Here is a 222,018-nt window from a genome sequence, read left to right on the forward strand (position 1 = left end):
AGGTGAGATATGCAAATGATTAGAATTTCAGCGCAGGCGCACATCACGCGCGCCTGTGGCGCCACTTCAAAGTGCTATTTAAGGCTTGGAGATTTCGACGATTTGAATTACGGCAATTGTGTTTTTCTTGTGGTTTTTTCAAAAAAACGATCAATTATGCCTCGCAGAAAACAGCGATTATCTTTTGATCAAGTATCCGAGTTCGACAGAGGAAGGATAGTGGCCTACCGAGATTGTGGATTATCTTTCAGGGAAATCGGTAGTCGTGTTGGACGAAACCAAACAACTGTAATGCGGATATGTGATCGTTGGATGCAGGAGGGTACGACGGACCGACGTGTTCGATCGCATCCACCTCAGTGCACCACTTCACGTGATGACAGGCATATTGTGCGTATGGCAGTGACGGATCGCTCAGCCACATCACGAACCATAGCACAGCACATTCAGTCTGTACCGCATCATCCAGTGTCTGCGCGTACCATTCGACGCCGTTTACAGCAGAGTGGTCTGTCCGCAAGACGTCCATTGCTTCGTCTACCCTTCACGCAGAACCACAGACGTCTCCGCCGCCAATGGTGCGATGAAAGAAGGATGTGGACGGCACAATGGAATGAAATTGTCTTTACTGACGAGTCAAGCTTCTGTCTGCAACACCACGATGGTCGGATTCGAGTCTGGAGACACCGTGGAGAGAGGATGTTGAACAGCTGCGTTATGCACCGCCACACTGGTCCTGCACCGGGTATTATGGTATGGGGCGGTATTGGATATCACTCTCGCACTCCTCTAGTACGCATTGCCGGTACTTTAAAAAGCCAGCGCTACATCTCCGAGGTGTTGGAGCCAGTTGTCCTGCCTTACCTTCAGGGCTTGCCCACAGCCATATTTCAACAGGATAATCCGCGACCACACGTGGCACGCATTGTCCAAAGGTTCTTCGTCAATCGCCAGATTGAATTGCTTCCCTAGCCAGCTCGCTCTCCGGATCTTTCGCCGATAGAAAACATGTGGTCCATGGTTGCTCAACGATTGACCCAGATTACATCCCCAGCTGCCACACCAGATCAACTTTGGCAAGGCGTGGAAGCTGCTTGGTCTGCTGTACCCCAAGAACACATCCAAAGTCTCTTTGAATCAATGCCGAGGCGTGTGGCAGAGGTGATCTCCAACAATGGCGGCTACTCTAGCTACTGATTTTGGCAGGAACCACACTTCACAGAAGTCTATAAATTTAATCATTTGATGCTTGGTCAACATGTTATCTACAAAATAAATATTGTTGCGATATCTCTCGTCTTTCTTGGTGTTGCAATTTGGGTGGCCAGCAGTGTATATACACAAGTTGAGCGCACCAATGCTGTGAAATGCGTATTGTGAAGTTGCTTGCTTCTGTTTGCAACAGATAGTGCTGACATACTGATAAGGAGCAGTTTTCAAAAGGGAATTGTAATATTTCCCTTTTTTTTTTTTACTTTCGCTAGCAACTTCACAAATGCAATTAGAATTTAAGGTACTCCCTAAGTTGCATGCTTTGGCAACATGCTGTCTTAGCACATGGGCCCATCTGAGCATGGCCTAGGAGAACCGTAAGAGGAGAAAGAGCCTCACAAAAATGAGATCTAGTGGAAATTTTCGAGAATTCCCCAGGTAGGGCAGAAAAAATCATTTTGCATGAGGTCCCACGATGCTCTTAAGACGGCCCTGTTTGGCAACACCCCTAAAGTTCTGGTAATTAAAAATCTAAGTTATGCATTTAATATAATTTCATCCCTCAAACATCTTTTGTTATAATCTTCCAGCACCCTCAGTACTTAGACTCGCTCTTTGAGAATCACTTATGCATTGCTTCTAATCAAAGAACCAACATCCCATAATGACTATCCATACAAAGGTTTGGCCCGAGTTAGATCTGACCATCCATGTATTGTCCAATTCAGTGTACACAAGCTCCAAGGGAAAGATTGAGATGTTCGTTGCTTTTGTTGTCTGGTGCGTTCACCTGGAAAGTGAGAGGACACAGAGGCAGTTGAAAACTTCTCCTTTTTTGAAAAATTGATGACAGATAGTAGCACTTACACATAACTTCATATTAGGTTTTCAAATGTATACACATAGTTTAACATGTACCAATTCATTTGAAATTCTGTAGAGGAATGTGTATGAGGTGCATGGATGGTTAAATAGTAGATTTGATGAAAAATTATAATAGATTTAGATCAAAGGCTCACAACAGTAAATCATTGCACTTCACTCAGAAAAATTGATGGCAGCACTACACAGTAACAACATGTACCAATTCCACAGAGAAATGTGAACGAGGTACATGTGTGGTTTTTAATAGATTTTGATGAAAATTAGCATGGCTATTCGTATGAATAAGGCATGTAGACCATTGGTTCCCAAACAGTGGTTCATGGATTCCCAAGGGATCTACAGGAAGTATTTTAAAATTGATAAAAAAAAATAGAGTAGCAATGTTCAAGAAATCCTCAGTTTGACTGAGGTGGGTCCTCAGTTCAGTGATAATTGGAAAATACAGATGGATAAATATCTGTTTTGAGTCATAATTTTTCTCCTGTAGAAAGAAAAATTTTTGGAAACCTGTGAAAATATGCAGACACACAACCAAAAATTAAGGCCATTCTTAAAATGGGAACGCCTTGATAGATTATTCAAATAATAAGTTCTGCGTTTGTAGGCCAATACATGCACATCGTTCAATAAATAAAAAATAGGCACACACACAACCTCAAATAAAAATTGTTTATTGACAAAAACTATACATATTTCATCTTAATTTCAAAAAATGTCAGGCTCAGCAACTAGCTAATTATATTTCTGACAGGTAACTTAATATATAAAGATTATTAACAGCCTTTCGAGAACCTAGCTTCAATATCTGCCCAATTCACTACATTCCATATTGCTTTAACATAGTCTGGGCGAACATTCTTATACTGTAGGTAATACGCATGTTCCCACACATCAATTCCAAACAAAGGAACAAGACCTAAAAAGTTAATCACAATTAATATGCATAATAATTGTGATTAACACATTTATTTATAAAGATATCACATATCTTTGAAAAAGTTTAGACGACCAGAGAAATTACAACCGCAATTGATTAACTAGTTTATATAAAATTGATAATAAATGATGGTAGCATTAATTTCACGTGTATTATTTTGTACCAATAATTATTAGCTATTTGTGCATGATATTAAAAATATCTTTATGGAAGCACATAAAAAAAATGAAAATTGTATTGAATTTGATGATAAAAACTTTTTTCCAACCGTATTTTTCATCAAAGTTTTACACATAATTTTTTTAAATAGCTGCAGATCTTTTGATATTTCAATTTCGCAAGTCATCAAAACTCGCCGACATTGGAGAGTGAGATTTTCACGCAGATCCAAATTATGTATGAAAACTGCACACAAATATATAAACATTTTTGAAAACAGAAATTTTTTTTGCCCTTTGCAAAAACGTGCCATTTCCAACTGACACAAACTCACCAACCATAGATAAAGTACCCATCAATACTACACTCAAATTAAGATCACGCATACAAGATGTTCCTGTGTAAAAAAAATAAACGGATGGATACACAACTGTGTATAGTGGGGGGGGGGGGGGAGGTTAAAATGCTCTAATCATTATTCTTTAATACGCAAAAACTATTCTGGAATATGAAACATCAATCAGCATGCAGTGACTGAAATACCATGCGGAATTTCTTCAAAGAAACAATAAATTTGGGGAATTCTTTGTAGCAGGGAACTTGCCACATTCAGGAAACCATAGCATAAGTTCCACTTAGAAAACTTAATTTTTTAACTTGAGCAAATTTGTGATCTCATAAATGCATTCTGCTGCAAAAGCTTGCAAAAAATATTTTTTTATTTTATTCTTTTGGGTAAAAAAATGTGCATTAGTAATTATGCCAAAACTCGAAAAATAATAATAGCCATGAATTATATACATGATCTCTCCACATCCTGGAGCAAGTCCCAGACGCCAGATTTTTCACAGGCCCTTCAATGATGAACTTATATTGTGAGAAAAAAAAAAATGACCAGAATCATCCCAAACCCTGTCAGCCCCACCCTTGTGGGGGGGGGGATGATTATACGATAAGAAGAATCTACTACTTAATAATGTAATATCAATAATAAATCATACCTGTTGTTGGTTGAAGGGGATCTTGATTGGCACAAGTGGCAATTTGTAACTTCTTAGCGTTTGGGTCTAGACCAAGCCAAGCCCATCCCGATCCTTGAACACCTACAGCAGCTGCACTCATTTTGGTCTTCAACTTTTCCAAGTCACCAAAATCTCTCTTAATTGCATCCAGTAAAGGTCCTGCAAAATAAAAAAATTCATGGTAAGATAAATATATTCTAGCATTTTCATTAATATAAATTAAGCAATGAGGTCAATGGCTTTTATTGATTGGTTATTTTAAAATTGCTGAAAACTAACAACGAAAGACGAGAACTAACCTTTCGGTTCACCGCCACCTGACGGAGACAAGTTCTGCCAGAAGATTGAATGGTTAATATGGCCACCTCCATTAAATTTCAAAGCGGGTGCCAAAGCTATGATTGTATTTATGTCACCTAGAATAAGATTAACAGAAAAAAAATTGAATAAAACAAAACATTATCGCAATGCTTTTTTTTTTCTTCTGACTCGACCAGAATCTTTACCATCACAATACCAGTTTATGGCCCACGGATGGTACATATTTAGCATATCTGGTCTGAAAAGATCTCAGTTCTTATCATATAAATTGTGCACCCCCTCTGCAATAAAGAGGTCCAGACATAATCCATATAATACCAAAATCCACTGCAGCAATGTGCAAACTCTGAGTTATGTAATTCTGTGCAACATACCCAACTCTTGAATTTAAAGAAAGCATTACAAGAGTAATGCTGGGATTGAGGACACTACTACTACTTAACCATGCATGCACCTCATACGCATTCCTCCACAGAATTTCTAATGAATTGGCACATGCAGGAATGTGTGTATGTGTGGCCCCAACGTATTTATGTTACCGACTTGCACTTGTTTTGTGTTCATTCTGCCATTTGTCTTCCATTTTCTGAAGTAAAAATGGAAATGTTTGAATTTTATGTTATGTGAGTATCATGTTGTAGGTCTGCCTGCTCTCTGTGGAGAGACACTTCAAAGCTGGAAAACCAACTTCAGCTGAGCACCGTGCTGTCAACTGGGTTCGAACCTGGATCCTCAGGATGACCGCGCAGCAGCTGGAATTGAAACTACAGTAAAAGTCAGTTATAATGAGTATGGCTTATAATGAGAATTAATCTCATGTGATTTGTAGGTGACTGCCAGAACTGTTACAAAAAAACATTCGCTCATAACAAGAAGTCTGTTATAACAATGATTTTTCCCATGATTGTGAGCTGTCATTATAACAGACTTGTGCACTTTTAAATTTTAGTATGATAATTATATATATATATATGCAATCTTTGGGACAACATAATCATAGCATAATGGAAAAAAATCTCTAAAAAAATTTTAAATAATTTAAAAAAAATTTTAATTTTGAACATTTTTTTTTCAATAGCACTATTTCAGTATCCTATAAGATTGACTCAAGTCAAAGTAAAAAGACAAATGACGGTTACAAAACAGTGTACTTAGCAACCACAGAGATAACTCTTTTCTGTCTCTCCTCATATATATTATTCTTTTTTTAGAGTCTTCCAAAGTGCAGAGTCTGTCAACTCCTTTCGACAATGCACAGCAAATTTTAAAGACGTACGTTTTTTAAGAATGATGCTCTTTTGAGACCACTTTCAAAAGTGCAGTGCAAAATGTGTAAATCACAAGATCCGATGTAAATAAGGCAAGGTGAACCAGATAGTTTTACTGCATTCTCCATCCGTGAGGGTGCACTCTAAAATCTATCCCAACATAAGTAATGAAATAATGAATGCTCATTGGATAATATGAAACCACGCCCACCGGTGCATGCTCATCATGACTACTTAATCGAAAAAAATAGTTATGTCTATTCCACTAAATCACTTGAGTCTGGTCGTCTACTGGAAATGATAAACAAGTCTAGCACAGCTGACTTCTTTTTTTTTTTTTTTCAATCCAAGCACAGCTGACTATATTCTATTCACAAAACTGATCATACTGCACAGAAAGTATGAGAACTTCGTCCATTAGAAACGACTTTGAGCTAGCGATTTATGGCTATAAAAGCAGATGACCAGGATTTCCAAGTATAAAGTTTACTTTTTTTTGTCCTCTTTCTCTCTCAGAGGTATCTCTCCCCATTTTTTCGCATGAACACTGGAGCTGAAAATTTGATAATTAGCAGGTTGTGATGGCAAATAGTAATCGATTGGATATATTTATTTACAACAAGAACGCCTTCTCAGAGTTTGTGTCAGACGTCTTATTAAATATGAACAAAATAAATTTTTTTCAATATTTTCTCAAGATTATTTGAACAACTAATCTGGCAAAGATGTTTTTACCTAATTATTTCAATTTTTGAAAAATAATTAGTAATTATCTTAATTACAAAAAAATTTTTGTTGATCATTTAAAAACAGTCAAGAATGTGTGTAAGTCAGTTTAAATGTATTCATAAAAATATTTCAACAAGAAGACATTTTATTAGCTTCGAGCTTCTAAAAAATAAGAAATTAACTCTTCAGGTTAGTGGTTAAAAAAGCACTCTCATCGACATAGAGTGCAGTTGCGAATGGAGTAAGTAGCGTGTAAAGGTCGTGCACATAGTGGAGGCGACCAAGAAATACGGGAATGTATAATAGAGATTAACGACGAAAACAGTTGTATTGTTTTGTTCTACACCACACATACTGGAGAGGGAGCATACAAAGGGGAAAAAGAAGCTATTCGTTTCATAACTCCCTCCAGTCATACTTTCTATTCTGTGCAACTTGAACAAACAAAATCGTTTTTGCCTAGGTCTGCTCATTTTTACTATCTGCTGATTGGTCCAATTTTTTTCTTTCTTTAAAAAAAAAAAGAGAAATCATCATCGCACCACACCCTTACATTTCAAAAAACCCCTCCAGTCATTCTTTCTATCTGCAAACATCCCTTTCTCCACCCGATGAAATTTTTTCTTCCTGTTCGTAATTCTTGTACTGCTTCGCAGGGCCACAACTAGATGCTTGGTCACCCGGGACAAGCACCATTTTGACGCCCCCTTGTAATGTTGAAAGAGGGGTTTCAGAATGAAATTCGCGCCCAGGGCATGAGACCCGCCTGCTCCGCCTTAGTTGTGGCCCTACTGCTTCATCCCTGTATGTGGAGGTCACTTTTATTGGATGTCATCAGACACCCTTTGTTTGACTCAATGTTGGCCTGCTTGACAACTGAATTCATTTAACTACTAAATCCTTTAACACATGTAAACGAGCCTTAAGCCAGGTTTTTCTGTGCCGCTTGCAACTTGAATTGCCCAATGCGACATCCCATCCACTCAGCAATAGGAAAAGTGGTAATGTTATTTTCCTACAGTCGGCTATTCAAGCTGGACATGATTAGCCGACTGCTTCTCAGGACGTGTCAAATGTGCTGCGCGCCTTGCTGGTCTTCTCTTCATTTTTGTTGTTTTCTTTCACTTCAAACTGGAGCATGTAGACGACAGAGTAGCTGTCAGGGCCATTTACTATTTAGCAACTCCTGGGCTGATGCGTCACACTAGGAAAACACAATTGGCACGTAGCGTGATTATGTAACACGTTTCTGCCGACGCGAGATGATGCAATTCGGTTCACGCGGCGCATAAAACCTACTAGGGAAAACACGGCTTAAGAATCAAGTGCGTTATGTTTAGAAACTCGACCTTTCTCTTTGGCTTCATGCAGCTTCTCTTCGGCGACATTAAGATTATTGACGTATGCAGCGTGGTGCTTCTGGTGATGTAACTTCATGATGTCTGCACTGATGGTTGGCTCCAAAGCATTGAAGTCGTAGGGCAAATCAGGAAGCGTGTGCTTCTTCCTGGAAATCTGATAAATCAACGGGCCGCAAAATTTGGACCTGAAAACAAAGTTCACGTGTGTCATGAAATGGATAAAGCACATATAAGAAAAGTCTCATTTCAGAAACGAATTCTAATTTCGGGACAAAAAAAAATGGCTTATACTTGCCCTCTGAAACAACTGATCCGGTTTATAAGGGACATGTCCGTCCGTCTGTGGTTTTGATATTGATTGTTTACAAAATTCTTGTTGCCACAAATTGGAGAGAACTTTCTTATCTTTGACAGTTGCCAGATTCTTAAAAAATTATCAGTCAAAATCAGGCCTCAAAAGCACTGAGCTACAAGGAAAGTTTACTTAGGGGTCGGGGCTAACGAGAAAGAGATAGCCCCGCTTAGAACTCCTTAATCACTTCATATACTCAGTATATGAAGGCGTCTTAGCCCCGCTTAGGGGTAGTATTACGGCAGCATCGAGTGGGGGGGGGGTTGAAGGCTACTTACGTCATCAACCACCCCTTTTTGAAAATATGAAATATTCTAAGCTGCTGACGGGGGGGGGGGGGGGGTGGAGAGGTGGTCAATAATTTGCTGACAAGGGGGGGGGGGTTCAAAAATGTCTGAAAATCTGCTTAGGTAATACTTGAATCGCCCCTTATAGCTCAGTGCTCAAAAGTAACCAAAAAAAAAGTAGCTTCGGAAATATTTGAACCCATGCTGCCATCTAAGCAACAATAAACAAACTACAACGTTCCATAGTAATTTCTAACCTGCAAAAACTGGTTTATAATTTTCGTAAAATCAGGCCGTTTTAATGATTGGAGGAGTTGTGGGGGGGGAGGGGGTGGCATTTCCACCCCAGCGTCAAAGGTGGAGTCAAAACTGATCTAATGTAGGCTATATGCGTTTATATGAATTGACATCATCATCGTGCCCCCCACCCCTACAGTAATAACTACCGGTCCCCCATCACACTTCCAAGTCTGTACCTGCCTATGGTTTTAATGCGAAGACCCATCGGCTCAACACTACACTAGAGCCGATGGGCACGGTGGCAAATGTATGGGGGAGGGGCTCGTGGTAAAAAAAAATGGAATTTGGTGCAATGAATTCACGTAAGGCTCGAGGCGATTCTTACCATTTTTTGCTTTTCCCCCACCATAAATTCGTTATACCATTCGTTCACCATAAGAACGTTGTGGGGGGGGGGGGGGAAGTCTACTAAAGTACAGCCTATGGGCCCTGCTGCAGGATGTGGGGCCACGTCTTCAGGCAGGGCCGCAACTAAATGATTGGTCATCCGGGGCAAGCAGGCATTTTGGCGCTCCCTCATAATGTTGAAGGAGAGGTTAAGGAGTGAAATGGGCGTCCCCTCTAGTCCAGCGTCAGGGGCACCAGGTCCGCCTGCACCCCCCAGTTGCGGCCTTGTCTTCAGGCTAGGTAGGAGTTAGGGCCAGATTACCCATTAAGCAAAATGAGTATGTGCTTAGGGCATCAAGAGAAAAGGTTAAAATATAAATAGTTAAAATATATTTGTAATTTTTTTTAAATCGTGACAGTTGAGGAGAGAAATTGAATGTGTGTCTCATTTTTTTAGAAAAAGATGGAAAGTAACGGCTTCCGCTTCGAATACATTCTCAACCAGACGGCCCTGTTTTAACGCGCTTGAGTCCCCCGATGCTGTAATGCGTCAGCTAGAGTCTGAAACAGTATACCGTCCGGCCGAGGAATGCGTCTTCAAGTTTGGTGACAAAAGTTATCCGATGCCCCGTGAGCATGCGGGCTACGGGACTACAGAGGTGATGACGTATTCATACAACCATTCATTCATCATGTGGACAATAAAACTTTTAAGTGCTCCGAAAACCCCCTCAAAATGTCTTTTCCTGCTGCTAAAACACTCTTCTGGAGCAAGGATGATAAACTGCTTATTACCGTGGTCAGTGAGTTCGTGCAGAAACCGCTTTGCGTTCAATATCTCAAAGCATGTGCGCGCAAAATGCAAGCGAAAGGGACTAGCTCTATGGATATCACTGACATTGTGGCAAAATTGGTAAGTGAAAAACTTTATGTTAGCATCGGAAAAATTATTGACTGTCACGGTTGTGCTATGGGCTATGCCAATCAGCTGGGTCAGGAATGTCTAGAAATGTAGTATTATAAATTAACGTATTATAAATTAACGCATTATAAATATTTTGACCACGCTTTACTCTAATTGATTTTCGCGATGTCGCAAAGACTCTGGTAGAAAATTACATTGTAGCGGAAAATTGTTTTGATGCTATCGATTTTGAGAATTTGAAGTGTAAAATTGAAACATATTAACTGAATAAATGAAAACTTGATTCGAATAAAATGACTCTGCATTTTATTGCTCCTTTCTTTTACAGTGGTAAAAAATATCTAAGCTGAAAATGTCATCAAAGGTGGGTGGAACCTAAAGTTTGATTTAGGAATGTGGTTAAAAAACGATAATTTTTTTATTTTAAATTAATTTAAGCCCTCTTTGAAAAAAGTAAGTTAAAAAAAAAATGATAGTTTTTTGTTAAGAAAGATCCCTTACAAACGATAATTTAATGACGATCCCTCTTAGTGTTTAATTTTTCAGAAAAACGTCATCTTTTTTTACTGTGAGCTTTAATTTTCTAGGGTGCCGAGACTTGGAAAAGAAAAAGATGGAGTGTTTTTTAAGGAAGCACACGGGGCGATGTCTTGGAAGACGCCTGTATACAGAGGATGATGTCATTGTTGAGACTTGAAAAGGAGTAATTTAGGAATGACCCCTTCACGTCATGAAAAAAATAATAATTGCAAACGATATTTTAGGAATGATCCCTATAAAAAAAAATCTTTCAGACTTGATGTCATGGGCACGAACTGTGTGAGTACTCGAGCAACTACCGCCTCAACACAAATCCGACGAAGCTAGTGCTTCCGAGCACGTGACTTTACCCGTCCGACCAAGGGAATATATTACCTATTATTAAATATTTATTCCCTACGTTCATTTTCAGCGACTCAGCCGGAATATGTCACGTGACCAAACACATCGATTCGGTCATGTCTGAGGTTCGAACAAAGCGCAACAGGCCTGAAATGATACGAATATTCAATCGAAACACTTCACTCATAGTTCGACAGATGGCAGTACTATAGCACGCATTACACGAAAACAAACTTTACATTAGGTTCACAACACATATATGCACATTCCAACATGTATTCATTCGTTAGAAATTCCACAGAGGAATATGACGAGATACTTGCGTCGGCCGTGCTACAGCACAGTTCCGAGCAACTAAAAATTGATTCAGGTATTAAAAGTCGTTACCAAAGAACGTAAAGGCGCGTATACACTAGCGTGCCGATCTTGCAACGCATGACCCCCTGCAGTGGTTCTAATCCACTCGTGGGTACGCAAACTTCCTTTGTGTTCTTTTCTTTCCTTTATGTTTGTTGAAAAAACCGATTCCAGGTGGGTCCAGTGAAAACAGCTCAAGTTGTTGTTCACAATACCGTACAAATTACTGAACAACCAATTGCGAATGCTTTCATTGCATGATCTGCGCGCTAGTGTATACTCGCCTTAAAGAAACACCTACAGCTTTGAAACATTTCCAAGACCTCTGATTATCATTAGCAATAATTAGCGGAAATTAGCGATATCCTGGGTTTTTTTTCAATATTGTCCCGTCCTCATTTCAAGGGAATATGGTCATAGTAATATCAACTGTGAAGTTTAAAGATTGATTATTGTTGTGATAGTTTCAAAATCAGTTTTTCTAATCACAAAATCAGCATCAATGGTGTATTTCATCAATAAGAAACTAAGATTACATTGAGTGTAAAAAAAGAAAATCCTCCTCCCACACAGTAGGAGGCAGAAATGAAAGCGTGGGGAGAGAAGAGCATAGTGTTTGTATTATACCGTTGTTATTTAAAGTGAGAATGTGAAGATAACGTTCTCCCTATTTTAGTTTTGGTTGTGTTTCGACGGATAGTTGAAATATACACGGCCTTGAGTGAACAGTTCAATTGCCGTTCACGATGCTTATAAATTGGTGCACGTGAATCATTGGTAAGAATCGCATTGTGTCCCTGTGGAACCAGTGTTTTGTTTATTACCGATCCGTAGAAACCGATTCGCAGCAAAATGGCGTCTATTCCCTTCTCTAGAGGGTGTTTTTTTCTTCCTCTCTCACTCACCATTTCTATTTTGCATTGCTATAACTAATTAAAATAACCTAATGATGTGGTTTAGTTTCGGTTGTTGTTGTTGTTAACCGCCCTTTAATTTTATCTAGTTTTTTGTAGATGAATCTCGTTTCGGTGGTAATCGATTCTCTTGAACGTGATTCTCAAAATATCTCCCAATAATTTGTTTTCTCTCGAAATTAGTAATGATTCAATTATACTTAAAGTTTTTAAAGCCTGAAATGTTTCTTGAAATTAGAGATTTTTTTAAAAGTTTTGTTTATCTTGTGAGTATCGCTAGTAAATCACTATTGCTGTCTTTATGAATGTGTCATTTGTAGCTGTTTTACCTGAATTATACACTACATCAGTGTTTCTCCTGAATGGGGAATATCCCTTTACCCAGGGTTATAATTATGAGTACAATGTGAAATGATGCACGTTGTAAAGTTATTGAGAAGGCTCGAACCCATTACAGTGATACTTCCAGGGTCACAACTGGGGGAGCTGGACTATAGGGGTGTTGAATTTTACCCTTTAACCTCACCAACATTACAAGTGGAAGGGGTCAGAATGCGTGCTTGTCCCGGCATCTATTTTGCAGGCTGGAATACAAGGCCATAGTTGGATGGGACATGGGGGGTCTGCCCCATCCCCCTGAAATGCGAGAAAATGGCCGAAGAAACGGAAAAAGATGGCCCAATCTAATGTTCCATCACTGGTCCCCCCCCCAACGAAATTTCTGACTATCAGCCTGCCTGGATATTCCAGCTAGCAAAGACAATTTGTTCCGGAAACAAGTTCGTCAACCAAAATTCAATGTTCCATAGGTTTCTATGGAAAATTGTGTAATTCGTTGGAGAAACGCCCTAAAATTTGAGATATATTTCATAAAACACTAAGGAGCGCTTTAAAAAAATCATGGGCTGAGATGGGGGAACAGCATCACCAGTGGAGCCGATTGATCTAGTGTTGATCAGAACTGGCATCATAATCGTGCCCTCCAGACTTTAAAGACTATCTCCGCCTATGTAAAAAGTATAAATATTAGTTGAAGATGCAGATAGACAGCTTCACAATCATATGAAGATAAACAGAACATATCTTTTATTGGTTAATTTCCTAGAAGTGTGGTCAGTGCCAATATATCACTACTTTCACAGCAATTAATGCAAGATATCCGACAAAGAGTGCATACAATTACACAAAAAATGTCAAGTCAATCTAATATGAGATAATCAAAATATGTGGAAAAAATTGAATTAACGATTAATGTTGTTAGAGGGTTGATAAAAACTATCAAATACCGATTTGTCTATAAGGGTTGTCAATTTTGGTACAATAAAAAAGTTGTCACTTTGGTTCTGACCACGCTTATGGAAAATAAACCTTTTTATAGTAAGATAGATGGCTTTTTTCTCAGCCCGAGATATAAAAAAAAACCAGCTATTTTCTAGATATTATGCTGAGGTGAACTGGGGAAGAAAAGTTATCACGTCTCTGCCGGGACTCGAACCCAGGCCCTCTTGCATACCGGGCAAGCATGCTACCATCTACACCACTGGAGACATGACCCTGCCTTCCTTAGCATGCTTGCCCGGTATGCAAGAGGGCCTGCGTTCGAGTCCCGACAGAGACGTGATGACTTCTCTTTCCGAGTTCACCGCAGCATAATATCCAGGAAATAACTGTTTCCTTGAAACCTTTTTATGTTACACTATGCAGATAGGTCCGTAAGCCATAGTGAAACAACGGTATGGGGCTGTTCAAGTATTACGTAAGCAAATTTTTAGCCATTTTTGGCCATCCCATCCTTGTCAGTGAAATTTTGTCATCAGCTCTGTCCCTCTGAATCCTAACTCATATTCTCATAAAGGGTGGTTAATGACGTAAGCATTATCCAACCCCCCCCCCCCCCCGTCGTCAGCAAATCGGAAACCCCTTCCATCGATGCTGACGTAATACTTGAACGGCCCCTATGTGAGGTAGTGTGTGCTATGTGATATGGTTAGCCTCTCGTTTTGTATTAAGTGTCTTATCGTATCCTTTCAAGTCTGAGGTTTTTTTAATTATATTAAAAAAATAGAAAGCGATTCTGAGGTTGAAATAAACCAACCTTTGCTCAAGCTACAGTTACTTAGATTCATTTTAAGTTCATGACACGGCTGTTTTAAGAGCAGAGACTGAAAAATGTTAAAAGAATCTTTGTTGGCAAGGGGAGGGGGGGGGGACGGCACTTGTCAGCAGAAGGTATCAGTGTATCTCTACAGGTATATGGAGATGATGAGCTTTGGCCCATGGGCTGAATCCAAGTTTCCATCTATGTAAACTTGGTGGTCGAGTGGTTATAGTGACGGACTCGCGATGCGAATATCTGGGTTCGAACCCCACAGTGGTGGTCGGCTGAAGTTGGTTTTCTGTGGTTCCCAACTTCAAGGCGCAAATGTGAGCCAATCTCCCTACATGTACACGCACATTCCCGCATGTTGGGGGTTTTGCATGTGTGGTGTAGCAGTAGTAGGTAGGGCCGGCCTACAAAAAAAAATGGCTCGGGGATCCATGATGTTCTTAAGTCAGCACCTCGTTGGGCAATTTGCCTGTTGTGGCGTTGTATTTGTATGTATTTGAAATACAAGTTGATAGATGTTTTCTCAAATTCTGGTCCCAATCTTTCAAGGTTAAAATCGCAATATGAAACTTAGTTATTCCTGGATAGCGTACTAAATGAATAGTTAAAAGGTTTTTTTTGATACATAGCTTCATGAAATCCAAGTTGCCTCATGCAGGGGTGCAAGAGCTGCGCCAAACTGCGCCGAAACGGTTCTCTTGCTACATGGTGCGCCAAGGCGCCGAATCCCTGCGCATTTGCGCCAATTCTTGTTTGTGGTTCGCGGCGGAACCGCTAATGCACTGTAGTGCGTCAAATATCCGGAATTTAGGAAAAAGAAGCATGAAAATTTTGTTCAAAGGACGCGTTCTTTCCGAGACACGGAAAAATATACGGAGGGAGAAACTTCAATTTTTTTTTCACTTCCCACCATCTACCACAATCGCGTTATCTCGTGACCTTGGAAAGTAGTTCTACTACCTTGAAGTATAAAGTCCTATACTGTTATTGGTTAACCGGCGGACTATCGAAGTCCCTGAATGAATATGTCGAATTTTCCGATTTCGGAGATCGTTTTTTCTTCTGCGGGTTATATACTGAAAATAACGGTAATTTCGCGTCTGCCAACCTGCATTCAAAGACGGCATACATCGAAAAGGGGATTGGTTTACTCGTTTAAATTACCGAATTTTTTCGGAGATCGTTGGGGAAAAAATAGGATCTGTAAAAACTCCAGCTAAAAAAAATATTCATAGTTTTGTCATCTAGCCACTATGCGGTCGTGTGGTTATCGTCGGCGGTTGCCGATCGTGACAATTTCACATTGCGAAAATCCGGATTTGCTGAACAGGAGCGGCTAGAGGAAAAAAATTTCTAACCATGCGGAATCTATTTTTGGCGCTACTGACGACTCTTTTTTGATCAACAAAGCTTTTTTCATCCTTTCAACTCCATTTGGCACCCCTCCTAGAGCGGCACCCAATATGGCCGCACGGTGCGCCACTGCATTGGTGGGGGAGGGGCATGCTCTTAACAATAGTCAAAGGAAGGAGTTTGTACTAGGAGCATGCTCATTTTACATAACTTCTGTGAGATACCTTTTTTATATTAATGTCCTACCTTTCCAAAACATGTTGGAGAGAATGAAATGTTTGCACCCTTTCTTGTTTTTTGCTCTCTCTCACATATTGCTGGGATGTTGCTCAACATTGTAGCACCAACAGAACTATTAATTATGTGTGATGGATGGGTTGCACTACAATGCAAAGAATTACAAGAAGTGAAATCAGTTCAGAGAATAGATAGATATTGGGCAGACATATTCAAACTTTGTAACGTTGAAAGCAGCCCAAAGTTCATAATTTTGCCAGTTTTGGTGAAGGCTTATTTATCTTTAGCACATGGTAACGCAGACAGTGAAAGAGTTCATTGTTAACAAATAAATAAAAGTCTGTTCAAACATTAAAAAATTTATCCATCCAATGCTTTAATGGAATAAGACATACAAAATCTTATGTTCAAGGGCATGAAAAATTTGAAAAAAAAATTGTCATTGAGATGCTGAACTTCTGAAAGCGACTCATGATTAGTAATCTATTAACATGCTATTAGGTTGAGAAATTATTTAAGTAAATAAGGTATTTATATTTTTCTTGTTTTTTGCATTTTGATTTTAAATTTAATAATTCCTTTAAATTCTGTGAGAAGCTAATTTTTTTTTCACGGAAACCCTTATTATATCCTGCACACACTTTTTTGCTATATCAGGATGAATAAGATTTTGGTGTTGAAGCAGCAGAAATTCTTACTGCCTAGGTTTTTAGTATGCATGTTGCTTAATTTGAAAAGAGTCTAATAATTTTTATTCGTCATTTCAGTAATGCATGTTTAGTAGTGACAGATAAGATAATTCAGAAAAAATTTAAATGGATTTTAATTTATGAAGGAAATTTATTTAGAATTATTTGTTTCAACCATTTTTGGCAAAACTTCTGGCATTTCACAGAAAAATTACTTATGTTACAGATATAGTTCATTTTTAGTTCTGCTCCATTTTTAAAATTTCTGCTCCAAAAATGAAATTTGATGCTCCAAAATAGATGAGGGGCACTTGCACCCCTGCTCATGACCTTAGTCCGGTCCTTAAAAAGTCTATAATTCTTGAAAGCTTTGCAAACGAATGTAGTGTCAAGTATGCTCCAAATGTTTTTCATGAAACCTTCGGAGGCAAGAAAAAACTTTCACTCTTGAGTTGAAGTTAATTAAAAGTTGCTGACCAGATGTGTTATCATTGATGAATGTTAACGAACTTTCTACGGGTGGGAATAAGGTTTGACCTCAGGTATGAAACTAACCAATCAGAAAAAATGGCAGATGCCACACCAAGCCTTGGAATAAAATTTCTAAAAATCACTGCAAAGTTTTAATCTTCAATAACTATATTCAGCTTAACTCTAGCTTCTTATAAATCAGTGTTGTTTGGTGCATATACTGTTCTGATTGACCAGGCAATTTTTACTTAATAACTTAAAAATCGCTCTCGACTCAGCAATTGTCTAGTAATTATGCGTGAATTTGAAAAATCTTGTAACTGGAGGGAAGGGGAGGTACCACAAGTCAGGGTAGTACTGTACATAGGATATATAGGATAGACGAACTTTATGGAAGATCCCTGAGAGGCATAGGCGGAGATAGACTTAGAAGTCTGGGGGGGGGGGCACGATGATGATGTGAATTCATATATGCATATATACATTAGATCAGTCGCCTTCACCTTTGATGCTGCCCCCCCCCCCCCGTATCTCCGCCCCCGTATCCCATGCTCAGAGGATAAAGGATGTTGACGGGGGGGGGGGGGAAATATCAGATAGGGGTTGATGTCGTCAAAAAAATTTGGGAAATTACACATTACATACATGTAGACACTACGAGCCCCTGGAAAATCAATCATTAAAGGAAGCCTCAGCTTTTATTTGTTGAATTAAATGTCAAAGAATATTATGGGAAACATATTGATGATGCCTTTTATTATCACCCCTCGTGTTTATGGTTAATTCTGGGTAGTTGTAATACAAATATCTTTTGGTGATACTGATACAAACATTTTCAGTTCTCTCTGGAAATTTGAGATCTCTAGCAAAATCTGGATTTGTCACCTAGTACAATGGCGTAAATTGTTACGCCATTGTCATAGCTGCCAAGTCTCCCGAATTTTTCGGGAATCTCCCGAATTTTAACTTCATCGCTCGACCTCCCGAAAAGTTCTTAAATCTCCCGAATTTTTACGAAAATCACAAAAATCCCTAATTGTCCCTAAACATTCCCTACTTCATTAAAAAAAATCCCCGGTTATGAAAACAATCCCTAAGAAATTTCTTGTGGGGCATCAAGCCTCTTTTTTTTCCCTTTCGAAATGACGTCACACGTCGTAAATGGGGAAATTCCCTTTTTAAGGAAGTTTTACAAACCCTCTGATGGTAACAAGGAAGTTGCTTGTCTTATCGTGCAGGGAAATGGCTTAGCAGCCAATAGTCCTGGATAATAATTGAAGATTATAGTGACGCGTATATGGTCAAAATTTCTTTTGTTGAAGTTACGTACGTGCGATATAACAAAGCATGAATAATGATAAGCAAAAACATATGTAATCAATTTTAAAGATACTTATTCCGATGAATTTCCTTTCATCAAACGTTCCAGAAGAGGGCCGACTTTTCCTTTTTGTACAAGTTGTGTTACGGACATAAACATCGGTCATGGAAACACTGCCATCATCACTCGTGAAATGAAAAAAAAAAACCATCAAGCAAGCGTTACAAAAAGTCAGTGTTCTTCAAAAATTGACGGTGTTTTCCTTCATCTTCCGATGATTTTGGGGTCATTCGCACAGAATGTTTGTTCACAGCGTTTCTGATTGAACACAATATTTATTTTTATATTATTGAAGTTTTGGCCTCCAATTTCACTTGTTTTTTGCGTAGGAATTTTATTCCCAAGGGTTTAACTTCCATGTGTGTAAAATCCCTATTTTAATTTGTCTTCAGTTTTTGAGTAGGGATTTTATTCCCTACGCTTTAACTTTTATGTTTGGAAAATCCCTATTTTATTTGGAGAAATCCCTATTGTATTTATTAGGGAGTGGTTTTAGCATAAAATACGGGTTTGCGCGAAAATCTCCCGAATTTTCATTTTCAAAAGTTGGCAGCTATGCATTGTACTAGGTGACTATACTCTGCAGGCCAAAAGAAAAATCATTGTATATCATTATATTGAGAGCAGTTTAACATCAGAATATTTAGTGTCCCAAATGAGACATTTCCAAACAAAACTTGAAAAAATATTGCAGAGAGTATTATCTTTATATCAAGTATTATTGCGGTGGGGGTATTACTGTAGTTTCCGTCCAAAGGGGTATTTATCTAGAGGGGGGGGGGGTTGCTAAGCCAGGGCCAACAGATTTTAGTAATTGGTGGCCTAGAACAGTTTTCCCAACATTTTTGTTCTATCGTGGCCCCCCCCCCCAGGAATTTTTTCTCCCAATGCAGGCTAACCCGTAGAATCGTGTTATACCCATAGCTTCTACTGCCCCCGTGGACCATTCCATTGCCCTCGTCGGGAAACACTGGTCTAGAACATCCAATTAGATCTGAGGAAGGGCGATGAAATTTGAATAGCCTGCCGGCGACAAAGATATAAATCCTCCTCTATTTCTGCCAGATGTTCTCAGAGGTGCTGCTATAAAATTTCATGTGAACAACAAGAAAACAACCCTCGAAAGAATTTTAAAGAATTCGTGCACACAGAGATGCCACTGTATTCTAATTTACCTGGGTACTCAGGACATTGGCAAAATCTGCGTCCTTTTGGAGGGAAAGTGCGTCCCTCTTGAAAAAAAATTAACCTTTACAGTAGCAATCCCGGGAAATCTCGTGAAACTTGATCTGCTTTATTTCGGTCAGCCCCGGAATATTTTGGGTTCTTAAACACATTTTTATTTCAAATGTGACAATTATAATGTGGTTCAGGAAAAATTTAAAAACATCATTAAAGTATGGCCCCCAATCATTCACTGGTATCCTTGTGAATCACATAAATCATTTCTAAAAATATGTTCAATCCAAAGGTTTATTGAGGAAAAAGGTTAATTTACCAGTTATGACTAGGTTCTTTCACTTTCATTGACTACTAGTACAGTGGTGCGCAAACCATGGGTTGCTTCCCCCTCCCCAGGGGAGATCACGTCAATGAACTAGGGAGGTCGCAAGAGATTCTTGAAAATAACTTTCAAATAAGAAATTTATTTTTATTTCAAAATATGCCAAAACTAAAGAATACCTTTATTCAACTGAGCTGATTACCATGTATCATACAATGTAATTTTATCAAATTCTACTTGTACAATAGTGAATATATCGGCTCCATCATGCCAAAATAACAAATGTGCAATGTCCTTGCAAAAAAAAGGACGTGGGGAATGAGTTTGAATGTTTACTCTACCCGTGTTACTCTATGCAAGTTACTTTCCTAAAATGCTTTGTAACATGTATTTCAATAGGGATACACATTCGCGTTAGGGGCTGTTCAAGTATTACGTAAGCGAATTTTTAGCCATTTTTGACTCCCTCCTTGTCAACAAAATTTCGTCATCAGCTCTGCCCATCTGAATCCTAACGCAGATTGGTGGGATCAGAGACGTACATAGTGAGGGGCATATGGGGGGCTCTCATGCCCCATCCCACTATCAAAAATTTATTTTTTTAATGCAAAAAATATTTTAATTGAAATTTCGGAAGAAAATACCTTTATATGTTGTTATAATCAATTTCTGTTAATTTCAATGTTATTTGAAGGCTATGAACTCAAAATTTATCTTTAATAAATTCATTGCAACCCACCCTCTAATCCATACAATAATAAATAGCATAAAGGCCCTTCGACCAAATATAGCCCTGGGGGTTATCTGATGTGGCCTGCCCTCCTCAAACCTAATTTTGTAAAAATGAACTAAGCAGCACATTTACAGATTGCTTAAGTGTCCCGTGGTACAGTTCCAGAACACTTAAGCGATCCGTGACACATTTAGAAATCCCTTGAGTGACATTGACGTGACATAGTTTTAGAGCACTTAAGTGGCCCCCATTGCGGTTCTACATCACTCAAGTTACGCACAGCACATTCTCAGATTTAAGTGATCCGCGACATATAATTACGGATCACCTGAGTGATGCATGGCACAGTTCCAGATCATATTCCAAGTAGCCCAGACACATTTTCAGATCATATTCCAAGTAGCCCAGACACATTTTCAGATCACTTGAATCCGCGAAATATTTAGAGATCACTAAAGTGGCTCTGTAGGGCACTTATCAATAGTGGGGGGGGGGGGAAAAGGAATGTTACTTCAAGTGCCCACAAACTATCGAAAGGTTTTTCTCATTTTCGGCTCACAGAGTAAGATGTCATCAAGAATATTTCATATTTTCATAAAGGGTGGTTGATGACATAAGCATTGTCCAAACCCCCCTCCCCGCTTGTCATCTCAAAAGTCAGCAAATCAGAAACCTCCCATCGATGATGACGTAGTACTTGAACGGCCTCTTACAGGCACAACTTGGATAGCAAAACAAAGTATCCAAACAGCTATTAGAAAAAGAGTAGCCTAAAATTTACATTCAGGCTTCTGGCATGCGACGGACGATATCAAGTTATTACTTTTACAGGGTGACTCAGTATCACCCAATTTCGAAATTTTATATTTATTAAAAATTAAAAAAACAGAATATATTAATAAATATGTGAATATACAGGGTAAAATGTGTCTACATTTTATGAACAAATGTAAACACATTTTACCCTGTACATTCACATATATGTGATACGGGTTGGAGCATCCCCATAATTGATTGAGATTTAATATGAAGCTTAAGATGAGCACCTACAGATTTGAAACATTATTAACGCCTTATAATTGTGATGAATTTCAAAAATATTCGGCCAAATCACTTCGTCCCATCCCTAATGCCTGATAAATCAATCTCTTCTGCTTTATTTTCCATTTTGGAAACCTTAGCTCTTTGAGTAATATTTATTGATTAAATTTAAACCAAATGATAATTCTGACGCTTATCTTCTGATTTCTTATTCATATAAATCCTTGTAATTTCCTGGTGAAATGATTTTCTTCTCTCCATGATGATTCACAACTCTGATTTACCACCATTCAACTGATGAATAACATATTTTCTCACCTGAATATATGGGAGCTATGTCAGATTTATGTTGGTGAAACTTAACAATGTGCTTGTGTGTGTGTCCAGCATTTTAATGAAGAAGGAAAAAGCAAGAGCCAAAATTTGTTTCATCTCGTCTGGATTAGCTTCACTCGTCTGGATTTGGTAATCTGAAAATTACTTGCAATGATCCCTCATATAGCATTTGAATGTCTCGTTACCTCTTTGGGCCCCAAAGTAGAATGTTTTGCATTGTTCTACAACAAGCGCTTGGCTGACTGGAAATGTTCTGTAGCAAAAATCCTCATAATCACGTTTTCTACACTTTCTCTTAAAATTCTTTCAGGTTCTGCTGTAGCACTAATTGTTTTGTGACATATTCTGCTTTGGGGCCCTTGGTTGTTAAATTTTCAAAAATCCCGTCTTAGTGGGTATATACATTATAAAATATAATACTGACCTAATTTCATTTTTAGGTATTAGCTTCAGCAGTTTCGTCTCTGCCACGACTGCCTTGTGTGACCTTTGAACCACCTCATGACCCCCTCCCCCAGAGTTTGAAATTGGAAAAATCCCTCCTTAGTGAGTCTTTAAATCATAAGAAAAACTACTGACTAAATATTTCATGTCTAGCTTCAGTGGTTTCGGCTTGGCATGATTTCTCTACTTAACCTTTGAAACCCCCCCCCCCCTATGACCCTGAAAACCCCTTGCATCGTGAAATAAAACTGCTGACCAAATTTCATATTTGTAGTTTCAGCAATTTCGGCTCAGCAACGATGAATCAGTCAGTCAGGACAAGCCATTATATATATATAGATAACTAACTATAATACCCGGTGTTGCTCAGGTTTTCTTCAATGAGGCTTTTTTGGATCACGTGATAACTCCCTCTTTCTTTGAGGGACATGCAAATCGTGCCTAAGTCCACCAATATGGGGACTTCCTGCATGACTTATGAAAGAAACAAATCTAGATTTAAAGAAACGTAAAAAAATAAATAAATATTTTTTTCTTTTTTTAAAGGGTGCTAGGTATTTCGATTTCCCCCCCCCCTTTTTGAATTTCAAGTTATTCATCTCTGCCTGTTTCTGCTTCAAAAAATGCTTAATTAAAGCTATGGAATTTTTTCGATGTACTTTTTACGGGCCCATAATTAATTTTAGAACAACCTAAACTATATGAACTTAAACATTTGAATATCAAAAGACAATACGAAGACATTAATTTTCATGCTTGAGAAGATATAAATAAAAAGTTGAAATCGATGTTATTTTGCATGGATATCCAACTCTAAAGTAGGTCAGGCTAATCACTTCATATTTAATTTTCTGGGCTTCGCATATCTCTAAGAGAACTCAATATTTCAAAAATCGAGTATTTAATACAATTTTTCAAATTGTTGATGGGATAGAAAACCCCACCGAATTTCCGCATTTCTACATTAAAATCGGCAATTTTAACACATTTCTATGGGGATCATCCTTTGTCTGTCCCTCAAAATGATGCTGATGATGATTCTGACGTCTATTCAAAAAGTTCTCATTACTGGGAGTATTGAAAATGTGGCAAACCATTATAAAAGCATAACCTATTATACATATACTGGCAGCATTAAAGTGACAAACCATTGTAAAGGCATATACACATCTGAAACGCATTGCTAGGGAACCACGGTAACCAAAGTAAACATTCCAAAAGTGATTGTTGAGGCCCAAAAAAACATTTTTGCTTGTTTGGGGCATTTGACCCGCTCTGACGAAATTTTAAAGTAGCCTATCGTTTAAGTCGGGTCCCATTTGGTATATATGTAAAATTTGGCGACGATTGATCTAAAATTGTAGATTTGTCTAGAGAAAACACACACACACACACACAGAAAATCAATTTTATATATATATAGATAAATTATCATTTTTCCATAAAATTGACTTGTATCCAAACAAATTTTTCTGGTGGCAGTGTCAGCAATTGTGATCTTGGCCTAGTGAGGTCCATGTACAGTCCCATTCAGTGCACACGAACTCTAAGGAAAGACCTCTATTCTAGTGGTCTAGTGAGAGTGGGCTGGATTCCCTGCAAGGGCAGTTGAATTTTCTTCCTTTCCTAAATTCATCTTTGTATCAATCAGCTGTTAAAAACCATGTATGTGGAACGCAGAGAGTGATTCCATCAGTCCTATCATCCTTGGATAAGGTTCATTAACATTATTCTCTATGGGAATCTTGGCCTGAACTGCCAATTATTGACATCATAGGTGAGTTGTCGTTATAACCAAGTTTGCTGTATATACAGTCGTTTCCTAAGTGTGAGCGTCTTTCCTCTTTTTGACTCAAAATTTGAGAGTATGGGGGAGGGGCACGATAATGTCAGTTCATTTATACATATATGCATTAGATCTCCGCCCATGCATTTGACACAGGCTTCTGCTTAATAGAGGTTCAGTTGACATAATGTGTAAAATTATGTAATCTCAAAAATTTTTTAATAAAATAAAAATAAATTTAAAATAAAGTAAGTTATATATATATATTTAAAAATAAATAAAATAATTATTAATTATTTGGTAATTACATATCATTTGATATGATGCAACGCTTATTAAAAATACATAGTTCTGCACTTCAACATTGCACTGCATACAGTCCATTACATACATTAACCTCGCATCTCCAAATAGTGAATAAAAAATTAAAAACAGTAAATAATTTTTTTCCAGTGGTCAGTAACAGTTTTTTATATGCAGTTCGCACCCTTTGCTGCACGACTTTCAGTAAACAGTTTTGTTTCAGAAATCGTACAAAAAATTTCAGAGTCATTATGCTATAACGTAAAATTTCTTTAGTTCTTTGAAGATTTTGACAGCATCTGTATAAAACTTCACCCTACTGTTTTTTTTCTTCTGAAAATGACGACATTCATCTCATCTTCACCCTCTACTTTTTGACTTTCTCTAAAATTTTTGATGACAGTGTGTATTTGTCATGTCAGATTCAGTTTGCAAGTTGTCATGTATGTTTATGTAATCCTCAGCACTGTGATCACGGGAAAACAGCTTGCATGTAGTTTCTAAGTCCTGCATATAATATCATTTGGAAATTCACCCTTTGCACTGATTTCTCCTGTACAAAAGGCTGCTTTTCCGAAAGATTTTGTAACAATTTCAGGAAGCAATTACCTTGCTACATATGGCTTATTAAAATCATCAAATATGGAAATGGTTTTTGCTCATGTAGGAGCGGATGATGCAGAAATTGCATTGGCAAGCAGAGATTGCATAAAAAAAATTTCGGCAGAGCACTTCAACATTTTGGGATTCCCTTGGCCTATTGGCTTGGAAAACATTCATAAATTCATAGTGTTTATGAAATTTTCTTTATGATTTTTCTTTTTTTTATTACACTTTTCTGTTTTGTTTCCCCATTAGAAAGGTTCTGTCCAATTTAGGTTTTTTAATGTGTATTTTAGTATTGAAATCACGGGACCAAGATTTTTTCCTGTTAAAGACAGGTTTCCGATTACTATAGGTTCTGTTAAAGACAAGTTTTATTGTATAGAAATTGTTCCTATTAGAAGTAAAAAAAAAATTATTTGATATTTTTTTAAGAATAGAATTTTAGAAATAGAAAATTTTAATGACTGTAAAAGCGTAATTTTTTTTCCAGAAAATATATGAATTTATTACTCACATATAATTTTATATACATTTGTTTTTTCAGATGTTTTCTTTTCCTGTATGTATAGTTTGTGACTTCCCAAAGTACTTTAAAAATGTTGGGAGTTAAACGTCTTTGTAGAGTAAGTTCCTATCCATATCTCTATACCTGTTTCAAACTCTAATGTGCTGATTGATTGCTTGAGTTAGACCTATTAATATTTGATAAAAAGACGTCTCTTGCCTGCATGAGTTGGCAAGAAAATTATTTTGCAATCTACTTTATGGCTTTTTCATTTACTAAGATTAGAGCTTGACAAATCCCTGGCATAATTTCCATGGCAACTAGAAAATTGGTACCTAAAATTTTCTGTTGGCATATGAATTCATTCATTCATGTCTGTATACAATTATGAAATTAGAAGTCTATCAATGACTCAAAATTTAATTTTTGGATTTCATGACAGTGTTGTCATTAACATAGGAGAGGGGGGTATGAAGCGGGGATGGACAAATCCCAGGTCTGCATGGCAACTAAAAAATTGGTATTGGTGCCTAAAATTTTGTTTGTGTAGTTATTAAATAGAGGCTGAGCAGCACAAGAAATGTTTGAAATTCATAGCAGTATATCTGCCAACATGAAAGAGGGTCACTATGCCCCCTGAAAAAGTCAAAAGAAGTATTATTTTGGACCTTTTCTTTTCGGTAAAAATGTTTTTGGCAATTTTACCAGCCCTGTTATAAAGTCTCACAAAAGTCTTAAACATTATTGATAACAGTTTTTGTCGAGAGAGCTAAAAATCATGCTTGGCTTCCAAGAAATTTGGCTGGTGCCTAATTTTTTATTTTTTGATTTGTCAAGCCTTACCAAAGATAGACCCCTTATTTATACTATTTCATATTTCACTTTATATATTTATTACCAAAACTCTGTCGAAAAATTGTTTTATCTCTTACAGGAATACAACTAATTTTTTAAGTATAATTTTACAATTGATGCTTCAATAAACTTTTATAACAAAAATTTTCAAAAAATGTTTGTGATCGACCAAAATAAAGTTTGAGGTAGATGGGTTGCTGATCGATGGTATACAGGCCCAGTGTTGTCTGGAAATATAATTTCGAAGATTAATTTCAGTCCTCCAAAATTTATGGGGTATTTTATTATTTTTTTTACCAGTGAAAAATAAATATTGAAGAAAACAACCCTATATATAAAATTTTAGTTGAAGTATTCATTTTCACTCCTCAATAAAATTTGAAGTAAAATTGAATTTTTATGTGTGAATCACGTGTATAAATGCATATTGCCAAACACTGTACAGGCCTGCATTACAGAGTACCTGAACAAGTTCCTTTCCTACTTGAAATAATTTGCAAACATAGAGAAAGCTGCGACTCTTGGATATTCAACATGTGAACTTGCATTTTACACGTTAAATGGCTACTTATAAAGTATTATAGTAACTTAGAAATACCCTCATCTGAGCTACATAGCTGTCGCACTTTCTGTTTCCAAGTTATTTCTGATTAAAGGAACTTTCTGGTATTGCATATCTTTTAGGATCGAAGAGTAATGTTGTGTTGTATACCAGAGATTGACAAATCAAAAAGAATTAAGGTGCCAGCTAGATTTTTTAGGCGCAAAGTATTTTTCTCCTGTGCCAAAAAACTGTCCAAAATCATTTTTCCCAGACTTCAAGGTTTTGATGACTTTTTCCTGTTAGTAGGCACACTGATATAAATTCCGAAAAATTTCAGTTGCCCTCAAATTCTTATTTAATCACAAAATCATTTAGGTGGCAGTTCTATTTTTTCAGCCGCCATACGACATGGGATTTCTCAAGCCCTGCTATGCACAAGACTATATTTTTTGACATGGCTCATGGGATTTCCCAAGCCCTGTTATATACGACTATTTTTTAGCATTAAAGATGTAGGTTTTTTTCATTGTATAATCCTTGGATTATACCAGTGCTTGATAAATCCTAGGCATCAGGTCGCTATGGTGACTTAAATATTGGTAATGGCACCTAAAATTTTCTTTGTGGTCAGTAAATGGGAGTCTGAGAACAGCACAGCGTATTTGTAGTTCATATCCACATATTGGCCGAGATGAAAAAAGCTCACTGTGCACTGGAAAAGCCAATAGAAACATCATTTTTAGACCCAATTTTCTCAGGCAAAATTTTTGGTTTCTAAAAATTTGTTCTGGTACGTAGGTTTTTAGATTTGTCAAGCCCTGAATTACATACACCCATAGTCGTCCTAATAAAAATTCAAATTTTATTTTCCTGTTTACATGGTTTTTTTAGCATCATTCATAGTTACAGATTTTGATATGTTTGTTGATATTATTTATATATATTTTACAGCCTCGAATTGCAAAGGATGAACTTGACAAAATGTCAAAAGAAGAGTTACAGAAAAGGTAATCCAAATAGTCATAACTTACCATTTCCTCAACTTTACTATATCATTGGTCAGTTGTGTTACATATAGAAAAAAAATCATAAAGCTCATTTGTCAACAATTTCTTAACATACAGACAATTTATATGCCATTTATATCAGATGCAATTACCTATTTTCTGTAGTCAAAATATGTGCCATTCCTTGCTGAATCACTTGATGTATTCATTAGCATATTTCCCCAGACCCATTTCAAAGGCAGACTACCTAACTAGGATTTCATTGTTATGTGTAATTTTTGATATAAGAATTTTTTCCCAAAATTATGCTGTTTATAAACTTCCACCTGATTAGTTCTTCCTCTCACCCAGCTGTGAAAAAATCCTGGGAGAAACACCAGTATTTCAAATTTACATTTTTAAAATTGCCCTCACTCTTCAACTTTTTCATTAAACTGAAAACTCAAATGTGTAGTACTAGTGGTCCCCAAAGCAGAATGTGCCAAAATCTGCGACGTACGTCACAGAACAATTAGTGCTACTGCAGAACAATTTGGAAGAATTTTAAGAAGTGCAAAAAAACTTTATTACATGTATGGGGATTTTTACCTCAGAACATTTCCAGTCAGCTGAGGGCTCGTTGCAGAATAGTGCTAAACATTCTGCTTTGGGGCTAGTGGTGCAGTGGTGAGATGCTCGTCTTCCACCAAATGAAGGTTGAGAGATATTTTTACCTATTGAGCCTGGGCAACTATGATATATGGCATGTTTATTTCCCACCCAACTCCATCAGTAGGAAGTAAGGCGATATGACCAGAGTTGGTGTGTGGGTAAAGAAGAAGTACTATGAGGTAAAGATCTTGAATTTTTTAGTCATCTTGAATGAGTGAATAAACTGCTTCTCCTCTGCAAGAGTCACGAGTGTTTTCAGGAGTCAGTGATTGAGTATTCCCTCAGGTGTTCCACTACATCACTTGCTTTTGAATACTAGTTCATGATAATGTGTTGGTTTGTGAATTAGAGCTGCTTGTAATCGAGTGATTGTAGGTTTAAGGAGACAAGCGTTGGTGCTTCACTCTGAACAACCCCTACGCTCACGACCACCCGGGGGTCTGGCTCGACGATTGCGAGAGTTTCTTGTGCCAGGTAGAGCAAGGTGAGTCAGGTACTTTTCACTATCAAGGATATGCTATCTTCAATAGAAAAAAAAGACTAACGCAGTTAAAAATTATGCATACTGGGTGTCACTGGGAAGTGATGCGTGGAACGTTGCAAGACAACGTCTCGTACTGCACAAAGGTCGAGACTAGCGTATCACCAGTGTATCAACAGGGTGCGCCAATAACGTATAGCACTATGCTAGAGATACAGAAAAGATTTCAAGACGGACACAGTATACGAGAAGTATATGAAGAGAAGTTTGAAGATACTGTTTGAAGAGAAGTGCTTCCGACGAGTTTGTTATCCGGATCGGTGACGTAGCGGTATATGTCGTAGTTGGCATTCTTGAAATATGCAGACCATTGGACGAGTCTTTTGGCTCTGTACTGGTCCCAGGTGTAGGAGAGAGATTGAAGAAGTCCTTTGTCAGTCGTTAGCCAGGGCGATACCTTTTCGTATTCTGCAAGGAGTTTAGCAGGTGTCTGAGCTTGCTCACTCGACATTCCAAAAGTATTATTGTAGGATTGAATAGATTTTAGAGTCACATACCCGCGGATAGGTATCTGTAGCCAGTTCCTGGGTACAGCAGGTTGTGCCTTGTTAGTCCGATAGTTCCCACGGCGATAAGTCCTGCGTCTCCGGAATGTAGGTATTCTGCGACGATAGGTCCAGCGGCGACGGTGTCCTGCGTAGTAGCGCCCTGCGAAGTATCGGCGAGTTGTTCGGCGGTATGTACCCCGACGGGCCCGGTATCGGCTCCGTAGTCTGCGTGTCCACATGCTTGGCTCTCGGGTTGACGAATGCTGTAGGCTTTGACCTCGTTCCTATACTTATAGGAAATAACGGAACATGTCCCTCATTGGACTCTGTACCTTGTGCCGTTAGATAAGCATGTGATCCATGATAAGAGTGCTTGAGATCTTGATCGAAGTGCATGATAAGGTTAAGCCTTCTGAATAGAGCAGCTCTGTTGACTATATTTGGGTACCAATCGAACGGGTCTTGATTAGAGGTGATGATTACGAGATAAGCTTTGAACTGTACGAACGCTCCTTGTTACGCTCCTCCCAAATAAAAAATTTTATCATTGAATTAGTAAATCTACTTAGTAGATTAACTAATTCAATCAATTACTGGAGGTATCGTGAGACAATTCAAGATTCCTCCAGTAGCTGATAATGGCTCCCTCGGACACTGTAGTGTACTATTTACTGAACCACTGCTTTTACATAGTTATGTATCAGAGCTGGACAAATCGAAGGTGTCAGGTTGCCATGGCGACTAAAATTTTCTATGTCTGATTGCTAAATTAGAGTCTAAGAATGACAAAATTTTCTGATTTCACAGTCAGATTTCACTGTGTTAGAAGACAGACACAGACACATCTAACATAAAAAAGGTAGCATCGCTAATTATCAGAGAAGTCAAAAATACAATATTTAGGAATGTTTTTCTTGGGGGGGGGGGGAACTATATGCTTGTGGCCCTAAGAAATTTGTCTGAAACTAAATGTTTTTCACAATTTGTCCAGCCCTCTTATATATTATTCAGTCAAGTAATTTCATACAGTAAAACTCCTCTTAGCGGACACCCCTCTTTTACAACCAAATAATAATTTCCTTGTGAATAATAAAAGTATGTTTTTCAAAACTCCTGATTAACTGTCACCCCCCTTTTACAGACAAATTTTTCTGTCCCACCAGTGGACAGTTTTCAAAAGGGATTTTACTGTAAATCTAATCATTGCAATGACACCCATCATTTTTATTTTTTTGTTTACTGTGTTACAAGTATAAAATTTTTAGTATAATTTATAATTTTTATTTATTTATTTTATTAATTTTTGGCTTTTCTTTTGCATGTGGCTATTTCAAGTTATAAAAATGTTTTTTGTGAACTCTATTTTTCACAGTTGGTCACTCCAAGAGCAGTACATTGATTATATTGAAGCAAAGCTAGATGAAAATCCAGACCATGGTGTGTATCACTTGTTTTAAAACCAAAAGCTATTATGAGCATATTTTTGTTGTTTTTTTAAATCAATATTATCAAACGCTTGGTTTTTTTTACTGTGTTTTTAAACTTTTTCCCCATTGAAATCATTGATTAACAGTCAAAATCTATAGATTATGTACACTTTAATACTCCTTCCCATTTTCTCTGAAGACATATCCATGGCCTCTGGGATGGATTCCTTGATAGAAATGACACATGTTCCAATTTTTTTCCCCGTTATTAAAAACATAATTGTAGATTTTGTGCTTGCTATCATTATTTTTCTAATGATTTAGTCATACCTAATAAAGAGTAAGTGTGGTGTAATATGTGGTTAGGATGTCTTAAGATTGTGAATACCCATGGCCAGGTCTTGGCGTATCTTGCGCGAGGTCGCTATGGCGACTAAAAACTTGGAATTGGCACTAAATTTTCTATGAATGATTAATGAATAGAAGTCTAAGAACACTGCAAGATTGTCGGAATTTATATCAGCATATCTCTCAACTTGAAGGGGGGGGGGGCCACCATGTCACGGAAAAGTGGAAAAAAATTATTTTGTTCCTGTTTTAGAAAAAAATTCTGGACTCCTAAGAAATTTGGCTCACATTTTTTTTTTACAATTTGTCAAGCCCTGCCCATCGCACCATGAGATACATGGGAAATGTCTTGTATGACAAGATGAATATTTTTTTTCCCCAGAAAAATATGCTGATAGTTTTGCTAGATCTACATAATTCATCTATATGTGCTTATAATTTCTTGTTTGAATAAAATTTCCAGAGAATGATTTAAAGACAGTTAATTCAGGTGTGCTGCCTTCACATTGGCTCCCATTTTCTTTAACAGTCATAAATTCTTAATAATAAAGATTTTTCTTTTTTCCTGTTCTAGAAAATTTCTTTCAAAAAAAAGTTTAAGAAATCTTCAAACTATATTGTACTGTTTAAAACTAAAGAAGATATATTTTTTAAACTTCCTTTTTGCTCAGTACTCAGAAACATTGTAAATGTTTCTTGTTATAATTTTGAGGCATAGTTTTTAATTTTGTTCTAATTTTAATATTTGTTATTCATTTTTCTCATGAAGCTGAGCTTATCAGTCTAAGGGAATCTGAAGAGAAATTGAAGCACCAACAACTTGAGTCTACAAGACGAGAAAATATACTCGTCATGAGGCTAACAACTAAAGAGCAAGAAATGCAAGAATACGCTGTGAGTAATTATGTATTAAGTTCCAGCCTTTACTAGATTTTATTGTACATACAGGAACTATTCAGATTAAAAAAAGAAAAAAGTAAAAAAGTGAATGATTTGCATTTAACATATTACCCAAGTTTAGTGATTGTTTCTCCTAATGAAGCTTGACATTCTCTTCAGTTCTCAAACTTATCTAATAATTGTAATGTGGAGTTGTGAAAATGCACACTCTAATCTTGTACAAAAAAAAAAAAAAAAAAAAAACATATTTGTAAATTAAAAAATAAAATAAAAACGTGAAAAGTGAAGATAAGGTAATATGAAACCTCATTATCAATATAATTTATACGAGATTATCCATTACAAGGGGAAATTTTTCAGTCTAGTTTTCTGCTGTGAAATTCATGTGAACAACATCTGAACAACATCTCAGGATTATTTTTTGTATTGATGAAATGACTTTTAATTCTTTATTTCTTTTTGAAATTTATTTCTGATAGGAGTTTCCTATTTTGCTCCATGAATTTATGTACTTAGTTGTCTAAAGTAGTATTTCCCAATCTTTTTGATGTCGCGAAACCTCTGTAGCGAAGGGCAATGCACCATAGGCCCCTTGTGGGGCCAATTTATAATCTGCATCCCGTAGCATCCGAAGGTCAATCTTGATCCCTATGCATAAAATACAAAATGTATTTTTTTTTTTTAAATTTGCATATCAAAAAATTTAAGAATTACAATTTCAAGCGCAAAGTGTGTCGTTCATGTAATGGTAGTAAATGGAAATGATCCCGTAGATCATTATCCATGAACCACAGGTTGGGAAACACTGGTCTAAAGCATATCTAGTACGAAAAAAATGTTTCATAAAAAGACTTTAGACTATTGTGCAGAGATTATTTTTATAAAGGTTTTTAGTTATTGTGATGTATGCTAAAAGAACTCTACTTTTCTAGGGCCAAATTCAAGAGCTGAAGCAGGCACAGATTCCAACTTTAGCTCAGCTGAGGTCTACTCTTGTGGATCCTGCCGTTAATTTGATGTTTGACAGAATGAGAAAAGAAATAGAGACACTCAAATCTCAGTTGGAAAAGACACAGGATGAACTGAGTGCCTGGAAATTCACCCCAGACAGGTGTGATGACTGGCATATCTGGCAGAATCGCTCTGCCTTAAAACTCTCATTAACTCTACCCACATGATAGACCTTATCAAAAACCCTGAGTACTTTTTACTGCTTTTGCTAAAAACGTCAAACTTGAATACTTGGTTGCAGTCAGATTCGCTGGTTATGTTGAAGGGAGTCCACAGAATTCAAGCTCGATTAACTTTTTTTATGATTGACAGACTGCGCGACCCATGTTTGATTGCCTTTAGGCACAGATACCAAGAACTAGTATATGCAGGGTTTTGCAGACTTAAGGCATCTTTATATTGTTTAAGTTGAATTCTGTTACGGGAAACTTTTCTATTTTCTGCCTTCCTGTTGCATACAGAACAAAAGTGATTGCAAGAAAGTTGCATAATAGGGAAAAAAAAAAAAATTCTTATTTTGAAATTTGTTGAAATCACAATTTTTTTTTTTTTTTTTTGATGAGGCGGATTGAGTATTGCTGTTTTGTGTGCTAGAAGGCAGGCAGAAAATCAAAAAGCTTCCTCTGTTTTTCCTCCGATTGGAGAATTAAAATTTTTTTGGATTACAGCTTGAAATTTCGGAGAATAGTTCAGTTGAAGAAAACTTTGAATTCCTTCAAACTCTGAAAAATGTATAATTGATGAAAAGAAACTTCATTGAATATGATTTAGAACTTGCGATTCATCAGTTTCGAAACTGAATTATAAACTTCATTGACAACTTCGAGTTAAAGAACAGTCTGCAGTTGCTTAAAGTTGAGATCACATCCATACATAAAGCTTTTTTGAAGTTTTCCACATCTTTGTTTGAGGTAAGCGATTTTTTTATTATGCATTACTGTTTTTCAAGTGAAATTGAGATTAGTGGTAAGTTTTTATATCATTTCAAATACATGATTAATTGCCAGATGTTGGCCATGTATACGTTTTATATTTATATTTTAAGAATCATTCACAGATTCTGTATGCTTTAAATGACTCTTTTCACATTAAATTATTTATGATTATTTTTAAAATTTCAAAGTTATCACCTGGTCAATACATTATCCCCCTTAATTCAATGGGACTGGTTCTAACATGGTTGATTTTGTCTGGTCACTTTAAATTTTGTTTAATGCCTAGTTGGGCATGGTAGCCCAGGTCGATTAGATACTCGTCTAAAGTACCAATTGGTACTTGAGGTGTCACAAGTTCTATACTGGGTACTTTCTTGACACAGTGGGTACAACAGAAACGGTGGCATGACCACAGAAAAAGATTGCTACCGCAGGGAGTCCCATATAGAAGGGTTAGAGCACCAACGTCTCGACGAGTATAAAAAAGGTTGCCATTCGGAATCTTCAATAAATTGTAGGTCCCAGTCTAATTAACCCTTGTGTGCAGAAAATGACCATGGCGCAACAAATATGATCAATGAATATCTTATTTTAATCATGGAAGCTTCTATAGGCACTGCTATCTGCTCCCATTCTTTTTAATGGCCATGGTGACCTGGCTACTAGGATTTGTTACATCCTGGTTTTTACTGTATGATGAAAATGAGAAAATGGCTTATAACGTTTTTTTAAGTATTGTTGCAGTTTTTTCTTTTACTTAATAAAAGTTTCTAACTAGTGATTTCTCTAAATCAAACTTTCAAACATTAAAAGTACATGATGTGCAGGTTCTTCGTAATTTGTTTCATTTTTTTCTGAGCAACAATATTTTAGTGTTTTTTAATAATTTGCTAATTTCATTCGGATTGATGAAATTTCTTATTTTAATGATGTACACAACCCTATATATAGTCAGTGAATTATAAGGTTTCAGCAAAGCACACTTCAGTACTTTTCTACATTTTGAACTTGCGAGTCCAAAGAAATGATGTGGGTTTATTTAGTTCTTATAATATACTGTTTCAAATAAATTAAAAAAGAGAAATTTAAATTTCTTATTTTGAGTATTAAATGTCATATTTCTTAGTTTGAAAATTTCTTATGCTTTAATGTTTTTATTTTTCTAATGTATTTTTTTACGACTTAGTGTTATGATGATTGAAAGTTTTTCAGGCTACTTATTAAGTGATTGTAGATTGGAGTTTGCACTCAACTCTAGTGGGTGGCATCTCCTAGCGATGCCACAGGAAAACTTTTATTCATCTGATAACAGCTGCGGAAACCTGATCAGAGTCTTACCAGAGACCTGATTAATTTTCATCATGCTTTGTAAAATTCATTATTTTATTGTGAAGTTTGTAATTAGCATAAATTCTCTGAAGTGATATTAAATCTGAAATAAATGGCTAGCCGTTTTTATATTATGGGGGTGAATACTGCAACTAAAAAAATTATTAGGTTTTAGATGGGAGAAAAATTTGTTTATATAATGGATATACACAGGGTATGCCAAACAAAAAGGGGGGGGGGTAGATTAAACACCCTACCAACCCTGTCCTCTATCTAACCGTTTTCGAGTTATGGTGGATAATTGATTATGGGAAAAAGTGTCAAGTTTGAAAAAATACAAATTTGTGAAGCTTCTGAGACACATGCAAACTAAGCACATATTTGAAAAGAGCAGAAAAAATCCTATAAGGTGACACCAATTTCATTGAAATATCTAGATTTAATTGTGAGCTACAAGTTCTGGAAGTTTATCAAAATTGAATTGTTGCCAAAATTTTTAATTGTCAATTGCGCAAACACCATTCTAGCTGCAATCAGTCAAATTTACCTAAAATTTTTTTATTGCACCAGCTTTCAAAAGAGACTACAATAAACCATATGGTGGTTCTGGTTCAGTAGAAATTTTTGTTTGCAATGCATCACAACAGCTTGGAATCGACTTCCATCTAATCTCATTTGTACACCGATATATGTGTTATTTTACAAAACTATCGAGCTTTGACATTTCGAGTTTCGTGATATGATACCCATTTTAATTTAATGCTCTCTTCCCCATGTATGTACAGTATACCGTTATTTGGCATTATCCTTTTGATTTTTATTGCTTTTTTTCTTTCCACAATTTAAATGCAACTAGCCTTTTGTGGAGGATGTAAATAAATGACTGAAATTGGCGTTTGTCGATGTAGATATTCGAATAAAAGATCTGCACGTAATGGCAAGCTTCAAGCGCCCAGAGATTGTTGAAGTGAAAATTGAATCGCTAAAACGTACTAAAATTACTACAACAAACATAGATTTCGGTGATGTATTGCGAACAAAAGATTAAATTTCTCCTGAACTAGATCACTGATATGATTTATTGTAGACGAAAGCTGGTGCAATTGAAGAGTGCACGTTTTTGGTAAATTTGACTGATTGTAACTAGAAGGGTGTTTGCGTAATTGGTGATGAAAATTTTTCTTGAAAATTCAATTTAACTTCACCAATCTTTCAGTGCTTATTGCTCACCATTAAATCCAGACATTTTGATGAAATTGGTGTTATTTTGTAGGATTTTTTCTGCTCTTTCCAAATATGTGCTTAGTTTTTGTGTAGGTCCCTCACAAATTCTGATTTTTTTTTCAGACTTGACACATTCCCCCCCCCCCCCCCCGATTATCCACTATAACTCAAAAACATTTCTAGATGCGACAGGATTAATAGGGTTTCGTGTTGCACTTTGGCTCGTCTATCACCTCTTTCATTTGTCAGAATATGTCGTGTTTACCCTGTATATTTTACATTAGCTATTGTTGAAACTCACAAGAATAACTGTTTGCAGAAAAGTCACGACAGGGTTCCCAACGACCTGGAAAGTCAAGAGAAAATGGAAAAATCAGGGAAATATGCAAATATTTCATAAAAGTTCTGTGAAGGAAAAAACTCAGGGGAAAAAAATTGGAATTCGTGCTGAAAGTTATGATTTTGAATTATATTTCTTTCTGCCAGTGTTTGAGTCAGAGAAAGTCAAGGAAATTTGTGAGTTTTTAGTCAGGTAAATGATCAAGCAGATTTTTCTGGGAACCTTGTGTGAGTTGTTTAGTTTTAGCATATTGAAACAACAATTTTTGCGTTACCTAGTTGTGGTATTGACCCCCCATGATATGAATTCCACACTGCCACTGCATTCGCTTTTATTCTTCTGTCCTACTGTTGTTAGTGTTTTTTTTAAGCATATTTTAATTGCATTTGAATAAGAGAAGATTTGTGGAATATCATATGTTCAAAATGAGTTAGTGTGTTTTTAGACAGTTTTAATTCTGTGGTTGTGGAAGTGTGCAAGGTCCATATTACATACATTGCATACTTTGTCAGACAAATGCATAAATCACTGATCATTCCCAATTTAATGACATTTAAGTATTGGTTGCATAATTTAAAACTGTTATTTTTACTGTTTGGTAATCTTTCTTATATATTTCAAAATATTTTACTCAAACTAACTGATCTATGTATTATTGTTGACAACCTTCTTTATAGATGTTTCTTATCATAGCTAATTATTGGTGAGCCTATGGTGATTTTTCTGTTGGAAAGGGGAAAAAAAAATGTCCCATGCCTAAGCTAAATTGTAAATTACCTCTATGTACGTGTTAAATTCTCTCAAATAAGATTTTAAAAATAAAATACTCTGAATCAAGTTCATTTCTTTTATAACAGAGAGGTAGTTAGAACAGATATCAAGCTTTTAGAATGTGGGGTTTTGAAAATTTTTTTTTTAATCGAATGTCCCTCTGTGTATCATACATTTATTTATATGATCACTTGTGTTAAAACTGTGCTTCAGCACTTGAAAATAATATTGTAGTCAGTGTTTTCTTGACATATTATGGAAAGACTATCAAAAATATCCAGTATAGCCCAGAAAGGGTTTTTTTTAAGGCTGAAACCAGTGAGTGGAGTGTTTTAAAGCCTTAAGTTCACACCATTAAAATAATGGCCATGGTACCTCGAGCAAAGTGTGAACTGGGAGGGCTTGACAAAAAAAAATTAAGATAAAAATTAGGAATCAAAATCTTGCTGTTGAGGAATACCTCCAAATTTTTTTTTATGCCTTTGTGGAAATCAATAACCCCTTTCAATGCTTATTTGTACTTGTATTAATTTGGAAAGTTTTTCCTCAGACCGAAATTACTCAGTTTTAGGCTCCAGTACGTTTTTGTGCCGTGTGACTTATTTCATTGTTTATCAGGTGAAATTTAGATGAATCATGATTTTTTTTCTTTAACCAGTAGAAAATAGTTATTATTTTTTTGTGGGTTTTTCAAAATTGAAGCTGGCTGTACTAAAGCAAGAAGCTCATCTTTTGATTTCTAGTTTCATTTTTCATATAACAAGAAAAATCATTAATATGACAATGTAATCAAATTTTTTTAAAAGGGTTTTTATTAAGGTCTATCATTTTCATTTCATTAATAATTCTTTCAATATAAGACAAACAAATATGTGAGGAAACATTGCTCATTTGCATGTGCCTATAATCAGTGGTGTAGTCTTGTGAGATGAAATTCAAGTGGCAGAAATTTTTTTTCAAAACTATATCCCAGAGTATTTTATCTAAGTAATGTTTCCACAAAAAAAATTGAATAGTTTTATCATCTAAATGTCTGCTTATGACAAGCAAGTGGGCAATATCTGGACACCTGATGAACTGGCAGGCAATACTCAATAGGCTGAATCCATCAGCATATTTAATTTTCAAAATGCTTCGTGTCATTTTGATTCATTATTAATGATTCTTTTCATCAGTTCAAATTTTTTCCTTAAGTTGAATGTTGTAGAAAAATGAAATATAATAGCACTAGTGAACACAATTATGATTTTTGCAATCACTTTTCAAATGAGGTGGATTTAGTGAAAAATGTTTGTATTGTTACTTCTGATTAAGTTTGCATTACTATTTTTTAACTTCGACTGAACCCCATTGGAATTCAACCGTTATTAACATCTGTTGATACTGATTTGAAGGAGGAATAGAGTTCAACCTATATCATAAAATACACACCCTTACAGTTCGATATAAACTCTTCGAATTAAAAACATAAAAATTAACTTTTTCAAAAGTGATTGGGGAGAATAATCAGAATATATTTTGTATCCATCACTGTGTGCTATTGTTCATTAGAAAAGAATTTTTTTTCACTCTGGAGCTTAAACTTTCTATTTTTTCAAGATTTGTAAATTAGGTAATTTAGAACAAACATACACAAAAATATATATAGATTGGCTTTTTGTTGATATACAGATTTTTGGAGGTAGGTAGGTGAATAAAATATATATGTGGGGGGGGGGGAACGACAGAATATATATTATATAAATGACTTGTTGGAAATATGGGTGAGAATGCCATTCATCATTTTACAGTGACTAAGGATGTTTCTCCATTGCTCGAAATATGTGCCAACTTGGCATGCAGTGTCAGTCAGTGACTTTCACTATAGGTGATTTATGCTATATTTCTAATAGTCAGTGTTCTTTTTGGAGTTTAGAAAATTTACTAGGCAAACTGTTTTTAAATTTCAGTCACATAAACCCTATTCTCGTACTCACAATTTCCAGTGAAAATTTAGTCAGAGTGCATTAATAGGATCAACAAAAAAATTACATAAGGAAAAATGATTTTTGATCAACCGTGAATGATAAAAACAGCAAATGACTTGTAACTTTCGAGAAAATATTGTATTAACTTTGTACAATAATTGTGTGCATTTTCGTGAGCATAGCATGTATATTCACGAAGAAATGTTTTCTATAAAAATTCCGTTGCATATTTTTCGCTTATAACATGCAGAGTTTTCAACGATTTCTTACTGAAAACATAACGCTATAACAAAGACATGCTGTATGGAAATGAAAAATCTGACAAATCATATTATTTAATGAGATATGAGTATTTTTAATAAATGATTGTTTATTGTTCATTCGCAAGAAATAGAAATTTTATTTTTCAATAATTTGATTGCCAGATATATAATGCAAGTTATATGAAAATTCCAGTTGAATGTCATAAAAATTCAGAAAGATATACACTATATTGGGAGCTGTAATTTTGAAACTTGCTGAAAGTAGCTAAATAATAAGGGATTTTCCACAAAGTGGTATATGATTATTTGTTATTTAATTTTTTACTTTAAGTTTATTTTAACATCATACGCACATGTTATGCTTAAACACTTCTTTTGTATAGTGTATGTGTCAGACACGTGTATATGTTTTCACTCGTTCGCATAATGTTTTGGGCTTATATACACTGCTGGCCACCCAAATTGCAACACCAAGAAAGACAAGAGATATCGCAACAATATTTATTTTGTAGATAACATGTTGACCAAGCATCAAATGATTAAATTTATAGACTTCTGTGAAGTGTGGTTCCTGCCAAAATCAGTAGCCAGAGTAGCCGCCATTGTTGGAGATCACCGCTGCCACACGCCTCGGCATTGATTCAAAGAGACTTTGGATGTGTTCTTGGGGTACAGCAGACCAAGCAGCTTCCACGCGTTGCCAAAGTTGATCTGGTGTGGCAGCTGGGGATGTAATCTGGGTCAATCGTTGAGCAACCATGGACCACATGTTTTCTATCGGCGAAAGATCCGGAGAGCGAGCTGGCCAGGGAAGCAATTCAATCTGGCGATTGACGAAGAACCTTTGGACAATGCGTGCCACGTGTGGTCACGCATTATCCTGTTGAAATATGGCTGTGGGCAACCCCTGAAGGTAAAGAAGGACAACTGGCTCCAACACCTCGGAGATGTAGCGCTGGCTTTTTAAAGTACCGGCAATGCGTACTAGAGGAGTGCGAGAGTGATATCCAATACCGCCCCATACCATAATACCCGGTGCAGGACCAGTGTGGCGGTGCATAACGCAGCTGTTCAGCATCCTCTCTCCACGGTGTCTCCAGACTCGAATCCGACCATCGTGGTGTTGCAGACAGAAGAGTGACTCGTCAGTAAAGACAATTTCATTCCATTGTGTAGTCCACATCCTTCTTTCATCGCACCATTGGCGGCGGAGACGTCTGTGGTTCTGCGTCAAGGGTAGACGAAGCAATGGACGTCTTGCGGACAGACCACTCTGCTGTAAACGGCGTCGAATGGTACGCGCAGACACTGGATGATGCGGTACAGACTGAATGTGCTGTGCTATGGTTCGTGATGTGGCTGAGCGATCCGTCACTGCCATACGCACAATACGCCTGTCATCACATGAAGTGGTGCACTGAGGTGGATGCGATCGAACACGTCGGTCCATCGTACCCTCCTGCATCCAACGATCACATATCCGCATTACAGTTGTTTGGTTTCGTCCAACACGACTACCGATTTCCCTGAAAGATAATCCACAATCTCGGTAGGCCACTATCCTTCCTCTGTCGAACTCGGATACTTGATCAAAAGATGATCGCTGTTTTCTACGAGGCATAATTGATCGTTTTTTTTAAAAAACCACAATAAAAACACAATTGCCGTACTTCAAATCGTCGAAATCTCCAAGCCTTAAATAGCGCTTTGAAGTGGCGCCACAGGCGCGCGTGATGTGCGTCTGCGCTGAAATTCTAATCATTTGCATATCTCACCTCCGCTAATGCATGTTGTAAATTTCATATTATTTGCATGCTTCCTTCAGGGTGTTGCATTTACGGTGGCCAGCAGTGTATATATATATTCTAAGTATTAAAATAACAATAAATAACTGTCTACCGATTTGTGGAAAATCCCTTATTATTTAGCTACTTTCAGCAAGTTTCAAAATTACAGCTTACACAATATCTCATACTTTTTTCTGAATTTTCACGACATTCAGCTGGAATTTTTATAAGTCGCACTATATATCTGGCAATCAAATTATCAAAAAATAAAATATATGTATATTGCTCATGCATAATTAATAATAATTTACTTAAAATACTTGTATCTCACTGAATAATAATTTGTCACATTTTAAATTTCTATACATTGTCTCGTGTATAATGTCATGTTTTCTGTAAATTTCGTAAAAATTTATTGAAAACTTGGCATGTTATAAGCAAAAATCATGCATATGAAAATTGGAATTTTTATAGAAAACATTCATATCTTCGTGAATATACATATAAGTATTGCACAAAGTTAGTACAACATTTTTCTGAAGTTGTAAGTCATTTGCAGCTTTTCCTAATACAGGATTGATCAAAAAAATTTTGATTATTTAAGTTTTTGTTCATTCTCTAAATACATACATGACTGAATTTGTGCTGCAAATGGTTGGTCATATATACTTGTATTGGTAATGCAATAACCCAAATTTCAAAATTTGTTTTAGACATTTTCTTGAATTTCTAGAAAAATACAAACTAAAAAAAAAAGACTTTTGGCAATATAGTGTATCTGTGTGAGAAATGTTTAATTTTGTAATATAATTTCTTATTTCCATCGACGCTCAATGCCGATTTTCCATTTCTTCTTTACACTTCCACATTTGCATTTATATTCATCATATTTTCAATTTTTTTACCTGATAATCACAATTTTAAACTTGAATTTAAAAGAACCCAGTATTTTGTTTGATAATCATGGAAATATCAATGTCATGCTGTTTCCAATGTAATACTATCTGTTTAGATCATTTTTGGTTGTTACCTTCCCACTTCATATGTTCATTAATTTTTTTACTCTTTCTTTTGTTAAATTTTGTTGCTCATCTGCTCAGTTTAGCCAGTCTGAGTAAGCGATAAGAGCCAAAAGTAGGCCTATATATAACACAAACTGCACCATTCACTTAAAAAATATCACTTGAAAACACTGATAGTTTTTTCTGTATTACCTAATTTACATAACCTGAAAAAAAAGAAACATTATAGTTAGAAGAGATTTTTCTAGGCGCTTTTTTACTCATTTATATTCTTTTAAAAAAGTAACACCTCGATATACTGAATGAGTTCATTCATGAAAATTTCTTGTATTATGAAAATTGGACGTTTCTAGTCCAACTTTCCCACATAAGATGTTGGTTATTCCTGATTCATTTCACACCTTCAAAATTTTAATGTTTTTAATAGATGCTCTACAATGAATTCTACACGGAATATAAGTAGTTTGTTTACAAGACATATACGAGTATTACAGTCCTGGTTGAAAATGTTTTTTTTTCTCTCATGCACATCATGCTTGTGTGTAGAATATGTGCTTGCAATTTCCGGCATTTTTAGCAAATATTTCCTGTTCATAACTTGGTAGTCATACTTGCGGATTGTGGCACGTGTAGGTCAAAGGTGCTGCTGTATGGTACACTTCCTTTTTGATTATTTTGTTTGAAGCAAAGAAAACTTTCCTATTTTTTAAAAAAAAAATTGATTTTTTTTAAAGAATTTAATTTCTTTAGTTTAATTAGAAGAAAAGGCCGATCTTCATTACAGATGGGAGAATGATTAATGGCTGCTACTTTGGATTTCCTTGCTCAATTACACCACTGAATTTTTTTTTCTTTGTTCTGATAATTATATTAAATTATAACACTTTGATCATTTCTATTAGTAATACTGGCAAACGTCTCATGGCCAAATGTCGGAAGCTACATGGAGAAAATGAAGATCTGTATAAAGAAGTGTCTTCGGGGCGCTTGGCCAAACTGGAAGGTGATCTAGCTCTGCAGAAAACATTCAGTGAAGAGATGAAAAAAGGCCAGTCAGGTAACAAAGTGTTGATTTTATTTTATTTTAATGTTGATGTTTGACAAGCAACCCGGAGAAGTTTTTGAGGAAAAATTATTTTTTTAAAAACTATGCGCATAGCTTATGTTTTCGATTTCTGAAACAATCCTTTTTTATCATCAATTGTCCAAACACTTCAAAAAGTACAGAGTAAGGTATACAACTACCAGATTTTAAAGTGTATAAGGAACCACTTTTTGCTAAAACTTTGGTCCTATAAATGGGGAGGGACTTCTTATAGGTTGATTTATATATGTTCCTGCCAAAGCCCAAAATTGGCCAATTTCATTGAATATTGACCTAGCCAATGTCTGAATTTTAGGCTTTGGCCAGCCAGTTTTTATCCCCCCAGCCAATCTCCTCATAAAAAGTCTCGCCACAGACCTATAATGGTACAATTATTCAATCATCACATTTCACTCATAGTTGGAAAAATAATGGCATACAGCATCAGCCGGAGCTCTCTGGCCAAAGTCCGATAACAGAAGACATGATTCACGGTCATTGCTGAGTTGGCATATTTTTTCATAATAATTATGTCCAGGTTAGCTATGGCAACCCACAAAATGTGGTAATTGTTTGTTTTTTTTCTAATTTGACTAAAAACTATGTGCTTATAGTAAACTACCTTTGTCTGTATCGCCATACAGTTTGAGAATCTCTGAACTAGTTGATATAACTGATTGTGATGTATCAGATGAGTGATGAGGAATTTGTTTCTATAGTATATAAAAAAAGATATTCCTTATTTATAAATACCTTATACAGACCTGCCAACTTTCCCGATTTAGGCGGGAGACTCTGGATTTTTCATCCTTCCTCCCGCTCTCCGGATTTGTTAAAATAAACTCCGGATTTTGGCAGAAAATTAGATTTTACTCAAGCTATCACGTTGTCGTGGCGTCAATAATTACCGTCATCGTTAGGGAAAACACCCATAGAGGACAGTCATAGTCATTTCCATCGAGCAGCCGTAAAAAAGTCTCTCTGACCGCATTTAAGCAACTGACAAAGATGCGACTTTGTTTTCGTAGCATTTATCGGCAATCATTAATCAGGGGCATGACCTTGGCCAAAAGCTGAGGGGCTTTTGAATAATCGAACAACCCCCTCCCCTCATGCTGAAAGGACCTGGCACCTGGTCGGACCAATGTGACACGAAGGGCTCACACTGGCCAAACAAGCCAACGAGGGAAGACGTGGTCCAGGACCTGGCCTGGCCACAGCGGAGGGCTCACCCGAGCCAACAAGCCAATGAGGGAAAACATGGTTCAGGACCTGCCGCTTGGCCACAGAGAGGAACAGGGGGCTCAGGCTCCCTGGCTGAAAAGGACATCAGAAGAGCTCATCGGAATAAATTGTATATTGTATAATAGAAATATTTAAATCTGTATATACTTTTTTTTTTTAATAATGTGTTTTTATATTCAATGTTCATGTATTTTATATGCATAATAAAGCACCCGACATCGCCCAGCCCCCCCCCCCCCCATCCGGACAATGGTTGATAGAGCCTGGGCGGTGCACGGAATGAAATGAAATGTCAAAGAAATTGAAATAAACAAGGATTTAGCTAAGTTCTAAATATAATTCTTGCCAGAAAATAGTGCTACTACCAGTGGTGGGAACGCTGCGACATAGGTGGCAAAATTGACATCCTACTGCAATAATGTATTTCGTATTTTTCTGCACCAAATAGTGCTTGTTTGTGAATATATATGTTGAATAATTTTTTTTGTGTGTACTTGGAAACTAGAATATACTTTTAAACCTGCTTTGTATGTGAGTGTTTGTCAACGTGAGTGTAGCCAATGATTCATTCGCTCAACATCCTCAAACTCCTGGAATTTTGGAAAAGGGTGCCAAGAAGTTTTCCTGTGAGCTGGAAATGCTTTCCGAGAAAGCATGTTTTATTCCTTTTTACTTCAGCACCATTTCCCCTCCGCAAATCTTCCATAATCACACTCAGAATTATCCGAAAATATAATTTTTAAGAGTAATTTCCTCTTCAGAAATTTAAGGGGTATTTTTGAAAAAAGAGTTTTGGTATTTTATCATGAAATTATGACATCTTTAAAGAGTTGCCGGAAGTCCCGAAAAAAAAAACGAAATTAAATAGAAAGACAATTTTTTTTTTGAATGGATGTTCCCGCGGCTGGTTTTCCCCCCGAAAATCAGACTGGGATAACCACGGCCCCCTATTTAAATTATCGTCCCCTCATCTTGCTTTTCATCGCAAAATTCCAATAATTTCTGTGGTCGTGCAACTGAAAATGGTTTGCTCTAGTCTACCAACTTTAAAGCTCAAATGTGAAGCAGTCTCTATTTAAAAAAATTTTTTTTTTTTTTCCCCCACTTTGCTTTTGAGTGTAACTAACAAGAAGCCAGCAGAAATTATGCCTATAAAATTGAAAAAATAAGTTTTAAAGAATTTTTTGTGTATATTTTCACTTTCACTTGGAGGTGAATACAGAGTTGCTGTAAATATGAATAATTTTGTAAGGAAAATCATTTTCAGTTTTGGTATTTTTATTTGAATAATTTGGGGGGGGGGTGAATATCACTTAGAATTTTTGTAATTTATGTGACACACAGTTATGAATACTTTCAACTAAAATGTTAATTAAATTTTGTTTTAGTTTTGACCAAAACTTAAAAGTTTTAAACACTTTGGTGACAACAGAAACATGGATTTTCTGTATGTGGATTGATTATTTATGAATTCTTATAATGCTGGGTGTAAAAAAAATAAAATCAAAAGTTATAGTTTCTAAACTGCTCTACATCTATACCTTTGAAAAGAGTGAAAATTTGTGTGGTCGATTTAAAATACATTTTCATATGTGCCTCTTTTTTTTTTTTTTTTTTTTGCTGTAAAACTTGTTAGTTCTGAAGTTTGCTAGCCCATGACTCCTTAAAAAGTGCTCAAAAACTCCCCTTAATTTTTATTTAGGAAATTTTGTATGAACCCTGCTAATGAAGTTGAGAGTGGGTTGGCTTATACACGATTATATATGGTAATAATCTCAAAATATATATAAACTCCTATGAAATGCAAAAAGTAAACTTGTTCAAACTTTCAGCAATTTAAAGAAAAGATTTAATGTGGTTTCCAGAAACCTGGGAAAGTTAAGAAAATGAAAAATAATTAGGGATTAGGAAAAATATAAAATGATTGTGAAGCGAAAAAACAAACTCCAAAAATATTTTGTAAGATTAATATTTTGAATTTTTTATATTTCTTTCTCCAGGAAATTAGGGTGAAGGAAATGATAAGCAGATTTTGTTGGGAACCCTGTTTAAGGCTTGAAGATTTAGCTTATAAATTGTTATCTTCGGTGATGTGCAATGTACCAGGTTATTTTATGGATCTAAAAATTAACAAAATATACATCTTTACTCAATTTTATCTGCTTGCAGAACATATCTGTGTATAAGTGATTTGTTTAGTATAAGTCATAGATCTAAACACCTCGCAATAACATACTATGAGGAAATTCATTGTGATGATAGTGCTTGTTTTATTGTTCTTTTTATTTCCATTCATATAAAGAGTATTCTGGAATACTCATCTGCTTTACAGTAAGGAAAAAAAGTAACACAAAATTAATAATTTCCAATTTAAAAATTTTGAAATTTTCACATTATGTTCTTTTTTTAAAAAAAGAAAATCTTTCTTTTATATAGAATTGGAAGAATTTTTGCTTGAGCTAGATGAAGATGTTGAAGGAATGCAGAGTACCATCTATTACCTGCAGCAGCAACTGAAAGAAACTAAAGAGCAAATTGTTAAGCTACAGAAAGAGAATGAAAAGCTTTCTGAATCCAATCTAAATTTGTCTGCTACCACAAATGAGGATTATTCTTATACCAATGCAGAACTTAAGGAAGTTAAACCTGTAGTGTCTGGTCTGTCAGCTGTTGTAGAAGTATTGTCAAATATGAATTGTGTCGAGGCTCATCGTAGTCCTGAGCATGCTGACTCTAATCAGACAGAGGAGATTTCGAGCTCTAGATCTGATAAGGAAACCCATTCCACTCCACCTTGGTCACCATCAACAAAAACTTCTCATGATTCAGAGAAAAACTTAGATCAGCCACAACCCATGGATCTAACAGTTGAGGGTGAAGAACCTACTAAAGACTATGCAGAAAAAACTAATTTGATTTCCAGTGACTTACAGACACAAGAATCAAATACTGAGTTTGATAATCAGAAAATAATTGTTTCTATTACTTCATCAGTTGTGACCGAATCTGCAGTTCCAACTGTTCATGGTAGCCTGCACATGGAAGCCTATGATAGCGAACAAGAAACTGAAAGTGTTTCAAATATATCGGGAAGTGCTGCAATAATAGCTGAAGATTTGCGGGCAGATAGGACCTTTTCTAACAATGACGTGACTGCCAAAACTGTACCGACTCAAAAGAAAGGAGCCGAACAACAGGGTAATCGAAGGACACCAAGAAAACGAACTAGAAATACTCGATCTGCTGCTTGTCCAGAAGAGGACAGCACAGAACAACCTACTGTTAAAAGACTGCGTCGCAGGGATGTCGTTGTTGACCATGACAGTATGGAAAGTGAGAAAAGGACGCAGTTACAAATGGGTTCTATAAATGATGCAGAAGTGCAAGCAGCACAAACGTTGGCAACACTAGCTTCTGCAAAGCATGATAGGAAGGAGGTTCGGGGAAGCTCTCAGGATCATGTTCCAGAAGCTGTTGGAAATGGGGAATTAAAAGGAGCTAAAAGTTGTGAAAACTCAACGTAATGTAGTAGGAGTTACTTAAGAGAGTAAACTCTTGGAAAAAAATTTATTGTATAATGTCCCTCCTCTTCACCCCTCTTATTGAAGGGTGACAGTTTTCAGGTGCATAGCATTACTTTCATTCACATGATTTTATTATTACCATTAACAGACATACTGTAATTATACTAATTCAATGGCATTCACATACAGCCATTGTTGAATAAGTGTGATTACGTTTTAAAGCATTTTGCTTTTTTTTCCAGTTTTCATATTTTCATACAGTTTAAGATGTACATGCATAGTTTGTTTTATTGCATGGTCAAAGTTGATCTTGAGAACAAAAAGTCTTCAAAAGATATTTTATGTTGTGTGAGACGTTCATTTCCAAACTGAAAAATGATATTTTTATCCCCTTCCCCTTCTCCCCATTTCTTTCATGACCCTTCAATGTCCCGCTTTTGTTGTTTGTCCTGAATAAATCAAATACCTGAATTCATATTTTTGTAGGTTTTTCTGTATGAGTGAATGGTCTCTTTTTCCTTCAAATTATTTTGACTAACTCATGAGAAGTTAGAGTTCATAAACTTCCAGCATGGGAAAACAGCACATTCTTTTTTCATTGTCACTGTCAGTGAAACTTGCCTTACACATTTACTGTGTGTGTGTATACTTTATGTGTCTGTATGCTTCCAATCTTGATAAATGTGTTACAACTTTTACAATGCCTGTTTTTACATATTTTAAATTATTAAGAAAGGGGGTTATAAAAATATAAAACCTTTATATTTTCAGGAAGTTGTTTATAGGAAAATATACAGGGCACAGAAGGGATCCTAGCGATTCGGAAAATCGGAAAAATAAAAGGTCAGGGAAAATGTAAAATATTTGGCAAAATTCAGGGACAAGCTCTGTGAAGAAAAAAACTCAAAAATTCAAAATTTGGAAGGTTGTAATTTTGCATTATAGTATTTTCTCCTGGAGTTTTGGTCAGTGAAATGACCAAGCAGATTTTGCTGCAGAAAGAATCATCCAATTTCAGTGATAATTTTTTTGACTAACTGAATCGTAAGAGCACGATTATGAAGGGCAAATATCTAAGTCTTTCTTACAAATGTTCAATATGACTTCCTTAAGTTAAATGTATAATGTCAAGGAAATATGGAAAAATCTTCCAAAAAAATGTCTGCCTCCATAAGCACATTCTTGTATGTGAAGGCAGAATTTTGGTTGGTTTAGCTTATCATTAAGCTTTGTAACATTTAAGTTACACAATTTGTATGGTTCGTAACACATTTGTTTCTTCAACACATGGAAACAGTAGGCTCAGGAATAATAATAATGGTGATTAGTGGTTGACATCACACAAAAGAAAGAACACAAAGCTTTCTGCTGACTAGATGTCATTTTACTTCTTCACCTAAAGAGCTTTATAAACGACATGCTAGCATCACATTTTCCCTTTATTCTGTTTTGTTTTATTTTCAAATGGGGTTATTGTTTCTGAATCAATCCTGTATAATGAATATAGATGTCAGTATGTGATTCCTATTGTTGCTTTTAAATCTGTCAACTTCCATCTTTTCCAAGATAGCCGCAGATCAAACAGAGTTTAGCATGGAAACATTTATAAACGACTATAATGGCAGAAAGTTTTTTTTGTGTATATTGTTTTTATATCTATAATATTAAACATATCAGGCTTTGGCTTATTTAACAAGATGACAAAAAATACAATTTCTCCAAGTAATTTTTTTATTAAAATTGGCCATTCGTAACATTAACATATACATTTGTTAACACCTTCTTTCACTTGAATTTAAAGTAGCTGCCCTTGGCTGTGATACAAAGCTTCAAATGCTTTATAAAATTAGCTTCACGTAGCGTGACGCTGCATTTTTTCATTAGAAAGTTTATCCCAGTGCTGACTCAAAGCTTTCTTCGGTGATGCCAAACTTTGGTAACTCTTAGTACAAGTCCTGTCCTCCAAAATGGATCACATGTTGTAATTCATCAGATTGAGATCGGGGAATATGGTGGCCGTTCAGCAGATGTGATGAGATCAGGAAAATGATTCTTTCACCACTGCTGGTTACCTTTTTCTTTGTAAGATGGCATTGAATCTTTTTGAAATGTCCAAATGTCTTTTTCAAAATGCTTTTGAGACCATGGAAGCACAACAGTTTGTAAAATATCTTACTGGTAAACATGTTGATACATTTTGACCCCCCCCCCCCCCTTTTCCACAAAATCTAGAGATACCTCTCCATTGGAACAGATTCAATCACAAACCATAACCGATTGAGAGTTTTGAAGTCATTGAACTATGGCTGATGATCCTGGAATACTAAAGACCAGTGTGTATGGTTTTGATGATTGTGCTCTTTCTCAATTGTAAACAGCTTTTCATCTGTGAAAAGTATGTTCGCCCATCAGTTACCAGCGGTCAGGCATAACATTGCACGCCATGTTTTTTAGCCATACTCATTTATTTTCATCAGTAAGGTGTCACTTTTGGAATTGGTCCCAGTTCTTCAGTCCAGTTCCATCAGTCCCAGTTCTTCTTTTGCTATCAAACGCACAGATTCTCGGTTAATGCTAGTTTCACAGGAGATCTTTCTCTCATTGAGACTCTTGCATTCCGAATAACACTTTTTTTTGATGAGCTGGCAGTTCCTAGTTTGTTTTTGGCAGTGCTCTTTCATCCTCAACCTGAATGGTCACCTTCATGACCTGGCTCCTTAAACCGCTCAATTGCCCTTGAGGCAAGTGAACCGGCAATCCCCAACACAGAATATGTCTAAATCTGTGATGGACATCACAGAACAATCTGGAAGAATTTTAAGAAAAGTGTAGAAAACACTTTTGTGAAAATTTTTACTACTACTAAACCATACCTCCAGAGGCAGTGCTGGGTGTGGTGTATCTAGGTAATCGACTACCTCGTCTACATTCCTCTGTGGAATTTATAATGAATTGGTACATGTTTGGAATGTGTGTGTAAGTGTTGTGAATCAAACATGAAGTTTATTACTGTGTGAGAATTTTTTGCTGCAGAACATTTCCAGTCAGCCAAGGTCTCGTTGCAGAATGGTGCAAAACATTCTACTTTAAGTGTTAGCATTACCAAGAGATTTTGCAATATCACAATTTTGTTTTCCCTTCTGATACAATGCAAGGATTATGACACTGTTATTTGGCATTTTTTGTCATGAAAATCAACATTCACAAAACATCCCCTGTATTTGCAGAAAATGACTAGTGTGACAAACATAATCATATTGGCTTATTTATTTTTCAATGTATATGTATTTGAGTATATCATCCATTTATAGACGCTAAATAAGGGATAATGAACATCTGTTATAAACTAAGTAACCAAGTTGGAGGACAAAATCACTGATTGAAATTTGGCATTTAACCCCCCCCCCCAAAAAAAAAAAAAAAAACGAAAAAACAAAGGGGGCAAGATCCAAGAGATGCCAAAAAATGTTTTCTAAGAATATTATGTAATCCACAAAAATCAAGGGAAGAAGTGTCTAGTCTCATGAATGAGATTCCATCAGCTAGAAGCAAACAATTGAAATCAACAGTTGTTTGCAAAAACAGAATCTGATATAGTAGAACTTGAGATACAGTTTAAAAAAGGCTTGAAAGATTTGTCTCTACAGTAGAACCCAACCTGATCCGAACTAATTGTGATCAACCCAGATTGCTGTTAATGTGGCTCTGCTCCTCATATGGTGTATCCTTTCTGTTTTTCTTGCAAACCGAGAAAAAAATTGTAGAGTGGTAGCATTATTGGTAACTGCCAAATTTATGCAGTTTTTGGCATCTCTTCTGAATTGGCGTTGTTAGTAGCATCATAAGCACCATGTGTTCATAAGTATTTATTTGCAACAAAAATTTATTGTTGATTAATTAAATTCACTTATTTTTTTTTCCCACACTGAGGTGGCTTACTGCACAACACTTTCGTGTGCTGCTCAGAAAATAGCTTTATAGCTAATTAACGCTTTGAGAGGGTAGATACTGCAAAATACCAATGTTTTTAAACATCCTCTAAAAGAATAAAAACTGGTGGGGTATTTGGAACTATACTGAAGGTAAATTTGACTAAAATATAAAAATATCATAGCAGTTCCGAAATCTTAAAAAATATAGTTATAGAGGGATCTACAGAAAAACTTAACATAAGATTAGGCAATTCTCTCTCTCTCTCTCCCCCCCCCCCCCAACAAAATTTTAAGATATCGTTGTAGAGGGGGTTATCGTTTTTTCGAGTATCGTTGTAGTGAGGTTTCAGTGTTCGGATTGGTGGGTTTCTACGCAGAAATGCCGAAACAATGTGGGCTTGTCTCTCTTGCCTTTTGTAGATACTATTACTGAACCGCACATGCACCTAGTGCACATTCCTCTGTGGAATTTCTAATTAATTGGTGGGTGCATGTTGGAATGTGTTGCGAACCTAACGTGTGAAGTTTGTTCCTGTGTAATGCTTGTTATGTGTAGTGCTGCCATCAGTTATCAATTTTTCTAACTATGAGTAAAGTGCAATGATTGAATCATTTTACCGTAGTAAGCCTGTTACACTCTGTGGCGAGACTTAAAGGGGAGATCGGCTCGCATTCGCTACTCCAAGTTGGGAACCAGTTTTGTAGATACCGTTTTTTTTTTGTTTCGTATTACACAGCGTAGTGATTAGGTATTAAAAAATAATACCTAATCACTATTTTACGGTTTTACTTATATAAACGAAAACACTAATGCGGAAAAAGCGAAATTGTTAGAACACAATACCATGATGAGCATTCAAGTGGTTTTTAGAAATGTCGTTTCTGCATAAAAATTGTAGCTTGTAATCAATGGGCGTATACAGTGAACGTTTGTTATAAGCAAGTGTTGAGTTCTCATTCATTCTGATATGATTGTCATATCAGCTGACCAAATCACTAATATTTCTTGAAGCAAGAGTTATAACTGACAGCTTTTTTTTTGTCCTTGCAGACGTAGGGAGAGCTTATCAATTTGTTATTATGCTATTATCAAAATGGCGGCGTATATTTGATGCTCTTTTGCGAATGAATTCTTAGACGGGGGAATGAGTTCCAAAGGTTAATCGATAAGCTATTTGTCAGATTATGTACCCACGGGAAAAATGTCGAAACAGAAAAGATTGATTGGCTTGATAAAATATTTCTCAGCAAGAGTCAAAAACTTCCAATTATTTTTTCTGAGTTATTCAAAGGTGAATTTTTTAACTAGCTTCTTGCGTGTTTTTTATCGCACTGGAAGGAAGGAAAGTGGGTGGAATCAAAAATTTATATCGTTATACGATTAGCGTATTTAAACTTCCGTTCTTGGTAAAGCATCGGTGGTTTTTAATCAATAAGTGGATTAAAAAAGTCTTTCTCCATAATATTCATTTTGAAAATCGTGAAACGGTGAAGTCTTATTTCTGGAGTTCCGACTGTTCTCCGCATATTAAAACATTTCCCATTCAAGTTTTCCCTTTAATTCGTGTTTATTATCCCGACGATTTGCTGTATATTTTCATATTGTCACTTCTCCGGTGCGATCATGAATATAGTTCAATGTATGTACGTACATGTACAAATAAGAAGCATTGCTGACACGCGTTAACCCTTTAAGAGGCAAAGCAGAAAACACTAAACCTTTTTTTTTAAAATGACATCTTTAATGAAGTAGGCTTCCGATTTTCAGCTGGTGCAAACCAAAGGGGGTATTAAAATACCTGATGCTTGTCAATGCTATTTAAAAAAACTTTTAAGGAATCTCGTCAATGCCGTTTCAAAGGTCAAACGAGTGAGACTGTATGAAGTCCATGCTTTTTGGAGGTAAAGACTACTGCAGTTTTTTTTCCCAACAGTTCTAAGTGCCAATTGCATTGACTCATCATTTTTGAAGAAAGTTTATGTGGATACTAATTCGCAAATCGTAGAAAGGTTGTAATAACTATGGAGATACCGATTTTTAGTTAACGAGAATGACAGCTTTTGACATTGTATCAGCCATCATAAAACATATCATTTAAAAAAATTGTTTGATCTAAAATTTTAAACGTCTGTTCACCTATTTTACAAAAAAAGTTGCGTGCACGTTTATTAGGATGCATTATAATTCCGCTCAAAAAAGGGTTAATATGAAAAAATACATGTGAAGGAGGATACTTGTTCTATAAGCAGTTTCTTAACCACCATGGCCCCCTTAAGACCATTTTTTTATCACCTATCAACATAGGCGGTGATAGACTTGGAAGTCTAGGGAGAGGCACTGTCATTATTGCTGGGGATTTGGTCAATACGTCAGCAGTCCTTCTGCTCTAGAAGGTATGGATTTGGTGCCCCTCTTGGATTGGCGGTTGCATAGCCCAAGAGTCGCTCCTGCTTGTCTTATAAAAAAAGTAAGTAATGTTCTGAGGCCCCCATACTTAGCTGGAAGTAACAGCTTACATGTTTGCATACTATACTTGCTCTCGAAAATATATAGTACTAGATCTCATATAGAGGATTCTATATAAACACGGAGGCCCCGGGCATGCATTAACCAGGATAAGATAACCATGGTTCTTAGTCAGTTCTGCTGGATTCTGAGACGTTTCTTTTTTCCTTGTTACAAAAGTCTCTGCGGGCCCCTTAATAACCTGGCATGTATCCCGTAGGTTGAGAACCACTGATCTAAAGCCCTACGTCTATAAAATGGAACCTTGGGAGGGCCTGAAGTACATAGGGACCCTTGTGATAATTAAATTTGGTGCTATGATTTTCAATAGCAAGTACTTTTTTTCTAATGGTAAGTGCCATAAAAATTGGTAGGCGGGTACCCAAAAACATTATTTTTTTTTCCCGTGTCCCATGGTTATATATTGGTGTACACGGGGTGTGAGAGCCGAGATTGTGTTATTTTAACAGGAAAAAAACTCGCCCCCCTCTCTTTAGAAGAAAAAAAATTTCGATAATATCGAATTCGATATTCGAAAATATCTTCCCCCACCGCCGAGAAAATCGTACGTACGCCGCCTATGCATGAGCTATTAAGACGGCTTTGCATCAAATGAGAAGTCCCATAAATTCCTAAATATTGTAAAAAATGAAGGAATTGGTATATTTAAATGAGGTTTTTTTTTGTGCGCTAAAGAGTTAAATGAAAGGGGTTCCCCTTTGGGGGAGGGTTAGTTCCAATTTTGTTGATAGAGGGCGCTGCACAAAAGCAAAGCGCTGGAAATATGCGAATTGGAGTACTATAAAATGCAGGGTGTGCGATTAATAGCTTATTTCTGAAATTTCCTATTACTGGCACTCGTAAAGTTTTCATTGTGATGTTGAAGTGGATAAAGCCAGCACCTAGAAATAGAAGGCCTCTGCACTGTTTATCATAAACGTCATTAAGACTACCTAGCAAGTTTGCCACATTTCGAAACACATCCTATTTCGTTTCTTCTTATTTTGGCGTAGAATCTTCCTGATTGGCTCGCAAATACCACAGTGATTGGATGTGGGGCGTAGAAATCGCCAATTCTGAACCCGATCATTTCTTTTCCTCACAACGATGATACTGGCACGAGCAGGGAATTTTTTTCCCTGAATATTCTGAGGGAAAATGGACTACTTCTTCACGTCACAAGCAACGTGCGGAGGCCTATCTCTAGGAGGTGCTGATAAAGCACTATTGGTAAGGGTTACCTTTCTTTCAAACCGAAAAAGCATAACTTGGGGGTCTATGGGCAATTTTTCGACCTAGAGTGTTGTGCCGAAGTGTAAGTGCGTGTACCTAACAGTCATTTCATCATTTTTGTCACACCACGGTCATTTTCTGCACACGAGGGCTAATTAGACGACTAATTACCGAACGACAGGCTTGTTTTTTATACTCATCGAGAGGTTGGTGCGCTAACCCCTCGATGGGGGGACTCCCTACGGTAGCATTTTTTTCTGCTATCCTGTCACCGTTTCTGTTGCAAGTTCACCATATCTACAGACCAAATGTTCGAGAGTCCACATTCTGAACCCTGATTGGGCCAAACGAAGGTTGCCGGAGCGCTGTCTGTTTGGCTACTTTCCCTTTGCTTGGCTATTTTCTCTTTCCATGTCGTGTCATTCTTTATCAGTGATGGTAACTCGTGGGAAATTTCCCATATTCGTGGGAAAAATTGGCCAAGTGGGAAATTTTGAGTTCATCAAGCAAAATAATTTTTTTAAAAAAAATAAAAAATATTAATGCAGTGTAATACTGTAAAATACTTGACTAATTTTCACCGGTAGATGGCAGCACATTTTTTGAAATGAGTGGGAAAAATTTAGTCAAAAGGGAAATTTTGCTGGCAGAGGTTACCATCACGTTCTTTATACATTTCTCTCGGCAAATTTTCTCGCTTTATTTTTCCCCCTTTTAAATTTTTAATCTTACGATTAATTTAACAAAAGGCGTTTCTCAAGACCAAATCACATTGATCGCAATGGAGGATCTTCTTAGTAATTACTGTTATAAAGTAATCAGAAATGAGGAGGAGAGAAAAATCGTTTTTAGAGTAAAAGATGTGACAAACAAAGAAACCGCTATGGTAAGTACTGTATAGCCTTTCCGTTATACCAGGGGTCTTCAACGTGTGGTCCGCTGATCATTTTCTGAAAATAGTTGAAAACATTGAAAAACGATTTATTCCAGAAAATTAATTGAAGAAATAATTTCGAAATCAATGAAAAAAGTAATTTCAGAATTTATGCAAGAAAAAATAAATACTGTAATTTCGGAATTTATAAAAGAAATAATTCTAGGAATGAATGAAAGAAATCTAAAATTTAGTTTAAAAACTATTCCAAAACTAATCGAGAATTCAGAATTAATGATAGAGATAATTCCAAAATTGATGAGAATCCTGAATTATTAGAATAAATAATTCCAGAATCGATTCAGAAATATAAAATTTCCTATGTGAAGCTCAAGACAATCACCCACATGATTGAAACACTTCTGACACCATGAAGAAGTGATCAGCCCAGTTTCCCAAACTTTAAATTTTTTCCTCCTTGTCAACCAATAACTTCTGAGAGGGTGATGAAATGGTCCAGAGGAGCGAACTCTGTAACGAGATGCCTTTGAATTTCCCTATAGATTAATGATTTAAAACTCATCTCGCCTATTGCTTGCTAGCACCCAAGAGTACTGTTCAACAGCCCAATTGGAAACCACTTCAAGAATTAACATTATGCTGGGTTGAGTCAAAGCAAGGTCATTGAAAGGGGTAGATTTCTCTCTCCCCGCAGAAAACATTTCTGGCTATGTAAGAGAACTTCAGATCTTAAACAGCTACCTGAGACGCGGGTGGATGTCTGGCCAAGATTTTTCTGAGGTCCTACCTGACTAAAAATGGTCTGCCTATGAATTTACATGTATACTAAAGAAAATTTGAAGACCATCCCGCCAGGCTCGGGTGAGTTAAGATGACACTGTTTCACCCGTGTAAGGCATACATAGACAAGTTCTGGGGGAAGGGCACGATGATATGCAATATATAATGGTCGCCATGGCCCCGCAAGTTTAGGTAGGGCCCGGGACAATCATTTCCCTTCATGATACAAATTCAATGTTGATGGGCCCATGAAAAGTTTGGTCTGCGGGCCCAGAGAATATCCCAGCCTAGGGGTTTTGCTTCAGGCTGTGGGGGGGGGGGGGGCATGATGGTCCATAATCACCAGATTTATTACATTTACTGTAACTTACACAAAAAATGTATAGGTTACCCCACATCCTTCAGCTGGGATCATTGGCGTCCCATCCCCCACAGTAAATTTATTCTGTGAAAAAGATTCGTGGAAAGTCTGACCGGGGGGGGGGCGTAAAAGATCCCAGCCTAGGCATAGGCACCCTACCCTGCTCCAGGATGTAGGGGCCCATGGCCGCAACTAGGGGGGGGGCAGGTGGGTCTGGTGCCCTGGGCGCTGAACCAGAAGGGGGCACCGAATTCACCTTTTAACTGTTTCTTCTACATCAAGGGGCGCTAAAATGCCGGCTTGCCCCGGATGACAAAGTATCTAGTTGCGGTTCTGCTCGAGTATACACCTCAGGAACCAACTTTTGCAAGGGCCCTGGGCATGGTTCCCACGAGGGTGGGGCTGACAGATCTCCAGCCCTGTGGCCCAGGAATATGAACGAGATGGCCTGGGACGCTTCTCAGTATTTTTCACGTTATAAATTCATCATATAGGGGCCCTGCTCCAGGATGTGAGGGCCTTGGGCAAAGCAGACAAACCCCCACCCCTCAACTTGGGGGAGGGAATTTTTTTTTCATTATATAATCTGCACTAATAAATCCGCTTGAACCGACTAGGACCATTTCCGGTCGGTAGAAACGTAAAAAAACTTAATTATGCTAGGTGTTTGTATTTTGCTAGTGTGGCGCATCTGTTCCATCGTTTGCATATCCACATATTTTTGCCTGTTTACATAATAAAGAAGGAAGAGAAAAATCGATGAAATGAAAAAAAAAAGATTATTTCTTGAAATCAATATTCATATCACAAGAAATCCAATGAAAAGGGGGGAGGGAGAGCTTTTCTTTTCAATATTTGCTCTATTCCGCTTCAAGTATTTTTTTCCGGTGGTAGTTATGTTAGGAGGTTTGCTAACGTTATTATTTTGTCGCCAACGATAAATGGCCAGACCTGACCACCCATTACTAAATTAACCAATCAGGGAACAGAATACAGGCTTCCGAGCATTTTGTCTGTAGATATCGTGAACATGCGTTTCTGTTGAACCCCTCTGTCAGGAAAGTTTTCTGACAAGGACGAACCAGGTATCAAACTCGCGACACCTCTAAACATCCTTTGGTACTTTAGGCGACCTGCGCTCACCTACCGCGCCTTACTGTTTAGTGTCTGATTTCCCAGTGCTGCAATCTATATTTCAGAAGTGAAGTGAGTGTAATGATTGAATTACAGTTGTACCGTTTGTAAGTCTATTGCTTTCTGTGGCAAGACTTGTTATGGGCTCGCAGTTGGGAACCACAGAAAACTAACTTCAGCCGACCACCACTGTGGAGTCGGTGGGGTTCAAATCTAGGTTGCGAGTCCGTCACTATGACTACTCGACCACCGACTGAAGCTTTGAGAACGTTTCGGACACAGAAGAGATTTAAGAGAGGTCCAGTGTGACCATACGTCCCGTATTTCCCAAGACAGTCCCGGTTTCTTTTTTGCCCATACCGACTTTTTGGCAAAAGTGTCCCGGTTTCTTTTTTGCCCATACCGACTTTTTGGCAAAAGTGTCCCGGTTTTTCCCGTTTTTTACACGCAGCCTACTTAAATTTTTATTCTTTATTGAAGTCAAATTGAAATTATTTTTCACCTCATAAATTATATGATAATTACAATTATAAATAAGGGGCCATTCAAGTATTACGTAAGCAGATTTTCAGCCATTTTCGACCCCCTTCCCCTCTTGTCAGCAAAATTTCGTCAGTAGCTTAGAATATTTCATATCTTCAAAATAGGGTGGTTGATGACGTAAGCAACCTTCAAACTCCCCCCCCCCCGTCATCAAAAGTCAGCAAATCCGAAACCCCCCCCCCCCTCTATGCTGACGTAATAATACTTGAATGACCCCAAAGAATATTAATCTCCCACATTTGTCTTGGTGAACGTTTAATTTCGTGGAATTCATTTTAAGACATTGCAATTTGCACTAACGCTTCATTTCCCGTCATTGGGATTTTCGGTAATTTCAGCAATATTTAGCAACTTTGGCATCATTTTTGGCGATAATTGGATTTTTGGCGATAATCCCGTATTTGGAATCCCAGCTTCACGTATTTTTTTTCCAGGAAAATGGTCAGCTCATTCAGATCCAATCACTCTTGTCTTGTTTTTATTCAGTGCTTTCTGTCGACGAAAATTTTAACTAATTTTTATGTACCAAAAAGTAATTCCCCTCTCTTTCTTTGTGACAAAAACCACATTCAAATATATATAATACACCAATTCCTCCAATTTTTTTTTTTTTTGAATTTTTAAACTATTTACGAAATTATGGGACACCCTGCATTTCATATCTGAATGACGTTATGTACGAATATGCAATGAAAATTTCAGTTCAATCAATCTTATCCATGCGTCAGGAAACAAAGGATCTACTGAAAAATTTTATACGGTGTCCACACACATGAAACCTTTTTTTTTTTTCCGAAGCTTTTTTTTTAACACGTTAACTGCTAGGGATTTTTGTGTGGCCCTCCAATAAAGAGGAAAAATGTTCACTCGCGGGCAATGACCAATTGGTTTTTTTTGTTGTCAATCATTATGATTTTTGCCAGACTTTCGATGCCCTTTATTCAACCTGGATCATGTCTGGTCTTACAGTGTGCGGGGGGGGGGGGGGGGGGCAAGCAGGCATTTTGGTACCCTCTTGTAATGTTGAAGGATAGGTTAAAGGGTGAAAATTGCGCCCCCTCTGATCCAGCACCTGGGCAATAGATCCGCCTGCAACCCCCTCCCAGTTGCAGCAGTGTGTATGTATCACGTATGCTTTAAATTATGCATATAGGTTTATCCTTGTTACCACTGGTGAATCACGTTAAAGTGACTCACTGTCACAACTTAATATTTCTTGTTTCCATCGAGTGATCTCGATTATATCGTTCTTAGAAGACAGGTGGTTACATAGCGGCGATATCTCTACACGTTATTATGATAACTATGCGTCACGAAGATGAGCTCTTGAGAATGAAATTGCTTTTCACATCTGATGTAGCTAAGCAGTTATCAGAAAAATCTGGAAAGTTAATGCCATTTTTCTCTCTGTTGGTATCGCGAAGTTATTTCGTGTCTCGTAGAAGCGATGAACGAAAATTTCTTATGAAATTTCATTCACTTTGTGGTATTTGATACTTCACTTCCAATTAAAAAAAGGGGGTTGCCACTATTATTTAAATAGTAATATTATTCAGCTTAGCAGAATAATAGTATCTGAATTCCCTACACTTTTAAAAATAGGATTTGATTTTTTTCCCACTTCTAATTCACTGATTAAATTTGATTGCTTCAATGCGTTTTGAATACGACAAGATCTCGATATAACGGTGTTCTGCTGAGCAAGAAAATATATTGTTGTAGAGGGATCACCGTTATATCGAGAAGCGGTACAAAGGCCACAACAGGCAAACTACCCAATGAGGTGACTGAAAAAAAGATGCCCTTAAAGAATATGGATGTAACAATTATATATATATTTTAGACAGTTTAGCATTTAATTTTGTATTAGACTAAAAATATCGTTTAGTGCGAGACAAATTCTATAGGTGCCAGAAATTGGTAGGGCGCCTAAATTTTCTTTGCGTAGTTACTGAAATGCACGCTAAGAGCAGCATAGAGTGTTTCGAAATTGTAGCAACATATCTGCCAACATGGAGGGTCACATATGTCCTAAAAAATCAATTTCAATTTTCAATTTTATTAATATGTTAGATGAATGATAACAATACATTAAGTTAGTGAAAACCACCAAGGAGACGCCAAGGTCCCATACTGGTTGTTACAATGCAGTTAATTCAATAACATTTAATTATCATACAGTGTAAAATAAAGAGTCACTATGTAGTGATTTTTGAGATTGAAAACAAAAAATTATGAAAAAACAGCAAAATATGAAGGGTGGTTGAAGGAATGCCATTACACAAACACATATAATACATAAAATACAAATATATATAAATGCAATAATGCAACGGTCACAGGGGGTGCTTTAGTGATTATAAAAAAACTATAAATCAACATACGATTATGTATGAATTGGACTGGCAGAGCAGTTGACAGCAAGGGTATTTTAATGAATAATTAAGGGTATTTTAAGGAGAGAGAGGTGAAAAGACAGTAACACACACACACACCAGGAAGTGATTGAGAATCTGAGGATGAAATCAGAAGAAAGATGCATTGGTAAGGCCGTCTTAAGAGCATCATGGGGCTCTGGCAACACCCACTAGAAAACTCTCTAGTAGGTGTTGGCTCTGGGCCAAGTGATTTTTCTGAGGCCCCCACCTTAGAAATTCTCGAGAAATTTAACTACTTCTCATTTTTCTGAGGCCCCTCTCCTCGTGAGGCCCCCCCGGACCGTGCCCGGATGGGCCCATGCGTTATGACGACACTGTGCATTGGACCTTTTTTTCTTCGGGTAAAAAATGTTTTGGCGCCGAAATTTTTTTTTGTGATTCGTCCAGCCCTGTTGTAGAGCAGTCTCAAACTTTTGTCACCCACGGCTACCTAAATAAAATGATCTTAAAAAGGACCACTTCAAAGCACTGAATAGGTAATCATTAATAATGCCAACAGCTCACTGCGACGGCCGTAAGAGCCGCGACGCAAACTTTGGCAAACGTTGTTGTAGAAGAATTTTCGTTATATTGAGTATCGCCGTGGTGAAGTTTCACTAGGATTACCAGACGTCCCAAGGCTGTAGCGAGGGAGAGGGGACTTTTGGGCCTATCCCTCCCCGAAATGTGAGAAAATGACCGAATGTTTGGCCCCCCCCCCCCGCTCGAACGAAATTTCTGGTAACGAGCTTAAGACGTTCTATTTTTTGTCATTTCAAGTGTTGAGCGCGTTGCTTTTTTTTTGCAAACAACGGTATTCTGAAAATGGATGTTGTGGTTTTCTTCTTTCAGAGTGGTTTTTCATACTATTTATTTATGTTATACTGGAACAAGCTGGGCCGTGGTTAGAATAGCATCTGCCCTGCTTGGAGGCAACTTGGTTTTTTTTTATTTTGGGAATTTCGGCGGCGATTGTTCAAATGTTGTAAACGTGTGGAAAAAAAATATAGAAACTCTCATGTCTCTCTCAAATCCATATATATATATATTCAGAGCGAAATTCAGAGTGAAAAAAAAATTCTGGGAACCTGAAAAAGAAAATAAAAGCACGACTTTTTCCCGAAACGTAAAAAAGCACGTGTGAGATGACATCAAAAAAGGATGGCTGGTAATTCTGTTACAACTACCTCACAGAAAACCAACTTCAGCCAACCACCACTGTGGCGACGGTTAACTCGGTTCCTCGTGATGCGAGTAAGGGGCCATTCAAGTATTACGTAAGCAGATTTTTAGCCATTTTTGACCCCCCCCCCCCTTGTCAGCAAAATTTCGTCAGCAGCTTAGAATATTTCATATGTTCAAAAAGGGTGGTTGATGACGTAAGCAACCTTCATCAAAAGTCAGCAAATCCGAACCCCCCCTCGATGCTGACGTAATACTTGAATGACCCCTAATCGTCTGGTAACCTCTACATACCATGAAAATGAGAGTTCACTGCCAATGTACTCAAATGCAACAATGCATAACGGCACAAGAAGAGTTCAATTTTCTTATGGAAAGTATGTGCATACCATCGAGCTAATATTTCTAGTAATATAAGCTCGAGATGGTGCATACCCTTCAAACTTCTTTACATTCACGTTCATCATTTCACTGGCACACACACATGAAACTTTTCTCATAAATTTTGTGGAAGAGAGAATGAAAATGAGCGATCCCTCCTCCACGGTGTTTATACCATCGCGTCTCTCGCTGTAAATTTTATTTCCTCTATAGATCTCTGAGGATTGCACCAAAAACAATAAAGAAGCTGCTGGATTTGTTTATTGACCTTTTTATTTCTTTTTTTTAGTCATCAGCCTCTCGTGACTTTCGCCGTGTTGACTCATAGTCATAGGCGCGTTAATCTTTTTTTGGCGAGGACGGAGTGACTACAAGTACACAGTGTATATTGATCGCCCGAATTTCAGTCGTAATCTTATCAGAGTTCAAGTGGACAACAGCAGCGGAATTAAAATTTTCCATTCAAATATTGAATGTCTTGGGTGAATGAAGTTATTTTTTAAACTTCTTGAGAAAGAAACGTGTGAGTATGACCTTTTATTTTCTTCAAAAACTTTTTTTTTTGAATCTTTAGATAATATATTTACATGAAAAGATCGGAGAGATAAGATACTCAGTGATAATAGCTTTATGAAGCTATTTATCGTTTCAAATTAGCATAAATTGTTCTCTTCCTTGAAATTATATTTTGAAGAGTTTAGGACATATGCATCTCTTGCGTCTTTAAGAAATCAGTTATTCCTGATAAATTGAATATGTTATTTGGAATATATACGGAATAGTTATTCCCAGATGAAAATAAATAAACAGTATTTTTATTATTACAGAAGTTTTTGAATTTCACTTCTCTTTTGCATTTTTTAAAGGAAGTGTTATTTATATTTAAATAACATAATATTGAAGTCAGGGTTGGCAGGTTTTTGACTTGGGTTTATTAAACTGTCATGTCAAAAACATCAAATATTGCTTTTCAGTATAAAAATCCTTGTTGAAAATACACTAATTGTACACTATGTTATACAAAGAATGAACACTTGATATGATTGTAAAATAATTTTCTGGTCTCTACAGAATTATATGGGACAATATATGTGTATTTTTTCATGTAAAATATACAATTTGAATAGAGCATAACATAAAAGCTGAAGGAGAAACGATGGAACTATTTGATATTCCTCAATTCAACATGATATTCTCAATCTTCCAATTTTTTTTTCAACTGCTTATATATTTGTATTGATATAAACCATCTGCTGTACTCTTTTTAATTACAGATAGATATTTAAAAGAAGTTCTTTTGCGCCACATATGCAATGTTGATTTCTCTTATTATTAAATTATCTAGATAATCACTAATATTTAAAATGGTACCCTTATTGTGCACAACATTAGAATATACCAAATTGTAGGACTAAATTTTCCTTTAATTTGGCAATGCTGGCTTGTATATGATGCTTAAGAAACTCTTGTAACACATTCTTAGTGCAAAAGTACTAATAACCAAGTTTGACTATTGATATATTTACTAGCATACATTTATTAGCATTTATAATACAATATTTTTCCAATCAAAGCTGTATCTTAAACATACAAAATGATGCTTTGGGTATCAAGTCCTGCCATCTCTGCTTTGATTGAAAATACTCTAAAAACTCTCTGGATTTACATAGTTCAAGCTAAGAACTTTTTAGGTGAGAATAAATGAGTTTAATTAGTGTATTAACAGATGCTGCATGATAATTTTTATATCAAATAAAATTTTGGGCAGAATAAAAAATTTAAAGTATCAAAATAGGTATTTGTTTTCAGTAGGAAAAACGTAGACTCAGTAGTCAGACCTTGGTAACAAGGAAGCCCAAATTGCTTACTATGCTTCAAGAGAGGAATTCCTGTAAGCTTCGGACTGCTCAATAATACCTCTCTTGCTTACTATACTGGTACTAACTAAAAACTGACACTATAAGCAGGTTGACATTGAAAATTATAGATGCTCTCCTGAAGACTGACTAGTTCCTTATACACGTTAAAATATGGTACATTAGATCAGTTCTCTCTGCCATTGATGCTGGGTGCAATGCCCCATCTCTGCCCATGTTCCAGATGGATGCAAGAGGCTTTACTGAATTAATTTAGATTAATTTGGATTTGATTTATACCTTACACGTAATATGATTATTAATTTAAATCAGAGTCCTCCAGACTTATTTTTCTCATTGTGGGTCTCTCTTCTTTGAAATTTTTTTTCCCATTATTCCCACCTCTCTACTAAATGAACCCATAGGATTCTATGTCCTATCTGCAGATTCTGTTACCACAACCATTTTTTTCCATGCCATTGCCCAATTTCAGAAATACAGATTTAAATGAATGGGAATTCAGTGTAAGTTGATAATAATTTTTTACCAAATAAACAATTATGACAGACAGTCGTAAGATAGGCTCACCAATATCTGGCAGTCTTGTACAAAAAAAAAGGAACAGTAGACTCAAATTTGTGTTGTCATGGAAACAAGAGATTTCTGGAAAACATTCCACTAAAGATAGGGGCCTATGCTGTTCTTTTTGTAGCTTATTCAATTACCATTTTTTTCTCCATGTGATTTCTCATTGTTTTCCCCTCTTTTTAATGTAAAAGATAAGGTCTTGTGTTATTGAGTAAAGCTGGTGTCTTGATAATTACTATCTTCTTTTATCATTTCTTTTTTGAATAAAGGAACATATATGTATAAAAAAATTTGCTATAAAAGGTTCTTCTAGTAACAACTATTTTTTCAATTTCCTGAATATAATTTGGGAAAGGCAGCTTCTTCAACAAGGTAAATATTTTCCACTAAATTTTTAAAAATAAGATTGAAGTCAACAAATTGTTTCCCTATAATCCTTGATTTCTATGAATTGATATATTTATGAAATCCATAAAAATCATGCTTTGAGTGTTATGATGCTGTATTGCCAATAGGAAAAATTAATCATTATAACTTTGAATGTAAGTCATTTGGTATATTCATTATATTCAATGAAGTATTTCTTTTTTCTTTTGCAGGATGAAATACTTATTGGTCCTAGCATTTTTGGCTGTTGCCAGTGCAGCCAAGATTAAGATTCCAAATGGAATTGATCCATTGTCTCAGAAAATGATTGATTACATCAATTTAATGAATACTACATGGAAGGTGGGTTTATGTAGTATTTCATATATTTTTTATCAATAGTCAATGATATGTGAGTCATTCTCACAAAATTGGAGAAAAAATTGAAAAAAAAACTTATTAAAAATAAGTGTCAGACAAGAAATCCAAAAAAAAATAAAATAAAATAAAAAACTATTAGGGACACTTCTTTCCTGTTGAGCAATAAAATATAGTCAGCAGGGAAGTTTGTTCAAAATTAATGGTGAAAACAATTCATTGAAGTTTAACTATGTTAAGAGATGGGCAAATCTGTCATGGCATTTTGCCTATTTGAGCACTTGGTATTTATGCTTGTCACACAATATGTTCTAAATATTTTGGTAGTTTATTTTCAACTTGGAAAAACATTGATACTCCGAATAATTGTTTTGTCAATTACATTTTTATTATTTTTTACTTGTGTTTCTTTTTTTCGTCAATTTTATGGGGGGACTACCAATTTCTAATTTGTCTTTGTTTTGCTAGAGCATGAGTTGCGTTCTCAAAGCAAAGTCTTTAGACGAAACATTACTGCAACTTGATGTTGCAACCAAGGCATCTGAATTTTCTTTTTACTCCCTCCCCCCCTTAACTTATGATCAAACTTTCCTTCTGGTTACCTAATGCCAAGAGAAAGACATTTTTACATGTTTTGCAACACTGATAAAAAAACTAAGCATGTTGCTTAGACACTAACACATGCTTTTCAGAAATAATTGAGGTCTCTAAACTGAAACATGAGGTAATTTACAATTCTAATTGAGTTAAAAGAAAGTTCAAGTGATGGCTACATTTTTCTTAACCTTTTCAACACAAAAATTTGATAGGTGCAACCGGTGTTATGGGACTTTAACCAATGTTTTTCAAATGTCATAAATGGCAAAAAAAGCTGGGGAAAATTTTAATTTGGCTATTAACTATTGATAAAAAAATGTAAAATTATTAAAAAGATGTAATATGAAAAAGTATACCAATCCTAAAAATATGTATTATTGGAAAAAAAGAATATATTCTGTTTTAAGATCAGGGTTGGTCTGATTTTGCCCAACCCGAAAAAAACCCACCAAAAACTATACTAAAACTGCACTTACTCGTAAACAGTATGCTTTCTAATGGTGTTAGTGCATTGTCATACTATATCTGAAGAGAAATATATTAATAAATCATTAATAAATCTATGTATTCAATGCTATTTAGATTGTAGGGGTTAGAGAAAAACCTTTGAAAAAACTCATGTTATAAACCCATTTATCAAAATAAGATGCAAAACGATTTTGCCCTCTCCCCCAGAATTTTCTATAATGAGCCACTACTGATATACTAATTACATAAATAATTGTCATCTATTACTAGGTTCTATTGTATTTATATAAGATGCAACATATGCAACTTGCTTTCCTTGTGCTCCAGCATCTGGTAACTTGGTAACCAATGACACATAATGATGAGTAGAATTTCAGAATTTTAAAACTTCAAAAAATTCTAAAAGAAAAAAAGTTTGAATGATTAGAAGTAGGTTAGCTAAAACATTTGTCTCGAATTTGGACTTGAGCAATTTTGTGGCTGTCTCATATGGTCCTAACTCTCAGAGAAACCAACCAGCAGGTATTGCAAAATGACTCAAGTTTGTGTCCACATTAATTTATTATCCTGTTTGAATATGACTTTTCTCTTTTCTCCTAGATCTATAATTTCTAGTGAAGAAAATCATTTAAAACGAATGAATCATTTAAGAAATTTAGAAACTTCATTTAAACTATTGATTGAGTAGAAAATTGTCATGAAACCCAATATTTTCATTAACCATACTTTCTTATTTTATAATTACAGTGATCTTTACACTTCTCTAAGTTATAAGATTATTTTTTGCACTCCCGGTCAAAGATATGGCATAATAAAGTTATTCACTTATATATCACTATCATTTATGCATCTTTTTTTCTTGTACCCTTGCACTGACGCGTAAGTGAGAAATGACTGTATTACCTTCACTGAGATTAATGAAATCTCTAAGACTGCATTAAGAAAAGCTGTGGAGCTGAAGAAAATGACCCTCTACATAGTTTGTGGGACCTGGAAAATCAGGGAAATGAAAATGATCAGGGAAAGTCTGGAAAAATGTAAAATATTGACTCTGAAAAAGTCAGATGAAAAACTCTATGAAGAGGGAAAAACTGACAAGAGAATTAGATATCTGGAAGATTAAGATTTTGAATTATATTTCTTTCTTCTGGAGTTTCGGTCAGGGAAATAATCAAACATATTTTGTTGCAAACCTGTTATACAACGAGGCTATTTCTTCATTGTGGGACAATGTTGGTGTTAATACACTATTGTTGAGGGAAGATATGGAAAGGCATCTTGCATTTGCAAAAGGTTGATGATGTGAATGAAAGACAATTAAGCTCCAAAATTATCACTGATTGTGAATTGCATATGGCACAATAGGTGAAAAACATAACTGCTCATACATGGAAATTCATTTCTTATCATATTTGTGATAGACTATCGGTGGCCTGAGAAAGTAGTGCTATCCCTCCTTCACTGAATGAAATCTTGTGAAAAGAGATATGACCAAAATCTAGATATTAACTATTAAATGACAATTAACATATTTGCTTATATTAGTCAAACTTATCATTACAGAGTCGTCACAGAGGTGCTGACATGAGAAAAACATTGAGGGGCTGAAAGTTGCCAGTTGTTCCATATACAGGACTCGAACTTGCACACATGAGGGGAGGAATGTGTTGCATTGTACGTTTATTAACTATTACAAAATTAACTGGAGGGGTTCAAATAGCCTCAGCCCCTAGGTTCCTTCACCTATGTTCTGTCACTCATAATAAGCACAAGAATTCTAATGCTACTCAAATATCAAACCAGTGGAGGGTTTAGAAATATATTGTCCATTATTGTTTATCACCATGATCTTTTATTAACTGTGCATGTACATACAAGTTCAACTCTATAGGCCTATATAATAACATAACTGATGATTAACAATATAATTAATAACATACATAACTGATGATTTTCAGGCAGGACATAATTTCAAGGGATACAGCCTCAAGCATGTAAAAGGTCTTCTAGGTGTGCATGCAGACAATCATAAATACAAGCTTCCTGGTATTAGACATGCTATCCCCGGTGATTTACCCGACTCCTTCGACTCCAGAGAACAGTGGCCGGCATGCAAAACCATAAGTGAAATCAGAGACCAAGGCTCATGTGGTTCATGTTGGGTAAGTAATCTATCATTTTAAATTATTTCAAACATTTTTAATTGCAAAATTATTTGAACAAGAAATTTGATACACTTTAAAAATAATATAAAAATCATAGACAGAATAATAAAAGCATTTAATGTGGTCAAAAAAATGAAACAATTTTGTATTGAGTTTCAGGAAATGTTAATGAAAAACTCAGTCACGTTACACAGTCTTTATTTTAAAATATATTTCTTCATAATGTTTCATGTTTTTTTTGTTTATTTTTAAAATGAAATAATCTGTATTCAAAAGTATTTAAATAAGAGGGAAATAGAGTGATACCTCTGCTAACAAAGATGATTCATTCCAGAATCTTCTTCGTTAGTAGAGGTATTTTGAACACAAATTATTAAATTTTACAAATAAACAGAAAAAGCATGAAACATTATGAAGAAATATATAGTTTAAAATGGAGACTGTGTGTAAGGTGATTGCGTTTTTCATTAACATTTCCTCAAACTCAATACAAAATTGTTACCTGATTTCCCATAGGTTTTTATAGAAAATTATTTGATTCATTTCAGCTTCGGCTCAAAACTTAAAATACGTTTTTTAAAACTTCAAGGGATGCTGTAAAAAAAGACAAAAACTGATTGAAGGCTGAAATGAACAGCTGCAAAATCTGATAAAATTAGAATCTACAGGACAACAAGATATACTGAAGATTTTATTTTCCAGTATATATACAACCAACACCAGCTTTTGTCTACTAAAGCTTGTGGTGACGCAACCCAATTGAGCTCATAGGTGTCCCCCATTCATTTGTGATTTGGTCAGCCCATTTCTGGGTCTGATACATGAAGATGGGAAAGGTAATCTCCTAGATTGTCCAGACTTTTCAGTTTGATGCTAAGAGTCTTGCACTGAAAGAATGCGTGTTCTGAAAATAAATAGGCTGCCCCCTTTTTTTTCAATACATTTTCTTCTTACTGAATCTTTCATTTTACATAGAATTATATTCAAAGAATTTCAGAAAACGAAGTGACGACACATCTGAAAGATGATTCTGAGGTGGTCATGAGTTAATCGGGTTCTAGTGACAGTAATTCTTATGATGATTTGTGTGAAATTTCAGCTCACAATTTATGTTAGTGCATGCATTCATATCAATGAAAATGTTCGTTAGCAGAATCAGGATTCGTTAGCCAAGACAGAAAAATCACAAATATATATATATATATTTGTTAGCCAAGGCATTACTGTATTTCAAACATTTAGTTCCACATTCTGTATGCATTCACACATTTGTGATATATTGTCATAGGGCAGCGTTTCTCAACCTTTCAAAATCCAAGGACCATTGAGATTCCAATAACAGTTTGACAGACTAATTTTTGAGGAATCCAATCTTTCATTTCAATCTATGTGGGCATTACCATTGAGTTGTATTGGTTAATACTTGGTGAATTAATTTTAATTTAATTATAGCTGTAATTAATTATAGCTGTGGTTCGAACCCCATAGTGGTGGTCGGCTGAAGATGGTTTTCTGTGGTTCCCAACTTCAAGGCGCAAATGCGAGCCGATCTCCCCGTTAAAAAGTCTCGCCACAGAGAGCAACAGTCCTACAACAATAAATCATTCAATCATAACACTTCACTCATAGTTAGAAAAACTGGTGGCAGATGGCAGCACTACACATAACAAGCATTACAGAGAAACAACAAAAAACTTCGTCAGGTTTCACTACACGTACACGCACATTCCCGCATGTACCGATTCGTTGGGGGGTTCCGGGGGGGGGAGGTGTGTGGGCGGGGCGCATGTGTGGTGTAGTAGTAGTAGGTAGGGCCTCCAAAAAAATGGCTCGGGGATCCATGATGTTCTTAAGTCAGCCACCTCGTTGGGCAATTTGCCTGTTGTGGCGTTGTATTTGTATTTGTATTAAATTAAATTGAAATTTCAAGCCTGCCTACACACCACTCGTCTCATCTTCAGTTCACCCAGGTTCTGATTAAGAGATTTGAAGGTCCTAATCACTTGAATGATGTTGCATGTGTGTGTGTGGTTCCGCGCTCTCCCACACTTACACAAATATATTTTCTCAATATTGAATCAATGAGAAAAATGAAACAAAATTTTACATTTCAAATAAATACAATTTTTATGATTTTCTGTGGTGCCCCTTTTCTTCTGCTGCCCCAAGCACATGCTTATTTTGCTTAATGGTTAATATGGCCCTGAGTCTACCCTGAGTCTCTTTCTAGGTTGAAAAATACTGCTTTGCAGAAGTTAACTAACATTTTTATGGCTTAAAATACTGAATTGAATACTGAATTAATCAGGAGAGATTTATACAGTCGATGCTTGTTATAACGAGCCCCATCGTTCCACCAAATATGAACATTATATCAAAAGAAAAACATATATGATACTTGTTATGTGAAAACGTTTGTGACTTATCCTACGGTTGATGTAATGGTATGGTCGCTATAATGTGGGGGGTCTTTATAATGAGGGTCGACTGTAGCTTTAACTTTATATAATACAGTGAAACTCCTACGCAATGATACTCAAGGGACTAGAGAAACATATCTTTATGAAGGATTTATCATTATAGATGAAATGTAATATCAACTATGGAAAGTGTATATCATGACCGGAGAGTAATATCATTGTATAGGATTTTCACTTAACATGCAGTCTTATATTCTCAGATCTACTGGTATGTGATGATGTGTTAAAAAATGTTTTTCTTTCCCATCCTATCCCTATAAAATTCTATGTGTACTACAATGAGAAATATTAGTGAAAGTGATTAAGAAATTATTTATTGAACTAAAAAAAATAATAAAATCATGTGAATTGCAAATTTTACATAACCAAAAGCCATTGCATATGTTAAAATTTATAAAACTTAAAATGTGTGTTTTTATTCAAATAAAAAAAACCATTCCTAAATATTTTAGGCTTTTGGAGCTGTAGAGGCTATGTCAGACAGACACTGTATCCATAGCAATGCTAAGGTTCAGATTGAGCTCTCTCCTGAGGATCTTTTGGCTTGCTGCACCTCTTGCGGAGATGGGTAAGGAGTCTTTTCTTATAATTATTAAAATGGAAGAAAAAAAAAAAAAAAAACAAAACAAACAATCAACCAACAACAACAACAACACTGCTGTAAATTTGTGTGGTGTAAAATATGTGACAGAGATATTGGAATCAAGTTATTAGCAGGGAAAAAATAACATTGAATTTTTGTTGATGACTACGCATACTAGGCAGATGCGTCGTGGCTCCTAAGGGCATTGCCAACCTGTCAGGGGCATCATGGCGAGCCGTTGATATTAATGTGTGCCTATTCTTTGTGTTAAAGTGATTTTTTACGAGATTCCAGGGAGCTTCCTAGTTGTTGAAACTTTCGAGAACCACTGGGGGGTCTATCCCATTGACATGTTAGTGTTATCAATGATCCTATTCTCTGGATGTTAGCCAATATGTTTGAGAGCTTTCTGTTGTAAAAAACAGCATCTAGATTATGGAAAGAATCTCAGGAATCTCATCAAATGTAAATTAGTTAAAATTATTACAATTTTTGTCAAAAAGTTTTAATTCTTGAAGTTCACTCTTTCACTTTATCCCACATGCTTATTAATTAACCCTTAAGCTGTTTGTATCGTCTATAGATAATGAGCGTAGTAGTTTGCTATGCTACTTTCTGATGATTTGTGATACAAAGAAAATGAAGGGAATTCTCCCCCCCACATTCGAAAAAAAAATCTGATAATTTGCATATTTGTGCTGCAAAGGGTTAAAATTATACAGTCAGTACTCGTTATGACAATCACACATTATAATGACCGTTTCATTACAAAAAAACCAAAATGCTAAGTCTAAAATGTTTTCATATAACAAATTTCCTGTATGCGTTCCTTTCGACATCACTGCCACCCGATTGATGAAACGATGGGGGGGGGGGCATTATAATAAGTGTCAACTGCATTACTTTATTTGCAGAGCAAATCATTAATAGTCATCAGTTTGTCAACAAAATATAACAATTAAAAGGTGTTTTTATGATGATCAGCATGTTTCTCTCCTCTCTCATTCTGTCTTATATACATAATTCTTTATTTGTGTTTATTACTCCATTATATGCATAGGTAATCTCTTGTTTTCTTTAGTTGTGATGGTGGTTTTCCTGGTGCTGCATGGGAGTACTGGGTTGACTCAGGCATTGTAACTGGTGGTCTGTATGGGTCTCACAAAGGGTGCCAACCGTATATAATCAAGCCATGCGAACATCACACCAAGGGATCACGACCACCGTGTGGCGACATTGTTAATACACCAAAATGTGTTCATATGTGTGAGAAGGGCTATAATGTCAGTTATCGTAGTGACAAACGTTTCGGTAAGAATCCACTTAATGGGAAATACTATTAGTGAATTAAGTTTTTGATTAAGTGTAGGCAGTATTAAAGGCTAATATGTTCTGTTACTTAAGTCACCAGCGACTTTGCTGTCATCAGGACTTGGCAAATCCAAGGCACCATTTAATAATAGTGGCTAAAAAATTTGTATTTGTTCCGAAAATTTTTATGCGTGATTACTAAATTGAAATTTGAGGACAACATAAATTTTTCACAGTTTATGGCAGCACATCTGTTAACACAGTAAAGGGATCTATAAGTCAGGGGCAGCTAGCTCTTGGGCTGTGCGGCTGCTCTAGGAGGGGCACCAGATCAGTTTAAAGGGCAAAAAAAAAAGCTTTGCCAATAAAAAGAAAAAAAAACATTGTTGGGCCGAGTTAAAAATATGTCCAGCATGGGTATATGTCCACCATTTTTTTTCTTGAGCCGCCCCTGCACTAAGTCGGAAAAAGGTTATTCAGGGATGTTTTTTTTTGTTTTTGAAGGGGAATTGAATTCTCTAAGAAATTTGGTATGCAACAAAAATGATCTGGTTCTTGAAATGCTGTAGAAATTTATCTTTTGAATAACAAAAATTCATTTATTCAATTATTTATCATACTATTCATCCAGCCTTTAAGATAGGGTAAAGACCAAAAAAACTATTGTTAAATTTGCCTTGAAATGCAGTCAAATCCCGTTATAACGAACTCCAAGAGACCAAAGAAATCACTTCATTAAAAAGAAATTTCGTTATAAAGGAATTCCAACTCGTTGCATTGTTCTTATGCAAACTTATCTGGGGGGTTAGAAAAGTGTTTGTTGAAACGAGATTTTCCACTATAACGGTATTCGTTAAAACAGAATTCGATATGTTTTTGTTATCCATACTGAGCAGTTTTCATAATTTATTCTATTTTTGAATCTCAACAATTTAAATATTACAGGAAAACAATCCTATTCAATTGATGAGGACGTGACACAGATTCAGACTGAAATCTTCAAGAATGGTCCTGTCGAAGCAGCTTTCACAGTTTATGCTGATTTTGTTAATTACAAATCAGGTAAGACAAATTAATCATATTTTGAACTATGTACAATCATACCTCAGCTAATGAAGATAATTTGTTCCAGAATAATATCCATAAGCCAAAACATGATTGTTTCATCCTCCCCTCTTAAAAAAATTTCTTTCTCATTGCCCTGAGCTTACGCCCTCCCATAGGTTCCTATACTGTACTCGTAGCTCTTCTGCTTACCTGGACTATTCCATTGCCTCCAGGGGGCGATATTGTCCACTTTGGGAAACACTGGTATAAATTATTCAGTTTTATGATAAGACTCCCTCACTGAAAGAACATGTGCACTGAAAAAATTTAGGTGTAGGTTTTTCTTTTAAATGCATTTTTCTGTTAGCTAAATCATTTATTTCACATGAAATGACTCAAAAGCTTTCTAAAAAAGAAATGGGGTATGGCTGGAAATCGATTCTGAGACACATAAATTATTCGGGTTACAGTAATAGTAATTCTGATGATGATTGGTGCTAAAATTCATTTCACAACGTGGCTATGTCATGTTATTAGTGAATCCACATCCAAGAAAAGATTTGTTTGCTGAATCCATATTGCTTATCCAAGGTTGAATTATGGCAAAAAAATCTTTGTTATCCGAGGATGACATCACTCCCTGCTATCCATACAAAGGTTTTTAACAGCTGACTGATGCGAAGATATATATTTTTTGAGAGGAAAAAAAAAAAATATATATCTTTGCATAGCCAGCTGTTAAAAACCTCTGTATGGATAGCGGAGAGTGATGTTATCCTCGAATAAATCTACATCTGGTGGCATCATCAGCAATTGTGAGCTTTGGCCAGACCGTCCATCTACAGTCCCATTCAGTGCACACAAGCTCCAAGTAAAGATTGAGATATTCATTGTTTCTGTAGTTTAGTGGTCTAGGGCCCCTGGAAAGTGAAAGGATGTGGATTGAATTTTCTTTCTTTTCAAAAAATATATCTTTGCATCAGCCAGCTGTTAAAAACCTTTGTAAATCTTTGTTAGCCAAAAAATGTCTAAGCCAAAGCATTTGCTAGTAGAAGTATCAATGTATTATTGATTTTAACCATTAAGAGACATGATTTAGTGGGGGGAAACAGTCTAATTCAGAATTAGAGTAATTTTAATGTGCTTTGTGATGCAAACAATTTTGAAGCTTGATCAAAAAATTTATGAGAATAATTCATTGAAAATGTTTATGTTGAAATATAACAACAAAATAATGTATACAAAACATAAGAATTCAGTTTCTTTTTGCTTATATTTTGCAATCATAGATCAATATTTTATATTTCCAATATATAATATAGCTTATATTTCCAATCAATATTGATTGAACATAACATTTAGCATTCCTGTCTTCGAAACAATTTTCAAATATTTCAGCAGACTTAGCAGTCTTTTGTTTTTTTAAATGCATATTTTTCCGATTTGAATTCTTGCTTCAATCTCTCTCTTTTACCTTTTTCCACCTTCAATTACTAAGATTTGGAGACACAGAATTTTTGTTTCTTTGCTTGATTTCATCAACTTTGGTGGTGATTGTGCATTATACAAAGGCTATAGACAACTCAAAGAAACATGGAAAAATGTATGTTAGGCATCACAAGGAGAGACAGAAAAGACGGCGAGACCCTTTTTGATAAGAATTTTTACCCCCATTTCAATGAAAAATTCATGATGAACCCCCCCCCCATAATCATAATAATTTAAAATGCACCCTGTGGCCCCCACATCGAGCTGTTTCTCCTGTGCTCTGAATTGAAATGCGCCATATCCACCTATTTGTTTTTCTTAAGATTTCACATGTACTGACATATTTTCCACAGTACTCAGTTTAGAGGGAATAGTATACTGTGCTATGAAAATATTTTCAAAAAAAGAATTTCCATAACTCCCATGTATTTAAAACAATCATTAAGGTTTTTGATTACAATCTCAAAAAGTGGAAATCTGCGATTATTGTTTTATATAAAAAAAATAAATGTGTGCTTTTTTAAATTTCCAGGTGTTTACCAGCACCACAGTGGCGAGGCTCTCGGTGGTCATGCTATCCGCATACTTGGTTGGGGTCAGGAATCTGGTGTTCCTTATTGGTTGGTGGCAAATTCATGGAACAGCGACTGGGGTGACAAGGGTTATTTCAAGATTCTTAGGGGCCAAAATGAATGTGGAATTGAAGACTCCATCTCTGCCGGCATTCCAGAGTGAAATAATTCAAGTAAGATTTTTGAATCATGAATTATACCTTTTTGATCATCATTTGAATCATCTTTTTTTTCTATTTCATAATGTCACTTCAATAATGCGATGATATTTTGAAGAAATTTTTCTGATGTATCTTTCTTCTTAAACCTGGCCTTCTGTGTTCTTTTTCGTTTTGGTATTTTCAAAATAACAATTCAAGCACCCACCAACAAAATTTACCTAGTGACATCATAAAAGACTGGGCATGCCAATAATTAACATGTGGTTAATTACTAGAATATTAATAAAAGGAATTTTGAAGTGAAATTTCAAAAGGAGATATAAATTTCATGAACGTTTTTGGTATGGGTTCATGAAATTCGGAAATCATAGTTTTAAATTATATCCACTCAAAAATCCAAAATCTACCAAAAGGTTATTTAAAACCTGTAAATATTATTATTTTTTCTGTGATTGTCATGCTATTAAAAAAAATTCATTCGTTGTATAAGATGGTATGGTACTTGAATAGCTCAAACATTCAGGCATCTGCCATTTCCACTCTAAAATATGGAAGACAGATGGCCGCACTAGTATAACAGAAAGCACACGTAATTCTTACAGCACAAATGTATTAGGGCCACACATACACCAAGAGCACATGGTTGAGCACACACAGAATCAATACAAATTCTCCAGAGGAATGTTTACAAGTTGCATGTATGGTTTATGGTTAAGTAATAGTAGTAGTCAATGTAATGATGAGAACAGAATGATGGTGTAATTTTTTTTTCATTTAATTATGCGTACAAAGGTGAGCATGTCAGAGTTCTAAAGCAACAGCCCTTGTGTGTTTATGACATTTACATCAACTTGAACATTAAGATGGTTTACTTTCACTTCTATTATGGAATATATATAGCTGCACTTCTCAAACATGAGACACACATAACACTGGCATCTTAGACTAGGGTTACCAACCATCCTCCTTTTTGATTGTCATTTCAAGGATCCTCCTACGTTTTGGAAAATTTGCCCTTTTGTCCTCCTTTTCAGGTTTCCGGAATTACTTTTCTTTTTTTCTGGAGGAAATTTTTTTCCCCACTTCGAAAAATACATTTCTTCATTGATATGAGTGTTTTTTTCACACGCATTTACCAATAGCCGGCGAAATTCCTAGAATTTATTCTGTTTCTGCTTTTTTTAGCGGCTCTGTTTCAGAAAAAATTATTGTTGCATGGAAGGTTTTGTTGGTCGGAATAGTGGTGCCATCTATTGTAGAAATTGGGATAAGTGATGTCACTGAGGGTGCATGCAGGTGTCCTCCTTTCTCAGTTTTCGAATCTGGTAACCCATGTCTTAGACACACTAAGACCATGCACAAAAATTTCGTCAGCATGCATCAGTTTGTTAATAATTCCCAGGGGAATGTTTACAAAATGTATGCATAATTTAGTAGTAGTAATAGTCTTTACTGTATCATGATGTATAATAGCATTGGATAATAAATATTTATGCACAGTCGGCCCCCGTATTCGCGGTTTTTTCCCCTTTATTGAATTTTTTTTTTGATAACACTCAGCAATCGTCATTCACTTGTTTTGTTTACAAAATTTGAGTTGTGCTTGTTTAGGATGGCTCATTCTTCTATGCTTGGCGAAAGTAAGTCAATACCTGCTGTGGTCCGCCATTACGGAATCAACAAATCTATGGTGAGATATATCAACAAAAAGGAATCTGAAATTCGTTCAGCAGTAGTTGTAGCTGCACCCATGGTAGTCAAAACTTTGCAGCGTCTATGGGATCCATGTGTTTATCGTACAGAAAATGCTGTTTTTGTGAGTACAAGACTGATACAAAAAGGTATTCCAATTGATTGTAATATTTTAACACAAAAGGCGAAAAATGTAACTCTTCCGTAAGGAAAGGGCTGGTGAAACGTCTATTTCATCAGAATTTTACACAAGTGAAGGTTGGTTTCATAGGTTTAAGAAATGATTCAGATCACGCAATGTAAAAATTACAGGCGATCAAGCCTCTGCCGATCAGGAGGCAGCTAGAAAGTTTCCAAAGACTTTGTAGAAAATTATTGAAGAGATGGGTTATGCACCTCAGCAAGTGTTTAACACTGACGAAACTACACTACTTTGGAAGAAAATGTCGCAAAGAAGTTAAGCAAGAGAAGAAAAATCAAGCTCTTTTTTTTAAGGCAAGTAGAGATAGACTTATTACGTTGTTTTGCGTAAATGCATATGGGTAGCAAAATAAAGCCCACCATCATTTTCAAATTTGCGAATCCGTGAGCATTGAAGGGAAGGATAAGCCAAAGCTCCCAGTATTTTGGATGAACAATAAAAAGGCTCGGACTATGAAAACCCTTTTCCTGGATTGGCTTAAACTGTGTTTCGTTCCGGAAGTCAGGAGGTACCTTGTTAGTAAATACATGTTATTCAAATTTCTTTTGATACTGGATTGACCAAGGAGGAATTAATTCAACTGACTGGTCCTGAAACTGAAGCGGTACCAGATGAAGAAGATCAAGATAAAGAATTAGAAGACAAGTTCACTACAAGTAACATAGCAGAAGGGCTTCACAAGCTCAAATCAACAATAGATTATTTTCGTAACATAGATCCCTCTATTTTACGTTCTTCACATGTAGAAAAATTAGTAGTGGAAGCCTTGTCAACATACTTGATGATATGAAGAAGAGAAGAAACGGCAAACATAAAAATCACAACGTTCTTTCAGAAAACATCACCAACAATCGCTGCACCCTCTTTTACATTCTCTTCTATCTCTGCATCACCCTGCTGCTCCTCATGATGTTCAACAAACGAGATATACAAGAAAAACCTATGGTTTCGGTTATTTGTGGTCACTCCCGGAATGCAACTCCCACGAATACGGGGGCCGACTGTAATATTGTGGGTATAAATCTATTATGGTCTTGTTCATAAGTTTATGCAATTATTATTGAAATATTAAAGGTTTTTCCATTAATTTTTTTTCCAGATTTAAAGTTGCTCAGTGTGTGTGTGTGTGTGTGTGTGCTCAAGTCAAGTCATGAAACTAAGATTTCTGTTCTTACTTAGGATGTAAAGAAGAAAACTATCCATGTAAACTCTGAGTGTTTAGACTTTTTTCTGTAATAAAACTATTTTTTATAAACTGTTGTATCAATAAATGATTCAATTAAGTTTAAATTAAAAAAAAATCTGAGTTTCTTCTCATCATAAATTGTAACAAAACTGAATAAGACTGTGAACTCTCCAATAATTCAATTACACGATCTTTAATTGCCAACAATATTCATTGATACAAATGTCTCAAATATACAAATGTTGAAAACCATATTTTCCATAATCATTCTAGAGCGACCATAACAGCAAAATGAGTCATAATAGTTAATGCTAGAAATATTTTGACTTATTTTGTGCAGTATATTGAGGTAAAATACTAATGCATTCTATGCCAGTGCCCGAGTATGTACAGTAGACATATTAATATAAACTTTGGTTATACAACAAAAGAATAAATTTGGTTTCCTCCCTCTTTCTAGGGCGTGGTAGCCCAGGTAGATTAAGGTTAAAATACCAAAGGATGTTTAGAGAGAGCAACAGGCCTACAAACAGCAGAAGTATTCAGTCATTACACTTCACTCATTTCTGAAATATAGATGGCAGCACTGAAAAATCAGACACAACACTAGATACACACCCAAACTGTTAGGTACACACGCTTACACTTCTGGCACAACTCACTAAGTAATAAATTGCCCATGGGCGATAGGCTTGAATTGTGCTCGGTTTGAAAAAATAAAGATGTTTAGAGGCGTCACGAGTTTGATGCCTGGTTTGTCCTTGTCAGAAACTTTCCTGACACAGGGGTACTTCAGAAATGGTGACATGACCACAGAAAAAAAAAAATTGTTACCGCAAAGGAAATCCTACACTGAGCTGAGGGGTTAGTGTACCAACGTCTTGGTGAGTATAAAAAAAGGCTGCCATTTGGAATCAGCAATAAATTGTACGTCCCGGTCAAATTAGCTCTCGTGTGAAGAAAATGACCCTAGTGTGACAAAAATGATCAAACTCTCTCTTTCTCTGTTTGATGAAATTCGTTTTTGAGGAAACCCTAATAGCTGTTTCTTTCATAGTGTTATCATTATTCACGTGACTGTCAAACAATTTAACCAACCATTTGGCCAATTAATTTATTTTTATTTTTCAAATGTGTTTGAAGCTAATAAAACATGTTTCCCTGGCTAAAATTTTTTATGAATAAATTGAATCACTTCTCTCTCACACACATCATGATCTTATCTGTAGTTTTAAATTGTCAACAAAAAAAAATTATAGTTAGAATAGTTACTAATTAGCTTCAAAAATTTAAATACAGTCAATGGCACTTTTAAAATCATGTACACTGTTATCATTTGTGTATTGTTATCACTTCTCCAAAGAATGGAACAGATCAATGCCATAACATGGGGAAATATTTGCTTATACAGTCGAATCCCGTTATAACGAACTCCAAGAGACCGGAGGAATCACTTCGTTGCAACGAAATTTCGTTATAAAGAAATTCCAGGTTATATAGCGTTGTTCCTATGTAAACTTGTCTGGGGGAATTAGAAAAGTGTTCGCGAAAACGAGATTTTCGCTATAATGGTATTCGTTAAAACGGGATTCGACTGTAGTTATCAGGACTTCGAATAATGTTATCAATTGCTTTTTTTCTATCAAAATTTTTTTTTGCATGTTCAGAAGCTAAGGTTTAACAAAACTTATTTTTCCCCCTGTAAGTTATTCTTATTAGGCTGCAAAACTAAGTAGGGGGCAAGAAAGAGTTTTTTCCTTCATCCCTTGTTAACGAACATTTCTGCTCTCAAAGTCGTAATCGGTTTGTAGTGTTCAGTGTGATCCATATATGTGTGAAATTGCTTTTGCAATGGGCTTCCTATAGTGAAGGAAAATGTATGACGAAAAAAACCCTTCCCTTCAGTTTTTGATAATTTTTTTTCAGTTGACTAGATTCAAAGTTCTTTTTCTGAGAGACTTTCTCAAGGGATCTATGAAACGCACTGTCTTTTTAAAGAAATATCATATAATTCATGACATACATTAGATCAGGGGCTCTCAAACTGTGTGCCGCCAACCTTTACTAGGTTTTTCGATGAGATTCTTTGTTAAATTGTCTGGGAAGCTGTGGATAAGTGTTGATTAGGGAAAGGAGTGCCGCTGGTGGAAAAACTGAGAACCCTGCATTATATACACTTACATTCTAACGCTTCACAATGACTGAAAAACAAAAATGCAGGATTTTAGCTTAATGAAAAGGAAAAAAATAAAAGATGTCCCGTTTTATAGAAAAAAAGGGTAAGATTGACCACACATTTTGCAATCTGCTATGTAGGAAAGAAAAACAGTTATCAAGTCTTACTAGTATCAGTTTTCCATACGTCCCGTTGAATCAAACAGGATGTATAGTCACTGTACTTGCAAACAGGATTTTCTGCGGGTATAGTTATCAGAAACCCTTAGTCCCCCCTCCCACCCCGATGTGATCACATTAAGCAGCGTGAACTGTAATTAGAGAAAATGGTGCAGCTGTAGCCAAATGACTGGTTAAGTCTACATAACTTGATTTAAGCTAGTTTTGTTTCAATTCTATATATATGTAACTAGAATTACATTCCTCATGAAACATGTACACAGTATTTCAACAGATTCACAATTATTGTCCATGATTCAATCTTACTCCAGAGCAGGGGTTCTTAAGTGTAACCTTTTGTGTCACACGGTACCTTTGTTCCAATGAGATGGAGGCAATGGCATCTTATTGGCCCCCTTGCTAATGAGATGAAGGTCACAGACCCCTTTTACCAAATGACATTCAGCATATAATAATGTAAAACCGAGAAGTAAATTGTTTTCTCATCCAAGAATCGTAGACCCCTTCGAATCACTTGAAGAACCCCTGGTTACGAACCATTGCTTTAGAGCAGCGGTTAACCTTTTTTGACTCGCGGAGCCCTTTTAAGTAAAAAAATTCTACGGCTGAGCCCCGTAGGCCAATTTTTTAATTATTCATCAAAGTTACAGATTTATTTTTACAATTTGAAAATATTTATAACTATTTTTTTAAATTTTACTGTTTTTTTTTATTTTCCTGGAGCGGCCGCGGAGCCCCTGGACAGTGCACAAGGAGCCCCAGATGAGAACCGCTGCTTTAGAGCATAGTTTCCCAACCTTTTTTGTCCCATCGCCCCCTTCTTCAGAATTTTTTTTTGTCTCATCGCCCCCCAACGCAATCTAACCCATAGGATACTATGCTGTACCCGTAGCTTCTACCGTCTCTCTGGAACACTTCTACACTGTCCCTCGGGGGGGGGGGGGGAGCGTTAACGCCCACGTTGGAAATCACTGATCTATAGCAACTTTATAGCATAAACAATTGACGTACTGCTACTGTTCAACCGTACATGGAAGTATTTTTTTTCCACTTTGAAATATATAATCAATTGATATGAACTTTTTTTTAGCGGTTCTGTTTCAGTTAGGGAAAATGATTGTGTGGCCGGTTTAGTAAAAAATAGTGGTGCCATCCGTTGTGACGGGGCTAACGAGAAAGAGATGGGGCTAGCCAATACCTTCTAGAGAGGTAGGTCTCTCTAGAAGGTATTGGGCTAGCTCTCTTTCTCGTTAGCCCCGCCCTTGTGAAAAGTGACGTTACTGAGGGTGCGGCAGTGCCATCTTAAGGCATGGGCACGGCCCGGGGGCCTCAAGCAAAGAGGGGCTTCCCAAAAATGAGATCTGAATAAAATTTTCGAGAATTTGTTCGGTAGGGCCTCGGAAAAATCAGTTGGCCCGGGTGCCCATGATACTCTTAAGACGGCCCTGGGGTGCGGGTGTCCTTCTTTCTCAGTTTTCGAATTTGGTAACCTTAGACTGGAGCCCCAGGTCACTCATTTTCTGGTACGACATTGATAAAAAAATCACTTATGGTCGGTTAGGGATTGTCAGGTTTTATATCTAATGTTTTGTAATCTATCATAGTCAGTATGGTTATTCAGAGTTCTACTCATTTCGAAAGATCTTCCATTCGAATCTTCATGACTAGATGCAAGTAACCTCTGGAGCGGAGGCGGACTGTTCAGCCTTTCAGGCAATTGGGTTTTATCTAAATGACTAGAGAGCATAGCTGTAGGTTGAGCAATATTTTGCTGTTCTTCAAACAAAGTTTGTCCATCGGTGGATAGACCGGAATCATTATTACTTTCCGGAATTTCCATTTTACGTGCAGTTATTTTCACTTGCTGGTTCAATAGATGTTGCCACAGTCCTGTTAAAAGAGGCGCATCTGGTGGCACCTGTTCCTCTTCCATCAGGAACCTGATAGTCTCTTCAGCGCAAGCCCGATATCCTGCGAGCAACATATTGAGTTCATCATCGTCGTCGTCATCTTCTTCACATTCACTGTGGGGCGTCCTGCTGTCTTCGTCGTCCTCACTCCCAGAACATTCACCAGAATTCAGCATCTCTAGTACTTGCGACGCTCTGAAAAATTCGAAGGAAATAGCGTGTAAAGAAAATTTATATGGTTATTTTCAATGTTTACATGGTTTAAAGTTCACAGAGAATCATTTCTACATAGCGGGTGTCTCCAACCTTTTTTGCTCACGAGTACTGCGGTGCTCACTGAAGCATCCAAGGGTGCTCGATAACTATTCCGATTTATGGACGACTATACTTATTCATGAAGTATTGATCGGTTCAACCGCCCCATTCATGTAGCATTCAAAAATTAACATTGTTTTGATTTTGAATCTTGGCATATGTAAAAATTGCTATTTGGGTACTCTTTTCTGATCATGGTGAACATAGACCAACCACCCGGTCGGGGACCGAGCTCTGACAAAGTTAAATTCGCCCAATGGAGGAGCCGGACACTACCCCCCCCCCTCCTCCCCCCACCTCACGGTGAGCGTAGAACGATGTCGTTCACTTGAAATAGGTTGGATTTCCGCGTTTCTCTCTTGCTAGACATAATCATGCATGCGATAGTAGTGATCATGGTAATCTCTGCCCCTTTGTATATTTTCCAAGGGTCTTCAGCACTTTTTTTTTTCTTCCATGAATAGTATCAGCAAGCATCTTAGCTCCCAGGCTAGTGTCTAGTGCCAGCTCCTACAGCAGGGCCTCTCCACGGGCTAGAGTCTTACTACTACTTAACCGTACATGCATCTCGTACACATTCCTGTGTGGAATTTCTAACGAATCGGTGCAAAGGCTAGGGTCTTAGCAGACCCCCAGAGAAGACTTTCCATTGGTCCCTATATAGTGAATGTATAGTGTGATAAAGTCAAAAATGGTAAGAATCGTCCCGGTTCACCCACCCCAACTAGAGTCCTGTCAGCCCCCACCCTTGGGGGCCATGGCGAGCAACGTCGATCAGATTATCAGAAAAGTGTCTGATGTATGCTAAAACGCTAGAATCAATACATTGCTAACCCCCGAATGCAGTTACAATCGGTTGCAAAGTGTTTTATTTTTCTCCTTTGATAATACTTAATGATTACAAGTTACGCAAACTTAGTTGTTTCTTCCTTTTCCCATTCCCTGAAAAGGTTATGAAATAATAATAAATAAATATATGAATAAAACTGGCGTTTCCATTAAAGTTAGGAAACGTGTTACGCAAAAATTATGCATGGTAAGGAAAAAATAAAAATCTTCCTATAACATTACTAGCAATGGACAATCAGCCTTGGGGGTTAGTATTATTATTTCTTTTAAGGAACTTTTATATATATTGAGAGAGAGAGAGCCCTATATATACAGTATAAACAGATGTTATACTCCACACCTATACCGTCTGGCTGGTGAGGAAAAAAACTGCCAGCTGTTCTGAATCACAGCCAGATCTTAGTTATTTTTCTTTTAAGACTTCCCCCTTCTCAGTCGATTTTTTTTAACATTTTCATTCAGAAATGCACCTGGTCTTGCAGCAGGGCAAGAAAATCGATCGGGGAAAAAAATCCATCTGGTGACTGACAACAGTTAGATATCGACATAGATGTAATATATTCTCGACTAGGAGATATATATTCTAGATATTACCGCTCCTTGTTTTGACAGCAAATACCGGGCATAAAATACGCAAGCTATGGAAAAAGTAAAAATTTTTTATTTCTGTTTCATTTTTAAGGTATCCGACAACGTAGTAAACGTCATTTTAGAAGAAAATATCGATTTTTGTGAAACTGAAATTTATTAACATATACACACACATAGGCCTATACAATACATACAAGAATACACAAATTACAACACGACACGTGTACGAACAGACATGTACAACCATTGGCGTACAAAAAGGGGGGGGGGGTTGGAGTTAGAACACCCCTCAAGCCGAGATTATAGTGTTATGTTGCAGGAAAAAACGTAACCCCCCCGTTCCCCCACGAGGAGAAAAAAAAAATTGAAAACCCCCAAAATTCTTCTTCTGTCCAAAGTCCACTTCTGTTGTGCCTAAGGGATCAGTGCGATCCGTCCAAAGTAAACTATATAGTATGTTGGTGGCAAACACATATAGAGCAGAGCATAGGCGTACGCAGAATTTTCTCGGGGGGGGGGGGGGGTTACGTTTTTTTCCTGAAAAAGAACACTATAATCTCGGCTTGAAGGAGGGGGGTTAAAACCCCAAACCCTCCCTTTTGCGTACGCCAATGGAGCAGAGTGAATAGCTTAGCCTTAGATATGGTTTTTGCAATCAATCTAATCACAATTCGATTTGATTATAACTTTAAAATGGTTTCGGGAGGTAATTATGTTCCATTTAAAGTATAGAAGTTTTATGTGTTATTGGTTACTTATACAGTGGATATAATGGATTTCCTAAAAGAGTTTAAATTTTTATCATTTTTTAAATACCGGTTTAAGTTATTGTAGTTTCTGGGGGGGGGGGGCGGAATAAAGAAACTGCTTTTAGAAAATAGTTTTTTAGTTTTGTGAATGTGATAGGAAATTCTCCGTCTGCTTTCCGGGTTTGATCCAGTTTTGATTTCAAACCTTGAGGGATTTTTCTGTATAAACATTAGTATTTTAACCATATAATCGTTTTTTTTTTGGTTTTTTTTATGAAAGCCTTGTTTTGTGTAATTCTAAAACAGGCCTTGTTTTGTTTATATCAGGGGGTGGTCTTCAACCTATGGCGGTGGACCAAATGTGGCCCCTCCAAGCTTTTTTTCTGTGGTTCACCGATCATTTTTAAAAAATAGCTACTTTACTACTACTACCACTAAACTACACATGCACTTCGTCCACATTCCTCCGCGGAATTTCTAACGAATTGGTACAAGTTGTAATGTGCGTGTACGTGTTGTGAACCTACCGTGAAGTTTGTTTCAGTGTAATGCTTGTTATGTGCAGTGCTGCCATCTGCTATAAATTTTCTAACTATGAGTGAAGTGCATGATTAAATAATTATTCCATTGTAACTACTTCACATAGAACAACGAATAAATTCCAAAAAAATTCGAAGAGCTCTGGCCACTGAAATCTTTACTGCCGTATTTAGAAACTGTGTTATACTTTCCAGATACAATAGTATTGTTGTGCATTTGATACATTGAAAGGGCCGTCGTAACGAATTCGAGGAACTCAGAACCAAAACAGTTTTATTGCCAGTGTGTGTTTTCTTTTTTCTCCACATATTTTGAGAGGCCACATTCGGCATCCAAAATGTATACATACTTACAGGAATTTAAAGAAATGCTAAAAACAACGTTAATGAAAGAAGTAATTTTAGAATTATGCGGGAAAAAAAATTATGAAAATCTATAATTAATGAAAAAAACAGTTACAGAATTACTGAAAGAAATAATTGCAGAATTATTGAGAGTAATTTCAAAATTGTTAAAAGTTCTAACTCGTGAAAACAATTAAGAATTTCTGAAAAAAATAATTTTATAATTAACGAAAATTTAAAATTATTCAAAAAATAATTTCAGAATTGTCGGGCCAATTTCAGATTTAATAAAAGAAATAACCAATTAAAAATAATTAATTAATGAATGAATTTATTTATTGGAAAGAATTAATTAATGAAAGGAAATTATTTGAAAATGAATAAAAAAAAATCCAAATTTAATGAAAGAAGTAAATTCAGAGTAAATAAGAGTAAATAATTTGGGGAATCCTGTTCAATAACCGCGGTATAATGGGTAGCCCGCGGGCTTCGTAATAAGTTCAATTTGGCTCACAATCTGCAAATGTTGAAGCTTCCTGGCCTTAGAACAGAAGTTATGCCATTTAATGTTGCGTTTTAATATACAAGTAATCTGTGAATAAAAACTTGAAACGCGTTCTACGAAAAATGCTATTTTTGACATTTTACTTGAATTTGAAACAGGAATTCAAAAAAATCTATTGATTGTATCATTACAAAAATTTAATATGATATTCTGCCAAACAGTATATTGTTAGAGTTATGAATGAAAATCTAAAAGCCATCACATGCATTTGTCTAATTACAGTATTTTATACACGATATGTCAAGTAAAATTTCAAAATTCACATGTACATCAACAAATTTGGGTGTATAACTTCTAAACACTCCATACAATCCTTTGGTTCATAACCTGTATCATTACTGGCTAAATGTACTGTGAAAATAACAAAACATTTCATTCGTAAGGATTTTTGCAACCGTGTTTCGAATATTACTTGAATTTTGCTTAAAACTTGACATAAAATGACTTTTTCCAAAAATATGACATAGGTAGCCTAAAATGTATTAACGTTTTCAAATTTTACCAAAGTGCACTCTGGTACCATTTCATAGAAAAGTAGTGACGAGAAAAGTAGTCGGATATCTTAAAGATTTTGGGTGTAAAAAAGGTAGCTCATTAACTGTAATATGCACCACTCCGGCCATAGAAGTTTCGCGTGAGGTTCGAGAACATAGGAACTGATAAAGCTTTTCAGTGGAAAGATTTTTATTTTTTAAAAGCACTACATTGGTGAGAAAATTTAGGGAACGCTATATTGAATTGCTATATCAGTAAACGTCAAGGAGAAAAATTGATCGTAAGGAATGAAATAAACATTTAAAACAATGACAAATGGTATGGATTTATCATTATGTTCCCTCATTATTTTTAATAGTTAATCTTATTTCCGTTATTTCAGCACATAAAAAGTGGTGCAAATAAAAATTTTTAACCCTAGATATCAGTGAATCTGTGTGTGTGTGTGTGTGTGTGTGTGAGAGATCTCCCTCCCTCTTCAAATAAATTTCTCTAAGAAATAAGAAAAGTGTAAAATTTTATGCAGTGAGAGTTGACGCCATGTGACGACAAGCTTTGATTTTCATTCCCGCGATTATCTTTTTTTACAGGGATGAACTTAATGACACATGAATTACCCTCTTTACAAGTTTTCATACGGTTTTAGGATTTTGCACTGTTTTAAATAAGAATCATTATTAACAATTTTTATAACGTCATTGATTATAACGATCTTGATTTTACAAGAGAAATTCAACATTACCAAATCTTTTACCAAGTGTTAAAAATATACAATAGATCATCATCATTCAAATCGAGAATCACAGAATTCTTACCTATGATTCCTCCGACATGTCACAGATGGGAAAACTCTCTTGGATAATTATTCGCTTACTACCTCACAATTTCACCTTCCCTATTATTAAATTTTTAACAAAGCAAGAATTAATTATTGCTCATAACTGTAATTTTTATATTTATAATCATACATTATTTTTTCTTTTGCAACATTAATACAGTAATTGCAATTATGTCAATTAATAATGAGAGACACAAATTTTAGTAATTTTACTTCTTTCCTTTTTAAAAGTATAGAAATCTCAATTTGTGAATTTTTCCACGCAATTTTTTTGTAGTTCAATTACTACAGAACGATTCTGCTCCTCACTGATAACTTTTCATGATTAACTTGAAGTTTAAAATTAATAGTAGAATTTTTATATCTCTTTCGAGCACTTTTTGATGGAACATCCCGTTTATGTAATATGCACATTTTGTAAGCTGTATTAGAGTTTTTTATTCTTCTTGGTAACCAGATTTTGGTGAAACGAATTTCCTGTTTCATGTCCGTTATACGACGGTCACGCGCTAAAGCGAATTAGGAGACCATAACGGTAAAAAAAAAAAAATGGCATGCTCATGTACTGTACTTGATACATGGTCGCGTGCCAGTCGCGTGGCTTGGAACAGGGCCTTCCCTATTTTACCGGTGGAATAGAGACGGTCCTGCTTGGAACCTCACGCCTAACGTTGGTGGGATTAGATCATCCGGATGTTCCGCTCAGGAATCAATTGAGTAAAAAAACCACTACAGCTTATCTTATAAACCAGTGCTTCTCAAAGTGTGAGTCACGGCTCCTAGGGGCGTCGCGGCGAGTTGGAGATATTAATTTGTGTGCCTATTTTTTTTTTTTTTTTTTACACTTTAAAGCGGTTCTTTTATGTTTGAAAATAGCCACCAAATTATTCTGGGAAACCACGGATGAACCATGAATCGGGCAAGAGAGCAGTGGACGACAAAAGTTTGAGAATTACTTCTGTAAACCTTTCACATTAAATTTTAGCTAGGGCCGCTCGTAGATGCTTGGTCAGCAAGGGCAAGCTCACATTTTTGCGAACCCTCGTAATGTTAAAGAAGCGATTATAGGGTGAAATTTGATCCCCCTCTCGTCCGGCGCCCGGGACACCAGACCACCCCCTAGTTGAGACCTCGATTTTAACATCTCTTCAGCAGTCTGAAATAATTTATCAGTCAACTCAATGCTATTTGGCGATTTTGATTAAATTTTCAATATAGTAATACAAAGGAATTTAAAATTCAGTGTTGATAAATCGTATAAGAATCTAGGAAAACATCATCATTTTTAGAGTTTATATGAATATACGATAATATTAAATATGAAAAGTTAAACATCTCATTTTTTTCAAACCATTAAGTGATTATAGTACAACAATCATGTAATCGCGGTAACGTTTCATGCAAATGAAACTTTCAAGTAAATTTTAGATTGATTAGATAGATAGCGATAAATTTTCAACTAATTAGGCAGTCTGTATATAACGAAAATTTTTAACGGAAAGCTACCGCTTTCGCTAATTCACACACTTCTCTACAACGTGTCTTGATATAAAATTGATTTTCTGTTTGTCTGTGTGTTTGTTTTCTGCACGAATCTACAATTTTAGACCGACCTCTGTGGAATTTCGAATAAATAACAAACAGGACCCGACTTGAACGACAGTCTCCTTTAATGAAAAGTCCTTCAGAACTAGGCAAATACCTGAAATGGTCTGTCAACAAGGGTTCGTGGACCTCAACACAATGATTTTTGTAATTTTTACTTTGACTGCCGTGACAACACGTCTGAAACGCATTGTATGGGAACCACGCGTGATTCGCATGCTGTGCGTTTCAGATATGTTTACTCCTTTACAATGGTTTGCCACTTCTTTAATGCTCTAAGTACGTATATGAAGAAACCCCGGGCAGACCCGGATATTTTTGCTAGAAACAAATATTTTGATAGAATTGAATGAATTTTTTATATGAAGTCATTTTGCGACTTTGTTGTTATGACTGTAACTGATTCTAGCGCAAAAAATTGATTCGCGCACGAATTATTAATATTAAAAGGTAGTTATAAGTAAACTGACACTACATTCAGACGTATGTAGCGCACATTCTGATGGAGGTATTTTGATGAAACTTGGTATATAAACTGTATGGACCATGGGGAGAAAATTAAGACTCGATTAAAAAAAAGTTCAATTTTTGACCATCAGGTGCAAAATTGGTACTTTTTTATCTCAATTTTTCGCCCCACTGTTCAAATAACGTATATATACCAAGTTTGAATGAAATACGTACACCACAACGGCCGCTACGTAGGTTGAAGTAGTGAGAGTATATAATTAGAGTGACACTACTCCGACCAATGTAGCGCCCGTTGTGATGGACGTATTTCATTGAAACCTGGCCAACGCCATTTGGACTATGGGAAAAATATAACTGCGATAAAAAGCGCCACTTTTTCACCTGGTGGTCAAAAATTGAATTTTTTTTAATCGAGTCTTAATTTTCTCCCCATGGTCCATACAGTTTATATACCAAGTTTCATCAAAATACCTCCATCAGAAAGTGCGCTACATACGTCTGAGCGGTGCCGTCTTAACGCATGGGCCCACCCGGGCCTCAGGTGCAGAGGGGCCTCATCAAAATGAGATCTGAGTAAGTATGTTAATTGATAGACAAGTCATTTCTAGCCGGGAGGGTGGGTGGGGTTCAGAAAAATCACTTTGACCGAGGGCCCATGATGCTCTTAAAAGACGATCCTACGTCCGAGTAGTTCAATTTATTTATAACCACCCTGTGTACATCAATAATTCGTGGCGACTAGGATAATTTGTGCTAACTATACTATAATTACATGCCATACAATCGTTTCATGCTTCGATTTTAAATTTCAACGCGATAATAATGATGGTTTTTATGTTCCAGAATTCATAGCGTATACAGAGATGAATATTTACATAAATTATCAGACTAGTAAATGGCATTCAAGTCTTTTGGTGGCCATCATGCTATGTATATACAGATATTTCAGAAGACCACAAAATATTATTTCGCAACGAGCCGTAAATTTTTTTGGTAATCCGGTTTAGTTAGTAAAGACCATAAACGAAACTCTCAACATTTACCAGGAAGTTTCAGATAATCATGAGCTCAAAACGATGTTATCAGCTCATATATACGAACAGCATTATTAAAAAAAAATTTACTCGTATATTTTAATATTATGCATATCGATACAGAATATCTTAATTCTTTATCTCGTGTGTATTAACATGTGCCGAAAAAGATAAGAAGTTGTAATACTTACGTGAGGTTTAGCTGTAGGAAAAACTCCTTGCGGCGGCGGCACGAGACGATGTCGAGTCGTCGACGTCTTCTTTTTTTGTGGGAAAATGTCTACTGGGGCTGGAAACGCTTTTTTATGAATTGCCGGTCTTTTGAAGAGAGAGAGGAAAAAAAAAGACAAGTTTACGGATTCGGTGGAAAAAGAAAATGCGCCATGTGTGTGATGTTTGAGAGTGTTGTTCCTCGATTTCTTTTCATTTTGTTATGGGTGGAGAAGTGTTCTTCTTTGGTTGGTCGATGGACCCAGGCAAGAAGAGGAACAAACGGCACACGCACACACACACTCAGACACACCTGCCCCCGTCGCACGCGCGTGCCGTGACCCGAGCACGGCACGCGCGCGAAACCGGCTGTTCCCGGCTTCCTATGCTCGTATTTTCTCCCTACCCATTCACTTCTTTTTGTTGTTGATCGAGCCCTATTTTCAATATATTGAAAACCTCCGTCACATAATACGAATCCCCCCCCCATTACGCTTTTTACCCCCCGTCTTACCTGTGTATTGTAGAGCACTGCCGTTTAAATCTTCGCGTCTGTACTTTAGATATCTACTGGAACAGGGTTGATCAGGATTTTTTGGTAAAAATCTTATCTACATCATATTTACCTTAATCATGGGAAATGGTAGTCCAGGGATGATTAACTCATGTGACGCGTGTGTCACTCGGAAGTCCTTCATGGTAATATCCGTCACACCCGAACATTTGTCGTACGAAATTTTTAAATGCTAGAAATAGTTGGAAATTACAGTCAAACCTCGTTATAGTGTTCCCCGATGTCGCGCCAAATCCGCTTATCGCAGAAATTTTCATTGAACAAATCTTCCATTTATAGGCTTTACGTGGTGATTAAAACAGTGATGGTTAAACTCTGATATAACGCCAAACTCGTTATAGCGACGGAATTCTGCGAAATATACAAGTGGCGGTGTTGAATCGGGGTTCGATGGTATTTGAAGACAGTGGTATCTTAACGGAAATCTAGCGGAGCCCGTATTTATGGATTTATCATTGGCGAGACATTTTTCCTATTAACACACTTTAAGGTTTATAACGCGTACACATATATGGCTGAAGGAGCCACGGAACATGACAGGTGACCTTCATGAAGGGTGATTGAAATTTCAGAGCAGTGTTTTCTAACATTGGTCAGCGGGTGCCCCGAGATCATAGCCGTACCCATTTTCTCAAGGAAGAACGGGGGGGGGGGGGGTAATTTTTTACTTCAACAAAAAAAAGCCCCACTAAAATCTCGGCTCGGACGGGGGGGGGGGGGAAGGGGTTAGGATTTAAAACGAGATCATCATTTTGGATCCTACAGCAGTGTGCTTGAATTGATATCTATCTATAAGTGATCTTATCGAACTACTACTATTCAGTGCAGTGGTTCCCAAGTGTCGGATGGTCCCGATTTTCCGCTACTACATGTCAACACCAAAAAGTGCCTCAACTCTCAGCTGAACAGCTACTTACCATACATTTATCATGTGATGTTATTTTATCACATTCGAAATGTGAATAATCTATAGATTAAGTTATTATTTTTACGGGGGTTCGGAAAGAATCATCTAATTTCGAAATATTTTTGAATATTTTTAAAAATTAGAAACACACAGAAGGAAAAGTAATAACTGAATGTGAAGGGTCATGATATAACTTCATTTCAGATGATGAACAACGTTGGTGTGTCGCTTATGAAGCTCTTTTGATGAAGAAGTTAAGTTATTGAAAAAACATTGAGAGAGGGCTCAAAAACATCGGGAAGAAGAAAGGTGGTTAAAAATATTGTGGATAGTACACCGGGAACTCTCGCTATAAAAGAAACTACTAATGTGATGGAAATATAATTTTGTATAACAAATCAAGGATGGCTGAGCCACAACAATGAAAATGTTATGAATTTTCAAAAATAACAAATAAACTAGAATTATTCTTCTTACGAAGGAATATCCGAGAATATGTTTTCTCACTGTGCCCTAATGTGTTTGCTAATGGTGACCCCGAGTTTGGTTACCAAGTTAAGCATTCTGCAATATTACGATGCGCAAGGTATGCGTGCATTTCGTCCTAACTTGCGGCTGTGTTGATGACGCCGTCTGCAGGATTCAAAGCTGGGAAACAATGAATGAATGAACGCCAGAACTTTGCCACTGGGCTTATCCCGTTGCCGAGATCTTTTCCCGAAGTCTGGAACAGAAGATGGGAAACATGTGGGTAGTTTTAAATTTCATAATAAAACAGTTCCGCCAACCAAATATTGAAAAATAGTTTTATTTCATTCATTTTTGATTACGGAAAGTCAAACACATTTATTTAAAAAAATTAGGAATTTCCCGGAAAACCTTTGATCAACAACCGACAAGGCCGGACTTAGGCAGGTGCGAAGTGTACACCCGAATTTTTTTTTCCATGCCCATGAAATAGTAGTTCGATATTCGTTCTTGGGTGCCGATGTAAACCTGGCGTGCATCAGTGTGTTCATGTATACTGAGGGATCGGGAATCCCCGTTTTAGAGAGGCACAAAGCTGTTTTTGCACAGAGCCGCAAAATGTTCAAAATTTCAAAAAGTCCGTTCTTGGTCACCGATGAAATTCGTTTAAAAAGGTGGGGGGGGGGGGGGCAAGCTTAAAAAAAGTTTAGGAACAATTGATTTATAGTAATGATTGTTTGTGATGCTGCCACCTGTCTTCTCTATTTTGGAGTGAAAATGATAAACGGATTTTTTTAATAATATGTAAGTATCATGTGTTGAGGGTTTTCCTGCTCTATCGAAAGACCTTTTTTATTGGACTACAATAAAACTAGAAGCCGCACTGAAATCTAAGGCATAAGCGATCTTGAATGCTTGAGTGCTTGTATCGTTTACCTCGATCCTAGGGTCCGAGTTTGACTTAAGAGGCTTTGGGTGAAGCGAATAGAATAAAAACATGTAATGCTATAACCCACTTGGCCTCCCTCCACTCTGCAAGTACACTTGTGTTTCTGAGCCACCGTTTTGGTCACTCCCATGCTCACACACTTTTTAAGTCACTTTTTTCAGTCTCTCACATACTTGCACACGCTCTAGGTCACTCACTGACCTACGGTCCCTCGCTCCGTAGGTCATTCACATGCTTGCTCACTCTCTAAGTCACTCTTTTACTCACTCACGTGCTAGGTCACTGTCTTTAGTCACTCACTGACCTAGCCCCCTAGCTGTTTGGATAGAGGTGGATTTATTGAGGGTTATGCAAATTTTGCCGCCCTTCTCCCATTCTACTAATTTTCTTGGCCAATCATTTTTCAAATTTGCTGCATCCTCTGAACTTGCCCCCTGGTCTATAGCCCGCTAAGTCCCACTGTAAATACGCCACTGAAAACTCGTACCGTATTTGCTTTCGGAAGTCAAGTCTTTCAAAAATAGAGCAGGAATAAAAGTTTCTGCAGTTCATTCCCAAATTTAAGTGAAATTTGCAAAGTAAAACACTCCATGAAGAGAAAAATTCAGCTGTGATAGTAGCAATTTCGTAAAATGATGATTGGGGGAAGAGCTATAATTTTTTTTTATAATTTTTTAAATAATTTTTATTTAAAACTTTTAATCGAATAAAAAAAACCCTTAATATTGTCATTTTTCGGGTCTTTCGAAATCTCGAAAATTTTTGAGAGTTTGTTGCTTTACTACGCGAAAAATTGCAAAAACAATCAAGAATTTCAATCACCGATATCTCAGCACATTTTCATTCAGTTGTCATGAGATGAATCTCTTTCGGTCACCATTTGACATTTTTTTGATCGGAAAGCAGTACAAAAGTTTAAAACCATATATTTCCCCTCAGTGTTTATTTTACCGAAGTACCACAATCTCAGCTGATTTTCCTTTTTTTTTTGATAACTTTTCTTATTTTACTTCAGTTTAAAATTTTCATTCCTCTTTGTAAAACACCAACAGATTAATGATTTATTCTGGGGGTTCTTAAACTTTTTCCACCCGCTGCGCCCCTTACCCTAATCAACGCTTATCCACGGCTCCCCACAGCAGTTTAACAAAGAATCTCTTCGAGAAATCTTTGTCGGGTCGTCGCTGCTCCGCGGTGCCCCCTAGGTAAAGGTTGAAGGGCGCACACTTTGAGAACCCCTGATTTAGTGTATAAACGTATCGAATTTGATATTGAATTTGAATAAATATTTTGAAAGGATTTTTTTATACAGGGTGTCTCTTAAGTCCTAATTCGGCTTTTATCTCATCAACCGTTAGCCGTAGAGGTTTGGTTGTAGTGTAAAATATGCTCAAAATGTGTTCTGGAATCACTTTGCAACCAGTTTTGGGAGTGAAAATATAGCGTGTCCTAAAATAAAAAATCTAATTTTTCATACGGTTCCTCCGCACCCCTCTAACTTCCAATTAGAAAGTTGTTGCCTTGTCTCTTCTGAGCGCAAAATAAAAACTCCCATAATTTAACTGTAATATTTGCTGAGATATTTGGATGGAAAACCGGAGAAACGTTGGGAAAGGACAGAATAAACTAACAGACAATACTTATTTTCCTCATTTACGCATCTCTTACCAAACGTTTTTTTCGATTTTTGAATTCGAATATCTCAGCAAATATTACAGTTAAAAACAATGAAGTTTTTTTGATGGGCTCACAAGAAACAGGGAAACACCTTTCTAATAGGAAGTTAGAGAATAGGAAGACCGTTTAAAAAAATTTGGATTTTTTTTTCATTTTGAGACACGCTGTATTTTCACTCTCAAAACTGGTACAGAATGACTTCAGAACACATTTTGAGCATTTTTTAATCTAGAACCAAGCGTTAATAACTGATGCGGTAAAAGCCGAATTAGGACTTACAGGACACCCTGCATAATCAATATCATGTTAGACGATATTAGTACGTAAATTATTCCGACGTGGAATGGTTTCCAATATCGATGTAGCTGTTGCAATGGATATTGACACATATACACGAACATCACTTGTTTACATCAAAATTTTCTTATTGAATTGTTTCTTTTTTCCTTTGGTATATTTTTTACAATAAATTTATTCACAATCGCTTCCAAAATAGTGGAATACCCTGTGAAAAGATCCAGATGAGATAAAGTTGTTTTTCCACATTTTAATGAAACTGGGTCCCGGAAATGGCAAAGCCTCTAAATAAAAGCACGTGCCAGCACCTCGTCTGAAATGAAGTCTCTTGGCGGGGGAAAAAATTAGAGAAATTACATCAGATAACGAGTGATTGCGATAAAACTTTTCGCTCAACAACCAAAGCATCAATATAATAGCATTAAAGATAATTTTTCCCTAGACTGTACGGAAACCATGGCAGCTGCTTCAACCCTTATCGTTTAGAGAATAAAGCATGTTGTGTTGATGGAATAATCCGTGAATACCGACATTATCCATAATCTTCGAGGAACAACATCGTTGGTAAGTTTGAAGTTTTATGTGTTTCTACGGCGTGGGCAAATCCGTAACATGAACTATTAAAATAGGCACGCAACGGATACGTTTCTGTTACGGGCCAATCCTAAGTTTTGATTGTAAATTTAAATGCTTAACTATACTACAGCGTTGCGGTAAAAATTTGAGAACCACATTAAAATATCTGATATTTAATTAGTAAATGCGTGATCTATCTATGTATATAAAATTGATTTTCTGTTGTGTGTATGTTCTCTATACAAATCTACAATTTTGGACCGATCGACGACAAATTTTGCATATTTACCAAACAGGACCCGACTTAAACGATGGGCTACTTTAAAAGTTTGTTAGAGATGGGTAAATGCCCGAAATAAGCAAAAAAGTGTTGGGCAACAATAGTTTTCGGGCCTCGCACACAACAATCACTTTCGAAATATTACTTTGGTTACCGCAATGCGTTTCAGATGTGCATATGCCTTTACAATGGTTTTTCACTTTAATCCTGCCAGGACAGCGCCGGGTATTGTAGCTAGTATAAAATAAAAATCAACAATCATTTATGATTTTTCTATTATACATTAAAAAACTGACATTGCCAATAATGCTTCCCATTTCAATTATTTTATTTTCCCCCATATTATAGCTTTGGTAAAATCTAATCAATAAAAACGTAGGGACGTAGGATTCACAGTAGGAGAACGTAGGAGATCTTCAGGTGCATTTACAGCTGGGGGGGGGGGGGAGATTGACTAATCGGGCCACATTTCTTTCATCTTAGTAATCAAATGATCCTGGGGGTAAGTAGATATTCAATAGAAAGAAGAGGGATTGTCAGGTTTAAAAGCTGCCTCTGTGGTGGTTGAGTGGTAATAGTGACGGACTCGCGTCGCGAGGGCCCGTATTCGAAACCACAACGTCACCACAGTGGTGGTCGGCTGAAGTTGGTTTTCTGTGGTTCCCAGATTCGAAGCGTGAATGCGAGCCGATCCCCTCCCCCCCTATAAAATCTTGCTACGGAGCGCAACTAGCTAACAATGGTACAAATATTTAATCATTACACTTCGCTCCCGAAATATTCAGCAATGAAAATCAGACAAAACAACACTATACACGCACTCAGATTGTTGGGTACATACACCCACACTTCCGGCACAACTGACTCGAAAGTATGGATCGCCCATGGGGCGATCATAAATTCTGGAATTTTTTCTTCCGCTAACTCTGGAATTTTTCTTTCATTTGTTCTGAATTTCTATTTGTGCTAGAATTATTTCTTTCAATTATTTTTAAATCAACTAGGTCTCTAAAATTTTCATTGATTTCGGCGATTGTTTCCTCTCATTAGTTTGAAATTACCTTCGGTGCTAAATTTTCCTCAATTTTTATGTTAACTTACATTTAATTGGGTGTTTAAATTTTTTTGTGTGGATACTGCTCTGCATTTCTGTATATTCTGGATGCTGATTCTCCTCCCCCACAAAATATATAAAATCGGGATAAAGCGGAGGGAGGATACTAAATATTTTTGATGCCCCGGAATTGTGTTGAGATGCACCCGGCCCTGCTAGTATTTTCGCACTGAGCCCCGCTTTTGGCATAAGGGCGAAGCGGTAATGTTGTGTACTAAGCAGTTATTGCAAAAAAAAAAAAAAAAAAAAATTCCTTCGGCTACAAAAATTCTTTGAAAAAATGTTAAAAGTTTCCTGAGCTATTTGATTAAAAATCTTTCAACTGATGGTTGAATTTTATTCCATCGAACTGAAAATGAATTTTCCCGCGCGTTGAATTTTGAAATACATTTTCCCATAATGTTTTCCAATCCAATCCATAATTATCTATAATATAGTTTCCCAACCTTTTTGTCCTATCGACCCCTTCTGAAATTTTTTCCTCCTATCGTCCCCAACACAATCTAACCCATATAGGATAGATATACCAGTAGCTTCTACCACCCCTCTGGAACATTCCATTGCCCCCCCCCCCCCAAGGGGGGCGTTAACGCCCACGTTGGGAATCACTGATCTATAGCAATTTTATAGCGTAAACAATTGACGTACTTCTACTGTTCAACCGTGCATGCATCTCGTAAGGGGCCGTTCAAGTATTACGTAAGCAAATTTTTAGCCATTTTTGACCCCCCCCCCTTGTCAGAAAAATTTCGTCATCAGCTATGCCCCCCTGAATCCTAACTCATATTTTCATAAGGGGTGGTTGATTACGTAAGCATTATCCAACCCCCCCCCCTTGTCATCAAAAGTCAGCAAATCGGAAACCCCCTCCCCCCATCAATGGTGACGTAATACTTGAACGGCCCCTAACGGAATTTCTAACGAAATGGTATGTGTGTGTGTGTCCGTGTTGTGAACCTAATTTGAAGTTTGTTTCCGTACAATGCTTGTTATTGCTGCCATCTGCTATCTATTTCTTCGAACTGTAAGTAAAGTGTGAGCAAGATTGAAGATCTTGCCGTTGTAGGTCTGTTGCTCTTGGTGGCGAGACTTTTTAACGGGGAGATCGGCTCGCATTCACTCCTCGAAGTTAGGAACCACAGAAAACCAACTTCAACCGACCACCCCTGTTGCAATGGTGAGGTTCGAACACGGATCCTTGCTGTATATTTGCTTCATTAAACAATCATTTGCTAGTTTTCTTTGCAGTGTCATACGAATGCGTAGGGGCGCGGTAGCCCAGGTCGATAAGATACTCGCCTAAAGTACCAAAGGATGTTTAGAGGTGTCGCGAGTTCGATACCCGGTTCGTCCTTGTTAGAAAACTTTCCTGACACAGGGGTACAACAAAAAACGGCGACTTGACCGCAGCAAAAAACTGCTACCGCAGGGCGTCCCCCCATCGAGGGGTTAGCGCATCAACCTCTCGATGAGCATAAAAAACAAGCCTGCCGTTCGGAATCGGCAATAAATTGTAGGTCCCGGTCTAATTAGCCCTCGTGTGCAGAAACTGACCGTGGTGCGACTCAAATGATCACGTATATATATTTTTTTTTACTATTTTCAGGGTCAGCATGGGACGTCTACATGTACTAGCGGTACTGTTTCTGTCAATATTCTGTAGTGCGGTTTCCTCATACAATTTGACATTATTACACACTAACGACGTCCACGCCCATTACGTCCAGTTCAATGTCCACGGTGGTCGTTGTCCACCTCAAAAGGCTAAGGAAGGGAAGTGTTTCGGCGGATTCGCAAGATTGAGAACCAAGGTAAAACGTATATACATTGAAGTAGAAATTTTGAATATAAACCAAATGAAATTAAAGAATATATAAATAAGCTCACATTCAATATACAGGGTGTCCCAGAACTCTACTGTCAAAGTAAGAGGGATGACAGTACACGTAAAGACAAACAACTTTTCTGCAATGAAGTCTATGGTCGCAAATGACCTTTATATTTCAGTGTATGTTTAAGTGCAATTTTAGATACACTGGTGCCAAAAAAAAGCTCCTAAAGTAACTCTGGGAATGAAGGCGGAGGGGGGGGGGGCATTACCTCTCTGCATAATAGCTCTAGAAAAAAGGAACGATGTTTTCCCTCCGCAATTGCCTATGACTAGAAGGAAGAAATCTTTTTCTCCCATCGCTCCTCATGATGTGAACAAGGCTGCCATATTTCGATGACTTGTGAAATTTTGCGCGTATCCTTCGAATGATAGGGTTGCGGCCGTGGTTTCTGTTGCAACAATTATTTGTCTTGACGTGTACTATCACTCCTCTCATTTCGGCGGTAGAATTCTGGGACACCCTGCATATTAAACAAGTTCAACAATGAGTTATTGGTTATACTTCCCGTAGGAGAAAGAAATCAGAGCCACTCAACCAAACGTGATGTTTTTGAATGGTGGAGATTTCTTCCAGGGTACAGTATGGTACACTCTTTACAGGTGGAAAGCCGTTGCCGAGTTCGTGAATCAGCTAGGTATAGACGCTATGGTGAGTGTGTGAATGGTCTTAGATTTTACTTCAAGGGTGCTCAAACTTTTGGAGGGTGCGGGCCACTTCATTGTTTTGAAAACGTGTCACGGGTCACTTAAGTGATCTGGAAATGCACCGCGGGTCACTTAAACGATCTGAAAATGTGCCGCGGGTCACTTAAATGATCTGAAAATGTGCCGCAGACTATACTTAATTGAAGTGAGAATGTGCCGCAGGTCACTTGAGTGATTTGGGAATGGGCCACGGATCACTCAAACGGTGTGGAATTGCACCGCGGGTTACTTGAGTGATCTAGTAATGTGCCACTTGGTTAATTTTTGTATTTACAAAATTAGGCTTAAGGTCGCGGGTCGCATCAGGTAACTTTGACGGTCACATTTAGTCTGCGGGTCAAAAGGGTTGAGCATTATCTTACTTTATTACAAGCCAAACGCGGCATGCGACGCTTAATGGATGCTATCGGATGTGAAAATAAAAAAATGTTTCGTACGTGTTGCAGTCACTCGGGAATCACGAATTCGATGATGGCCTCAGTGGACTTGTGCCGTATCTGGAGGTCCTAAAAACGAAAGTCGTCGTGTGCAACATCGACGCGACTGAGGAACCAGAGCTCCAGAAGCTTGTCAACAAGTCCGTCATCTTGGACATTAACGGAGAGAAATTTGGAATAATAGGATACTTGACACCGCTAACTAAAGATCTATCTTCTTCAGGTTGGGTATTTTCTTTTCTTATGGCAACATTTTAGTAAACAAATTTCATATTTCAATATGTTTTGGTCTCAATGATATTTCATTTTGTCCTTTGAAATAAATAATATAATAATTACTGTAACAACGTTTGTTTTTCCTTTGACAGGAAAAGTTGTGTTCCACGATGAGGTCGAATGCATCCAAGAAGAAGCGCGTCACCTCACTCAGCAAGGAATCAAAAAGATAATAGCCGTCGGGCATTCGGGATTCTTCGTCGATTTGGACATAGCTGCCATTCCCGAAGTTGACATCGTGGTCGGAGGCCACACCAACACGTTTCTATACACAGGTTAAGATATATTTGAAAAGAAATTGTTATTTTACTGCACAACATAACTGACACGACTCAAATTAAGAAGAGAGCACGTGAAGATGTTTTAATCAAAAATACAGCTGTCTTGAACGTTTACACGTGTATATACAGGGTGCATAGCAAACAACTCGCACCGCAAATTACTAGCGAACCGTTAATCCTAGAGCTGTACTTCCAATTAGAAAAAGTTTCCAAATAACGTGCAGAACTCAGATACGTCATTTATGTTGCAAGGGGTTGTGTAGTTATTGAAATAAAGTATAAAAATTAACGTTTTATATGGACATTCCGTGCTCAAAAACCTAGCTATGAAGTTGTTGCCCTGTCTCTTCCGAAGGAAAATCCTACTCGCTATATTCGTTGAGATATTTGAATTCAAACATCGAAGAAAAGTTGGGGGGGGGGGCAGCATAAATGAGGGAAAAGAGCGTTTTCTATTAGTTTATACCCGAAATTTGAATTCAAATATCTAAACGAATATCGTATTTTTTTTGTTGGCCTCACTGGAGACGGGTCAACAACCCTTTTAGTTGGGTTTTTGAGCGCAGAATGTCAGTATAAAAAATTAATTTCTCTTATTTCAATAACTACATGATTTCTTGCAATATGAATGACGTTTCTGTAATCCACACGTTATTTGGATAATTTTTCTGATTGGAAGTATGTCTCTAGGATTAACAGTTCACCAGTAAAATGCGGTAAACTGAATCATGGAAATACCCTGTATAGCGAATACTTTTAAAGCGTTACACAGGTTATCGAAAGTGTCAGTTAACGGGAGTTTTTCGTGGCATACTTTGTGGTATGTGAGAAGTTTCTGTTCATTCAAATGGTGGAGGGGGGGGAACCGCAAGTGTCGCTAACCGCAGTGTCTATTATGGGCGGTTCCATTGTGTATCTCCCGGGAGGGGAAAGCGCAGGAAATCTCTACCAGAGGAATTTTGAGTTACTAATCTTCGAAAAGGGGTTTCGAATTTACATGTATTGATTGAAGCAAAATGTGCGAGTCTTTCGTATTTTTATAAAGATATTTTAAACTTTAAATCTTAGATGGGGTACCCTGGTCCGGCCAATGCAACCCCGCCTTTTCTAGGTTGGAAATTGAAATTTTTTGAGGGAAGAGGGGCCCATAGACAATCCCTTCCCCGAGTGTCTTCTCTGGAGGGGGGAGTATCAGGATTTTGCAGATGCTTGAGTGAGTCATGGTAAAGAAAAAGATTGGGCACCACTGAACTATTACAAAATTTTGTGGTGCTGCCATCTACTGATATGTAGACGAAATTTAAAGATGAGAATCGCTTGAATTTAAAAACTATGGAAGCATTCAATTATGGTGAAGATAGCGTGGTGCTGCCATCTAACGGTGGAGCACACTGAAGAAAAACTGATATGCTGCATTCAAATATTGAGGAGGGAAATAAAGTTTTTTCCCCGCGCACAAATCTTTGAAAATTGGCAAATGAGTTCTTATTAAGGAAAGTACACAACACCAGGGGTCGAAAAATCGCCGTTTGCGGGACTAAATTAGTTCCTACGTTTTACACATGCTGCATCAAGAGTGCATAAACTTCTGCCCATGGGCCAATTCGGTCCATTCGAGAATTCCGCCAGCAAAGCAAATTTGAAAGATATTTTAAAATTCTACATAATTCTACATGAAGTTAAATGTGATAAATTAATGACTTTTACGTATGTGTTTAAAAATTGATTTATTTAGTCTTGGTCATTCCTAAAAGAAGTGATTTCACTTTTATACGGCTCTGGAAACCAATCCTTTGCCCCGCGAGTTGAAACATTTATGGTGGACATCACGAAATATTCTTAACCTTGATGTTTGGAGCAATTAATTAATTTTCTTTCTGCCCATATTTAAAGGTGATCCACCATCGGTTGAGCAACCTCTAGGTCCCTACCCAGCCGTCGTGGAACATAGCGACGGAACGAGAGCCCTCGTGGTGCAAGACTTTGCTTTCGGGAAGTATTTGGGACATTTGGAAGTTGAATTCGACGACGACGGGAAGGTAATTGCTTGGGGTGGCAACCCTATTCTTCTGGATGGAAGCATCAAAGAAGGTAAGGCGATTTATTAATCCTCTATGGTTCAACCCCATAAAACCGTAATGAATTTTTTATTTTAAAATGAAAAAATACGAATGTAAATATGTGCCGTTTTAGCATATCTTTAATTGAAACAATACACCAGCACTGCAATTCAATTAGAGTGGATTTTTTAACTAGCTAAAATAGTTGATTAAGGGTAAAATATACAGTTTGACGTGATTTTAATGTTAGCTTAGCAAAGCTGAATAGTTTTTTTACCTGAAATTTTATTTTCAATCCCGTCAATTGAGTGATTTTACGTCTCTGAACCGTGAAATTTCAGCAGCTGTCAAAAAATGACAAGAACAAGGAATCAACTTTTTCTAGATGAAAAAACGTGTTGTATTTTGTACTGAAATGAACCTATGAAATGTACATCTGAAATGTCAGAAACATTGAGAAAAGAAATTCATATATAATGGGTTTTCTAACCATGTATTTGCCACGTATATTCAAATATATATATAAGGGATGTAGAGGGTTAATATCAGTACGTGAAACTTTTCACTTAATTTAACCAATCCGCAAGTATATGTTTGTTATAAACATAACAAACCCTCCAGATATTAACTCAGTCTTTGAAAAATAAACTCCGATCGCTTTTTAAACGATTCCTCTTTTTGTTTCTGGCAAATTCGGATGATTGTTTCGATTGTAACTACTAACAACAAATATTCCAGGAACTTATTTTCTTTATTGCTGATGAGCGTGGATTATCTAATACTAGCATTTCATTTTACCACTTACTGTTACCCGCGGCTTCGCTCGCGGAGATTTCATTCTTCCCCATAACCCCCCTCCCCGTAGGTGCTGAATTTTGAAAAAAATATCTTCTTGGTGAGTCTCTACATTGTGAAATAAAACTACTGACCAACTTCAATATTTATGGCTTCAGAGTTTCTCCATATAACCTTTTTGAACCTCCGTTTTTGACCCTTTTAGGGGGTTCAATTTTGAAAAATTCTTTCTTCAGGGCCGGAAATATGGGGGCGGGGCGGCAACTGCACCAGTTGGAAAATTGTAGATGGAAACAAAGAAACCAATTGTAACACTATCGAATTTTAAATTGGTGGTGGGTGGGAAACACCCTAGTTACGTTCCTGCCTTCTTACTGATTCTGCATTTTAAAATAAAACTACTGACCAAATTTCATATTTATAGCTTCAGTTTCGGCTTGGCGATGATGAATCAGTCAAGACATGCTTATATGCTCACACGTTTTTCTGACGAAAAACAAGAAATCAACTGGTCCGTGAGCCACGTGTTTAAAGCCCCTGCCCAGGTGTATTGATGCTCTCAGAATCGTTTAGTATTCAGTTATAGTCAGAATCGTTATAATATTAGTAGAGAAAGTTGCAGATGTCTGGATTTTTGTTATTTTCTTATTACTACCATATAGCTTCGACACCGTGAAGGTTGCCGTCACGGTCCCAGGTTCAAACCTTGGGGAGACTATAGTTATCTTCCATAATGAGCTTGAGGTGGCCGCCAACAGATGGCGCCTTCATTTCCAACCTAACTCATTAATGACAGTAAATTGTAATATAGCGATGTGGCCAAAGTTGGTGTTTGGTGAAGTAGCTTCGATATATTAGTAGTGAAAGTTGCAGATGTTTGGATTTTTATGTTTATGCAAGTGTCATGTTATGGGTGCGACTGATCCCTGTGGAGTGGAATATAAGTCATACTGAGGAAAACACAATAATATTTCTTTATTGACTAACCGTTTTCAAAAAACTGATATATTGATATCCTGGGGTTCATTAAGCACTTGTCAAGAGGGCATCGGAAGTGTTTAAGACCTGTGTGTGCTCAGCTTGAACTTTATAGGGGGATATTTTGACGTGCAAATCAATTCTGGGAAACTCAGCATCATACCACAAAATACTCTGGAGCATTTTAATTTCTGGATTGCATTCTAGATATGTTCGGTTGTCGTACAGCAGTGGCTTCGTGTCACTTCTCAAGGGGTTTGCTGAGAGAGAGGGGCCCCTCTGGATATGTTTCAGAACAAAATTGTAGAAGATCCATACATCTATGCACCTCCTTTCGTCGCATGCGAAATGATACAAAGACTACAGACAGTACAAAAGAGCATGGAAAGATTTATGCTAGACATTACAATGATAGGTAGAAAACGAATGGCTGGCGAAATCCTGGCTGGACGCATTGCAAGAAAACAGGACAACAGATGAACCACAAACATTCTAAATCTGTACCAAAACCATTTAGAAAATAAATTTGTGTAATGGGTTTCTTGACCACACACATGTACAGTGTATTCAAATGTACACCGGACCATAGATGCTAAACTGTACTTTATAAATTAATTCTTTCCTCCTCTCGGTTAAATTCTGATTTTTTTTTTTCATGAATATGTAATTTTTTTTTCTTGTTTGACTGAAGATCCTGAGATTTTGGAGCACCTGAAGCCATACGCAGAAGAAGTGACGAGGAGAGGACGCCAGAAAGTGGGACGCACCAACGTCTTGCTCCGAGGCGATCGTACGATCTGTCGGATGGAGGAATGCAATTTAGGAAATTACTTGGCCGACGCATCGTTGGATTATTTCATATCGCAACCGACGGAGAAAGGGTGGACGGACGTCGCCATCGCTGTGTGGAATTCTGGTGGGATCAGAGGATCCATCGACGAACGCATAAACAATGGTAGAAATCGTATTTATCATTGGGCTACTTTTCATATACAGATGCTAAAAACGACACTCGGCTATTAATATTCATCGATAATATTAGAATAACATCCATTATAATTATCAACAGAGGTGTCGGAAGTGTTTTTGACCTGTGGTTGCTCGACTGGATCTTTATACAGGGGTGTCCTGTAAGTCCTAACTCGGCATTTATCTCATGAACTGTTCACCGTAGAGGTATGGTTTCAATTTAAAAAATTCTCAAAATGTGTTCAGGAAAAATTCTGTACTAGTTTCGAGAATGAAAATACAGTTCGTCAAAAGATAGACCGAATAAAAATTTAGATTTCTCTAACTTCCTACCCTCTAACTTCTAATTAGAAAGTTGTTGCCCTGTCTCTCCAGAGGTAAAAAAAAGTCCACGTTCCAAAGTGCAATATTCACTGATATTTGAATTCAAAATATTGGAGAAACTTAGGGAAAGAGCAGCGTGAAAGGGACTCCCCTCCCTCTTATTTATGCTGTTCTTTCCCAACTTTTCTTCGATTTTGAATTAAAATATCTGATCGAACATTGCACTTGTAAGCATTGATCCCCCCCCCCCCTAGCTTTAGGAGAGACAGGGCGACAACTTTCTGAAAAGAAGTTAGAGGACGGGGTGGAGGAAAGAACCGTCCAAAAAATAATTTTTTTCGTTTTCACTCTTGGAAACTGGTACAGAGTGATTACTGAAAACATTTTGAGCATTTTTTGTGAATTCGAACCATACCTCTACGATGAACGGTTGATGAGATAACAGGGTAATTAGGACTTACAGAACACCATGTACAGAAGATTTTGGTTTCGGAATTAATTCTTTGGGGTGCTCACACAACACTAGCTGTAGTAGGAGAGGGTAGTTTAGTGTTGACTCAGACCGATGCTACAAAATACTGTGAATGCTCGAGCACCCACTACATCACCGGCCCCGACGCCATTATCAGTGAACTACTACGATTTATCGAATACTTTCAGTTGAATTATAATGAATTAATAACTACAAAATAAAATCAATGATAGAAAATTCAGTCTTGTATTCGGGTGACGGAGATGTGGACCATTGGATCCGTCCAACGACCACGTAGTCAAAATAATCTTTTGAATTAACTGGATCAGTCTTTATCAAACTATAATCCGCGGAACGCTATTGTTCCGTGAAGCGTGTGCAGGTATTCCGTTGCCGTAGTGCTCGAAAATCACATCAAGCTACTCTAAGACCATATTTGGCCTGCGAGTTGAGCAAAGCATGCCGCTTATATGCACGTCAATACGTCGTCGATGCACTCGTAAGCTATGTACGTCCAGCGATCCGATTGAATTCTATCGACCCTAAAATTTAAAATCATAATTAGATGCTTAAAGGCTAAATTTTTCGAGGAATGTTCTCGTTGAGCTGAATTGGGACGTAAGAGTGGTATTGCATTCGTCAGCAAGTAAATTGGATAATTTCTGGTGTATAATAATCGGTGAATTTATAATGAATTAGGTGATTCTCGATTATTGCTTCCATCCAACTGGTTGGAACCTAGACCAGGTGTCTTCAACCTTTCAGACGTTGCGGGCCAAATTAAACTTTCCACGAAGCCCGAGGGCCACCAAGTCATACCGTGGTATTTTCAGTAATTAAACAGGATTTCCCCCAATGTTATCGAACGCTCTTACTGACTCTGAATTTATTTATTTCGATAAATTTGAATTTTTATTTATTTTCAAATAATTTCCTTCCATTAATTAGTTAATTATTCTTTTAGATTAATTAATTAAATTAATTAATTCATTAATTCTTTTTCAATTGACTATTTCTTTTATTAAATTTGAGATTCGCCCGAAAAACCTGGAATTATATTTTTCTTTCATTTTCAATTTTCATTAATTATGAAATTGTTTCTTTCATTTTTGGATAAGAGATCGAAATAAGGCGGAGATAGTACCCCCCAGGCTTCCAAGTCTATGATGATGTCAGTTCATATATACATTAGATCAGTCGATGTCACAAACCTGAATCTAACCAATCCGTGTCGATCTCTTATCAAAAAATTGTGACTAGTTTAAATCATGTCGGTGAATATCACTCTAAGGTGTTTATTAGCATTTCTTTAAATTCTGTTTCTGTGTATAGCTTTTGAATGCCGAATTCGGCCTCTCGAAATATGCAGCCAAAATGAAAACAGGCCTGAAAAATTGTTTTGGCTCCGGGCTTCCCACAGAATTAATTACGATGGCCCTTTTAGTGTATCAAAATGCACAACGTTACTACTGAATCTGGAAAGTATTTCACAGTTCTAAATACAGCAGTACAGATTTCAATTGGTCAAAGCTCTAACAATTTTTTTTGGAATTTATGTGTTTTTCTATGTAAAATGTCATTTTTTTTCTAAAAATTTTCGGCGGGGGTCACATTCGACCCACGGCCTGAAGAGCCCTGGGTCTACACAATGAATTCTTATCTTGTTGCCTAGGTTCGATAATACTCGAAGACATTCTTACCGTTGCTCCCTTCGGCAACACGATGGATATTGTTGGCTTGAAAGGCAAACATCTCATGGAAATACTGGAAGTTTCTGTGAAGGATTACGACGTGGATGCGATCGATCCTCCCGGTTCATTCTTACAAGTTTCGGGTAAGAAAAGTTTCCAAATATGTAATTTTTTCTCCTTTGGTGGCCTTTATTCTGTAATTTGAACAAACGTCAACTTCGTGACTTTCTTCTGTAGAATAGTCAATTTATCTTTTTTTGCTGCACCACTTGGGCCGGGACTAAGGGAGAACAAACGGAACTAGAAGGGCATTGAGAATTCACACTTTGTTCGCTTAAACTATTGAAAGAGGGTAGCGAAAATGAATACTTGCCGTGGGTGACAGAGTGAATTTTTATTTCCAGTTGCAGCCCAGTCCACACGATCATTTTATACACATTGCAGCTGATAAGACCAGGCGTATATCCCGGGGGGGGGGGGTGAGTGATAGTGGTGATAGACCAGTGGAAACTGGCTAATTGAATACGTATATTATGCATGTTACCAAGACCGTAACCGGATATTTGTGAAGGTGGGGTGGAGGGGACACCATTCTGCCGCTCCCATCACTGTAAAATTAAATTATTTTAAAACGTTGTTTTTGATCCCACTTGGAATTTGCGGAGTTGCCCCTTCGTCCCTCCCGCTATAGTTTCCACCCCGATGTTATTTTTAACGTTGTTTGTCTGTTGGTAGCAGCTGGATTGATTGGTTAGTCTCACGTCTATAGACCAATGCACAGGCTGTCCCGATGTGCACGCAAGCATCAGATTTCTACTGATTCTCATAGAGATTATTGAGACGAGTATTTTGATTTGAAACATAGGGAGGAGGTTCTGTTACTACATGGGAGGCGGTTACTTCATTCTTTGATTGGAACCTGGATATTGGAAATGTTGAAAATTATCATCTGTATGTATTAAATTATTCTGAATCTCTTATTCGAATGCATATTGTCTAGGTACACTAAAACAGCACCCCCCTCCGACGACGAACTCCTTGTATAACCTGATTATTTTTTGTATATGTTTGACCTATGCTTTTTTAATTGTATTTGAATGTACATATATGACTGGGGGCAGAGGCGCCGACATGAAAAAACATTGGGGGGGGGGGGGGGGAGTGGCTGAAAGTTGCTAGTTGCCTCGTATATATATATGGGATTCAAATGCTGGAAAGGGGGAGGGGTTGGTGCGTTGCATTGGATATTCAATAATAATTGGGGGGGCTCAGCCTCCCCCCTCAAAATTTGGGGACTCAGACGGCCTCAGCCTCCTCCCCCGGTTCCAGTGCCTATGACTACTAATATTATTACTTTACCATACATGCACCTCGTACCAATTCCTCTATGGAATTTCTAATGAATTGGTACACACCGGAATGTGAGTGCACGTGTTGCGAACCAACGAAGTTTGTTTCTGTGTAATGCTTTTTTTTTGTTACATGCAGTGCTGTCGTCTGTCATCAATTTTTATAACTATGAGTGAAGTTTGATACGTGTACCGTTGTAGGCCTGTTGCTCTCTGTGTCGGGTGCCTATGACTAAGGGGGTCCTTTAGGTCTCACAATAATGATCCCAATTTTTTTCTCTTGTAACTCAGAATTTTCTCCGGCAGGACGACGCCCTCCGGACAGTGAGCTTATTACAGACGTAAGAGACAGAGTCTGGTCGTGATCGATCCGTTCTGTTCTATACATGTTAAAAATTTTGATAATTATATTTCATAGTCTTTTCCCCCTCAAATTGTGTAGGTCTCAAAGTGACATATGACATCTCACTGCCATCAGGATCTCGAGTCGTCGAAGCCAAAGCGCGTTGTACCGACTGTCGCATACCGAGGTACCTTCCCATCGAAGACGAGAGCGTGTATCAAGTAGTTATGGGCACTTACATGGCCAAAGGTGGAGACGCCTTCGACAAAATACCGGATTACGCTCTCAGCAACAGGAATACCGGTGAGTTACGGCAGTTACTGGTAATATTTGAGTCTCGATCGTAAAGATCGATCGATGAAATTGCGGATTTATTTTGGTTTGAGTACCTGATTTTTTTTGATTATCATCTTCGAGTGAAGATAAACTTGTCTTCGTTTGTCAAACTTGTCTCATATATGACCCTGCACTTTGAATTCCAGATGAACTAGACGTCGATATACTGACAGCATATATGAAGAAGTGTACACCGGTTATGACCGGTATAGAAGGAAGAATAACCGTCCTTGGAAGAGATATCGTGAAGAACAATTTCACAACGACGACAACAGTGCGTCCCCAAGAAGACGGAAAAACCGAGCCATCACCGACAGAAGTGCCTCCGAACACGACAGAAAGACCAGGCCGACGGAGGCCGGGATTTCGTATTCCGTCCATACCCGAAGTTATAAAACGTGCCGAGGACATGCTGCCATTTTGAAAACCTGTCCTCGTGTTTATCTACTGAAACAATTATAAAACTAGTTAAATTCGACTAAAAACAATAGCTGTTTTTCGACGTGACTATATTTATCTACTATCAGTTGTTGGGGCCATTCAAATATTATGCCAGCATCGGGGGGGGGGGCGGTTCGGATTTGCTGACTTTAGATGACATGGAGGGGGGGGGGTTTGAATGACGCTTACGTCTTCAACCACCCTTTATGAAAATATGAAATATTCTTAATGATATATTTATTTTCCGTCTTTACTAGGAATACCAAAAGCGAGAAAAACCTTTCCCTAGTTTGTAAACACCTGAACATTCCTATAGATAAGTCTTCTAGTACAGTGGTTCTCAACTTCTGGAAGCCCGCGGCCCGGTTTCATTTATTTTTGTGAGTGGAAGGCCCGGTCAAATACACGACTAATGAAAAATGAATGGGGGAAATATATGAAACGACAGATCAGTCGTGGCCTGGTATGAATGATGTCACGTCCCAGTATCGGGCCGTGGCCCGGCGGTTGAGAAACACTGCTCTAGTAGAACTCTCAACCCTGTCTATCTCACTTATGGAGGTTGCTTGCTGACTTTTGCTGATTAGACAAAAATGTCTAAGAATTTTCTGATGTAATACTTGAATGGCCCCCCTGGTTGCTAATTACACAAAACATAAAATTCCGAGAAAACATCTCTTATTACAATGATTACATTCTGAGTGTTTTTGTAGTAATACAGTGTGTCCGAAAATTGGCTACACACCTTTTGAAAGTGAAAACGTTTGAATCAGTGTTTCTCAAATCGGGCGATATCGCCCCTCGGGGGGGATGATGCAGCGTACCGGGGCGGTAGAAGATCCAGATGACACATGGGATCTTATGGGATGGCTCAACAATAGGGGCGATGGAAAAAATATTAGAATAAGGTGGGGAAACAGATAAGTTTAGAAAATTATGCTTTAAATCGGGGTGGTTTTTCTTACCTTTTTTCCTCCCCCAGCCTTCTTTGGACTAAATTTTCTTCTCGCGTTCCCCGTCTTATTCAGAAACCTCCCGCTCCTCATAAAACCCCTTTCTACTCATTTAAATGAGTAGATTTATAGTGAACAAAATCGGTAAGTAAGAATGAACTCTTACCCCTAAGTAAGAGTTCAATGAACTTCTCTTTAGTAGGGAAGCCATATAGCTCCGAGTCGTATGCAGGGTCGTTCAAACAACACGGGGGCCCCCTGAGCAAACTGATGTTTTCAGGCCTCGTACTACCTGGAGAAGTAATAGCTTTACTTTTAACATACTTACTCTTTACCCCCGTATTCTGGGTAAGTGACTCGTACTTACTCTTTACATTATGCAGACAACCTATGGGAATGAGGCTCCCAGGCCATGCTTAGATAGGCCAATGCTTTAAGATGGATAAAATCCTTTTTTTTTTTTTTTTGCAATTCTGCTGGATTCTCAGAGTAGTCAGTTTGCACAGCATATTTCACTTAAAAGCTTTATTTCTTCACATCTGAATTTTTTTTATCACAGTTCTCAGCGGCCGCTTTGACTCCCTCCCCTTTAATTTGATTTTCTGGACCGCAAGATGGATAAATGTGGTCCGAGGATGAGGAACATTTGTTTGAATGATTTCCGCTGTGGTGGTTGAGTGGTCATAGTAACGGACTCGCCACAGTGGTGGTCGGCTGAAGTTGGTTTTCTGCGGTTCCCACCTTCGAGGTGCGAATGCGAGCCAATCTCTCCATCAAAAAGTCTCGCCAGAGAGTAACCTGCCAACAACAGTACGAATATTGAATCATTACACTTCACTTCGAAATATAGATGGCAGCAAAATCAGACTCAACATTATTTACTCACTCAGACTGTTTAGGTACACACACACTCGCTATCACACTTCCGGCACAGCTCACTCGGTGAGGGCGTGGTAGCCCAGGTCGATAAGATACTCGCCTAAAGTACCAAAGGATGTTTAGAGGTGTCGCGAGTTCGATACTCGGTTCGTCTTCGTCAGAAAACTTTCCTGACACACGGGTACAACAGACACGGCGACTTGACCGCAGAAAAACAATTGCTACCACAGGAAGTCCCCCATTGAGGAGTTAGTGCAACAACCTCTCGATGAGTATAAAAAAAAAAGCCTGCCGTTCGGAAACGGCAGTAAATTGTAGGTCCCGGTCTAATTAGCACTCGTGTGCAGAAATTGACCGTGGTGCGACAAAAATGATCAAATTGTCACTCGGTGATAAATTGCCCATGGCGATAAACCGGAGTTCTGCTCGGTTCGAAAGGACGGTTTGAATGATTAATGATAGAAATACAAGTATAATATATTGCAGCATTGTCATCAAGAAGCCAGTAAATTTTGTACCTTAGAGTTCTTACAGGCTCTCCAATACAAAATGCAGCAAACTGCATTTATATCGCAGACTGTGCTTTATGGGATAATCTGTATACGATACCATTATAGATGTGATTTCTGTAAGTAAAATGAAGCTAATATATAATATTCTATAAACTTGGAATGAGACCAACTCGGTTGGTGATAATGAAATCGGCCGAATTAAACACAATGAAAAAAAAAACAAGGTTATACATCGTTTATTCAAAAGTAAATACTTATACATAAAAATACTGATTCACACAAAAAAATGTAAAAAAAAAATTCACATAAAAAATATATTGTGATGTCGAACATTTCGTAGATACGAAACGACAAAATATTGTCGTATCGTATTTTCTAAAATTGAAGAAAAATTGGTTAAAAAAGTCGTGTACATTTACATGAAAGTTTGTCCAAAATTTTCATTTTCCGCCTAAATTTCCAAGCTTAATACAAAATCGTGAGAGCATTTTTTCTATGAAATGGGTGATAAATTAATTTAAAATAAATTATGAAATTGGGTCAGATTTGAAGTTTATTTTTGATGAAATTTTTTGATTGGATATCGTATACAAACTGGCGTCCCTGTTTATTTTTCTTCAAAAATGGAATTTATATACTTTCTTGTTAGAATTATAATTGAATTTTGAGATTACTCAATATTATATATATATATAGATTGTCATGAGTGTGGTTGTCATCAAAATTTCCCATTTATATCATGAAATTTGTTTCCACTGAGGAAAATATTTGTTAAATCTACCATGGGTTGAACTTCTCGGTTCCGTTTCGGCTTGAGTCACAATATTTCGTCGGGACAAAAACGGGATATTACGGGAGAGTTGATAATTTTCGCCGAAAAAATGTAGAAATTTTCTTAATAGTCACCAAAATAATCCCAATAATCAAAATTGCTAACCGTCACGAAAATAATCATCATTCATCGACGAAATTTCTAATCGCAACCAGAACAATCACCAATTAATGCTAGGCTAAAATGCATAAAAATTCAACCCTTTTACATCAATTAAAATGCATTTCGCAAAAAAAGTACTTTTAACACAAAAAATTGTGATTTATTATTTATACAGTTATGAAACTTATGTTCATCTCGATTTCCGTTAAAATAACGAACATTGGCGTCTTAAAAAATACGGGGCATTTTTAAACCCCTTCACGTACAAGGTGTTTTCACAACAAATTTGGATGATCTCTATTCGACGAATCGGAGATGAATCTGGTAACCTTGTCCTAACCTAACCACACATTAAAAAAAGGAAGGGGGGGGGGAGAGAAAAAATATGAAGTTATATAAAAACAGTGTAATATAGATAAGTAGATAAGAGCATATACTGTAGATTTCTCTTTTTCATCCTCATCCTACGTATTCTTTTTCGTTCTTAAATGTATGTAGTAGAAAGATACATCACATGTGTAGAAAAAACGGGGTGAAAAAACAATATCAGTTCATAGGATTACAATAAAGCTTCGCAACGGTGAGGAAAGAGAAAAGAAAACACTGCCAACTGGATTAAATTTATTCCACCGGCATCAGGACGAAATATTTCGCCCGTGATCGTAAAGGGGTTAGGAAAACGAAGAAAGGCCAAAAAAAAAAAAAATGGAAGTCCCGTGAAATACGGAACGTGTGTCTACAACGTTAGACACGTGAAAAATTTAAATTCTATTTTTTGTTTGAAACTCAAAATTTCCCACAAACGCTAAGAAATTTCCCAAATGGATCAATTTTGCCAATTTTTTCCACGAATATAGGAAATTTCTCGCGAATTACCATCACTGCCCGGATCATGAGTCAGAAGTTATGTAATTGTTATGGTTGATTTGTGGTCCCTGTTTTTTCTACCATTAAAATCTTTTTTCCATTACTAAAATCGTCCATAATTTCATGTTCATATAAAATGATATTTCTTAAGATCTGTGCGTCGTTTGGCGCTCACACTTGGTTCAAACAAATTGACATAAAAAAATACAAATAACGGTTCACAGAGAACGTAATGTTTTTGAGTTTTTTTTATACACAATGGCGTATTCACAGCGGCGTCTGTTGAGGAGTATCGTTGCCATCCTGTTGAGTAGATGGGGTGTCAATCGTTTCAGTCCCTGGAGCATCGTTCTGTTGTTGGTTAGATTCGATTGAGGGAAGTGTCGGTGCGGTTTCTTGGAGTTCCATCGATTCGGTTTGAGCTGGTTCAACGACTGGTGTAGGCTCTGGTAATTCCGATGCGGATGCTATTGGTGTCACTGCGGTGGTTTCTATCGATTCCTCTTGAATGAGCATCGGCGGTGGTGGCTCGTCGTGTGGTTGCTGGTTTTCCTCGCGCTCGTTCTCCTCGGCGGCCTCGTCAATGACGGATGGTTCTTCCAGTAAGTCGGGCAGTTTTTTACCGTCCGAGACCGGCTTGTTGTTGGTGACCACTGGTGCCGTCTTTGTGATTGGAGGTGTTTTTGTTGTTTCTTCAGAAGGTGGAGGCTTGGGTTTCTCAGCTGTACCGTCATGGACGACGCAAGAGGACTTCTGGGCTTCTTCGTCTTCTGGTGCTTGATGGTTGGTCATTTTCTTGGGTTTCGTTCTGCACGGAAATCAACATTAAAAAAAGATAATTATTCAAACAAAATCCTCAATATTTTCCTAATGAGTTTTTTTCTAAAGATATCTTTCCCTTCTTATTTTTTTAATTTATATTACCTGAAGAAAAATATGACATATTTATAGCCGCATTTAATGTAAATTAAATGGTATTAATTGGTATTGTCATAAATCCACCTGCTTATATCTCTTCATTGAGACAGAGTGGTGGGCCATGTTCTGGTTAGGAGGAGGAGGAGGATGTAGTGTCATAGAATAATCAGTAAACAGGATATTTCATAGAGTGGCTGAAAGAAGAAAGGGAGTTATTCTATTCTTCCTTTCAGACCCGAGCATTCAATTTTTGGAACTATCAAAATGTTTTTATTTTTGATACTCAAAAAATGCATTAAAAACAGTCAGCAAATCTTTATTAAGAGGATTTAGGATTAATAAGTGTTACAGGATTGATCATTAGGATTCTTAATTTTTGCCACTTTCTACTTCTGAAATAATTTCCAAAAGTCTCTAATTTTTTTATAGACATCAAACAAAAGCGATAAGTGGCAAAAATTAAGAATTTCAGTCACAGAGATATCTCAGTGAATTTTCAATCAAGTGTTACAGGGTAAATTTCTTACGTTGTAATAGAAAAAGGCAAAAAAATTCCTCCAATTCGTAATTTTGGATCAGAGACCAATATAATTTTTTATTTTCAGTCAACTCCGCTTAATCGGATATCAACGATTCCAGCTCACAATATCCGATTACGCGGGAAACAATTCAATTGCCATTTCACAACGTTAGTATAATTTGCATATTTAAAACTGATGAAGAATCAATACTAATGAAGCTTTTCAGATAAATCGTGTATAAAAAATGAAATGAAAATTATATAAAATTACACAATGATCACATACCTAAGATTTTTACTTTTCATTAGGAAAGTTAGCACCCTCTATTGGCGCAACAGAGAACAAAAACAAAATTATTAGATGTACGTAATTGAAGAAAACTTGAATACTTGGAGGCTAGTACCTACTCTCAACCACGAACCACTGAAAGGGACCGTACGGTCCCTTTTCAGTGCACACGAGCTCCAAGGAAAGATTGAGAGATTTGTTGCCTTTTTCTAGGGCGTTCACCCAAAAAGTGAAAGGACGTGGGTTCGATTCTCTGCTAAGGCAGTTGAATTTTCTCTTTCCAAAAAAATTCATTTTCGCAACAACCAGTTGTTGAAAACCTTATGGTAGGGGAGAGTGACGTCATCCTTTCATAATCCTATGGTTATGCTTCAATTTCATAAATTTGAATTTTTAATCGGAAATCGCGTAACTCGGGGTAACGTAAGTTAAGGTATTACTGTATGTAGGGTCATTGTATTAGGAACAATAAGTAGTGTGAAAAATCGAAAAATCTAGAGATATGAAAATAGAGGATGAAGAAATGCTGAAATATGGCTTTTCAAATGACAAAAGTGCTAGTGTAGCTCACTTGTTCATTCACAAAATATATACATAAAAATAAAAAAAAGCACAAGATGGAATTTATGTAAGAGTGCACTCCAATGGTTTTCCACGATCCACTGCGTAGGTTCTATTTCACTCTTATGTAAATTCCATCTTGTGTCTTTTTCCCTTCACACAAAAATGATCATTTTTCTATATATAATTTCTTCTAATAATTATTTCTTTACGGAAGTGCCACAATCACAGCTGAATTTCTCTCTTTTTTTCACATTTTACTTCAATTTTAGAATCAACAACATTTCTATTCTTTTCGGATGCTCTTCACGAAACACCCCGAATAATAATGAATGGGAAAAAAAGCTGTGCGATCAAGTCAATGAGAAGAAACCCTTGTCAGTGTATGAACAGCGAACCCATTTGTATAATACTATTGTGTGTGTGTGGGTTGTTTTGCTCTACGGGAAGATAATTTTAATTTTAAATCTTTTCAAGTCTCTTAATCTTTAAACTCACGATCCTCTTAACCTACCTTCCGCACGCTGCAGCTTCTTCAAATGTGTCGGGAACTTTACAGCCATTGGTTTCAGGTAAGATCATTATGAGGACACCGCTCACGATCGACATGATTCCATAACAAGCTAATGGCACAGCCGGATGCGTTGCTATACCCTGAAAAGAAACGAACAATAGCAAAACGTTCGCATTCAAAATTTGTTTCTGACACTCAAATGACTGACGCTGACAAGGAGAAAAAAAAAGAATAATTTTTCTAGTTGAATAAGCGCTGTTTCTGAAAACATTATAGGTAATGCATAATCAGTACACTATGATTGCGATGGTTCTGAAGTTATGAAAATGTATCGTTGATGTTATGAAGAAGTGTGCACGTTAACAAGACCTGGAGAAAAAATACACAAACGCAAATGGATATGTTATTGCCAAAGTCCGAAATGGGCCAGTTGACCACGGTGAATGTTCAGATTCCGGGCTTTGGCTAGCTCCTATATATCGATACATAGGGCGATTTTAATTAAAGTTCTCGTGCTTTGAGTAGTTTATCCTCAAAAACTACTCATCCGAATGCAGCCAAATTTTTAGGATATCTTAATGAGACCATGGGAGAGAGATTTATGAAATAAAAATAAAGTTCAATTTTCGACCACCAGGTGAAAAAGTGGCACTTTTTTTATTGAATTCTCTTTTTTCCCATGGACCATACAGCGTATATACCAAGGTGCAATGGAATACGTCCTTCAAAACGGGAACTACATTGGTCTGAGCAGTGCCAGTGTACTGAAAAGCGCAAAAATATGAACTATTTTTTTCATAAATCTCTCCCATGGTCTCATTAAGATATAAAAGTTTGCCTGTAGGAAGTGTGAGTGTGTGTGTACCTAACAGTCTGAGTGTGTACATAGTGATGTGTGTGAATTTTCACTGCTGCCATCCACATTGAAAATCGTGAATGAAGTGTAATTATTGAATATTTGCGCCGCTGTAGGCCTGTTGCTCTCTGTGGCGAGACTTTTTAACGAAGATATCGGCTCACAATCGCCTCGAAGTTGGGAACTACAGAAAACCAACTTCAGCTGACCACAACCTACAGAGTTTTGAAGCATGTGTGTGACCTAGAGTGTGTGTAAGCATGGGAATGATTGAAAGAGTGACCTGGAGGGCAAGGGATCAGGTCGGTGAGCGACTAAAACGTAGGGGAGCCCTAGGGTCCCCCCGGGAGGTGGCCCTGTCGGGACACGACAGTATAGTCGCATGTACTACAACTACTACTTGAATGTACAAGCACTTCGTACACACATTCTTCTGCGGAATTTCTGATGAATCGATACACGCTGAAATGTATGTTCTGAGTGTATGTATGACCGATAATGTATTTATTTTGTCAGAGTTGTGTTTTTTTCGTGCTCTGCTGGTTCTGCCATCTGTCTTCCATAGTTTGAAGCAAAGATCGTAAATGCTAGAATTTTTATGTCATGGACGTATCGTGTAGCTGCATGCTTTATTACTTAACTGTACATGCATCTCGTACAAATTCCTCAGCGGAATTTCTAATGAACTGGTACATACACGAATGTGTTGCGTATGTGTTTATATACGCGTGGCCCTAATGTATTTATGTCGTCAGAGTTGTGATTGTTTGGTATTCTTGCTCTGGTGGTGCCATCTGTTTTCATATTTCGAAGTGAAGATGGTAAATGCTTGAGTTTTCATGTTATGTAAGTATATGTTGGTCAGCGTCATGTACTGCAACTGTGCGCATCTCATCTACGCAGGAGGGCTTTCGAAGCCTGTGAAGTATATATAAGTATGAGTTCAGCATGTTTTTAAATATCTGAGAAAGACTAGAATCAACCCTTTAAAGTACTGGGTCGATCACCAACGATTAATTGTTACATTTGTTACTGCTAAAGCCTAAAATTTACCTGGCTAAAGTCCGAATTTCTGGCTTTGGCCAGCCAGTTTGCGAAGTGGCTGGTGATTCCTGGGGAAGCCCAAAAAAAAGCATGATTTGGTGTCATCGCCAGATTGTATTTTTTCGTGATAATTATGACCACGTTAGCTATGTCAACCATAACGATCAAAAGAATCGGAATATCGATGTCTCTCACACAAATAATATACAGTAAAATCTTTCTTTTGTGGTCACTGGCGGAACAAAAACATTCGTCCGTAAAAGAGGGGTGACCTTTGATCAGGGGACTTGAAATGCACACTTTTATCATACAGAGGGAAAATATTATTTGGCCGTAAAAGAGGGGTAACCGTATTTGAGGGGGTGTTCGTTAAGAGGGGTTTTACTGTAATGCTTACTTATTAACTTTTTTAAAAATCGTTTATATCATTTATTATCCCACGCTTCCATCGTATATTATCACTTTTTGATATCAATTTTTTTGGTGTTTTTTTAAGAATTGTACTATCGGACTACAAGTAAGAGGGTTTTAGTGCGTCGTCCCCTAACCGCGAACATAGCAAGATGAGGGGTACGGGGGTGAAGCCCTGTAGGACCACAACCGTACGGAGCGGCTGCAGCTATCACTATAGTGATTATCTTTATATTGATTCACACAAGGTACAAATCATATCGCCGTCATGATGCGTTAATCATTTTTTTAATTTGACAGAAAAATCTTTATTATATTAATAGTTTTTCTCCCGAATTTGGCTTTCTTTTCTCCCGTCACATGGAGCTGATCTAATACAGCTACTATATATACAGCCATGAATCACACGTTGGCGATGAGAAAAATGGATGTGGTGTCTACCGGACCGTTTTACATCGAACATCGTCTAGGGAACTCCTGCCACTTCATGAATTAGCAGGGAAAAGCTCGAATCATTTCTGCAAATCGGACTTTAGCCAAACTTCTCGGTCATTTTGGGAATTGGCCGTACTTCGAGCTTCGTCAGTACCATATGTACCTCACGTCGAATCAGGACGGGTAAACTAACCCCAGTATGGCAAAAATACGAAAAGAACGAAATCGTAAAATCTTTGATGGACCTTTTCTTTGCGTATTATAATGCCAGTATAAAATAAAGATGTAGTTTATTCGATATAAGATCTGAGAGTACGATAACAACCATTTCACTATCAGATTATACGTTCACTGCATTTTTTTTCTTTGTGTTTTTGGCTTTGAAAATAATATCAAGGAGTGTAAAAATTTTCCATGAATAAATAGTGAGCGTAGGTCGGAGGGTACAAAAGAGAAAAGAAAAAGGTATAAAAAAATAATGCGTCATTACTTTCATTATCGTTTCCTAGTTCAAGGACCTTCGTGTGAAGTCCGCCCACGAGAAAAAAAAAAGATTCATGACTTTAAAACAGCACCTCCTTCTTTGAGTAATTTCTTGAAGATGATTGCGACAAACGCACACGCATGAGATATAAAAAGAAAGGGCCATCATCATCATCATTTACTTGAAGCCCTTGTACTGTATAAAAAGGGTTGTTCTCTTTGTAGTATTTAACGGGGCCTCTCGCAATTTTCTCGTTTTAAATGAATTTGTTAAAGCTGAACGTTGCGAGTGTGTATCAGAGTTACATTTAATTACACTTGCGTGAGATGAACTGTTCTCTGAGAGAAATTACGGGAAAGGAACCGGTTGATGGGGGGGGGGGGGGTTCAGAAAGTGGTACGACCTGGTAATTTATTGCTTCATATATACAAGACGTTTTTTATTATAAACGTAGCATTTCACTCCTTTACATTAAATTCGTTTTTCTTCTCGTTTCTCATTAAATACCGCAATTACTTATGTATAATACATGTTGGCGTATAATCCGCAGATGTAAAGTTTGCTACTGTGAAGAAAATATCATCGTATAGCAGGGTTTGACAAGTTAAATAAATAAAGGAATAATATTTAGGTGCTCACAGCATAGTTTTTGCTGGAGAAAAATGGTCCTAAATAAGTTGTTTTTTTCCCACTTCTTTGGGACTTAATAACTCTTTTTTTCATGTTACGTACTGTTATGAAATCAGAAAAGTTTGTGTTATCCTTAGACTAAAATTTATCAATCACATTTAGAAATCTTTAAATATAGGGGGATTTCCTAACTCCCTTGCTGCATTTTATTGGTGAACTGTTGATCTTAGAGGCATACTTCTAATTAGAAAAAGTATCCAAACAACGTTCAGAACTCAGATACGTCATTCATGTTGCCAGGGGTTGTATAGTTTTTAAAACGACAAAAAATAAACTTTTATACAAAAATACTTTTATACTTTTATACGAACCCCACAGTGGTGGTCGGCTGAAGTTGGTTTTCTGTGGTTCCCAACTTCAAGGCGCAAATGCGAGCCGATCTCCCCGTTAAAAAGTCTCGCCACAGAGAGCAACAGTCCTACAACGGTAAATCATTCAATCATAACACTTCACTCATAGTTAGTAAAACTGGGGGCAGATGACAGCACTACACATAACAAGCATTACACAGAAACAAACTTTACGTCAGGTTGCACTACACGTACACGCACATTCCCGCACGTACCAATTCGTTGGGGGGTTCCGTGGGGGGGGGGGGTTGCATGTGTGGTGTAGTAGGTAGGGGCTCGGGGATCAGCCACCTCGTTGGGCAATTTGCCTGTTGTGGCGTTGTATTTGTATTTGAAAACCCAATCAGAAAGTTGTTGCCTTTTCTCACCTGATGTAAAACAAATTCTACGTTTTAAGTGCAATGTTTGCTCAGATATTTGAATTTAAAATTGGAGAAAATTTGAAAAAGAACAGCATAAATTAACGGACAACACTTCTTTTCCTCGTTTATGTTGTTGTCCCCCCACTCCTTCGATTTTTGAAACAAATATGCCAGCAAATATTGCAGTTAAAAACGGGGAATTTTTCTTTGTTAGCATCAGGAGAGACATGGCAACAACTTCTAATTGGGTTTTCGAGGACGGGGTGTGCGTATAAAAAGCTAATTTTTTGTCATTTTAAAAACTATACGACCCCCTTTCAACATAAACGATTTATCTGAGTCCTAAACGTTATTTGGATACTTTTTCTAATTAGAACCATGCCTCTAAGATCAACGGTTCGCCAATAAAATGAGGCAAGGAAATTATAGAATCCCCCTGTGTAAGTTATATAAATAGGTGCCAATATCAATTTCCTAGTCATCACGGTCACCTAGCGCCTGGGCTTTGTCACTCCCCGTCGTATAGTCCGCAGCGGCGTACAATCCTCATGTAAAAATTTCTTCCATAAATGATGAAATTTTATGGAACGAGAGGGGTTTTTTTGGCACTTTTTTTGGGGAAGAAAATTTGGATTTCTTTACTCACACTTACACATCATCTATAAATCTTTCAACAATTATTTTTTAGAAAATAATTCTTTTTTTTATCAAAATGAAGACCAGTTCTATTAAATGGAAATAAATATTTCTTTTCAAACCTCTCAGATAAATAAGACGTCGTGGTATATAAACCCGCGGATTATACGCAGGAAAAAATAAGATAAGTTATTCAAGATAATGTCACAAAAATGTCTTCGGCACTGAATCTGTTAGCATCCTTTTACTTCATTGTTTATCGGGTTTGTGGCATTGGATTCCAGTAAATGTGATCGATATGGAACTGAACCACTGAAAATACTTATTTTCCATTATTTATATATATTTTCGTGCTAGAAGCGTCGAAAATAACTATGTAATGGTGAACTAAGATGTATCTAAACCGAAACCAAAAACATTCAGGAAACTGAACGTATGAAGTTGAAAATTAATGTGAATACTGGTAAACATTTTCAAGTACAATGTTACGTTTATTTACGAATATCGACACACGAGAAATAATAGTCACGAACATAAATAATTCTCTGAAATGCTTCAACTTAAGAGCAAATATTCGACACACGAGAAAAAGCTCATTTTATACACAAAAACTCGTACGCCCATAATGAATCGAAGCCAAAGTGATTATCACACGGAGTTGTGAAACGTATTTCTCTGTAAGCAAAACTAATTTTCTTCTGTACTACATGCTAATTAACTACTAAAATTAAAGATATCTACATTATTCCAAATGTAAAAGTTAGCTTCCAGGTACGATAATTATGATAATTTTTTTTTCCAGAAACTAATTATAACTCGAGGTACAACAGCAGTCGAATTCATGACAACAAATGCGTTGACAATAAAAAAATATTTATAGGCATTGGTCGTGTTAAAAAATAAGGAAAAATATTTTCAATTTTTTTATCTAATAATAGGTTTATCAAATGCATTTCTCGAAAACGTGCAGCGGTACTCGAAAAAACATTAGAATAGCGTGTAGGTTGAAATAAGAAAAAAAAACAAAAACTATTATATACACTGGGCTACATTTTATGAGGAAAAAATATCCAGGATAGATTCGGCGTAGAATTAACGAGCTTCTATTGAGGTAAAAAGTTTAAATTTATATTTTACTTTTTTGATCGAAATCAACGTGCGATAATGTTGCGCGGTTCATTTACTCATTTCTTTGACGGTTCTTCTCAAATTAGAGGAAGTGCAATTAAGAAGCCTGATAAATTCTTTTTATTGTAATTCATTCGGGCGATCAAGGATGCAGATAAACTAGCACACAATACACAAAAGCCAAAGTCGTGGCCTATAGTATAACTACTGCTATGAGATTAGTAGAGAAACGTCTGACCCACTTTCGATGAATATTTCGCTTTTGGAAATGACCAGCCATTCTTCGGTGGGCTTATTTTCTTCGGTACGCAACGCATTTTCATTTTCTTTTGTGCCAGGAAGCCAGCCAACAACAATGCTTCTTGCCAAGTTCACCACTCACACACGTTGGTTTTTGTCTTATCCGCCCATAACTACTGCATACGTGTGTGCACACACACACACATATAAAAACCACCTTTTGAGAAAGAAAGGAAAAAGACTTTCATTTCCAAAAGAAAACGAATTCCGTTGTATTATTCATCTTAATTTTCTTTTTTTCAGTTGCGTAGGAGCACCTCAGCCTTTTTAAGTGTCGTCCGTGAGTGAAGGCAGACTTTCAAAAACAAAAATCGATTCACTTTCATTGACAAAAAAGACCTCTTTTGTTTTTACTTCTTAGTACCGTTGTATTTTTGAATGCTTTCCATATTGTTGCAAGAGTGGAGCATTCCACTGCAATCGCCGCAAAAGAAATGGATGTTATAGCTACAACAATTGGAACTGGATACAATCTATATGTAATGATATAATCACTTTATCAGTAATTATCTATTCGTACAGCATTAACGCTGCACGGTGGGGGGGGGGGGGTTACATTTCCTTGTTCAACGAAAAACGAACGTTTAAGTAAAAAACGGCTTCTTCAGAGAATTTATATTTGAAAGAGGAATAAAAAGTTACATACGCTTTTTCCTAATAATTAATAAGCAGTTGCAATGCATCAGTTTAGAAAATGATAATAAAAATGTAATATTTAATTACATGCACACACTTGATGTATGATTTCTCCAATATCCAGGTCAAGCACTATTTTGGGAAACGAAAAACACGGATTTGGTGTATTTATTTGAAGGAAAAAAAAGAGGTGGAGAGGAAAGGGAACTGAATTCACGTTGTTTTATATAGAATTATCTTTGTAGGTTGTTATATCGTACGCACAAGAAAAAATTTGACACCTATCGTACCAGTCACACCTAGGTGTTATAATGGAACCGTCGAAATAACGCATGGTCGTTATATCGAGCAACGACTGTATTATAAAATGTACCGTATATTTAATTTACATTTCAAATTTTGCTGTTAAAAAAATTGTAGCATACATTGGGATATTCGGCTATAATGATTTTTATTTGTTCAGTAAATATTTTAGATGTAATAACTGTATACTACGTGTAGCAACAGAGTAACCGGTTGATGAAATATTTCGGGGAAAAAAATCATTCGTGTCCATAATAAAAATTAAAACTAATATTATAGTAATATTTTTAATTAAAAAAAATATATATGTAATTTTAGGTTTGTGTTGAATTTCTGATTGTGTACATGTTTAACTTAATATGCTTATTATATAGTAACTTAATATATTTGGTATATAGATAGAAGTAATCTATAGATTGTAATAATTATTATAATAACATTGATTAAGCTTCTGTTATTTAATGATTCCTTTCCGTTGTGTATAAGTGATCTGTTCACTCAGTGCAATCAGAATATTTTTAAAACTTAACGGAGAAAACGATGATTTCTCCCTGTTTTTTCTATTGTTTAAATTTTTTCTTGCTTTGTTAGTACAATGCGGTTAGAATTGTTTCAGTTCGGTATATGAAGAAGGTTTGTGTATTCAATTTGGAGAAAAATCACGGAAATATCAACACACGTATGTCTGTTTCATGTTTGGAACAAAAAGAAAAAAAATCTTCGCATTCAAAAATTAGTTGAAACATTACAAAATACTTTAAATAAAATTATTTATAATACACCCCCCTCCCCCAGGAGAAAATATTTGAACAACCGTCTTATATGCCATTTTTTGAAAATTCACTATTATACCGATTATTCTTTTAATAGATATCGTACTGTCGTGTGTTAAAAGTTCCATAATTATGTTTATAATAATGCTTAGTGTTTTCTTTTAAACATTAACTGAAAAATACTGTGTAAGAATAATTTTTTCCCCTTTTTTCTCTAAACTAAGACTGTATATGGAATATTTGAAGATATTTCGACCCTTACTAATCCGGAAAAATCACTAATAGGAAGGAAAAATTTTCAATAATTAAGTATTTATTTATTAGAAAATACAATCTAGGTTTGTTACTGAATTTTTGCGGTCTATCGCAGACGAGAAGTCAAATTAGTGCGTCACTTTTAAACTCGTACCAATTTTCATCGCTTTACTTAGTCACCGTAGTAAAATGTTCAAAACCGGATCTTAGCTTACAAATAATGAATACTTTACGTTAAAGGTTTTAGCCACAATGTTCGGCTTTAAAACCATTGAAAAAAAATTATTTTCAAAGAGTGATTATTCAAATATTATTTAGGTTACATAACTAATAATCAAGTAATTTAGAAAGGGGGAAGAGAAAAAAACACCTCATTCTCTAATGCTTCTGTGAGCTTAAAACGGAGATTAAAGCCAAAATCGTTATTTCGTTAGTTTCACAATAACTTAGATGTTAGTAACTAAGAAGTTCAAAACGAAGATGGATCTAGAAATAATTCTAAAAATGACCTACTTCGTCGAGAACCATTTTTGATTTTTCCTTTTTTTTGAAGGAACTAGTTACACACATAATATACATTGAGTAACTATTTTATAAGCGGATTTTTCTTTTTTCAAATTGTATTAACGGTGTTTATCATTCTTTGATTCATTGTAGTGGTTTCCATGACTGAAAATTCGATGAATAAATGAATTAAACTAAAAGCAAATTTGTCAGTACTTACCAATTTATTTATAATAAAATAGATGGTGGTTGGGTTTTTTTTTTCGTAACATAATAAAATGTATATTGCATATACATAGATAAATCTCTCATCAGATTTAGATGACTAGCTGGTTAATATATTAATGAATATGTATATATGGGGGGATTACATCTTGACGTAACGCGTAAACACACGTAATCCATGTATGATCACTGGTCGAATGTCTTGGATCACATTTTAGCACAGAATCGTTCAGTAGTTTTTCGATGGGTGGGGAGGGGAACACTCGGATGTACCACTAATGGAATTCTGGGGGTTATTCTCACATGTGGCTTTGTCTCCCCTTGGGTTCGGGATCTTCCCTGTAAGTATTGCTGTTTCTACTACCGTAGATCTGCATCGGGTGGCTCCTGCGAGAAGCCTCTTCGTCCGAAGGTACGTTGAAGGCCTTATTGTAGAATCCCGCCTCTGAATTAACTTGACTGTGGCCGTCGTGCCTTATGGCATCGGGAATGCTGTTCCGTCCGTTCCTGTAACGGGAACTGTTGAATTCGTTTTTGACACCGAGTGTCTCCATCTTGCTACCGCCACCGTTCCCGAGGATCTTATTCCTACGCATTTCGAGAGCCCTGAGGGTCTCGTGGTTCCTTACGAGGCGGCCCAAGACAGGTGTGGATGGTATACCTCCGCCACCAGCTCCGTGGGTCGCTGCCTCGACTTCTTGGGCATTGAGGTTCATGAAGCGCTTCCGGAAAGCGACGTCTAAAGTTCCTATGCGGTTTTTCTGAGCGCGTCTTTTCTCCAGGTTCTGTATGGTTTTTCTTTTGGCGAGGCGGTCACCGTATAGAGAGTCCTCGTTCTTTTCCTCGTCATCGATACCCCGTAGTCTCTGGAGCTGTTTGGCAATCTGAACGGCGTTTTTGTCTATGAAGGCGTCATCGTTGACGTCTTCGACCTTGTGGTTGAAACATGAGACCTCGATTGAAGCCATGATGTGCGAGAGGGTTCCAAACCTGTGAAACAACATGGCGACAAACTGTATGACCAAGATAAGGGCAAAAAACACAGCGAAAACTAGACCTATGGGCTCCAGTTGCAGATACTCCTTGTCTATCCTCACTTCACTCGTCTCGGGTATGTAGGTGATGTTCGTCTTGACACCCAAGGGCCAGTCCAAATGGAGCTGGTCCTTATTCAGCTGCAGCAAGAAAACGACTAAAATGAACAAGGCGTTGAACATGAAAAAAGCGAAGACAACTTTGTTTCTGAGTTCTTTCAGCTCGTAGGCCACCCTCGCCTGGTGTTCCTTGTTTTGCTCGATCGGGAAAAGGTATTTATCAATGAGGTCCTTCCAAAAAGTCAGTTCCCCGGCGGGTAGGTACTCGACTTCCCCTCTTTTGAGATCTCTGTCTTCTATCCAGTACGGGTTGATCAAATCGTCTCGCTTCTGTCTAGGTTCGAGCCCTTCACTGGGTGCAATCTCTGAAACGGAATCGAAATCAGCGATGTCATCGTCATGCTCACTCACGGAAGACAAGCCTGCTTCTGAGTGCAGCCTGCCCATAGACCTACCGATGAGAGAGGATTTTCTGTTGTTTCGTAAAGCTACCGGAACGTCCAGGTGTCTTTCAAGGACGTCAATTTTCTTGTTCATTTGTTCGAGTTGATCACCTATCTTGACTAGATGAAGTTTTTCGTCGTTGGATTTCGGATAGGTGCAGAAGAGGCAGGTGAAGAGGTTCGCCAAGCTGCACGAGATGTTACCTTCTTCGTTGTCGGCGTTGCTCAGGCCTAGGAAACCCAGTAGATCGGTACCTTTCTTGCGTTTCAAAAGTTCCTCCTGTTCCTTCCTTTCTTCTTCTAGTTCTTTCTTCGTCTTTTTCGTCTGAACTTCTCTCGTTCCCCACGTGACGACGTTCAAATTGACCAATGAATAAATGATGAGGAGCAAGTACATGGACGGGATGCTCAGGAAGTACAACAGGCCGGGCACGACGCACCAGAACTCTTGCGGATGAAGCAACGCCGCAATGAAGAAACTTCCGGATAACGCTATCAGAAACATCGCCGAAGGAGAGCCCACTCCGTCTTCGGTGAGCTGGATGGAAGTACCGACGAGCACGGCCATCATCAGAAGAGCATATGCAGTACTCATGATCTGTGCGACCATTATCTGTATATCGTTTTTGAAGACGAAGCACACGAACATGAATATCAGGATGGGGACGATGTTGTAACCGAAAGAATTCCAATTGGATATCTTGAATGCAGCGACCATTGCTCCCACCAACATGAGGAATATAGTCCCGGGTCCCAGAACCGTACCGACCATCAACATGCCCTGGTATATGATGTATGGGAAGGATATGTTGTCGTTGATCGCGACGGTTTGTTTGTAGTCCGCAAGTAAGTCCATGATGTTGGCCATCGTAGATGGTGCCCACCTTCTACGTTGGGTGTAGAACTCTGCGAATCCTTCGGGACAGTGTGTGTACGCGTCAGAAGCTGCGCTGTATTCCACTCGGTATCCTCGCTGAAGTAAGAGTGTGCACAGCCACCTGTCTTCTCCTTGATCGTACTGAACGTAGTGCCTAGCCTCATCGGACTTCGCGGTATACCTTCTCATGACATTGTCGTCCATTAGTGCTTTGGCCCTGAATAGGGAGAAGCACCCCGGGCTACAGAGTACGCATCCTATCATGTGTTCAGTTGCTTTCTGCAGCCAATGACCAATTGCGTATTCGAACTTCTGGTACCAAACCATCGGACCCGAACCCACTGGGTGAATGCGGCCACAAGCTGCTCCTAAGTTTCTGTTCTTTTTCATGAGATCCACGAGGAGTTGCACGGCATGTGGGCGGAAATTGATGTCGCCGTCCAAAGCTAGGATGAAGGTGTTTTCGGCCATCACAGCTTTTCTGTTGACGTCGATTGGAAGTTCCATGAGCCGGTGGCCAAGTAAGTAGTACATATACATGACCTGACTCCAGCGCTTTCTGTGACGGATCTTGGCCTTATCCTTTAGATGAGCAATCAGTTTGTTTTTGCCTGGCATCACCCATACGAGTCTACCCCCATACGGGGTCGGAATTTTTTTTGCGGGCCTGAGCCGTATGTCACATTGATGCACGTTCGACGCTGCGGTATCCATGGTTTGAACCAGCTGTTTCACAAACCTGTTGACGACCATCTCTTCGTCATCTCCATCGCACAGTTCAAAAGCATCGTCGAAGAATATGTGTACCTCGAACTCGTAGTAATCCGGATCCACGACTCGCAAGTACTTCTGAGCATTCCGCCTGGCGCACTGGTCCTCGTCCATCCTGAAAACAGATTTCAACATCTGCAACATTTCTTCCGTAGTCTCGTGCCACATAGTGGCACATGCGTATATCCTGGTTATGTGGTCCGTGCTTTTAACGTTCTTTCCGGTCGTTACGCCATTGGATGCGTCTGTCTGGATGGATATGGTGTCGTAGTACTGAGATACGTCATTCTCTTCTTGCTTCTCCATCAGAGCAATATCTTCACTCTTGATTTCTCCTTCGTCATCACGCCTCCTGTTCAGGGATACGGATTGATCGATCAGAGCACCGCAGTACATAGGGTTCACGAAGAGTTTTTCCGTGCTTGCCAATCTTTCGCATTTCGGTGTCCATATATGGACCGTTATCCACGTTTGTGACAGGAGCCATAACAGCCAAACCCATGCGTACTGGCTAGCGAAAAAATCCTGGAAGAAATTCCCTTGCGGGCAAGTCCAGAAGAGATAATTCGGAAGAACATCTTCGAAAATGCAAACGTCTTCGACTTTGGTGCCGCAGGCGGCAATCAGCAGTGACACGGTCACCGGAATCGTCAAACTAATCGGAAAAGCGAAGCTGAATCCTTGTATGCAGATTTTGCAAGCGAATTTAGTGAAAATGTAGCATATAAGAGATGCAGATACTTGAATCATGGCGACGTAGATGGGGGTCATAGAGTAAGACGTGATGAACACTTGCTCGTCCAACGGGCTCGCTGTCGGTAGATCTGGAAAGTTGTTCTGAAGAACCATTTTTCGAACTTGTTGCACCAACATCGGATGACTGCTGAAGCTCTTGGCTATACCCCGGAATATTAGCGAGGGATCTTCCATCGTGATGTGAAGGAATGTGAACATAGTACAGAATATGACCATGATTTTCCACACCGATAGGAATATGTAGGCGAAATACCGGCTTCTCCTTAGGTCTTCTTTAACGGCGCTTATGCTTCTGATGAACGGTAGAAACGACCTTTTGTCGGCGTAATTCTCCCACCACCTGCACGAAACCAGCACGACGGATATGGGTATCAACCACGATCTCGAGCCGCCACCAGACATTATCATTTGTATTCCGAAGCAGGCTCCCTGGAACACGATGGCGCATATATCCAAGATCATTTTAATCCATACCTTGCTCTCGCCTTTGTACCTCGAGAGCAAACCCATGACCGCTGGCACGAAGCAGACGCAGTTCGTAAGCATAGCCGCCTGTATAACATCCAGGTCTGGAAGTACCACAAACACCAGCAGTGACAGGCCGACGGCGTATACGGTTTCACTCACCAGCACGCAAACGAAAGTCGTGAATTTCGGTTTCCGGTACGACTTGAACACACACATCCTGGTGCTACGGAACAGCGCGAACATTTCCGGGATGACGAGGATGAAAAACAGGGTCCATATCCAAGAGACCCTTTCGATCTCCGGAACGCTGACCTCGTAATCCTTATCCCTGTCCAAGTGCAGTCCTTTCTGACACACGGAGACGGTTTTGTTGCTTTTGATGTGAGAAGTTATGAAGAGGAGCGTGCCTTTCGAAATCACCGCCGCGGACAGCACAACGCAGAAAGTCAAGAGGTACATGAATAGTTTCATGATCTTTAGGGTCACGTTCACCACCTTGGACGTGACAGTCTCGTCGTCCTCCTTTGGAGGGTTCACGACGAACACGTCCCATCCTTTGATATCGTAAGCACTCCGACGGCTGCCGTAGATGTTCTCAGTCAGCGGGGTCTTCTCATTGTCTTCGTCGTCATCGTCGGAATCACCACTCAGCAGCGGTATTCCATTCTTGGCGTGTACCGGTGCCATCTCTACGTGGTTTTTATCCAACAAATCGCAAAAGGACTAATTCTTTACGAAGGACGCCACATAACACCAGAATCCACCACACGAGATTGTTCAGTTGCGCCCACGAAACACTTCATAAGCAACTCGACGATGCAGCAGCGTACCATAATCCAAATTTGCGAAACGGTCAATATGATATCCAAAGGATTTAGTTACAATTTGCTGTGTGAGTAAAGAGTCAGCAAGGGTATCTTGGAGAAAGAAAAGAAAGAGAAAAAAAGAACGTTCTGGTTTGAGCTGGGCTAACGCTCTTACTCGGTCTGGGACCGCAGCGGTTATTGGCCCAGAACTACCGACCTACATTGCCTTCTTCTTCTCACTCACGCGCTACCTGGCGAAAGAAGGTATGAAACTCGGTGGTCGAGCCTCAGGCAAAGCAACTTCTTCTTCTACTTCTGGGCATTCGGGCGTTAAGAAAAAAAATGGGTAAAAGAGAGAGAGAGAGAGAAAAAAGGGGGAAAGAAAAGACATCTTCAGCATCCAGTTTGCGAGACCCACCTTCGAAACTGAAGGGAGGAAAAAAAATCATCAGTACCTGGTTTCTCAGCCTTTGCTTTAGGAGAGAAGAAACGTTCTCCTACGGACGCGATAGATCAAAGGGTTGTGAAGATACCACTCGGTGTATTTAACGGATTTTTACGGGTGGTGGAGGGAGAAAAAAAAAAAGGGTTTTTGGTTTCGATTCTATGTAATTACAAATTTAATGTTAGAGCGGGGATTTTCAAACTTTTTGCTGTAGCGGCTTCTCTGTGCTTCCGAAATCTGCACTCACTTGCCCGAGCTCACATAATCTGTGTGCGGTCCTCCCTTGAACTTCGAAAATCTGCACGCACTTTATCTGCGTTCACATGAGCTTCTACATTTTTCCATCTCCCATGGGCTCTCAAAATTTGTTCGAAGTTTATATTATGAGCTCATACAGCCTATACACTTTTTTCCGAGCTTTCAAAATTTGTGCGCGCGCATCCTTTTTTCGAACTCAAAAGATCTGCAAGTGCTTGTTAAGAAAGTCCTTCTATGAGCAAAAATTTCGTTTAATAAGCTTCAATGGACCTTTCTGTGATTTCTTATATAGGCCTTCCTTCGATTAGTTTTAATGATCCTCTCTATGAAGGTCCTCCAACAAGCGCCTTAAATATGCATGTAACTCCTTGAGCTCCCAAAATCTGCACCGAACCCCAAGTTCTACTTATATCTTCATAGTGCTTTAAAAAAATTATTTCTGAGTAGTTATAAAATTTCGAGATTTCTTTGTGAGCCTACCTTCGGAAATTTATTCTTTCTCCTTCCTGCAAAGGTACTCATCACAATTTGGTTCATTTAAAGCCGACATCGTTTTAAAGCTACGCTAGGGCAGGCGGGGAAGTCGTGGCCTGCAGTTTTAGATTTCCTTTAAGGTAACTAATTAGAAAAGAAAGATCTACATGTAGGTGTTGATATGCCCTTTGGGTCCCCTTCCCCTTTCTCGCTAAATTTAACTTTATTGCGAATGCATCTAATAACAAGAAGAAAGAATCAACACAAGCTAAAATAAATAAATAAAGGAGCATAATTTAATAACTTGGTGTCAATGGAATAAATTCAACAATCTACAATGATAATAAAATCCTTTCTGTCTAAAGAAAATTTACGAAATTACGTTCATAAAATAGGTACACGGAGTTCTCTTGAAACTATAGGAGCTAAAATTTTTCGCATCAGATGTTATTTCCGATACCGATGTTATAGGTCAAGTTGTGCAACATTCAAAATTAACTCTCCAATACCTTTTTCACGAGTTACTTTTCTCGGATAGCACATGACCCTGATATTGTGAGAAAATAATAGTAATACTATGGCGGAGGAACAAAAAACAATAGAATGTGAAATAGTGGTAATTTATACAGAGGAAGGAAGGAAGAGGAGGAAAATATTTATATTTATGTGAAGGAAATGTTTTAGCTTATGGCCATAGGCAATTGTTTTTTGGACGAGGAGGATACACGCTTCGTAGAACTATGTTCAAGCTCGAATCAGGGGCAGTCGTGTGTTGTTTCTCATCTTTGGATTCGACAACCCTACTTACTATATTCGATCGTATTGAGAGCTTCTTTATCTTTAGTGTCTTCGGTTGAAGTGACGCGGAACTTCTATCGATTCTTGAGCGTCTAAAACTAGATACATATATGTTTTAAGTCAGCGTTCTTTAGAGTTTACTGTGCCTAGGGGGGGCACTAGTATGTTTTATTTTTCACGAACAAGGTAATTGCTTATGTCCAGATAAGCATACTGCGAAAATCGGAGTATGACATAAAAATGCAGTCGTTCTTGTGCCCCTAGGAAAAGCGCCAAGGCGGTGCCAGTTTGAAGACCGATGTTATAAGCGATGGATTAGCTGATGAGATGATTATTTCCCCTTGACCAGTGGTTGTACTTTGACCCGGATCTAATTGGATACCGCTTGAAAAAAAATCATTTTGACTGAACCTCGTTTCCGCGTGGGTAAGACCATACAGAAGGGCCTCAAATTTTTAATTGTGGTTAATAACCTGTATTGCTTGCTACGCGTAGTGCCCGTCAAATCGAAATCGAGCCTTGCGTCTGTATTTTCACACTAAAACATTGAGTTCACAACTGAAACTTATTCGATTAAATGTTTGTTTCATGGAATGGAAATATTTTTAGATTCGAATACTACTACTTCAATTTCAATTTTTCAATTCGGTTCAATTTTATTCATAAACAATGAAAATACAGAAGAATATAAATAGAGAAAAAAAACGACATGGCCCTTACTAGCGATCACAATTTATTTTTTAAACATTTAGATGCATGTATTATATAATTGAGTATAAAAGAAAATAATGAAGTAAAGGAAAGAAAAATTCGAAAAATATACAAAATACAAAAAATATTAGATGGTGCAATAGCGGTGCAGTAATTTGATAGAAATTTTTTGATTTGCTTTCCTCTTTTTTTATAACATTTTGTTAAACTGAAATAAATTAAAAAAATTAAAGAAAAATAAACAATAAATTGAAAAAAAAAATTGAGAGGGTTTTTATTATGAAGGTATTCAGAAAAAATTAAGGAGAGAGGTAGCCTGTGGAAAACAGAAAGTAACACGATTTAGATAGGGAGTTGGTGAATGAAAAAACTTAAAAAAAAAATGGTTAAGTTCTATTATTATTATTTACTGTACTTGACCGTACATGTTCCTCGTACAAATTCCTCAGCGAAATTTCTAATTAATCGCAATCGATGCAGACCGGAATGTGGTGTTGTGCTTGTGGGTGTATATGCCTGGTGCTAACGTTTATGTTGTCAGAGTTGTGCTTGTTTCAAATACTGTAAAATCGAATAATGTATAATCGATGATGATATTTTTTAATTATCACTTACCCGAAGATGCCTTGATCCCACACTGAGAGAATCAAGAAACTCATTGTGTGTGCCCCACACACACACACACACGCATGCCATATTTTAATCTATATATATAAAGTTAGTTTTCTGTCTGTCTTTCTGTGCGTGTGTTCATGTTCTTTATACAGATCTACATTTTTTGACCAATCGTCGCCAAATTTTGCATATATTACGAAACAGGATTGAACGATAGGCTACTTTAAAAGGTCGTCAGAGCTGGACAAATGCCCGAAATGGGCAAAAAACTGTCAGGCAACAATGGTTCCTGGGCCTCAACAATCACTTTCGGAATGTTTACTTTAATTACCGTGGTTCCTCTAGCAATGCGTTTCAGACGTGCATATGCCTTCACAATGGTTTGTCACTTCTAATATTGCCAGTATTATGTATAATAGTTTTAATATTATATTAAATATAATATTTTTTTGTGATAATAGTTTATGCCTTTATAATGGTTTTTGTCACTTTTTCAATCCTCCCAGTAATTTAAGAAAATCCGGGCAGAGTGCCGGGTATTCTATAGCACTAGTTCTATGTAATTTCTCTTTTTTCTCAAACACAGCCTGCGGACCGCCCTACCAACTTATTGTATGTTCCCGGGGGTCCACGGACTTTTTTGTGTAAACTACTTTCTATGCGAATTCAGCTAAATTTCCCGACTAATGCACACGATCGTCGATGTTTTGGTGCTGCCATCAATATTCTTAATCAGCAGCTAAAAATATTGATACACAATAAATATGCGTCTCTTAAGCTCCGTTCACATGTGCAAATATTGCGGTAGCATTGGGAGTTCTAGCACCTGATTGACGACTTTTTTTCTTCGTAAGGAAAGAAGTGGAGAGCAGTCACTGGTGAAAATTCTTGAAGCGGGTTTTAAACCCGATTTTTCTATTTCCCATGTGAACGGGGCTTTATTGTGATTTGAAAATCCGACAACACTAAATACAAATTGATTTTTTTTTAATCTATAAATTCAACCAGTTCGTCCATCTCTACGAGACGTAACGGCTGAAATTATAAACTTCATCAAAAATAAATGGAAAAATTACTATTTAAAATCACTTTATGGTATTTTATATCTTTCAACATGATGAAAAACTATGCTCCAATAGAAACATCATTATAAATACTATTAAACCATTGATTTATTTCAAATTTTTTACGCATGTTCTTGTAATTGAATAAAAATTGATTGGAAATAAAACTAAATCTAACTCGAGAGGGAAAGAAATCAAAGAAAGCTATAATACTTTCATTGATTCCTATGCCATTAAAAAAAAAATCCTAATTCTCAAATGATCAGAAAGTGTCAAAACAATATGGGGGATAAAAGGTTTAAGAACTTGTCACATATTCGATCAAAATTTGATTTCGTGCCATGAAGTTATTCAAGGAAAAAAATAATACTTTCAAAATGAAGAGGAAAAGAAGATGAATGTAATATAGAATCTGGGATCCTGATATAAGGAATTGTTTCCAGGTGAGTTGAACTATCCTCATAAACCTCGTCCATAAGGAGTAATGTGAAATTTCGAGGAAGAACAATTCTTTTCCTCTTAAAATCCAAAGAAAATGTTCCGCTCGATTCGAATACCATTCTGTATCTCAACAAGGGGGAAAAAAAATCATCAATCTCAATTCGAATATTCAATGACGCGTGCTCTAAAACGCTTCAAATCTAGAAATTTCCAATGGCGTATTTCTCTGAAGATACCTATCGAGCAATTTCGTTTGGCCACCACTAAAGAAAAAAATGGCATCATATCTCACTTTTTTTTAGAAAAACAAACTGCATTCTTTTTATGCACAACCGGTTTGCGTAACCTTAACCTAGATTTCACGTCCGTCCTACAATATACGAAAGACGATGAGAGAAGAGTAAAAAACACTTTTGATCGCAGCATCTCAAATAATAATGAAAAAAGAGGACCTTGAGGAAAAAACACAACAACCAAAATTGATTCCTTCGATGTATGAGACATCCCACCTCGATGTTTTAGCACGCTTCCGCATGACCAACCAACACATCATCAAATGATTTAATTCAAGGGAAATATATTACGATCGAAATTTCAAAACAACTCTAATGAATGCTAAGTATGTATCTGAAGAATGAATGCATTCGTATTTCAGAGCACGCTTCCGTCTTGAGCTAATTGGTTTTCCTAAGGCCCCTTCCCCCATCTGAATTTATTCGAATTTAGAACATTAACAAGCGTAGCCTAAATACGACTACTTTCCTCTACCATCCCTTAATTCAATCTCCCCCAATGCTACTGTTCTCATACTTTTTTAAGCTTGACGTTCTTACAAATCGCTCGTTCGCTCGAGCACAAAGTCACGTTACATTTCTTCCTTTTCAGCGGCTGTTCAACAGCTTCCTACAACAGTACGTATGGCGTCCGAGTGGCATGGTGGGTGACATGTTCGTTTACCATCGTGAAGGTTCCCGTCAGGTCTCAGGTTCGAACGGGGGGAAGAATATGGATACGTAATAGGATATTTTCTCTTAACGAGCTTGAGGTGACCACCGATGGCACTTTCATTTCCAATCCAGCTCATTAACGGCAATAAATTGTAATATAGCAATATGGCCGGTGTTGGTGTGTGGTGAATTTATTGATTACGGGGCGTAGTGTTCATTCAAATAAATACAGTAAAACCCCTCTTTTGCGGGCACTGCGGTCCAGAAAAAATTGTCCAAAAATAAGGATTGACTTCAGCTGAAGGGGTTGTTATTGAAGGGTTTAGAAAAAGTAATTATGTTTTGGCCGTAAAAGTAACACCACACATCTATAGCAGAAGTCCTCCGCGCAAAGCTCGTGACGTCACCGAAGAAGAAATTTCACCTGTAGCCATATTAGATATACTGCAAAAAATTTTAAAGATATCGCATGCGTCGGCCCACTATATCCAATGGCTACAGGTGAAATGACTTCTTCAGTGAAATCACGAGCTTCGCGCGGAGGACTTCTGCTATAGATGGTATTGGTAAAAAAGGGGTGACCGAATCGGAGGGTTGACCCTTGGAGGGGGGTTTCACTGTATGTTACATGGAATGGCACGCACGCGTGTGCAGTCAATGAAATTAATGCTTGACAACGTAAGGCCACTGAAATAAATGAATGGCAATAGGGGCATCGGATGTGTTTCAAACTCGTGAGTGTTTGTATCAAGTTTTATGCATGAGATTTTGATTTCTGAATCAATTCGGGGGGGGGGGGGGATGCTCAGACCCATGTTAAAAAGGATAGAATGCTATGCCAGGGACGTCAGAAGAGGTTCAAATCTGCGGATGCTCATCTTGAGCTTCATGCAGTAAATTTGGATTCCCGAATCTATTCTGGGGGTTATTTGAGCAACAAATTTTTTTTCTGATGATCATTGCGTCACTAACCTTTTTTGTAGCTTCATCACGGATAAACCGAACAATAAACGAATGGTTCCTTATTTTTGAAGAAACAACTTCGAACTTTTGAGGGAAATTTCATGGTTAATTTTCATAGACCGGTTGGTATCAGTGGGAAGAATTCAGAACAAAACGCTCCTCTTTTTTGCATGATGATATCATACCCTTTGTTCGTAAAAAGCGGGTTTGTTCATCGCAACTCCTCTGGTTCACGGATAACACGGAGAACGGCATCCACAGAATACAAAAGTGGAAGAGGTTATCTGTCATCATTTATTGGAAAAAGAAGGGGTTTGAAGAAAGCAATAAGAGATAGTAAAAAGCAAGTTGAATCTATGGAATCAAAAGAATGTTGGTTGGAAGCTAACATTGGCTCTGACCCAAAATCCTTTTTCAGGTACGTCAATAATGGATGTAAGGGGGTAGTTGGCCCCTTCTCGATAGGAGGGTTTAGGTGTAGAGAGTAATGTAGGTATGAGTAGGTATGACTTTTTTGCGTCAATCTTTAAAAGTGAAGGCGATATACAAAGTACCGATGTGTCATGAAGTAACAAAGCCCTCAACGCAATTCAAGTGGAAGACGTGGAAGTCCTAAAACTTCCAAAAAATGTATGTGCAAGCAAAGAACCAAGACCATATGATATCTATCCTAGGGTCCTCGGGGAATGTGCTAATGAACTGTTAAGGTCAGTCGCACAGATTTACAGGAGTAGTGTTGCTGAGGGTATCGCCCTAAGGGATTAGAAGCTTGCTAATGTGTCCCCCACATTCAAAAAGGGGTAGCAGAGAAGACAGGCCAAGTTATCGCCCAGTGAGTTCGACGAGCTCCCTTTCGAGAATTTTGGAAATTATTATCAAAAGGCAATTAGGGAAGTAGATAGACAAGAATAATGTATTTTTTCGGATAACCAGAATAGATTCAGAAAGGGTGAGGTCACGTTTAACCAACCTCCTTTCTTTCTATGACCACATGACTAAGGCTTTGGGTAAGGGCAAAAATGTAGACGTTGTTTTTCTTGATTTCTAGAAGGCATTCGATCAGGTCTAACATAGTAAACTCTTGAATCGTTTGCACGAGATTGGGAATTGGGGGCAACTTGCTGAATGGGAGGAGGTCTGGAATCAAAACGATAACGCGTTGCTCCAGACCAACCTAAACAGGATTGCAGCGTGGGCAAATGAAAATGGAGCATGTCTTTTAGCGTTGACAAGTGCATGGTCGATCATTTTGGTTCGAATAACCCACGTTGCACTTACAAGTTGAATTGTGTTGTTATTCCGGATACAACTAGGATAACCGATCCAGGTATTCTTATTGATGACGGACTTAAGTTTGCTGAGCATTGTTCAGCGGTGGTAAAAAAAAAATCTAATAAAATGTTTGATTTCATTCTCAATAAGCTCTCTTCGTTGTGAGTGAACTTATTCAGAAAAGTGATCCCTCCACTTTTCCGGAGCTTAGTTCGTCCTGGATTGGGATATACCGTCAAGTATTGGAGACCCATACTTACATTTTTCTTTAATAAATGGAATAATAATAATCTCTTAATAAATGGAATAGCTTACCTCCGGGGGTAATAAAGTCTGAGTGCGTATCAGTGCAGATTGTTTGCACAAGTCTGAGTGTTTGGCCAAATTTTCAGTGCTGCCATCTACATTTGAAATTGAGAGTGAAGTGCAATGATTGAATATTTATACTGGTGTAGGCCTGTTAATCTCTGCGGTGAGACTTTTTAACGGGGAGATCGGCTCGCATTTGAGTCTCGAAGTTGGAAACCACAGAAAACCTATTTCAGCCTGTGACCCCTGTGACGCCGGTAAGGATTCGTGATGGGGTCGACCACCACAGCGGCATGAATATATAGCGTACAGCCACTGAAATGCATGTATGAAAACGCAGGCATTCGAGTACGGTCACTTGAATAAGTAAATGGTAACATATGCAGTATATACATAGGTGTACGCAGAATTTTCTCAAGGGGGGGGGGGTTACGTTTTCCCCCGCAAAATAACACTATAACCTCGGCTTGAGGGGTTAAACCCCGAAATCCCCCCCCTCCCTGCGTACGCCAATGAGTATATACACATGTGGGTAGGGTCACTCGAATGAATGTACGGTTACGGTCGAGAATCCACTCGAAAAGACCAATGATCGATTTGACACAATTTCTCAGGAGGAAAAAGAAAATTAAAATCACATAAATATTATGTAAGTAAAGTTAATGCAAAAAAAAACCAAAAAAACAAAACAACCCGAATAACATGAAGCGTAATTCAGAACCATTCAGCCAGTCGATCAATCACATTAAAAAAAAAACTGGTAAAGTTCAATCAATCGATCGATCAATCAATTGATTTATTCGTCACGAAAATGAAATTAGAGCAAAAACAGGTTCAAAAAGAAATTGGTATTTTAAAAAAAAAAAAGGCCAGACTTGCTTTGACGGCGTGTGTTTAGTAGTATAGATTTTTTTTCCTACCTCTGGGCAGTTTATTGTTTAGGTAGGCCATTGGAAAGGTAAAGAATACAATCGGGGCCAAATGCTTTTAGGCACCACCGGCTGGAAAGTAAAAGAAAGGAACAGTATATTATAAACGGTGCGGATCTCAATGAAAAAAGGAATGAATGAAATAATATATTGTGAAGTAGAACGAAATCCAGATCGCGTTTAGAGATAAAAAAGAGAGAGATGTTCACAAAAAAAAAGAAGAAAATCTTTTACGAATCGGTCATGCAGTACAACTCTCTGAATATTCATATTATTATTATTATAATATGAAATAAACCGGTTACTTTTCTTTTGTCGAATGAATTAGGTTAATTTTGATTGTTAATTAGCTTCGGTAATTACAAAATTTTGAACGTGAATATAATTATGATGATATGATTCGATATTTTTCGGACATCTGATTGTGTCTGCGACGAATGCTTGGGGATTTGAAGATTGATCTTTAATTCATGGTTGTGTGCGCTAAGTGTCTTCATTGTCTTGTGCGTTGGAAGATTAGCGACAACATGGTTGCGGTGACGTCGCTGTTCCTAATGATTACCTGCTTATTGTAGTTTTTCGATTGTTTGACTGAGGGTCATGTTTTTTGCCTTTGGTAAGGTTTTGGGGGAATCGTTTTTTCCAGTATGATATACAGACTTCGTTGATATTAACGGAACCACAACTGAGAGGGAGGGGTCTTGTGCTTCGGGCTTTGAGTTTACTATTTTTTTCATTAAAAATTATGGGGGGAGAAAAAGGGATAATGGCCTCGGGTGACAGAGTAAATTTTCGTTTCTAGTTACGGTGCTGGATATAAAGATTCATTTAGGGATTTTGTAGAACAGCGGTTCTCAACCTTTTCTGACTTGCTTTCCAGTGTATAATTTCTATGGCGGAGCCCTGTTTAACTCGAGAAGCCCTTTTTAGTATATTATTTTTACGGCGGTACACCCTTTAGGCCACTTTTTTTTTTGATTGTTTATCAAATTTATTGATTTATTTTATTATCCTCGAGTGGCCGTGGAGCCCCTGGGTAGTGCACACGGAGCACCGGTTGAGAACCGCTGGTGTAGAAGAACCATTAAGGTGCCACTGTAGGTGGTTTTAGGGTTTGATCTATGGAGAAAGACTTGATTCTTTGGATATTTTTTCCATTGCAAGAGCGTAGGTGTCGGGGAGATATGAATGATGTATTTAATAATGTTTTTGAATGGAGTATTAATGGGTCTTGAGATCACCGCGAATCAAGTGCTTCGACAGGTAGACACCTGCATCGTTTGGTAAGGGATAATTCCGGGTTGTTTTACCCCAATGTTTTTTCCCCCCCCTAACAAGCCGCTATGCGGTTGTGTGGGGCATCGCCACGGACTCGCATCGCGAGGACCCAGGTACGAACCCCACTGACGGTATAGTGGTGGTCGGCTAAAGTTGGTTTTCTAACTTCGAGATGTGAATTTGAGCCAATTTTCCATTAAAAAAAAGTCTTTCCACAGAGAGCACACACAATCAGGGTTTAGAAGTAGTTTTTTCTGACGCGAATGTAAATGTGTGTGCATGCAATAGCTTGCTTTCTATGAGGGCCGTTGCCAGAAATTTATTTTAGAGGGGGATGACTAGTATTTCGGGCGCTGTGGTAAAATGCTCGTCTTCAAGGTCCACGGGTTCGAATCCGGGCATAGAACGTTAGAAGCAAGTTCTTTACCTACCGAGCCTGGGGCGACCACCGATAGATGGACCCTTCATTTCCCACCCAACTCCACCGGTTGAAAATTGCCGTATGGCGATATATGACCGGAGTTGGTATGCGGCAAAGTAATACTTCGAGGTGCAGGGAAGGACGAAATGGTAGTACAATGGATTTAACCATGTTAATCCTTAAAAACCAGTCATTTTCTAACATTTCGGTTGAACCTTTGTTTCCCCCCTTCCCCGGCTATGGCCTTACCTTCTGTTGCAGTTGTTCTTAACCATCGTGGTTTAGAAACTTTGTCAACGACGAATTATCAATCAACATTATCGACATTGATAATTGCCTGTTCAGTGCTTTGAATCGGTTCTTTAGTAGTCTTTTCTGGGAAGCCGTAAGTAAAGGCTGTTATGGTACTGTGGCCACGGGTAGCAAAAGGTTGAGAACTACTGCTACATAAAGAATTCAAGGCGGTCTAAAAGTACAGTATTTCAATAAGATCTAGAGAAAGGGTTTTCAACCTTCAGTTCTCCATGGGCTCTTTGTGCAAATAGGATGAGTAAAGGCCTGGAATCCGCAATGAATGCCACGGACGTCTTTACCAAATAATATGTAGTATACAATGAAGTAAAAACAATACGCGTTAACAATAAGTCAATTTTCTCATCTAAGCTCACGGACTCCTCAAAATTTCTCAAATGGGCTGTAAACCTCTGGTTAAGTATTCATGTACAGGCACGTGAACTTCTGAATTTTTGAAACTACTCTGTAACGAGGTTTTTCAAGCATCGCCTTGATAGAAATGAAACACGGTAAAGCGTTTATAGATTTTGGAACTTCAAAGAAGATGCGTGCAGATTTCGGGAGATAAGAAAAATGCGTGAAGATTTTGAAACTTCAAGGCAGTCGTGTGAAACTGAAGATTCTGTAAGATCAAAAAAGGAGACACGTGCAGGCTTTGGTGGCTAAAAGCATGTAAACCTTGAAAGATAAAATGAAAATGTGGGAATATTTTGGAAGCTCTTAGAAAAGTCATGCTGATTTTGGGCTCAAAGACGCGGAGTGCACATTTTGGAAACGTTTTTCTAACGTGCTATCCAATCTCCAATGAGCATAATAATTCAAAATCTCTAATTTCAAATTTTTCTGTGATAAAAGTGGCAAGCCATGGCAGTAACGCTGAAAGAAAATTTCAAAATATTCAAATTTTTCTCTTTAGCTCTCTCTCACGCACGCACACACACAAATAGGAAAAAACTTCGGATTTTTCTCATCTAATCGTGTTTCAAGGCTTTTGAATCTTCAAAAAAAAAGAAGAAGAAGCAAAAAAGCAAGCAAGTGCGGGTAGAGAAGAGAAAATATGTTCTCTCATCTATTTCAACGAATTTTCATTATGTCACTTGGAGGCGAGTCCTTGAGACGACATCAAGAGTTTACGGGGACATTTTGGGTCGTTGGTGGCGATAGCAAAAAAAGAAAAAGCACCGCTTTCTCTAATGGCTTTGAGATTGCGTACACGTGGAACGAAAATGATAACAGGAATAAAAATGAGCGTTTTTCGTTAAATTGGAACAGTTACAAGCCCTTCGGGTAAAAATTCAGAGTCCAGCGATACACGCCCCATCGTGACTCAAAGCGAATGTCTCTCTCCCCTTCAGTCCCACATACAGAATCCGTTACCTAACTGAGTGTGTATTTCAAGAGGTTATTCAGTCATAGTAGTAGTAGTCCTCCGTGTCTAGAACGATATTACGTTACATAATGTATCAATCAATGTATAATTGATGTAAACCAATGCAAATGTTAAAAATTTAACATTTCAATTGGATTATTTAACAATAATACAAATTTTTGCTAAAAACGAAATGGAAAATCATCTAAAAAGTGATTCGAACTCATTTTTCAAAGATTTTGAGTTAATATCCGTTTCTTTACATTTTTTTGTAAATAATGAAAGAGCATTGAAGGCTGCGATATCTACCGAAATATTACTGATAAACGATGACTTCAACCTTTTAATACATACTTGCAGACCGGTTAAATTAAGTGAAAAGTTTCACGGACTGGTATTAACCATCTATGTCCCCTATATATTTGAATATACGTGACAAGTCCATGGTAAAAAACCCCATTATATATGAATTTCTTTTCTTAATTTTTTGGTATTTTAAAAAGCACATCTTTTGAAGTCATTGCGGCATAAAATACGACTAAATATGTAAATAAAATAATTTTATTTATCTTGAAAGAATTGATTCTTTGTCGGTGTCATTTCGGTGTATATCGGAAATAAAATTGAAGGTAAAACTATTCAACGTTGCTAAGCAAGATTTTATCTGTTTATAGATAAGATTAGGATCAAGACGAACTGTATATTTAACTACTGAATTAACTATTTTAGCTAATTAAAACATCCACTCTAATTAATTAAATCACTGTGTTGATGTATTGTTTCAATTGAAAATATGCTAATACAGCACCAATTTACATGTTTTTTGTAAATTTTTTTAAATTCATTTTTATGAGAGGAACCATAGATGGTCGATGGGAGAAATAATTTGTGAACCCGCGAAAAAAAATACAGTAATAGGAGAAACATTTTCTTGAAATCTGTATTGTTATATATTTCATAATACTGTACTTATATTTTATCATTATGCATTCGAGAAACGACATTGATCTTTGACTCATGCTGTTACCTATCAAAATGAAACAAAAATATCTCTTTTAATTCTGGAACCAAAATCGGTTGTTAGTTTAAAACCGGTTCGCATGGTATGGTAATTAATAACATGGTGTCATACATATATTGTTAATTTTCATGCTGCACACCAGTGTAAATTTTATACGTAAACTACCGGTGGATATATTTTTATGTTTGCCGCGGAACTTCAGTTGGACAGCTGCTGTTACCCATCAGATAAAAATAAAAGTCTTTTATAAATTTGAAGGTGAAATAGTTCATTTAAAACAATTGTGTAGCATAAGAATGAACGAAATATGATGTATGATACCATGTATATGTTTCGTTTTAATGCTGCGCACCAGTGTAACTTTTTTTTTGCTTATTACTATGTGTTGTGTTCTTAATTACCGTTTCTTGTGTTCTAGTTCTCCATAAAATCTTATCTATTATTTTTCGTGAACATGAATACATATTCTATATTAAACTTCCTGTTATGCATGCGGCAAGTAGAGTTGACACTGCTGCTATCTATCAAATAAAAGCAAAACAATTCATTTCACGCTCCAAGTACATTTTCTGTTTTCAAAAATGTTGATCGTTTCTTTTAAACTGGTGCGAAGCATGAAAATGACTTTTTGGTATGGACGACATTTTTTTTATTTATTTTCGTACTGCACACTGGTGTGAATTTTGTGCGCCTTATACAACCGTTACTATATTTTTATGTTTGCCGCGGAATGTCACCAATTACTTTCAGGTGTGCTGTTAATTAAAATTTTTTAGTGGTTAGACATTCGCTGCTTCTTTGTAAAAAATTAAATACGTAGCTTCAGCGTTGTTTCTGAAATGATATAATGAACTAACACAGTGTTTCTCAACTTTTCTAAACCCAAGGACCAGTAAAATATCTGAAACAATTCGACGGGCCACTTGTGTCCCGTATTACGAGACATCCACTTATTTTCAGTTGTTTCGAATTGTTTTGCCAGTTTTTTCAACGATGTTTATTTAAATTTTTAATGTTTGCTAAAACCGTGAATAAAAAGCGTTTTCATAATTATTATAATAATTACGGCTATAGATATTCATCTTATGTATTTCTCAGGTTCAACGGTTTTTCCCCTCAATTTTTCAGTGATTTTAGCTATAATTAGGGATTTTGCCGATGACAATTGGTGACATCTCGTATTTTTTACGGTATTTAACTACATCCATATTTGTTATGGGCATCTTTTTCTCAGCCACCTCGCTGGGCATTTTGCCTGTTGTGGTGTTGTATTTGTATTTGTATTAACATCCCAGTTCAAAACAATTTTTCTCAATGCAATATGGTCATTCATTCTTTTGAATGTTTTTTTCGTTAAATACATTTTTGTTTACTGCAATTTGTAGCCAGCCCTTTATTTCCCCACCTTTCACCCATTTTTGCAGTAATTAGTAAATTTGTCATAAATTACATCTTTTGGCTACAATAAGTAATACCTCGTATTTAGGATCGCAATTTCCCGCATTTTTCTTGATGAGGTATGGTGAATCCAAGTGTGAAGGTACCTATAATTTATATTTGAACCCTATGTGAATATTACTAATATGAATATTGCAACTATTGAATACTTTTTCATTCAGTTAGAATCGAATTATCAAGTCTGCCTCGGATCACCTATGCCATCGTCGCGCACCTAGATGAAGCACAATGAGATATAAAGCACTGCATTGACTTTCATCGATTTCTCTGATTGGTTTTTATTATTGATAAACACAATGCGAGACTCAATTATTTTTTCACATAAATAGAAATTCAAAAGAATATTTCTCACAATGCAACACTCTAATCATACAGCGTCTTCGGGAATTTCGACAATTCGGGGACCATGCCGACCAATCGCAGCGGTTGAAGAACACATGTAAATAGTGCAACGATATATAATTCTCATAATTTTCACATGAAAGTCATACTAGATGGCAGCACCAAAGAGAATTTATCTTGGACTGTTATCTTTGTATTTTATTTCTGCGATAGATGGCAGCAGCAACTTCATGGACGTGATGAAATTAAATTTACCCATTCGAAAACGGAGAAAGGAAGACACCTGTGCGCGCAACCTTAATAACGTTTACAAATTTTCACAATAGATAGCGCCACTATTCTGACCAATAAAAAAAAACTGGCCACAATAATAATTTTTCCCAAATCTAAAACAAAACCACTAAAAAAAGCAGAACCAGAAAAAATTCCGGGAATTTCGACGGCTATTGGTGAATGCGTTTGGGAGAAAAGACACAAAAACACTCATACAAATGAAGAAGTATATGTTTCAAAGTGGAGGGAGAGAGAGAGAGAGAGAGATAAAATGAATTTCCCCCAAAAAAAAATAGTAATTCCGGACACCTAAAAAAGGGGATAAAAGGACGAATTTTGAGAAACCTAGAGAGGACGCTTGAAATGATATCAAAAAGGAGGACATGTCCTCCTAAAGGCGGATGGTTAGTAACCCAAGATGAAATGAACTAAGTTGAGAATTAAATAGGGGTACAGAAAGAGCCACATGAGAGTTCGCTTACATTTGTATATTTTGGCATTTTTTAATGCATAAAATAAAGAATTTTCAGAATAAATGCATATTTTTGAACGTTTATTAAAGTTCAACCCCTTTTTCTATGATTTTTCAAATGAGTATTGCTCTTAATATTTCCATAACATCGGTTTCCCCCCCCCCCCCCCGCAGGTGGGATTTAGCGAATTCATATAGGTGTTTGTAATATTTTCCGAATATCAACCGTTTTATAGTAACGCTATTTCAAAACTAGCGTCAAAGTGTTCAATTTTTTTTTAGAAATAGCGTTGAAATTCATTTGTTACTCGTAATTACTGAGCACCTACGACTAGGACTAACTAGAAACTAAAAATGGCTAAATAAAAAATATGTAGAAGTTATTTGTGCATATGCAGTATATACATATGTGGGGATATTTTTTGTGAATACACCAAGAAATAGAAAAAATATGCATTTTAAAAACTTATTTATTTTTTTGCGTGGTAATTTTCTTTTAAAGCATATTTTCTCATTTTTGGCACATATTTTGGAATTTTTAACGTTTTCGGGATTTTTCAGTCCTTATTTTTGGTTTATTTAATGCATATTTTGGCATTTTTGAGCGCATATTTTGGCATTTTTCAAGTGCATAATTGCATATTTTTAGAGCATATTTCGCCACTTTTTAGTGCGCGCATAATCCTTACTCTATACTTATAACATTGGTCATTCGAGAAGTGTATGTAATAAGCGAGGTCTTGTATGTGCGCATAAAATGCATTAATGGGAATTTCTCGGACAAAATAAGCTTATGCAGAACATAACTAAATTTAATATAGAATGAATATAGTTTTTGATTGATAATCTCCTGAGGAATTTTGAAAATTTATTTGAGAGCAGTATGTACAGGATATACAGGGTGTTCTGTTAAATGAACCGAGAAACTCAGAGGGTTGTTAGTAAACATCAAGAGGAACAAACATTGCGATGGAACATGGTGTCACAAACCACGTTGAGACTGTGAAAATCGCGAAAAACGCATGCAGGTTTCGACGTCACGCTCGAACGACAAAAAGTACAATAATAACTACAAAAAGATTTATTTGAATAATTATTACACGAGTTGTTGGAAGCTGACGTCATTGCACAGTCTACAACGACGTAAAAACGATTCCCGGACGCGCTCGAAGATACCAGATATGCTTTTTGATGTCGTCCGCAGCTCGTGATACTACCCCAACGCATGCGCTCCGCGACGCTGCTTACGTCAGATATCGTGAGCGATCAACTGACACCCACCTCTCTTCTCCTCTGGACTCCGAGCCTGCATGCGTTTTTCGCGATTTCCACCCTCTCAGCGTGGTTTGCCACACCATGCTTCCATTGCAATTTTTGTTCCTCTTGATGCCTACTAACAACCCTCTGAGTTTGTTGGCCCATTAACAGAACACCCTGTATACAGGGTGCATAGCAAACAGGGAGTATGACATGTTACTGGCGGACCGTGGATCCTAGAGGTATACTTCCATTTAGAAAAAAGTTTCCAAACAACGTGTAGTACTCAGATATGTCATTCATGTTGCAAGGGTTATATTTTTTGTCTTGTTACTGAAATAAAAATGTAGGTAATGATAAGCGTGCATCCGTCCACATCCACAGGTAGTCCGCTTGGAGAAGCTGGTCCTTCTTATCTTGGTATCATCACGTGCCTATCCATTCCTGACACCCTCGGAGCGGATGGTGGATTCGATCCACGCAACTAACTTTTTTCACGATTTTTATCCCGATAATAAAACTCCTCACGAAATCTACCGATGCTTGAAACAATTCCTCGTAAAATTCAAACTAGGAATGCATTGGATAGAATAATCAGCACAGAGGAAGCTGTAATTTTTGATGCATTGCGTCTAGCTGGAAACGTAACCTGATAAACAATGAATAATTGTCAGTTTATGAAGAAGTGGAGAAGTACACAAAGCACTCGGGGGGGGGGGGGGGAGGAAGTATAACTATATTACTTGCATTTCCCAATATTACTGCTACTTACACATTCCTCTACGGCAGTGTTTCTCAACCTTTCTGAGAACAAGGACCAGTAAAATGTCTGAAGCAATTTGATGGATCGCTTGTGTCCAGTATGACGGGGCATTCCTGTAATATTCGTTGTTCCGATTTTTTTATACATTTGTCCCGTTTTTTCAACGATACTTATTTGAATTTGCCATATTTACCAAAGTCGTGAATACACAGCGTTTTCATAATATAAATTTTTTTATGGTAATTATTTCAAAAATTATGAATATTTATCTCAAATATTTGCGAGGTTTAACGTTTTTTCTCCTAAATGTGTTTGGAATTTCAATAACGATTGGTGATTATGCTTACTTCTGACTAATGATTTTATTGACAATTGGCGATGTCCCGTATTTTACGGTTTATTATTTAAGATCCCAATTTTCAACGAATTTTATTTTTCTCAATGAAATATGGTCATCTGATCATTCAAATAATTTTTCATGAAATAAATTTTTATTTATTGCAATTTCTGGTAGCCCTTCATTTCCACACCCTTCAGTAATTAGCAAATTGTATTTGAGGCAATAAATTGCAATTTTTGGCAAAATTTAGTGATATTCCGAATTCAGGATTGAAATTTCCTGCATTATCCTCGATAATGTAAGGTGAACCTAAGCATGAAGATTTTTAATTTGAATATTATTTGGATATTATTAATATCAACAGCGGATGAATAGTTTTATCAAGTCTGCCTGCGGACCACCTATGCCAAGTCGCGGACCATAGGTTAAGAAACGCTGCTCTACGGAATTTCTAACGAATCGGTACGTGCCAGAATGTATGTTGTGAGTGTATATGCGGCCCTAACCTATTTATGTTGTCAGAATTTTGCTTGTTTCATGTTCTTGCCATCTGTCTTCCATGTTTTGAAGTAAAGATGATGAATGCTTGAATATTAATCTTATGTCAGTATCATGTTGTAGGTCTGCCTGCGCCTGCTCTCTACGGAGAGACTTTTTTAAATAGGAGACCGGCTCTCATCCACGCCCCAAAGATGGAAAACTGCAGAGAACCACCTTCAGCCGATCACAGTGTATAAACGTTGTTCGAACCTGGATCCTCACGACGTGAGTCCAGCACGATGCCCACAAGACCGCACAGCAGTTTCACCGCATTACTGACGGTGCATATGCAAATATAGGACTTTTCAGGGTCATTTTACTTGTTCGGTTTATACTACAAAGTGAAAACTCTAATAGCAGCCTGCGACGCCGCAGCTGACCATTATATTGGCCCTCGAACAGAAAGAAATTGGCCAGCCCTGCTGTATAACATTACATAGCTGATGTAATTATTTACAGTTAATATAACTTCGACAAAAAATTTTTCGTTATTATGAAAATTCCTACGGCCTTCTGTGGAAAAGAATCAACAAGATATCACCTGCAAACAACACATGTTGCCCAAAGTCAGCTTTTGCGTTCATTTTTTCACGTTTTTATTTGCACACTGTTATATTCGCATTATTTTCTAGGTTAAGAGAGTAATTTTGGTACGTTATATCCTCAGTGTATGTTTTAAGCAGGGTATGTAATGACAGAAGTAAAAATATGTGAAAGTGATAAAAATCGGGAGTTACAAAACCGTATGCGTATGTTATATACAAAGTATGTTACAAGTGTACCCGACTGCATTATACAAGACATTAATTTGGTTGGGAAAATAGAAAAGCGTTTTATTGTCATGTGCAACATCTTGCCTGTGAGTTGCGATTTCTTTGAATCTGGTGATTCACATGCACCAATTCAATGTACAGTATTATGTTGAATATTATGTTGACTTGAAGATCACTCGCAGACTGAACAAAAAAAAAAATTCCAAAGACTATTTACGAATACATAGGCTACGGTTTCTGAGTATTTCGATGAATTGTCGTTAGATTTCGATACCAGCGTGTGTGTGTTTTCGGTTATTTTTATCAGTTTTGTAACTTTTATGGAATGCTATTTTTGTACTCACCAACTCTTTGACAAAAGGTGCGAGGACGGAACCGATTCTGGCACACATGGAACTGGTTCCCACGCCGGTGTTTCTCACAATAGTCGGGAAGATCTCGGCAGTGAACACGTAAGCTATGCCAAAAGATGCTGTGATACAAAACTTGCCGAACATGCACAAAGGCACTCGCATCCAGCTCAAATCTATTGTCAAAATTGGAAGGGAGAAAAACACACTTTATGGAGCAATTTTAAAACGTAAAAAAATGTATGCAAAATATTTAGGTTCTTGATTATCGAGCGTTTGACTGAGTCATATCGGATGTTCGGGGAACTTCCTAAATTGTAATTGATGAAAATTTGGAAAAAATTAATTTAATAAATTAAATTTGGGAAAAAAATTAATGGAAAAATAGTTATAGAATTACTGAAAGAAATACTTTACTGTAATTGCAGTACTACTGATAGAAATAATTTTAGAATTATTGAGAGTAATTTCAGAATTTTTGAAAGTAATAATTCATGAAAAATATTAAGAATTGGTAAAAGAAATAATTTCATAATCATAGTGGACATTTAAAATTAATGAAAAACTAATTGTTGAGAATTATTGGAACAAGGCATTTTAGAATTAATAAAAGAGATAATTAATAAAAAAATCGCAATCGGTGGAAAGTTATTTCAAAATGAATAAAAATTCAAATTTATTGAAAGGAATAATTTAAACAGAAAAACATAAACGAGTAAAAAAAAAGTTAACTATTTAGGAACTCTTTGATAACGGGCAATACTTGGTGGCCCACGGGTTCCACGGAAAGTTTTAATTTGGCTCGCAATGTGGCTGAAAGGTTGAAGATCCCTGGTATAGGCATTGATTTATTCGCCGCCGAAGTCAAGAAAAGTGAGGCTGCGATACAGAAATATAAAATTTTTAAAGAGGGCCATAAACGTAAAAAAAGTTTGGGAATCCCTTTTGCAATCTATTTACATACAGTACGTGTACAAGGTGATTCAAAACTCAACGTACAAACTTTTAGGGGAAGGTAGAAAACAGAAAAACAAAACAGAATCCCCAATCTGATCAGCTACTACTAAACCACACATGCACCTGATCAGCTGGAGGATAAACAAAGATGCAGAAATGAATAGCCAATTATGAGTGGAAAAATTCTTTATTTAGCGATACTTTATACACGAGGACAGTTCGTGTACACGTCATGTTTCACAACATGTACTCAAAGTTCTTACTATCCACAGTTATGCACATTGATTGTCGGACCCTCTCAAAAATTCCCGGCGTTTCGCGGACGTTTGCAGCTGCGACGAGGTCAGTGCGCCTTCAAGGGTGCATAACTGTGGATGGTAAGAACTTTGAGCACATGTTGTGAAACTTAACGTGTACACGTACTGCCCTTGTGTAAAGTAACGCTAAATAAAGAGTTTTTCCACCCAGTATTGGCTTGCCATTTCTGCATCTTCGTTTATCCTCCAGCTGATCAGGTGCATGTGTGGTTTAGCAGTAGCTGATCAGATTTTGGTTTCCGGTCACACATTCCGATGTGATTCTGTTATGTGTTTTTGTGTTTTCTACCTCCCATAAAAGTTTGTACGTTGAGTTTTGAATCACCCTGTATATAAACAATCCCGCATGTTATACATATGCTATGGTATATTTTATTTATTTATGTTACACACGAGGAGAACAAAGCCAATAAATTACATTATTGCTCAAAATTAGAATCTCCTTTGCACATTAGACGTGGTTTTTGCTACTACAGTCGAATCCCGTTATAACGAACTCCAGGAGACCGAAGAAATCACTTTGCTATAACGAAATTTTGTTATAAAGGAAATCCAGGTGTATGCATTGTTCCTATGTAAGCTTATCAGGGGGATTAGAAAAATGTTTGTTAAAACGAGATTTCCGCTATATCGGTATTCGTTAAAATGGGATTCGACTGTATATTTACGATTACGGCTCACCTCCGTTCAAAGGCACCGTCAAAAGGCATGCCAATCCTGCGATGACCATGGTTGCCATCAATGGTATCCTCCGTCCCATCGTCTTTATCACGAAGCACGTACAGGCGTAGGCGGGAAATTCCACGGCACCGGCGATTGCAAAATTCAAGAAAGCATTTCCAGACAGGTCGTTAGTGTTAAATGACAATCCGTAATATATGAAAGAGTTCACGAACCTGTAGTTGAAGTGACAAAACCTAGGGTTAATACAGTAAACGTGCTTTTTCCCGTATATACAGGGTGTCCTGTAAGTCCTAATTCGGCCTTTATCTCATCAATCGTGCATTGTAGAGGTATGGCGCAAGTTTAAAAAAACCTCCAAATGTGTTCAAAAATCATCCTGTACCAGTTTTTAGAGTAAAAATACGTGTCATAAACTTAAAAAAATCTAAATCTTCATACGGTCCCCCCATTCTTTAATTTGCAATTAGAAAGTTGTTGCCCCCCCCCCCTCTCTCTCCTGAGGTCAACAAAGAAAATCCAATGTTTCTAGCTGTAATATTTACTGAGATATTTGAATTCAAAAATCGGAGAAAAATTGGGGAGGGATTGGATTGGATTTTGGTTTTTTTTGGCACAAAAGGACCAATTAGGTTAAACCGCGCCAAAACAAGCAACCCTATAAAAAAATAAAATTTGTTCTCTTTTGTCAAGAAAGTAAAATTACATATGATAAAAAACAATGTTGCGTGAAACGTAAAACAATGACGTAGAATATAAAATACTGCAATTTATCGTAAAAACCAATAGCTTGGATGAAATGAAAAATACGAGATGCCTCCTAATGATCATTTAGAAAACGCAAATGAGGAATTAGAACAGTGCAAATGAGGGAAAGGGGCGCTATCCGTTAGTTTATTCTGTTCTTTTCAAATTTTTTCCGTTTTTTGAATTCAAATATCTCAGCAGCTGAAAAGATGGGATTTTTTGCCGTTGTTGAGGTTCAGAAGATATACAGGGCAACAACTTTCTAATTGAAGTTGGAGGTCAAGGGAAGTATAAAAAATTTAGATTTTTTTCGTTTGGTGATAAACTGCATTTTCACTCTAAGAAGCTGGTACAGGGTGATTTCTGAACACATTTTGAACATTTTTTAAATTAGAACCATACTTCTACGACGAACGGTGGATGAAATAAAGACCCAATCGGGACTTACCCATCAGGACTCCCTGTATAAATGTGTATATTTTAACAAGGTTTGTGAAAATTGACATTGAGCAAAATTTCATGCGTGCCACAAATTATGAAAATATATTCGATTTACCAGCAAAAGTACAGGTTTAAAGTCTTCTGCCAAAGTCCTCTGCGGAACAAATCGATTATTGACGCTTTTTGTTTCTCTGCCGCCTGATCCTGTAAAGATAATTTTTTTTTTTTTTCGAAATCATCAAAATCGAGCTGCACAAATGAAAATTATTTTTTCAGAACACCGTACTTTGGCGAAATCAGTGGTTATGTTTATGAATGAGCGTGATTAGATGTGCAACTCTCTAATGCAATAACATTTCAATATATACTCACGCTTTTAGGCCAGATCTTTTGGAGGGAGGTACTGATATCCTGCACGTTTTTCTTGTTCGACCGGGCCATTTTCACCAGTATACGTTCGGCTTTTTCGGGTTTGCCCTGAGTTAGGAGCCACCTCGGTGATTCCGGAATTAACCTTGATGGGAAAAAAAAGACACTTTTCTTTTATTCTCTTCTTCAAAGTACTCTTATATGCCGATTTTTTTCCTCCAAATTTACACGGTGTCATTTATGTCATTCAATAGTAACAAATAAAAATGGATTAAAAGTCGATATTTGATTCTCGTACCTAGGTACAGGATGATTATAAATAAACCGCTCTACTCAAGGGTATGTGGTGCCCATTCTGATGGAAGTATTATAATGAAACTTGTATATAGCAGTAGTTCCCAAACTTTTCGAAGCGCGATCCACCCCCCCCCCCTTATTTTTTGGTCAAACCCCCCCTACATAGGCTGACCATGTGTCATGATCGCATCGCTCTCCACCTTCAACATATTCACATATTCACAGAAACCACATGTACAGCTTTTTCTACGGCGTAGCTATCTGTCATTTTCTTCTTCAAAGTGCTCTAATATACCGATTCTCTAATTACATATGCCCCTGTTCGAACCAATAAAAACATTGTTGGTTGTCAGGAGATCGTACTCAACCAATGAGAGGAGTTTTCAACCGATTGAGAGTTAGAACTCGCCGTGCTTTTTGACAGAGAGAGAATGTGATCACTTGGGAAAAGTCGAGTTAAAAAATGTAATAGTCTCTCTACCTCGCACGACTCGGGAGGATGGCCCCGAATGATGATTAGTGGGCGAAACACGTTATCGTTCATTAAATTTAACCTTCATAGGAGGAGATGAAGGGTGAGTGACCATCTTTTGTTTTTGTTATCTATAATGAGAGTAGCCAAATGGTTAATTTACCATATCGAGTTATCTGTGTAATGTAAATCTTAAGCAGTAAACCATTAATAAAATCAGTGCCTCGTTGGAGAATATTATTTATTTCCGGTTGATATTATATCATTTATATGTATCTATGTGCATCTTTAAGTCGGCAATATGTCCCGGTTTTCCGGAACATACCGATTTGTTGTCGGTAAATGTGTGTTCGGCGCCCCCGTCCGTTAAAAATTTCTTCACTAATATTAACGTGGAGGCGAGTCTGATTTTCATGCCGGTAAATGTGCTCTCCCGAAAGCACTTTTCGGAACCCTTGTTTCGGTTTCAATACGGCGTTTTTGACTTTTAAAGATACTCAATTTAGTCTTTTAAATACACCGTGTATTATATATTCATTTTTGTCTTTTGATGTACTTAATCTTCTCTATGCATAATGAAGTGTAGCGAGGTGTATAGTCCTTGATTTTCATGTACAGAGTGGTTAATGAAGAATCATCCGATTTTAAAATGATTCTACACTTGAAATCGGCCATTAACAAAAATTGCTCCTAAAATGTATACACATTCCCCCCTCCCCCATATTCACTCGGTTAAGTACCAGTACTTATAAACAATGCTTTCTCCCTGATGGCCTAGAATATTGATGGGCAAACTATGTCCCGCGGGCCAAATGTGGCAATCTAAGAGGTTCATTCCAGCCCTCTAAAGATTTCAAAATAATTGTATAGAAATGTTCGATTTCAGTGTTTTTAAAAAAATATTTTTGGTAATTTTCTTTTTTTGCATATGAAAATATTGTTGTGGGAACTCAAATATAAATTGATTTAAAAACTTTTGTATATGCAAAAAATTGAACACATATGCAATTAAATATGTATTTATAATAAGTTAAAATATACGTATTAAAATATGCTTATTGATTTTTTCACAGCTGTAAAGGATAACCGATAACCCATTGTCTCTTATTTGCAATTAATTCCTCGCAGACGTCGAAGTATACAACACATTCCCCACTTCATTTCTAAACATAAAAATTCCAATTATGAACCAATGTACAAATATAATATGTCCACCCCCGAAATTTTTTTTTTTGGTCCTCTTCCAGAAAAGTTTGCCCAACACTGGCCTAGAAGACGATTGGGAGAACTGAAAGTGATGGCGTGCTCCTAGATGAAAATGCCAATTAAATATGCCTCATACTGTGAAAGCACGTTCTGAGGTTCTACTGTAGCTTGGATATTAATTTATTTTACCAGTTTAAAATGAATATTCATCGAAAAAGATGACCAGGCTGAAGCCGTGAGAGTGAACTAGACCATTTTTTTCACCTATTCTCTTATCGTGGCGCCCCTCCGCCTATCCACACCCCCTCCCTCCGCATCCAAGAGCAAGATCCTTTTGACTTATTGAACTGATTCTTTGGATAAATTTATAGAGAACATAAAGCTTTTATGCATAAGGTACATATCTCCAGACCCCTTGCTAGAGTTCAATGAGCTTCAATTTTGGGGGTGTGGTTCTATGCAAGGTCACTCTAACGATTTAACGTCACAAGCCCAAGGGCGAGATGATGCTGTGGGGCAAATTCTTAATAGTAGTAACAACTTACATATTCGCATACTTATTTTCGAAAACCAATACTATATCTCATGACATACACTCCTTATAAATAAGAGAGCAAAAAATAATGGGCATATCTGCTGGATTCTACACTTCTTCCCATAATAAATTCAGTTTAAAGCTTTATTTCTTCACGTATAAATTTTTTCCACGATTCTCGGTGGCCTCTTAGCTATCCTCTCTCACTTGTTTTTCACTCATGGCTCCCTTCGAATATCCCAGGACCGCAGGGAGGAGAGCCAATGGGCTCCAAGTTGAGAATAACTAAACCAGACCAGTGTTACTCGACGTGAGATGATATGGCCCCCATTATTGCACTGAGATATTCTAAGCGGAGGGCCACATTTGAAAATCAAATGGAATGTCGCAACAGGTGGCTAAGGAGATCCGCAGAGATTTGTGAAAAAAAACTCTTATGTACATAAATAAAGCTTTTAAGTTAAATATGGTGAAAAAAATTGACTACTTCTCAGTTCCTTTTCTAATCCAGCTGAGCCTGGTTCTTGCCCATAGAACCAGGGCCATCCTAACTTATGGGGCCTATATGATACGATCTGGTACCATGCTTTTCAAGAGTAAGTATACAAATATGTTTAGTGCATGTTATTGCACAGGCCCTTTGAGAAATGCAATCAGTGCCTATGAAGAAGCCCTTATTAGGAAGTACTGTGAAGTAAGAATAGTCATTCGACTCTTACAGGATTTACCAAAACTTTTGATATTACATTGATGCAAATTTGGTTAAAAGTAAGTGTTGTGATATTATGCATGACCTCAAAAAATTAACTTCCCGACAAATGAGAGAGCTTATTTTTTTATTTAAGGGAATCCTAGAAAAAGTGATAAAGTGCGACGCTTTTCGTTATGCTTTGTTTTGTCCCACAGGCAGTGTATAAAAACTTCGCTCAGTGCTCATTCTTTCTCAATTTCTTTCAAACCGAGCACAGTTACGGTCTATAGCCATAGGAAATTTATTACTGAGTGAGTTGTGGAAAGATGTGTTGTGCCTGATTTTTCAGTGCTGCCTATCTATATTTCAGAAATGAAGTAAGTGACGTGTAATGATTGATTAAGTATACCGTTGTAGGCCTGTTGCTGTCTGTTGCCAGACATTTTAACGGTCAGATCAGCTCGCATTCGTGCCTCAAAGATAGGAACCACAGAAAGCCAACTTCAGCCGACCACCACTGTGTCGACAGCGGGGTTCGAACTCGGATGCGAGTCCGTCAGTATGACCACTCGACCTCCACAGTGGTTACTTATTGCTCAGTGCTCATTGGTTTTAGGACTCGATTAGTTCTGGAATAAATACAGTAGTTAATTACTGTATTAGCTTTAGAGCACGGAGCGAATGGTTTTGGGAGATTTGGGGAATGGCATGGTTGTTATGCAGCATATAGAATTTACTTACCACCACGAAGCTAAAAGACCGATACACGGTAGAGTGAGAGCCAGTTGTAACCAGAACCAATCTCGGATGAACCAGGCGATACCAGGCAACATGACGTAACCGGCGCTCCAACCGAATTCACATACTATTCCATACACGGAACGAGATTCCGCACCAACAATTTCCATAACTAGGAAATAAAATTCCATGTAATAACGAGTGTAAAAAATGATCAGGAATTGAAATAATCACGAAAGCTCTTTCACACACCATTACACTCACATTTACGTTCAATAGAAATGAATAAAATTGGATGAAAAAAGTCTTTGTTATTAAATAAATTATGACTTTTTTTATTCACGTTACTTTTCACACGGTCATGTCCCTCACCTCTTCCATTTAGGAGAAGCTAGAAAGGCTCCAACCAAAGCATCTGATCCTTTTCATACTATACATTTACTAAAGAGGATCCGTGAAAAATTCTGTGGCAGAGCTTGCTGAAGATCTCGGTCTAGGGACCTGTCTCCATTATACGGGGGGGGGGGGGTGTGAGTGGAGTAATAGGAGGCTCTGTCATTGGTCATACACGGATGTCTTTAAACGAATCATTGGATGCGAAGTTTTTTTTTCATTGTTGTTTTTCTTGCAAGTATTTGAGCTATGCAATGAAAACAACTTCAAGCTTTTTATATTTTAGAATCGGACAAGGCCCGGGCTCTGTCTCGTTACAGATGTAAGCTCGTTACCCTCCGTTGGGTTGGCCTATGCCGGATTTTTATATGCCAAGAACAGTATTGGTAATTACGTCAATGTAGGTGCATTGGTAATGTGCAAACAACTTAAAAAAAAAAAGAGATACAGCTGCAATAGCGAGCGTTCGAGTGATGCAGCGGTAAGAAGCTCGTCTTCCACCATGAAGATTACTGTCCGGGGTTCTCAGGTTTAATCAGAGGGAGGAGAACATGTGCATAACAAGTTTTTCACCTACTGACCTTGAAGCTATCACTGACAGATGGTGCTATCATTTCCCACTCAACTCCATCGGTAGTAAATTGCTGTATGGCGATGCGACCAGAGTTGGTGTGCGGTAAACTATCTGTAAAGTGATGTTTTGGTGTACTTGAATTATCCTGAGCCTGATCAGATTTAAGCAATGGCAGTACTCTTAATGGATATTGAGTACTTCAGAAGTTATCAATTAAAAAACAAAGACGAATCAAGGTAAAGGGAAATATCTCTCAATTACAAAATTTTACAGATTGTCTAATTAGTATAAAAGGCATCTTCATGACGTAAAACAGTCACCGATTCACCTTGGATTTAAGAGGACTAAATTTGTTTAGTGTTAATGCTTATAGACAAAAATGATACAGACGAGAAAAAACATTATTTAGTGATTTTGATTCAAACGAGTCACTTCATTGTACTGATGGCCCACGTATGTACTCTTTCTGTTAACAGATGGAGGAACGTTTCTGCTCCCTGTATTTGCACTCATTGTGACGCGTGTGCATTCAGTCTAATTATTAAGTACTTCGCATATGAGTACATATCGTGAAAAAGAGATGATTATAATATTCCATGTTGTGCAAGTAATGTTCATAATTTTTCTCAATATGAATTATCGAAAGCTCACTTACGTAACGTGAATCCAGTATTGAACACACCAGCCGCTCCGAAGGCTATGAAGAACCTCGATATCGTAAACATCATGAAAGACATTGAGAAAGCGCAGGTCAGGCCCGAAATTAACAGAATGATCGCACTGCCAACTATCACAGGTCGTCTCCCGATTCTAATTGAAAGAAATATCGAAAAATTATACGGAAACGCTGAGCGAATATTTTGATTAGTATGTGTAAATATTTTTTTGCATCGATCCGACTATAGGTTAAAACCACAGAATTCTCCGAACATGCGAACATTTTCAATACCCACATTGTACATACAGGATGGTACCATAAATCCCATTGCCCGCATTTTATAAATGAGGGGGGGGGGGAAAGCGGTGTCCGGTAGTTTTTTTTATGCTGTTTCTTCCCAACTTTTCTTTGGTTTTCAATTAAAATATCTCGGCGTACATTGCACTTGGAAACGTAGATTTTTATTGCTGGAGTCAAAAAGAAACAGGGCAAAAACTTCCTATTTGGGTTTTTGAAAACAGGGAGTCTGTATAAAACGCTCCTTTTTGTTTCAATAACTATACAACGCCTTACAACATGAGTGATGTATCTAGGTTCCACGCTACGTTATTCGGATACTATTTTTAATTGGAAGTGTGCCGCTAGGATCAACGGTTCGCCAGTAAAATGCGGCAAGGGAAATTATGAAATCACTCCGTATGTACCATGACTTTAACCTGTATTAATAACTTACTTGTCAGCAACTTGTCCCAGAACAAAAACCGATGTTAAAAAACCGAACATGAGAACGGAATTTGTCAATGATACCATCCAGGCTTTATCACAAACCAGATTCCACTAAAAATTAAACAAATTAAATTAGAAATAAATTAGACACGAAAATAAATTAATAATGATTACACACAAATCGTTAATAAATGAATGAAAAAAACAACTTATACTATAATTTAAATTTCAGGGCACGGTAGCCCAGGTCGATAAGATACTCGCCAAAGAATGATGTTTAGAGGTGTCGCGAGTTCGATACCAGGTTCGTCCTTGTCAGAAACTTGACACAGGGTACAAAAGAAACGTCGACATGTGACCACAGAAAGAGATTGCTACCGCAGGGAGTCAAACACGAACGGGTTAGCGCACCAACCTCTCGATGAATACAAAAAAAGGCTACCGTTCGGAATTGGCAATAAATTATTAGTCCCGGTCTAATTAGCACTAGTATACAGAAAATGGCCGTGGTACGAGACAACTGATCATTTAAATTACACCTGAATTCATGACCCTCATTCATTGGGAGCAATCATTACACTTCACTCATAGTTTGAAAAATTGACGAAAGACGGTAGCACACTACACATAACAAGCATTATACAGAAACAAACTTAACGTTAGGTTCACAAAACGTACATGCACATTCCAACATGTACCTTTTCGTTAGAAGTTCCACAGAGGAATGTGGACGAGGTGCATGCGTGGTTTATAGAGTAGTAGTATTCATTAGGAACAGGGCTTCAACCTATGGGCCCAAGAAAAATCTAATTATATATATACAGGGTGGGCAAAAAGTCCGAACGCATTCTAAAAACGAATAAAAAAAATCAGGAAACAATCGATTGACGCATAAAAAGGTGCGGTCTGTATTAAAATATTTATCATGGCTTAGAGGTTTTCTTGATAAATTTAAGAAAATAGAGTTCAAAATAAATTTCACTCACAGGTGGCGTTGTATCACGAGCTCGAGACCATATAAAATGCAACATAAAAAGTGCGTAATTAATGTTTATTATGATTTGTGATGTACAAAACAACCACCTTTCGATTTAAGCACCCTTTCACCCACTTATGTGTTGTCCGAGCTATAAAAGGACATTTATGTTTTAAAATGGGGTAGCTTTACATAACGCAAATCATAATAATCATCCACTGTTTGTGTTTATGCATTGTGTGTTTGTGTGTTGTGCATTTTATGTGTTATGTCCAGTTTTTTGGTGATACAGCGCCACTTATGTGTGAAATTTTGAAATTTTTAAGTATGTATCAAAACAGAAAGACTACGCTTTGATAGGTATTTCAGTGCAAACCGAACTTTTACGTCACTTGGTTGATTTCTTACTAATTTTTAAAATGTATTCAGGACTTGTCACCCACCCTGTCTTATTATGATTATTATTTTTTGCGTTTTTTTCACTCAATAAATTTAAGATATAACTTAGGAATAATCTTGGTCTTGGATTCCAGCCTAGGAATTTCAGTGTTAGGAAAAGAGGGCAGAGATCATTATCATCATGATTCAATAATCCGAAGTAATTGTGTTTGAAAAACAATGTTACATTGCATTGAATTTATATGCGCATTTTTTGTAATTAAGAAATTGCATGGGGTTTTCAACGTCAATAAATGAGTTATTTCGTTTCAGTTTCAGTCACTGAAAATAAATCTTTGACTACTACTGTAGCGCGTCCACGATCCCATTAATATGGATACCTTCTCCCATAGCTATCATGAGAAACGATCAAGAACTTGGCATGCGTCGGAAGTCGCCTCGCTTTACGCCGTGCATACGAAACGACATTTTTCTTACAGCCCCACCAGTACTACTCCTGATATCGTATATAGTATTTACAGAGAGATTGACAAGATGATTATACTTTTTATCTTATTTATTCATTATTATTTGTTTTCACGTGAAAAAAAACAACAACACCGGTAGCAAGAAGTGGAGTTCCGACAGGTGAATACATAAAGTCGACACGTATGCTATCGGATGTGTTCAGCGTGTGGGAGAATGTTGAGGGTTCACGTTCCATGGTGCGATAACTGACAAATTGTTGACATTAGAGTTCTTAGGGGAAAAAAAGGCACGACAACAATGTGAAGATTGGACTGTAACTGATAGAAGAATTGTTTTGAGATTTTTTCTGATTTAAGCAATGAATTAGTTCGTTTTATTGACACGGTGTTTCAGAAAAGATTTTGTAACTATAAAGTAACATAACTTAGGAAAAATTATGTGTAGAATGGGGGGGGGGGAGGGAATAAGTAGCATGTTTAATAGGCAGGCTGAGAAAAATTAAAAAAAGTTACAACTTCAACTAATAGGTGGTGACAGTTTGATAGCTTCGAATTCGAAGGATACTCTGTTTTCGGTAAGAATGTGGAAGAACTTGTGACAATTCAAATGGTCTATCTTTACTTACGCCATGCCCTCACAATGTAAAGTGATGATACCGAATATTCTGATGGGATTTTACACCTGGTTACGGACCCCGACTGTTTTCACCCCCCTCCCCCCATTTAATCTTTAGGCATCGCAGCAGAAATCCCTAAACCCCCCTTCAAAATGCCATATATTTTTAATGAAATAGTCTTTCTTCCAATTTGAAGCAGTTATAAAGTAAGCGATATAAAAAAAAGTGTTTCATTTAGAAATCAACTTAACAAAATATCTAGGCTTGTCACTGCTGAAATAAAATACTTTTAAAGAGTCGAGATATCTCGTCAATACACCACTTACAGGGTTTGCACGAAGACTGCAACGCTATCTAATGAACGAAATGTTAACTAATATTTAAAACCTTCAGTATGTCAATTTCACTACTATTTTCACTATTCAACATGCCACTTATTCCACTCTTGTAATTATCACTGATTTAAAGTTGTGCCAGCGGTTTTTAAACTTTTGTCTTCAGCGGATCCCTTGCCCTAGTGGACATCTATTCGCAGATCTCCAGAATAGTCTAACAAAAAACCGTTTCATTGTACTAAATAGGCACACATTAATAAGGACACCTCACCTCAACGTCCCTGACAATGGTTGGTAGCGCCGCAAGGAGCCGTGGTGCACACTTTAAGAACCATTGAGTTATGCCATTTACAAGTTGGGGAAGATCCTTTTCCTGAAACACACTGCGTTAGTGTGACTGTCCACCTGTCACTCTTTATGCGTGTTAAAATACAAACTTATAGTACCAAGTTACATAAAAAGCAACGCGCGTAATGTTTTGCGTAAAAGAAATGCGATAAATATGTTTGGGTAAATCGAGAAGCTAGCCATACTTAAATAAGGCAACCATAAATATTTTTTATGTGGGCATTGTATCATATCTTATCATATATAGTCTTTAGTTTTTATGATTGCGATTTTTTTAATTGGGTTGCTGTATTTTAGAAATATATGACATCCATATCTGTTATGGGCATCTTTTCTCAGACACCTCGTTAGGCATTTTGCCTGTTGTGGCCTTGCATTTGTATTGTAATGCCAGAAAAATGCCAACGAGAGGCTACTTGAAAACTTAAATAAAAAAGTACATAACATACGCAAACACGCTCAAAACAATATCGACAGCGATGATTACTGGAGATTTGATTTCCATCAGTTTGAAAAACCTTAAATTTTTCATCAACGATGAAGGATATGACATTTTTTGATAACAGGTGATTTCTATCATGCATGCATAAGCATCAAAATATCGAGTCAATTTTATTTTTTTTAACAACTATATACATGCTATTTTTAAACCGTGTATGTATATAAGCTAATTACTTGCTGTTTCAAAATATGATAATCATAATTTTTTTCCATTGTGCTTAGCTTTCTAGATGGTGCGTAAAAGTTCTCAAATTCGTCACCAGGTGGCGTGTAAAGTTGTCTTATTCTGTACCGCGTACCCATATTGCTATACTATTCTATGGGTTTCATGATTCTGTCTGCCTTATTTCAAGAGTTATTCAAGTTTATGTAGAATTTCCCATGTTCTATATTTCTCTAAAGATTTATCCTTTTTACTCTCGGGCATCCCAAAGTAATTCGGAGAAGACAAAATGATCGTAAGAGGCTGCGCATACGCTACAGTATGTAAATTATTAAAATGCTCATAACTTGTGAACGGATAAAGCTAGAGCGATGCGACAAAGAACCAAGTGTACTTTATCAGTCAAGCGATACAAGATAGATGCAACAAAAACGCCTCCTGGTGGGGAATTCGCGAACTTTTTCACGTTATCTCAACAACTGAGCAATTCTGAACGGAATTACACTGTAAAATTATAGAGTTTTGTTTCGAAAAATGGTAAGCACCGGTTTTAACCCAGAATATGTACGCTGAATGTAAAAAATTCAGCAAATTTAAAAATATTGGTAATTGCGTAAAAACACTTGAAAATTCACAATTAGAAACTACAGAATAGAACTGGTTTTCAAACATTGCAAGTAGATGTTACTCCTTTAATCATTACATAATATGTTTGCTTTTAGTCCTTCTAAAATTTCAAGTGAATAGGAAATACAATCAATGCCATATATTCCTACAATAGAGACTAATGCTTTTTCGACCACTGGTTCACAGACCAATGCCAATCCGTGAGAAGTTTCAACCGATTCATATAACCTGCACATAATTATGATTTAATGGTTATTATACCGTCTCTATACTTGATTTTATTTTTGCCTGGATTGCCGTTAGTGGGTTTGCGAATTATTTTTTACCCAGTCTGTAAATTATTTCTTCGATTTATTTATTTTTTGCGGTCTTCAATATATTTCATCCTTTTATTTATTTTATATGCCGCTAAACTCAAATTGTTTTTCCTACTCATGCAAATTATGTCTCCCATTTTTTTTTATCCCAGTCCTTAAATTATTCCAACCATTTATTTATTTATTTTTTGTTGGTCCTCAATGCATTTCTAGCATTTATTTATTATTTATTTATTTATTTATTGCCAGTCCACAAATTATATTTCCTATTTATATTTTTCTCCATTCCGCCTCCTGCGTACGGGATTGAGTCCCGTATATACGGGATGAATGGTGATTTTCAGCCACCTCAATTTTTTCTTCACGTCGGCGCCTCTGCTGATATATCTTTTTATATAGCATATTAGAATATATAGGTATTATGTTATGGTACAGTATCAAAAGTATATTATATTTATATATAGAAGGATGCAGTAATACTCTACGAATAGATGGTATTTAACCAAATTTTTCTCCACGCTACACTTAGGCTATGTTTGATGCGTGGGTCCAAGGTTCAAATTTAAAGTAACCTATAAAACAAAGAAGGTGTCACTATGAAATTTGTGAAATGATAGGGTTTATTTTTTAGATTACAGTAGTTTCAAACACGAAAAGGGTGTGAGATTTGTGAAAATCGGAATTTGAAACTTGGGAGATTAAAGGATGACAAATTGCACATGATCTGCCGAAAAAAAACTACTCGAATAAATTATATCCGTGACACATACCTGACTGACAACAGTACTCTCATAAAGAGAATCGTTGAATATCCATTTGTGGCATGGCAACCTGACCATTTCCTGTTCTATAGTGTCCATTATTTCCATGGTCCCGTTGACGGTTTCTGTTTGACTTGACAAAGATGAATTCACATATTTATAGAAATGGCATTGATCTGCCGCTCGTTCAGTATCTGAAAATGGTTTTAAACAATTAATGTTCAAAGAATAAATTGTATTGTAGTAATGGAGTTATCAACATGATTATTTTCATATTCAATGGTGATTAAACATGGCATGATAACTTGAAAAAACTGTGGTGTATCCAGCTGCTAGCTAGAAACGAGTAAGAAATGAATGCAATTACGCCTTATATTCAGAAAAAATACTGTAAGTGGAAAAGTTGATTGATATAGCTTTGTAGATTGTCAAAGGTTATGATGAACCATATAATTGAGGAGCTAAGGGAACATTTTCACTTTTTTTTCGAAATAACTTTTCAACGGTTTCTGAATCTTTGGGATGGGCTCTGGTCGGATTATGCAACATAGTTTATTCAAACGAGAATATTTCTGATAGAAATTACTATGTAAAGTTAGTTGTCCACCTCGTTCATTCACTTCGGTATTTTTCATTGCATAAAGAACATAACAAAGCGGTAGTCCTACTGTCAGTGACGGATTTTTTTTCGAAACGGCACATTTTTCTCTTTCAAAGTCGCATTCTACAGTAGAACCTCTCGATAACGGACGCCCATGGGACCGAAAGTTTTGCCCACTAACGGGGAGTGTTCGTTAATGGGTAGTAAAATATATTGCCCGTCGATGTAATTCAAAAAAGTGTCCGCTAATGGGAGTGTTCGTTTCTTGTGTTACTCACGAGAGAGTAGTAAGGGGCACCTTCTTTGGCGAGGTGAAACCTTCTGGAATGAATCAACAGGGGCGTAGAAATTTCCAATCTTTCAGACTTAACCAGCTCACATTTTAATCAAAGGTAACATTTCCACTAATTTTAGTTCAAAACGGATCATTTCCACTAATTTTAGTTCAAAACGGATCATTTCCAAAATTTAAATGTAGATAACTCTATTAAATGCTGACCAAGAAACATAATATTTAAATATTCTTATATTACTAACGTATGCTACATGTAGGGCTATTTCCACTTTTTTGTAAAGCAGCCCATTCCGGAGAAAAAATAATAATTTTTTACTTCTACTGTAAATTTAGTAATTGCGGAAATTTTGAAAATAAGCTTCTCAGTTGCTGTTTAACTTGTTAGAAGTATGTATTAGAAAGAAGTGTGTGTAATGTTTAATACTTACTCATATCAGATCCATTTCCTTCTGATGCTACATCACAACTAAATTCCACGTTGGGTGCTAAAAAGGCCATCGACAAGTTGTGCCATGCGCAAGGCATGGCCATCAGAATGAAAAGGGCTAGTATCCGACGCTGCCATGTCCCGTCACCACCAACCACATCAGTGAAATCACCAGCAGCCTCTTTTTTCCGATTATTATCCGTCTCTGCCGTCACAACCACGGCTTTCTCTACGTCTGTCCCCATTTATAGAAATATACTAATATCCTATAAATGAAAAAAAAAAAACTCATGTAATACTGCTAAAATACTACCATTTATTGTATTAATAAGTTTTTAAAATATACAAAATGTTATGATTCTGAAACTAAAAAAACTAAAACGAAAAGTGAGAAAAATTAAGTGCACATCTGTTTCATAGTTGTGCTATGTTTCATCATAGCGTCGACGCTCGTTATAACGATATATATCCCACGTTATAGCGATAATTCCATTACAACGACCGCGAAGTCCCAAATTATTTCATATAATTACTACTCTATATATCTTCCATTCGATATAACGATCACCCGATATAATGTCCATTTTGATGGCATGGGGGTCGTATAACGAGCATCGACTGTGTTTAGTTTTCCACTAGAATTAAAAAAACATCATTTTGCTTTATGTATAGAGGGACGCGTAGTACGTTCGCATGTATCTATCAACACGAATTAGCAACTTTGTTCTAATGCTTGTTTGTATGCGTGGTTTGCTTATACATTTTTTATTATGTTATGAGTTGCGCAATTAGTATGGAATGGATTGCTGGCTGGTGAGAATTAGGATACTGTGAAAATGATCGATTTTTACTATAAAAGCTTCGGATGCAGCAAAAATTTACGGTATGGTGTGAGATTTAATGTGTTGATTCCATAAGTACGCAAATGCAATCAATTCTTACAACTTTATTATTGTTCTGCAATTTGTTGAATTTTCATTTCAACTGCTTGCATTATAATAAAATGAATAATTTAATTTTTTCCCTTCAAATATGAAATTAATTCTCTTAAGAAGCTATTTATTTTTCTAACTATAGATACATTGACCTTCCATTATTGCGTCCGTTTCCCGTGGAACGATGGGGGCCGTTATAACGAGAGTCCGTTGTATAACTTTGGAATAATTAATTGGTAAATAATTTGGAAATTATAATACAAATGTAATTTGGACTCCATAGCCACTGGGCTGCCAGTGGTTAGGGAGAAAAAATGATTTTAAAAAAAGTTTCCCGTTTAAAAAAGTCTCTCCACAGAGAGTGAGCATTCCTACAACGTCATACTGACATAACATGGAAATTCAAGCATTTAACATCTTTACTTCAAAGTATGGAACACAGATGGCAACATTAGCAAGTACACAAAACAAGATAAAGTCGGACAACGTAAATACGTTATATATAGAGCCCATGCATATACACTCACACAATACGTTCCGACATGTACCGATTCGTTTAGAATTCCACAGAAGAATGTGTACGAAGTGCATGTTCGGTTTAGTAGTAGTAGTCCAGTGGTTAGGGCTAGTAGCCTCTGACTGTGCAGGTCTGGGTTCGAATCCCGGTTCGGGCATGGTTGACAGATGCTCTTGGGAATGTGTAAGGATCACATTACTAAAAAATAAAATTTTGTTTCATTTGATCATTTTTGTCGCACCACGGTCATTTTCTGCACATGAGGGCTAATTAGACCTTGGTGATTCCGAACGGCAGCCTCTTTTTTTTTTCCATATTCACCGAGATGTGCGCTAACACCTCAATGTGGGACTTCTTTCGGTAGCAATCTCTTTCTATGGTCATGGCATTTCTATCGGACCCTGACGTCAGAAGTGTGCCCGACAAGGGCGAACCAGGTATCGAACTCGCGACACCTCTAAACATCCTCTGGTACTTTAGGCGAGTATCTTATCGACCTGGGCTACCCCACCCCCAATTTTGTTTCAAAGAGATGAAAGTATTCAATGACACTGACACCGAGTCTTTTAAGATCCCACTGTACTGAAAATCTGTTATCAGAAACGCTCAAATGATGTGCAGTTTATATTTTGCAACATTTCCAAAAAAAAAAAAAAGCTGCCCTGATCAAAAAAATGATAATTTTCAACCGTATTTAATTATTTTTCCATGAAGTACATTATCATCGATTAGTAATGATGTCCACATAGTGTTGCCGATTGTATCTTAATCGAATAAATTCCGACAAGATGCAATTTAATGCAGCTCGTAATGTATAAATCTCGTCAATTTTTCAACCAAGTAGAATGATAATAACCATACTTTCAGTGTCGCTCGAGAACCGTATGGATGTTCAAGTGATTAACATGTCCCACCCAAAAAAAAAGAAGTTAACTTGAATCTCCAGATTATATACACATGATGCCCTCCCTGTAGATGGAAGAGTATGTTTCACTTATTTTTCGAAACGTGGCTTTAAGGAAGTCGGCAAAGAACTAATAGGTTCGAGACCTGCAGCGTCTCGAGTGCCATTCTCATGGTTTTTTGCTCGCTCGAAGAATGGCTCGCGATGATTAGTGGACGAAACGATCTCATTAATAATTCAACAAAAATCATTAAAAGTACTTTTTTTAGTAATGAACGCGAGAGGAAAAACGAGATTTTTATATTAAGCATGAGGTGAGGTTGAAGGAACTTTGACGCTCACACATTTGGCCACGCCGTGTTTCTTGTTGTTGTTGTTGTTTCTGTGGTGTTATAAGACTTGAATCACCAACTAAGACGACAAAGATGGAATGAAAAGATCTTCGTCAATATAGAGTCCATTAAATGGAAAAAATATTCCAGTCAGATTCACACTTTCGTGGATCCATTTCTTTCAACATATTCACCTTGATTCATACATGCTCAACCCATGACTCGCGGCTCAAACGTGGCCTTCGGAGGCACCGTGTCCCGTGACAACAGACCTAAGTTCAATACAATAAATTTAATCACTGTTCATATAAGTATTCGTAGATATGGTCGTATACATATATGTATACATATATATATATATACAAACTTTCCAAATTTCTCCAAATGTGTGTGTATATATATATATATATATATAATATATATAAGCCCTTTTGCTGTGAATGCCAGTTCGAGATAACAAGTAATCCGCGGCACATTTCCATATGACTTGAGTGGCCCGTGACACATTTCCAAACCAGTGAAGTGGCCCACACTCTCTAAAAAGTTGAGCACCCTTGACTTAAGCCTTTCTTACTCCGAAACATTTCGTTGTCAATAGACTGAAATAATAGTCCACTTTCGAAAGGTTTCCCTTTTATAAAAAGTGGAAATAAAAGCACTAATCATTGAATAGACTATATTTTGATTCCGTTTACGACAGGTTTCCATCTTATACAATGTCCGTCTCAGACAAGTTTCACTGTACCTCCATTAGAATGGGCGCTGCATACGTCTGAGTAGAGTCAGTTTATTTCTAACCACCCTGTATATCTTTCTACAAGCCTTCAATATAACCACTACTATTGCACAGCACACGCACCTCGTAAATATTCATTTGAGGAATTTCTAACATACTGGTGGTCGGGGTAATGCTGTGTGTGGTTCAAACTTGGTATGGTGTCAGAATTATGCGTGTTTCATGTTCAAGAAGTGCCGTCATCTGTCTTCTATCAATGAAACCACTCGAACACGTGAAATAATCGAGTTACGAGGTTTGAAAAAGAATCCCATAAAAGAATCCATCCAGTATACGCTAATGATAAAACCACAGCTTTTATGACAGTGGGCATCATTTACGGTCATTCAATCAGTTTAAAAAAGTAAAAAAATATTGAACTGAACCGAAATCTGTGGAAGTAATAAGGTATTTCCAAATGACGGACGTGCTGCTGATCTCTCAGTTGAGTCATTCAAATTATCCGAAGATCGTTAACAAACGCTCCAACATACTTACCCTGTCATCTTGTATTCAATCGGCTACTAATGAAATTTTTTCGAAGGAATCGAAAAAATCTGAAAGGATTTCTTCCTCCGAATTAAGTGAGCATAAAGATCATTTTGAGAAAACAACCACGAAGCAAAATGAAGGTCTTCTAAAAATAGCACGCAAGAGATGAGAGGTATTGATCAAAACAGAGCATGCGCGCGTGACAAAAAACTCTTTCGTTCATGTTGAACTTGACATATATTTTATTTTCCTCCTCGTCTTACTTTTGGTCAGAAATCTTCCTTTTTTTGTTCATAAGCATCGCAAATACAGTTTACCCTCGGTTTGCGTACGATTCTGTTTACAATCAAAAAGAATTGATTCGGTTTGCGAATTTGTCTTGATTTACGAACATGCAAGTCAGAGAAAATTAGTCTAATCTCGAAGGAATAACGGAAAAATTTAGAAGCCACATATACATAGAAGAGAGATACATTATATGTGTGGAAAAAAATCATTAACAGGAGTAAAGAAAGAAAAAGAAACTTCAGTTGATAGGGTTACTGTAAAAATTCGCGATGGTGAAGAGAGAGGTTAGAAACTACAGAGAACTTGATTGAATTTATTCCACTGGCGTTTGGATGCAATATTACGTCCATGATCGTGATAGGGTTAAGACAAACTTCAATGTTTTATCCCATACACTAGACTGACTAGACATCGCACCATATAAATTTCATTTTGTTTCGTTCCCTTCATAATCCTTCATGTAGAAAACCATTGTTTGTAACACCGTCAAAAACTATATAAATGAACTTCTTGCCTTCTCAAAATCATCAAAATTTTACACGGAAGTAATTTTTGAAATATTCAAAAAGCAACTAGAAGTTGAATGAAAGAAAAAATATAAAGTTTGCCTTAAACAAAAGAGATAGAGTCTTCGAATTTGTCTCTTATGCACAAAAAACTACAGGAAAAACATTCAAAGCTTTCGGAAGACAGTGTTTTGATGGGTTTATACGTATTTGCATACGAGTAAAGAATCTCGTAACTGGTTTATTTACCGGAATTTCCGGCGTATAGATCCGGTGTATAGAAATCCTCTGATTATACGTTATAAACATTTAAATGTCTTAGTGTGGATTGTTTGTAACGGTTTTCTCTGCAATTCTTTTTCTGAGAGGTTAGAATTGAAATGAATACAGTATTTAAAAAAAATCAAATTTTAAAAAACACATTTTTTTTTAAGATTTATTGATGGTGTATAGCAGTGAATAGAAAAATCGGCATTTCCTTGCGAAAACGTAACTCTTTCTATTCATTAGTGAATCGTACCAAATTGAGGGAATTGGAAAATAAAATTCAAGGTAAAAATTACTCAACTTTGCTATGGAAGATTTTATCTGTATATAGATAACATTAACATCAAGACAAAATTTTACTCTTAATTAACCATTTTAGTTAATTAAAAACCCCACTTTCATTCATTAAATTGCTTTGTTGATATACTTTTTCAATTGAGAATATTTTAACAGCACCAATTTATATCCGTTTTGTAAAAAAGAAATCAATATGTTTTTGTTGGGGTGAACCATAGATAGTTTAAGAATAAGGATTGGCGGAAACATATTTCTAATCTACGAATTCTATCTACGAATAAAATAATATAATATTTATCTAATATTATCTAATATTTCTATCTACGAATAGGATAATTATTAGAAATTAGCATATTTGGTTTTTTTTATAAAGTACGCGGTCGAATATCAAAGTTTAACTGATTCACAAACTAAATTACGTAAAATATACGAAATTCCCCATAACGTATTATCTATTCAAAATAGCATTCAAAAGACCGGAATCAAATGTGAAAGTCGCCGGTTATAAATGTTATAGCCGTTGTCATTCAGTTGACTTATAAATAATGACTTATTAGCACGCCATCACATAAGCAACCGCACTTCTTTATTTTTTCTGGGAGGTTTGGGAACCGGCTAAACCGGCCCAAACGGTTGGTCCTTTGCTGCGAAGGAAAGTGAAAAGAAAACACCTGACAACATGGATGAGATGCATCTCTCTCTTCCAAAGAACGATGATGCAGAATCATGAAAAAAAAGAAGCAAAAGGCACTTTCCCTTTTCTTGAGAATAAACTCATCTGGATCGTTCTTCTTTGCTCTGCATTCGTCCATTTGCCTCGAACTGGATTTCTTCTTGTCTCCAACAAATGTAGTCGGATCTCGAGTCAACCACAGACGTTGACCTTGAGGCGTTACATATGTGTGTGTGTGTGTATTCGCTTGAGGTCATGTTGACGCTAATTTTCCCATAAATGCATTTCTCTGTATTCACACGTTACGATCATTTTTCAACATACTGCAACTGATAGGAAGAAAAAAAAATCTGTTCGGGCGATTTCTTCTGATGGGCTCAAGACAGAGATTATAATTTCAACTCTCATAGAGCAGTTCATGTATAGTAGAGCAGTGGTTCTCAAACTTCGGTCAACCACACCTCGGGTCATTTTATAAGAAATTCAAACTGGTGGGCCAATTTGAAAAAAAGGCATCCAACAGTGTGACGGGAGTCATAATTATTGACAAAAAAAAAAAAAAAAAAAAAAAAAAAAAAATAGGTTGCCTACGAGTGAAAATTTTTTTCTCTTACTTTTGGGCTAAATAGTGGACCAAAAACCCTACCAGTTAGCATGTTAAAAAAAGGCTTGCCTTGCCTAATTCATGGTTCAACCGAGGTTCCCCAGAATAGTTTAACAGATAAAAGAATTTCTTATAAAAGTACCACTGCAAAGCATAAATATAGGCAAACAAATGAATATCTCCAGTTCACCGCGACGCCTCTGACAAAAGTTGGCGATGCTTCTAGGAGCCTTGTCTCATACTTTGGGAAACACTGTAGTAAAAGGATTTTCGATCTTTATCGAGACGTGACCACCGATCTGTGCCTATTTTGAAAAGAAGAGCACACATATGCAACTCTGACGTATGGTAACCCTAATTTGAGTAGTTTTAATTCTAGAATCGGATGTGTTTAATTAAGAATCTAATGAGTACCTCACGAGTATGAAATCGGAAATATATATTGATAACTCTTGGGTGTTTCAGTGAGCACCGAGTTGCTCGTGAGTACATGGTTTTAAGATGCTTGCTGTACAACCAAGTCCGGTTTCTCGCATGGGCAATCGGGGCACGTTTCCAGGGTCAAAAGAAATTTGAGGGCTCCAAAACTGGCTGTCCCCTTCCTCCTGCATACGTCTCTGACTCAAAGAACAAGTCGATCAAGCTTATAACGTTCCCACTTACAACGTTTTCCCGTTTAGTACGATTTATTTTCGTGATCTCAACATTAAGAACATTAGTACAAAGGGCCCGTGGAACAGAAAATATTAAGAACCTCTACTGCTAAAGAAGTGTCGATTTTCAAACAAGTGCAATTTTCTCTACTGTGCCGTCTTAACCCACGAGTCGACCCGGGCATGACCAACACCAGCTATAGTAGGCTACTATACTGTGTGTTGGCATGACCCGGAGGCTTCAAGATCATAAAAATGAAATTAGGTTAAAATTTTCGAGAGTGAGCATGTGAATTGGTGGCCAATAAGCATTTATAGCCAGATAGGGGCCCACAGAAAAACCACTTGAAATTTTCGCGAAAAATGCATACAAGCAATGAAAATAACAGGTAAAATATTCTGTGAAAGTTACAAATCATCAAAACATTTGATCAAAAACTGTTTTTTCTTGTTTAATTTTTTGTTGATTCTCTAAATGCACTCGTGTTCAAGTTTTCACTAGAAATTGTAAGCACAAGCATAGGGTTTACATGAACGAAATTTCGGAACGATTCGTCTAGTATTTTTCTATAAATTCTTGAAAATGTCTAAACTCCAAAGTGAACACAGACTTATGGCTATATAAAGTTATATATAGTGTGGTTTTCAAATAACGAAATAAAAATCTATATATTTAATCTTAAAAAGCAATTACTTACTTTATTTTCTATCCTCTCACATAATAATCACATTATAAACTGGAATATGGGACTTTTGAAAGAGAAGTTGCTCTTCAAAATGTCTAATTTGAACATGATTATATAATGCAGTAACTTTTTCCATTTCGCGCCATAGTAACTTCTATGAGTTGTCACAGACTTGTCCTTTGATTTTATCCTTGAGCGAATCAACAAGATTAAACTAAAATTTCGCTTGTTCAGCAGAATTTCAAGTACGTATGCTGCCAGAAATGAAAGGTAGATAAACCACGGTTACATAAGCTGATAAAATGATACGCAGGTATGAATTTATTTTACATTCATGCCATCCGAACATTATAAATCTCCGCCAGAGATGGTATTTCATGTGTTTATATATATATATATATTTTTTATTCCGCTATCTTATTTGTTTAATAAAGATAATATCAGCATATTTTATCATCAGAGAACAAAGAATTTTTATCATTTTATCACCGATTAAAGGAGAAACGTTGTTTATTTGTTTGGCTCTTGTAATGACTATATACAATTACGGTGGTGTTTTTTTTTATTACATGAACATTATTTTCTCAAGATTTTTTAAATATTCTTCATAAACACGGTGTAAACAAACAATGTTTCCTGTCAGGAAATATGGATGGCATACTATGTGATAGAAATGATGCATGATGTGATATAAAAGAAAATTCTGAAAGATTAACCATCTTTTTTTTAAATTTTGAGTCACATTTGAATCGCTTTTGAAATTTAATTAATAAATTCTATAACACGTAACCTGACAGCGTATGTTGTCGCGGTATATCTAGAGAGAATGTGAATGTGTGTGTGTGTTCTTATACATTGTTATGGAAAATATGTATCAATGAAAAATTCACCGTGATAAAAAAACAGTCTTTGAGAATTATTTTACTCAAGGAACGATGTTTTCAAGTGTCAAAAAATTGTCGAGGTTCATTAGTTTCGAGGGCGTTTACATTAACTTGAAATTTTCGAAATCAGGTTATCCCATAAATAATTTCGTTTTTATGTAAGAAGGAAATAGACGAAGACATGACTAGAACGCGTCTTTCGGTCACCATAATATTAAAAATTCAGGCATTTGACATTTTCACTTCAAATATGGAAAATAGATTGCAGCACCAGTATAACTTGAAATGCGTCAGAGTGGCGTGGTGGTCAGATGCTCGTCTACCACCGTGAAAGTTGTCGTCACGGTTCCAGGTTGAAACCCGCAGAAAGACGTAAATAAAATATTTTCCCCAACGGGCTTGAGGCGACCGCCGATAGACAGCGCCTTCATTTCCAACCCATCTCATTAATGACAGTAAATTGCGATATAGCCACAGTTTGTGTTTGGTGAAGTGGTATAATTCGAAACAAGAGTATAAACCTGACAACATAAATGCGTTAGGGACACATACAACACGTTCGGCATGCACCAAATCGATCGAAATTCCGCAGAGAAATATTTACTAGGTGCATGTAGGGTTAGGTAGTAGTGCCGATAATGATTTGATGTCTTATGATTAGATACCTCTCTGCCATCTGTCAGACAGTTCTTGTATTTAAAGGTTTGAAGCCACCTATGGTTTTGAACGGGGGAAAAGATTGTCCGCTGACCACCGAATGTCTTCCATTGTTTCGCCGTTTTTTTGTTTTTTCCCCGCATTAATATAGTTTAGGTTCAGACTGAAACCTGTAGGACTGTAGGAGGCGGGTCCAATGAATGATATGTTTGAAATTTCCTCCCTTCTGACAATTACTTTGGCTGTTAAAATAAAATAGTTGAACGATTCGAAACGGATACTGTGTCCTAGAGCTCCATGAAATACGCTCCTTCTTTTACGGGTGTCTTACTGTGGTCGATTCTTTAAAGCATCTGCCATGGATTTTTATTGAAAATTGCTCTTAGAACGTCGCTCTTCAGTTCAACATGTCACTTGTTGATGAGTGACGTTTCTAGAAAGTAGTTTTTGAAACAATGCTTGATATCGAAGGATATCATGTATGACACTGATGTTTTGTATCTCCTTTACGGGAGTTAGTGAATGTCCTTGACGAAACTCATCGTGTATAGAATCGGGCACTGTCCCGATGAAACATGTAACTGGTTCAGCACTTACAGCAGACAGTGCATAAATAAGTAATGATATAGATCAGTGTTTCTCAACCGCAGGGCCGCGGCCCGGTACTGGGCCGTGACATCATTCATACCGGGCCGCGACTGATCTGCCATTTCCTTTTTCCCTCCATTTATGTTCCGTTAATCATGTGTTTGACCAGGAATTCCACTTATAAAAATAAATCAAACCAGGCTTTGGGCTTCCAAAGGTTGAGAACCAATGATATAGATCATAGCAACACAATCCGACTGGTATTCCACAAGGACGTTCAGACGTTCCGCGGTTAACAGAAGCTGTGAAATTATTCATTGGTATTTGACTGAATATTATGGATCTTGATGCATTTTTGGCGCATTTCACATTTTGATAGAAAAATAACATCTTGAAAACTACTTAAATTCCAAAAAAGAAAAAAAAAACAACAACATACGTATGTTTTTTTTTGTTTTTTGAACAGTTGAAGTGCGTGTTTTATTGAGAAACTAGCTGATACCCGGCGACGTTGCCCGCCCCGTAAAAAATTTATATATATGTATAGCTTATTAATTATTTCTTTTAATCAAAAAAATTCTGCATCAAGTAAGAAAAAATTACTTTTATTTTTAAATATTTTAATTAAAGACTTCAAGCAATCGCTTGTGGATACACAATATTTTTTGTTTGTCCATCTGGTGTGAAGATGTACAAATTTTTGGGATTACCAACACGCGAACAGGCGACGTAAAGCTGTCCGTGTGAAAAACAGGGCTCAAGTAGGTTGATACCTGCCACTGCTAACGACTGGCCTTGCGCTTTGTTGATTGTCATGGCAAAAGCTAAACGAACCGGGAACTGCAATCGCTTGAAAGTGAATGGAATTTCTTCAGTGACAATTGGGATACGTGGAATGAAGACGTCTTCTCCTTTGGCACATCCAGTTAAAATTGTTGCTTCGATGATGTAATTGAGCAATTTCTTCACGCAGAGTCTGGTACCATTGCAGAGTCTCGGTGTCTCCAAATTTCTTAAAAGCATTATAGGTGCTCCGACTTTGAGGGTCAAGTTGTGTGGTGGCACACCCGGAATATCCAAAGAGTTCAGAAATTCTGCAGGATACAGAACTGTCTGCGTTGTGTCTGTGACAGTGTCAACCGATTTATAAGATTTGGAGTCTCCTGGAATAATTTTTAGGATTTTTTCGTTGATTTTGTTCACACTGTCATTTTTCGGTGCCAGAATCGCTCTCTCACAAAGCCACTCATGGTTTCGGTGATTTTGTTCAATATTTGGGAAAACTTTGTCTGCAAGTTCTTGAACTGAATTTAACAACTGGCAAAATCCATTTGGGAACGTAATCAGTCCGGTGCTTGGGTCTACGGGAATTCTTCCATTGCCAAGTTTGATCAACTGATGTGAAAATGATTGCAGTGCTGAGTCATTTTGCAGTTGAACTCGCATGTTGGTGGATAATGATAATTTTTTAACTTCGTGCCAGAGTGTTGATGATTTGAGGCAAGCATTAAATTCATCAGCTGGCGTTGAACGCGGAACTACAGGCAGAGTCTGACGAAAATCTCCAGCCAACAAAACAACCACTTTTCCCATGAGCCGCTGATTTCCTCGCAGATCTTTAAGTGACATGTTGACAGATTGCAGGGCCCGTTTGTGAGACATTGTACACTCATCCCAAACTATGAGGCTGCACTCTTGCAACACTTTTGCTGGGCCTGTTCCCTTGGAAATGTTGCAAACTGGAGATTCGTTATGGTTCAAGTCCAGTGGTAATTTGAAGGCGGTATGTGCCGTCCGACCTCCATTTAGTAGTGTTGCGGCTATGCCAGAAGAGGCCACTGCTACTGCAATTTTCTTTTGTTGTCTCACCTTTGCCAAAAGTAAATTGATAAGGAACGTTTTGCCAGTGCCACCGGGAGCATCGAGGAAATAGATGCCGCCATTTCCATCGTTAATCGTTTGCTGAATTTGATTGTAGGCTTGTCTTTGGTCGAAAGTTAAAAGTGGTTCTTTCGCTGCAATATATGACTGTAATTCATTAACATCGTAATTTCTCTCCCGCATAATTTCATGAGTGAGATTGTTGGTGTTAGTTCGTTGCGGTGAAAGAAGCAAAGAGCACTGTCTGAGGTCTTTTCCAGCCATTGACAAACAAAGGTCTTCTAAATGGATGAGAGCTTGATTGTACATGTCTGGTGAAAATTCAATTTCTAAATTTGGATTTTCCCGTCTGATTCTCATAAGAATGTCTTCACTGAGATCATCTTTGTATTTTTCCCACAATTGAAGTGGATTTGACACAGATTGGGTAGATAAAAGAATGCCAAAAAGATGTCTTAGACGAATGGCAGATTGAGTGATTTTAGCTTCAGTCATTGCCAAATCCCAGTGGTCATCGTTTTCCAGCAATCCTCGCTTTTGGCATGCTTCTTGCATGGTTGCACAAACTTGACCATTAAATGTTTTCAAATCATCGAATGTTGTTGGTCCTTTGATGATGTGAAGCAACATACGCAGAAAGAAGCATTCGCCACTTGACGGATGAACAATATAAATGCGGCCAAGTGTTTCTGATGATTTAACCCCAGGATGTCCTGCAACATCAGTTCCTTGTTTGCGTCGCTGCCACTTTTTGCTTGATGTATTCCATGTGTAGAACCGGGGAAGATCACAGTAGAAAAGTGTTCTGGCAAATACGTCGGTCTTACATAATTCAAAGAATTCGGTCAGTGTTGTCTTTGGTGGCTGTTGCAAGTTGTTTGCTTGGAGGTTTTCTGGATTGTAATACACCCTCTGGCCATTTTCAAGGTGAACACTCAGATGTTGAACCGATGGGTAGCGTTCGTGAATTTGGAAGCTGAGGATTCGCCAAATTGCTTCGTTGCTGCAAATGTATCTTCCCAATTGAAATGTTGAAATCTCATCGTTCGTTTGTTGGCCCAATCCAAAAATTGCTTGGTCACTTCCTTTGTTAACATACTTGCAAATATACTTGATGGCTTTTACAGACTGGCAAGACTCTACATTAATGTGCGCCTGGAACATTTTTGACAATATTGGGGAATATGGAACTACCCACCTATTGTCAACGTTAACGTCTACATGGCGTATTTTCAATGTTGTGGTGAATCCGCCATCTTCGGGCTTTCGTCTCCTGTACAGAGGATAGCCATCTTGGCCAGTCTGTGTTTCTTGTAGCATTGTGCGTGGATATTTCTTGGAGCATTGACCATTCATCATGCAAGGAGCGTTCGTGTTTAGCGCTCCACAGGGTCCGTGAATCATATTTTTGGTGATGATCTGAAACAACAATGGATCTTGATCTGGATTAGGCAATTCGGCAGAGATGACGTTGTCGATATCAGTTGGCCGAATTTTTTCTCGCAGCCAGATGAGGATGTGGGCATGTGGGAGACCTCTTTTTTGCCATTCGATTGAATACATCCAGCATCTCGTTTCTCCGAAAATATGGCACTTCTTCACGACGTTCATCAGTTTTGTTAATTTTCTCTTGAACACTCTGGCAATCAGGTCATGTCGATCTGTAGCTTTCTGAGCAGGCAGAAGAGCCTCTTGTATTTCAGACCAAAGTGGATTGCATGTGAAGGTGATGAACAGGTCAGGGCGACCATAACTCCTGACGTAAGTCATTGCATCCTGGGTGTACTCATGCATGTGTCTTGGACCGCCAGTAAAGGTTGCTGGCAAAATCACCATTCTCCCCAATTCATTTGGATTCGCGTCATTGGCCATAGCATCTCTAAGATGAATGTAGTCATCTACTCTCAGTTTCTCTTGGTTTGTTCGGATGTAGAGTAGCCGTTCACTTTCGATTTTGGCGTACATATCTACTACAAACTGATGGAGGAGCTGCCGGGATTTTAATAAATGATTTTCATCTCCTACCCTTCTCATCAATCTGAATGCATAAAAGTCCATGGCAGATACCTTCTTTCCCGGTAGCGTGTCGCCTGTAGTTTGATTGATCTGAGTAATTCCAAAGTTATAACCGTCATTGCCTTGCCAAAAGATGATCGGGTATTGGAGAGCATCGTACGATCTATGAGTCTCCGTTACTCTCTGTAGCCTGTTATTTCTTTTCTGTAGAACAATATCGCGGCTTTCAAATTCATTCCCCACAATAACAATCGCCACCTCATCAATTGTTGGTGCATTGAATGTCCGTGGATGGGCGCCTACTGGAGTCTTATCTGCTCTGATAATTATTTGGTAATCATCTCTTGGCATACGCTCCAGAGCAGTCTTGAACAAATTCACGTAGGAATTGTGTTCGTGGAGGAATTGTTGTAGCGCCCGGACGATATGCTGTTTGGTGGTTGGAATATTGGAGCATCGTTGTCGAGCTTCTGCATGTTGGTCTCCCATGAAGAAAATCTGCAAAAATTTCGGCTCTTCATTCGTTCCTGGGAGCAGTGACCCTGAAAGATGGTAAATTTGTCCCTGTACTTTGAATGTAGGCATGAATCCAGGCTCGCCAATTTCTTTTGTTGCTCCGAAAGAGGTCATTTGGAAGCAGGAGTTGTACTTTCTGATGTTTTGCAGAAAGTGCTTGGAATCTGGTGTGGTTCCAGCCATCAAAGTGCGAAGTGGTTCAGGTGGTTGATTGATTAATGGCAGCTTGACTTTTCCATTTGAGCAGCACATCCCAGGCGCCTCACCATCCCATTTATAAGCTTGGCAATGGACACAGACCTTCTCCATTTGGCCAATCAAGACTGCTGGATGTTCGTGATAATCAAGTTCAGCATTGTATGCAAATGCAGCTTTTTTCAGATCTTGAAAAGCATGCTCTCTATAAGTGAAGGCCCTATTTCGATTAGCAGATAGACGCTTTTCAGTGTGTTCTGGAGTCTCACTTGTCCTGGAAATGGAGGCTCTAGTTCGATTAGCAGATAGACGCTTTTCAGTGTGTTCTGGAGTCTCACTTGTCCTGGAAATGGAGGCCCTAGTTCGATTAGCAGATAGGCGTTCTTCAGTTTGTTCTGGAGTCTCATTTGTTCTGGAAGTGGAGACCCTAGTTCGATTAGCGGATAGGCGTTCTTCAGTTTGTTCTTTAGTTTCACTTGTCCTGGAAGTGGAAGCCCTAGATCGATTAGCGGATAGGCGTTCTTCAGTTTGTTCTTTAGTCTCACTTGTCCTGGAAGTGGAGGCCCTAGTTCGATTAGCAGAGAGGCGTTCTTCAGTTTGTTCTGGAGTCTCATTTGTCCTGGAAGTGGAGGACCTAGTTCGATTAGCATATTGTCTTTGTTTAGTCCGCTCTGAAGACTCATTTTTCCTTGCCAATCGCGACCGTTTCGCTTCAGTCGAAATTTTTCCGATTGCTGCTCGCTTTTTAGGAGGCATCTTACACAGTGGAAGAATATTGTGATCAGAATGAGCGAGCGTCTGTGATGGTCAGAGTTGTTTCCTTCACTTCAGTATTTTTATTCTCAGTTTTGTCGTCGTAGTTGTTGTTCTCTGTTGTTGGTGACGTCATGTGTCCAGCTTGCGGCGAATATTATTCGAACGCATTTTCAGTATTTCTTAAATTGAAACTATACCTATACAATGGGCGGTGGTTGAGAAACATAGCTGAAACCCGGCGACGATGCCCGCCCCGTAAAAAATTTATATACGTATAGCTTATATATTATTTATATACGTATTTCTTAATCAAAAAAATTTCTGCATCAAGTAAGAAAAAATTACTTTTATTTTTAAATATTTTAATTAAAATCTTCAGGCAATCGCTTATGAATACACAATATTTTTTCTTTTTCCATCTGGTGTATAGATGTACAAATTTTTGCTATTACCAACACGCGAACAGGTGACGAAAAGGTGTCCGTGTGAAAAACAGGGCTCAAGTAGGTTGATACCTGCCACTACTAACAACTGGCCTTGCGCTCTGTTGATTGTCATGGCAAAAGCTAAACGAATCGGGAACTGTAATCGCTTGAAAGTGAATGGCATCTCTTCGGTGAAATGCTTGTGCAGCGAATATTATTCAACCGCCTTTTAAGCATTTTTTAAATTGAAACTATACCTATACGATGGGCGGATTAGCACTTACAGGATACCCTGTATATAGGTTAGCAAAAATACCCGGCGCTTCCCGGGTTTTCTGCAATTAATGGTAGGATTGGAAATGTGACAAACCGCTATAAATCAATAAACTGTTATAATAACAGAATTAAAGGTGTGACAAACCATTGTAAAGGCATATATACACGTCTGAAACGCATTGTTGGGAACCACGGTAACCAAAGTAAACGTTCCGAAAGTGATTGTTGAGGCCCCCAAAACCATTGTTGCCCGACAGTTTTTCGCCCATTTCGGGCATTTGCCCAGCTCTGACGAACTTTTAAAGTAGCCTACGGCTCAATCCCGGTCCTGTTTGGTATATATGCAAAATCTGGCGACGATCGGTCTAAAACTGTAGATTTGTATAAAGAGCATACATACATACATACATACATACATACATACTTTCACATTTATATATAAGATATTCTTTATAGGTATTCTCAGCTTAAGAAAGCTGTTCGATCATTAAATCTCCACTACAAGACTATATACGTGCATGTAATTACAAGAGTCCGCACTAAACTTGACATTGATGCACGCGAGGAACAGATTCACGTGCTTCGACCATTTCAACGAAAGAGTAAATAATCGAAAATAACAACAGGTAGATAGATAAATGGCAGATATAAGACAAATAAAAGCGCCGTTTTCGTCAGATCATACACCGGAACGTTGTGTCATGCATTTGAACATGACAACGACGTCAAACGGATCACGATATTCAAGAGAATGTGTCATTGTCATCGCGCCGCATCAAATAAAGGGGAGAAGACCAAAAAGCACGCCATCAGCGAATGCTATGCCCCAATCATCTCAGCAATTTACATTCATGTGCGTGTGAATCACACATATGTGTGTGAGGACGCATAAATGAGAGTTGGAGAGAAAGGAGATTTCTCTCTCTTTCAGAATATTGTGTTCAATTTCTCCTTCCATGAAATTTGAATAATTATCGTAATTTAATGAACGAAACTCTTTTATTTCCAACCACTTGATAAATTATTGCTTAGTTACTGCGTAACCGAATAAACTTTGAAGATGGTTAATGGTTAGCTACTGTATTTGTATATTAGTGGTATGTTAATATTCAGGTATTTAGCCCTCTCTGGTACAGTATATATTTGAATATATACGCGGCAAACATGTGGTAAAAATGAACTAATTTCTTCTCTCAATTTCTTTGACATTTTATATAAAGTCCATATTTTAGTATAATTTCAGTACAAAATACAGTTATATAATTTTTAATAATCTAGAACGAGTTGATTTCTTGTAGGTGTAATTTTTTGCTCAGAGATTTATAAAATCGCACCAAATTGTGGAATCAAAATTCAAAGTGAAAACTATTCAGCTTTGAATTTGTTCATAGATAAAATTAAAATCAAAAAGAGCAAACTGTATATCATACCCCTTAATTAACTATTTTAGGTTATTACATAATCTACTCTAATTAATTAAATTGTGTCGTGAAATAATCTTTTAATTAAAAATATGCTAACAGCAACCATTTACATCCGTTGAATATTAATTAATTTAACAAGTTTTTGTGGGGGTGAATCATAAGGGGTTAAATGCAGTATTTATTGCCGGAAGCACCACCATAAAAAAAAAGAGACAATAAATTACTTGACGTGTGAGCGCCGTATCTTTTTAAGATAAAATTTAACTTTCAAGCATTTACTGTGGTGTGTGTGTGTGTTTTTGATGTTTTTTTTGTATTCCACATACAAATATCGTATTTGTTAGAAAATGCTTTCTATTAAGTACAGATTCTGAAGAAAAAAAGAAATGCAATTAAATTATAATTTTTATCTAAAAATTTTACTATGATCGGCATAATGAGTATCTAAAAGATAATGTTTTTGATGTGAATACGTCTCCAGTATCTGACGATACTGGAAGCATTCACAAAACGCTGCGTGAGGAAATTATTTAAACGCTCATGTGTCGCGCAACGCAAATCAAAAGCAATGGTATCGTCAGATGCAAATTGCAAAGGTGCATTCAATGATATTACTGCATCTCCAATATCTCTTACCGTCTGAACACCAGCGTCGCTACCTTGATTCGTAACAAATTGCTTTACGCTATATATCGAGCACTTCGCAACGAAAATAAATGACATCGGTGTCGTTTGTTAGCTATTCCAAAGACGAAGCTGACGATAATGACATAATATCATTACGTCAGTACCTACCACGTGATTCAAGGCACAAAAAACGTATTCACGTCAAAATTTGCGGCCGTATCTATGACACCGCCTACCATAATTTTTTTAAACGAAAATAAACGCTAGGCACCTCCAGCCCTGAAAATTATATTATTGGTCAGTAATCGTTAATAATTTTTTTTTTAACTTTCTGGTTGAAAATTACAATTTCAGCATCATTATAATATCACCTAATGACCTAAATAACGATCTATATGAAAAAATTGTGTATAGAGTAACAAGGAAACAGACATTTTCTGGATATTATTCTGAGGTGAATTCGAAAAGAAAAATTCATATTATCTCCGGAAGGAATCGAACCCAGGACCTCTTGCATACCGGGAAAACATGCTACCATCTACACCACTGGAGACACGACCTAGCCTTCCTTATTAAAAGCACTGTGGTGTGAGGCGCTGCGGTAGAGGCATTAGTAGGCCCATCTTAACTTTAGGAAATGGACCCCAGGTGGGGTGGTAGAGAGAAATGGCCGTTTTTTTCTGAGCCCATGACTTCACTTCAGTACCTCACCCTACAGTGCATGAAATAAGGAAGTGGTATAGATGGTAGCATGCTTGCCCGGTATGCAAGAGGGCCTGGATTCGAGTCCCGGCGGAGACAAGATGACTTTTGTTTCCGAGTTCACCTCAGTATAATATCCAGAAAATATCTGATTCCTTGATATCTTGGTCTGAGGAAAAAAGCCGTTTATCTCTGCGTATAATAACGTTAATTGTAAATAGTTGAAGGTGAGCAAAAAGTCCTCTATTTAGTAAAATCGTATTTTCTCTCTTTCTTTTTATTTGCTAAACAGTGATTCCAACGTTTCAAATGTTTTCAGCTCCCTCAAGGTATATGGCATCTTTATCAAAATTTTATAGTGTTTCCTCCCATCTTTTTTTAAATATTAACCTCTTTACGATCACGTGCGTAATATTACGTCTAAATACCAGCGGAATAAATTCAGACTTAGTTCTGTGTGTTTTCTTTCCTCTCTCTTCACCATCACGAAGCTTTATAATACAATCCTATCTCTACGTAAGTTTCTGTTTCTTTCCCCTCACTTTTTTATATACTCCTGTTACTGATTCCTCCCCTCCACACATATGATGCACCTTTTTACAAAAAGGGGGGAAACATAAAATATACCGAAATACCCCCACTTCATGTGTTTCGAAACATTTCAAACAGACGCGAGAAATGGTGAAAAACCAAAACTTATATTACCGATATATCGTTGGTAAAAATTGAAGGAATTCGTATGATTTGAATATGGTTTGCGAAAGAGTTATTTTAACGAGGGGGATTTTTTTTTTTGGTTCTGGGGATTCTCATTTTCGTCGATGGAGGGCGCTGGGCGGGAGTGGTTGAGCATGAACGTTTCTTCAACCTATTCTGTGTTCGAAATATTCGTAAACCTTCAGCTGGCGATTCAACAACTTCACTAATAGTGCTTTATCCACCACTGTCAACATCACGATGAAAACTTTACATAAGCACATTTTATAGGGCTCTGGTTTACATATTTTCAGTGATTTGTTTTCGAGCAGAGCTTTTTATCGACAACATAATTCTCTTTCTATACCAAAAAAAAAAAAAAAAAATTCCCCCATCCTTCTCATGAGAATATGTACTTCGCAAACCGGATTCAAATCTACCAATTCTTTAAATTTTTAAATTGTTTGCGAATTTATGGGGCGTCCTGTATTAAAGGGCGTTTTATTTCGCACTGGATTTTTTTACATTCATGTTCCATCCCAGTATTCATTATGATTTCCGATGTCGAGTTGTTTGGCTTATGGCATCGCTTCGTCCATATTGACTGATTGAGCGGGCAACATTTTCTCAGGGAGTGCCGGGCTTTCATTAACCAAGAGTTATAGATGGCCCGAAATTCGGATGAGGCATCTGACGCTCTCGGAAGATAAAAACCGTACGACGCAAATAAAATGGATTTCTATAGAGCATATTTTCCCGACCTTTTCTGTCCCATACACACATCGCTCTCTTCTTCAAAAATTTTTTTCTCCCATCGCAATGTAACCCATACGATCCTATGTATCCTATTATACCCGTAGCTTCTACCGCCCCCCCCCCCGGAACATTCAATCGTCCCCAAGGGGGCGTTAACGCCCACGTTGGGAATCAATGCTATAGAGTCCCATGAATTTTAAAACAGCGTAAAAAATCAACGTACCGGATCGCGGTAACAGGAAAACTCAGAAACGAGCAATTAAGCGTACACCCTTTTTTTTTTTTTTATGGGATTCTGATTTTCATATTTCCAGTGATTTTATTTCGTGCAGCGCCCCCATCAATAAAAATTAGGACTAATGTTTTTTTTGTACCAAAAAAAAAAAAAAAAAAAAAGAAATCCCTTTTTCGTGAGAATAAATTTTTAGCAAACCGCGTTTTTTCAAATATACCAAATCCTTCAATTTTTATGAATTTTCATAACAATTTAAGAATTCACGAGGTACACTGCAATTCACAGGTTCGTTGATTAGTGATCGCAAAGTTATATTTGTAATTTCAATTAAAGGGGTCATTCAAGCAGGCTATTGTGTCAGCATCGATGGGGTGGGAGATTCGGGTTTGCTGACTTTTGATAACAATGGCGGAGGGAAGTTCGAATGATGCTCACGTCATCAACCACCTTTTATAATAAAAATGTGAAATATTTTTAATGGCATCTCTTACGGGTGTGCCAAAAACGAGAAAAATTTCCCCTATTTTGTGGACACCTGAACTAACATTCTCCCTATTTATGAGTTCTCAATTTAGTGATCTCTAAATGTTCTGCGGATCCTTCAAGTGATCTGGAAATGTGTCTGGGCCGCGCAAGTGTTCTAGAAATGTGTTACGGGCACCTTAAGTGCTCTGGAACTGTGCCACGCGTCGCTCAAGTGATCCGTAATTATGCCGTGGATCACTTAAGTAATTTGGGAATGTGCCGCGGGTAACTTGAGTGAAGTGGAACTGCATTACGGGGGGGGAGTACCCTTCCCCTCCCGTGTACGTCTCCGATCCCAGTATGCGTTAGGTGGTAGGGGAGAGGGGCAGAGCTGATGGGGGGAGGGGGTCAGTCGGAGTTTTGCTGTCTTTTGCTGACGATGGACGGACGGGGGGTGCTGCAAAATGGCTAAAAATCTGCTGACGTAATACTTGAACGGCCCCTAGTGAAATGTCTGCGGCATGGTTCTATAGAATGAAGTACAGGTCTATCGATATTTGTATAGCATACATGTGGGATTATTTAACGCGAGTTAATACGCTGATGATTTCCTTGGTATTAATAGCGGCATTGAGTGAACAGCTGTGCTTGGAAAAAAAAGAAGGGTGAAAATGATTCTCTCCAAAACATCTCGTTCGTCAATTTCCTGTATCCGTTCGCTCATTCAGAGGAGCAACAGCGTCGCAGTTTTGTCGGTTGCGGGTTGCGATGCTGTACATACCTTAGCACAAAAGAACATTACAGAACGTGTTGCAACTTCGAGCAACTTAATACTATTGGACGCAATCGAGGAAAGTCCTGTCAACATTTTTGTCTTGCAGGAAGAGATTGAAATAGAAATTAGATATGGTAATAGACAGATAAAAAATTAACGTGTGATCTAAAGATCAGTTGTGTGCGGATGGTTAATGGTTGATGACAAAATGGCCAGACAGCAATACATGTGCAAGTAGGGGGGGGGGGAGAAGGGCATACAATGCGAAAGAGCAAGCAGCGCTGCGCCTATGGCTGTGCTTGATCAAACCATGGCCCGCGAGCCTAGTGTGACTTTCGACGTCATCTTATATGGATGGACCGTAACCTCGAACCTAATTTTGCAAAAATGAACCAAATGACACATTACCAGATCATTCAAGGATTTTCCGCGATGCAGCTCTACATCACCTAAGTCACCCGCGGCATAGTTCCAAGAAACTTGAGTGACCAGTGAATCAGTTCTAGAGCACTCAAGAAGCCCATGGCACATTTACAAATCAATTTAGTGACATATCTAGATCACTCAAGTAGCTCGCGCGCGGCATATTTCCAGATCACTGAAGTGACACATGGTGTAGGTGGGGTGGTCGAGGGTGGACTCGCATCGTTAGGATTCGAGTTCGAACCCCACCGGCACCACATGGTGATCCACCGAACTTAATTTTCTGTAGTTCCCAACTTCGACGCGCGAATTTTACAGCACCCCGCATAGAGCAGCACGCTTGCAACGGTAAGTTTCCGATCCTTACACTTTAATCAAAATTTAAAATATAGGTGGCAGCACAGAAAAATCAGACACAACGCTAGGAACACATTCAGATTGTTAGGTGTGAACACTTTGTTCCAGATTCTAAGGATATGAAGCTGTGGTGGAAGAGTAACGGGACAAGTCCGGTGGCAGAGCTCTGGCGTTCATTAATGCAGTTCCACGGTGAACTGCTAGGTGGCCGGCGATTCATTCTCAGATAATAAGTGAACCACGTCAGATAACTTGAATGACCTGTGGCATATTTACTGATCACTTAAGTGACCAGCGGACTAGTTTCAGAGCACTTAAGCGGCCTAAAGTGCATTCAAATATTATTTAAGTGGCCCGAAACACGTTCTATATCAATGAAGTGGCCCGCACTTTCCATAGGATTGGTTGTCCTTCGGTTAAGATAGTGATTCTCAAAATTTTCCCAACCACGACTCCCTTATTCTCGTAATCGTTTATCCGCGTCTCCCCAGAATAGTCTAGAAAAGAACCATTCGAAAGCACTGAACGGGTACACATCAATACACCAACAATTCGAAACACCCCTGACATATTTTGGTGACGCCTGTAGGAGCCACGACGCACACTTTGAGAACCACTGGGTCAAGTGAAAATTTTCGAAACCCTTCACTGAGATGCTTCCAAAGAGTTTTCTACAGTCAAACTCGGTTTTAACCACGATTCAATGAAATTTTGTCGTTGTAACGGAGGTTCAAGTTTTCAGGGCATTTTTTGACGAAAAATATCATCAGAGGCAATAAAATACAGTGAAACGTCGCAACAGCGGCCATTAACGGGACCGAGCAAATGCGGCTGTTATTGAGAGGTTACCGTTCTTAAGAGGTGCAGTGTTTCAGAAACACCGAGCCTCTTAACACTTTATGGGCATTTTTTTTTTCAACCACCTCGCAGGGCAATTGTGTTTGTATTTGTTTGTAGAAATATAAGCTATGTTATTATTAATTATCAGAAGCTGTTTTGGAGCACGACATTCATTTTGTATTGAAGATGCGCCAAGCGCGGATCCAGAGGGCGGGGTGCGATGAGGACGATCGCCTCTCCCAATTGCCAAATAATATGGGGAAAATTTGTCCTGTAGAATAGGGGACGAACCGATGCATCTACACAGTTAGTCGCTTCTCCAACACATCGCCATGGATCAGCCAAAACTCTGCTCCATTCGCCGCTGAAGATATTTGGAACGGCTTGATTCGCCACTGAAGATGTCTGCCTTGGCTTCGTTTGCAGCTGAAAATGTCTGCTTCGGCTCCATTCGCCGCTGAAGATGTCTGGAACGGCTTGATTCGCCACTGAAGATGTCTGCCTTGGCTTCGTTTGCAGCTGAAAATGTCTGCTTCGGCTCCATTCGTAGCTGAAGATGTCTGCCTTCGCTCATGTGGGGATTCGGGGGGGGGGGGATGATGGTAACTACCGCCCCTCTTAAGAGCCTAATAATATGGGAAATTTTCTCTGTCCCGTAAAGCACGGGACGATAAAATGAACTGATGCAATTCGCCCAACCCGTCACATCGTCCTGGATCCGCGCCTCAGATGCTTAAAGTTCATGAGGAAACTGTATTTGTGACTTTTCAATTGTTAATTTAATTCAAAAATTTCATGAGAAAAATGCGTACAGCTGCGCCGTAATCCTTGGCATGTATTCTTCGGATCAGATTCATCCTCCGATGCAATCAGTTATTATTATAATTTTTTAAATCTAGGGCATTATTTTGAATTAGTTCTTACGCGGGAACCCTTGGTCAAACAGCATAAAGAGGAAAATAAGGACTCTCTGGTCTATAACATTGCCACTTGCCAAATTCTAACCCTAAATTTTGCTTTATTCTGAGATGCGTCTAGTGCACCCACTAGCATCTACTTGAGAAACCTCCGGGGTCCGCGGACCACATTTTGGAAACCACAGAGGAAAGTACCCGTAGTTATTTTTATGTTCAAAGGGGGCTCAAGGAAGGAAAACTTCTTCAAAGCAAATCTTTAGGGTAATTTTTCTTATGTAATAATACATTGTGTAATATCACAATGAGTATCACATCTCTCTCTCGTGACATCATTTTTCTTTCATTTTAATTTCTAAACGTAGCCGTTATTCGGAAATCGTTGCTTGGAGGTTAACTTTAATGTTAATCCAATACGATGCGTTCTGTTCCAAGAAAATATGGCCGTTGTTCGGAAGTGACCGTTGAGAGGTTATACTTTAAATAGAATAACAAAACAGCCTGGATGTAATTTTAGGAATTTCTTGAGAAACATCATTGAAACGGAAAAAAAAATGATGAAAAATTTGTCGTTATATCCGAGTTGGTTGATTTTATTCGACGTTATGAGCAAGGTTAATTAACATTATTCTCTGTGGGAATAAGTCCGGACCACCAATTATTGACGTTTTAACAGAGCTTGACTGTAGTTCTCTGATGAATAGTTACGGCTGTAGACAGTTTATGATAAGAAGAAATTTAATTATGTACACCCTGTATATGTGTGCATACGATGGAGAAACGATACACATTGATATTATTTCTCGAGACATTGTCTTCGGGTTTTACGACTACAGCAACCAAATGCTAATGTATCGTTAATCCTTCATCGTACAGAATATTTTGCTGTTTGTTCGTGTACTAACCGATTTTACTGTCCAGTCATTACCGAGTCTTGTCATCCGGCTTCTTCTTCAACATTTGGCATTACCATCATTATTAGTATTACAATATGCAATTAGACCTTTTCTCAACGAGGTTTCGAGACCATAAATGAAGTACGAATGCATTTTTGTCTAACCTCCAAAGATGAAAGAAACGAAATAAAAAACATGAAGTTAAAAACTGATCTCTCTCTCATAACTATGATGTAAGACTCATTAGCTAATGTCGGTCGTATTATGTATGTAGCCAGGCTCTTTTCTCTGCATATTTCTCGATCCGTGATTTTTCGAGTTCTAGGTCATCCAGAGCAGGGTCAAAATCCCTCTGATGTTGCTGCTGCTGGTCTTTTAACTCTTTGGTCCGTCTCTCTCTCTTATTATTTTATTCAAGACGGGTTGTCGAACCTCCTTGTCCTTGAACAACGTTTCGTTCAGTTGCTAATCAGTGTCCGGTGGAGAGAGAGAGAGAGAGAGAGAGAGAAAATTACTAGTCGCAACATGCATTGAAATGTGCATAGCAAGGGGATCGAATAAGCATCGCGGATATCGGTGATTGTTCCTCGATAACATGGGATTATACTTAATTAGAACGATTAATTAACTAATTGAAGAAGGTAAGTTGTAAGTATACTGGGATGACCACATTTAGCGTCTTCATGTCTTCGTTGTATACTGACCGTGACCTTAATTCGTGGGTTTTGTTTCCGAGATCCCTACACTTAGAAATGCAGTCAAATTCAGTTATAATGTAAGTTACGGGCCAAAGAATAGTGTTGTTACAAAAGAAGAAAATACAGTATGAAGACACTGCAACTTTGAGGTGCAAATGCCAGTCGGTTTCTCATCTGACGAAGTCTCTCTCCACAGAGAGGGCCGTCTTAACAGCACCACGGGCTCCCGGACCAAGTGATTTTTCTGAGGCCCTCGTTCTACCAGGCAAATTTACATACATACTCCTCGAAAATTTCAACTATATCTCATATTTGTGAAGCCCCTCTTCTCTTGAGGCCGTGCCCGGATGGGCCCTATGTATTAATACTGCACTGTCCACAGACAGCAGACAGAACCTTACACATGATACTTATATAACATGAAAATTCTAGAATATTTCATCTTCACTACTCCAAAGTATGGACGAGAGATGGCAGCACAAACAGAATGCGAAACGGCAAATCTGACAATATAAATACGTTAGTACCCACTCACACTCACGCACTCAGAACACACATTTCGGTATGCACCGATTCGTTAGAAATTCTCCAAACGAATACGTACGAGTTGCATGTACGGTTAAGTAGTAGTAGTAGTAGTTAGGTAATCAGATATTGTTGTTTCACCCTGATTTGAATAATGCAAAAATAGACAAAGCTTCAAGGCTTGCGTCACTCCAACATGTAATTCTCACATGGAGAGAAATACAGTACACACATCTTTGAAATCAAAATATATAATGAAAATGAATAGTATCAGTTTCTTTGGCGTGAATTCCCTTTTAGCCCAGAATATTTAATATATAGTAAGGGTTCCTCACTATGTGTAACATACGGGGGGGGGGGGGTAAAGTCTTATCTATATACATCCTTCACATTTTGATCCGTAGATAGGAACATATTTTCAATTCGAAAACGTATCCAAACAACGTGCCAATTTCAGATATTTCATTTTTTCTACTAGGGGCCATACATGTACTGAGATACAAAATGTAATTTTTATACGTCCCCCCCCCCCCCGTTCGTCTAACTTTCAATTGGAAAGATGTTTCCTCGCCTTTTCTAAAACCAACAAAAAAAAAAAAAAAAAATCCCATGTTTCCAAAGTGTAATATTAGCCGAGATACTTGAATTCCAAAACCACTGAAAATGGGGGGAAAAAACAACATACATTTTTTAAGGTATGAGCTCAAGAAAAAATTTTAAATGGAAAAAGAAAGAAAACGTGTAATTGATGCGTTGAAGTCGATATAATTCTCTAAGAATTTTTTTGAAAAAAAACCCCAAAAAACGAGAAGAAAAAAAAATGTTGGAAGGTATAACCGTTCGAGTTCGTTGTACTTCGAGAAGGTGTTCTTGCCTCCCATCCTTGTTGAAAAGCATTTCCGTACTCCGTAATCGTTCCGTAGTATTCGCTGTTGTCCATGTACGGGTGGAGCAGCTTTTTCAATGGCTTTACTGTAGCGAGGCAAATGCATGACAAAAAATAAAGCCCTTTCCTTCAGTTCTTGATCAGTTTCTATCAGTTGACCAGATTCAATTTTTTTCCCCCCCGAAAGGCTTTCTAAAGGAATCTGTGAAACGTATGATGCATTTAAGAATGCAATTCATGATATTATTACACAGTTTAATTCTAACGCCACACAATGGCTGAATAAAAACAATGCAGGATTTTAGCTTGAAGGGGGGAAAAAGTCCGTTTCAGAATTTAAAAAAAAATGGAACGATTAACATTTTGCAACCAATCATGTTGGGGAAAAAAGAGTTGTCACGTTTCACCAATATTCGTTTACCATACGTCCCATTTGACCAAACGGGATGTATGGTCACCGTACTTGCAAACGGGATTTTTATTGGATATAGTTGTCATTCGGTTATTGTTACAAGAAACCCTGATTACCGATGTGATCACATTAAGTGGCGTGGACTGTATGTAATTAGAAAAATAATTCGGATTGAAAACTTCAAGGTAAAAAAAAAAATGCAAACAAAACATTTAAACAAATTAGTGAAATCACTGCGACACACAAATGTTCTGTAATAAACAAGGAATTGCTGTCGTTTATTGCGAGACATCTGCCAGAAAATTCAAAATATACAATGGAAATAATATCACCTCACCTTATGCGCAAAGGTGGTTCTGAATTTTTATCTTCAAGCTAGTTGCAGTAATGAATGTTTAAAGAACTCTTTTGCACATATCCCAAAGGTTTTTAATTTTGTTTTCTCATAAAATTTTACAGTTGATGATTGAAAATTAGTACATTATAATTAACATGTTATTATTTCTGTTGCTTTATTGGAACGGACAAAGTAAATTTCAGTGTTTTTTTGCAGTAAAATCTCAAAAAAAACAAAACAACAATTATGTTTTTAATCTAGCTAACAAAGGTGATATACATTTACAAGTATTTTATAAGATCTAACAAACGGTATATTTAGAGAGATGGAGGTTTAAAGCGTTTATTTCACGGAAACATATCGCATGATGTTTGCGCAGCTGACCGCTTAGAAACGCAGCCTTTCAGAATAAAAAAAATTTTAAATTCGCTCTACTTCCGTAAAAAAAGCTGCCTTAATAGACAGCAACATGAGAAAATGCAGATGTGTTAGTCTGCAAGTTTATAAAGTCATTTAAAAACTCGTTTCAAATACTTTTTTTTTTTTTGCTTTGATAGAAATTTAGTTTTAAATCACCGTTTTAAGGTCATAGAATTTAAAAAAAGCATTAAAAGAAATTACCGTATTTTAACGTGTATAAGAAATCTCCCGATTTTTTGGGCTTAAAATTTGGAAAAAAGGAAAGGTTTGGTCAAAGACATTTTTATTCATCATAGAAACCATTAAATTTGTCATCACTCTCATGGGATCGTAAATTGCAAGGAATTGATTTGTATTAATTATTGCAAGGAATTATATAATTTGTTTATATCTATAATAGTATCCATGTATAAGAAATCCCCTTGGGACCCAATTTTTGACAAAAAAAAAAGGGTTCCTTATACACGTTAAAATATTGTATTCATTAAATAAAAGATTGAAATTTGGAAATATTACAATTATTAATTATTTTGTCAGGTCTCTGAATTTTTGTAGTCACCGCATTTGTTATTGTAAAAAAAGAAGAGAAAATTCAGATGTAAATGCTGCATCCAAGTAACCGCTCATCTCCCATAGAAAAAATTTTAACTTTTATGTAATTTTTATCGTTTGCATGTATTTTACAAACGAATATTTGTGATGAAATGCTTGGTAAACGGTAAATTAATTCTGAAAAGTTTAAATGCAATTCAATTATTTGATGTTTAATTGTTACACGATAATCTTTCGGGACCGCTTGCTCCGAGATGCGAAGCGGGGTGTGTCTGGTCCTTCAATATTACACATTAACGGTCGAAGTCAGATTTTTGAGGATTCTGCTCTTCAAAACAAAAACCAACGTAGCCGCAGCATAAGCTCTACAAGCTCTCAAATTATTATTTTTTAACCCTTTTACCTGTTGAATTTATTTCATAAAAATGAGCTAGAAATGAAAATATTTTTCCACATTTGATGCTGTGCATTACGTGAATGATAAAAATAAAGAAGACAATTCGGCGGAAAAGAAACACTAATTTTCAAGTCACAAAAATAAGCATCTAATCCAGGGGTTCTTAACCTTATATGTTCCGTGGACCCTTTTTACAAAACAATATTCGGGGGAAAAAACTGTTAAAAACAATAATGAACTCATCGTTTTTTCATCCAAACAGAGATTCCCGTGAAATCTCTCCAAGGGGTCCGTGGACCCCTGATCTAATAACAGAAATTGAATTTTTCGGTTGATTGAACTTGGTTAGGGGTGAATCAGGTAATAGGTTAGAAACATAACAGCGTGAAAGGCAAGAGAAATTGTTATTTTACATCATCATCAATTTTTAGTTTACTGCACATTATGAATTCCTGGAGAAAACTTATATCTGGTATATATATCTCCCCTTTTATAATGTCAGGGATTTTTATGATTAATAATAATATGAAGTATAATGCATAATACGTGTGTATAATTTGTGTGAAGTATAACGCATATTATGTGTATGTTATTTTATGTGAACTATGCAATTTTACAATGAATAGTGAAATTTTTTTTCAAAGTTATGCAAAAATCCCTATAAATTTCTTTTCTTAAAAATTCGCTTTTGACAATGGTTGCTGGATATTAGTATAAGTGTAGACAGCAATGCCACCTCGCAGTCGAGTGGTTTGCTTGCTAGGCTTTGGCTGCGCCGAACTGAACATGTTGATATCTCGGTTTAAGCGTGGATGTGTACTAACAATTTTTCCTTGGACAAATCAGACGGATCTCTCGAGAAAACGTCAAGTTATTACTAAAAGAACAACAATCAGAAACATGCATTTCCTCATTGGCATTTTCCATAAGAAAACTGAAAATATGTAGTTCAATAAAAATTATGAACATTTATTCTTAAGAGAAAGTATTTCTTAAGAATGAAAATTATTTAACTCTGTTCCATCCCACCTCATAAAAACGTATTAAAATTTATTTTTTTACACGAACGGATGTAAATTGGTTCAGTTCCAGCATATTTTTAATTCAATTAATACATTAACATAGCATTTTAATTAATTATAGAATGACGGCTTTTAATTAGCTAAAATGTGGTTAATTAAGGATAAAATATACATTTTGCCTTGATTTTGATGTTACTTTTAAACAGGTAAAATCTTGCTGAGCAAAGTTGAATAGTGTTTTTACCAATTTTATTTCATATTCCCTTACTTTGGTGGGATTTCATAAATCTCCGAGCACGTAAAATCTCTCGAAAATGATACCGACAAGTAGAATCAACTCTTTTTAGATAAAAAAAAGGTATTGTACTTATATAGCCGCATTTCGTACTGAAATGACACTGTAAGATTTACTTTCTAAAATACCAAAAACATTGAACAAATAAATCGGTGTATATATATAATGGGTTTTTCTGACCATGTATTTGCCATATACATATGTATTCAAATATGCGCGGGACCCAGAGGGTTAAAATTACACAAAATGAAATGAGACAAAATAAATGATTTTCCTTACCACGCAATGAGTGAAGTTGAAATTTGGGTGACCAACCACCAGAGGAGAGTGTTTTTATGCAAATTAATTCCAATCTCTCAAGAGAAGGATGCCGGGAGCACACTCTAAAAAATCTTCTCTCATCGATATCAAAGAAAAACGTGATGATGATGAAAGTTTTCTTTTTGCAAAGCTCGCATCAGTGGATTTCCATCGCCAAAATTTAGTCAGTCATTAGGTCAAAGTAGCCAAAAGGGTTGGTTATTCGAGTGGAAAAGGTGCGTCGTGCGTGACTGAAAAATATCGCCAAGGAGGAGCGACTTATTTCAAGAGACGGCCACGGATGAGTACACGATATTAATAAGCGAATGTATAAGAGTAAGTAATAGCCTCGGGGTGGATCTTTGTACCCTTTTGGCGTGTCTTTTTTTCTCAAAATACAACGATTATTTCTCTTTTGATATTTACAAGAAAATACGGTAGAACTTGGTTAATTCGAATTTTCGGTAATACGAACTTTTACGAACTCTCTTTCTTTCTTTTTTTCATCTAATTATTCTAATTTAATGTTAAAATTTCTTGTTTAATTCGAATGTTTTGGATAATTCGAAGTTGGAGGGGAAAAAATCACGATTTTGTATGAGGAGAGAGAGAGAGAAAAATTTAGTTTGAATAAACTCTACAAGAAGTCAGACTTTGTGATTTTCTCGACCAAGTTGTTAAACAACAAATCTTTAAAGACAAATAAAAATTTTAATGTTCAGTTTTTCTTCTACCCTTTCTTTGATGATTTAGTGCCCATTTTAACAAATTGGTCAGCTGTAGTGCATCAATAAAGTGCACCGATAATGTTGTTCAACCTATGGATTAAGGTGTACCATTCAAAATCTGAATCTTTTTACAGTTAAAGTACGAATTGTAATACGTTAATGAAAGTATATTTTCTTGATAGCATAAGAATGCTAAGCAAAAATTGAGGAACAGTTTCACAACGGATGATAATGAATTGTTTCCGTAAATCAGACTTTGAGCATGGGTCAAGAAATTCTACAATGATGCTGATTCCAGAACAGTGGAATAATGTTAGCCAGCTGAGCATAGATGGAGATTGACTTGAAAGTCGGGGGGGGGGGGATGGAAGCGCACGACGATGATTGCTGGGTGGGGGGGGGAGACATCGTGATGATGATGTCAATTCATGTATACGCATATACATTAAATCAGTCAGATCCACCTTTGACGCTGGTGGGGTAATGCCCTCCCTGCCCCCCTCCTGTATCTCCACCCATGCAGCTGAAATCAATTATTATAATTCTAATTAATCATAATCATAACAATAATTATAATTATTAATATTTGGGAAACAGTTTCGTAACTGATGATAAAATTTTAATAATTGATTGGGAATGTTGATGATTAAGTTGCAATTTGTAGTCATTTTACGTATCCAGAATAGTTTAATTTGATAATTCAAACTTTTTTTTCCGTGACTTTGGACTTTGAATTAACCAAATTTGGCTGTAATATTGTATTATCGATTACTTTGTGAAAAAGTGTTCGATCTCGTAACCTATAAATTTGGAAATACAGTCAAGCTTGGTAATAACGACGTCGAAAATTACACGAAATTTGACATTTTTAAGACATTTGTTGAAAAAAAATATATTCAGATGAAATAAATATCTATACTGTGCACGAAGCTTTTACTTTATTATGATTAGGGTGACAACACTTGATCGAAAAACTACGGTAGATTGAAATAATCAATAAGTATGACGTCAATGATTCTCAAAAAAAAAACAAACATTATGCCAATCATCGGCAAAATCACCAAGTATTGGTTATAAATACCCATTGGCGAGAAATACAGTGCTACCGAGAGTATGCTAAAATATATTTCACGGGGGAAAAAATTCAATACGTGAAAAAATTTCTGCGATGAATATATATATATATAGTGAGAGATATTCGTTGTGGCATAATTTATAAATTAAGCAAATTACCTTCATCCACAATTCTAGTAAAGATTAGGAATTAAACGAAGCTTCGCGGAAAATACGGGACATTTTTAAAGGGAAAGAGCCCTATAAAAATGTCGGAATGTCGCCCTATTGAAAAGTCGGAAAGGGCCAAATATATAAGGGAATGTTGTGTATACTGGTCATATCAATGAGCAAGTCGGAGCATCAAACATGTTCTAGGTAAATATATTTTTTCATATAAGGTAAGTATAAACGTAACGACATTTTATTGATGCCACCAACGAATAAGGCAAATACACAAAAAATACACAAACTCTCAATGCATTTCGACACCCAATTGGGTGTCCAGTAGAAAATATATTTAACCACTTATCACACTGACCGAGGATTGGATACCAAATCTTACAAGAAATCATTGAGTTTCGATTTCAACGTCGAAAATTTAGTGAAGTGAAGTGATTTAATGTTTTCTTGTATGCGTTATGAGATGTGAAGCAGAATGTGTGTCTGGTCCTTCAATGTTCAATGTATGCGTTATGGCCAATGTTCGAAGTCTGGAAAACTTGTAAACTGACCAGATTTCTTACATTGAAAGTAATATATCTTCAAGCAATTTTTTTTTACTGATTTCCATATGGAGCAGAATAATCAGTCAATTAATCCATGTTATTACTTGCTCAATTCAGAAATTGTAGAATCTTTGTTTTCACACGCGGTCCCCTTTGGCCCATCATTTTTTTTCATTCATCATTTTTATGATGATGATGATGATGAGAGATTTCAAATCATATAATATACGCAAATACATTGCCGACGCTGGGGACATTCCCCCCCATGACCCCTCCCCCCGTATGGTAACCCCCCCCCCCTCCCGAGTAAACTTTCACTCAGGAAAACTTTATAAAATAAAGTGTATTTCCATACTCCGGTTAGATGCTCGTTAGCCTTCCTGTTGTGGAGCTCCACGGGTAGGAGGATTTCTTTGGAGGAATTCTACAGGATTCTAAATATATAAATAAATATGTATATATAGTCACACTTCTGTTTTCTGCCACACTTCAGTTAGCTGCTTTACATCTGTGATTTTTTTTCTACGGGTCTCTGCAGCCTCCTCAATGAATGGTTCTTCTCAATGATCTAAAAATATGGTCTCCTCAAGCAATGGCTCTTTTTATACTTGATTTTCACTCATGACCTTTCCCCCCCCCCCCTTCCCTAGAATATCCTAGGTTCGATAAGTGCCATACTTCTATATGTTGCTGCCAAAGCCCAAAATCGGCCAGTTCGAGAATTGCCCAATTTTGTTGTAAATTGACCCGGTCAATGCCCGAATTCCGGGCTTTGGCCAGCCAGTTCACGAGGTGGCCGGAGATCCCTAGCTAAGTCCGATAGCAAAAGACATGATTCGGGGTCATTGACCAGCGTATGCCACGAGGGATTGACGTCCGCGTTAACCGTGATAATCGTGTCCACGTTATCTATGACAATCCATCAAGCCGAGCTATGGTAGTCGAGTGGTCATAGTGATACACTCGCATCGTGAGGATCTGGGTTCGAAGTTCACCAAAGTTGTCAACTTCGAGGAGCGAATGCGAACCGATCTCTCCATAAACAGTTTCCTCCACAGAGAGCAACAGGCCTACAAAGGTACAATTATTTCATCATTACACCTCACTCGTAGTTTGAAAAATAGATGTCAGCAATAGAACAATCATTACACATAAACAAACTTTACTTTAGGTTCACAACACACACAGCTGTGGTCCCGGTCTTCAATCACCTGCTAAAATCTTTTCATTGAGACAGAGAGCGGCGGGCCATGATCTGATTAGAAGGAGGGAGTTTTTGCTTGATAACATTAATTAGATAGAGTGGATATAGAGATTTTAATACTAAGCAGTGTCGTAACGAGGAGAAATAAACACAATTCTCTGATATTCTGAATATTTTCTTATTTTCCACTACGAATAACTGCCATCTTTTGATTCAAGAGTAATGTGTACTTCTTTATTATATTTATTCTTGTCTTTACGCTGCGTCTGCACGTTCCGGCAGTCGAGAAGAATTTCCAAGAAGCATTATAATAGTAATAAGCTGAATCACATCTCTTCTATCAATCTACTCTTGGGTGTTTCTTTTTCTTACTTGAGTTTGATATCGGAAGACGGAGAGAAGAGAACAACTTCACGCACCGTTTCTCATGTGTATGTCTCCGACAACAACAGCAACAATGAAAGAAAAAAAAGCCATTACATGGGCATGATCGTAGAAAAGTGCATTTTGGCTTCTTTGAGTAAACTTCGATTTTTGACCGCAATAGAAAAACTGCAGTCGTAATTTTTTCTCACATAATATTCATCGATATTATGGATAGATTTTACAATTTAAAACAAAAAACTTTTTAATGAAGTTAAAACTATTTTTTTAAATTTCAATTTTTTAAAATTGAATTATTGCCTTTATAATTTCATATAAAATAAAAATTCTTTACGTACATAGAAAATCACAGTACGAGCAACGATGCTTGTATTGCACTGATCTTCAAATTATGCAAATTTTGTTAACTTTTTCAGACCCTTCGGGCACACACACATACACAAATGTGGTGGTTGCTTTTTCTCACTGTAGACAGTTCCATCTTAAGAGCATCATGGGCCCCTGGGCCAAATGATTTTTCAGAAGCCCTATCTGGAAAATTCTCGAAAAATTCAACTACTTCTCCTTTTGCTGATGCCCCGGACTATGCCCAGATGAGCCCATGAGTTGAGACGGCACTGACTGTAGACTTCTTTTTTAATTCATTGAGTTAAGCCCTGACATAAAGAATTGTGTAAGTTTTTGGTCAAATATATGGTGAATATGAATTGTGGGGGCTTTCGTCAGAGGGCAGCACTTACAGTTGAACTTCCAGGAGTGCAAGATGGCTTTCAGGAGAAAGTTCTTCCGGGAAAAGTACTATTCATTAGATAAAATACAGCAATAAAATTCTGGAAAAAATTGTATGTGAATATACCCTGCATCATCTTTGCTAAAAAAATCGAACGAAATAAATTATTTCTTCACAAAAAAAAAATTGAAAAAAATAAAGATTTGCTTTACATTTACGTTTTTAATGCATTTTTTGAGTATCAAAAATGCAAATATAACATTTGAAAATTCGGAAGAAATTAATGCTCGGGCCTGAAAGGGTTATGACGCGAGCAGGTGCGGGTCCACGAAGGGGGTGATTAATTGTGTAGGTTCGTAGGATCATCCCATATTTTACGGGACACACAAATTTTTCCAAAATTCATCCAGCTCTTGGGAGGTTGTGATAGCCTCCTCCCGGATGGCAAAAATTAAGAATTAATGGAAAAAGTAAATTTATAGAATCAATGAAAGCCTCCAATAATTTACAGTGCTTTCGGGGGGAGGGCCCACAAAGCGCTGGGGCACAGTGTGACCGCACTTGTCGCACTCTTGTAAAGACGGCTTTGAAGCAATGTCAACAACAGCATTAATTCGGTGGTGCGTGATGATGATGCTATTCTTTCTACCCGTCTATAACGATATTTTTTTCTCGGTCCACAAAGTATCGTTGTATCGAGGTTTCACAGTGTTCGAGGTTTTGTCTGACCTTGAAATAGAAATCGTTCCGAAGTTCGTATCCGTGGTTGATTCCGTGACAACTGGGAATCTTTCACCCACCTAATGGAATCGAAATGCGTATGTGGAAGTCCAATAGCCACATTACCGGGATTGAACACGCTAACCGTGAGGAACTTTTTCAAGCTGTTACTTTTGGTACTTTTTCTTTTTTAAAAGAATTCACAGGAAAAGAAGATTCCCTAATGACACTATAATTCAACAGTTTTCTCCCAAAGTGCAGCCGTTCACCGTCTTTCACACCTCATAGATTCCATGTGTGTGTGTGTGTCTGCCCTTTCTTGTTTTTTCTCTTAAATCTATCCGTAAAGCATTGATAAGCCCAGCTGGAGACGTTCTTCTCTGAGTGTGGTTCCTCGAACGTTAATCAGAGCACTAGAGAGGACTTTTTCTCGTTGGCGATTCACGGGACCGAGTTTCCTGCTGCCCGTGACTGACTGACTTCTTGAGAATTTTTTATCTTTTTCTTTTTTTATACCTTTCCTGTCATCCTCTGCCGAAGATCCGGGGCCTTTGGTGTGGAAATTAAAAGGTGAAAGATTCGACTTCAAAGGGGTTAGTGATCTCTCTCTCTCTCTCTGTCTCAAGACATCTGGTAGTAAATTCGTTGTTGGCAAATTTTTTTATTGAGGTAAAACAGTTTATTAGTGGTTTCATCACAAACATCAACAGCAATTTTCAATCCAATGTTGGTTGTATCTTCGAAGGTTCTTCATTTTTGCTCTTTCAAACAGGAGTGGGCAGAAATGTAAAGAAGAAGCAAGTAAATTGACTGAAAACGGGAGGCAAGGAAATGGGCAGGAAATTCCGGAAACGGCAAGGAAGGAGGTAGGAGTACAAATTTTGAAGAGAGAGAGAGAAGGCCAGAAATTTTAAAAAAAGAAGAAGGAGAGAGGTTGCAAAAATTTATAAAGTTGCAAAGGCAAAGAGAAGCAGAAATTCTGAAAAATGCAGGGGGGGGGGGGAAAGAGCAAAGATCCAGAAAAACGGTAGGCAAGAGAAAGAGAAATTCAGAAAATTATGGGGCAAAAAGAAGCTGAAATTTGGGAAAAGAGTACTGCTTAAGAAATTTAGAGAGAAGCAAAGGGGAAAGAAGTTCAGAGAGAAAAGCAAAGAGGGGAAATAAATCCAGAGAAGATCAGGAATGGAATTCAGAGAAAAGGAAAGAGTGAAAGTAATTTAGAAGAGAGAAAGCTTAAAGGAGGGAAAAAATTCAGAGAAAAGCAAAGGGAAAAAGAAATTTATAGAGAAAGCAAAGGAGGAAAAAAATTCGGAGAAAAGCAAAAAGAGGGAACAAATTTATAGAAAATCGGGGGAGGGGAATTTTTCATTGAAAAGCAAGGGTAGAAAGAAATTCTCAGAACCGCAAAGGGAGAAAGAAATCCAGAGAAAGTCGAATGGACAAAGAAATTCAGAAAAAAGCGAAGGAATAAAGGATTCGGCAAAAGCAAAAGTGCGAGGAATTCACAAAAGGGCAAAAGACGGCAGAAATTTAATGAAAGCGCTGATCTTCAATTGTCTGTGGCAAGACAAACGACTTCGTATTTCAAGGTTACATGAAAAGAAACGTTATTTCATGTCGAGGACCATCTGGAGGTCATGCTGCGGAACGATGAGTGTCGTAGATATGAGAGATATCTGCAAATTGTTGGGAAATGAAGCGAGATATCGATACCCATTTCACATCCTTATCAACAAATAAATTGATTCTTGAATTTTCAATATTTATCAAAATTACAAACAATGAAACACGTTCGTATGCAAACGACTATAACGTCAACGAGTCATCGATGATTAGTATGCGCATAATAGAGTACATCGATATATTATATGCAAACAAAGAATCGGTGACTCATAGACGTGGTTCTAAAAATAGTCGTTTGTGTGAGAACGCGTTTCCCTACTTCAAAATCAGCTATTAAATTTTGAAGTATCTGTGCGTATAAATCATGAATACGGTAACTGATATCGGTCTACTTCACTATGGCAAATTTTTATGGAAAATCTTTAAAATTGTCTGTACATTGCGTTTCTGGAGGAAAAAAAAATTCTGCCGAAATCGGTGATGATCGCTTCGCTTTATTAGACAAATATCGATGTTTTACAGAAATATGACTGAGCAGAAAGGGGCGGGGTTAGAAATTGAAAAGGCGGATATCCTAAAAAGAAAAATGTGACAAAATTGAGAAAATGTAAGTTGGGAAAGAGAAATTGAATAAAATAAAAGAAAGGAGGGCAGAAATAAATTTCTAAGCAAGGGCAGAAATTTGAATACGGGCAGGGGTAGAAATTGAAAAAAAAAACAGCAAGGAAAAGGGCCAGAAAAAAGAAAGTTGGGACAAAAATTCAGAAAAATGAAAGGTAGTACAAAAAAAAAAATTGAGAAAAAGGAAAATTGGGACAGAAAAATCAGAAGAAGGAAGAGGGGACAGAAATTTAGAAAAAGAAAAGTGGGATAAAAATTGATAAAAAAGGAGGGTGGGATATGAATTTAAAAAAAAAGGGAATATGGGACTTATATAATTCAGAAAAAGGAAGAGGCGGGAAAAAAATTCAGAATGATGAAAGTGGGACGAAAATTCATAAAAAGGAGAAGATGGGATAAAAATTCATAAACAAATTCAAATTTATTGCTCTGGTCACAATAAGGATTAATTAAAAATACAATTAAATATAAATTGACAATACACTTGAAGGCAGATGTGACGTAAAGATAATCCAATTTATAAGGCAAGCATGTTATATGACAAAATTTATACGCCGATTCTACAGTACTACAGAGAGTTGCAAAATCTAAAGGGGGCGCACAACACTATAGAGCTGTATAAAAAGGAAACTTTCATACAAAATTCATAAACAGGAAAAGGAGGGGGGGGGGGGAACTGAATTTCATAAAAAAAGGAAGGTAGATCGAAAATTCGAAGAAAGAAAGAAAGGTGGGATACAAAAGTCAGAAAAAGAGGGGGGGGGGGCAGAATTTCAGAAAAAGCAAGGTGAGACAAAAAATTCTGAAAAAGGAAGGTTTCGGATCGAAATTCGGAAAAAAGAAATGTGGCACAAAAGTTCATAAAAGAGAAGGTGAAATAAAAATTCGCAAAACAGCATTTATCAGAATGACTTCAATATATGGCCACGATGTTGTTCTTGAACAAATCCTAAAATCACGAGCATGAAATACGAAAATCTCTAGATGACACTGACTTATTGAGTAGCGGTAGATGATAGAATAATCGAAACCACGAGAGCAAATGCCGGGGAAAAAGGGGGGGGGGGAGATGTTTGCCCTCTTTTTTTCCTCTTGGTTACATCATTACATCAATCCCTGCTCTTTCGTTACATCATTTTCTTTTATCCTTTTTCCTCCTAGAAAACATAGTGAGTTACACTGCATTGCATTAATCAGCATCACGTAAAGATCACAAAAATCACTTCCACTTAGGGGTGATATATTTGTGACCTTCCCCCCCCCCCTCCAGTTGCGACCATGGGATATAGATCATAATCAAATTATGCAAGTTGTATGGCACGATAAAAACACTAGGAGAGTACCGATGGCCTACCAATACAAGTGTATAGAAAGCCTTGTGATAATGAGATTAATAAAAAGTAATCACCTGTGTGTGTGGAAATTCATGACAAATATACTGTAAATGCTATTCAAGGAAAGCACATGAGAATAAAATATTCGAAATAAGAAAATATTGGGGTCAAATGACTTGGATAATTCTGTATACATTGTTGTATACCGTTTATCACGTTTGCGATGGATACACAGGATACAGGATACACATGCCAAAGTTGGTCTGTAAACATCAGGAGTCATAAACATTACTAAGTGAAACAAAATATCTGAAAGGGTCACATGTATAGAGTTGCCGTATTTTTGGTGGGCAATCAATTGAGGGATTATGAATATGAATGGGTGTAATCACACCGGGAGACATGACACGATAAACACTGTCTGATCTAACGTAAAACACGACGATAAACACTCTCCTGATCTGACGTAGAGAATAAGATGGGTGCATATAGCGATGCACCCATCACATGAAATCACACACACGCTCTGCATTAATTACAATCATAGCCGATAAACTGTTTTATTACATGCTATTTCGGGAAATGTTTTTGTAACGGATTATAGCAGACAAAAATAAGTTACAAATCAGAATCGTCCATAAAACACACAATTGTATGATACATATGTGGAGGAATGTGACCACGGACGTACATACGTATTATATAGATACCCTATCTTCTTTTATTTCTAAGAAAAGAGTTCATTGAAATCACCTCGTCATTCAATACATAATTTCATTATAACTTAGAGTGGAAGCGCATCAACATTCAATCCAGAAAATTCTTGAAATATTCGAGATATTTTGTTCGCCTGATGTAAGGCTTAATGTCTACTGCGCATATAACGTGTTCATTAGCACCACGAAAGTCAAAAATTTGCAAAATGACTTGTAAACTGTGGGGGTTGGGGTTGACAGATGTGCCAAAAAGTTTGGCAAAGCCGTGGGTGCCAAAAAGTTTAGAAACCACAGTTAAATTCCTCAGTAATACCTGTTTATGACGACATAGTTTATCACGACACCTCGGGTATAACGTTAATTTGCTCGAGTCTCAACCGATCCGTGAACGTATTCATTTCAATAATTTTACGTTTCTGAAAGATTCCAATCGATCTTATCGAAAAAATTTCTGAATATTCTGAAGTCATTGTAATTTCTGAAATTCATATGCGCACACTTCCTTAATATTTATTTTTTTAATTCTCAATTCAGGAATTTCTTAAAATTAGGAATTCGAATATTTTCGGTTTTTTGCCTGTCTCTGAAATTGAAATCGATCATGAATTTGTATCCGCGGTGGATTTTGTGGCTACTGAATAGGGTAAGTCCATCGCACTTCGAATACAGTCGAAATGCGTATTCTTGAAATTCCAACGTCCATTACTGAGATTTAGCACGCTAACCGTGAGAATATTCTTCTAATACGTCAAGTCTGACTGAAGCCGCATAGACATCTTCATTAGTGGGACAAAAGTCACCAAAATGAGAACATATTTCTCGTCAACCTTGGACCGTCAGCCAAAACGTAAAGTGAAATCGAAAACACTAGTATAAACTACTTCTGGAGACTTGGAAAAGACGAGTTATCACCAGAAATCACTGCTTCCGTCTCGCCGTACAATAATTTTTAGTCTAGAACTAATCACTGGGCTCCATAATAACAGCTCAACAGATTTGAATGATTATGACAGAATGACTGCTTAATGTCTCAAAAATAAATAAATAAATAAATGAACGGAAAAAAAAACTACGTTTACATGATACAGGCCTAATAATTATACCAACGATTCGCTAAAATTGACTGCTAAGGACAGACCTTGTGTGTGTGTGTGTGTGTGTGTGTTATTATTATCGTTGAATATGTAAAAGTTGGCCAGAAACTTGTATACTATGAAAATGAACCATATATCACATATATATTACTGGACATTTTCACCATTCCAACTTTTTTATAAAATATTTTCCCTAATTTTCAACAAGGCTTGAATTTTTGAAATCAAGAACTAAGATTATTTTCATGACTTATAAAGTATATTATGATAATTATGCTCCACACACACACACATCATAATTAACTATAGTGATATAAATATATTCATCTCAAATACTGTAGTGTCAGTTGATTAGTTAGCTGTGAGTTTTTCGGTGAATAACATTTTTTGTGTGCATCATTGCGACTTGCAATCGACATTATTTTCGATATTTATGCCCCCCCCCCTTTCTTTGCCTTTCACAATTTTCTTGGCTGTAATTGGCAACTTGCATTTGACAATTTCGGTGATAATTGATGATATCCAGCATGGACCCCGATTTCCCGTATTTTTATAAAGAAAATATGGTCAGCCAAGGTATTTACCGTGTTATGAGCATTAGTACAAATACAAACACAAAGGCCACAACAGGCAAACTGCCCAATGAGGTGGCTGAAAAAAAAAATGCCCATAAAAAATTTGGATGTCAAATATAATCAAAATACGGCAACACAGTATAAAAGCATATGTCACGAAAGAAAAAACTAATAATTAATGCAGTATAAAATACACTGCCCACAAAAAAGATTATGATTATCTTATTCTAAATATGGATAGCTTATCCCACTATGTTTATCGCGCACTTCTCTTTTCAAACGTGTTAATTGTGTTAGAACCACCGAATAAAATTCACGACATCCCCGAAATAAGCTATTATATATTTAAATTTTTACTTTTTGGCACTAACGCACTGATACTTTTCTCGGGCCAGATGGAACCCTTTGGGGGGGGCGGAGGTTGTGCACATCTGGTCTACGGACTTTATACATTCAGTCTACAGACGCCACAAATAAAATTGATATTGATACCTAATATTTTCTATACGAGATTGTGAACGAGTCTATAGAAAGACACCAAATTTTCTAGTTTCATCAGTGCGTCTTTTAACTACTTCACGTACAAGGTTTTGGCAAGAAATTTGGATTATCTCTATTTAACAAATCGACGACAAATATGGTAATCTTGTCCAAACCTAACCGCACGTTAGAAAAAGAAAGAAGAGAAGAAAGGAAAAAGTATAATAAATAAGACAGGATTTTTTAAGAGTACTCTTTTCACCCTCACCCTTACATGTTCTCTTTCGCTCTTACATGTATATAATAGATAGACACATTATAAAGAAAGGAGAGAAAGAAAAAGCAACTTTTCCGTAGATAATAGGGTTGCTATAAAGCTTCGCGATGGTGAGGAGAAGACTTAATTGAATTCATTCCAGTGGTGACTGGATGCAATATTACGCCCGTGATCGTAAAGAGGTTAATATTGGAAGGGGAATATCAAATCCCCCCGGAAAAGTAGGAAAAAACATTATGAAGGACCACATTTTTCCCGAGGAAAAAAACAAACTATGATTGGATGTTGAAAAATTTGGATAGCGCATATATATTTTTTAAAGAATTAACTATTACCGGTTTGGTTCTGAGCTCAAACAATTTCTAACGAAAGATTGTTCGTACGATATAAGAAAACTGTAGTTACATAGAAATTTTGAATTCTATGTGGGAAAAAGTGTGATGGATGAGCCATGATTCGCTTTCAAAGAATATATGTATTTATCCCCCAATTTGCGGAGCATGCGGCTGTGCCGTCATGGTCGTCTTAACACATAGACCCACCCGTGCCCAGTTCGGGGTGGAGGCGCCTCAAGTGTATAGGGTACCTACAATGAAATTCGGTACTATAATTTTCGAGATGTGTGTGTGAATTAGTAGGCAGGTATATCAAAGGTGATGGAGGTCTTGGAAGATCCCTGTCCGGTGCCACATAGTGCACTTAAGATGGCTTTGTGTGTTGTTTAATCCGAGAAATACGATATTTTTTTGACATCCATGCATGTTTGAACCCCCGCCTCGCATCGAATTGCAAGCTATCTATAGCAGGGCCGTAACTATGATTTTTGTGGGGGGGGGGGGGGAGGGGGGGACGGACAAACATGATTTTGCAACCCCTACCACTGTAAAAAGATGACTTTATGACGGTGTTTTTGTTCCTGCCTAAAATTTGCGGATCGGAGCAATTGATGTTGACATTACTAAAATGGACCAGGCCCGTAACTAGGCTGGAGCAACGGGAGGGGGGGGGGGATGTCCCGGGGCTTCAAAGCAAAATGGGGTGCACAAAAAAATTTACACTTATTTTTTATATTTCTTAGAAATTTTTAGTTTCTTGTTTGAAATCATTTGCAAAATGAGAGGAAGAGGAGGTGATGGAACAAACGGCTCTCTCTCTCTTTCTCCTGGGCATAAGCTTTTTGGGGGGGGGGGGTAATAGATAGTCTGCCTCGAGAAAGCCTTGAAATGTAGAACCTCCAGGAAATACCTTTAAAGTCGTCTTACTGAAAATGGACCCTACGTAATGATGGAGCAAATACTGTGCCGCAAAAGCAATTTTCGCGTAACAGCAAGTGAAACACACGCGCAGATAGAGGCCACTGCTCGCAAAGCGGTTGGGTGATTGAGAGCAAGGCCACGAATAGACAAATGTCGTGAGGCAGCTGTTTCAATCTTTTACTTATTTTTACGTTATATACAACTTGTATATACTTAGAGGCTATTTCTCCGCTTCAACCGACCCCTCCTGGGGTAAAAGCAGTAAATCGCCGAGGCCGCTGGGGTTGTCGAGTGGTCATAGTGACGGACTCGCATCCGGATTCGAACCCCTCCAGAACACCACAATGGTGATCGTCTGAAGTTGGTTTTTAGTGGTTCCGAACTTCGAGCAGCAAATGCGAGCCGATCTCCACGTTAAAAAGTCTCACCACGGAGAACAACAGGCCTTCAACGGTACAATTATTCAATCATTATACTTCACTCATGGTTAGAAAAGTTAATGGCAGACAGCAGCACTACACATAACAAGCATTACACAGAAACATACTTTATGTTAGGTACACAACACGGACACGCACATTCCAATTGGTTAGAAATTCCGTATAGGAATGTTTACGAGGTACATGTGCGGTTAAGTAGTAGGAAACCGCCAAGGGGTGGGCATGGGTTGTTGTAGTGTTCAATGCCCTCTCACCCTGTAGTTCCGCTCCTGATCCATAGCACTGAGGTTCAATTTATATATTCAATATCAGAATACGCGAAGAGCATAAGCTTGTTCAACAGCACAGAGTTTTTTCTAGTATTGTATTCGTAAAGATGAGGAGACTCAATCGATTACGAAGCGCAGGTCTCTCACCCCATCAAAACACCACCAAAGTGATCGAAAATAACAAGATGCGCGACATGAGCAACTTCATCGTTCGAAAAGTTATTTACTACCTCGGGAACGACATAAAGTTGTTAAAAAAAGAAGAAAAAAACTAGTGTGGACGTAAAATAAGACTTTTAAAAATGTTTTTTCGGCAGAATAAGAACCAATCGGAGAAGATTCGAAAAGGCTATTACTTGCTGTGGAAAAGGAAGCGCATGATTAGCAGAGCTTTACAATCTCCACAATCTTCGGATCTAAGCTCGGGCAAACGACCGGACTGTGGAAATACGGACAGTACACACGAATTCCTGTGATTTTCGATCTGCCTGCCATATTACTGTGTGTATATATATATATATATATATCACAACAGCCCTAACATCATTTTTTTTATTGATTTAAAAAAAAAACATTACGATCTCTGCGTCTGCTTCATTTCAGTGGCAGCCGCCGTAAATTCGAGTCTCCCCCGACGACATGAGTGCATTTGATGAGTTCCTATGAAACGCGCGTCAAAATATACAAGAAAACCGGATCAAGAGTAGGGGGGGGGGGGGAAGAGATATGCAAAAATGACACCCGCCCACCCTTTCGGTGTCTCACTGCGGATGTATTTTATTCGGTTTTGCTACTTCTGCATCCCTTGGAAGGAGGGAACCCATTTGCTGTCAGACAAGCAACTTGTTGAATATGGATGTCTACACAGATTTCAAATAGATAGAGCTTGTAGAAAATAACAGAAGGAGACTTATTATTTTATCATGATCTCTCTCTCTCTCATCATGATGTGATGTGAATCATGCACAAGTAGAAATTTTTGGGAAACTTTACGGCAAGCATTCTTTAACATAAAAATGTCTGTCTACGCAGCCACGTTAGGTTAAATGTGAATATGTTCATTGGTTTTATATTAAAGAATGTTTGCCGTGTCTTTTACACGACACGATGAGTGTCTGTAGATGTGAATCCGGCCTTATGCTTTTTATAGGTTCTTTTATAATCTTTAAGCTGAGCGATTTTTCCTGGTGTGGTTTCATCCAGTATATGAAGAAGCCGATGTGTGATCGTGTTGGACTCCGGTCAAACGCCGTTGATGGCAGTGATGGTCAGCTAAAGCTGGTTTTATGATTTCAAAGCGTGAATGCGAGCCGATCTCTCATTTAAGAAAGTCTCCGCAGATAGCAGACAGACCTGAAATACGATACTTACATAACATGAAAAAATTCAAGCATTTGTCGTCTTTACTTCAAGAAAAAGTTATTGTCATCTTTACTTCAAAGTATGGAAAACAGATGGCAACACCAGCAAGAACACGAAACAAGCACAGTTCCGACAACATATAAATACATTAGAGCCACATACATACTCATATTGGTACATTTCGGGAAGTCTGCAGAGGAATGTGTACGACGTGCATGTACTGTTAACCTTTGAAGCGACAGTTAGAAATTACTGCCGCTGTGGTGGTCGAGTGGTCATAGTGACGGACTCGCATCGCGGGGACCCGGGTTCGAGCCCCACCGTCACCACAGTGGTGGTCGGCTGAAGTTGGTTTTCTGTGGTTCCCAACTTCGAGCCGATCTCCCCGTTAAAAAGTCTCGCCACAGAGAGCAACAGTACTACAAACTGTACAAATATTCAGTCACTACACATCACTCACTTCACTTCTGAGATATAGATGGCAGCACTGAAAAATCATACACAACACTAGATACGCACTCAGACTGTTAGGTACACGCACTTACACTTCTGGCACAACTCACTAGGTAGTAAATTGCCTATGGCAATAGACCTGAGTTGTGCTCGGTTTGAAAAAAAAAAAAGTTAAGAAATTACTAAACCTCCCCTCAAAATTCCATATCTTTCTTTCGATTTCCAGCAGGTGCGAACTGTGGGGGGAAGTTTTCATTAGGAAATCTCCTTTACAAAACTTCTGGGTTTGCACACGCTGAAATAAGCTTTCATGGAGACGAGATATCTTGTCATTGCAGCTTAAACGGTAAGTAGTAGTATGTATGGAGGAAATTTTAAACGATTGTAAACAGGGTGCATAGTCCCATCCTGGAGAAGGGCTTCTCGGATGGGATCTTTGGCGAGTGAATTAATAGCATGAAAAAAAAAATATGGTAATTCTTTTTTTCTAGGCCGTCAGCCCAACCCTTGTGGGGGCCATGACAGTGTTCCATAAATTCGTAAATACAATAGTTCAAATATTCATGAAAATTGAAGAATCTGTATATTTGAATATGGTTTGTGAAAAAGTTATTCTCACAAAGGGAGTTTTTTTTGATAGGCTACAAAAGAAAAAAATTGCTCAAATTTTTGTTGATAGAAGGTGGTGCACGAAAGCAAATTGTTGGAAATATGCAAATCCGATAAAATGCTCTGTGTACAATTAACAGTTCATTTCTCTGAATTTTCCTGTTACTAGCGCTTTAAGCAAGGTTTTTCATTGTGATGTTGACATTGGTAGATAAAGCACTATTGAAGTTCTACCTCAGCCATGAGCCATCTGTCGCAACTTTATGAAGCTTTCAAACACAGAGAGATATCGAAGGTTCAATCACTCCTGCTGGACTGGTTTCCCTGACCCCTCAAATGACAAAAATTTGAACTAAATTTTTTTTCTGTACCAAGGGGAAAAACCCTTTTGTGAGAATAACTCATTTGTAAACCGCATTCAAATATAACAATTCCTTCATTTTTTTTAATTATTCATGAATTTATGTGACACTGTATTAAGGATGATCTATTTATTTTTTTTTATAAATGACTATACTGTCAGCAGATACCTTAATAGTACCAAATGTAAATAGCTTAAAATTAGTAGTAAAAGTAAAAAAGTAAAAGTAAAAAAAATTCATCCAAAAAAAATGATTGTAGTCGTAAAAAGTAGTAGTATGCACAGGGTGCCCCCAATAGATATGCACACGAATTACGAGTAAAAAACATCGGAATTATTAAGTGCTGATTTATACCGCTGCGTCTTATCTGTCAATTTTTTTCTGAGAAGTTTGAGTAGAAATTATTTTAAAAATAATTTTTTCAAAACTAAATAAAAATAATAAAAAATAGAAACTATTTTAAAAATTTGCAAAAAATAATTTATTGAAAACGTATAGATGGCGCATGGATGAGTATAGAAGAATTGGCATTTTTCGACATGTTTCTGTAGCAAAAACACCACCTCTTAACCGAATTCCATAACATTTCGTCATTTTTTGTGAATTAGATTTTCACATACTACTTACATGCTTCTGTGGACCATATGAATTTTTTTCTCAAAGTAGCGAAATTCACCTCTGCGGATTATCCAAAGGAAATTAAATATTTTAAAAAATTAATTATTCACTGATTCATAGATGGGGTAGAAATGAAATCAATAATAATAAATTAGAGAGATGCAAAATAGAAAAATCAATTTTTTTTTCTACAAAAAAATGTAACCAGCAACTCCTTCAGTTCTGTGAGATGTCATTATTGGGGAACAAAACTTGCATATACAGCAAACTTGATGACAAAAATAGTAAACTAATGATGCATAACAGGGGAGGCAAACTTCTCACTATTCAAGGGCCAACACAATGCTCAGCTGCAGTGTTGTGGGCCACACCAGGG

The 222,018-nt window shown here is 37.2% G+C and overlaps 7 protein-coding genes and 1 pseudogene across 9 annotated transcripts; 3 read left to right on the forward strand and 5 right to left on the reverse strand.

Moving 5' to 3' along the window:
* Positions 1-2,752: 2,752 nt before the first annotated feature.
* Positions 2,753-8,386, reverse strand: Sod2 (superoxide dismutase 2). The gene is made up of 5 exons (XM_089244046.1): positions 8,190-8,386; positions 7,883-8,079; positions 4,515-4,631; positions 4,195-4,374; positions 2,753-3,013 (listed from the first exon to the last, which is right to left on the reverse strand). Exons 1-5 carry the CDS (start codon positions 8,222-8,224, stop codon positions 2,871-2,873), a joined length of 672 nt encoding a protein of 223 aa, XP_089100172.1. The 5' UTR covers positions 8,225-8,386; the 3' UTR covers positions 2,753-2,870.
* Positions 8,387-11,891: 3,505 nt separating this feature from the next.
* Positions 11,892-49,472, forward strand: LOC149076475 (uncharacterized). Its single transcript, XM_089244047.1, has 8 exons — positions 11,892-12,101; positions 25,774-25,852; positions 28,085-28,140; positions 31,193-31,257; positions 32,365-32,489; positions 33,428-33,606; positions 44,047-44,201; positions 47,910-49,472. The coding sequence occupies exons 2-8, from the start codon at positions 25,826-25,828 to the stop codon at positions 48,995-48,997; spliced, it is 1,695 nt and encodes a 564-aa protein (XP_089100173.1). The 5' UTR covers positions 11,892-12,101; positions 25,774-25,825; the 3' UTR covers positions 48,998-49,472.
* Positions 49,473-64,285: 14,813 nt separating this feature from the next.
* CtsB (Cathepsin B) lies at positions 64,286-81,570 on the forward strand. 2 transcript variants are annotated; one of them, XM_089244048.1, is made up of 8 exons: positions 64,286-64,884; positions 67,405-67,534; positions 70,573-70,776; positions 73,712-73,827; positions 74,924-75,153; positions 76,099-76,215; positions 78,221-78,433; positions 81,415-81,570. In XM_089244048.1, exons 2-7 carry the CDS (start codon positions 67,406-67,408, stop codon positions 78,421-78,423), a joined length of 999 nt encoding a protein of 332 aa, XP_089100174.1. In that variant the 5' UTR covers positions 64,286-64,884; position 67,405; the 3' UTR covers positions 78,424-78,433; positions 81,415-81,570. The 2 variants fall into 2 exon arrangements, with proteins under 2 accessions (XP_089100174.1, XP_089100175.1); XM_089244049.1 differs by lacking the exon at positions 64,286-64,884 and adding an exon at positions 66,872-67,177.
* A 3,523-nt stretch (positions 81,571-85,093) lies between these two features.
* Positions 85,094-94,647, reverse strand: LOC149076477 (uncharacterized). Its single transcript, XM_089244050.1, has 3 exons — positions 94,354-94,647; positions 91,030-91,109; positions 85,094-85,961 (listed from the first exon to the last, which is right to left on the reverse strand). Exon 3 carries the CDS (start codon positions 85,940-85,942, stop codon positions 85,424-85,426), a length of 519 nt encoding a protein of 172 aa, XP_089100176.1. The 5' UTR covers positions 85,943-85,961; positions 91,030-91,109; positions 94,354-94,647; the 3' UTR covers positions 85,094-85,423.
* A 4,897-nt stretch (positions 94,648-99,544) lies between these two features.
* Positions 99,545-114,618, forward strand: LOC149076478 (snake venom 5'-nucleotidase-like). The gene is made up of 10 exons (XM_089244052.1): positions 99,545-99,808; positions 102,821-103,025; positions 103,617-103,754; positions 104,257-104,470; positions 104,616-104,798; positions 106,698-106,895; positions 109,329-109,592; positions 112,075-112,236; positions 113,885-114,088; positions 114,268-114,618. Exons 2-10 carry the CDS (start codon positions 102,828-102,830, stop codon positions 114,543-114,545), a joined length of 1,839 nt encoding a protein of 612 aa, XP_089100178.1. The 5' UTR covers positions 99,545-99,808; positions 102,821-102,827; the 3' UTR covers positions 114,546-114,618.
* Positions 114,619-117,126: 2,508 nt separating this feature from the next.
* On the reverse strand, positions 117,127-204,136 carry LOC149076479 (organic cation transporter protein-like). Its single transcript, XM_089244051.1, has 12 exons — positions 203,986-204,136; positions 172,931-173,195; positions 171,616-171,800; positions 166,103-166,206; positions 165,367-165,521; positions 163,748-163,916; positions 159,809-159,950; positions 159,552-159,640; positions 158,249-158,463; positions 156,288-156,469; positions 121,510-121,649; positions 117,127-119,515 (listed from the first exon to the last, which is right to left on the reverse strand). The coding sequence occupies exons 2-12, from the start codon at positions 173,172-173,174 to the stop codon at positions 118,975-118,977; spliced, it is 2,166 nt and encodes a 721-aa protein (XP_089100177.1). The 5' UTR covers positions 173,175-173,195; positions 203,986-204,136; the 3' UTR covers positions 117,127-118,974.
* LOC149076480 (chitin synthase chs-2 pseudogene) lies at positions 130,882-136,313 on the reverse strand (annotated as a pseudogene). The gene has a single exon (XR_016194070.1). The product of XR_016194070.1 is annotated as a chitin synthase chs-2 pseudogene (transcript).
* On the reverse strand, positions 183,179-188,351 carry LOC149076481 (uncharacterized). The gene is made up of 2 exons (XM_089242249.1): positions 184,530-188,351; positions 183,179-183,289 (listed from the first exon to the last, which is right to left on the reverse strand). The coding sequence occupies exons 1-2, from the start codon at positions 188,349-188,351 to the stop codon at positions 183,179-183,181; spliced, it is 3,933 nt and encodes a 1,310-aa protein (XP_089098375.1).
* Positions 204,137-222,018: the final 17,882 nt, after the last annotated feature.

The sequence above is a fragment of the Pholcus phalangioides genome, unplaced genomic scaffold, assembly GCF_987345545.1.
Source record: "Pholcus phalangioides strain wild (caught in Gottingen) unplaced genomic scaffold, Ppha-v1.0 ptg000015l_1, whole genome shotgun sequence".
Classification (NCBI taxonomy): Eukaryota; Metazoa; Arthropoda; class Arachnida; order Araneae; family Pholcidae; genus Pholcus; species Pholcus phalangioides.

Excerpts from the sequence above, each read along its gene's own strand:
- Sod2 (XM_089244046.1), bottom strand. The coding sequence starts at position 8,224 with ATGTCCCTTATAAACCGGATCAGTTGTTTCAGAGG. Across the intron at positions 4,375-4,514 it reads AGGTGGCGGTGAACCGAAAG|GACCTTTACTGGATGCAATT; the intron begins GTTAGTTCTCGT and ends TTTATTTTGCAG. Across the intron at positions 3,014-4,194 it reads TCCCCTTCAACCAACAACAG|GTCTTGTTCCTTTGTTTGGA; the intron begins GTATGATTTATT and ends TTAACTTTTTAG.
- LOC149076475 (XM_089244047.1), top strand. The coding sequence starts at position 25,826 with ATGTTGGGAGTTAAACGTCTTTGTAGA. Across the intron at positions 28,141-31,192 it reads AAAGAAGAGTTACAGAAAAG|TTGGTCACTCCAAGAGCAGT; the intron begins GTAATCCAAATA and ends TATTTTTCACAG. Across the intron at positions 44,202-47,909 it reads GATGAAAAAAGGCCAGTCAG|AATTGGAAGAATTTTTGCTT; the intron begins GTAACAAAGTGT and ends TCTTTTATATAG.
- LOC149076481 (XM_089242249.1), bottom strand. The coding sequence starts at position 188,351 with ATGCCTCCTAAAAAGCGAGCAGCAATCGGAAAAATTTCGACTGAAGCG. Across the intron at positions 183,290-184,529 it reads ATTTTCGTCAGACTCTGCCT|CTTCTGTTAACCGCGGAACG; the intron begins GTAGTTCCGCGT and ends ATAATTTCACAG.
- CtsB (XM_089244048.1), top strand. The coding sequence starts at position 67,406 with ATGAAATACTTATTGGTCCTAGCATTTTTGGCTGTTGCCAGTGCAGCC. Across the intron at positions 67,535-70,572 it reads TAATGAATACTACATGGAAG|GCAGGACATAATTTCAAGGG; the intron begins GTGGGTTTATGT and ends GATGATTTTCAG. Across the intron at positions 75,154-76,098 it reads TCGTAGTGACAAACGTTTCG|GAAAACAATCCTATTCAATT; the intron begins GTAAGAATCCAC and ends TAAATATTACAG.
- LOC149076477 (XM_089244050.1), bottom strand. The coding sequence starts at position 85,942 with ATGCTGAATTCTGGTGAATGTTCTGGGAGTGAGGACGACGAAGACAGC.
- LOC149076478 (XM_089244052.1), top strand. The coding sequence starts at position 102,828 with ATGGGACGTCTACATGTACTAGCGGTACTGTTTCTGTCAATATTCTGT. Across the intron at positions 103,026-103,616 it reads TCGCAAGATTGAGAACCAAG|GAGAAAGAAATCAGAGCCAC; the intron begins GTAAAACGTATA and ends TACTTCCCGTAG. Across the intron at positions 104,471-104,615 it reads TAAAGATCTATCTTCTTCAG|GAAAAGTTGTGTTCCACGAT; the intron begins GTTGGGTATTTT and ends TTCCTTTGACAG.
- LOC149076479 (XM_089244051.1), bottom strand. The coding sequence starts at position 173,174 with ATGGGGACAGACGTAGAGAAAGCCGTGGTTGTGACGGCAGAGACGGAT. Across the intron at positions 171,801-172,930 it reads AGGAAATGGATCTGATATGA|ATACTGAACGAGCGGCAGAT; the intron begins GTAAGTATTAAA and ends AACCATTTTCAG. Across the intron at positions 159,641-159,808 it reads AAAAGATCTGGCCTAAAAGC|GATCAGGCGGCAGAGAAACA; the intron begins GTGAGTATATAT and ends TTATCTTTACAG.